The 259498-nt window shown below is 41.1% G+C and overlaps 81 protein-coding genes and 1 non-coding gene across 82 annotated transcripts in view; 40 read left to right on the top strand and 42 right to left on the bottom strand.

The window, feature by feature from the left end:
• Window positions 1-53, bottom strand: part of BCR41DRAFT_377480 (VTC domain-domain-containing protein) — a gene marked incomplete at both ends in the record, with an annotated part of 3502 nt that extends 3449 nt beyond the window's left edge. The window contains one exon of the mRNA XM_022027108.1: window positions 1-53. This exon is cut by the window's left edge and continues 331 nt beyond it. Within this exon, the coding sequence (XP_021882340.1) occupies window positions 1-53 (53 nt within the window).
• Window positions 54-3040: 2987 nt separating this feature from the next.
• BCR41DRAFT_395309 (ligand-effect modulator 3 family) lies at window positions 3041-4890 on the top strand (the record flags this gene model as incomplete). Its single annotated transcript, XM_022028719.1, has 5 exons — window positions 3041-3074; window positions 3192-3325; window positions 3598-4033; window positions 4142-4468; window positions 4568-4890. The coding sequence occupies 5 exons, from the start codon at window positions 3041-3043 to the stop codon at window positions 4888-4890; spliced, it is 1254 nt and encodes a 417-aa protein (XP_021882339.1).
• Window positions 4891-4972: 82 nt separating this feature from the next.
• Window positions 4973-5571, bottom strand: BCR41DRAFT_321384 (MD-2-related lipid-recognition domain-containing protein; the record flags this gene model as incomplete). Its single annotated transcript, XM_022021438.1, has 2 exons — window positions 5280-5571; window positions 4973-5169 (listed from the first exon to the last, which is right to left on the bottom strand). Coding segments are annotated over exons 1-2 (435 nt in total), but the record flags the coding sequence as incomplete, so codon positions are not given.
• A 1491-nt stretch (window positions 5572-7062) lies between these two features.
• Window positions 7063-7800, bottom strand: BCR41DRAFT_351660 (hypothetical protein). Its single transcript, XM_022023834.1, has 2 exons — window positions 7502-7800; window positions 7063-7407 (listed from the first exon to the last, which is right to left on the bottom strand). Exons 1-2 carry the CDS (start codon window positions 7740-7742, stop codon window positions 7115-7117), a joined length of 534 nt encoding a protein of 177 aa, XP_021882337.1. The 5' UTR covers window positions 7743-7800; the 3' UTR covers window positions 7063-7114.
• Window positions 7801-8971: 1171 nt separating this feature from the next.
• Window positions 8972-10842, bottom strand: BCR41DRAFT_321383 (Zn-dependent exopeptidase). Its single transcript, XM_022021437.1, has 6 exons — window positions 10556-10842; window positions 10200-10448; window positions 9801-10096; window positions 9593-9685; window positions 9408-9465; window positions 8972-9281 (listed from the first exon to the last, which is right to left on the bottom strand). Exons 1-6 carry the CDS (start codon window positions 10794-10796, stop codon window positions 9097-9099), a joined length of 1122 nt encoding a protein of 373 aa, XP_021882336.1. The 5' UTR covers window positions 10797-10842; the 3' UTR covers window positions 8972-9096.
• Window positions 10843-14757: 3915 nt separating this feature from the next.
• Window positions 14758-16451, top strand: BCR41DRAFT_369914 (hypothetical protein; the record flags this gene model as incomplete). Its single annotated transcript, XM_022026495.1, has 6 exons — window positions 14758-14998; window positions 15115-15363; window positions 15472-15767; window positions 15889-15981; window positions 16080-16137; window positions 16267-16451. The coding sequence occupies 6 exons, from the start codon at window positions 14758-14760 to the stop codon at window positions 16449-16451; spliced, it is 1122 nt and encodes a 373-aa protein (XP_021882335.1).
• Window positions 16452-17556: 1105 nt separating this feature from the next.
• On the bottom strand, window positions 17557-19038 carry BCR41DRAFT_395304 (snare associated Golgi protein-domain-containing protein; the record flags this gene model as incomplete). Its single annotated transcript, XM_022028718.1, has 6 exons — window positions 17557-17783; window positions 17878-17946; window positions 18062-18128; window positions 18317-18515; window positions 18609-18737; window positions 18833-19038. The coding sequence occupies 6 exons, from the start codon at window positions 19036-19038 to the stop codon at window positions 17557-17559; spliced, it is 897 nt and encodes a 298-aa protein (XP_021882334.1).
• Window positions 19039-19471: 433 nt separating this feature from the next.
• BCR41DRAFT_39961 (hypothetical protein) lies at window positions 19472-21049 on the bottom strand. Its single transcript, XM_022029077.1, has 3 exons — window positions 20600-21049; window positions 20417-20492; window positions 19472-20317 (listed from the first exon to the last, which is right to left on the bottom strand). The coding sequence occupies exons 1-3, from the start codon at window positions 20864-20866 to the stop codon at window positions 19791-19793; spliced, it is 870 nt and encodes a 289-aa protein (XP_021882333.1). The 5' UTR covers window positions 20867-21049; the 3' UTR covers window positions 19472-19790.
• BCR41DRAFT_39936 (hypothetical protein) lies at window positions 20444-22599 on the bottom strand. Its single transcript, XM_022029057.1, has 3 exons — window positions 21296-22599; window positions 20600-20876; window positions 20444-20492 (listed from the first exon to the last, which is right to left on the bottom strand). Exons 1-2 carry the CDS (start codon window positions 22329-22331, stop codon window positions 20872-20874), a joined length of 1041 nt encoding a protein of 346 aa, XP_021882332.1. The 5' UTR covers window positions 22332-22599; the 3' UTR covers window positions 20444-20492; window positions 20600-20871.
• Window positions 22600-26487: 3888 nt separating this feature from the next.
• BCR41DRAFT_351654 (glucosidase II beta subunit-like-domain-containing protein) lies at window positions 26488-29317 on the top strand. Its single transcript, XM_022023833.1, has 9 exons — window positions 26488-26726; window positions 26833-26955; window positions 27049-27396; window positions 27520-28098; window positions 28175-28273; window positions 28371-28530; window positions 28613-28678; window positions 28852-28942; window positions 29030-29317. The coding sequence occupies exons 1-9, from the start codon at window positions 26612-26614 to the stop codon at window positions 29255-29257; spliced, it is 1809 nt and encodes a 602-aa protein (XP_021882331.1). The 5' UTR covers window positions 26488-26611; the 3' UTR covers window positions 29258-29317.
• Window positions 29318-29475: 158 nt separating this feature from the next.
• On the top strand, window positions 29476-30221 carry BCR41DRAFT_351653 (hypothetical protein). The gene has a single exon (XM_022023832.1). The coding sequence runs from the start codon at window positions 29914-29916 to the stop codon at window positions 30157-30159; it is 246 nt and encodes an 81-aa protein (XP_021882330.1). The 5' UTR covers window positions 29476-29913; the 3' UTR covers window positions 30160-30221.
• A 1536-nt stretch (window positions 30222-31757) lies between these two features.
• On the bottom strand, window positions 31758-32565 carry BCR41DRAFT_385791 (Glyoxalase/Bleomycin resistance protein/Dihydroxybiphenyl dioxygenase). Its single transcript, XM_022027715.1, has 3 exons — window positions 32331-32565; window positions 32000-32207; window positions 31758-31927 (listed from the first exon to the last, which is right to left on the bottom strand). Exons 1-3 carry the CDS (start codon window positions 32485-32487, stop codon window positions 31861-31863), a joined length of 432 nt encoding a protein of 143 aa, XP_021882329.1. The 5' UTR covers window positions 32488-32565; the 3' UTR covers window positions 31758-31860.
• A 4648-nt stretch (window positions 32566-37213) lies between these two features.
• BCR41DRAFT_283131 (hypothetical protein) lies at window positions 37214-37369 on the bottom strand (the record flags this gene model as incomplete). The annotated part of the gene is made up of 1 exon (XM_022020249.1): window positions 37214-37369. A coding segment is annotated over one exon (156 nt), but the record flags the coding sequence as incomplete, so codon positions are not given.
• Window positions 37370-37994: 625 nt separating this feature from the next.
• Window positions 37995-39409, bottom strand: BCR41DRAFT_351648 (armadillo-type protein). Its single transcript, XM_022023831.1, has 4 exons — window positions 39131-39409; window positions 38521-38792; window positions 38194-38394; window positions 37995-38102 (listed from the first exon to the last, which is right to left on the bottom strand). The coding sequence occupies exons 1-4, from the start codon at window positions 39298-39300 to the stop codon at window positions 38065-38067; spliced, it is 681 nt and encodes a 226-aa protein (XP_021882327.1). The 5' UTR covers window positions 39301-39409; the 3' UTR covers window positions 37995-38064.
• Window positions 39410-42711: 3302 nt separating this feature from the next.
• BCR41DRAFT_351642 (hypothetical protein) lies at window positions 42712-42894 on the top strand (the record flags this gene model as incomplete). Its single annotated transcript, XM_022023830.1, has 1 exon — window positions 42712-42894. A coding segment is annotated over exon 1 (167 nt), but the record flags the coding sequence as incomplete, so codon positions are not given.
• BCR41DRAFT_39856 (hypothetical protein) lies at window positions 42776-44405 on the top strand. The gene is made up of 3 exons (XM_022028974.1): window positions 42776-43666; window positions 43756-44090; window positions 44183-44405. Exons 1-3 carry the CDS (start codon window positions 42911-42913, stop codon window positions 44202-44204), a joined length of 1113 nt encoding a protein of 370 aa, XP_021882325.1. The 5' UTR covers window positions 42776-42910; the 3' UTR covers window positions 44205-44405.
• BCR41DRAFT_39824 (hypothetical protein) lies at window positions 44177-45946 on the top strand. The gene has a single exon (XM_022028948.1). It carries the CDS (start codon window positions 44221-44223, stop codon window positions 45907-45909), a length of 1689 nt encoding a protein of 562 aa, XP_021882324.1. The 5' UTR covers window positions 44177-44220; the 3' UTR covers window positions 45910-45946.
• Window positions 45947-46006: 60 nt separating this feature from the next.
• Window positions 46007-47900, top strand: BCR41DRAFT_39810 (40S ribosomal protein S4-A). Its single transcript, XM_022028935.1, has 3 exons — window positions 46007-46026; window positions 46460-46537; window positions 47098-47900. The coding sequence occupies exons 1-3, from the start codon at window positions 46024-46026 to the stop codon at window positions 47797-47799; spliced, it is 783 nt and encodes a 260-aa protein (XP_021882323.1). The 5' UTR covers window positions 46007-46023; the 3' UTR covers window positions 47800-47900.
• Window positions 47901-48128: 228 nt separating this feature from the next.
• On the top strand, window positions 48129-49742 carry BCR41DRAFT_351638 (ubiquitin-conjugating enzyme E2 8). The gene is made up of 6 exons (XM_022023829.1): window positions 48129-48300; window positions 48410-48489; window positions 48630-48744; window positions 48897-48949; window positions 49076-49204; window positions 49312-49742. The coding sequence occupies exons 1-6, from the start codon at window positions 48257-48259 to the stop codon at window positions 49437-49439; spliced, it is 549 nt and encodes a 182-aa protein (XP_021882322.1). The 5' UTR covers window positions 48129-48256; the 3' UTR covers window positions 49440-49742.
• Window positions 49743-49942: 200 nt separating this feature from the next.
• BCR41DRAFT_351636 (translation initiation factor eIF 4e-like domain-containing protein) lies at window positions 49943-51522 on the bottom strand. The gene is made up of 4 exons (XM_022023828.1): window positions 50989-51522; window positions 50515-50692; window positions 50217-50353; window positions 49943-50082 (listed from the first exon to the last, which is right to left on the bottom strand). The coding sequence occupies exons 1-4, from the start codon at window positions 51201-51203 to the stop codon at window positions 49992-49994; spliced, it is 621 nt and encodes a 206-aa protein (XP_021882321.1). The 5' UTR covers window positions 51204-51522; the 3' UTR covers window positions 49943-49991.
• A 749-nt stretch (window positions 51523-52271) lies between these two features.
• BCR41DRAFT_395293 (hypothetical protein) lies at window positions 52272-56026 on the top strand (the record flags this gene model as incomplete). The annotated part of the gene is made up of 8 exons (XM_022028717.1): window positions 52272-52435; window positions 52573-52629; window positions 52835-52851; window positions 53023-53126; window positions 53230-53419; window positions 53519-54534; window positions 54652-55813; window positions 55929-56026. The coding sequence occupies 8 exons, from the start codon at window positions 52272-52274 to the stop codon at window positions 56024-56026; spliced, it is 2808 nt and encodes a 935-aa protein (XP_021882320.1).
• A 1046-nt stretch (window positions 56027-57072) lies between these two features.
• BCR41DRAFT_421343 (hypothetical protein) lies at window positions 57073-60284 on the top strand. Its single transcript, XM_022030013.1, has 3 exons — window positions 57073-57650; window positions 57887-58172; window positions 58283-60284. The coding sequence occupies exons 1-3, from the start codon at window positions 57118-57120 to the stop codon at window positions 60200-60202; spliced, it is 2739 nt and encodes a 912-aa protein (XP_021882319.1). The 5' UTR covers window positions 57073-57117; the 3' UTR covers window positions 60203-60284.
• Window positions 60285-61550: 1266 nt separating this feature from the next.
• On the bottom strand, window positions 61551-62508 carry BCR41DRAFT_395291 (hypothetical protein; the record flags this gene model as incomplete). Its single annotated transcript, XM_022028716.1, has 4 exons — window positions 61551-61656; window positions 61737-62116; window positions 62233-62395; window positions 62480-62508. The coding sequence occupies 4 exons, from the start codon at window positions 62506-62508 to the stop codon at window positions 61551-61553; spliced, it is 678 nt and encodes a 225-aa protein (XP_021882318.1).
• A 12030-nt stretch (window positions 62509-74538) lies between these two features.
• BCR41DRAFT_351622 (hypothetical protein) lies at window positions 74539-76693 on the bottom strand. The gene is given in 2 exon segments (XM_022023827.1): window positions 74539-75048; window positions 75068-76693. 2 exon segments carry the CDS (start codon window positions 76277-76279, stop codon window positions 74746-74748), a joined length of 1515 nt encoding a protein of 504 aa, XP_021882317.1. The 5' UTR covers window positions 76280-76693; the 3' UTR covers window positions 74539-74745.
• An 847-nt stretch (window positions 76694-77540) lies between these two features.
• On the top strand, window positions 77541-77612 carry BCR41DRAFT_t57. Its single transcript has one exon. It is a non-coding gene; the product is annotated as a tRNA-Glu (tRNA).
• A 1537-nt stretch (window positions 77613-79149) lies between these two features.
• Window positions 79150-80181, bottom strand: BCR41DRAFT_369903 (hypothetical protein; the record flags this gene model as incomplete). Its single annotated transcript, XM_022026494.1, has 4 exons — window positions 79150-79232; window positions 79601-79700; window positions 79807-79959; window positions 80035-80181. 4 exons carry the CDS (start codon window positions 80179-80181, stop codon window positions 79150-79152), a joined length of 483 nt encoding a protein of 160 aa, XP_021882316.1.
• Window positions 80182-84124: 3943 nt separating this feature from the next.
• On the bottom strand, window positions 84125-88835 carry BCR41DRAFT_351614 (hypothetical protein). Its single transcript, XM_022023826.1, has 10 exons — window positions 88633-88835; window positions 88114-88516; window positions 87591-87812; window positions 86956-87483; window positions 86694-86873; window positions 86381-86584; window positions 85319-86279; window positions 84973-85215; window positions 84560-84887; window positions 84125-84460 (listed from the first exon to the last, which is right to left on the bottom strand). Exons 1-10 carry the CDS (start codon window positions 88654-88656, stop codon window positions 84176-84178), a joined length of 3378 nt encoding a protein of 1125 aa, XP_021882315.1. The 5' UTR covers window positions 88657-88835; the 3' UTR covers window positions 84125-84175.
• Window positions 88836-89390: 555 nt separating this feature from the next.
• On the top strand, window positions 89391-90760 carry BCR41DRAFT_369901 (Rhodanese-like domain-containing protein; the record flags this gene model as incomplete). The annotated part of the gene is made up of 3 exons (XM_022026493.1): window positions 89391-89717; window positions 89877-90016; window positions 90100-90760. 3 exons carry the CDS (start codon window positions 89391-89393, stop codon window positions 90758-90760), a joined length of 1128 nt encoding a protein of 375 aa, XP_021882314.1.
• Window positions 90761-97471: 6711 nt separating this feature from the next.
• On the top strand, window positions 97472-98810 carry BCR41DRAFT_351609 (RGS domain-containing protein). The gene is made up of 2 exons (XM_022023825.1): window positions 97472-97975; window positions 98150-98810. The coding sequence occupies exons 1-2, from the start codon at window positions 97652-97654 to the stop codon at window positions 98609-98611; spliced, it is 786 nt and encodes a 261-aa protein (XP_021882313.1). The 5' UTR covers window positions 97472-97651; the 3' UTR covers window positions 98612-98810.
• A 375-nt stretch (window positions 98811-99185) lies between these two features.
• Window positions 99186-100713, top strand: BCR41DRAFT_351606 (mitochondrial F1-F0 ATP synthase subunit F of fungi-domain-containing protein). Its single transcript, XM_022023824.1, has 5 exons — window positions 99186-99259; window positions 99405-99573; window positions 99901-99963; window positions 100185-100362; window positions 100644-100713. Exons 2-5 carry the CDS (start codon window positions 99529-99531, stop codon window positions 100670-100672), a joined length of 315 nt encoding a protein of 104 aa, XP_021882312.1. The 5' UTR covers window positions 99186-99259; window positions 99405-99528; the 3' UTR covers window positions 100673-100713.
• A 726-nt stretch (window positions 100714-101439) lies between these two features.
• On the bottom strand, window positions 101440-102682 carry BCR41DRAFT_369898 (cyclic nucleotide-binding-like protein; the record flags this gene model as incomplete). Its single annotated transcript, XM_022026492.1, has 2 exons — window positions 101440-101747; window positions 101899-102682. The coding sequence occupies 2 exons, from the start codon at window positions 102680-102682 to the stop codon at window positions 101440-101442; spliced, it is 1092 nt and encodes a 363-aa protein (XP_021882311.1).
• Window positions 102683-107880: 5198 nt separating this feature from the next.
• BCR41DRAFT_304206 (fork head domain-domain-containing protein) lies at window positions 107881-109221 on the top strand (the record flags this gene model as incomplete). Its single annotated transcript, XM_022020751.1, has 4 exons — window positions 107881-108230; window positions 108421-108696; window positions 108781-108994; window positions 109102-109221. Coding segments are annotated over 4 exons (960 nt in total), but the record flags the coding sequence as incomplete, so codon positions are not given.
• Window positions 109222-110728: 1507 nt separating this feature from the next.
• On the bottom strand, window positions 110729-112214 carry BCR41DRAFT_351598 (protein-tyrosine phosphatase-like protein). Its single transcript, XM_022023823.1, has 5 exons — window positions 112125-112214; window positions 111816-112034; window positions 111580-111693; window positions 111372-111490; window positions 110729-111263 (listed from the first exon to the last, which is right to left on the bottom strand). Exons 1-5 carry the CDS (start codon window positions 112199-112201, stop codon window positions 110740-110742), a joined length of 1053 nt encoding a protein of 350 aa, XP_021882309.1. The 5' UTR covers window positions 112202-112214; the 3' UTR covers window positions 110729-110739.
• A 114-nt stretch (window positions 112215-112328) lies between these two features.
• On the top strand, window positions 112329-113335 carry BCR41DRAFT_385777 (hypothetical protein). The gene is made up of 2 exons (XM_022027714.1): window positions 112329-112694; window positions 112784-113335. Exons 1-2 carry the CDS (start codon window positions 112385-112387, stop codon window positions 113263-113265), a joined length of 792 nt encoding a protein of 263 aa, XP_021882308.1. The 5' UTR covers window positions 112329-112384; the 3' UTR covers window positions 113266-113335.
• A 2159-nt stretch (window positions 113336-115494) lies between these two features.
• BCR41DRAFT_404787 (Alpha/Beta hydrolase protein) lies at window positions 115495-116489 on the bottom strand (the record flags this gene model as incomplete). Its single annotated transcript, XM_022029373.1, has 2 exons — window positions 115495-116279; window positions 116396-116489. Coding segments are annotated over 2 exons (861 nt in total), but the record flags the coding sequence as incomplete, so codon positions are not given.
• Window positions 116490-117984: 1495 nt separating this feature from the next.
• Window positions 117985-118674, bottom strand: BCR41DRAFT_395274 (hypothetical protein; the record flags this gene model as incomplete). The annotated part of the gene is made up of 2 exons (XM_022028715.1): window positions 117985-118178; window positions 118278-118674. 2 exons carry the CDS (start codon window positions 118672-118674, stop codon window positions 117985-117987), a joined length of 591 nt encoding a protein of 196 aa, XP_021882306.1.
• A 2323-nt stretch (window positions 118675-120997) lies between these two features.
• On the bottom strand, window positions 120998-123288 carry BCR41DRAFT_421330 (Alpha/Beta hydrolase protein; the record flags this gene model as incomplete). Its single annotated transcript, XM_022030012.1, has 4 exons — window positions 120998-121803; window positions 121973-122629; window positions 122746-122960; window positions 123086-123288. The coding sequence occupies 4 exons, from the start codon at window positions 123286-123288 to the stop codon at window positions 120998-121000; spliced, it is 1881 nt and encodes a 626-aa protein (XP_021882305.1).
• Window positions 123289-129847: 6559 nt separating this feature from the next.
• BCR41DRAFT_395271 (hypothetical protein) lies at window positions 129848-130197 on the bottom strand (the record flags this gene model as incomplete). Its single annotated transcript, XM_022028714.1, has 2 exons — window positions 129848-130014; window positions 130143-130197. The coding sequence occupies 2 exons, from the start codon at window positions 130195-130197 to the stop codon at window positions 129848-129850; spliced, it is 222 nt and encodes a 73-aa protein (XP_021882304.1).
• An 818-nt stretch (window positions 130198-131015) lies between these two features.
• BCR41DRAFT_385774 (Alpha/Beta hydrolase protein) lies at window positions 131016-133300 on the bottom strand (the record flags this gene model as incomplete). The annotated part of the gene is made up of 4 exons (XM_022027713.1): window positions 131016-131860; window positions 131983-132639; window positions 132756-132970; window positions 133098-133300. The coding sequence occupies 4 exons, from the start codon at window positions 133298-133300 to the stop codon at window positions 131016-131018; spliced, it is 1920 nt and encodes a 639-aa protein (XP_021882303.1).
• A 3237-nt stretch (window positions 133301-136537) lies between these two features.
• BCR41DRAFT_351594 (acyl transferase/acyl hydrolase/lysophospholipase) lies at window positions 136538-140637 on the bottom strand. The gene is made up of 9 exons (XM_022023822.1): window positions 139969-140637; window positions 139510-139800; window positions 139188-139380; window positions 138681-139092; window positions 138484-138575; window positions 138358-138388; window positions 138091-138268; window positions 137811-137997; window positions 136538-137711 (listed from the first exon to the last, which is right to left on the bottom strand). The coding sequence occupies exons 1-9, from the start codon at window positions 140620-140622 to the stop codon at window positions 136552-136554; spliced, it is 3198 nt and encodes a 1065-aa protein (XP_021882302.1). The 5' UTR covers window positions 140623-140637; the 3' UTR covers window positions 136538-136551.
• Window positions 140638-142024: 1387 nt separating this feature from the next.
• Window positions 142025-142632, top strand: BCR41DRAFT_304244 (hypothetical protein; the record flags this gene model as incomplete). The annotated part of the gene is made up of 2 exons (XM_022020754.1): window positions 142025-142201; window positions 142327-142632. 2 exons carry the CDS (start codon window positions 142025-142027, stop codon window positions 142630-142632), a joined length of 483 nt encoding a protein of 160 aa, XP_021882301.1.
• Window positions 142633-142938: 306 nt separating this feature from the next.
• BCR41DRAFT_39089 (hypothetical protein) lies at window positions 142939-144937 on the top strand. The gene is made up of 3 exons (XM_022028295.1): window positions 142939-142978; window positions 143071-143269; window positions 143425-144937. The coding sequence occupies exons 2-3, from the start codon at window positions 143233-143235 to the stop codon at window positions 144849-144851; spliced, it is 1464 nt and encodes a 487-aa protein (XP_021882300.1). The 5' UTR covers window positions 142939-142978; window positions 143071-143232; the 3' UTR covers window positions 144852-144937.
• A 166-nt stretch (window positions 144938-145103) lies between these two features.
• On the bottom strand, window positions 145104-147777 carry BCR41DRAFT_321343 (kinase-like domain-containing protein). Its single transcript, XM_022021436.1, has 6 exons — window positions 147167-147777; window positions 146658-146831; window positions 146344-146469; window positions 146027-146203; window positions 145419-145895; window positions 145104-145189 (listed from the first exon to the last, which is right to left on the bottom strand). Exons 1-6 carry the CDS (start codon window positions 147654-147656, stop codon window positions 145155-145157), a joined length of 1479 nt encoding a protein of 492 aa, XP_021882299.1. The 5' UTR covers window positions 147657-147777; the 3' UTR covers window positions 145104-145154.
• Window positions 147778-150740: 2963 nt separating this feature from the next.
• BCR41DRAFT_395266 (hypothetical protein) lies at window positions 150741-151869 on the bottom strand (the record flags this gene model as incomplete). Its single annotated transcript, XM_022028713.1, has 4 exons — window positions 150741-150996; window positions 151175-151379; window positions 151486-151564; window positions 151756-151869. 4 exons carry the CDS (start codon window positions 151867-151869, stop codon window positions 150741-150743), a joined length of 654 nt encoding a protein of 217 aa, XP_021882298.1.
• Window positions 151870-153706: 1837 nt separating this feature from the next.
• On the top strand, window positions 153707-156153 carry BCR41DRAFT_321342 (AMP-dependent synthetase and ligase). The gene is made up of 6 exons (XM_022021435.1): window positions 153707-153805; window positions 153925-154468; window positions 154646-154818; window positions 154934-155379; window positions 155500-155572; window positions 155719-156153. The coding sequence occupies exons 1-6, from the start codon at window positions 153736-153738 to the stop codon at window positions 156099-156101; spliced, it is 1689 nt and encodes a 562-aa protein (XP_021882297.1). The 5' UTR covers window positions 153707-153735; the 3' UTR covers window positions 156102-156153.
• Window positions 156154-156271: 118 nt separating this feature from the next.
• On the top strand, window positions 156272-158024 carry BCR41DRAFT_351587 (regulator of chromosome condensation 1/beta-lactamase-inhibitor protein II). Its single transcript, XM_022023821.1, has 4 exons — window positions 156272-156458; window positions 156543-157190; window positions 157274-157501; window positions 157629-158024. The coding sequence occupies exons 1-4, from the start codon at window positions 156371-156373 to the stop codon at window positions 157910-157912; spliced, it is 1248 nt and encodes a 415-aa protein (XP_021882296.1). The 5' UTR covers window positions 156272-156370; the 3' UTR covers window positions 157913-158024.
• Window positions 158025-159323: 1299 nt separating this feature from the next.
• On the top strand, window positions 159324-162839 carry BCR41DRAFT_351583 (hypothetical protein). The gene is made up of 7 exons (XM_022023820.1): window positions 159324-159611; window positions 160077-160201; window positions 161054-161092; window positions 161208-161330; window positions 161456-161753; window positions 161889-162261; window positions 162384-162839. The coding sequence occupies exons 1-7, from the start codon at window positions 159401-159403 to the stop codon at window positions 162718-162720; spliced, it is 1506 nt and encodes a 501-aa protein (XP_021882295.1). The 5' UTR covers window positions 159324-159400; the 3' UTR covers window positions 162721-162839.
• Window positions 162840-162984: 145 nt separating this feature from the next.
• BCR41DRAFT_421323 (hypothetical protein) lies at window positions 162985-168780 on the bottom strand. The gene is made up of 2 exons (XM_022030011.1): window positions 165181-168780; window positions 162985-165034 (listed from the first exon to the last, which is right to left on the bottom strand). Exons 1-2 carry the CDS (start codon window positions 168770-168772, stop codon window positions 163089-163091), a joined length of 5538 nt encoding a protein of 1845 aa, XP_021882294.1. The 5' UTR covers window positions 168773-168780; the 3' UTR covers window positions 162985-163088.
• Window positions 168781-171698: 2918 nt separating this feature from the next.
• BCR41DRAFT_351580 (Calcipressin-domain-containing protein) lies at window positions 171699-173187 on the top strand. Its single transcript, XM_022023819.1, has 2 exons — window positions 171699-172128; window positions 172282-173187. Exons 1-2 carry the CDS (start codon window positions 171862-171864, stop codon window positions 173083-173085), a joined length of 1071 nt encoding a protein of 356 aa, XP_021882293.1. The 5' UTR covers window positions 171699-171861; the 3' UTR covers window positions 173086-173187.
• Window positions 173188-173272: 85 nt separating this feature from the next.
• On the bottom strand, window positions 173273-174107 carry BCR41DRAFT_351578 (hypothetical protein). The gene is made up of 2 exons (XM_022023818.1): window positions 173747-174107; window positions 173273-173591 (listed from the first exon to the last, which is right to left on the bottom strand). Exons 1-2 carry the CDS (start codon window positions 174005-174007, stop codon window positions 173448-173450), a joined length of 405 nt encoding a protein of 134 aa, XP_021882292.1. The 5' UTR covers window positions 174008-174107; the 3' UTR covers window positions 173273-173447.
• Window positions 174108-174220: 113 nt separating this feature from the next.
• BCR41DRAFT_335257 (acyl-CoA N-acyltransferase) lies at window positions 174221-176418 on the bottom strand. The gene is made up of 8 exons (XM_022021975.1): window positions 176301-176418; window positions 176003-176130; window positions 175754-175862; window positions 175477-175613; window positions 175101-175327; window positions 174877-174983; window positions 174592-174737; window positions 174221-174487 (listed from the first exon to the last, which is right to left on the bottom strand). The coding sequence occupies exons 1-8, from the start codon at window positions 176356-176358 to the stop codon at window positions 174269-174271; spliced, it is 1131 nt and encodes a 376-aa protein (XP_021882291.1). The 5' UTR covers window positions 176359-176418; the 3' UTR covers window positions 174221-174268.
• A 1319-nt stretch (window positions 176419-177737) lies between these two features.
• Window positions 177738-178815, top strand: BCR41DRAFT_385764 (hypothetical protein; the record flags this gene model as incomplete). The annotated part of the gene is made up of 5 exons (XM_022027712.1): window positions 177738-177801; window positions 177951-178040; window positions 178268-178328; window positions 178470-178520; window positions 178710-178815. The coding sequence occupies 5 exons, from the start codon at window positions 177738-177740 to the stop codon at window positions 178813-178815; spliced, it is 372 nt and encodes a 123-aa protein (XP_021882290.1).
• Window positions 178816-179097: 282 nt separating this feature from the next.
• Window positions 179098-179884, top strand: BCR41DRAFT_351575 (hypothetical protein). Its single transcript, XM_022023817.1, has one exon. The coding sequence runs from the start codon at window positions 179547-179549 to the stop codon at window positions 179766-179768; it is 222 nt and encodes a 73-aa protein (XP_021882289.1). The 5' UTR covers window positions 179098-179546; the 3' UTR covers window positions 179769-179884.
• On the top strand, window positions 179488-181818 carry BCR41DRAFT_38915 (NUDIX hydrolase domain-like protein). The gene is made up of 5 exons (XM_022028093.1): window positions 179488-179826; window positions 179920-180323; window positions 180450-181072; window positions 181170-181574; window positions 181681-181818. The coding sequence occupies exons 2-5, from the start codon at window positions 179923-179925 to the stop codon at window positions 181746-181748; spliced, it is 1497 nt and encodes a 498-aa protein (XP_021882288.1). The 5' UTR covers window positions 179488-179826; window positions 179920-179922; the 3' UTR covers window positions 181749-181818.
• A 186-nt stretch (window positions 181819-182004) lies between these two features.
• On the top strand, window positions 182005-183098 carry BCR41DRAFT_303939 (HAD-like domain-containing protein; the record flags this gene model as incomplete). The annotated part of the gene is made up of 3 exons (XM_022020739.1): window positions 182005-182162; window positions 182285-182430; window positions 182518-183098. The coding sequence occupies 3 exons, from the start codon at window positions 182005-182007 to the stop codon at window positions 183096-183098; spliced, it is 885 nt and encodes a 294-aa protein (XP_021882287.1).
• On the bottom strand, window positions 183086-184860 carry BCR41DRAFT_351572 (hypothetical protein). Its single transcript, XM_022023816.1, has 5 exons — window positions 184769-184860; window positions 184435-184646; window positions 183716-184048; window positions 183431-183597; window positions 183086-183293 (listed from the first exon to the last, which is right to left on the bottom strand). Exons 2-5 carry the CDS (start codon window positions 184622-184624, stop codon window positions 183201-183203), a joined length of 783 nt encoding a protein of 260 aa, XP_021882286.1. The 5' UTR covers window positions 184625-184646; window positions 184769-184860; the 3' UTR covers window positions 183086-183200.
• A 244-nt stretch (window positions 184861-185104) lies between these two features.
• BCR41DRAFT_351569 (ras-2) lies at window positions 185105-186910 on the top strand. The gene is made up of 4 exons (XM_022023815.1): window positions 185105-185367; window positions 186017-186156; window positions 186364-186640; window positions 186794-186910. The coding sequence occupies exons 1-4, from the start codon at window positions 185289-185291 to the stop codon at window positions 186877-186879; spliced, it is 582 nt and encodes a 193-aa protein (XP_021882285.1). The 5' UTR covers window positions 185105-185288; the 3' UTR covers window positions 186880-186910.
• Window positions 186911-187324: 414 nt separating this feature from the next.
• Window positions 187325-191120, top strand: BCR41DRAFT_304073 (antiviral helicase; the record flags this gene model as incomplete). The annotated part of the gene is made up of 5 exons (XM_022020746.1): window positions 187325-187504; window positions 187635-188094; window positions 188364-188717; window positions 188878-190730; window positions 190917-191120. 5 exons carry the CDS (start codon window positions 187325-187327, stop codon window positions 191118-191120), a joined length of 3051 nt encoding a protein of 1016 aa, XP_021882284.1.
• A 467-nt stretch (window positions 191121-191587) lies between these two features.
• On the top strand, window positions 191588-193464 carry BCR41DRAFT_351566 (glyceraldehyde 3-phosphate dehydrogenase). The gene is made up of 4 exons (XM_022023814.1): window positions 191588-191622; window positions 191895-191994; window positions 192268-192374; window positions 192546-193464. Exons 1-4 carry the CDS (start codon window positions 191597-191599, stop codon window positions 193318-193320), a joined length of 1008 nt encoding a protein of 335 aa, XP_021882283.1. The 5' UTR covers window positions 191588-191596; the 3' UTR covers window positions 193321-193464.
• A 226-nt stretch (window positions 193465-193690) lies between these two features.
• On the bottom strand, window positions 193691-196010 carry BCR41DRAFT_385758 (hypothetical protein; the record flags this gene model as incomplete). Its single annotated transcript, XM_022027711.1, has 3 exons — window positions 193691-194770; window positions 194892-195218; window positions 195900-196010. The coding sequence occupies 3 exons, from the start codon at window positions 196008-196010 to the stop codon at window positions 193817-193819; spliced, it is 1392 nt and encodes a 463-aa protein (XP_021882282.1). The 3' UTR covers window positions 193691-193816.
• Window positions 196011-198678: 2668 nt separating this feature from the next.
• BCR41DRAFT_369875 (microtubule associated protein-domain-containing protein) lies at window positions 198679-202667 on the bottom strand (the record flags this gene model as incomplete). The annotated part of the gene is made up of 10 exons (XM_022026491.1): window positions 198679-199517; window positions 199658-199814; window positions 199918-200036; window positions 200131-200284; window positions 200462-200824; window positions 201097-201135; window positions 201308-201403; window positions 201889-201972; window positions 202413-202525; window positions 202595-202667. The coding sequence occupies 10 exons, from the start codon at window positions 202665-202667 to the stop codon at window positions 198679-198681; spliced, it is 2037 nt and encodes a 678-aa protein (XP_021882281.1).
• Window positions 202668-203271: 604 nt separating this feature from the next.
• On the top strand, window positions 203272-205337 carry BCR41DRAFT_377464 (serine incorporator/TMS membrane protein; the record flags this gene model as incomplete). Its single annotated transcript, XM_022027107.1, has 6 exons — window positions 203272-203418; window positions 203605-203628; window positions 203725-203832; window positions 204023-204099; window positions 204236-204931; window positions 205028-205337. The coding sequence occupies 6 exons, from the start codon at window positions 203272-203274 to the stop codon at window positions 205335-205337; spliced, it is 1362 nt and encodes a 453-aa protein (XP_021882280.1).
• Window positions 205338-205507: 170 nt separating this feature from the next.
• BCR41DRAFT_351559 (transcription factor/nuclear export subunit protein 2-domain-containing protein) lies at window positions 205508-214464 on the bottom strand. The gene is made up of 19 exons (XM_022023813.1): window positions 214341-214464; window positions 213917-214214; window positions 213635-213762; window positions 213250-213404; window positions 212950-213146; window positions 212751-212849; window positions 212565-212660; window positions 211741-212476; window positions 211192-211608; window positions 210014-211069; window positions 209734-209894; window positions 209369-209638; window positions 208889-209256; window positions 207028-208769; window positions 206760-206920; window positions 206602-206659; window positions 206383-206495; window positions 205998-206272; window positions 205508-205884 (listed from the first exon to the last, which is right to left on the bottom strand). Exons 1-19 carry the CDS (start codon window positions 214439-214441, stop codon window positions 205638-205640), a joined length of 6678 nt encoding a protein of 2225 aa, XP_021882279.1. The 5' UTR covers window positions 214442-214464; the 3' UTR covers window positions 205508-205637.
• Window positions 214465-214502: 38 nt separating this feature from the next.
• BCR41DRAFT_385755 (hypothetical protein) lies at window positions 214503-215751 on the bottom strand. Its single transcript, XM_022027710.1, has 2 exons — window positions 215282-215751; window positions 214503-215119 (listed from the first exon to the last, which is right to left on the bottom strand). Exons 1-2 carry the CDS (start codon window positions 215588-215590, stop codon window positions 214745-214747), a joined length of 684 nt encoding a protein of 227 aa, XP_021882278.1. The 5' UTR covers window positions 215591-215751; the 3' UTR covers window positions 214503-214744.
• Window positions 215752-216121: 370 nt separating this feature from the next.
• BCR41DRAFT_395248 (Alpha/Beta hydrolase protein) lies at window positions 216122-217691 on the top strand (the record flags this gene model as incomplete). The annotated part of the gene is made up of 3 exons (XM_022028712.1): window positions 216122-216881; window positions 216982-217407; window positions 217513-217691. The coding sequence occupies 3 exons, from the start codon at window positions 216122-216124 to the stop codon at window positions 217689-217691; spliced, it is 1365 nt and encodes a 454-aa protein (XP_021882277.1).
• A 105-nt stretch (window positions 217692-217796) lies between these two features.
• BCR41DRAFT_421307 (ADP-ribosylation/Crystallin J1) lies at window positions 217797-219428 on the bottom strand. Its single transcript, XM_022030010.1, has 3 exons — window positions 219246-219428; window positions 218899-219169; window positions 217797-218809 (listed from the first exon to the last, which is right to left on the bottom strand). Exons 1-3 carry the CDS (start codon window positions 219413-219415, stop codon window positions 217805-217807), a joined length of 1446 nt encoding a protein of 481 aa, XP_021882276.1. The 5' UTR covers window positions 219416-219428; the 3' UTR covers window positions 217797-217804.
• A 68-nt stretch (window positions 219429-219496) lies between these two features.
• Window positions 219497-221391, top strand: BCR41DRAFT_421306 (hypothetical protein). Its single transcript, XM_022030009.1, has 3 exons — window positions 219497-219782; window positions 219881-219980; window positions 220071-221391. Exons 1-3 carry the CDS (start codon window positions 219696-219698, stop codon window positions 221324-221326), a joined length of 1443 nt encoding a protein of 480 aa, XP_021882275.1. The 5' UTR covers window positions 219497-219695; the 3' UTR covers window positions 221327-221391.
• A 249-nt stretch (window positions 221392-221640) lies between these two features.
• Window positions 221641-224060, bottom strand: BCR41DRAFT_304265 (WD40-repeat-containing domain protein; the record flags this gene model as incomplete). Its single annotated transcript, XM_022020756.1, has 9 exons — window positions 221641-221931; window positions 222023-222331; window positions 222431-222665; window positions 222794-223031; window positions 223164-223371; window positions 223494-223618; window positions 223711-223855; window positions 223885-223886; window positions 223955-224060. 9 exons carry the CDS (start codon window positions 224058-224060, stop codon window positions 221641-221643), a joined length of 1659 nt encoding a protein of 552 aa, XP_021882274.1.
• Window positions 224061-224539: 479 nt separating this feature from the next.
• Window positions 224540-228395, top strand: BCR41DRAFT_421304 (WD40-repeat-containing domain protein). The gene is made up of 10 exons (XM_022030008.1): window positions 224540-225194; window positions 225293-225409; window positions 225550-225627; window positions 225736-225842; window positions 225942-226064; window positions 226168-226296; window positions 226402-226851; window positions 226956-227202; window positions 227302-227330; window positions 227432-228395. Exons 1-10 carry the CDS (start codon window positions 224573-224575, stop codon window positions 228269-228271), a joined length of 2742 nt encoding a protein of 913 aa, XP_021882273.1. The 5' UTR covers window positions 224540-224572; the 3' UTR covers window positions 228272-228395.
• Window positions 228396-228439: 44 nt separating this feature from the next.
• On the bottom strand, window positions 228440-229467 carry BCR41DRAFT_385750 (ribosomal protein L24e-domain-containing protein). Its single transcript, XM_022027709.1, has 3 exons — window positions 229250-229467; window positions 228957-229070; window positions 228440-228832 (listed from the first exon to the last, which is right to left on the bottom strand). Exons 1-3 carry the CDS (start codon window positions 229328-229330, stop codon window positions 228545-228547), a joined length of 483 nt encoding a protein of 160 aa, XP_021882272.1. The 5' UTR covers window positions 229331-229467; the 3' UTR covers window positions 228440-228544.
• Window positions 229468-231218: 1751 nt separating this feature from the next.
• Window positions 231219-231449, top strand: BCR41DRAFT_292977 (hypothetical protein; the record flags this gene model as incomplete). The annotated part of the gene is made up of 1 exon (XM_022020379.1): window positions 231219-231449. A coding segment is annotated over one exon (231 nt), but the record flags the coding sequence as incomplete, so codon positions are not given.
• Window positions 231450-233173: 1724 nt separating this feature from the next.
• Window positions 233174-234661, top strand: BCR41DRAFT_335226 (glycosyltransferase family 17-domain-containing protein). The gene is made up of 2 exons (XM_022021974.1): window positions 233174-233229; window positions 233336-234661. Exon 2 carries the CDS (start codon window positions 233373-233375, stop codon window positions 234594-234596), a length of 1224 nt encoding a protein of 407 aa, XP_021882270.1. The 5' UTR covers window positions 233174-233229; window positions 233336-233372; the 3' UTR covers window positions 234597-234661.
• A 41-nt stretch (window positions 234662-234702) lies between these two features.
• BCR41DRAFT_421300 (hypothetical protein) lies at window positions 234703-236680 on the top strand. The gene is made up of 2 exons (XM_022030007.1): window positions 234703-235031; window positions 235178-236680. Exons 1-2 carry the CDS (start codon window positions 234797-234799, stop codon window positions 236347-236349), a joined length of 1407 nt encoding a protein of 468 aa, XP_021882269.1. The 5' UTR covers window positions 234703-234796; the 3' UTR covers window positions 236350-236680.
• Window positions 236542-238017, bottom strand: BCR41DRAFT_321305 (homoserine dehydrogenase-domain-containing protein). Its single transcript, XM_022021434.1, has 3 exons — window positions 237322-238017; window positions 236913-237196; window positions 236542-236800 (listed from the first exon to the last, which is right to left on the bottom strand). Exons 1-3 carry the CDS (start codon window positions 237943-237945, stop codon window positions 236629-236631), a joined length of 1080 nt encoding a protein of 359 aa, XP_021882268.1. The 5' UTR covers window positions 237946-238017; the 3' UTR covers window positions 236542-236628.
• Window positions 238018-238257: 240 nt separating this feature from the next.
• BCR41DRAFT_335220 (MBOAT, membrane-bound O-acyltransferase family-domain-containing protein) lies at window positions 238258-241118 on the top strand. Its single transcript, XM_022021973.1, has 6 exons — window positions 238258-238814; window positions 238918-238982; window positions 239075-239629; window positions 239799-239957; window positions 240086-240607; window positions 240727-241118. The coding sequence occupies exons 1-6, from the start codon at window positions 238541-238543 to the stop codon at window positions 240979-240981; spliced, it is 1830 nt and encodes a 609-aa protein (XP_021882267.1). The 5' UTR covers window positions 238258-238540; the 3' UTR covers window positions 240982-241118.
• On the bottom strand, window positions 241090-244429 carry BCR41DRAFT_304210 (P-loop containing nucleoside triphosphate hydrolase protein; the record flags this gene model as incomplete). Its single annotated transcript, XM_022020752.1, has 8 exons — window positions 241090-241460; window positions 241570-241680; window positions 241883-242538; window positions 242640-242976; window positions 243082-243586; window positions 243769-243975; window positions 244054-244158; window positions 244265-244429. 8 exons carry the CDS (start codon window positions 244427-244429, stop codon window positions 241090-241092), a joined length of 2457 nt encoding a protein of 818 aa, XP_021882266.1.
• A 472-nt stretch (window positions 244430-244901) lies between these two features.
• BCR41DRAFT_380681 (hypothetical protein) lies at window positions 244902-246083 on the bottom strand. The gene is made up of 3 exons (XM_022027272.1): window positions 245694-246083; window positions 245351-245490; window positions 244902-245247 (listed from the first exon to the last, which is right to left on the bottom strand). The coding sequence occupies exons 1-3, from the start codon at window positions 245941-245943 to the stop codon at window positions 245026-245028; spliced, it is 612 nt and encodes a 203-aa protein (XP_021882265.1). The 5' UTR covers window positions 245944-246083; the 3' UTR covers window positions 244902-245025.
• Window positions 246084-246464: 381 nt separating this feature from the next.
• BCR41DRAFT_304053 (hypothetical protein) lies at window positions 246465-247508 on the top strand (the record flags this gene model as incomplete). Its single annotated transcript, XM_022020745.1, has 3 exons — window positions 246465-246885; window positions 247000-247134; window positions 247237-247508. The coding sequence occupies 3 exons, from the start codon at window positions 246465-246467 to the stop codon at window positions 247506-247508; spliced, it is 828 nt and encodes a 275-aa protein (XP_021882264.1).
• Window positions 247509-247579: 71 nt separating this feature from the next.
• Window positions 247580-249742, bottom strand: BCR41DRAFT_38448 (hypothetical protein). The gene has a single exon (XM_022027580.1). It carries the CDS (start codon window positions 249445-249447, stop codon window positions 247651-247653), a length of 1797 nt encoding a protein of 598 aa, XP_021882263.1. The 5' UTR covers window positions 249448-249742; the 3' UTR covers window positions 247580-247650.
• BCR41DRAFT_351541 (hypothetical protein) lies at window positions 249445-250210 on the bottom strand. Its single transcript, XM_022023812.1, has one exon. The coding sequence runs from the start codon at window positions 249922-249924 to the stop codon at window positions 249664-249666; it is 261 nt and encodes an 86-aa protein (XP_021882262.1). The 5' UTR covers window positions 249925-250210; the 3' UTR covers window positions 249445-249663.
• Window positions 249946-250744, bottom strand: BCR41DRAFT_38417 (hypothetical protein). Its single transcript, XM_022027535.1, has 2 exons — window positions 250678-250744; window positions 249946-250576 (listed from the first exon to the last, which is right to left on the bottom strand). Exon 2 carries the CDS (start codon window positions 250512-250514, stop codon window positions 250038-250040), a length of 477 nt encoding a protein of 158 aa, XP_021882261.1. The 5' UTR covers window positions 250515-250576; window positions 250678-250744; the 3' UTR covers window positions 249946-250037.
• A 4169-nt stretch (window positions 250745-254913) lies between these two features.
• BCR41DRAFT_321297 (hypothetical protein) lies at window positions 254914-257053 on the top strand. The gene is made up of 4 exons (XM_022021433.1): window positions 254914-255729; window positions 255840-255879; window positions 256036-256105; window positions 256191-257053. The coding sequence occupies exons 1-4, from the start codon at window positions 255011-255013 to the stop codon at window positions 256997-256999; spliced, it is 1638 nt and encodes a 545-aa protein (XP_021882260.1). The 5' UTR covers window positions 254914-255010; the 3' UTR covers window positions 257000-257053.
• The last annotated feature ends 2445 nt before the right edge of the window (window positions 257054-259498 follow it).

Here is a 259498-nt window from a genome sequence, read left to right as displayed (position 1 = left end):
TTGAAGGACCATTCTGGTTGAATGGACTCTCTCAGGTGCTGTCCAAACTTCATAATGTCTACGGCACAAAATGTGTGCTTGTGTACTTGTTTATAGCAGTATGACTAGGCACTAAAAGGGTCGTTGTATATCACAGCCAAAGTATACGGGCGTTTTTTTTTTTTTTTTTTTTTTTTTTTGCAAGATGAAGAACGGAAAGATAAAGATGAAGAAAAGAGAAAAAGAAAAGAAAAGAAAAAAAAAAAGGTAGATGAAATGAGAGATCTCAGTGGTTAGTAGATTGGATAAAAAGTTCATCCACAAAAGGGCGGGTATAAACGTCTCCAGGGCTATGCAATTGTAAGGAACAAGAGGTGCAGTATGTAGGTTTTGCAAGTTTGTAGATTTCGCAGGATACAGGGGAGAGGAGCAGACAAACGGAGATAAAAAAAGGCAAGGAGAACAAAGCAAAAGATCCTGTAAGGGTATGTAGGGCTGTAAATGATCAAGAGAAGGCAGGAGACAATAGATCGAGTGGAGCCAGCACAACTGCAAGTTTGTGTGAAGAGTGTTTGCGTTGAACTGACGTGATAGTAGGGGGCAAGAAAGGCACAAGGCACGAATCTTTTTCCTTTTTAAAACATACGTTGGTAATAAAATTAAGCAGTTTGCTTGGTGGAAAAAAATAAGCGAGCAAAAGGGAATGACTAAATGGATGAGATGGAAGAATCAGGAAATGAGAGGTTCATTAACACAAGGAAGTTGATGAAGAGAAGGGGTATGAAGAAAAAAAAAAATGAAGAGAAAAAGAAAAACAAGAAAAAGGAGGGAGATGTGGAGGATGTTTAGATGGTTTTATATTGAATATCGAATATCGTCAGGGACCATCTACCATTCGACCATTCGACCATTCAAAAATTTTTTAGCTTGTTTTTTAGATTCAGTTACTGGTGAACAATTTGCTTGTGTCTGAATAATTCAATTCAAGATCGTGTGAGTGCATGCCTGTTGTACACAATTAGTTATTACATCGTTACATGTCATGGAATGGCCTGGTTGCGGTGCGTTGTGCATGTGTATGCCTTTTGCCTTTGCTTTCCAATCTGTCTTCCTTTTATTCTTTTCTTTTTTGTCCGATTGGTACGGAAAGGCTGTTAAAATGAAAGGCCATGAGGATAAGAGTTCTTTGCAATTATTACACCCTTTATCTTTCTCGCAAGCTCTATGACGACTATGCTTTTCTAGTTTTTTTGGACATTCAGAAGGCACTTGCACTTTGCATTGAACGCTGGGAAGGCCCCTATTTTTTTTTTTTAAATTCAATCATCATTTACTCGGACAAATGGCGATGCGAAACCAGGGAAAGGTTGAGAAAAGGGGCGCACCTGAAATTAAAAAAGAATATCTTTTTTTTTTTTTTTTTTTTTTTGCTCTGATTTCAAAGGTCAGAAAGAGGGCGTCAGTTCACAATAATAACCTGTCTCCTTCGATCTTGGAAAGACAATGTACTGCGCATGCTTCAATGGCTAAAACCGAAAATACTCAACTCCGTTTAAAAAAGACAAGGTCTCACAAGTGTGTACCGAACAAACAAATCTGTTCTATTTACGGCTTTTGAGTATTTGTGTCCAAACATTCAGGCGGTACGAACGAGTTACGGACAGGACCAGGGGTTTTATTTAATCGAATCCCTCATCTTATTTTATATATTTTACTTTATATCTGGGAAGGAGAGTCTAGAAAAGAAAAAATAACCAAACAAAATTTCAAATGGCTGAACTGAGCTAAGCCGAAAAGTACAGTATATATACATTCTTCTGGTTTTTTTATCTTTTGTCAACAATTTCTCTATCCCACATGCGTTGATTACCCTTTTTTTTTTTTTTTTTTTTTTTTCACCTGAAAAATGTGGACAATTGTTTAAAGATTGCGTTCATCATTCAAGAAAAAAAAAAAAAACCAGGGGGAGAAGAGGGTTTCTCGTGCAGGTTCCCATTGTTTTTGGTCTGATAGATTTTTTTTAAATCCGCTCTGGGGAAAAATATGACAGCGAATGGCACTTGATTAAGAACAGAGCTTTGGGCAGTTGTAGCCCCTCCACATATTGGATCATGATGACCTAAAAGTTTTGAGGTAAACAGTGTGCATCCTAAGTTTGTCTCCTCCCTTGCTTCTTCAGGGCATGACGTGTGGTCAATAAAAGGAGATTAAAGCATTCTCTGCTTGCGACGCGAGGTATTCCTCTATTAGTGTGGTTTAATTTGGCGGCAGCCTATCCTTTTCATTGTATGGTTTCTTCTTGATCTTTCTCGATTCTCCATTGGATCTGCAGTATAATTTTAAATAATTAAAATATCGTGGACAATGAATGTGCTCTCGTTTGTACTAATTACATATTATCGACTCTTGTCTTGCACTCTATCTCAAATAGTACAAAACTTGTTTATCATGGCAGACAAGTCTTGGACAACAAAGGAAAGAAGGAGAGGGGGAGTGGCGGAGGAGGAAAGGGCATTTTAATAGAGGAGTTTATCAGTGCTTGAAAATCGTTTATATCTTAGATAGTGGGCATATCTATGAGACAGAGCCATCAATGTTATATATGTCATTTTCATAGAGCATTGAAAGGGATACATCTGGGATCCAATGTCATAATCTGGAAACAAAGGTGACGGGTCAATTGTCACACCACGAGCTGATTCATTCAATTCGTAAAGATTTATTCGAACCAAAGTAGCTTAACTCTCTGTCCGATTAGTTTCATGAATTAAGAGCTTTCTTCCTTAGAATGAAACTCTGATCTTTGTTTATTCGGACATTTCTCCCATTCCAAGTCTTTCTTTACTCTGGCTGCGTCGCGTGCGTCCATGTTGATTCAGGTGACTCTCATAGCCCAACAGCAGGCTGTGTCTCCAAAGAGCAAATCGCCGTAGCCCCTGACACACCATCCAGCATTGATTTTTATTTTTATTTTTTTTTTTATTTTTATTATCATTTCTCTTTCAAAGTCCACAAAAAAAGTAAAAATAAAATAAAAAGTCGAAGAAAAAAAACCCAATCAATGACTACAGAGAAAAAAAGCAGAAGGCCAGTTGGTAAGCACGTTTATAATTAATTAGTGGCGTTTTAAAATAAAAATTTGGGGTATTGGTGTATTGACGCCGAAGGTAAATTACTGATGCTCAAGCAATTGGAATTGTTGAGATGATTAGACTCGGCATTCAAACAGCAACGACTCAGAGCTTGTCAGCCTAATCTGACACCAAAGACAGTTCTGCCTGTGTTTCTCATCGTTGGCATCCTTTTTGCGCCCATTGGCGGTCTTCTTCTCTGGGCCAGTGACACTGTAAGTGCGCAGGAGTAATAGGAAATAGGACAAGGGGTTTATGACCTCTATGGCCACGATTAAGTGACTAGATGAAAAGCAGCACACTTCTACAGACCATCAAAAGGCCCGAGCTGGATTGTGGCATTGGAGAAAAAAAAAAGCTCCTTGTCTTTTGTTTCCTATTTAGACAAGAAAAAGCGATCATTCTATCGTCAGTGGTAATGCTATCTGACAAAGAAAAAAAAAAAAAAAAAACAAGCAATCATACCTTTGCATCTAACTGTTTTCAGGTTGCCGAGCTCATAGTTGATTACACGGAATGTGACAAGGCTGGACTAGAATTTGTCCCTGTTCCCACGGAATCCTTTACGAGCAATTTCCCGGGTTCTGCAGGTGATGACGCATCAACACCATCACCCGAGTACAGGTCCATCCAAGCAGTGGGCTCTGGTAACAATGTGACCTGGCCAACGATGCGATGCACGGTTAAGTTTCATATACCAGTAAAAATGAAGCGGCCCGTTTTTGTCTTTTATCGCCTCACGAATTTCCATCAGAACCACCGCCAATGGATTAAGAGCATGGACATGAGGCAACTTGCAGGCGAGAGACGATCTGTAGAAGAGCTAAAGGCCGGTGGTTGCGATCGACTCGCTGTTGTTGAAGAGAACAATGTGACCTACCCCATTTATCCTTGTGGACTCATGGCTAACTCAATGTTCAATGGTAAGTGTCATGACTAGTGATAGTTAAGTCATGAGGATCACTGGACCTAATGAAGGAACAGATAAGGGGACCTTTTTAATTTTAAGACCTTCCTCCTTTTTTTAATAGATAGTTTCGGTCTTGCTTTCAAGCCATTCGACGCAACAACAAACGACAATAAGACATATCTGCTAATTGATAAAGGGATTGCTTGGGATGGTGATGCATCGAAATATGCAAAATATTCTTATGAACTATCCGAGATTCGACCACCACCCAACTGGAGAAACTATCCAAATGGGTATTCTGAAGCTTCTCCCCCGATTAATGTGGCGGAGGATGAGCATTTCCAGGTATGGATGCGAACCTCTGGATTGCCCAATTTTCGAAAGATTTACGCCAAGAATGAACAAGACGATCTCCCCGTTGGCACATATACGATTGACATTGACATGAGTAAGTCCTTTTTTTTTTTTTTGTTTGTTTTCCCAAGCAGGGTCAAACCTGACGCATGTAACATTTTTCTTTTTTTTTTTTTTTTTTTTTTTTTTAAAGATTACAATGTGACATCGTTTACTGGCACAAAATCGATCGTCATTTCCACAGTGTCATTCATGGGCGGTCGTAATCCGTTTTTGGGGATCGCCTATGTGGTTGTAGGTGTACTCTGCGTCGTTCTCGGGTTTTTATTTGTAGCTCGTCACCTGTACAAGCCCAGACGATTGGGTGATCATACCTTTGTTGCTTGGGACAACAATCATAGGCTCGCTAAAACTATATCATCCAATAGCTCAAACCATCGTCATGACTTTGAAGAGTCTGAGGGTGAAGCATTTCCCCCATCAGCAACTACAACAGGGGCTAGTGCACGATACTAAGGAAGAACGAAATAAATGTATAGTATATATCACATTAAAGGGCTTTATTTATTCTGATGAATTATGATCTAAATTTGATGGGCGCCTTGATACAAATAATGTCTGTGCCATCTGGATTTTTGGCATGTGCTTTTATGTCGATCGTGAAAGAAGGGATCCATTTGGGCACGGTTATGCACTTATTCACAGTGGAGCTGCCCTGTGCAATCGGACAGGCAACGTTGACATTAGATAGAGCCTTGCACAGATCCATTGTAAAACTGTATGCTTGGATTCCAACTAAGACGACGACAAAAAAAAAATTCTGTTAAAACACTGAGCATTTGTCTGTCTAGCTAGGCATGGCATGTATAATCTAGCATAGAGCTTAAGATATATATAAAACTTACAGATAGATGCAGCGACCTCGATAGTAGATCCTTTGGTGATAGGCTGTGAGAGAGTAGCATCGACAGTGACACATACTTTCTGGCCTGGTACAATGGGATCAGGCTGGAAAGTCAATCCTGAGAGTTTCAAAGTGCTGTTGTCAGCACAGTAAGTGAAATCTGTCGCAGTAGTAATCGGAGCTGCAACGGTAATGGACGCAGCAGCAACAGTAGAAATGAGTGTGATGAAGGATTTCATGATTGTAAATATACTGTCGGGAAATAAAGGTAAGATATGTGTGGGAAAGTAGCGAGGCAAAAAGGATATGGAGTTTTAGGAAATAGGACAAAGAGGGGTGATGGATTCCTGACTTTTATATACTCTTGTATACTCTTTGTTGTCGTGCTTCTTCCATTTTGCCATTTACCCAAAAGTACAAGCAGTTCAGCAGCAGCAACGACAGTCCTCGATTTCATGAGGTTATTTTTATATGCCCAGTGGATCCATACTAACGAGGTTCTGCTTATTGTTGGCTGAGCCTGTTTGCACCATCAAACATCATCGTCATATTTGCTTTTGCACATCAGGGTCCAAATGGTTTATTTACATCACGGGCAGAATGAACAGGAATTCTGTTTGTTTGGGTTTTGTACTCTGTCAATGTCTCAGACAATACAACGTATTCAGGGTCTCCCCCGCTCTCTCCACAGCCAACACTATATTATAGGAGTATGGGAACATGCAGAAACTAGACTAAGCACATGCGCAGTTTGTCTTGGCGTGACCATCCACAGCCTTGAGTTACGCGTAGACTACGTTTAGGTGGACTCTGTTTATTCAGGCAAATCAAAATAGCCTTCATTTTGACGCCATGTCATGCCCATCTTCGATCTCATTTGCATTCCTCATTCCATGGAATATATTTCGAGCCAACTGTTGATTCTCTTGCATAGTTGTGAAAGGACGACAGCAGTCTTTTTTTTTTTTTTTTTTTTTTAGAGTGAACGTGTGAGAGCTGTTTTATGTGGTTGTTATAGATAAAAGAGTTAGTATTGAGGAGTGATGGCCAAGAGACATTGCGAGAACCCAATGAAGGAGGCTTTATCATTACTAAAAATATTTGTATATGTATAATAATGACAATATCTTGCTTTCTAGCAAACTTGCATCGAGATTTTGCTCAATAGTGACTAGAACCTACGAAAGGAACGACATGATGCATTAATTTATTCCGCATTAAAGCGATCATGTTGTTTTGTTATGATAGGAAGAAAATAACAACAATGACCTACTATTAAATAAATGAAGACATTTATTTAAATAGGGATGCAGGACTTCTAGATCAATCCAACATCCAAAAGACAGATGCTGAGGCTAGACAAGGTAGTCTCACCAATTATTATGTACGCGATCAACATCGACATGAAGTCCCTATTAAATTTCCGTACATTGACCATGTCAGCTTCCTCTCTTCAAAAGAGGTTTCACATGGTAAAAGCACCCTTCAAAAGAACATGGAGAGCCATATCTCTAGCTGAACGTTATATCATCATAAAGTATTGACATGCTCATGATCTCCATCGATAGGATATTACTCTTATATTGCTGCTGTTATAGTAAGGGCAGTAAAGATTGATGAAGCCTGAAGACTTAAAGTCTGGAAGATCATTCTACTTTAGTCATATTTACATAACACAAGACACATTCAAGGCCGGTATAACCAGATGTTTGTTTTTTTACATCAAAAAAACGGACCAGGTAAATGGAAAATATCACCTTTTTTTTTATTCCTAGTCAAATCGCGCCTGTGGCTTTTTTTTTATTTTTATTTTTTTTATAATAGTCTTTCTAATTCTTAGAACAAAAATCTCAAGCTGTTTAAGTTTAACTGGGCATTTTTCATGCTATCATCCATATGTCCAGGGTGCTGGATAGGAGCCTCGATGCAGATGATATCGGTGCCATCAGCGTTCTTGGCATGCATTTTGATTGTGCCGAGTGTGATGTTGCTGGGCCTCCAATCCGATGGAATGTCTTTACATTCTTCCGTAGAAAACTCTTGTGCTGGGACCGGGCAAGTAATATTGAAATACGAGAGGCCCTGACAAAGATCCATTGGAGAATTAGCATTGGAAAACTCAATGCCGACTACACCAAAAAACGAGTATTTATTAGTATTATGTAGTAATACACGCGAAGCATGCAAAAAATTAAAAATATAAATTATAAAAAAAGGACTTACGAAACGTTCCATTGACTAACAGAGTAGACCCATTGTTGATAGGGCGTGTGAGATTGCCTTTGACGGTAGCACAGAATTCTTCACCTGGTACGGGAGAATCAGGCTCATAGGTCACTTCCGTGATATTCAGAGAGCTGTTGGTAGAGCTACAAAGAGTGTACTGTGGGGGGGCAGCAGAGGCAGAGGAAGAGAGGACACTGGCGGCTACAGCAATAGCAGGAATGAGCGTAGTGAACTTCATGGCTGTGAATATAATCCGTTGAGTAGCGTAGAAGATGGAGCAGAATAAAAAAGACAAGATTGAATGGAGAGGATGAAGAAAAAAATGAAGGATGAAATCTCTCGTATTTATATCTTTTATTCTTGCCTTGTTTTTCATTTTTCCATATTATGGTCCCTACTCTCTAACTGTTTGTTCAAAAGGACTAGGATTACCTATGAATGAAGGAAGAGGCAGTGCTTTCATTTCATGGCCAATGGTACAGTAGAAAAAGAAACAAAGACATTTTGTTGGCGCTATTGTGGCTATAGTGTTGGCGTGATATGATGTTAATGGTCTGTGCTACTGCACCATTGTTTGCATCATTAAACGTTTTTGTAGATTATTGTGTAGTCGTCATTTGGTCACGGACATGTTGTAAAAATATAACATGTATGCAAAGCAGGATATTTATAAGCATATGCAAATAAACTAAGCTCGCGCATTATTTTGTGATGCACAGGTAATGGTATTAATAACGCGTCTTTTTCCATCACTAAATTTTAGACTATAAAAATACACTTACTTTTTACTGCTAATGTTTCTCCTCATTTGCTTGGCATTCGATTGGAGAAAGGGGGGAAGATGGAAGATCCAACTGTTGGGCTTTTGTTCCTTTACTTTCTTTGGGCGCATCAGCCACGTTTTGACACCTTTTTTTTTTTGTTCCTTGCATAAAAGCGAAGCGATATAGAATGAATAAAGCTACGTACTTCTCAATAGGGATTAGTCGGGATGTTTATTCATCGATAGTTGTCAAAAATATATATATATGTAGAGACCCAGTAATCCTCATTGCTTATTGAGCTGCATGATGAAATATGACGCGGATCATCTCTTTTACTCTATCTTTGGGCTGTTGTGGCGTCTAGCTCTTAAAATGATACCAGTTTTCATGCAAAGCTTTCAAGGGCCCTATCCGTAAAGATGACTTTCCGAGCGTCATGTTTAATAAAAGAAAAAAAAAAAAAAAAGCTTGGATCCTTAAATATATTATAACAGTTAAACACATCATAGGGTGTGGCTGTCGTCCCAGGGCTGGGAATGTCTCTTATTTTAACATGAAGCCCGTAGAAATATGATCAAGCCTTCAAATATTATACACATCTACAAAGGTACGTGAGATATCCAACATCTTTGAGGAAAGGTAGCTGACAGTAGGGCTGAGGTGTTGTTCAAACGCTTTGATAAGGTTCTTTATTAAAGAGGATATACAAGGGAATGGGTAAAACAAGCGTCCAGCGCAATAAATAGAAGGATCTTTTTTCTTTTCTTTTCCTTTCCTGTTTATGCCGCTACCCTAAAGCCATGACAAGAGGAAGGAGATTGAGAGGCTTTATCCGCTAAAGTTACCCAACTCGATAACGAAACCAAGAGCCAGCTTGGCGAATTGCTTCATGTGCTCGTAATTAACCAATGAAAGATCGTCATTGGCAGTGTGGATGTAAGGGTTAGTATCGACAGCCTCGATCGCAAACGAGGAGCGGTAGCCATATCTGTACCAAGAGGCATGGTCAGAGCCTAATAGAGGTTTTTATCGTTACGGAAAGATGAAAGGAAGAAAAATAAAGTGTTATGAAAATGACAGCATTATCTTTTGTTATTAGCAAGGTTGTGCTAATGCTTTTTGCTCATATTGAAACCTACATCCATAACCGCAACTGGAGTCACGGACACCGATGTTGGTATAAGTCTTGGCATACAGCTAACGGACGAGCATGGAGTTGAAAGAGAAGGTCAGTCATTTGCTCCGCAATGGGGCTACTGTGGTAGGACAAAAATATGGCTGATGCACAGGAAACAGGCGAAGCAGATAAAAAAACAAAACATACTCTGATAAGAGCAGTCAATTCAGGATCAACGTAATCGGTAATAATAGCAAAGTGCTCAGGGTATTTGGTACCAACATATGCGGTCATATCATTCTATTATGATGGAAAGACAAAGAAAAAGGGGTGTTATTATTACGAAAATGCCTTCAGGACGTCTCATTGATCCGTCATATATTTCATTAGATATTGATTTTATTTTTTTTCTTACCTGGAACATGGCAAGCATCTCGACGGCTCTGTTGCTATAATCCTTAGCAATGTCCTGGGAGCCCAATAGACCAGCCTCCTCACCTGCATACCAGTGGAACTCGACGGGGCGGGCAGGCTGGAAACCTACGCTGACAAGAGCACGGAAGACCTCAAGGATACCAATGCTGCCGGAACCATCGTCATCAGCACCGGGGGCGCGGCCAGTAGTAGGGTTGCGAGAATTGATTGAATCTTGATGAGCACCAACAACAATGGGGGCGTTCTTCAAAGCAGTATTTGTACCCTCAAATCGGGCTATTGTAATAGCATTTAAGAAATAGAAAAAAAAAGTGTTGATATACACGACCCTACAAAGATCCTTATACAAAGAGAAATAGTTCCTTTTCAATATCCTTACCAACGATAGAGAACTGGATGAAGCTATGCGAGACCTGACGGACGCTGACGTTGGATCTTCCACCAGCAGTGGCAATGATATCACTGACCTGCTTATGGAGCCATCTGGCGGAGTCAAGGCCGCTCTGCGCTTTGTAGTAGCGGTTGTTGAACTTGGTAAATGCGGTCAAAGCAGTTTGCATGTTGCTAGTGGAGATTTGGCCTACATATTGAGTGAACTTTGATTGCTGGGAGACAGTCGTTGGAAGAGCTATAACAGCAGAAAAAAAAGTCAGAGTAGTTGTTATTATCATCATCATCATCATCATCATCATTAATATTCTTGTCATAATGCTTGCATTCAATGATGTAACGTACGCTTCTTGGGTGGAGCAGCGAAGGCTCTAACATTTTCGACTTGCTGGTGGTCAGTAATGTCGATGAAGCCAATATCCTTCTGGATAAGATCGAATCTTTCCTTCTCAGTAGTCCAGATGGGGTCTTTGTCGTCGCTAGTGCGGATGAGACGCAGAGGTTCCGAGCTTTCGATTGGAACTGCAGGGGCTGCGAAGGCAACAGCAACCAGCGAAAGTGCCACAAGGGAATAAAACTTGACCATTTTAGATCTTAAAGAGGAACCTGTAGGTGATAGGGCGAATGGAGAGGAGATGAGGATGAGGCAAAAAAAAAAAAAAAAAAAAAAGTATAAGGAAAACAAGCTCTTATTTATATGATGTCGTCTAAATGACAATATGGCAAATAGCCATCAAACAATTCAATTTTAATTTAATTTTAAAATATGTGGTGCCTGGCTGGTTTATCATGGCGTGGGTAAGGAAAATGGATATCCAGTATATATAGATTTGCACATATTGCTCCCATTCAGGCACGGAAGACGTTTTTTTTTTTTTTTTTTTTTTTTTGTTTATTTACGAGGTATCTTTGGTCTCTATTTGTTGGATTACCCAAGGTGCGCCTTGGGAATTAGACTGGAGTCTATGCAAATTGCACTATTCAGAGTAAACTTTCTTTCAATATCGTGTTTCCGTAGCGCGTGTGAGCAATTGATGTGTCTTAGCCAATAAAAAATCGCCTGAGTGTTGTTGCAAAACATCTGAACGTTGATGCAATTGACATAATAAAGATAAAAGTGAAAATGAAAATGCCGTTTTTCTGGTCGCGCAAAAAATCTAGCAGACTGTAGGGCAACGTGGGAACGGACAGTAACTTTAGGGGAAGCAGCTTAATCTATTGGTCACTGAAGCAGGACTCATTCCAACCCACACAGGGTATCCAAGCATCCTTGTTTCTCTTTCTTTTTTTCTTTCTTTCTCTCTTATTAAGGTGATTTGGATCATAATCATGCTATGTTGTTTTTATATTGCTCGGAGCAAATACATATGTTACCTGGTATGGAGTATATTCTGTTAGTCATTAAAGAAAGAGACACTAAAGGAGAAGTTTATTTTATTTTTTTATTATTACTGTTTTTTTTTTTTTTTTTTTTTTTTTTTTTGAATGCTCGCCCCCAGTGAATGCTGGCTTTTGCATATTGTACACAAAGTGGACAGCACTAAGCCCTGCATACACTCATGTCAAATGCTGTTCTTCAAAATTTATTTGTGCCGATTTGTTGATTTATTTAGTGTTGTCATTTGTACCCATTGTGCCTGCATGGACCATTCATGATCACGCGCGAGTGAACTTTAAATGTCAGCCAATAATCATGCACAAAGTGGCCCAGGAAGACTCACTAGTCTGTACATGTACATACATTCCAGGGGTCATTTTACTTTCTTAACATGTGAGCCATAGGCTGGATCCTCTTCCCCATCGATGTCAATAACAGCAACAATAACGTCGCATAACAAACAACAATATGAATAAAAAAGAAAAAAGAGAAAGGCGCCCATAAGTGGCAATCAAATAACAATATCAACAAAGTTTTCCCAAGAAATAAGATAAAAAAAGTCGGCGCCGATGACCCGATCCGTCATTTTTTTTTTTTTAAAAAAAAACCCCCCCAAAAGTATATCAGATTTTTTTTTCTTTTTTGGGTAAGATACCTATATGAATAGACTGGAACCAAATGTTACTGTATTTTTTTATCATAAAAGAAAATAAAGACGGAAAGGCAGAAAGACCTACATTATTATCATCAAAAAGTATGCATTAGTGCGTTTCTTTCCATTTTTTGCCCTTATGAGTGAGTTTAGTTTAGCAATTGCTGTGTGTAAAACCATTGTTAAGATAGGATTCTACAAGAAAAAAAAAAAGAGCCCTGTTGTCTCCTGCCAACTTTTGCAAATAAAGACAATAAATGACGGAAAAGTTGCATACCATAGTTTTCACCATTAGAACAAGTGATCGCCAACTCGACTAGACCAAAAAAAAACTATGATAAGAGTTTAAACGTTATGCGTATATTTGTTCCTTATTGTATATATTTTAATGACATGTATTATATAGTATATTTATTTTAGCCATCCATGGAGCTGTCTATTTGTTATTTGGGAAAAGAAGGGGGTATATACTCTTTGGTGACCTTTCTAGTTTATTTCAACAACAAGCCAGCGCAGTTCCGTAGCTAGAGAATACTGGTCAATTTAGCCTAGCTTTTTTCCTAGAACTGCAACACGACAGGTCCTCGTATAGTAGAGAGGCTAACCTGACAGCAATGGATTAGTTCGCTTGAGTCAACCAACAATCCAGACAAGAATGGTGGCGGTGGTAATAATGAAGGGGAGGTACTATGAGCAAACATGTCCAGTTGATGGCGAAGCCTTATCATGCATGATGGTTTAAGCCAGGCTGCTTGAGTGGATTTGATTTCAATCCTGCAGCGAAAGAACTCGGTACATTTTCGTAGAGTCGTATAAATTAATATATGACGTCCAAAATATATATTAATAATTAGTCAGTATCTCTCCTAAAAGCGAAGAAGAGAAGTGTGGAAGACTTTGCTATAGATAAGAGACCAATTTTGCCATATAGCCGGGACAAAGTTCCTGCCTGTCTATTGGGGCTACAGGCATCGGAGCGAACGCATGCTCTTCGACTCATGAGACTCATGATTGTCCATGTGTGGCTGCTTGGGCTATCAAAGAGAGCTCGTTCAAGCGAGCTAATTCAAGGAGGCATTGTTGTCAGATTAATCTCCCTGGACCTGTTGTGGTTGCAGCTCTCTAGTGTTGATTTGGAAGTTTAAATGACTTCAATCCTCTAGCCATACAATTGCACTTGTTTGTCGTTAAAACTAGCACTAGTCGGATGGTCACCAAGGCGTATTCAAGCCTATATAAGAATATGTACATCGCACTCATCAGTTCTCACCTTCCCAATAATTCAACAACAATGATGAAAGTGGGTGACAGGAAAGAATCTTATCTTGTTTGAATCGATTTAAAATCCGGCCACGCTTGTCGCAGCTTTCCCCCCATGTTTTAGACAATCGTTTGTGATTTTAGTGAAAAACTGAAACTACGGCCCATTTTCGCCATTCACTGCGAAAGTGTATGCAGAAGACAACGGAGTTCTCTCTTTTTAAATCCAATCTACTAGATTAAAAAAAAAAAAAAAAAAAAAAAAAAAAAAGAGAGAGACGAATAGAGAGGCATATTCATGACAATATAATATCGGTTTTACTCTTTTTTTTTTTTTTTACTTAAAAAAAGAGCTAGATAGCGGCACTTGGCTCTAGTCTATTCATACAGCCTCACACGCGTACAAAAAGACATATCTTTTTATTTCGCATTGATGGTTCAGGCCTCGCTTTTTTTTATTATTTTGCTCACTGAGAAGTTTTTGTTGGTGCTACTGTTACCTGGTTGCCATTTATAAACGCCTTTATCTTTATCCTTTCACGTTTGTACGCGCTTTTTGTTTCGCGGTTTTACTATTGCCGTTTTTGCTGTTACTGTTGTTATCGTTATTGATATTGTCATTAAAAGAGCACGGTAATAGAGTGTTCTAATTGTTGGTACGGGAAGAAATTTTAAGAAAGTAAATTAACTCCTGGAATGTAGACTTGCTACTCCATGGACGATTATTGGCTGGTATTTTAAGTTCACCCAGTGTGCTGGCCCATGCAGACACGGCGCCATGAGCACATTGTATTTGAAATGCGCGTATAGAGTGAATAGCGCCATTGTGCCGTTCGCTTCGCGTACAATACACATACACTACAGGTAGGAATTGAAAATTGTTTTTTCTTTGTTCCTTACTTCAACGACTAACGACGTACTCCGCACCCGGACACCAACGTACAGATGGTTAACAATAGCATCCAAGCAACAAAAAACGGCCCTTTCTTGGTTGGAAATGCGACATTAAATTTTTTTTTTTGTTCTTGGAGTTGCACAAATGCATAGTGCAATGCACATGGTTGAGGGTCCACCTTAAGCGATTCAAAGTAAAGATCAAATATGTCTCCTGTACCTGAAGAGGTAGTATAGATACGAATGCATAGAGATTCAAATGAGTTGGGTCATATCGTATAAATAAGAGCCCATCTTCCCTTTTTGCTCCATCTTCATCTTTCGCTCGTTCTCTCATATATTGACTTCTCTTCTAGATCTATAATGGTCAGGCTATATTCTCTGGTCATACTTTCACTGGTTGCTGTTGCCTTTGCAGTTCCTACAGTCCCAGCCGAAAACTCGGAATCTCTGCGTCTCATCCGCACTAGCGTTGACAAAGACCCCTTCTGGACCACTGAAAAGGAAAGATTGGACCTCATCCAGAAGAATGTTGGCTTTATGGATATTACTGATCATCAGCAAGCTGAGAATGTTAATGCTCTTGCCGTGCTACAAAAGAAGCGTACGTTGTGTCGATGAGTACAAATATTCTGAAAAAAGTAATAACAATGACAATGATTATTATAACGACCGTTCATTCAGACTTGTTCTTTTTTTTTTATTTCTTCGTTGCGATAGCTCTTCCAACAACTGTCTCTCAGCAGTCCACGTTCGCTCGATATGTGGGCAAGTTGAAGATTGAGAACATGGAGTCTGTCCTGGTCCCATTTACTAAGTTCCACAACCGCTATTACGAGGTGCAGACTGGCCTTGCTTCCGCCAAGTGGCTCCAAAGACGAATCAGTAACATTATTTCCAAGACCAGCAAAAAATCTAAAGCCAGTGTCCGTCGATTCAAGCATAGCTTCATCCAGTTTTCCATAATTGGTAAGGAGATAAAAAAAAAGTATCCCTTCAACTGTAAGGTTATAATATAAATTGTGTATACTAATATTTACCCTTTTTTCTCTTTTTTCCTGAATATTACTGCGATAGCTCGAATCGAGGGTACAGATCCTCATTTGAAGGATGCTCCCATTATCCTTGGTGCTCACCTAGATTCTATCAATTCGAACAACCCTATTCATGGACGTGCTCCTGGAGCAGATGATGATGGCTCTGGTACTGTTGTTATCCTTGAGGTCTTCCGCGCTCTCCTCAATGGCGGTTTCAAACCGGTTCGTCCCATCGAGTTCCACTGGTATGCGGGCGAAGAAGGTGGTCTGTTAGGCTCTCAGGATATTGCTGAGCGCTACAACAGAAATGGCATTGAGGCATATGCCATGCTCCAGGTAAGGAGGAAAAAAAAGGTCCAAAGCTAATGAAGTATATGCCAGATCAATGAGATCTTCTGTAGACATTTTCGTAATATCCCTTTTTTGCGATGCATAATTTCCCTTTCAATTATAACAGAACGATATGACCGCATACACTGGTAAAAAATACCCTCCACACTTTGCTCTTGTTACCGATTTCGTTGATCCCGAGTTGACCGCTCTTATCAAGGTATGTTTCATATTTCGCTCTCTGTTTGCTTGTTACAATAACCTCATTGTTGGGTAGATGATTGAATTTCTCCTTCCATCCTTATGTCTCCCTCTTAGTTATATGCCGAAACTTATGCTGACATCGATGTCCGCGAGAATGAGTGCGGCTATGGATGTAAGTTTCAGTATGGATAAAATTCATAGGCACAATGATGGGTACTTGTTAAAGACAAAGATAACATTATTATTGGCATAACGCTTTCTCCTTCCTCATCTTTTCGCGACAACCAATACACCTAACTAGGCTCTGACCATGCTTCTTGGACCAAATATGGCTATCGTGCCTCATTTGCGATCGAAGCTATCGATGATAACCCTTTATTCCATACTGCCGAGGATGACCTTCCATTGATTGATTACAACCATATGATGCAATTCGCTAAGCTGTCTCTTGCTTTCGTTATCGAGTTGAGTAGCTTTAGCGGATAAAGTCTTTCCTCACCTTCCTCCCTCCCTCCATAGTTAAAGTAACGTCGCAAATAGAAAAAGGGAAGAGGGTTACGTTTCTATTTGTTGAGTTGCCGGTGTGTTTCGCCATCCCCTTGTATATCCCCAATAAACAATGACACCAAAGTGTTTAAGCAATTGCTCAATAGTGCTGTCAACTGTCTTTCCTCAAAAATGTCTAGTGCATTATATCAGCGATCCTTTGTAGATGTATATAAACTCTGAAGCCCTAGCCATAATCTTTAATGAAAAGATACATATATCTGTTAAATGTTTTATGGCCAATAATACCCAGAGACTGATGAACCTTCTCATGAATGCAGAGTGAGGTCACATACTTGCAACCAGGATTGCACACATCACAGAGCCATTTGACGCGCATGCACGACCTACGAGTACAATATGTCCTTCGTATCCTGTACGAACAGATCAACAAAAGCCCGTATCCAAGCGTTCTACAAGGAGAAGTTTGTCAATCTTCTGAACACATCGAATCAGTGCTAGCTGGTCGAGGCAACCAACATGCTAAACTTTTGCGGAACATCAAGAAGTAAAGCAGTGCAGAGACACCCAAGGCATTTTGGAGCCTTCAGCCACAAAATCTCTATGAAGAAAATGATCACGCGTTTTACAACTAAAAAAATATTCGATATCACCCCAGGCGCTTTATTTTTCAAATCATATCAACTAGTCTGTTCGTAAAACACACTTGGCGCTGTCAAACCATCCTCTGTACTTCTATAGTCTCTCTTTTCAGGCATAGCTCTCATGATGCATATTGCTGAAGTATAGATATACCATAACTGAAAAGAATCATGGCCTTTAAATTTTTCAGGCCACAAGTACTGAATTCATGTTTTTTATAGTAGTGCCGATTATATTGAGATCATCCTCGATAGGAACGTCTGGTCAGACAGTCGCACCAGCATAACGTGTCCCCCAAGTCTTGTTCTGAATGAATAAACAAAAAAGAGAGGTAAAAGTACTGTATTTCTATAATGAAGCCATATTATATATTTCCTCACTTAACTAACAACAACAATAAATAATTTGAACACATGGTATATATATAAATAAACAGTGTATTTTAAACTCTGGCAAGGGGATCCTCCTGTTCTTCAGAGTCAGCTTTCGGGGTTGCCAAAGGATCATCAGCATGGCGATGCAGGATAATCGGCAAGAGTAAGCAGATGCAGATAACGACAGTCATAATGATGTTTTGAGGCGTGAACAGCGTAAAGTCATCGGGAGAAGCCAATGCTGCCAATGTCGCTCCAGCCTGTACTGTCACTAGAGAGTTGGGCAGAACACCAACTGGATACGAAGGTATAAATATATTTTTTTTAATGAGTAGATAGAAGTAGAAGCAAAGGTCAAGGGGTGAACAATCAATTCCGTGGGAACTTACCGAGGGTTCCGAAAAAGAAGACGAGTACAGGGATTCCCAAGTGGCATGAAGCAACATTCATAAACCAGTCTTTTTTTTTTTTTTATATACGAAAAATAAAAATCGCAGTTCAGTCTTCCTGTTTGTTTAATCCTCAATAGATGAACATGTATATGCATAACATAGCCAATCTTTGGATGCTTACTGGGGATGAACGGCGTAACACGCAGGAAAGCAAAGTAAAAGAAGAGTTGATCTCTTTTGGCATCAATCTAGAATGCATTGAAAAAAAAAAAAAAAAAAAAAAAAAAGTCCGAGGGGGTTTTTTTGTTAGTATCATTGCATTGATCTTTGCAATAAAGCGTTGGAGGATGGGGAGTGTTGCGACGTGATCATGGTACGCTAGCCTCTTCTTTCCCCTCCCACTTTATGAAGCCCTTTCCCTTTCTCCTTCATGTACCTTGACTTGAAGCTTTGTCATCCTAGCCCGGAGATACTTCTCCACGATGGGATAGCCAAGATAGTAAGAGATAGTGTAGCAGCACAACGCACCGAATCCGCAGCTAAACAAGACTGCAGCAAGGCCAACCCAGAACTTGAACAGTGCACCACCAAGTACTGACAACATCACAGTTCCAGGAACCGCAAATGCTTGCAGACTAACAAAATAAAATAAAAAAAGCGCTAAGATACAATCTTCGTCTGTAGTCCAGCGTAAGCAAGAATAATAAAAGGTTGAAGATCCAACTTACGACACGTAGGTAGTGACGAAGCAAATAAGGACTTGATAGTAGTGTTGAGCAAGGTAGGCTTCAAGAACAATACTCAAGTGTTGCACATCCTCTGCATTTCGAGGGAACTTGATCCACTTGCGCTGATCACTATTTCGAGCATGGAGAAAAAATAAAAAGGGATGAGATCAATGCCACGTTGCGTATTGTTATTACTATGAGAGTCATGTTAGCAGGGCTCTTACTCTGGCAAGTCCCTGGGGAGAGTATATTTAAGCATCAAGAAAACACATAAGGCGACAGTCGCTGCTAAACAGAGGAGTGTGATAAAGCTCTGTAGTGGAGTCATTTTCAACAACCGTTGTCGCACACCACCTTTCTTGTCGTCAACATTATTGGTAGTATTATTGCTGAGCAACGGCGTCGTGTCTGTGGGTGCTGAGCTGTGCATGGCTGAAATGAATCTTTTTTTTTTTTTTTTTTTTTTTGCAAGATGATGTAAAAAAGAGAATGAGAATGAGGAAGTGAGAGTGAGAGTGAGTGAGTGAGGGGCTGATCGGCCTGTACCTGAACATGTACCTGGAGGCTGGGTGAGATTTAATTGGCTTTGAGTTCAGGGCCGAGGCTTGCTCTTGTGACCATGGCCGCACAAGTCCTTAGTTCTGTACAACAAAAAAGATGTGGAGAAATAGATATATAATGTGTATCAAAAGTTAGCCACATTGTCTCTTTTGTCTTTTACTTAAAATCAAGCGAAAGGAGTAAACTGTCAAACTATCCTTTCCCCTGCAGGATCGATGGACTCTTCTCATCCTTCTGTCTGGATGGTTTTTTTTTTGTTGGGTGAAGTAAAAATTTTGGGTTGGATCAAGGCAGCAAAGCTTGGAAAGGATAGGACATGCGGTGGCACAGCCACTTGAGGTAAAGTCTGTATCGGACACCTCCAAGGCACAACTCTGGCTCATAGCATACATGGACTCCCTCCAACCTTTAGCTTATGCACTTCATTTTACTATTTCCATAGCATAGACGGATAGAGCCACTATCAACAAAAGTTTATACTATTCTTGTTTTCACCATGTGTCGCCCATGTCTACTGTATTAGATTTATAGAGGGCTATTTAAATATGCGGAAAGCTTGTTTGACAACTATGTCAAATTCGGCCTTGTAGACAGGTGCGCTATGGCTGGAGGGATATGGTTCTATGCTACAACTTTCATATGTGGTGGCTGCTGTGCCTGCAGCAGGATCTGCTTCCTCTCCAACTCTCCTTGTTCCTTTTGCTGCTGCTGTTGTTGCTGCCTTGCTGGCTCTGTCGTCCACATCACTTCCCGTTTTTTCTCTGTCATATTGCTCTGCTGCTTCACTATTTCACTTCTGGGTTTACCAGCGATACTACGAATCGCATGATGCTCGCCGGGCGAATTGATGATTGATAATAGATAATGAGCAAGGTCGCGCCGGGTGAGGACCTTGACTTTGCTTGTACTAGGAAGTTCATCAGAGCTGACCCAATATCTCTCAGAGAGCTCTCCATCCTTTAGAGTGATAGGACGAACAATAGTCCAGTCGAGAAACGTGGTGTCGCGCTGAATAATATCCTCTTGAAGGACCTTATCCTTCAAGATGCCAGTCATGAACATACGAGAAAACAACTTCTTGGTGCTGATCAAGTAGTTCCGGAGCCCAAGGCATCCATAAGATGTCACAACAATCAATCGTTTCACGCCTGAATCAAAATTAAAATAAATGAAAATGAGTATATCGAGTACATGATAGGCACACATGCATTAGATGTTTCAAAGAATAAAGCATCCTAAATACATACCATGTTTCTTCATAGCATTGTTCAATACAACTTGTGAATGAGAGCTGATGGTCGTGTCGTTTGACATGAGCCGTGCCTGTAGAGTGGAAGTGGAAATGTTTCGTTGTTAGAAAATAAATAAATAAATTTTCTTTTTTTTTTTTTTTTTTTTTTTTTTTTTCTCGTTCGTTAGATTAAACATACTCCAATCACATTAATGACAGCATCTTGGCCTTCGACACAACGGTCAACATCTGCTTGACACGTTGGAGAACCTCGGACGATAAGAAGATTCTGATTCTTGCGAAGGCTGCTATCTTCGAGGAGCACCTTGTCGTCCCTGACAAAGGCGGTCACCCTGTAATTGCGGTCTAGACCTTGCTTCACAATCTCAATCCCTGTCCTACCATTAGCTCCCAGCACTAAAGATGTTATATAACAGGAGAAACGTGGGCAATGAATAGGCATCATGTCAATTAATCTGCAATAACATGGAGGTCAGTAGATCCATCTACAACTGTTTTATGATCCACAAAAACAATAACAACAAATAAAAAAACGTCTGTGCTGACTTGCACAATTAAACATGAGAATCGACTATATTAATGTGAGATGCGTGATGCGCACGCACCTTCACTCGCGCACAGTCATCAGCCTCATCAGTCTGGATATCATCACCACAAAAATGTGATAAAAGGGGATTAAAGGAACGGTCGAATTATAATGAGATGTATGAGTAGAGGAATGGGGAATAGAAGTGATGGAATTACGTTGTTGAATGTTTTGTATGGCCATATTGAGTAAACAGACTGTGTACACGCCGATTTTTCATATTTGATTATAACAGGATAGAAAACAGAAGGGTGGAAGAAAAAATAAAAAATAAAAATAAAAACCTACCTAGTAGATATCTGCCATTGCCATTCTTGCAGTCTTCATGCGAGAGCGAGAGACTATTCAGACAAGAGTCCAGTTGATCCATGTCTGTTTCGTCCTTAAAACAACTTTCTGACCCAGGTGAAATGATGGGGGGCGAACTCATGGCGGAGGGTATAACAGGAGAGTGTAATGTGTCCATGAGCGAATCCCACCCATGGGACATGGCTGTGTCATCACTATCATATCCTGAATGGTAGTCATATGTAGGTGACTGAGGTGCGCCTGTCCAATGCCGGAGATCATACATGGACTTTGTAGAATGACTCTTCAAGCTGAGAGAACGCATCTTTTCGTCTGGCAGATCCACTTTGCGGAAAGAGCTGCCCGAGTTTGAAGAGGAGAGACTGTCATGATGATGGTGTTGGCAGTGCTCTCTGCTTTGATGTGAAGGACGATTGCGATGGTAGTATCGACTGGAGTGATAATAGATCTCGTTTGTTGGAGGTAAGAGTGTGTTACTACTATTTCCTGAGGATGTGGATGAGAACGTTGGTGTGGTATATATGGGTAAAGAGAGTTGCTGGCGTTTCTCGGCTCTACGTTCCTCCATCTGCTGTTGATAATTGTATTGATCATGATACATTTGCCTGTACTCGTTTCTTTTGTGCTTGCGTTCCACTTTCGCTTGCTGTCGTTCAATCTTTTCTTGCCTCTCCAACCTTAGCTTCTCCAAGGTTTGTTGCTGTTGCTGGAGTTTGAGTACCATTTGTTCCTTCTTTTGACGCTGTACTGCCTTGGTCTCCCTTTTTGGATCAATGGAGCTTATAGGTGATGCTGGTAAGGGCGGTGATATGGGTCGACTGTAGAGGTCAACCTCATGTGGTGGACCATGGAAGGGCGATGATGTATCGAGAGTGGGAAGAGGGGGGAGAGTATTAATTTCATGACTGTAGTAATTGCGGTTGTGGACAGTGTCGCGGCTCTTTCGTGTATCTGTGGCCATGCTGCGTGCGCGCTGAGTGCGATGTGAGGAAGATGAAGATTGGTCGAATGTCATTTAAGGATGCTGCCGACGAAGCGGATATGATGGCGAGTGAACAAAAAATCAATTAGGGATTAGGAGTCGTAAATGCGTGTACGCTTTGATGTGGGAATGTCAAAACAGATAAACAGGTAGTAGGCTGAAGAGAAGCAGTGAGTTGAATGAAACGAATGGAAATGAATGAGAATGAGTTTGCAATCGTTATAAGCAGCAAGAGACAGAGCGAGGAAGAAGGAAGAATGGAAGAGAAAAGAAAGCAAAAGGATACAAACGATAGGGATTCCCAAAAAGAATTATTAAGCCGTTACAATGCAAACCATTCATTGAATGTTCTCACTGCTCTTTTTTTTTTTTTTTTGACCTTCTTGAAATGGCGTAACAAAAGGTCCTCGAATTAAGGTTGACCGATGGGTATGGTTTTGCATTCATTGTGAACCCGTTGTACATGCCATGGAATACATGCACTTTTGATTTACATGTATTATTGACACGAAATGCATACTCGCACTATCCACCTCAATCTCTTTTTTTATTCCACTCCTACACATGCACACAATGCTCTGTTCTGTTTCTCCATCTCCTACGTCTGTCTTCCCTGCAATGTTTGTCATCCCATACATGACATTAACCTTCTCCACACAATCAGTGCTTCGAGCAATTGAGTAATAAGAGTTGACAAGTCCTTGAAAGTCACTTCGTATCTACCTACTTTTGCTTTCATCCTGTACTGAGTAGCCACTGCTGTGCTTCGTTTAGGTTGATTGCAAAGGTACAAGTGAGCTAAAAAATAAAAAAAGTAAAGACAGAGGCAATGGTGAGGGAGCCTAGGGCCTTAGAAGGTACGACTCCTCATCAGTGTTTTGATTGATGTCCCCACCTAAGGTTCTGCATTGGGAAAAATGCATCCGAATGATAATGAGAGTTTAGGAAGATCTAAATAATACCTTTTGTATATTTGTTCTGGGCCCACTCTCACTCCCACTTCCCCAATATGAAGAAAAAGAGCAAGAGTGAGAGCAAGTTGTTAATATTATATATATGTGTGTGCATAGATGGGAGTATTTTTATTTCAATACAAAATTGAATGCCTCTCCACACTTGTGTTGCATCCCCAGGGTACTCTCGCTCTATTAAAGGTTAAAGGCTTATTTGTCAAGCTATCACCATCATTTTTTCCCTCCTAACAAGCGTAACTAGACAAATTTTAGAGTTAATGTTTTTTTTTCTTTCTGCGAGCAACCGCTTGCGTTGTTTGAGCAATGCTCAAAAGTTATAGTCCCTCGTTTTTATTTTTCATTTCTTTCTTTTTTTTTTTTTTTTCCAGCTAGACAAAGCAAAGAGCACAAAACAATAGTAAAAGTGTATTTATATGGATAGATCACCTTTTTTTTTTTTTTTTATTAATTTTCTCCAAGACAGAGAGGCAGAGAGAAAGGAGGCCATCAGGAATTGAATCCACTCGATTGGTGTTGACTTGACGTTGCACTAAAATCAAACCCAACATCCAGCATCAATCATTCATCCATCTGCAAATATAAACATAATCTGCATTCACTGTGTACTTGTATAAATAAAAATGTATTGCGATCTTTTAGACTAACGCCACAAGGACCACGTCTCTATTCCAGAACCTCTGAAGTAGCTGTGAGACACAAAACATTGTTGCGCATCGATCACTCCATCAAAAATAATAATAATAGTATATTGTATAAATAATGAATAAAAAAACCAATAAATATATATATACAATATTGTTTATGACGAGGGCTCTTCTCCCTTGGTATGTGCTCCCGCCCTTGTTTGAAATGATCTCTTGGGTTTAAAGAGCGATAAAGACAACTGTTTATTGTTTTTGTTGTTTTTTATAGCAAAGGATAAAAAAGAAAAGAAAAGAAAAGAAAAGAAGAGGTCATTCGCCTTTTTTTTTTTTTTTTTTTTTTTTTTTTTGAGAACATCGTTAGACTATCTCATAGACTGGATTGAGTGGCGGACTGATAAAACAAGAAATCGGCTTTTTTTTTTTTTTTTTTTTTTTTTTTTTTCGTTGGGAACATTGTGTTTGTGTGCTTGAGCTCCGCCAGTCATTCTCAAATGACGAGGTCAAGTATCAACCTTAAATTTCCTGAATCCGATTAAGGATGGTCCAAAGAATCGGCAAACAAAAAATAAAACACTTTGATCTTATTCTGGACTGGTAGAAATGGGCGAGGCCCCATGGCCAACGCCTTTCTTTCTTTGCCTTTGTGCATTTATGCATTTAGGAATGTTCCTGTGCGCTGTTGATTGCCTGTACGCCAATAGTCAGGACAAAGGACAGGAAAGGAGGGAAAGAGAAAGGGAGCATGCTCTCATTTTGGAAACGCTGTTGATGCTGAGGTTGAGACAATGAAGTGCGTGTTTTGTTGTTTAGATTAAAAAAAAGTGTTTACATGCCTTGGCTCAGCAGAGGCGGAATATCGATCGCCGTACCTTTATTTATTATTTTTATATATCCATGTGTTTACAAGTCGCGTTTCAACAGGGTAAGAAAACAGAATAAAAATGGCTTTAGCGTGTCGGGGACAAAATAAGAAAGAAAACACAGCTATCCGCTATTCATTATTGTACTGAAGATCAATGATACTTGAAGCATTCTGCACTCTTGGACTCCCAAAAAAAAAAAAAAAAAAAAAAAAAAAACTGCCATCGGCGTCTGTATTTTTTTTTTTTTTTTTTTTTTTTTTGAAAAGATGACGGATCCGTCTATTTCGCCGATCCTATTATACAAACATGTGCTGAGCCTCATCTTCCTTACCAATCAATTTTTCGTTAATAGAAGAAAGATTCTGAGAGGCCTAGCCTATAAACCTATTATGAATATTTTATATTTCAGCATCTTAAAAGCGAGGAATAACGTAAAGCGATACGCAGAGGCACTAGGCACAGCAGATCTCCTGAGCAATTGACCAATCATAGACATCCTTAAATTACAAACATTAATGAATGGGTCTATATTATCAACCACGAAGACACAAGCATAAAGAACCTCTCAAGCTCTCTCATCTTTTATTATTACAATCACTTTCAACTCGTTCTAGCCCATGTGCTAATTAATATCCCGAAGTGATTACAATGATCAAGGAGAGGAGGCAAGGGTCTCGTCATCCAGATGTGCATCGTCATTATCATATAGCCAGGCCCTATTATTGTCAAGCTTGCCTGGACAAACCATAGCCCACTGGCGTATGAACATTGTTTCAACGAAACAAGTCTTGAACCAGCATCCGGGAAAGCTATTAGAGAATGGATAGTATGCTATACATGAAGAACAAAAAATTATCCAAAGCTACCTATCCGGACCTGAAGAATATGGTCCAAGCTCGGAAAGAGTTTCGTGTTGGAGATAGGCTAGTTCTTCAGCTCGTGTTTATCACAACAATAAATAAATAAAATAATGAAAGAGTTGAAACACCAACATTGCTTCACCATAACTCTGGTCTCATATTGGCGACAAGGAGCCATTAACCGGTTGTTTTCTGTCAGTAGGAAGTATAGAGAATAAGCTGATGAACGCTGAACTCTCTAAATGGTCCAAGAGATAATTGCGCTTCCTTGGCTCCACTGCTTCGAATGGTACTTGGTATTTGGCGTGCGCACTGTACGGCTGTATTTTATTCAAGGATACTCTCCATTCTCATATATCGGCTGAAAGTAGAGAGGTTGTTGTTGGTAGAGTTCCGATCGTAACAAGTATAGAGTAAATTGCACGCACATGTATCTGCCAGAGAAGATCCACGATGGATCCGATATCAAAAGCAATACTGACCACGCGCGTACTCAACCCAGGCAGGTCTAAAACACGATCGATATCAACGGTCATTTCGGACAGCCTCTCAAAGGAGTCCTTTCACCGCCTTTGCTATGGCAACTAAAATTGAAGAAAAAAAAAAAAAAAAAAGAAGAGAGTTAAAGGAAGCAGTTGCTGAACAGCTTAGACAGAATAATGAAGAACTGATGGATGTGTGGAAAAGATTGGGTAGAGTTGCGCTCAATACAAGCATAACGCGACCCGGATAGGAAAGGTAGTGTTGGAACAGAAAGACAAATATGGTTAGAGTACAAAACCCGAGGCAGGGCCAATGGTGTGACGTATAAACGGCCACTAATTGTACTGCATCCTCATTCGCACCATTGACATCAACTTCCCCATTATTCTTCTTTTACCTGGTTCAACCTGAAGTCGTGTTTAGGTGGAAGACAAAAAAAATAAGAATTAAAGGAGAAACAGATACCGAGAGGGGAATTCTACCTTGACCATGAAGATCAATGTTGCATGCATTCCAGTCTTGGTCTCAGTAACCTTGGGTCTTGTTGAGGGCCGAAGTAGTCATAACAACAGCAACAAAGAAACGCGTGGAGTAGCACCATCAAGTATGCCTCGAAGACTTTGAAGGCGATTCTTTTTTGTTTAAAGTGTCTTGTAGGCAAATAGAAAAAGACAGTGCTTAATATCTTCATCTTTATTTTGAGCATCCAGGACAAAAGCTCTATACAGCAGACGAAAAGGGCAATTGGAAGTGCTTGGGCGGTTCGAAGACGATCTCATTTAAAGGCGTCAATGACGACTACTGCGACTGTCCCGATGGGTCGGACGAACCAGGTAGTTTTTTTTTTTTTAATGACATCTCACTTTTTAATGAGAGTATCAGCTAACCCTTCTAAAAAAAAAAAAAATAAAAAAAAAAAATAAAAGGAACCGCGGCATGTGGGAACTCGTACTTTTATTGCGCCAATGTCGGACACGCGCCAGCTTATATAAGGACCTCGCGGCTAAACGACGGTGTATGTGACCCTGAATGTTGTGATGGTACAGATGAATTTGCAGAAAGCGGAGGAATTCGCTGTCCCAACATCTGTCAGGAAGTAGGAGCAGAGGCCAGAGCAGAGCGTGAACGCGTACGTAAAGTTGTAAAAGAAGGAAGCAAGATCAGGGAGGAATATATTTCCTATGGAAAGGGTCTCAAGGATCGGCTTCAGATTCAATTGACGGATCTGCAGAAAAAGGAAGAGCAGATAAAAAAAGCTGCATCTGATGCACAAGGCAAGTTGTTCGTTACTGCAATATCGATACACATCACTATAAGAACAATAAAAAAAATTAAAAAAAAAATAAAAGTTATTGACTTGCAGCGCCCCTTTTACCAATTGATGTTGCTAAATGTAGATGCTCTTGATAAGGCAAAGGTAAAACAACAAGAGTTCCTAGAAAGTAGCAAGGCAGATCGCGAGGCAGCCAGGGATCGCCAGTTAGCGCCTTTGATCGAGCAACAAGCCCAGAGATTGAATCGTGCCAAAACCATCAAAACTCTTTTGCGTTCGACCCTTGAGGAGCTTAAGGAAAACCATAACAAGAACTATCATGACCTCGCTGTAAAGAATACTGTCACTGGCTTCGATGAATACCTTGAAGACCTGAAGAAGCGGGAAGAAGAAGACGAAGAAGCTGCTGCTGCAAACTATCAAAACGAAGGAGAAGGAGGCAAAAAAGAGCTAACTGCAATCCAGCAGCTTTATGAAGCAATGGATCAAGCCTATGAAGCCAAAAAGGAGATTGGAAGAATGTTCCAGTTGCTCAAAGCAATGAAAGAAGGATACAACACTGAATACAACGATAAAGCGGTCCTGAAAGCGATTAAGATCATGGATGACTTTTCACCTTCATGGTTGGATGAGCAAAATGAGTTTGTTGGCGAAGAACCTATCGAAATCCCCCCGGAGGATATGGAAGTCCCTGTGGCTCAAGGTAAGTAGGTGTTATTGTTGTTTCAGTTAGTAGCTAATAGTCAATACACTTCCTAATCCCAGCTATCATTTCAAAGTCAAACAGCAAGCAAGTACTCTTGACAAGTTTTACGACTATACTCAATACTTGGCAAAGTCTGTAGGTCTGGGGTCCCTATTCAAGCCAACCAAGTCAGGTACACCACACTACCTTATCACAAATGTGCTTTAAAGAGAAAGAGTGAAAGATCTCATGTTGAGCGATAAAATAACAATAGCTAATAATAACAATAGAGATAGAATCGACACAAGAGACGTACAATAAGGCCTCGGAAGACGAGAGGAAAATCAAAGAGGAGATTGAGGCTATAGAGCGGAAACTACGCATGAATTATGGTCCAGATGAGGCCTTTGCAAAACTCGTCGATCAGTGCTTCGACTATATTGACACAGAGTGAGTTATTTACTATTGCTGTTGTTATAGCTGATTCGCATTTGAAATGTACTAAAAAAACAGTTTCTTTGGGCATTAATAGGTACACTTATACACTATGCTTGTTTGGTAATGCGAAGCAAAAATCCCATTCGGACACATTTCTTGGGTAATTATTATTATTATTATTATTATTATTATTATTATTATTATTATTATTATTATTATTATTATTATTATTATTATTATTATTATTATTATTATTTATAAAAAAGGGCTTTCTTGTTACGAAGATAGAACTGAAGTGTGTGTGTGTTTTTTCCAATCTGATTTGGTGTTTAGCAAATTCTCATCTTGGCTCGGCGAAAAGTACGATACTCAGTTGTACACAGAAGGAACAAGATGCTGGAACGGACCAGAAAGATCCGTCAAGGTATATTTTAGTATACGATATCAATACATAATATTGCAATATCTTTCGGTGTAAAAATGTTAATAATAGCTTTTTTTTCCCTTAAAGGTGATGATGAGCTGTGGATCGGTCAACGAGCTTGTGGCAGTCTCTGAACCCGAGAAATGTGAGTATCTGTTCAAGTTCAGGACGCCAGCTGTGTGCCAATTTGACCCGAAGACTGATTTACTAGAACACAACCGTGATGTTGTTCCTGAAGCTCCCTTCCCTGGCTCGGTCTCTGAGGAGTTAAAGGAGGAAGAAGAAAAACCGAGCAAGAAACACGATGAGCTCTAGAGAGACATTTGTCTATAACGACGATAATAATGATTTGATAAATAAAAAGAGTTGACTTTCCATCTTTTACTCTGCATGTGAGGCACAAATGGAATGTTAAAACAAGGAGAGAAAGAGACAATAGTGGATGTTGAGAGACAGACAGGAGGAGAAAGAATAATTTTTATCCATGATTGCTAAGAAAAATGGCGGTTATCTTCTTTTCTTCTCATTTCACCCATTCTCTACGCTTGATTGCCTCTTTTTACTCAAGATCTGCACTCTTTGGTAAAAGCACATTGAAATAGCAGCTTTTTTTAATAGTGAGACTGTGGACTATCTGTGAGCTACATCCAACATGGTTGCAACCAGTGGACGACCGCTCTCAGGAATCTTTCCGCAGAGCGCAAGAGGAAGTAATGATAATACGTTTCGACTGTTTGGGCGTCGTAGACTGTCGAAATTCCGATTCCGAATGTTGATGATTCTCTACTTCGGCATGGGATGCATCATTCCGCTTTATGTCATGAAGCATGCAGAAGACGAAATACTTTATCAACAAAAATTAAACCAAAAACAGACAAATGAGAGTACTAGCAATGTTGGGATTGAGGAAGACATGGTGAATAACAGCAGCTTTAGGGGCTATAAGCGCAAGGCTTTTTTTATGGAACTGGATGAACTGTCCTCGAGATATCTACAGTCAGAATACCTACAGTCTAGCTCGCAAACGGAAGACTCTGACCTTCTTTCCCAATATATGCGATCAAATCAACAGCAACGACACGCACCAGCAACAGAGAAATCATCATTATCCCCATCATCAACGCCAAGCCCACAGCAACTCCTTTCTCAGAACCAACAACGGCGACAACAGCAACAGGCCTACCAACAGGAACTCTTGGCCAACTTTAACACGATGATTGTCAAACAACAAAAGGCTATCAGGCTCCACAAGATTAAATCAGAATCAGACTATGTTCAGCTGGTTCAAAATAGTGTCCTGGAAGCTACTGAATTCGCGCAAGAGATCCTTGGCGAATTTCAGATGTTACATAACAGTATCCCAGGTACCAAGTTGAACACAGCTGAAAAGGCGAAACGGTTTCGGCAGCTGATGGACGAAGCCTTAAACAAGGGTCGTTGGGTTTATGAGTCTGATCGAGATTACCCAGACCTTGGAGGCGCGACTGGTTGGAGTAAAAAGAAGAAGAACGAGCGGGATCGAGACGTGGCTATTGACAGACCACCATTTCCAGAAGCTGGTAAATATCACTGGGAGCCCATCCTTACAGACACAGCAGCAACAAGTATGGAGACGCCGGCGTCATTACCGACCACGAAAGGATGGCATTCTCAAAGAATCCAACCAGAAGATTTCTGTAGAATCCTGGGGCCTCGGCATATTATTCTTGTTGGAGACTTGATTCACTGGCAACTTCATGATTCCATCATGTATAACATGTTCGATACGCCACAAGCATGCTACGGTGACATGGCTTGTCATCTAGGAGTAGGACATCCACTCTGTCCTCCACCGAACGATGTCCGTCTCAAGTTTGTCCGAAACGATTTACTCTCGCCAACGCGCCCTCGAAAGAGCAGGCTGAACGAAACGAAAAGCCAGGATCCAGTAGAGATGCCATGGTTGAGAGACATGAAACTAAAGGACACAGTCATTCTAGGCGCACCACATCAGGCGGTCCAAGATAAAAGGTTCCGAAGGCGTTTAATTGATGCTGTAGTAAAGATCCGTAAGACACGGCCAGGTGCCTTGATCATTTATCGGAACAACCCTGTAGGGCACCCAGACTGTCCATCCAAAGCCAATGACTTTAACCGCCATCGTTATCAATTAAGGCAGCAACAGCTACAGCAACCGCAGCAGACAGACAAGGATCCTCACCAAATACCTCCTCGGGTGAGCGAAAAGGACAAAGACACTCATCAAGTTCAACAAGAAAAAGAGCGAAAGAAACGGAAACGACGAAAGCAGCGAAAACAGCGAAAACAGCGAAAGCAACGGAAATCCAAGAGGCTGCCACTTTACCTAGCGCATAAAGGGACTACGTTCTCTGCACCAGCAGAACCATTTGACCATGGCATCCCTATTGCAGAGATGCTAGGCTACCCGTTAGACTGGGGCCATTATGACCGTCAGAATCAAATCGCTAAAGCAATTATTGAAGCTAGTGGTGGGGTATATTGGAATGTAGCGACTATGACTAATATGCGTCCTGATGGACATGTCGGCGGGCAAGATTGTCTCAGCTATAAGAGACCTGGCCCGACGGATGAATGGGCTGTATCGCTTTACAACCTTTTCAAAGCTATTGAGCTAGTAGAGCAGGAATATGAATAGTCATTTCATTATTACTATATAGCGAGTAACGGCACCTTTCTAAGCATATACCTTAATCAGCAGCTATTTAGCATCCAATACAATCACTTTTTTTTTTATTTTATTGGAGTGCCAGATCATGTTCGATGTTTTTTTTTTTTTTTTTTTTTTTTTTTACATATACGCTATATAACTATAAGAATGACTTTCCAGGCAATCCAAAATTTACATAATGATTTGGTGGTGGTGTATTGGCCCTGTAATTTCCGAGAGTAAAATCAATTTACTTCAGGTAGGAAGGGGTGTAGGCGAGCTCCAACTTGATGCCATCGGGATCAGTGAAGAAAACACTAGCGATAAGTGGGATCAATAAAGTCAGATTTGATAAAATCAAGTTATTCGAAATTAACATTGCCACTTACGCATAGTAACCCTCCCCGTATTGAGGGTACAAGGCTGGCTTATCAAGGATGACACTGCCACTCATCTCCTTGTTTGCCTCTTGAAACTGCACAACCTTATTGTAAAGCTCATCGATTTGCTCATGAGTCTCGGTGTTGAAAGCAAGGTGATGCAGGCCAGGGTTAGATTTATGATGAGGAGTCTTGTTCCCAGGCGAGATACAGATACCTTTTTTTTTTTGTACCAAAAGGATAGCGTGAGAAAAATGAAAAAAAAAAAAAAAAAAACATCATTTCTTGTCATCAAATGTAGTTGCGCGATTCGTCTTTCTATTTTTCTTCTTCTGCTTACATTCACCAGTTTGAAGAGCCCACATGGTAAAGTAGGGATGTTCAGTAATCAATTTATAACCCAGGAGATCGACCAAAAGGAAAGAATAGAACTTCTTGCCCTGCTCATAGTCCGAGACGGACAGGGAGATGTGACTAAGGGTTCCGAGCTTTGCCATGTTGTGCTTTTTTATAATTGAAAGAGGGTTCTTGGGAAGAGTTAACGAGTGGAAGGCAAAGTGAGAGATGATGGGAAGTGAATTGACGAAAAGAAAAAAAAAAAAAAAAAAAAAAAAAAAAAAAGAGGAGGAGAGATATTTATGCGCAATTGAGAAAGTGAGGCGCATGTTTACCGAAGCAACAGACGTCTGCGCAGATGATTGATTATAACATCAGTTTTATTCGGGTGTCGCGAAAATTTGGTGGCAACATACGACGAATGATTCAGTAAGAAGGCGTTGAACAACAGCTCTTTGGTTGTTTCACAAATAGGTCAAAACAAAAGCGCGCCGCTTAATTTAATCTGAGCAAATAAACACAATCCACATTGCATACCAACTGTTGTTCATGTTCATCTAACATGCTTCGCCATCAAAAAAAAAAAAAAAAAAAAAAAAAAAAAACGATAGCTTCTCTTTCATTTCTTCTTCCTACTCAACTGTTCGATGCATTTATCTGTTTTTCTTCAGTTTTGGTGTCTGGCTTTGGTCGTTGTCATTTTTTAACTTTGGGCTACCTGATGTATATTTCTTAGTTGCGAATTGCTTAATAAACGCTTAAAACATTTGAAGAACCAAAACAAGTTTAACGTGTTAAGGACCACGCTTGCAGTAGAATAATATGGTCCTTCGTATCGAGGGGCAAGTTTGTCCGCTCTAATTGGATCCAGAGTCATGACTTTGGCATCATCGGGGAATTCATTATGCAGTACAGCAGCATTGAAGCGCTTAATCATTTTTAATTGAGTTGCTTTGGCTTTCTTGCGAACAGCAGGGAATACGACTTCTGTCATATATTTGAGTGTTTCTAGAAGCTCTTCAGGGTTCATTAGTACCCCTTTGTCATTAGTATAATTGCTGAAACTATTGGCTTTTCTGGCAAAGAATAGAGCTTGGAGAGGAATTATGCAGATGGACAATCCTGGTGTTCATAGATAGTTGAATAAAAGGGATGTGTCTGTCCCAGAATTTAGTACGATCTTTAGCCATATCATGTTACACGTGGATTTAGCATGATTTTCTGCTACACCATTTCCTCTAGGATGATAAGGTGTTATTAATCGATGATCGATATGCATCTGAGTAGTCATGATGCGAAGAACTTCATTTGTGAATTCTTTTCCGTTATCAGATTGTAATACACATGGAAAACCGGCATCGGTGAATCGTTTGAATAATGCCTTAGCTACACTATAGGCTGATTTGTCAGGAATTGCATCCAATAAGACAAACCTCGTGCAGACATCTACGAGGACAAGAAGATACGAATTTTTATCTTCAGACTCGACGAATGGTCCTGCAAGATTTATTGCCATATGTTCACCTGGCAGCTGGGCATGAATTGCCTTCATAGGATGATATCCTTTTCTAGCGATATTCATTCGTTGACATTCACGACATCTCTTAATGAAGTCTGAGCAGTCCTCAGCAAGCTTTGGCCAAGTTTGTTCCTGATCATGGATTGACTTAACCATGGCATTTTGTACCAATATGACCCATCGCATGCACGCGATGTAGTATGTCATTCCTTTCTTTCTCGGGGACAATTGCCCTTAAAGTTTCTTTGTTTTGCAAGACATGCATGTATGCTATAGCGATATTCTCTTGTTCCTTTATAGCCTTCTGCTTGAGCAGGACAGCAGGTGGGAATAATCCGGATAGTGCATCGGGTAGGATATTCAATATTCCAGATCTGTAATGGACCGTGAAAGAATAGTTGAGGATAGTATCCTGCCAATTGGTCATCATTGCATTCAAATTTAACTGCGAATGGATATAGGTCAATGCATGATGATCTGAGTACAGATGAAAATGCCTGCCCCACAGGTAGTAGTGGAACTTATTCAAAGCAAATACTATTCCTAGTAACTCCTTTTTCGTGGCACTATATTTTCGTTCTCGTTCTTGAGGAGAGCGTGCCATGAAGGATATATAGTTAATTTTGTTAGGCTTTGAGACCCATTCTGGTAATTGATACAAGACTGCTCCAACGCCAACATCGGACGCATCTGTTGCAACATAAAAGGGTTTGCCAAAATCTGGAAATGACAATATCGGTGCATGAGTGAGTAGCCCTTTTACTCATGAGGGGACGAGGCACTCTGCCGATGATCAATTATGGTCTCCACTTCATATGTGTCAGTGTCTTCAAAGTCATCAAGTACGAGTTTCAGTTGAGATGGAGCATAGTGTCTGGCCAGAATTGTACCTGTACCATCCTTGAGTATATATGAACCATGAGAACTCTTGTTCACAGCAGTGTAAGATCCTTCATAGCGTGGGGTAAGTTTATTACCGCGGATCGGATCGAGAGTCATGACTTTTGCTCCGTCAGAGAATTCAGAAGTACCGTGGCATTGAAACGCTCAATCATTTTCTGCTGAGTTCGCTTAGACTTCCGTCGAATCGCGGGGAAGACTATTTCTGTCATGTATTTGAGCCTTTCAAGTAACTCTTCTTGACTCATTGGTTTGCCATCTTCATCAGTATAGTTGCTGAAGCCATTGGCTTTGCGTGCAAAAAATAGAGAAAAAGGAGAGGAGTTGTGGAGACTGACTATTCGAGTATTAGCACTTAGTTGGACAAACGGAGCATGATTATCCCATTGTTTGTTGTCATGTCTTATTTGTTTTCTAATCATCTGACATGCAGTTTTGACATGGTTTTCAGCAACACCATTGCCTCGGGGATGGTATGGAGTGATTAACCTATGTTCAATAAACATTCGTGAAGTAATGATACGTAGTAACTCATTGGCAAACTGTTGCCGTTATCGGACTGAATGATACGAGGAAAACCGATGTCTGTGAATTGCTTAAACAACACCGTAGCAATTGTAAGAGCAGATTTATCAGGTAGTGTATCAAGAAATACAAAGCGAGTACAAACGTCAACGATAATTAACAGATAAGAGTGATTCTTCTCTGATGTTGTGAAAGGGCCAGCTATATCGATAGCAACATGTTCTCCTGGTAATTGGGCATGAATGGCTTTCAGTGGGTGGTAACCCTTTTTTTGCAATATTCATACGTTGGCATGATTGACATCGTTTGATGAAATCAGTACAGTCTTTTGCTATATGCGGCCATGTTTTACCATCAGAATGGATAGATTTGACCATAGCATTGGTACCGATGTGGCCCATCGCATGAGCGCGATACATGACATCTCGCCGTTTCTCTTCGGGCACGATGTTTCGTAGATTGTCAGAATCTTGAGTAGCATGAATGTATGCTAACATAGGTTCACTATGCACATCTAATGCTTGTTGTCTTAAAGTCATGCGTGCTGGAAAAAGGCGTGATAAAGCGTCAGGTAAAACATTGAGCACTCCTGGTCGGTAATGCACCGTAAATGAATATCGTAGTAGTACGTCCTGCCAATTAGTCATCATAGCATTCATATCAGGTTGGGAGTGAATAAACATTAATGCACGATGATCCGTGTACAGATCAAAGTGTCTACCCCACAAATAATGGTGAAATTTGTTAAGGGCAAAAACGATGGCTAACAATTCTTTTTTCGTTGCACTGTATTTTCGTTCGCTTTGATGAAGCGATCTGGCCATGAAGGAAATATAATTTATATTTTTTTGGATAAGACATGCCACGAGGCAGTTGGTATAGTACCGCACCAATTCCGACATCAGAAGCATCAGTTGCCACATAGAATGGTAGATTAAAGTCAGAAAAGGATAAGACAGGTGCATGAGTAAGCAGACGTTTTAAGGCATTGAAAGATTGTAATTGGTCATTATTCAGTGTGAAAATATCTGTTCGACATCTCAGAGCATCCAAAGGCGCAGCAACTTCACTAATGAGTGGTATATATTCGCGGAAAAAGTTGAATGTGCCTAAGTACGATTGAATTTGTTTGGCAGTAGTTGGAGGCTCCCAATCATCGATATTTGCGAATTTAGTCAACACTTTTACCATGCAGGCCTATTATGAAGCCTAGCAATGAGATTTGCGTACTATAGAAATTACATTTACCGCTGTTGATGATCAACTTAGCATCGTTGAGCCGAGCGATCACAGTGCGTACATGTTCGGCATGTTCTTCTCTGTTCTTAGAAAAAATATCAATACCGTCAATGAAGATGTAAACGAAAGGAAGATCACCAAGAATGCGAGACATTCCTCGTTGAAATAGGCTGGACAATGGTTTCAGGCCAAAAGGTGCCTTCTTAAACATATATTGTTTACCCTGGTGCATAAATGCTGTTAAGGGCTGATCTGCCTGATTGATAGGCATGCGATGATATGCTTGCGACAGATCAATGGTTGTGAAAATTGCATGGCCAGCAAGACGAACAATAATATCATTGATAAGAGGTAAGGGAAATCATCGTCTGGGAGATATTTATTCAGTGGTCGGGATCAAGGCAAACCCGCCATAATAAATTTTTTTTTTTTTTTTTTTTTTTTGGTTCCTGTATCGTAAATCAATGCGCTGCACACAAAATGCAACCCTTGTCCTGTCTCAATTTGCTTCTACGCTTGGAACTCGTGCCTCAATAAAAAGGAAAGTTGTTGCATATTTCACAGTACACGTGTTACATAAAAATTAATATCTGTGCTCAAAAACGCGCCCCATGTGTAAATAGTAACAAGCGGGTGGGGGCGCAGTGCGAGCGTAGTGGGGACGTAGTAATTATACACGTTTGCACCATGGCTACTCTATGTATAAGGTGCAATGGAACCCAATCAATCACGGCCTTTACACTCAAGTATGTCTGATAAGACATATATAAACCAAACACAATTCTTGCTGAGAAGAATACTGACAGTAAGTTGATTCCGTTGATGAATTGGTAGATACTTCCTGTCATTCCTAATTTGTCCTATTGACAATAAACCATCCAGCAAACCAAATTTAAATAATAATACAGGGTGAGTGATGTCAATCATGAGAAATCGGGCTCATCATAAAACCAGTGGGTGTTGAGAAAGGGGCGACTTAGTTCAAACATCAGAAATATACTTCCATAGTACTGCAAGAAGGGCCTTTAAAAAAAAAAAACAGGACTCGCTTACTGCATGTTTAATTTTTTAAAAAAGGAGAGGCAGTTACTCTTTAGCTTTGGATACGTTGCAGGAAAAAGTGAACTGATGACCTCCGAGAGCCGTAGAATACGATGACAGACAAAGGCGGAAGCCAGGAATGTGAGTCAATAATTGCTGAGCATCCCTAAGCCAAGGGAATCAAAGGTGTCGCTAGTCATCGATGTGCGTATCTCCCTCAATTGGCTTCGTAGCTCTTTTTCGTGTTTTGGAAAAGTGGATGAAGAGAACAGTTCGGCGGGATAGAAATGGTGAAAAGAGCAGACCATATTTTGGAGTATGAAATCTCTTTTTTTTGTACACGCGTGAAACTTAATATATACTTCAATACCCTGAGAAAATATTCTGCTGATTTTCAACCACAAACTGCCTTTTTTTTTTTTTTTTTTTTTTTTTTTTTTGGAGAATGCTGCGTTTTACGAGCACGAGTCTTTTATTATCCTCATCTGTTACTTTTCGACTCCATTATCCTTCTCTATGCATCGTTCGAATACCCTATAATCTTGGTCAATTCTAAAAAGGAGAAGAAATGAATACATGAAAATTGTAAGTTTTGGTCCACCTTGAATGTATGAAAGGACATATTAAAATTTTTTCCACATACGTTCAAACTTGATGTTTTCAGTCAAGACAGTGGTCTTGGCCTCGTTATCCTTGTTGACGGGGATGGTGACAACACCATTAGCCTCAGTCCATCCTTGAGCCTTGATAAATTCTGACAAATCCTGATCCTTCAAGTGGACATATGTCTGCAAGCTCTGAAGCTCGATTGACTGGAAGGTCATAGCAACAGCATTCGCAATATCTACAGGCAATTTTTTGACAGATAGTGTATATAGTATATAACGGGTAAGCATATTCATATGGTTAATAAACCGAGTCCTTTGATAATGCAACCAAATGGAAACATTTCCTTAACAATACAACATACTGATGCGAATGGAATCCTCGAACCCAAGAACCTCAGCAGTCAACTCCTTATAAATGTCATCACCCTCGTATGTCTTCCAAAAATCCGCGAACCTGGCCTGTTCAAGTAGATCCTGGAGAGCAACAAGGCGGACAACTGGCTCCTCTGTGACCATCTGTTCATTCAGAAGGTACAAGCACAGGTTAAAGTCAGGGGCAGGGAGTGTTGTTAAGGCTTTGACCAAGATATTGTTGACGACTTGATCACTAATCAGGTGTGTGTTGAATTGATACCTACAAAATTGAGAAATTATAAGGTAAATTAGAATATCATCTCATGTATTTGTTATTCGAGTGGTTTGAGTGGCCAAAGTCCCATTCCACGATATATCACATAACCCTTTAGAGCATTAGTGTTGACTCCTGTTGTTGATGGTGATGGGCTACACATTCAATAATCAATGTTCTCCTCTAACGACTATATCTGCAAAATCCTCATGTTCCTGGGCAGAACCCTCATTTTGTAGAGAACGAGACGCATAGTAACAGATTTCCAATGAAATTCTATCCTAGCTTTAAGGATGTAACCTCAAAGCCACTCAATATAGTCCTCTCCAGGCTGATTTCCTTACAACTTGAGAATGGCAAGGTTAGCCATTGTGTCGCACTCCTTATTGGTGCACTGAGCAGCAAGATACTCCTCGAGGATAGAAACATTGTCGGGGTTGTATCTGTCGACTCCATCAATGAGAGATTGGATGACCTCTGGACGGGAAGAAGGAGTGTTGGAGACACGGGTCATGATGAACGATGATGGTTACGTTGAGGACAATCAAAGGATGGAGTAAAAGAAAATCCAATGTTTGTTCTGCTGCTTTCAATTGAATCGATCGCTCACACACTCTCTTCACTCTGCGCACAAACGTGGGTGGCTCCTATCTCAAAAAATCAAAACAAAGCACACATCGTTGCATTTAAGGGGCTGAGACCAGGACATTTCCTCGTGCCTGTCTAATAATACTTGGTTGATACATGGGTAAGATGTGCTGTAACTAAAAAAAAAAAATTGAATAATCAAATAACTATCTGCCATATTCATGGGTGAGTGTGAGAGCAGCTACTTTTTAATACGAGACATATTCAACAGCTCAAGCTGTATTACTGTAGATATCAAGCCAGAGGAAAATAGGAATAGAGTTGCTTTATTTTGTAATGGTTGGGTTACATGAAACTGGACACTCCACTAGATTCTGTGGACTATAATGTTTTCCATGTTTAGTGCTTCTCCTCTTTCTTGCCAGTGACTATATTTATAAAATGAAAAAGAAAGAAGTCAGGATCTGCTAATGTCTCTGTAGAGCAAAGGCCGTGATAATAATCATTGAAGGATCAATAAAGAAAGAGAGTAAATTCAAATATACTTCTTTCACTTACAATGAGGATTGCGGGGGTCGTTCTTGAACTGATCGCCTGTTAAGAACGTTTATGGAAGGATAAGACGTTAAAAAGAGGTTAAATTCAACATAGGTTACAAGATTTAGCGACTGGAAAACCAGCGTACTAAACAATAACATCCACATCAAATAATGTCTACATAGAGTAGAAGCTTTGTATCAGGTAATGTCAAAAGCCAATCCCATCTCTGATGTTGCTTATTGCACACTTTTATAAGTGCTACTGACTATTGCAATAAACACGTACTCTTCAACATAGATTCCTGAGCATTGTTGATGAGATAGAAAGTAATGGCGCCTCCAACGAGGAAAGGGGCCATGGGGCGAAGGAAGGGAGTGGACCAGGCGCGCATTTTGTAATTTAGTCAGGAGAGTGTGGATGAGAAAAGGATCCATTTCGTCTTGATCATTTTGTATTGAGTATGCTCTCACGTGATTTAAGAAAGGCTGATGATGCGCTTCTAAGCAAAATAAAGGTGTTGTTTTCCACGGATTTGAATTGGCAAACGAGAAGCGGTACACTTTCTCACTGGACATAGCATGTCGTGTTCCTGTCGCTGCTCCTTTAGATAGATTTATTGTTAGCATATCTTTGTTGTAGCAAGGGTATGCTGGATTCCCATAATGAGAGAAGGTCTAAATGGAGTTGAGGGCTGTGTTGAATTATTTCGAGGCGGTGTTTCCTCGACGGGACTTGAGAGCAAGCGAGGCAGCGATACTCGATGTAGATATTGTTTGTCATTTAGGTGTTAATAGAACACATCACTTAATATCTACTTTTCATTGTTCGAACATACACAACACTCTCATACATCACCTCTTTTCATAACCCGGTATGAATGATAGGCGCTAGCCATTACTATAATTCAAGACCTAATTTTACAAGATTGGGCCTACGTTTAGGTGTTTAATGGCCTTTGTTTACCCATTATTAACGATTTGTAAATTCCATTGATAGCTATTTATTCGGAGATCTTTTGCATTTTCAAGTAGAAACAAGACAAGAACTGATATGATCTGTTGCCAAATCTTTGTCTAGGCGCGTCTTCTCAAAACATCCTCAATATGGAAACTTATTGGTTTTTTAGCCGCACCACACGCTCTAACAATATATTTTACATCGTCCCGGGAGCTACCAGGCATTTCGATGCAGTTTTGGGCTTCATTATTGTTATTATTGTTGGCGAGGAAATATTTTTTTTAGTCACCCTGAACCGCATGTGTCGTGTACATTAGGGTTCTCATGGCCATCATTTTAGAGGCAAATATTTGTATATTTGTACATGTACACAGGCGACTGTTCGGACTCATATGGTATTGTATAAACACCTGAACACTACCACATGTCGTTGACTACTCTACGTCCCTTAAACAATATTCCTAGCATACATCTGAACTTTTGCAAGGGATGTGCCAATGCTTCGACAAACATGTAACATTTAATGGCTACATCACAGCCCTTGGATTATGGAAGCGCTGAAAGTATGCGGAAAACGGGAACCATTTGTGTTTTTACTAGCAACAAGCGTGGTTTCAAAAAAGTTTGCCTCCAAGGAACAAATCCTATATCCTTCATTGCTCAAAAGAGACAATCCTGTCTTTTCTGCACCCCAAAAGCTCGCCATAATCCTATTGAAGCGTTCAGAGGCATTATTTGCCTCATAGTTTGAGGATTAGCAGACTTTCAGTCAAGTTTTATTGTTTTGAACAACACAGTAAATCCTGTCCATTCGAAGTTAGTCCCTTTGGATGGCAGCTATTCAGGGGATGCTAATCAATTCCGCAGATTTGGAAAACCAACAAGCATCGAACAGTCGCCACACAATTAAAGAGAAAATGGCAAACCAACATGCCATATCAAAATATTGAAGTCCAATATTATTGAAGTCCCTCCCTCGTTTTGTTGCACGAAATGAAATTATCTGGGGCGTCATGTCCCCATGTCTTTTTTTGTTCCCCTGACACTGAAAAGCTTCGGCGTTTCACTCATTGTCACTTGTTATTGTTCTTTTTTTTCTTCTTCTGGTGCCGCCCCCTGAATAAACCCCAATACCGCGCAGCAGGCTTTCCTTTCATTAAACTCCACCTCCTTTTTCCTCCCTTCTTCCTCCAAAAAGAACCTCAAACAGCTCAATTGTGACCCACCTACTGGTTGGTCTTGCAAAAAGGAGCTTGGGACGACTATTCATATTCCTCACTTCAGCGACTTCTTTGCTGGATTAGAATTGCTTTGGACAACAGCAAGAAAGAGCAATTAGACTCTCTTCACCGTCACTGTTATTTTATTACTTCTAAATCTGCTGCATTATTGGTACTACTCGCCATAACAGCAAAATGCATTCCAGAAATCGCGAAAACATGTCCTTGGAGAGCTCTGAGTCATCTACTTTTATTAACAATTCTATTCCAGACACTACTACTAAATGCCCTCGAAAACAATCTACCGAGAGTATTGTCCGAAGTCGACGAGAGGTCACAGCACTCGATGGGCTGATGTTTGAATCAGCCGAAACAAGATCTTCACTAGACGATGCTTCGCCAACTGATGCCATTGAACAGGCAAAGGTACAGAGCCCCATTCACTTTGTCCAATGTCGTTATTGTTGTGGATCTTATTGTCAATGTGCACTTCTCCACATGCTGCTGCAATGCATTTATCACATTGTGGAGAGAGAGAAGGAGACATAAAAACAAGGAAAGTGGAAAGTATCACGATCGAATGCAGCGCCTCTCTCTTTTTTTTTTTCTTTTTCAGTGAGCAAGTAAAGATGCATTCAGCCCAACCAAACATGATACACAATCACCTTATCCTGAGGGGCGAGCTGGCTTATAATGGAGGCCTTCACATCGTGGAGAAGAGCCCGGCTGGACTGAAAAGGGCTGGACAAACAATAGGTTCAATAGACAGATATCGCCTTGAGATACACAGTAGTGATTGAGCAACATTTTTTTTTGGAAATGTGTGTGATATTAACGCTCTCTTCTTCGCTCGCTCTTTCTCTCTCTCTCTCTCTCCATCTTTCCTTCATTTCCCTTCTCCTTCTCGTTGATTCTTTCTTCTTTTTCTGCTTCTCACTTCCTTTTTCCGCTTCTCACTTCCCCTTTCTGCTTCTCACTTCTAATTTTTTCTATTTCTCTGTCCCCCCTCTATTTTCTCTTGTGGCGACCAAGTTGTCTGGAACCGATTTCATAAGCAGCAATATACAAATGGACAGAATGGGACCATTCTCAGCTGGGTTTACCAGCCACACATCCAGCGATAAGAGAGAAGCCGCCTTGGAGATAGCAACAAACATTTACAAAACAGTGACAAATACAGACTCAGAAAACAATGATGCATCACCAAAGACTACATCAACCCCTCTTTCTTCATCCTCTTCTACATCTTCCTCCTCGTCATCCCCATCAATGTCTCCAGGCACACCTCCAGAGTCACCGGCGGGGGACCAACCGATATCCCCCCAGTTATATAGTCCGGACGACGGAATGATGCATGTCAGCCCACCTCAGAACAAACTTTCTCCGCCCTCTCTTGTCCACTCTTCTTCTCTTTCCGCCAAGAGACAGAGTATGTTTCTTCCAGATCATATTACAATCTCACAGGATGGTCCTGTCATTCAGTCACCATCGCTACAGCTATCTGGCTCCAGCGATGATCAGGAAGACATGAAAGAGGTTCAGATCGAGACTACAAATCCCTCGCATCTATTCTGGGTATGTTTGTAACTATGCTTTTCATCGAACTTTACGCTTGAATGCATGTGAGTGCTAATTTTTATATTTTTTATTTATTGATGTATTAGGTTCCTTTCCATCTTCATCCCGAGATCGCTCCAAACGAGTATAATAAATGGCTCTCAAAACATGGGGTGAATTCTCAGAACGCTGACGGGGTCATGTCCCCAAGGAAAAAATCGGTTACACGGAGAAAGTCTGTCTTGTCTGCACAATATAATCCTGAAGATGATCATGAGGATCACCCTCGCAAGCCAGCAAAGATTATAGAAGAAAAAGATAGCTCAGATTTCCTGTCTGGTGTATTTTCAGCGCCATTAGAGCAGATGGGTACTCCACCACTTAAGACTAAAGCTTCTTTGAGACGAAGCGTTAGTCTCTCAGTGTCTTCTCCTACAAGTATGTTTGTATCACCTCGCCACTCATTTCATCCCATCCAGCTATGCTCATCGATTGTCTGACCATCTATTATCTGTCATCTCTGATGTACAATAGGGGAGCATTTTTCGGTAGATGAAGTGGAAGAAGATCTTATGGCGGCCAAACGACCTGGTGGGCTTGAGCGAGGTGGACTGTCTCTTCTTCGACGAAGCGCAAGGACAAAGATTCGCAGGAATTCAACAGCATCTAATGATGCCAGAACTGATGTATCACGTCTAAGATATAATGTGGATCCAGACGGCGAATATACACCGGTATCATTGGTCGATCCTGGTCCACAACCACGACCGTCCGTCGCTCTGCCGTCTACTGTCACCACTACCGCTACCGCTACAGCTATCAGTGCTACTGCCACTGCTACCAACATAAATGTATCATCTGAGGATTCCCAAAAGACACAACGAAACGGGGAGACGCAACCAGTGAAACGGTTTGTTTCTACTCTTAGAGACTCTTCGAAGCCTACGATCACAACTTATGTTGAACCGCACTTGCTGGAACAACAGCGCAGAGATAATGAAGAAACGAATAGAAATGAGGGTAGCATATCATCTTTCAAAGTTGGCGTACCAGGGCAGCTGGAGAACTCCGCATCAACACGAATTTTATCTGAAACAAGCGACCATCAACGCATAGAAACAACCGAGAACTTTACTATTAGCTATCCTATACCACCGCCTGTGAAATTGACTCAAAACTTGTTACAACAGTCTACGTCTCAACAACCGCCATCTGGTAAAGCTCCATTATCACCGCAGCTTCCACAACTTTCAATCAAACAAAAACAAGTAGGGCATACAGGCACTCTTGTCCATGGCAAGAAGCCTTCCACATGGTCGTGGTTATGGGGCAAAGAGAAAGGTGATAAATCAATTGAGAATACCAGTTCTGGAGCCGGTGTCTCGCTCCCATTATCTGCCAAATCCAACAATACGCCATCATCACAAGTGTCCAGCACCGATATCAATACCCAGGCATTCACCTCAAACGAGGTTGCAGTCAAAAAACAGTCTACTCTTTCGATGCTCTTTTCACGAAATGGCAAGTCAACGTCATCTAAAGCTCAGATAACAACGGTAGAGAACACACAGATGATTTCGACTAATGGGCAATCCAGACAATCCATTATATCTGAGAGACCCAAGTACAGTAATTATAACCGACTACCTATTCATATCGAACGCGCCATTTACCGCCTGTCGCACGTAAAGTTAGCCAACCCTCGGAGACCTCTTCATGAGCAAGTATTGATTTCCAACATGATGTTTTGGTATCTTGGTGTGATTCAGCAGCAGCAACTTCTGCAACAGCAACAAGAACAACAACAGCAGCAAATGTTGTTGCAACAGGCTCAAAGGCAAATAGAGAATAATAAAGGATTTGAATCAAAAGAAGATGGCAAAGAAAAATCAAAATCGAAACCCAAAAAGAGGAAGAGCCAGAAAAAGAAAAGTCAACAGCAAAAGCAGCAGCAACACCACCATAGCAATCCGAATACCAATCATATCACGCCGCCTCGTCAACAGGGTTCCAGCTTATCGGCGACTAACCAGAGCGGCTCATATAGTAATTCTAATGAAGAGAACCAGATCGTGGAGCCAGAAATCGATATACCTTTGCGGCAACATCCCCAAAAACCACAGATTGGCTCCCAATCTGACACTCTCTCGACGCTCTCGATAAAATCTGCTCCCCAGATTACTCAAGAAGACGAAGAGGATGACAATGTACCTCTGGCACACTATCAAAATATGCCGCGCCAGGCTGTCTCAGTGTCTTAATTGCTAAATGTTCAAAATAAAATGGTATTATGCCCCTTAAAATTTAGAGAAAGAAATTCCTGCGTAAAAACGTGTGTGGTCCAGCGGATATTTGATTCCCTCTTTCATTTCAAAATGGTAGCTATAATGCGTTACTGCTTATCCAATCAGAGTGCATGGATCAAACCACAATTATGGATGCGACACCCATCGGTTATCAAGTTTTACAACCATCCATCGATTGATCAATACACAGGGCTACATGTCAAAAAAGAATGAAAACCCCATCTGTCTATCCCGCTGAAATTATTATATTAGCAATCTCAAAAAAAAAAAAAAAAAAAAAAAAAAAAAAAACGCTTGGAGCTTTTCGGAACAACATACACGATCTTGATTGGAAGTTTTGAAAAGAAGAATCTAGTTGAATGTATATACATCTCACATAAACATCAACGGAACACATTAGACCAAGTTGGAGGACTGGAGACAGAAATGAACAACCGATTATTGATGTCTTGAGGAGCGTTAAATCTAACTCTGGCATTTCTATTTATGCCTTTTTCTGATCTAGGCTCGTGGACCCAAAAAGCACTTGAAGCGCCTCAATGCTCCCAAGCACTGGATGCTTGACAAGCTTACCGGCACTTATGTATGTGAACACTCAGGACGCGATTTTGATGTCTTTTCCTTTTCATTGTGAAGCATAGTCGACTACACGGATGCACCATTTCTTTCAGCAATTGTAACCATACCTCAACAGCTTTCAAAGTTTATCAGCTTTTTTCTTTTATTTTTTTTCAGCCATCACTATCAACTAAGGACGTTTTTACTGGATTCAGAAAAGCCTCGTACTGTCTTTTTCGCTACTATACAATATCATATGTGACAGAAAATTATATTACAATAATGTATTCTTTCAACTATACAGCACTACAGATATTCCTTCGACTAGCTCTAAAGACTCTCAACAACTACATCTTTTCATGAAATGACTTAAACGACAGGATTGAGGGAGACATCGAAAACTACTGTGCCTTGGATGCAATGCAACGTCGCCACTTGTTCAACTTCACTGTCAGAGCCCATCGCAGAGATACTTCACCTATTAGCTTCTGCAATATTCTGTCGTTGAATTACACTACATTGATACTGATATATTTTTCTTTTTCATGGTCACATTATATTTTCGGAAACCTGGAAAAAATGTAGGCCCCCAGACCCTCCGCTGGTCCCCATAAGCTCCGTGAGTGCTTACCTCTCGTCATCTTGTTGCGCAACCGCCTGAAGTACGCCCTCAATGGCAAAGAGGTTCTGTCAATCCTTATGCAGCGTCTTGTCAAGGTCGATGGCAAGGTCCGCACCGACACTACCTTCCCTGCTGGTTTCATGGATGTCATCACCATCGAGAAGACTGGCGAGAACTTCCGTCTTGTCTATGATACCAAGGGACGTTTCACTGTCCACCGTATCACTGCTGAGGAAGCCAAGTACAAGTTGTGCAAGGTCAAGAAGGTCCAACTCGGTGCCAAAGGTATCCCCTTCGTCGTCACCCATGATGGCCGTACCCTCCGCTACCCTGATCCTTTGATCAAGGTCAACGACACTATCAAGCTCGATCTCGAGACTGGCAAGTTTAACGAGTTTGTCAAGTTCGAGGTCGGTAACGTTGCCATGGTCACTGGTGGTCGTAACACTGGTCGTGTCGGTGTCATCACCCACCGTGAGCGTCATATTGGAGGCTTCGATATTGTCCACATTAAGGATGTTTTGGACCGCCAGTTCGCCACCCGTGTTTCCAACGTCTTTGTCATTGGTCAGGGTAACAAGCCTTGGGTCTCACTCCCCAAGAACAAGGGTGTCAAACTCACCATTGCCGAGGAGCGTGACCGTCGCCGCGCTGCCACCAACTAAAATAAAGAAAAAGAAGGAATGCATAGCTGTCTACCATCCAAATAAAGGCAATTTGAGGATCTGCGACATAATGTACTTTTTATACTTGGATAAAAAGGCACTACGTAATAATTGTTTTCAATATCGTTTGAATATGCGATGGTGATTTTATTGTAAGACTGTAACCCATCGACTGAAGGGCCAGGATGCTTGTGGTGAAGGAAAAGGGGATGGGGAAAGGTTGGTCACCTGGATGTCCAATTGTGTTACATGCACTTTGACGTGCTCCTTTTTATGTGATCCTTAACTTTTTTGTTCTGGCACGGGACTCTTTTCATCTCACGTACAAAAGGCCTTTCTCTTTTTATAACATCCCATCCTCGCTTTTACACCGAACAGCTTCAACCTTTGCAACACTCGTCAGATTTACAATCGACCCAACTCCAACCCAAGTACATCCCAAACATTAAAAGCAACAATGTCCTCACCACGTAGAAGAATCGAGACAGACGTAATGAAGCTGTAAGTCTGCGTTATTCTCATTCACTTTTACTTATTTTTTTCTCCCCATTGTACCATATAACAAGAATGATTCTGACTCTTTTTTCTTTTCCTTTCCTTTCATGTACAGGTTGATGAGCGATTATGAAGTGACACTTGTCAATGACAATATGCAAGAGTTCTATGTTCGGTTTCATGGCCCCACAGATAGTAAGTTCTAGACTTTTTTTTTTTTTTTTTTTTTTTTTTTTTTAGTTCGATAACTAGAAGTGTTAGGGTGTTGGCAGTCTTTTATTTGTAGCTTTTCAGATGTAATAACTAGTGAGGTTTCTCTCTTTTATTTTCTACAGCCCCATTTGCAGGCGGTGTCTGGAAGATTCATGTAGAGCTACCAGATCAGTACCCATACAAATCACCATCAATCGGCTTCATGAACAAGATTTTCCACCCTAACATTGATGAAGTGTAAGTCTATAACAAAGGAAGAAAGAAAAACAAATCTCAGACCCTTGACCCCATATCATAATTCTTGTTCGTATTTTGTAATTGCAAAAAAAAAAGGAGAGAGGGGTGAAGGGTAAACCTAATATCTGCCTTTTTTTTTTCCTTTTTAATAGGAGTGGGTCAGTATGCTTGGATGTCATTAACCAGACATGGAGCCCAATGTTCGGTAAGACAAGAACATATGATGGTTTACGAGGACCCTACGAATGCATGAATCTACATCTAGTGAAGTAAAGTTTTCGAAAAACGTTGTCTTTTAACCATAAAGTAAATTTTCCGCAATTGCCAACAGATATGATCAACATCTTTGAGGTATTTTTGCCTCAGCTGCTCCGCTACCCTAACCCTACTGACCCTCTCAATGGCGAGGCCGCCGCCATGTTGATGCGCGAGCCAGCAGGATATGAAAACAAGGTCAAAGGTACTGACATACATGTTCTTAACTTTTTTTTTTTTTTTTTTTTTTGCAGAAATCAACCATGATATTTTTAACATGATATTTAAACTACGTTTTGATCACAACTCTAGAATATGTTGCAATCCATGCAACAAAGGAGGGAGCAGATGCGGCAACAGATGAAAGTTCATCGGACGATGACATGAGCACGATGGACTCATTTTCAGATGACGATGAGGCACCGGGTTTGGAACTCTAAGGGATCGATATTTTCAGGATCACAAGGCGAAGAGAAAAAAAGAAAACGAGATAATAAAAAATAAAAGGAGTCTGAGTACAGGTCTTGCCTATGGAGCAGCGACATCTTGGACCAATGAAGTGTGCTTGAAACTAAACAAAACGACGACCTTCATTCTAACTCTACCACTCACGGATCCTCTTTCTCCCCTCCCCCTTTTTTATTACGCAGTTTTCAACTAGAGAGCAGCAAAGGCAACATAATATCTCATTATTGGTGAAATAGTGAATAAATCCTTTGATCACAACTTTAGTGCAATAGAAACCAATAATGTTGAACAAGTATATTTTGGTCATCCATAAAATTGTCTTCTTACGATAAGAGATCTTCCACCTTTTTTTTCTTTTTTCTCCTTTTATTATTACCATGCTCTTGAAAGATGTCTTCCAAGTTTGCTATTGTTAATGGCTACAAGGCCTGGGTTCGAGGAAAAAAAAAAAAAAAAAAAAAAAAAAAAAAAATTGAGAAGCTTTTCATGAACACAAGAAAAGGAAGCCTAAGTATAATTTTATTTTACACAGTCCATTTAGCACCACCCTTGGAATCATGATGAGACTGGAAGTCAAATTGACCATCAATTGACGTTTGGCTTTTTAATGTGCGCCTATGAAACAAAAAAGAAAGTGAGAGCAGAGTACCAAAATAGGTGTTTAATGAATTATGTACCATATCTCAGGGTCGTATTAAATAAATTAAAATAAGACCATAAAGTCATAGAAAAAAGAACATTTGACCTACCCAATGCCCATGATTACATCGCGGTTGTCTGAAGATCGAGTCCATAATGCTATCCTAAAGAATCCCTTGCGGACTGATACCACTACTCCACATACTTCGTTTTCGTGCTCAAATGCCTCGCCAATACAGGCCAACATCTAATAGTGGGATATTGAAGATTAGATAGATCATGTTGGAGAAGCAGGCAAAAGCAGACACGTGTTAAAATATCATATATATGTAGACATGGGAAGTGTATTCATAATAATCCTAGATCAAATCAAAATACTGCAAAAAAAAAAAAAAAAAAAAAAAATACCGTATAGAGCCATATATTGTCGATTTCGGTTATGGTCTTATTACGTGGTAACTGAATGCTCCATTTTCCGCCATGCTTGTTGGCAGGATCCTCCCACATAGGTTTAATCCCATGTTTGAAAAGATGGTAATTAGAATTGATCGAGAGATCACATGCTTTCATGATATTGTTGTAAACACTATCACAAAACAGAGAAATAAAAACTCCTCGAAAGGTTAGCTTCAAGATAAGGAATTAGCCATCGCCAAGTAAGAAAAAAACCGAAGCTTTCTTTTTTTGTGCCGAATGGGGAAATATTTAGTGCTGGAAAACTCGATCCTAACTGTTACCAGTGCCCACAAAAGGTTCTTTTTTTTTATTGTGGAGAGATCAATGCGGAGGAATAGACGACAAAAGTTTCTACACCCGCTTTATATTGATCAATCAAAGCACTTTTTTCTTCCGTTTTTATACTTTTATTCCCCTGCTTCTTACCCCCAAAAGTCCTCGACGGTATCAAAGGTGATAAGCTCCTTAAGAGATTGTTCCCAGGTATTTTCATTTGACCTTTTCCCGGGATTATCGAACCAAAGAGTCCAGGAGTGGTGAAGAGGATGCTTTGCGTTGAAATTGACGGGATCGTTAAAGACGGTGACGTATTTATCATCAGAACCAGTGGTAGGTACTGTAAGGTTATTGTTCTGAGCCATGATGGGGAATAATATCACGTTGATATCAAAAAAATACTATGGGATATAAGAGCAAATACGGGATTACTAGTACGTAGAGATGAAGTATCGGATAGAGTAGCAAGTTGGGAGAAATGGTATGGTAGAGTAAGTCAAAGATTGAGGTAGAGCAACTGTTGAAAGAATGGCAATGCTTCGTTCGAGACGGGAGGAAGAAAAAGGATATGTATGTATGTACTAAAGTGAATATGTATTTGAATGAAGAAAAAAACAAAGAAAAGAGTGAAAATGATGGCTGCAAGGATGAAAAAGCCGTAGCAAGGAAGAGAGAAAAAAAAAAAGAAAAAAGAAAAGAAAAGGTGAATAAGGAACAAAAATGAACAAAATGAACTTGAAAAAAGCATGCAAGCATTAAAATAGGAAGCGAATCAAGAAAAAAAAAAAAAAAAAAAGGAAAAAGAAAATATTTGTGACTGTTGGCGTGACGTTGCGTATCTGTCCTTCGAAGCATGGACTTGAAATGAATGAATGTAGTTGATCCCTTCAAATCACATCCAGAATAAATTAAAAGGAAAAAAAGGATAGTGTTTCGTCCGTTTTATTATAATATACACACGCACATAAACGCATCTTCTCCTTTACAGCTCTTTACTGCTCACTCTCCATCTCTTTCTTCATCATCTCCTTCTCCATCTCTCTACATTCTATAGTCAATTGTTACTACTTAATCATTCTTGTACCCCTAACCCCATTTCTCTATCTGCTTCCCCCAAAGGTAATTGAATTTCTTCCCCTTTCCTCTCCCTTTTATTGCCAGATTCTCTAACCTCCTCTATCAATCAGTAATACAACACAATATCTTGTGGAGCCAACATTGTCATTCTGATCATCTGGTTCATACACAAATAAATAACGTTCATGACTTGTGGCTACGCGCAAGATCTGTATACGCCCAACACCATCATGCTCTATGCAGAATTGGAGCAACTGAAGCAAACTCAAACCTTCATACCAATTTACTTCCTGTCGTTGTTTAGACAAATATAAATAAAAAAGAAAAAAAGAAAGCCATTTTTTGCGTAACAAGCAATGAGTACTAAACCATCCGGACCTCAGTCGACTGAGGTGCGTGATGGCACCTCTCTCAATGCGGACACCGTCATCCGCTACTCAAGAGAATTCCTTTTAGAGTGTGCTAAAAGTCCCTTAGTCCAGCGACCTGAAGCCCTTCCGCCAACGAGCGTCTGGTTTGGGTATGACCTCTCTGGTTTTTTTTTTTTTTTTTTTTACTCTAAAAAGAAACAACGAACTCATGACACAATGAACTATCATGATTTGACTTACACTTTTGTTCCTGCACATTTCCTGTCTCGCCATCTTTATGCAATAGTGAGGCTTCCAAGGATGAGCCTGAAGCTAATAACAGTAATGGTCGCAAATCAACAAGGTACAGGATTCAATTCAAAAATAACAGATAGAAGCTGCTTCAAGGGGCTGGCTTGAAGAACATTGAATATCATTGGATCAAGGCCCCTCTTGATTGCTTTTCACTTATGAAACAACCATCCTAACTCTGATATTCTTCTCTCCTTTTGAATTAATGATGGGCCATTCATGGAATGGACACGGCATGATATGACATCTTTCATTAGCAAAACCACTCTACCAGGTATGACGATTAACTTTGAAAAAAAAAAAAAAAAAAAAAAAAAAAACAAAAATTGAAAATTCTACTAGATGATGCCATTCAATGCCCGAACCTTCTATGCAAAACCATACATTGGAAAAATTAACCAAACGTATTGGATTTATGATTTCGATCTACACATATAATTTCTAGATCGTATTATTCTTGGTCCTCCTAAAATGAGTTTTGCCTCTTCATCACTTGGAGGATTGAAAAGGTCTGAGGATGGTCTCTCTGGATTCAAAAAGACTTTGGATGTGAGTCTCGGATATGAACGGTGGTTACATGCACGAGGCCTTTTTTATGGTAGAGATACAGGACGCTGACATGCTCTGTTTCAATTTTATTACCTTTACACAGTCCTCAAGGGAAAATCGCACCCCACGTGGACCATCCAGTGCTCTGGAGCAAGGATTTGGACGTGAAACAATTGAAAAACTTGCCTCGCATAAAGTCCCGAAAGTTACTCCTAAAGACATCACTGGTTTGTTAAGTGGGATGGATAGGAGGCGGCCAGATCCTTTACGATCTAACAACACTTCCTTGGCAGGTACGAAGGCTTGAGTAGAGTTTGGACTGTGTCTAAGGTATTTTTGTTCTTTTTTATTATTAAGGTGACTTACCCATACTTTATATATTCTTAATCCAGGCGCAAGAACAGGCACCGGTTCGTCCTCCTCAAGGGTTAGCGGATTGTCGAGAATCTCAGGGCAGCCCTTGTCTACATCCGGCAATCCATTGGCGAACGTTAGTGGCAGTACCCTCGGTTTAGGTCTCGGGGCCAAAACTCATGTTCAGACTCAGACCCAACGCTCAGATGCGCCAGAGTGGATGAGCTACAATCCAGATTCAGAAAATGCTTCAAAAGAAGGAGAGAGCAACAGCGAGCCCCAGGTATTTGTGGATGACATCCAAGCATGGAAGGCCCGTATGAAGGAGCACGAAAGGCGTGAGAAAGAGAAGGAAGCATCAGTACAGAGTCAGCGCGATAGCAGGCAGGAGATCAAAGGACCCTCCAGAGCTGACACTAGCACATCATGGCGATCGAACCTGGCGTCTGCCCAGATAACTACACCCACTTCTTCCGAAAACATAAAGTCAGCTGAGATCAAGGGTCTTCCTGCTTTGGAAAAGCCACTTGGGAGGGCCTTACTATCAAATGAACCCATTCAGGATATTGACATGTTCTTCAGTCCAGGAGCGCTTGACCTTACTAAGACATTTGATTCCCCTTCCGCATTTGATAAATTCCTCACTCAGCATACTATCGCCATCTCATCAATGGAAGATCCATCACAGCAGAAGTCCACTCGTAAGGTAGATGGATCACGTTTTGCACGTTTCTTTACTGAAGACGAGCCTGAAACGCAGTCTGTAAAAGAATTAGAGCGCTCTAAGCTCATGTCTCCGCCTGCACCTGTGTCGGCGTCACATGAAATTCCGGGCAAGCAACTATCTCTGGATCAACTCTTCCAAGCACATGCGCCCACTTCTGCATCTACCGCATCTCCTCTTCCACCATCATTGAGACGAATGCCCTCAGAGGCAGAGATTCTGGAGTCATTGAAGGCTAATAAGTCATCCATCCCAGTCAAATCGGTTGAAAATAATGAACAATCTGAGGATGCTTTCGCGTTTAGTAAAATCATGGCCGCTCTTGCAAAGGTAAATGTTATATTTTGTTGAAGATTTGAAGCTTAAGCACCAGAGATAAAAGACGTATCTAATACATGCTATCGTTTTTTTTTTAAAAAAAAAATACATATATATATATATAACTAGCCACCGATCAGCAGCAGCGAAGATACCTTTGGTAGTTCAGGTTCCTCTAAGTCAGCAATCCCATCAGCCCACTATCTTCCAAGCAACGATATAGAATCTGCAGGAATAACCCCAACCCTTCATGACCCCTCCATCATTACATTCCAAACAAAGCCGCCAGCCTTGCTTGAAACTCTAAGAAGGCCATCCAGTGAGATTTCAGTATTACCCGTGTCATCTCAGGGTACGTCCTCCTCAGCACCATCAGAAGGCTCACAGATGCAAGGATCTGGTGCTGGCACATTACCCCCTACCACATCATCGGAACCTAGCCGTCCTACGTCTCGTCCTATACAAGTAGCATTTGGGGGAGGCATTCCTACTTCAGTCTACCGCCAACTGAGTGGTAAGACTGAAGGACAAAAGTCAGGCTCTCCCTTGATCCGCCCCCTGAGCTCTGTGAATGGCACGAACACAAATGGTGGTGCTAGCCCAGCACTCTCTTCACCTTCTGTGGGTAGCCCTCGTCAGGTAAACACACAAGCTGCTGCATCTTCGCAACTACAGTCACAATTACCTCAGGCTCAAGCCCAGCCTAATATGCAGCAACAACACTCACAGCCCCAATCTTCACAGCCTCAGCCCCAACCCCAGCCCCAGCCCCAGCAACAACAGCAGACACCACAATCGCAGCAACTCCCTAAAAACTTTGTATCATCCCCATTTAACCAGGGATCAGGACCTGTTCATCACTCACCTGTGCTGGATCCCCGAATGGGCGGAATGTATGGCAACGGCGCTCCATCTCCTATGGTAGGCCCAGGACATGCATTAGAGAATGAATCACCAAACTTCTACAATGGAATGCCAATGCAACGTCCTGGACAAGGCATGCCTCCACAGTTTGCCCAACAGATTCCCCCATTCAATCAGCAGCTACATGTAAGTGGACCTGGCGACTATATGTCTCCTCATCCATCACAATATGTTGGTATGCCACCCTTTGTTGGAGGCCCACCCATGCACCCTGGCATGTTCCCAATGAACCCTGTGGAAATGTTAATACGTGGCCCCACAGGACCTCCACCCCCTCGTCCAATACCCGGTATGGGACCTGGTCCAGGGCCCAGTCACTTTGTCCCCAACAATTTTGGTCACCCTATGGGCAACATTCCTCATCCTGGTAAAGTTTTGTTGCTCGTATGCATGAAGTTTCTTTCTTTCCCATCGTTGCTCTTTCTTCAGATCACTGATTTTTATTTTTGTTTTGTTTCTTCTGTATAAAATTTTCTGTTTAGGCATGGCAGGTGTCCCGATGAATCCCTCATTCTATCCGCCCCAAGTCTCGAAGCCAATGATGAATCGTGAGGAATTTGATCGCAGACATAGACAGTAATAAAAATGAGATGTTAGGATGACATGTCACGATCATAGCTACCTTTTACCCTCTCAAACATGTCCATGTTGGTTTGGAACCACTCTTTACTGGGCTGCGTGTGGTTGGCCTTTTATTATGATTATGATTATGATTATGATTATGATTATGATTATGATTATGATTATGATTATGATTATGATTCGTAGATGACATTGCTATGAGGAAGATTGAAGAAGAGTAAAAAAGAGAAATAATTCTCCTGCTTGATAGTGCTAACAATGATATAAAATGAACCCTGATCAACTGAACCTATTTACTATCTAGAGGAGGAGGAAGGCTACAGATAAATGCAGGCTATAAGAAAATATATGAGAAGGATTGTCCACTTTATCTGGAATAGTGTTTTAATTTTAGTAGGCGTAAGTGTGAAGGACTTTGACTGATGCGATTGAGGTTTGCAAAGAGTTCGTAATAAAGAGCGTAGTGGGCTCGAAAGCACAAAGAAGCAAGAAACAGAGGGCAATTGAGAGCACCAGTGCTGAGCAAAATACTCTCTCTCTCACCTTTACAAACCTTATTACTGTTTGTTTCTGGCATTTACATGTAAACGTGCCTCCAACTTCAACGCCCCATCTCTTTTTATATATCTACTTGTCTACGCCCAATGCCAGCGTCAGTACCAACGCCAGTGCCAGTGGCCGCTGGTTATGGGCTGTTGGCTTTTGGCTGATATATCACCCATACTCAATCCTTAGACAATATTTGCCTCCTCTTCTTTCTCACATTCTCAAACTTTTTTCTTTTCGTCGTTTAAGTGATCTGACCGACAGCTGCTCATTCTCTTCCTCACTTAGCCCCTCGTTCGGCTGCATCCGTTGCTTCTTGTGCTTTGCACTGGCTATCCCAATCTCTTCTCTCTATTAGACATACGGCTCCGCTTCACGTTTTATCGCTTGCATTGTCCCCTTCTCTTAATATTGATAGTTTGTACTCAGATTGCTCGCACAACTGAGCCCTTTGGTTTTTTCCACCTCTCTTCTCTTCTTCCTTTGCTTTTGTAATAAGTTCACCTTTCCTTTTTTTTTGCATTTTTTTTTTGTATTTTTTTCATGACCAGCCTGCCGTCATTTCCTTCACCATGTATAGCACCAGACAACACTGGCCAAAACGCATATCTGTTTGGTTCGCCTTCTATAGGGGTTCTGGAAGCGTATTCTCTCGACTTGGCTGACCCTTTAATACCCAAAGCGAAACCCATCTCATCCACCAGATCAAATAGTAATACTGCAGGCTCAGTGCCAATGTGGGACTCTCGACACAGTCTAGGATGCTACGCTTACCTTGGGGACTCGCCGACGAACAATAGCCCCATTACAATTATACAATTTGGATCAGGAAGCACAATTCAAGCATTGTTCTATCCAAATGGCACATGGATTTCATCCATTGAGTTTGTAGGAGCAGAAGCAGGAACAAGAACAGCAGCACAGGTGGATTATTTCAGTCCAAAGTTCTTCAGTATGGTTGGATCAACCAATGGCTGGAGTCGGTTCTTGGCAAGGACTCTTTCTGAGGGCACCGCTGCTACATTCTCATGGCGCGATATCCGGGTTGGAAATACAGTACAAGCAGGATCTCAAGAGTAAGTATATCTACATTTGGCCACCTTACCCTCATCTCTCAAATAAAAAAGGGGCCTAACCTGATGTCCGTGTGGTGCCTGTAATTTATATACCCTCAAATAATTGCCTGCATCGATCTATCACTCACCTTTTCCTCCAGCTTAATTCGTATGTGGTTTTATTAATGTGTGTGATGTGTATTGGATCTGTTCGTTAATTTATTCATCCTTCTCTGACCTGCAATCAATTTTTTCAGTTTGACACTGGTGGGCTCAGAGTCTTCACATCTGCTGTTGACAGTAGGAGCGATTGTCCAAGACAGAAATAATCTTAGCAATGGTCTGCTCTTCACTTTTGACCAGTCAGGATCTACAGGAACAGTCTATCAAGCGATGGGCAATATCCGCCCGGATCATAATATCACTTCAACAGAGCTTCCCGTGGACCTGAAAAGGATTAATACAGTCGATTTAGGCAGCATACGTCTGACGAGTGAAGCAGTACCTCTCACTTCTGCATTTGCAGCGTTCATTGTTGATAGAGTACGCAAAAGTGCCTCAATAGCAAGATTAGTCTTTGTCTTATGCCAAAATGTATGTCAATGATCTAGGCTTTCAAAGATCGAGTAAACTAATTATTTTTCTACCAATAGGGTCGCAATGGCACTGTATTGATATACTCGATTGATCCCCGCTCATCAACGTACAGACTTGTAGAGTCGTCTGCTAATAGTATGGCTCCCCTCTTCCTTTCCAACCAATCCATCGCAAGCCTGAACAGTAAGATCATAATATATGGAGGAATCGCACGCGATGATAGTGGCAGCGTCACCATCACCAAATCGGTCCATGTGTTTGATGTCATTTCAGGGACTTGGTCCGGCCCCTCTCTCATTGATCCTTCCACGGCAGCTGGTACTGATGGCCACAAAAAACTAGGAAGGTTAAGCGGAGCTATAATTGGAGGAACCGTTGCAGGAGTAGCTATTTTAATAGTTGTCTGTTTTGTCGTTTGGCGGATGTGGGGGCGTAAAGTTCTAACAGACAACAAAGCAGAGGAGACTCTTCGGAAAAACAAACAGGACCTTGATATTACGGACAATAAAAACAGAGATGCTATGGCCAAGATGCTAAACATGGAAAGGAAATCACAATCCACGACGAAAAACAAAAAAACTACGCAACGACCTCGAAATCCTCGCCACAATGAGAGCTCTGCAACCCTAATGGAAATACTCGAAACCACCCCCAATACTCCCAAGAACCCCAGGCGACAGGGCAACAGCATTAACGAAACTCGTAGCCATCAGCGGACAGATGGTCATAGACAGTCTTCGCATCGGCATTCACGACCAGGGCGAGCATCCAGGCAGGCGAGCACGTACTCTGTTCAGTCAAAGTCAAGTGTTGGTCACATCTCTCTATTCCCCGAGGCTTCGAGCATATACTTAGTAGATTCTCCACCAATGATCCCACCACCAACACCTATGATCCCTTCAGCTTACACAACTAGCGCGGTGGATGCTTGCCAGCAACAACATCGGGATCATACATATGCCGGCGCCTCCTCAGTCACATCGCCAGCGGCTACGAACAGTAGGAAGACCTTGGTTTACAAAATGAACGTTCCGGACGATTATGATGATCGCCAGCCTCTACACCACCAAAATTCCTTGTCAGATGAGCAGCGATCCTATCAGAAAACACCTGTAACAACAGCTGCATCTTCAGATTCCCCTGCGAGTGCAGTAACTTCCTGGGAAGCAGGAGTAGAGCAAGAGTCTCGATACCGCCCATTCAACACGCCATCCTCTGAGAACGTACGGCAGCTCGACTCGCGTAGTCACCAGTATCCTCATTCTACATCTTATTCATCCTCTCCAGCCACCACTCCTATGACCGTAAAAGGCGCTACTGCCCCAAACTCTTTGTCTTCAGGAAAAACAAATGGAATATCGCATAAAAAGAACGTGCGAGCTTATTCGCGGCCAAAGACAGATCTGGTGAAAGCCTCTACAAGTGATGGAGATCCGCACTTTAACTCTAGAGCATTCAAGGTTGGAGACAAAGATTCAAACTCCCCCCTTCAACAGTATAGACAACAGATACAACCCTCCTCCTCCCCACCCTCAGTATTGATGCAGATTACATCACCAGCTTCTACGATAGGGGTCTCCGCATCTTCAAGCTCTAGCTCTTCTCATCAAGGAAAATATGCAGGGGCCAATACACAATTTACAGAAAGTTTCCCTATGCCGCCGAAATCCAGGAGCTCGAGGACGTCAACTAGTCCGAAGAGTCTTTCGCAGTCTTCTTTTTCCTCATCGACTTCATCAACTCGTAGACAACAACATCGAAAGCCATACCAAGCTGTGTCTGTATCTCCACAGGCACCAAAACAACAACAGCAACAATATATAGACTGGTACCAACAACAGCAATATATCCAGTATCAACAACAGATGCGTGCAGCAGCAGAGGCAGACGGATTCATTCCCGAAAGCCCAAAAACTCCAAAAACTCCAAAGCTTGATTCCCTTCCAAGGCCCATTCCCCGGGAGTCTAAGAAGTGAACTGGATTCTTGGAAAAAGAAAAAAGAAAAATACGTGGATACCCTAATAAACATGTACATAGACATACACGTTAATATATAGTAATAATAATAAAGACTCACAGCTAAAGTCGATTAACCACTTACATCGAGAATCGGGGGCATTTCATTCATTGATTGTAGATATTAAATACCATGATCTGAGTGTTTTTGTTATTAAAAAACAAGAAGAAAAACACCTACATTGAAGAACCATCGGCTTAGAATGTACTTGGTATCCTATGTATTAAACTGGGTTATTTCATAACCATCATAAGCTTCCTCGCTAGTCCTTCGGGAATTCCTACAGCCCGCCATTGTATTTAACGTAAGAGACAAAAGTATTAAAGGAAAGTGATCAGTCCTGGTTTTTCCATAGCCGCTAACCATTATTGCCCTGATAGACCTTCCAGCGAAGCCCCGTCTGCGGTGAGTGGGTGGGTCAAGTGAAGGTCTAAGATAGCGCCTGCCGCAACGTGCATCCAAAATCGGTCCACAGAGGATCTCTTTTTATTTATATATAATATATAATAAGGACCTACGAGATCCTATAGCATTTAATTCCTACACTTGGATTTTCCGCTTCCTGGCCTCAAATAAAATGGTACTTGTAACCTCTTTTTTTTTTTTTTTTTTTTTTTTTTTTTTTGATAACGATGATCCATGAGGCCATCTAGGATTTATTATAAAGCGGTACCTGTGGCACGAGCCCCTACGGTAGTCGATAGATTCTAACATCAGCTGTTATATGTATATACATATACATCTATATATTTAGTTTCTAAGCGCGCCGGTGCATGTGGACTAAATTGCTTTCTCCTCTGGTCATCAAGCTGTAAACAATAAAGCCTATTCGCCATCAAGTACACTGAAGTACCATCCTGTTACTGTCTGTGCGTCTTCCAATGTCCATACTGAAATAGTTGTGGATTATAATAACTGTTACTTTATAGTTTTATAATTCTTGCAATGACAAGCGACCTTCTACCCCCACCACACAATTCAAATCTAGCGATGCTTGTCCCTCGTAATAATATTTTTAACAGTGATAGTCATCCACGGAGCAAGTCACTAGCCAATTCGTATCCAAGACTCAACATGCAAACATGCCTCATTGCTAGTATTCTTAGTAAAAGTAATAAATTACATGCACGCTTTATTCAGCCTCTATAGAATTCATACGAAGGCCGAATCCAATTTTTGTGCATCTCTTTGTCTTTTTTGAAGCTCTGGGCAGCGAGGGTATACACCCCCTTGCTTCCTTCGACCTGCTCCTGGACTGCATCCTTCATCTTTCTAAGGATTTCCTGTGATGAACAAATTGAGGAACTTAAGACTCTTTAATTGTAACGATGATGGGCAGGTTTTTAACTAACCATTGCCCGTCGGGAAAGAGAGTCTGGCGGTAGTATGAAGGGACAGGCATCTTCTCACCTCTATAGACGAAAGTAGCAATTCTTGAGAGACTGAACGATTAAATGCAGCAGCTACGTTGAACTGATAAAAAAAAACTTACGCTGCCCACAATGCACCGAAGCTGTTAAAAAATATCTCGAAAATAGGACGCAGAAGGATATCAATGAGGGTTTGCTCCGTCATTGTAGCCGTTTCTACATCCTCTATCCAGAGGTTAACGGAGCCAGTCAGATTGGCGAAGAGCTGGAGCACAGACCGGGAAATATGTCTGTCATTTGCAAGGGCTTGGGTGCAAAGCTCCTCAAACTCTTCAAAGGGGAGAATGGCAGCGTCGTCTGCAAATTGTTTTATAAATGCAGAATCTTCCGCGCTCTTCCGGTCCTCCACCTCTACCGCAAACATCTTCTTCACTTCTGAAGGCACGTTTTCCTCGCCAAAAGCCTCCAGCACAAACTCTTCAAGAAGATGTAATTTAAGGCGCTAGGTGGCAATACAAGATGAAGCACGTCTCAGTATTAGGATTCGAAGCCCAGTGTCAAAGAATAAAAGAATTTCACTTACCACAATTTACAGAGAGATGCGCCATCCGACTCTACCACGAATTTGCGCCTGTGATCGATGATGCGCGACGAAATATTATCGCCATTCACCTTCCAAAGGCCTTCGGTGTAGAATTCACCGTCCTTGCTTCCTTCACCCTCCATATGAGGGTGGTACTCCCGCTGGCGCTTCGAAGAGTCGTCAGGACGATCAGCGACTCTCTAATTATAAAAATATGTCAGTACGCCACCCTTTCTGAGCCTGAATAATTACACCCACAGTGACAAACAGTAGAAATAGTACTTTATTCCTGCTGCTGGACTTCCATGCATCGCAGTATTGGTTGTACTAGTCTTTTCCCTCCTTAGTGCTCAGAAAGGTATTCATCTTTCCCTTCTCGGAGCTATAGCTTCCTCCCTTTGACCTCGCAAACTTTTTATAAGCTTGTCCCCAGGTTTGCCTGTCATTATATGAGATTTCATAAATATCTCTGAGTCAATCAAAGAACGTGGTTATGTTCAAATCCTCTGGATTGGGGAGAATGAACTCTTTTAAAACGGCTGTTTTAGAAATAGACATTGTGATTCTGAAGATGGGAGCAAGTTTTTAGGATCGGATATTCTGTAAAAAAAAAAAAAAAAAAAAAAAAAGATGAGACTTTTTATATGTGTAGAGGCAAAGAATTCAAACATTCAGGAACGATAACGGAACACAAAGTGCATGCATGTTTTTCAAGGGACGGGGCAAGCGACCAAACCTTTCGCGTGTTTTTTCCCTAGAGAGACTCCATAGTCCAACTAGGCTCGTCACCAGCCTGTGTGGCTTATGTGCATTGCACTAACGCTCACTGACAGGCTGGGACCAAACTTGAGATTTTAGGGGGGTCAATTTCTATTGGCATATTTCGACTTAGAAAAAAAAAAGGCCATTTCCCCGCCGTTTGTACGACAGATAATTTTTTTGAAGAAAAAAATGTTGACCCCTTCTAAAATCTCAAGTTTGATCCCAGCCTGTCAGTTGAGCGTTAGTGCAATGCACATAAGCCACACAAGCTGGTGATGAGCCTAGGTAGTACTTTCAGTCAGAATATATTAAAGATCCGATAGGGGCGAGATAGTCGCCAATAAAAGTGAGATATTTACTATTTTTTTTTCGCACCAGTTAAAGCGTGTATGTTATTTATTACTTTAAGAATGCTAACAATGAGGAACTTTTGCATGCTGAGTCTCGGACACGAATTGGCTAGTAACTTGCTCCATGGATGATTATCACTGTTACAGATATTCTTGCCTGGGACGAGCATCGCTGATTTAAATTGTGTGTGGAAAGATGAAAGGCTGCTTGTCATTGCAATTGTATGTTCTTAAGAATCCTAAACACTACAAAGTAAACTATTCATTAGAATCCAAGCCATTTCAGCATGGCATTGGAAGACGCACAGACAATAACAGGATGGTACTTCAGTGTCTCCGTAACTGTACTTGATGGCGAACAGACTTTTTTGTTTACAACTTGATGACTAGAGGAGGAAGCGATGTAGCCCACATGCACCGGCGGGCTTTATAACTAAATAAATAAAAAATGAAGGGAAAAAAAAAAAAAAAAAAAAAAAAAAGAGGAAGCAACAAAGCACGCGTAGCGTCCCAGATTGAGACTCGAGCGCTAAATCCCACCGGCCTTGCTGCTAAACCCAAGCTAAGCTGGGTAAAGAAAAAAAAAAAAAAGAAAAAGAAAAAAGAGCAAAGCACGCGTAGCACGTGAGATATTTTATGGTCAGTCCGAAGTCAAGGAGATCAAAAGTTGTTTTTATTATTGTTGTCAAACGAGAGCCTTTTATTAAGGACTCTCTATGACCGTCACGTAATACTCTGACCTTATGAATAAAAATGGTAGTGCACCTGAGCCGCACTCCCAAACCTCGGTACGTAACAGCACGCGTAGCATGCACAACCTTTCTCGCCCCAGATTGAGACGCGGGCGTTGAATCCCACCGGCTTTGCTGCTAAGCCCAAGCTGGGTGAAGAAAAAAAAGAAAAAAAAAAATAGAAACAGCAAGCACACGCTGCACAGAAGACACAACCTCTCAGCAACTAGACTAAAGATCCTTACAAGGAACAGTTGGAGTGTTCTGTTGTAGAGAATAATCGAGGCAGCCTTGCTCCTGAAGTTTCAATAAAAAGAAAACGAAAAGCGTTCCTGCAGGCATGTTGACGACCATCCAGTCTGATATGTACGTTGTCTGCCGATCTGTCAGGGCTTTGGACCGGAAAATGTTACAGGTCGTTTCTATTTCCTGCTCCACTATTTGCTGTGTTGCTGTTGGATTTCCTGTTGCTGTGACCCAAACACCAAGAATCCGTACCGATTCATTCTTTTCCACTGGTCGGATCTCTTCTGTAGGTGTCCCAAATTTCAGCGTGCTCCTCCTATCCTGCTTGCTGTTGATACAGATGACCTGCGTTTTCTTGGCGTTCACTTCCACCCCGTTAAGAATGAAGAATGTCGTTGCAATGTCAAGTATCTCCTGCATATGTGCTTTGGAGTCCGATATCCATGTAGTATCATCTACGAAAGCAAGGCCAGCAACTGATGGTGTCCCTCTTGGTCCCTCTAGACTATATCCAGTGCTATGGTCCATAATTTCACACAGGAGTGCATCATATGCTATTCTCCATAAAAGCGGACATTCCACTCCACCTTGATCCAAACCGCACTCTGGATGATACTCGTCAGTTGGTCCGTACTCAGTAATCACCCTGTTCACTTTGGAAATGGCGATGTTTTCACATAGGCGTATGAACTGTTCAGGGACTTGGAGCCGTCTTAGTCCGCGAGAAAGCATCCCATCGGGCGCGCAGTTGACAGAGTCGAAACACCGTTTCATGTCTTGGAACACACTCCACTGTTCTTTCTTGAACTCTCTTGCGTCTTCCATTGCCGCTTGCAGGATATGGATTGGATCCTTAGTGGTAGTACCTTTAAGAACAGAGAAGTTTGGTCCTCGTAGAATATCGTGCCTGGCCATGATCGCGCTTAACCTATTTGTTATTACTGCAAACATTATTTTCCGTGCGTGCTCCAACAAAGCTATCGGCCTTACCTCTGCCATGTTTCCTGACCATTCTGGAGCTTTTGGTATGCAATAGAGGAGCCCCGTCTTCCAATCCTTGAGGACGTCTTCTTGCACGATAGTGGCACTTATGATTTGGAAGAGGATAAAGAGCCCCTGCGGTGCTTGGTGTTGGATCATTTCGTTCGTAATGCCTGACACACCAGCTGCCTTGTTTTTGGGTGCATCCAGGACCACAGCTGAAAACTCATTTCTGCTTGGTGGATCCATCAGGCCGTCGTACCATTCACTCTTGATCCACCTCTGAGGTCTATATTGCTTCTGCCATCTCGAACCCGGCTCTAGCGGTTTTGACGGCCTAGGTCCGTGCCACTTGTCGAACCATGCCCGTACCTTCTCTTTAACTTGCTGTGGCTCTAGAATATTCACTGTGACACCACCTTCGTCGTCCTGGATCCGGTCTATTGTCACTTTACCGCCACCACGTCCCAGCACTTTGTCTATCATTTTCCCTGTTGCCGACTTCAACTCTCCACAGCGTTTCTCTATCAGGCCATTCATCGTCCTTGTCTTTTCCAGCTTCCTTGTCGCCTGTAAGAATGATATTGATCCTGTCCATCTGTGCTTTACTCCTGTAAATAGTAACAATCAAAGGTGATCTTAGGTGGAATCGAAGGTCAAAGGATACTTTATTTGGCTATAACGTAGTGGACTATTTATACTGATAATTGATAGGGTTGGGGCTTGGTGTCTTGGCACTTGGGCTTGGCGTCTTGGCGCCTGGGGTGCGCGTGATAGTTGAGCCCTCCTCAAAGGTTTGAGTCAGTATTGTATAACACGTTTGCATCCTTCCCGTCAAAAATGAAGGAGATCATAAATCGAAGAAGAAAAGAGAAAAAAAAAATTGATGGAAATAAAGAAAACGAAGAGAAGAGAGGAGAAATAAATAAAATAATAAATAAAAAAAAATTGATGTGGTGATGTCTGATTGGTTAAAATTACTGGTCATGCGGTTCATGCAGATCATGTGGATGAGGATGGGTGAATGAGTGGCGATGGAGTTGGTGAGTTCGTGTTGCATTCTTTCCTCATTCCTCTTTGCTTATTTCAAAAAAAAGGAAAAAAGTCTCCATGATGTCTTCACGCAAGGCTTCTCATCCAATGCCACCGCGTAAAGGTCGTGCTCCTTCTGGTGGCGTATTTTCTGAAGTTGTATTGACACAGCGGTCGGCGGTACCAAGCTCCCAGGGTTCTTCAGATGACCCTGACGCCACACAGCCTTATTCTGTGCCTCAGGAGGAAGAGCTAGATACGAGGTTGGAATTGTCTCCACGTCTTTCACCTGTAATCTTGGGGCGGATGCTACCGAAGGAGGAGTATCCTGAGGTGGGCGATTCGCCAACTGTGAGGGAAGCCAGAGATCATGTGGAGTCGAGTACTTCAGCGACGTCGGGAGTGGAGGGGGCTGGGGTCCGTTTGGCTTCTGTAAGTTCGACGAGTGACAATGCACAGTGGGAAGCTGTTGATGGAGAGGATGGTCCTGAGGAGCCGGAGAGGCGACGGAAGAGGAGTCGTCATGAGGGACCGAGGCTGTCGATGATAAGAGAGTGTTCTTCGCTGATAGCGTTTGAGTTTCGTGCATTGCAGACCCAGGATGTGAGTGTAGAAGAGCGAGCACGGGAACGTCGTCGATTGATGGAGGAAATGGCGGTTGTTACCATGCTGGAGTGGGCAGAGAAGGGAGGTAAAAGGAAGAGAGGAAGAGAGGAAAGGAGATAGTAAAAGAAGAAAGGAAGAAAAAAGAAACAGAGAAAAATAATTTTGGTGTTACTGTTGCATTTTTTGAAATTCCTCCAGTGCTTCTTTTGCATTAACTAGTGAGGATCTCCGTTCCCATGTTGCTTCTTCGTCAGGATATCCCTTCCATTTCACGAGCCACTTGGGGGTTCTGCCAAATAGTTTGTAATCCAGAATCTTTTCCACTTCATATTCTTCTTCGCCATCGACTAAATCTGGTGGGGGTCTGGCAGGTGCTCGTTCGCCGAAATTCTCCGGGGATTCGTGATAATGTCGTAATAAATCTGTATTGAAGACAGGGTGTTGTTTCATGTTCGGAGGTAGCTCGAGCTTGTACGCGTTGTCGTTGATCTTCTCTATGATTTTGAATGGTCCAATGAATTTTGGTTCTAACTTTTTGGAGGGTCGGTTTGCGTGAGCTGCGACAGTGATATGCTCCGTACTCAGTAAGACACTATCGCCTACAGTGAACCTGGCGGGTGATCGTGCTTTATCTGCTTGGCGTTTTTGGATGTCCTGAGCTGTCGCTATTGCGTCTTGTGCTTGCGCCAACGCAGAGGCTTGAGTGGAAATGAAGGTAGAGATAGCCGGTACATCTGTTGTTGGTGGTTTCAAGAGGGATGATGGGACAATGGGATGATGACCGTGGTTTAGGAAAAAGGGGGAAAACCCTGTGGAGGGGTTGACGGAGTTGTTGTATGCAAATTCCATCATTGGTAAGAGCAAGTCCCAGTCATTCTGTTTGTACGAGACATAAGATCGTAGCATTTCCTCCAGGGTCCTGTTGGCTCGCTCCGTCTGTCCGTCTGTCTGAGGATGGAATGCTGTAGACATATGGAGTTTAGTTCCCATGAGCTTCATCAATGTGGTCCAGAAGTGTCCCGTGAATCTTGAGTCTCTGTCCGATACAATAGCTCGTGGCATGCCATGGAGTCGGAAGACATTATTGAAGAAGAGTCGCGCGATATCTGAAGCAGTGTCCGTTGTATGGCTAGGGCAGAAGTGGACTTGTTTGGATAACTTGTCTACGAATACAGTTATGGCATTGAACCCTCGGTTCGTCTTGGGTAAAGGGCCAATGAAGTCCATGGTGACAGTTTCCCATCGTTCAAGAGGTATATCGAGAGGTTTGAATAATCCGGCAGGATGATGAAGCAGTGGTTTATTTCGCTGGCACTGTTCGCATGATGCAATGTAAGTCTTGGTGTCTCGGGCCATTCGTGGCCAAAAGAAAGTCCTTCGCATGGTTTCATATGTTTTCTCGAAGCCGAGGTGGCCAGCAATGGGAGAATCATGTGCATCATGAAGTAGGAGAGCGCGAATGTTAGGATCATTCGGGATACATAAACGTGTCTGTCCAGCGATGTTAATCCACAATAGGTCATCAGCAACAAAATAACGATCAGAGGGACTTGCCTCGCGGCAGCTTTCGTAAAGTGATCCTAACTTAAGGTCATATGGGTAACACTTTATCAGGCGCTGCCGTAAGCCTGGGTCCAAACTTATTTCTATGGAGTTAATCTGCTCACTGGCGGGATCCTGCGCCTTGTGGTCAGGCCTCCTTGAGAGAGCGTCGGGGACGATGTTGTCTTTGCCTGGTTTGTACTTGAAGTTGAAGTCGTATTCTTGTAGGAGTTCCATCCATCTGGCCTGTCTCCGAGTCAGGTTTGGCTGGGTTGGAAAATGCTGCAATGTGGCATGGTCAGTATAGACAATAAAATGAGATCCATCCAAATAGTATCGCCATGTTCTTAAGGCGTGGACGACAGCTAGTAATTCTTGCTCATGGGTTGGGTAGTTTCGTTCTGCAGAGCTCAACTTTCGTGATGTAAAGGCAACAGGGCGCGATTCGCCCTTGTGATCTGTTTGGAACAAGACTGCACCAATGGCGAAACCTGATGCATCAGTTTCGACGGAAGTTGCTAGGGCAGGGTCAAAAATTCTGAGTACGGGTGCCATGGTGACTGCCTGCTTCAGTCTTTCAAAGGCCTCTTGGTGAGGCTTGCTCCAGTAGAATGTTGTAGTTGAGCCTAACAGATCAGTAAGGGGAAGCGCGATATCAGCATAGTGGTCGATGTATTGATGATAGAAGTTTGTTAATCCAAGGAACTGCATGACGTGGCGCTGTGTTGTGGGTGTTGGCCATTCTCTAACTGCCTTAACCAGTGCTCCGTTTGTTTTGAGTCCATCTTTGGATATAACATGGCCTAGGAACTCTGTCTCCTCTTGCATAAATGAACACTTGGAAAGCTTGCAAAAGAGGCCTGCCTTGCGTAGGAGCCTAAGAACGTTTCTGATGTCTTGTAGATGTTGCTCTTTGTTATCAGAATAAATCAGTATATCATCTAGGTAAACTACGGTGCATTTATCCAGCACGGGATCCAACACGTTGCGCATCATGGCTGAAAAGGCGGCAGGTGCGTTGGTGAGTCCGAAAGGGACGACGTTAAACTCATAGTGACCGTAGCGTGTTCGAAATGCCGTTTTATGTCGGTCGTCTGGATGAACGCGCATTTGATGATATCCGGATAGTAAGTCGAGCTTTGTAAAAAATCGTGCTGTCCTGAAACGATCTATTAGCTCGTCGATTCTTGGTAGTGGATGGCGATTCTTACGGGTTATTTTGTTTAATCCTCTGTAGTCTACACACATCCTCAGTCCGCCATCCTTCTTTTTAACGAATAAAACTGGTGCTCCGTAGGGTGATGTACTTGGAGAGATGAAGCCTTTGCGCAGTAGTTCTGTGAGTTGTGTTTTTAGTTCGTCTAATTCAGCAATTGATAAGCGAATGACTGGTCTTACAGGTGGATCGGTATTATTTTCAGTCTCGATTCGCATGCTATCGCCACGATCCTGAGGGAGTCCGTCCGGTAGTGTGTCAGGAAAGAGGTCTGGAAATTCTACTTGGACAATTTGTTGAATCGATTCGGGTAGTGTTGAGTCTAGGTTTGTTGGTGGTGAAGTGGTTCTTACTTGGGCCAAGAATGTTGTCGTTTCGGGTTCTAATGCTAATGCAGCAAAGTTTATGGCAGAAAGGCAATTTTGACGAGCGGAGGAGGAGGTATGCCCTCGACATTCCCATAGTATGTGTTTACCATCGTGTTCAAAGTGTAAATCGTTAGTGCGCCAGTTGATTTGGGGATTGACTGCGGTTAGCCAAGGTTTCCCTAGGATGAGATCATATTTTTTCGAGGGGTAGATGATACTTTGAATCTTTTCACCATAGGAACCACGTTCAAGGGTAACAGATGCGGTTCCTGGGGACATGACTGCTGTGCCATTCGGATGAATGATAGGGATAGGGTTCGCGTTGTCTATGATAATGTTATGTTTTCTGCAAAATTTTGAACTCAATACATTTCCTTCTGCTCCACCATCAATGAGGATTCGCGCAGGGTGTCCGTTGACGGCCCCAATGAAGGTTAGTAGTCGTCTCGCATTGGTGTAGACAGCGGACAGGGATTGGAGGTGTGTGGCATGACGACGACGACGACGGGGTGGTTTACTAGCAAGGTGTTCGTGGGAAGTAGAGGGGGTAGGTGAATTTTCATTTGTGTCTTGGTTTGAAGATGATTTGATTTCAGTGACAGATGACGCGGGATGGGAATCGGGGGAGAGGTGATTTAGGGAATCCGGAGGAATGGAAGTGGTGTGGTGCAAGGTGCTTTTAGAGGGTAGAGATAAGAGAGAGGATAGAGAAAATATGGGAGAGGAGCGAGAAGGCATAATCATGGATTTAGGAGAACTAGAGTTTTTATTACTGTTGTTACTACTTAAATCCATATGACTACGCCCTCTAGAGCCCAGGACTCGAGGGTTGGTGGTGAGAGCGAGGCTGGCCTGGTCTACAGCTCGCTCTCCTCTTTTCCCGAGTCGTCGTAGTCGTCTTGTTGTTCCAGGTTGTTCAAGTTCCTAGTCACGCGGCAGTTCTTGGCCATGTGTCCCTTCTTTCTGCAGCGAAAGCAAGCGCCTGCGCGGCGCAGTTTTGTTCTGTCATTTTCGGTGAGCTTGGAGAGTGGTCTGTTGTTAGTCGAGGGGGGGCGATGGAAGTTCGCTAAGCCTGTGGAGTTTGTACTCTGTAGTAGGAAGTTATTGAACATCATCTGCATTGCGTCTAGGTCCATCGGGGTCGGTGTGGGTTGGCTTGTTTGGCTTGTCATGATGGGGGGTCTAGAGGAATGTAAAATGCTGTGGATCATCGTAGCCTGCTTGATGGCCTGGTTGAGAGTCTGAGGCTGGCGAAGGAGGACTTCCTTGCTTGTGTCTTCTACAAGGCCGTAGGTATAATGGAGGACAAGCCATGATTCCTCCAGTTTGGGTGTGAGGCGTTGGAGGCGGCGGAATTTGGCAGTGTATTCCGCTACTGAGGATTTACCTTGTTTTAATTGAACCAGTGCTTTCTGGGCTGAAGAAGCCGTGTCAGGGGGTGTGAAGTTTTCGATGAATTTACTTCGGAAAGTGTCCCATGGTGTATCAATTGTCATTTCCGAGTCTCGCCACCATGCCTTGGCGTCTCCTTTCAGGTTGACAACGGTATATCGGACCCAACGGGAGTGGTTAAGCTCCATGATCTCGAAGTACTCTTCTTGGTTCTCCAAGAAGTTGAGGACCGCGACAGCGTCGACATTTCCCTCGTATGGTTCTGGTTTGGTAGGTTTTATCACAGCAGCCACCGTGCGGACATGGTCATTAAAGGCGGCAGCGCTAGAAGCACTATCCTGTCGGGATTCGAGGAAGGTTTGCACAGCGTTCTGCACGGATAGGCTGGTACTGGCATCAAGGTTAAGAGCTTTCAAGGAAGTGGTGAGGTTGTCCATGGCAAAAAAAAAAATCAAATGCAGGGGTAAATTTTTAAATTTTATCTAGGAAATCTAAGGAAAATATCAGAGGGATCTAGGGAAAAATATCAGAGGGAAATATAAGCGGTTTCTGGCGGGGTCGGTGGTTCGATGAACCTTTGCTACCATGTAAATAGTAACAATCAAAGGTGATCTTAGGTGGAATCGAAGGTCAAAGGATACTTTATTTGGCTATAACGTAGTGGACTATTTATACTGATAATTGATAGGGTTGGGGCTTGGTGTCTTGGCACTTGGGCTTGGCGTCTTGGCGCCTGGGGTGCGCGTGATAGTTGAGCCCTCCTCAAAGGTTTGAGTCAGTATTGTATAACACGTTTGCAACTCCTCTTACCCAATCTTTCCATACATCGTCGCTATCCTTCGTGTCCGGTATAGTAGTGAGGCCTTCGATCTCCCCTTGTCCTTGCAGCCTCAACTACTCAGCATTCTTATTGAATTTTTTCTGCTGCTCTACCAGTGTTGTCCATCTTGCGTCTCTTTGTACTGTTGATAATCCTCTGCGGATTTGATTTGCCAATTTTTTAATTTTAGCGAGATCACGTATGAGGTGGCGGAGACACAATTCTTGTTCTGGCTTCACTCCAGACCGACCAACCACTCTTCCTGGCAATTTTTCTTTGGCGCTTTCTATGAGCAGCTTTGAATACCATTTCCATGCAAGGTCAATGTCGATTCTTTGAAGGTCTTCTGGCATCAAGAGATCCTTTTCATCGTCGTTCTGGGCTCTCCGTAGGCCCATTGTAGAGATTCGCTGCCGTCTCCAATTCTTATATTCACACCGTTCTCAAAATTCTCCCAATCGTCGTTGCTGGCATCGCGAAGTAAGAATTTGTAGCCCTTGGGTTTTTTGTAAATGATGTGATGAAGTGGTTGTTGAATAAGGCGGTGCAGTGTCATTTCTAGAGTGACCATTTTGTGGTCTGACGCCACAATACCATCCAATGATTTGTGTTTGACCCTGAGAAGCCTATCCGTGAATACACTAGATACAAATATCATATCTATACGGCTCGTATTCTGGCAGGTATAGTCTTCACGAAGAGGGTGTTGAGCGCGGAAAACATCATGAAGTGCCTGCGTCTCCATCCATTGAAGTAGTGCCGATTCTGGTCTTATACTCGTTGCGTTCTCTCGTCGTCGATCGAGCCGGGGGTTCCTAGTAGCATTGAAATCCCCAAGAATGATTATACCCCTCCTTCTTCTCTCGCGTCGTTATATTCTTTTTGTATCCATTTAGTAATTACTTCTGCTTCTTCTTCCCTTCCGCTTGGTAGGTAGCAGTTAATTACTCTGATTTTAAATCCCCCAGGAAAGTTGAAATCTCTCGCTTGGCCTCTGCTCCCACAAGATGAAGTTCTCGCAGCGTACTGGAACCAATGCTGAGCGATCAAAAGCCCAACCCCTGTTCCCTGTGTTGCACCTTCTTTACCACTCACCCACCACATTTTATATTTAGTTTGTTTCAAATTTCTTGCCATTTTACTCCCTCCAACATGCATGTTGGTTTCTTGGAGTGCTATCATATCTAAACCTTTCATATCACCATATTCACATAACGCTTCTATTTTCCCAGCTTCTAGCGCACCCCGTATGTTAAATGATCCAAATTTAATAGCACTGCTATTAGATCTAGTATTGTCCTCTCTATTTTGAGTGCTTGCATTACTCATTATGGACTAGTGGTTTTGGCGGCAATCCATTTGAGGTTGATTTCTCTTCTTTTCTACTTTTTTCATTACTACCTGCTCCGTTTGCTATGAGAGCCATAATCCCTGCTAGGGACTCGTTAGTAGGAGGCATGCCTGGAATAGCAGCTGACTTACCTTTGTTTTTGGGCACGTTCCTGTGGAACTCTCCACTCAGTCCTGCTGCCTTCAGGTGCTCGGCTGCGAAGTTCATTCCAAGTGCACCATATAGACCCATATAGCGTATACGATGATTTAATTTACCACTCACGTGGGGCAGACGATATCTTATACACTATCATGCAAAACTGAAAGTATAATTCATTCCCATGTCCATTTCTTTTTCTCATTCCTAGAAACCGTATATGCATACACCACTCACACTTTGGTTTAATAAAGCTCCCGTCTTCTTCTACGTCATAGTTATGCGCTGTGGCATTAGCTTGTCTCATTTAGAAAGTTAATGACTTTTTTGTCCATGCAGGTCTCTCTTTCAGTTTTGCATGTGCTCATTCGAAGGCCGAAGATCTTTATTCTTTTGTAAGCCATATCCTTACATCAATAGATAGTATTCCAACCATGGGCGTCACTGACAGCTTGGAGTCTCTTATGAATACCTATGATGAGTTTGCGGCAGAAGTCCACTGGGATTCTATACCATTCAACAGACATGCCTGCCATCATTAACCTCCTGGCTTCGTTGACTTTCCTTTGTGGAGTGGGTCTCATATTCTGTGAAGGTGTGGTTAAGAGAGAGTTAAGCAAGTGTTCATAAAGGAAAGAGAGAAAGTCCTTCTTTTATTCGCATTTAATGACGACCAGATGTTGTCATGGGCAACATTTGAGACCACATGCAAAACTGAAAGAGAGACCTGCATGAACAAAAAAGTCATTAACTTTCTAAATGAGACAAGCTAATGCCACAGCGCATAACTATGACGTAGAAGAAGACGGGAGCTTTATTAAACCAAAGTGTGAGTGGTGTATGCATATACGGTTTCTAGGAATGAGAAAAAGAAATGGACATGGGAATGAATTATACTTTCAGTTTTGCATGATAGTGTAGTATATAAGATGTCGTCTGTCCAGAAATAGAGACCCCTCTCTTTGTCCTATTGAACTTTGGTTCCATATACATAGTAAGCTATATCAATTAGGTTAAAACATTGCACCAAGATGTTGGCTCATCATTCCTATTAACATTTGGATTAGTAGACTGTTTTGAGCACGTAGTTGTTGTTGCTCTTCCTGTAGGCGTTCCACTGTATCTACCAGTTGCTGGATTTTCTTATCGACTGCACCAGTGTTGCTTTTCTTTCCTATGACGTTTGTTTGACCAGAACTTTGGGTATTGGTTTTTTCTTCCTGTGCCTTCTGTTGGTTGCTTTGAGTAACACTTCCACTCTTTCCCGTGGCGGCTTTGGCGTATGAGAGTTGTGGTACAACTTTCAGTGCTCCTCCCTTTTTGGTATTCCTTGACAGCTTTGATGTGCTGCTTTGTCTCCTGGAGTGCAATGAATACCTCGCATTCCCTCATGATGTGTCCTGGTTTGTGGCATTGTCGGCATCGTTTGTCGTCCTTATCACCCCAGAAAGTCTCAATGCCCCCGATTTTGACTGGTTTAGTCATAGTTTCCGCCATTGCTTCTGCAGAGGGGAAATACACGAATGCTTCTCGTTGATATTGCCATTTCTTCCCGTCCTTTGAAAAATAGCGTGGCACTTTGACGAAATTCGCTTGCTTTTCTCCAAGGAGAGGCTCCAAGTCCTTGTCTGTCGTTCCAAAAGGGAGACCTGAGATTTTTGCGACGTGTGTCAATGTCCACTCGACTCGTTCATTGCCGATTTTGCGGATGCGCGCGAGTTCTTTTCCAATGAAGACGTGCTCCCGGTTGGCCAATTTGAATTTTGTGACGTCCTCAACATTGTTGTAAACTACTGCTGCGGTGATTTTGACTCCCTTGGAGCATGGGCGGGTTGCAATCTTTCCAATAGTACCGAACTGCAGCATTGCTGACTTGATAAGGAATTCCGGAGTCCTAGGAGCAATACCATAAACCTCCACTGTGCGTTCCAGTTCACGTTCACGGGTGTCGGTATTTATTTTAAAAAACAATGGGACTTCGTGTTCATTTCCGTCTTCATCCCTGTGTGTAGCAGTCATTTCCAGGAGCGCTGTCAGGGATGGTTGATCCTCAACAGCAACGCGGAAAGCAGTATATCCATTGACTTTAACCTTGTGTGGTCCTTCTGTACAATAGATGGCAGCATCCAACAAGACTGTTTCTAGGTCTTTCTTTTTTTCGGCAACCGTTGTTCCATAAAGGTCCTCGAGGAAGACGCCGGCCGCCTTCAGCCTATCCTTGGTGCGTCTCACTTCCTGCCATTCTGTGATTCCCACAGTGGCCATCGCGTCATCGTCTTCGTCCATTGCGTCCTGTTCTTGTGTAGCTGCACGCAAGCCATTTGCATCCAGGCTGCGGCTATACGAAGGACGGCTCTTAGAGCCCGTTCCCTCGTCAACGCGGCTCCCGCTCGCCTCTATGCCGCTTGCGGGACCGACTTCTTGGTTGGTGGGCTGTCTTTGAGATCCGATTCCGCTATTTGGAATGCGAGCTCTTTTCGAATGAAGGACATTTCTGTCCAAATTGGGTGGATCATGTTGCTGATTTTTTCCTAATGCAGGCTCCATGATGAGTGATGTCGTTGGCACTCTTGTGCACTAACAGGGGTGTGGAAGATGTGTGTATAGAGAGGGAATGTGTAAATGTAGCGTATCCGATGGTGTACGGAGAAGAGTCGTGATGCGTTCGACCTTTATCTTGGTACAACACTTCAGTGTGTTCTATGTATTTGCGTCTCGCTGCGGTTTTTAAGGGCATCTCAGTATAACCCCCCGGTTCTTAAGACAGTGATTTTTTCACCAAACTGACGTGGAAAGATCTGTCAATGATCCCAAAGATTGACAGAAATGAACAAAATGATAATAAAAAGTTGGACGAAGTGCCAAAAGATAAATTCATAAATGGACAAAGTGCCAAAGGAGGATAATCTGACAAATAGATCACTAAAGGATCATAAATCAACAATGATAGTCCTGGAGAATGCTGCAAAATAGCATCAAAAGTGAAAAAAAAAAATTTTTTTTTTTCTTTTTTTTTTTCCTGTTAACAAGAACCCACAGAGGTGAGGAATTTTATTTCATAATCTCGCTCTAAAGTAATGATATCGCCCTCAACTATGAAACAAGCGAAACTCTCAAAGTTCGCACGGGATGGCTGTGAAGAGCCAATTCGTATCCATGTTTTTCTCTACCAATGTACACCGTGATCGGTACTCGAAGTCCATCCTTCCGATGTGGCCTGTTGCGCCCGTGAAAAGCCGCGGAGGCTGGCGTGCCGACTCTAGCTAAGGACGACTTTTTAATTTTTTCTATTCGATCAAATCCACTGGCATGTGGACCCAAATCTTGCGGAATTGGTCTGAAATTTCTACTTTGGACTCCGTCAAACTTTGTGATCATCGCTGTCCTAGTCAAGTGGGTGGATGGGGGGATGTGCTGCCAGATGTACCGCTGGTTCGGCTGGGGGGTGGAATATATACCTAAGACATGTGGCCAGCCAGGCGACTTAGGGTAGTGCACCCACGATCTTAGCCTTAGCGGAGAACACTAGGCTGTCTCGGAGAGAAAGTATAAAAACTCAAGCAAATCCCTGACCTGGCACATGTTTGCTTCACTTTATGTGCCTTAACCAGGACTCGAACCCGGCCCCTGGGCTAGACAGGAGGGTGCCCTGACGAGTATACTACTCAGTCATTGGGCGAAAAAGAAGCCAAAGTGATTTAAATACTAGGATTGATAAAGGAAATAATGATAAAAGTACTGAATGATGATGGAAATAATGAAGAAAAGGATACGTAGATAGCAGATTTACGATAAAACTTTAACCTCTTCCTAGTTGGTCCAGTGGTCAGGATTTGTCGCTCTCACCGACAAGGCCCGGGTTCGATCCCCGGACTGGGAATTCTTTTAATTAGCAAACAATTTTTGGATTAATCTATTTGGCAGCCCATACCAAATATGGTAATTTTTGCCTCTATTTGGCAGCCTACTTCAGGGGGCTGCCACTTAACTTCGCACTCTTGGGTGGCAGCTGGGCTGCCAAATACATTACTTTTTTTTTTTTTTTTTTTTATAACAGTGTCATAGCATCAGTGGTAAAACAGGCAGCGTTCTGTGGATACATTGCCTTGCACAGCTAATGCCTCCGGAGGTACTAAGGGCAGCGGCGATGACATCTTCACAAAACAGCCTTCAATGTACACGGTTAGGGAATGATTTATTGAAGACGTCTAGGTAGCAGGTGAGACGCGTTTGCTCCGAGCGAAAACCTCTCATAGGCATTGATCTCCAAATGGCACCTCCAAAACTGTATGAGCGACCTACTTGAAAAAAAAAAGTCATTAGTTTTCTAAATGAGACAAGACAATGTCACTACACATAACTATGACGTAGAAGACGGGAGCTTTATTAATTTGAAGTATGAGCGTTATATACATATACGGTTCCTAGGAATGAAAAAAAAAAAAAAAAATAAATAAATAAATAAATAAATAGTTAGAGGCCAAATAGCCCTGGGTAGGCTGCCAAGTAAATAATGAATGTTATTTGGCAACTGGGCTGCCAAAGAGAGTCTTGAAAGTTGATTATATTTGGCAATGGGCTGCCAAATAATATTTAGCAACTAGGCTGCCAAATAGATTAATCCACAATTTTTTTCCAATGATGATATTATTTGTTTGTACGGGGATTAATCTATTTGGCAGCCCAGTTGCCAAATAACATTCATTATTTACTTGGCAGCCTACCCAGCGTTATTTGGCCTCTAACTATTTTTTTTTTTTTTTTTTTTTTTTTTTCATTCCTAGGAACCGTATATGTATATAACGCTCATACTTCAAATTAATAAAGCTCCCGTCTTCTACGTCATAGTTATGTGTAGTGACATTGTCTTGTCTCATTTAAAAACTAATGACTTTCTTTTTTTTTTTTTTTTTTTTTTTTTTTTTTTTTTTTTTTTTTCAAGTAGGCCGCTCATACAGTTTTGGAGGTGCCATTTGGAGATCAATGCCTATGAGAGGTTTTCGCTCGGAGCAAACGCGTCTCACCTGCTACCTAGACGTCTTCAATAAATCGCTCCCTAACCGTGTACATTGAGGGCTGTTTTGTGAAGATGTCATCGCCGCTGCCCTTAGTACCTCCGGCGGCATTTGCTGTGCAAGGCAATGTATCCACAGAACGCTGCTTGTTTTACCACTGATGTTATGACCCTGTTATCAAAAAAAAAAAAAAAAAAAAAGTAATGTATTTGGCAGCCCAGCTGCCACCCAAGAGTGCGAAGTTAAGTGGCAGCCCCCTGAAGTAGGCTGCCAAATAGAGGCAAAAATTACTATATTTGGTATGGGCTGCCAAATAGATTAATCCTTTGTACGGGGTCTTTATTTCAGTCTTAAATACCATTACCAGGAAGCCTTCCATGACACAAGCTCGATACCCAAGCATCAAATACTGACCAGAATATTTATCTTATCAAAGTCGTACGTAGCCCAGAATAGATGTTGATATTCTTTATGCGATTCTGGGACTAAATAAAGAATTACAAACGATTTATAGGTTGTGGTGTCAACTAGAATAACAAAAGAAAATAGAGGTAAATAACCTTGACGACAAACAGCGCCATAGGATGCCAAAAAGGGAAGATGGGAGCTTTATAGGTGAGCTCACAAACTGAGTTACCGGAAGGCGAATGCTTGTTGGGACAAGGGGAAAAGGATAAAAAGGCAAGATAAACTGCAGGTCAAGAACAAGACAGATAGGAGAAACTTAAGACTTATGGGTAAACTGAAGGCTTTATTGAGAAAGAAGTTCTTTGGGTTTTATACTGTATGACAAATAGATTTATTACTGTATCTACTATTGGAATCTGTTATGAAGGTCGAATCCAATCCTTACGGATCTCGCCTTCCCTCTCCATGATGGAAGTTTCGCATTCAACCCTTAAAGAGCCTCTAACATGTTCCAGGATGTCTCGCTTAATCTGTTCAAAGATTTTCTATTTATTTTTATGATAAACAATAATAAGGTCATAAACTGGAACTCTTCATATACAGTATAATTATGACAAACGGGCAGGCAATTAACTAAGAACATACCCTTACTTCCATCATGATGTTTATATCCGTTTCAATGTTCTTGAAGGTACGGCTATTAATAGGGTATGGGAAATTTCCCAACTCCTTCACAACGTAGAGGGCTTCGTGCTCCAAGCTCAGCACGAAGAATTCCAACATCCCTTCTGAGGACGATACATACTTTTTATTGTTAGTAATTTCTCATATCGTGTATGAAATAACAAAATAAAATAGGAAGTATAAAAAAAATCTTACTTTGAGCCAAGATTCCCAGTGCATTGGGCTCCTCACGCCGTTGATTAGCTGCAGATCGAGCACAAGTTTTTGGAGATGAAATAGTTTTTGTTTATCTCTTTGCAAACAAGCGCCACCAGCAGCACTTTTCTTTCCTTCGAATATCATGACGGGAAGTTGTTTTACTGACCACTGGGCATCTGGACGGAGCCTTTGTTTGAAATATGAAAGCGTGATCAAGTGTTTATGTCTGAAAATAGCAAAATAACGAAGGCTTGTTTAGGGGCTATCAAAAATCATTTAGCAGGACAGTGGAAACAGTGAAAGCACTTACGCCTCATAGTGGACCCCTTTACTTCCGAAAAACCCCTCGAAGATTGGTTTGAGCACAAGATCGAAGAGGCTTTGCTCCGTAATTGGGGACCAGTGCTCCTATTCGAACTGAAATTTTGTCAATTATGATGTTTCAGATTAAAAAAATAAATATCAATTGACAAAATTTCAGTTCGAATAGGAGCACTGTTGGGAACGCTTCCCATAGAAATGCTGTGGACAAGCCAATGAATGTCAATAGCAGTGTCCGCCGAACATCCGGAGAAAGTTTCGCAGAAAGTTCTGCAATATTCGAATCAAAGGACTGCGAAAACTCCTCGGACTCTCTAAATGAGCTGGTTGCCTGCAAGCGAAAATGCTAGAAATCAATTGTTACACCAACAATGCTTTGCCCATTTCTAGATTGTTCCTTGCAGCAGAACTACACAATATAAATAGTATCTTTGTAGTATAGCAAAACCCCCCAACGAATAATCAATCTATCAACTATATACCTAACCCCTCGACCCTTGACCAAGACTTTTGCATTGCCTTTCCTGCAGCAAAGTTGACAACAAGGGAGTGATCCCCCTCTAGCTCATTAATCTCCACCGCAAACATTTTTTTGACTTCCAAGGGCATATCTTTGTTGACCGTGCTATACATCTCCAGCAAAAACTCTTTTGAGAAGATGAAGCTGAGAGCACTGGTAGAACAAAAGAAGAACAATAACTTAGCCTGGATCCCATAGATTTAAAAATTAATGGCAAGGATTTAAAAATTTTCACTAACCATTTGTGAAAGATGTTGTTCACCTTTGTCGGCTCTTTGTTACGTCCTGAGGCTAAGGAGTGTACCCAAATGGAGCACTTCCCTTTTTATTCATAGATCAGAGCAATTAGTGACGGCTATGTTGGAGCCTATATAAGGCTCCGACCTAGCTAAAATAATAAACAACTTTTGATCTCCTTGACTTCCGACTTACCATAAAATATTTCACTCTTCCACCAATTGACGCCTGAAGGGCATCATCTCCTGCGACACATCACTACCTTCTACCAGTGCTCCTAGTCGAACTGAAATTTTGTCAATTGATATTTATTTATTTTTATCTGAAACATCATAATTGACAAAATTTCATTTCGAATAGGAGCACTGCCCTCTACTATCCATTTGTCAACTGTGTAGAGGGAGCCATCCTTCATCCCCATGCCTTCCATCCCAGGGGATTTCTGTATGTAAGAAAATGTTTCGGTGCATCAATACCAGTGCTCCTATTCGAACCATTCGAATAGATATCAGGATTCGAATCAAACCAGGATATGGCTTATTCGAAGCTATTCGAATTCGATCCGTTCGAATCGAATAGGAGCACTGGTCTGTACTTGTTAACGAACTTGAGAAAACGGTAGGGTCCACAAAACACCTATGCACTTCAAATATATATAAAAAAAAAAAAAAAAAAAAGCAAAGCACGTGCAGCACAATAGACACAACCCTGTTATGGAGGGGACTAAAGATTCTTACAATGAAACACTCAAGATGCTCTGTCGTAAAGAATAGTTGAGGTAGCTTGCTGCTGGTAAAGAAGAGATTACGAAAAAAAAAAAAAAAAAAAAAAAAAAAAAAGAGGGGAAAAAAGAAGAAACAGAAAAAAAACTACAAAGAAAATGAAAATAAAAATAAAAATAAAAAAAGAGAATGAAAATGAAAATGAAAGAACCAACAGCTAAGCACGCACAGCACAATAGACACAACCCCGCCAAGGAGGGGACTAAAGATTCTTACAATGAAACACTCAAGATGCTCTGTCGTAGAGAATAATTGAGGCAGCTTGCTGCTGATCCAGAAGAGAATAAGAAAAAAAAAGAGGGGAAAAAGAAGAGACAGAAAAAAAACTACAAAGAAAATGAAAATAAAAATAAAAATAAAAAAAGAGAATGAAAATGAAAGAACCAACAGCTAAGCACGCACAGCACAATAGACACAACCCCGCTATGGAGAGGACTAAAGATTCCTACAAGGAAGCACTTGAAGTGCTCGGTCGTAAAGAATGATTGAGGCGGCCTTGCTGCTGAAGTTTCAATTAAAAAAAAAAAAAAAAAAAAAAAAAAACTGAAAGCGCTCCTGCAGGCGTTCTGAAAAGAGATGGCATGATTTGCATCCAGCTAAAAGCTTGTTTAAACGTAACTGAGATTAGTTATAATGGATGACTAGCATGTGCACATAAAGACAACACATGTATTTATCGATGTTTACCTTTGCTTCACTTGAGCAGAGAGGTGCGAAGGCTCCATGATGATTGTGGATGTGAATGAAATTATATTCTGGTTGTGTCGTTCGAGCGTAGCTTTAATCAAGTGATATAACCAGGTTCGTCATAGGCTCGTCACCAACTTGTGTGGCTTATGTGCATTGCACTAACGCTCACTGACAGGCTGGGACCAAACTTGGTCAACATCGTACAAACGGCGAGGAAATGGTCCTTTTTTTTTTTTCTAAGTCGAAATATGCCGCTAGATGTTGACCCCCCCCCAAAATCTTAAGTTTGATCCCAGCCTGTCAGTGAGCGTTAGTGCAATGCACATAAGCCACACAGGCTGGTGACGAGCCTACACTGACAAGCTAGATCCGAACTTGAGATTTTAGGGTATACTACTCAGCCATTGGGCTTAGGGTCAGGTGATTCTCAGAGGAGAGAGAGCACATGACTTGCAGTTAGAGGACTTTGCAAGTACGGAGAATGGTTACGTGGCTTTTGGACAGATGATATTTACAAGACCGCAGTACTTTAACCTCTCCTAAGTTGGTGCAATGACGAGACTTTATAGCTTTCATTGACGGAACGCGGTTTGATCCCAGGACTGGGAATTTTTCTAGTAGATTAATCTATTTGGCAGCCACCTGACTTCATACACTTAGATGCCAGCTGGGCTGCCAAGTATTGTTTTGCAAATCTAGTTTGAAAAGGTTGATTGGCCACACACTACACCTTATTGCATTCATCATATAATTACAAATATTAGTGTTTGTCAGAAAGAGTAAAACCCGTATGAATAAGTTACACTTCAATGCCTGTTAGCGGCTTCGGATGGAAATGAGTGACTTTACTTACAGCACCAAGGTATCAACATGTCCATAAAGAAACACTCCGTTATAATTATTTTTATTTTTATTTCCACAGGAGGAGCAGTGTGTACGGGACCGTGCAAATAATTCTTTTTATGAGGGTGCTCTATGGCAGCTGGGCTGCCAAAGAGAGTTTTCAAAACTGATCATATTTGGTAATGGCTGCCAAATAGATTAGCAAATATTTTTTTCTAAACAATGTGGCGAGAGTAAACTACTTTTTTTTTTTTTTTTTTTTTTTTCTTTCTTTCTTTCTTTCTTTCTAGGAAGGTTGGATGAATGTTGGGAACTCAGCATTGAAGGCTTTAACAGTTTTAAAAAGACAAATGTTAATTTTTATTTTATTTATTTATTTATCTTTTAAAATCGTTCTTGAGACACTGTAACTCTTTCAAAGTTGGTCTGAAGGAACTTTTTCTATTTAGTACCTTGCGATCGCTGGCCTGGGCAAAATGATGGTTGACCAACAATGTTATTTTTACTTCACCTGAAAGAGGCCGCTTTTACGAACCTGCACTGTTGTGCCTTTGTACTAAATAAATGTCGGGTACTAGACGTAAACCTCAGTTTTGTTGTCCAAATGTCCTCAATAGTAATAATTATAATAATAATAATAACAATAATAGTAACAACATTAAAATCGGATACCCCCAACTACTAGCTGATTCATATAATATTTTCTGCTTGATTCTTTTTAATTGCTACTTTAAATAGAGCTTGTTTAACGCGTGGCCCAAGGAGAAACGTAGGAAAAGCCTTTGAAAAAATCCTGCTCAACATTATTGAGGCGATAATCCGTTGGTGTCTCACCAGGTGCCTCACTTGTAAACTCAGAGTCAAAGTTGGACACATCTGTCGCTGATGAAATTTTTGGTATAAACGGAGGTCGGATACGCTTGTGATAAACATCATCAAAGTTTACATTGCGAAAGTACGCATGCGCCTTGATCTCTTCTGCATCTGTTAGCCCTGATCCCAAGCGGAGACTTGGGACCTTGACAAGTAACTGCATTGTGAATAAAACAATTAAAGAAAGAAATTAGTCATTTACCAACAGGCCTCTGGAATGGAACTTCAGAGTACGTAAATAAAGACAAGTAGGTACCGATTGTAACAACGCTTGTTCATGACGTCCAAACCCTGGGGGATAAGTTGGTTCATCCTCCAGGATCGAGTCATAGATGTCATCTTCTTCCTCGCCTGAGAACGGTGCCCTTCTCAGCATCATCTCATACATCAGCACTCCAAAGGCCCACCAATCCACAGCGCGGTCATACGGTTGTTCTTCCAAGATTTCGGGTGCCATGAATTCTGGCGTACCGCAAATAGTCCTTGTCGTTGCACCATAAGGCATGTTTTCTTTGCATAACCCATAATCTGCAATCTTGATATGTCCATCTACAGTCAACAAAATGTTGTCTAGTTTAAGGTCACTAAATTGACGAAAAAGATAATAAGATAAAATTAATATATAGGATTTCTCATAGAGTCACATATCAAAGAGTCTCGTGTTCTTACCGGTATATAATATCATTTTGGTGGAAATATTGCAAAGCCAATAAAACCTCGCATCCATAAAATTTAGCCCGCTGTTCACCAAACCGCTTATCCTTCTGGATGTGCATCATAAGATCCCCTCCGCGGACATATTCCATCACAAAATAGAGTCGAGTCTCAGTTTGGAAGCAAGAATGCAGTGTTGTCAAGAAAGGGTGACGCTCCTTGTTTGCAACCTGATATATTCTCTTTTCTGATCGAGCGCTAGAAAAAGAGAATTTTAAAAGAATCATCAATAAAATAATATATAATCGAACAAGTAGCATCATCAGCACATTTCGGTCAGCTTTGTACATAAAATATTCACCTTTCAACTTCATCTTGTTTAACGATTGACTCCTTCTTTAGGACCTTGATGGCATAGAGCTCTGCCCCCTTCTTGTCTTCCGCTAACATCACCTTTCCAAAGTTCCCTTTGCCAAGTACAGCCAAAAAATGGAAGTCATCCAGTCCATACTTGCGTGTGGGTTTCGGAGGCTGCTTGTTCACGATCTTCAGTGTGGGCATGTGGGCCGTAGGCATGACTAACGGCCTCTGCTCCTGATGATGAGATGCGACAGGCGGTGTCTTCTGTTGTTTCTTTTCTTGTTCAAGACGATATTGCTCCAAACGCGCTTGCTCATTGCGGAACTTGTCTTCTGGGTGAGTGTATTTCTCCTGAGTAGGGGGCTGAGGTCTCTCTTTTTCAAGCTGTTGCTTCTGCTTAAATTGTTGTCCTTGCAATTGAAGTTGCTGTTGTAAAAGAGCATTTTTCTGTTGCTGTATTTGATGCTGTTCATAATAACGTTGTTGTTCCAACTTCCGCATCTGCTGTTCATAATCGTGCTGCTGTTGCTTCTGCTGCTGCTGCTGCTGTTGTTGATGCTTCTGTAATTGTTGCTGTTGCTGCAACTGCAGCTGTTGTTGTTGATAGTGTTGGTAGTGCTGGTGATGCTGTAACTGGAGTTGTTGCATCTGATGTTGAAGTCTCTGCTGATTAACATCCGTGTCGGAAGAGCTATAGTCTGGACGACTGTCCGGTCTTGTCGGAAGCGGAGGACGCCCCCCCTGCGGGATTGGGGGTGCAGGCCTAAGGGATGATACGTTGTTATCAAGGAAAACAGAGTCATATGAAGGTGGTTTGGATGCCTTGGTAGAAGCTGGGGCAACACGTGCATTTTGGGTGCGTCGCCTGATTTCCTCCATCAATTTGTTTGCTGTTTCGGCTGGCATTCCGCAATGGTTAGGGACAAGGTCGCTGCAGCCCTCATGAGCTACGACAGGACATTCTATTGAGTGCCAACAGGACAAAGGGTTGGTGGGTTGGACGAAGGTACATTAAAGATAACTATCTTTGCCTCTTTTGGTTACACGTTGATAATTACAATACCAGAGCATTTCTTGTGCCGGCGACCGAACGTAAGCATATGCCCACAATGAGAGCACCAAGTTGGCGAAAGATTGGTGAAGGTTTCGAAACGGTGAGGAATACGGTGATTGAGCTTGGCTTCATCAGGATCTTCAGTACTCTTGGAGGAAATGCATTTAATAAAAACTTTCTCAGCACATTTTTGATGGCAAGTAAACTTGCAGTCTAGCGTTTAAAAGAGCATGTAAGTAAAAAACCTTACACTATGTCACCTTTAAAGTGGTGCGCCTGCGTTATTTAAAAAATAAATAAATAAATAAATAAAAAGGATTACCTTCGCACTGTGCACCCTTGCCAGTAAACAGTTCTGCACAGAGAGCACAACACATAATTTGGAAAAACTTTTGGGATACAAACTTGTGTCCTTGAACTTCTGTGATCTCTCCTTTACGTTTTCGAACTGCGCCTTGGCGTCCCAGTTTGGATGGACGCTTCCTGATAGCAACATCCTTCACTATTGCAAACAAAGATTGGTCAATATATGTCCTGAGGAAGCTATACAACTGTATAAAGTCATTACATCCAGTATCTCTTACCAAAGTTGAATTTCAAGCTGATCTGCCCAATGGGCTCAAGATCCCACCACGCCTCAACACCTTCAACGCCATTGATAGGGTTGTCTCCTAGAGGTCCAGTTCCTGGTCGAATAGTCGGTGGCCTGCTCCCCAATTCCTGAGCATTAGCTGCCACCCATGCAGCATCATTATCAGCTTCCACTTTTTTTCGACGGAGTTCTTCTATGAGATCAGATATCTTTAGCCAGAACATCCCGATAGGTACAGGTGTTTGGTCTGGTTTATCAAAAACGGTGATTTCAATCTCGCTTGCTTTTGTAACAGGTACCTCAAAATCCTCGTTCCACCGAATGCCGTGCGGGGTATTACGAGCCATCCTTGTTTTTGCACGAGGAGCTCCATCGATTTTGATACAAGCCATAGATTCTGCCGTTTTTGAGTTGCGTGTGGGTGCGTTGTTTTGATGTTTGAGCCCACTGATACGAACATAAAGTGTTCCAGTCATCGGTCGCCTCAGGGCTGTACCAGGGGTATTTGTGATATCGTCCTCTATGGGATGAATGAATGGAATAGGTTAAATTGATTGAGCTGTAGCTATCTTGTATGAGTAAAAAAAAAAAAAAAAAAAAAAAAAAAAAAGGGTAGTATAGGTATACCTTGGCCAGGGATGTAAAGTCCTTGGTACTTTTGAAGTGCACGCTTTAGCAAAACAACCCTCTCACTGCTCTCAGCATTACCGTCCTTTGCAGACATCCCCAATTGCTCTAACCTCTCAGAAGCAATCTTGACCTTCTTCTCAATGTCCAGCTTGTAGGCCAACTCGCGTAATTTATAAGTAACTTTTTTTGTAGTGATGGGGGTCGGTGCCTTCAACAGATCTATTGGTGTTGCATGGTCACAACACGAGAGCATTAGTTCGATATAGCGTAAAAGAATCCTTCCCATTGTCCATCGCACTGATTTATGGAAGGATTGCCGGTTCTTTGGATGATCGCCGACAAGAGTCAGTGGTTGTTTCACAGCCAAATGCAAGGCATTCAAATGCAGAGTTGTTGATAGGCTTTCATTTCTGATGGGTGCTTTGACCAAGAGACAATATCGTATGACATGCAGGTCCATAGCCTACTCCATTTCTAAAAGATAAAGGTACAGAAATTAATGAAACTTTGTTTTGCTTACCAACTGTCGAAAGTGGTTTATGAGAGATGAAGTCATCAGGATACTGTGAGATTGAAGTTGATGGCTTTCTGTAATGCATTGCACGGTTATCAGCATATGATCGCGCTTGGTGCTCGAGCCCAGCCTTCATCATGGGTGGGGCGTTTTCAAGACTAGGAAGGGTAATTGGGATCTGTGTCCGAGGCACTCTTGGTGAATTCTCCTGCTTCTTGAGTTGGAGTTTATCAAACTCATTTTGAAAATAGTTGATGCGCTGCTGTGACTCTGCCAATGTGGCATCGCATGCTGCTTTAGCAACTTCAGATTGCTGAAAGTCGCGCAATTTCATAGTGGCTGCCTTGATCTCTTTCTCTTTTTGGAGACGCTTCCGCAAATCCTCCAGCTTTTGCTCGTCATCCATTTCCTGCAGGGAAGAGTATCGAGAGAAATATGCATTAAAATGTATCAAAAGGTTGTTCTCTTGCCAGCGGGTGGAATCGAGAATGTTGTAGCCGCTATGAGCATAGCATTTCGAATTACCATGTGCTTTCTGTCTTGCTCCATATTAGAAAGTTTGTATTAAGTGTGTGGTCAGGTGGTTAAGGGCGAGCACGGAGGAATTGCAACTCAGACGTTGGTCAATGGTGTCTGTGGCGATGTAGCGTGAGAGTCTTTCGAATTAAGACGTAGCTAAGAGGGGTGATGGTGAGAAAGATTGGAGAAGGAAGAGAAGACAAAATAACTGATACAGCAAATGAGCTTGAAAATAAAAAAAGCTGTTCCATTGCGATGAAAATTACCTGCACAGACAGATGGCGGAGCATGGTGGATGGGCCTGGATTTATCACATGACTCCTGTTACTCATAACTTTGTGCTCTTTCTTCCCTTCTTCTAACCAAATAGATCTTCAAAAAAAAAAAAAAACTCATTTCAGATTTCCTCCATGTCTTGCACGCATTGTAGGGTACTCTACTCTGTATTACAGCTGCTTCCAAAGGCGACTCGGAACAATGCATTTCATGGAAGATTCCTTTTGTCCCACACTGCCCCTTCAGGTGTGAGGTTCTATCCTAGAGATATTTGCCTAGTCTACCCAAACACAGCCACCAGGGCTTTCTTTTCATCCTTGTCCACCACCTTGAATCGATCAAAGCCTCATACCATATCCTCGCGATCAACACAAACATCGTCATTAGCATCGTTATTGGACCAACCTCACAGCTCTGTGTTGTGTGACGGTACAATTCATATCAATACTCCACCGGTACAAGACGTGGAAAAGACTACGCTACGACTCATGAGGGATTATATCCAGCGAACGCCGCACCCGCCTCCAACTGAATATATCACCTTATCCTTCTATCAGTTTCGTCCGATTGATGAGGCTGATGTGTTTAAGATTCAATACTATTTCCTAACAGATCTGCGTCCCATGGATGTTGTTGGCAGAATCTACGTTTCCAGCGAGGGAATCAATGCACAGATCAGTTGTCCCAAGAATCGGGTCGAGGAATTCAAAACGTATTATGCCACACATTGGCCAATTTTTAACAAAATTCGGTTTAATCCTGCCATGTCTGAGGGCAAGGCATTCAAAAAGTTGCATGTTCGAGCTAAAAAACAGGTACAGGATAGCCTTTTTTTTTTTTTAAAAAAAAAAAAAAAAAAAAAAAAAAAAAAAAAAAACAGGAAAGGGATGCAATCTCAAAGCATGGATGATATGCGATGAAAAAACGTGTGTTTGAATAGCTTGCTGACTTTGGATCCTATCTAAACTCGCCAGCTCGTATCCGATGGCATTGACAATAGCACGTTCGATCTGAATAACGAGCCTACATATCTTACACCAGAAGAGTGGCACAAAGAATTATCATCTCTATCGGAGCCTCCTATTTTGATCGACATGAGGAACCATTATGAAAGGTAGCACATGCTCTTCACTTTTTATGATGCAGTCTCTGAAATATATCGGATCCGAATTGATCCCTCCTTCCTTTTGTCTTTAGCGCCATTGGTCATTTTGAGAATGCTATTCGACCGGATGTTACTACTTTCAAGGAAAACATTGAAGCCATGTTTGAGATCTGCAAGGGTAAAGAAGACCAGGATATTTACATGTACTGCACTGGAGGCATTCGTTGCACACGTTCAGGAGCATTGCTTAAATCGAAAGGGTTTAGCTCTGTCAAGATGCTGCAAGGAGGCGTTACTGCATATGGTCGTTATATTCAAGAACAACGTGGTGATGCAAAGGAAAAGGCTGATCCATCTACTTCAACAAAGGATGCCAAAGTCCACTCTATCTATAAGGGAAAGAACTTTACCTTTGATAAACGTCTAGGCGAACCTATTACAGAGGATGTGATCGCCAAATGCCATACATGTGGTGCTCCTTGTGACCTTTACTTGAATTGCTCCAACATGGCATGCAACCTATTGATGATCTCTTGCCCTTCCTGTCTGCAAAAGCATGAGGGTACATGTGGTTCTCAATCGTGTGTGGACATGGTCAAAGAGCTGAATGAAAAGCAGAAGCAGATCCAAAAGGATCATCCAGGTCTTATAGGCATGAAAGCACGGCCTGGTATCAAGCCCTACCATGAACATCGCCTTCGCGTTAGGCCATTGACGGTTTTAGAGATGAGAAAGAACGAAGTACTTTCGTGACTCAAGCGCTAAAGTGGTGATAGAGACAGCAAGGTTGAGCTCACCATTAAATATATATACTCTGGATATAGAGTTTCTTTCCAGCATAATAGACTATAGATATACATAAACCTTAATACACGTACAAGCATGAGACTTTAGAGTTGGGGTTGCTATGCTCGCTGTAGATCTCTAGAATACCTAGTGGTCCCAAGAGCTTTAAGGACTGGGTAACTGAGAAGACAATGTTGTCGTTAACTTTCAAGGAAGGTTATATACATATTCTTGTACCCACTAAAAAAAAAAAAAAAAAAAAAAAAAAAAAAAAGAACTTTAAAATTATCGAAACAATCAAAACGGCGAGATAGTCTACATGCATTTAATGTCGACTGAACTTTGATCTGTTACTCCTTCTCGTTTCTGTATGTGTGCCTCAACTTTTCAGAGATAATGAAGTCCAATCAGAGTATACATGTGGGTGTGTATATACATTTATGTATATGGATGCATATTATAATTCATTAAAGGGTTTTGTCGTGTAGTTGAAAAGAAAAAAAAAAAAAAGAAAAGAAAAAAAGAGTAGTCCCAGTCCGTTATGTTTTCATTATAGTGCTTTAAAGCGGCGTTCTGTGTAAGAAAGAAAAAAAGTGGGTGATTCATGGAGTTTGTTTTATTTGATTGCGTGATGAGCCGGAACAAAGTAATATATCTGTATGTATATATATTTATATATATATAATACATATCAATATGTAGAAGAAATTCTATGGTCGTAGAATAAAGAAGCTTCGAGTACATGTGTATACGTGTGATGGACATTGCGGGTCCTTTGATCTTCCCTGTAGCTTAACTACTGTACTAGCTCATTATAAATAATAATAATAATAATAAAAAAAGAGGGTCCCTCTTACGTTGTTTGATGTTTTGCTATGCCCCTGGAATATGCAGGAACGTTCATTTCTGGGGAAAAGTCCCACTGTCTTATTCTGCGCCATCGGTTATTTAGTCACAACTGTTCTGTAGATGGGTTTACTTCTGAGATTATCGGTTGTGGAGATTCAGGCTTTAAATTTTTTTTTTTTTTTTTTTTTTTTTTGAACCAATCCTCAGTCGAATTTAGACAATACATAAATGTACTTCGATTGAATCAAATGTTTAATTATTACTGTAGGACAATGAAATATATTCCCGACAAAAGCTTCTTTTGTTCGTCATTGACCATGTTCCCAAGCACGTTTCCGGCACGTTTCTTTTCCTTGAAAACAATGACCGCTGGGACTATGAATATGTACGTATAAGTATATAAGCTGCAATGGTACTGTATATATATTTATAATATATATATATAATATATATAAAATCTGTTCCCGTTAATCTTGTTGTTTCTATCCTTTATTTTTCTGTTTCTCTTCCCTTCCTGCTCCTTTGCTTGGAAAAAGAAAACAAAAAAGAGATTGTTCCGTGGACAGAGAATTGTCTTGTTAAAAAAAAAAAAAAAAAAAAAAAAAAAAAGAAACTCTCTATTATATATATAAAATATATATAAAATATTGTATGACAATATTATTAAAAAAAAAAAGGTGGACAACAGTGGTCATCTGCGAGAGGATATCAGTTCATTAATATAAAAATATAAACACATTTTTAGTCCAATTGCATTAACACACTGCATCCTTTCGTCCTCTTGATGCGGAAAATTTAAACCTTTTGTTGCATTGCTGCATGAGGAAAGTTTGTGTATTTGAACTATGAAGAGAGGAGAAGGATTACAAGTCTATACAGTAGTCAATACACATGTTTACTGATCGACCTCTTGGTTGCACAAAAAAAAAAACAATAAATAAATAAAATAAAATAAAATAAAACAACATAGAATAAAATAAAACAAAACCACCCAAATGAAGCAAAGGGAAGAGGAGGCATCCTTTGGATGTGCTTTCATTATCCACTTCAATCTTGTTCCTTTGGCATAAAAGTAACACCCCACAAATCATCTGCACAGACACAAGGATGGGCTTGTTTACAACACTTCAGTCAGATGATGTAAACAAAAAAGATTACGGGGAATGAAAGAGAGACACCAGGGGGGTGAGTAATCCATCACTTTTCTTAACGACCCTTGCAGGGTAAAAAAAAAAAGGTCCCTTTTTTTTTTTTTTTTTTTTTTTACATGTTAGCAAACAGTAAAACAGCATTACATCACCTTCTCTAGCGTAAATCAAGGCAAAAACAATTACCGGCAAGTCAAGTGTCCTGATATTTGTACCTGACTCTTCTACAAACCATGGTGGATTTATTTTTTATATATCTTTCTCCTTTGACTGACTCTGCTTTGATAAAAAGCAGTGGAATAGAAAAAGGCACAGTTTGCTCACCACTTTGCTCTTTGTACACCTGGCTGATATAACCTGATCGAAAAAAAACTATAACGTACTTACAGAACCATTGACTCAATTTTGCATCATTCTATATACACCTACAAAGAGAGGCCAGCTCAATCTAAAAAAAAAAAAAAAAAAAAAAATTCGATTGGCATGTATGTATGAATATGACAAAAGAACGAGAGAAGATGAGTATATTTTATTTTATTCTATTTTGTTAATGGTTTGTCCTGCTCATCTTGCTCTTACTTTTTTTTTTTTTTTTTTTTTTTTTTTTTGGTTCTCAATTCCCCCGCAGCTCTCGGTTTATAAAACCAAAACCTCACTATCATTTTTATAATTTCTTGCGAATTACGCCAACAGTCGTGACTTCTGCGCCATTCGGCACATTTTCCTGTTCTCCCGCAAAAAAACCTTTTTTTTTTTTTTTTTTTTTTTTTTTCAATTGGCTCAGTATATGAACACAAACATGTCTTTCCCATGTTGGTCATGGGGTCAGCAAACAAGAAAAATTAAAAAACCACGCAAACACAAACGCAGAGAGAAGACAAAGAACAGAGGCAGAGCAGATAAAAATGAAAAACTGGAGGTTACACAAACCCCTCTCCCCCACTCATTGATGGAAGAGAGAAGAGAACTTGGGAGTGTAAAAGATATGACAATAATATTTGACTTGTTCAGAGATCAGAGAAGGATGGTTTTTTTTTTTTTTTTTTTGCTGCTATCATCATTTTATTCATTGTCATGTACGTTTAATATACAAATATGATATTATAAATATATATATACTATATATGCATCAACATTAACATCAACATCAACATCAACATCAACAAGACTAATGTTGCCATAGTTAATTCAATATAGAGCTAGCTAAGCTCAACATGTTCTTCCACGCTAGACCCTTGGACTTGCATAGACTACAAGTATATACGTATATATTTATAATATATATATATATATACATAATATGTATTATAGATTGATTTATTTATACTCTATTAAAGGTGTACATGCAGCATCAGATGAATGTGTGAAAAAGTGAATAGGCATCCAACTGTTCATAGACTAGTCTACATGTAGTAATCTAGACGCAAGACGCGCTTTCGCGCAAAACGTTCAAAGCTGCAGAATAATGTAATGTATATATATATCTATATATTTTTATTTATTTATTACATCTGTCGTCCACGTTCAGGTAGTTTGTCTCCTTATTGAATCCTTTCCTTTCCTTTCCTTTCCTATCCTTGAACTTGAAGATGACATATGTTAGTTTTGTCTATGCATCTTGGGTATGGATTTGGAAATCAAGACCATTCCCGATCTAGCTACTTTCAAGGTACGACGACTTTGACATTGTTGATGTTTCTTCTGGACCTATTGTCTTCAAGGGCTTTGTTTACTCAATCGGGACTCAAGAATTTTCTGATGAAGCTATGCCGTTTTTCATTCTCCATCGTTCATTTGTGGTTCGTCTGCATGGAAAAAAAGTATCCGATCCCTTTAATTTTTTTTTTTTTTTTTTTTTTTTTTTTTTCTCTACATCCATCCTAGAATTTTCCAACAAGAGTGCGAACCTTTCGATTATTTCTTTTCTTTAGTATCATATACTTTTCAGCAAATGATGACTTCTTTGATCATTTCCATTAGTAATGTGAAAACATATTTAGTGCTTGATCTAGTGGATGTTACAGCATATATATATACGATATACACATCTGTCGTCAGTTCGATTGGTGCTATATGGTATATACATTTGACATTGGTCATCGTCTTTTTAATTTATACTAGATCCTGGCCCATCCTTTGTTTCCTTTGATCTTAAAAAAATTGGCGAAGCAAAACGTAAAAATAGGAAAAGTCCGTTACCGTAAAAGTTGAGCGATCCTTTTCAGTGGTCATTAGCTTTTGGCGGGTTAGATAACCTCTTGGCTTTCGCCCAACCTTCTTCAACCTGACTTAACCCAGTTGTCCGAAAGGATAAAATAAAAAAATAAAAAAATAAAAAAAAATAAAAAGTAAAAGACAAAAAAGAACATTCAGTATAAGGAAGGAGCCAGAACAACTTCTGATTGGGGTACCTGAAAAAAAAAAAAAAAAAAAAAAAAAAAAAAGAAAGGAAAAAAGAAAATAGAAAAGAGCGAAAGTAAAAAGTTGGGTATTATGCCTGAAAGGCGTGACAATTCTCGTTTATAGTTTTCGTTTGGGGCCTAGAGTACTAGACCAGTAAATCAAAGCTTTGGAAAGGAAGGCCGTTGAGCATTCAGAAAAGGTCCCTTCGCTTCTCTTCCCTTTCTTTCCTTGCTTCTTTGTCGGTTGTGTATGTAAATGTACATGTGTCAGGACGGAGTTGTCGGCCAGAATGATGGACCGTTCTTTTGAACAGCCCTCGGGTATTTCAGGATTTCAGTTCAGCCTCGGCAGTAAGACAAATTAAGGTAGGCTAATTCAGAAACAGATCCAAAAGAGGGGGATCCAGGGTGCAACACAAGAACACGGACTTGTGGACTTTTGTGGAATGGAATCCTTTAAAGTACATGCGCTCTTTTTTTTTTTTTTTTTTTTTTTTTTTTTCTTTTGACACAAACGGGGTCGATGCCGAGGCTGATATACAGACAAAGCTGAAATTGCAACTTTTTTTTTCTAATCCTTTACCCTTTTGAGACACAAGGCATGTCGTTTTTATGTAAATATTAACAGAAGATGGATGGTATATGCATGTTTATATCATTAACTGCAGTTAAGGTGATGAGGTATTCAGAAGAAGGAAAAAAAAAAAAAAAAAAAAAAAAAATGGAGGGAAACTCCACGTTTTCTTTTCTTTCACCGACTGGACTTGCATTCTGGTTTGCTCAGTGATAGATACTAAATATTATCATTACTTTGTCATCACAGTATGGCTCTTTTCTTTTCTTTTTTATTTTATTATATATATATTTATATTATAAATGAATCCTTCTCCCCCTTGGAGTTCTAAGGCTTATTATTGCTTATATATATATATATATATATATATATGTATAAGAACAAGGGTTTTAGAGAGATGGATATGGACAACAGGAGAACCCTTTCCCTTGGCTCTCAGAGATGACGTTTAGAAACTTGAAGTCTGGAAATAGGACAAGAGAGTCCAGGATAGCTATTTGGACTATGTAAACTAATGTTGAACAGTTGTCTGGAGGCAGAGATGGATGATTTAAATATCTAAATGTATAATATATATATACTTTTATTATGATATCTATCTATCTATCTATGTATATATATATCTATGTATCTATCAACTGTCTATATATTTATGTATGATTAATGCTAGAAAGTAAAAAAAAAAAAAAAAAAAAAAAGTATGTGTAAAAGACTACATCATTGAGGATGAAGAAAGATGATGGATGCTCTTTATGGTTATGACTATAACGATGTAATGGCAATGTGGAAAAGAGAGAAGAGATCATTGATTTTAATACTCCGTTTCCACGTTTTATGTTGTAAGCTAAGCTATAATTTGTATTACCGAGTGAGTATTAAATGATGCTACCTGAGTGTGTAATCGAGCCGATTATTTAGTTGAGATGTATTAATGTAATATGTTGAGGGTGTCTACAGCGATATTGATACGGATCAGGTTGCTGGGATTTATTTATTTGTATTCGAATTCATTCACAGCCAGGAGCGAACAAGTGAAGAAAAGTAAAGGAGAGTAAAGGAAAGTAAAGAAGAGTAGAATAAAGTAAGGTAAGGAAAGGTAAAGTAAAGTAAAGTAAAGCAAAGTAAAGTAAAGTGGTTATTTGCATATATATATATATATATATTATATTATAGATATGAATATGAGTATGAATATGAATATGAATGAATAAACAAGTAGATGTGTATACAATGAATACAGATGTATATAATACAAATATAATAAGACTTGTCTACGCAGACATCTAGGGTTTTCTTTTTAGAATGATGAGCCCTAACACAAAAAGAGTCTCTCACATATTTTAGGTATACACACAAGACACAAGACACAAGACACAAGAAAACTGTTTTATTTTTTTATGGTCTAGTTTTATTTTTTATTTTTTATTTTTTATTTTTTATTCTTTATTTTATTTTTCATCCGCACTCATCTCATCGCACTTTCTCAGACTCAGGAACCAGTCTGCTCATCACTTTCAAAAACGTCTGAAATCTATAAAACTCTACTCTTCCCCCACCTTTCTCTTGCTTTTTTCTTTTTCTTTTTCTTTTCTTCTTCTTCTTCTTCTCTCTCTTGCTCTGCTTTTGCTCTTGCTTATATATTCTTACATTCTTATTTCTTTTCTGGTTTTTATTTCTCTGCATTTCATATCTCCAAACAACATTCAACTCTCTCTCTCTCTCTCTCTCTTTCTCTCTTCCTCTCAACGGCTGTAGTATATTCACTCTTCTCTTCTTTCTTTCCATTTTTACACAACCTCCTCTTCCTCCTCCTCCCCCTCCTCCCCCTCCTCCTCCTTTTCCATAATCAAATCAATCCATTGGATTGAACATACAAAGATTCCAGATGCTCACTACTACCATCTCCATCACACAACCCTCAATCCAGGGACCCATCATGCACTTTCAGTCTTCACGTCCCTCCAGCCCTCCTTCTCCCAGCTCTTTCTTCCGTCCCACACATAAGCCTCGTCGCTCGATCTCTAGTTTCGACTCTCGTCAGTCTATAGAACAGGACGGGGATGATTCTCCCATGAACAGACCCTCACTCCACCAGATCCTTCGCAACCAAGGACGCGGTCAATATACTCTCGACAACTTTGCTGCCTTTCTTCAATCCCAATTCTGCTACGAAAACCTTGCATTCTGGCTTGCCTCCAGACAATATAGGGTAAGAACAACGGAGTAATAATAATAATGATAAAAAAAAAAAAAAAAAAAAAAAAAACGTCATTTCGTCTATCAACTTTATCATTCTTTACAAATCGGACTTTTTTTTTTTTTTTTTTTTTTTTAAAAAAATATTTTTTCCTAACCTGTTCATCCGTTTTTATCTTTTAAATAGCTTTGCGCCCAATCACTTTACTTGTCGGTACATCAGTCTGTACCTCAATTCGATCTCACAGTAGAGTCCGCAAAGTATTTGAATCCATCCCAGGCACGCGCGTTCTCGGATCTGCAGTTGAAAATGCGTGCTATCCTGGATGCTTTTGTCTTGCCAAGCAGTCCTCATGAACTCAACTTGTCAGACGCGACCCGCTGCAGTCTTTTGAGGGCCGTTGCCGAGGGTAATTACCATCCTCAGGTGTTTGAGCAAGCACGCGAATCCATTATGGATCTGATGAAATGCTCAAGTTACCCCCTGTTTATCGAAGGCATCGCTGCCAAGCGTGCTTCAAGCGCAAGCTCTGCTCGATCTCAATCAGACTCTGAAAAACCCTCACATGATCATGACAACCCTTCCTGGCGCCACAAGGCCAAACATTCTTTCAAGCTTGTCTCCAAGATGTTGAAGCGAAGTCCTTAAAACCACAAAAAAACTTTCGCTTCCTTTTTATTTAGCATACCCTATTATTTCATTCCTTCTCACTTGTAACTCTTTCATTCTTTTCTTTTCTTTTCTTGTTTGTTGCTTTTTTCATTTTTCGCGTGTTCTTGTTTTTCATTTTGCTTTTTCCACTGTACTATATAGACGTTTAGTTAATGTTTGAGAAGAAGAAAAAAAAAAAGAAAAAAAAAGAAAAAAAAAAAGTCTTACTACTTGTAAATATATATATAAAATAGTTGATGACCAAACCATTATTCATGTCCCTTTTTTTTTTTTTTTTTTGTATGAGAAATGATTGGACAATTGTTGCTTCAAGTGAAAAAAGAAAAGTAAAAAGGCACTTCATTGTTCATCCGAGAAAAAGATACATGTTTTTTTTATTTTTTTTTTTATTGTCCAATCGTGCATTGTGAGACATGGGAAAAAAAAAAATAGACACACATGTGAGCGAGTGGCCGTTATCGAATGAGCAACACTGGACAAGCTAGGGTTGTCTCGCTCTGTTTTTTATCCGTATCGAACTTCTTTTTCTTTTTCTTTTTTCCTTTTTTCCCTTCCCTTCCTTTCCCTTCTCTTTCCTTTCCTTTCCTTTCCTTTCCTTTCCTTTATCCACATTCTTCCTTTTGAGTTAAGAACTGTGCAATTTTTTTTTTTTAATTATATAAAAGATCAAATCGTATTTCCCCTTAATTAGTGAGGAATATATGACATCAATGTACAATTTTCATCGCATTTACTAAAAATGATTTTTTACACCCTTTGAATGTTACAGGCAATTTTTGATACGCACACACATTACACACACAGAGCAGAGTACGACCTTTTCCGATCTAAAAAAAACAAACAACAATCATTCAACTTCATCCATTTCTCTTCCCCACTCCTCTCCTTTCACCATGAACTTTGGAACTGTTGCCCGTCGCGCTTATTCGACCTCCAGAGTATGTTTTTTTTTTTTTTTATTTTTTTTTTTCCTTCTTTCTCTTTCTCTCTCTCTTTTCTCTCTCTCTCTCTCACATTCATTCTTCCACACATTCTTTCTTGCACGTTCCTGATGTCATCATCCATCTACGAAAATCAACCGGAAGAATCAAATCTTGAACATTTTTGATCAACCTTTCCATTTTTCTTTCTTCATCCCAACGAAATGATCTCCTTGCTCATATTCTTTTTTTTTTTCCCCCTTGCTGTTGTTCACTCTCATCGATCATCATTGTTGATACGTGATATGGGATAATGTTTGATCTAACATGTTATATCAAAAATAGGCTGCCATCCCTCCCACCATTGGCTCCACCAAGGCTATTGGTTCCCCTAAGGATTCTGCTCGCGTAAGTATTCATCAGAACAGTTCAAGTTGCACTTTTTTTTTATTTATTTATTTATTTATTTTTTTTATTAATTAAATATAAAAGATGAAAGAAAAAAAAAAAAAAAATACAGCAAACGTGACAAGGATGCTTTTTACTATTAATGATTGTTTTATCTAACGCGCGTCTCATTATTATTATTATTATTAACTTGTATTTTTTTTTTTTTTTAATTAAATCAGATGGCCAAGGTTGTTAACTTCTACAAAGGTCTTCCTAATGGCCCTGCCCCTGCCTCTCGTTCCTCCGGTTACCAGGCCCGCTACTTCGATGGCAAGAACTCGTCCATGACCCCTGTCTTCCAGACCATTGCCGCCGTCTTTGCCTTGTCTTACACCATTGACTATCAGTTCCATTTGAGTAAGCTTTTTTTATTTTTTATTTTTTATTTTTTCTACAAGTCGATGCTTCATATGATGATAATTATAGTTAGGGACATCAGAATATATGATGTTGATTTAACTGGGAAAGATAGTAATTTTATCTGATAACAAAAGCTCGACAAAATTCATTTGTTGAGATACGAGAAATGAGAAATGAGAAAAAAAAAAAACGGAAAGTAGTGATTTTAACATTCTTTACCTTTTTTTTTTTTTTTTAAAAAAAAAAAAAAAAAAAAAAAAAAAAACCATCTCTAATAGAGCACCACAAGAACGTTGCCCACCATTAAATGTGCTCTGGAAAATAAAAAAAAAGAAAAAAGGATAAAAAAAAAAAAAAAGAAAAAAGAATAAATATAACAAAACAATACAGGATGGCAGCCTTCTAATGTCTTTTCTACTTGTACACCAACTGGATTGACAGTAGTGAACGATAAAATAAAGCAAAAGAGTAAACAGAATGGAATATCAGGAGGAAAAAAAAGAACTCTGATCCAAAGCAAGGACATTTTTTTTCTTTTCTTTTCTTTTCTTTTCTTTTCCTTTCCTTTCCTTCTTCGCTCTCAAACACATGTAATGGGCAGAGTGCTTACCACAGCTTTTAATAAGCATTTGTTTGCTCTTTCTACACCTGGTGAATGCCAATTGTTTTAATGAATGGATGTCAACTAAAAATGTATATATTTTTTTTTTTTTTTTTTTTTTTTTTTTTTTTAATATATTGTATATATGAAAATTGATTGATGTGTATAGTAAAAATAGTATATATATATGAATCTGTAATGCCATGAAATTGATTGATTGCTATTTTTTTTTTTTTTTTCCTGTTATTGTAATGTCTTGTCCTGAATTGGAAGAAGGAAAAGTAAAGTATCCTTCTTGGATGAAAATCAGCTTTTGTGCATCTTGATCGACTCAAAGGAAGAAAATGGAGCGATTTCTCCTCTACTATGATTATTTTCTTTTTTTTCTTTTTTTCTTTCTTTTTCTTTTTCTTTTTCTTTTTCTTTTTCTTTTTCTTTTTCTTTTTTTTTTTTTTTTTTTTTGTATTGCTGTTCTAAATATTGCTCAGTTGCATCTGCGGTTGAAGTTGTTGATGAAGAAGTGGTGCAGGCGCTAATGCTGGAGATGCGGATGCTGGGGAAGCGCAGGCAGAAACGGCAGCAGGCGATACAGGGACGAGCTGCTGTTGGTGCAACTGGATTTGTTGCTCAATTGTTTGATAGTTATCACTGTTGCGCTTGATAATCTCCACGACTGGGCCAAGCAACCTCACAAACGCGCGCTTGCCCAAGGTTGCACACTTGAGCCTGCCCTGAGCCTTAACAGTGGCTGCACGTGGCATCTCATTCAACAAGGCCAATTCTGAATGCACGCAATAGCGGAAAAAAAATAATAATAACAATAAACATTAGTATTGAAATCAAATGACCTGTCCATTATGCAGATGCAGTGTCCAGGAGGGCGAGATAGTAAAAAAAAAAAAAAAAAAAAAAAAATAATATGATCTTCTTACCTCCAAAATATTGACCAGGTCCCAGGCCAGGCATAGGGAACTCTTTGCCATCCTCACTACACTTTGTCACAGTTGCTTCTCCTGACTCAATAATGAAAAAGTTATCTCCTTGGTCACCTTGACGGACCACAGTCTGGCCATCATCAAAGTAGACTGATTCGAGAGCATCTGCAATCTTGTGACGCTCATAAGGCTCCAACGACACCAGCAAGGGAACAGTCTCGAGGAAGGCTTCATACATACGTCGCTTTCTGGAGGTGTTTTCCATCAGGATTCGTCGGAATGTGATTCTGTCTAATGCCCAGAGAACCACTTCTGATGTGGTTGTCACTGTGGCCGCACGGGGTCCGTTATACATCAGTGCCAACTCTCCAAAACTACCTCCTGGGCCATACTCAAACACCTTCTCGGATGGGTTGCCATTCTTGGCAACAAATACATCCAACGTTCCAGTCTCGACCACATAAAAGTAATCACCAACAGCGCCTTGCTCGATGACGTTTTCTTTGTTCCTGAATCTTTTTTCTGCCATTGCATTCACAACGTCCTCGTGTTGATCCTCATCCAAGTTTTTGAACAAGAAGTTACTGGCGATCGAAAGCTCGATCCGCTTGCGCTGCTCGGGTGTCTTGGAGACCACAATCTTGACATAATTTTGATGACTGGGGACCATGCTCTCGGCGCTTACAGAAGTACGTCTGCCACGCATGTAATTGATGGGCATCGACAATAATGGGCCAGGACCCTCATCATCTTCAGAATCGCTATCTGTGTCGCTATCCATCGAACGATCTGGACTGGATGCAGCAGGGGTAGAGGCATGGTGGACCTTGGGGGAGGTCACTGACAAGGACGGCGGGATCAATGCAGGCAAAAACTGAGGAATCTCTCTGTTTGCTTGGGGAGCGTTGCGAGCTAAATTGAATCAGTATCCGGTACATCGCAGAGAATGTTGCAGATGAGTAAAATAAAAAAATAAAAAAAAAGAGCATCAAAAAGGGTATAAAGATTTATTGTTAGTCAGTTGGCCAATTCAGTCAGCGTAAATATAGAATGGAGGGAAAGGGTCAATGATGCATGTCAGTTCTATTACTCTTTCCCTCCCCTCTCTTTTTTTTTCTTTGCTTGCATTCCGATTCCCTTTATCATGTCGAGTTCCTTTCATCTCTCGGAGAGAGAGGGAAAGAGAAAAGAATGACATATAATCCGATCGGAAAGGAGTGATGAATGATAAATAGAACAATAAACAAAACAAACGAGAGCCAACATGTGCATCTTTTGTCCCTTCTTTCCATCCAGCCCACGAGTTCACTCAGCTCAGCTCAGCTCAGTGCAGGTCGCTCGACATATTAGTAGCCAAATCAAATACATAAAAAAGAAAAAGAAAAAAAAAAAACCAATAAATAATCCCGCCATGACACCATTGAGCCATGAGCCATGAATTAAGAGCCATGAGCCAAAAGGCAAACATATTATACAAACTGTTGAAGGACGCTTGGGTTTGAATGTAAAGTAAATTAAAAAATATTTCAAATCAAAAATAAAAGAAATTTAGCGCACACCCGACCACGTTTTTTTTTTTTTTTTTTTGCAGATATTGTCGGAGAAAAGAGAGCAGGCATGGCAATACACAGTGCATATTGCCATGGGACTCTACCCATGATAAAATGATCCAGGGTATACCGGGCACAAAGAAGGAAGAAGAAGAGAAAAAAAAAAAAAAGCGAGGATTATGGTTGGTGGTTGCTCATCCAAGCTCAGCAAAAAAAAAAAAAAAAAAAAAAAAATGACACCAAAGAGCGAAGAAGAGTGACACACAGAGACAGGCACGCCCAACATGTGGCAAACCAAAATTCGATGGACCATGCACCGCGAAACACAAGAACGATATGCAAGCACAAGGAAAAAAATTGTGAACAGCTGCTGGCAAGCATTCATCGTCTTTAAAATTATATTACAAAATATATTGCGAGAATCACCCTGCAAGTCCCGGCAGATAGGGCGGTGAATGGGTGAATTCTTAAGAACCATTGTTGCTCTTTATCACCTCTGACTTTATCTTTCTGGCGCATTACTCGTGCTCTTATCTTCCTATCAGCAATCCGATCCCTTCTTTTCTTTTTCTCTTTTGGGTAATAGAGCCTCGGCTGATATGGTCGATACATCCATAAATTAAACACATTGATATAAATATATTATACCACAACAGCTTTATATCATCACCAGGAAATTTGAATATCCATGCGGAAACCCAACCGTGGTCTCATGTTTAAGTACCAGACAGACGATGCAAACCCCATGCATACCATGCATACTATGCATACCATTTAGACCATGCATACCATTTAGGCCATGCATACCCAAATCACACAAACAAAAACAAAAAAAAAAACGAAAATGGGGAGGAAGAAACAAAACCATGTCCATTAAAGAAATTGGTTGTAGTTATTGATTGATGCCGAATTCATCCAAGATGGACATAAAGTGTCACTGTTTTCACAATAAGCAATCCCAATGTGGGCGGATGCAGACAAAGCACGTTGGCACGCATGGACATAAACACATGTATATGCTCTATAAATATATGTATATATATTTTTTACCTGCGGTAAGGAATCGGATACGCTGTTCCTCGAGCTTTTGATTGAAATAATTTGCACAGAATTGAAGGACATCCTGAGGCTGGGCAGAGATCACTTTTTGATTAAGGTCATTAAGGATTTCGGCATAAGCTGGTGGCATAGATCGATGTATAGGCGACTGGGATGTTGTCGACGAGGTAAACATGATGATTTCTCTTTGCTGGTATCGTTCGATGAATAGGCTCGAATGGAGGCGAAGAGAGAGGTAATTAAATCGATAAGACCGAGATTAAAAGATGGAATGAGAGAAAGAAGGAAAGAAAAAAGAAAAGAGAGAGAAAGAGAGAGGAAGAGAGTAGTTGGAAGGTGGGGGAAGAAATAAAGAAAAATAAAGAAAATAAAGGATGCGATATCAGAAAGCAGTTAGGGTCGCTGCAAACGAATTTATCCAAAGAAGTAGGAGGAGGAAGAAGGACAAAGAGGTTAGACGAGCAACAACAGCGTACGAATGACAAGGGGAAAGAGTTCAAGAGTGATTGATTGAGATGTAGTGAAAAAGAAGGATGGGGAGTTACTCACAAGCAAGGGAAAGAGAGAGAGAAGGAGAAGGAAAAGGAGAGGGTCAGGTGAATGAGGAATGAAAAGGAATTGAAAAAAAGATTAATGATTGATGGAATGGTGACAATGAAGGAAAGGAAAAGAGGAAGAAGAGAAAGGAGGAGAAAAGGAAAGGGAAAAGGAAAAAGGAAGAAGAAAAAGAAAAAGAGAGGAAGAGAAAGGAAAGAGCTTAAAAACAAAAAGGGACATAAAAAAGGGTGTGCAATAAGAAAAAGTCAAGACAGTCAGGTCAGACAAACAAAAAAAAACGTGCCGTTACAACAAACACAAAAAAGCTGCGAGGGAAAAAAAAACTTGGTGGACTCTTTTATTTTCAGGCAAACATACAACGGCCATTCAAAATAAAAATAAATGCGCAATCAACAAATGATTTATGATTTATATACAGTATATTTTTATACACGAAATTGTTTTTGATAGAGTACATGTTTACATTGACTGTGTATATTTACATTATTGAAAAAAAGTTTAACAAGTCAATCACATCCATCTAACCATTCGTAGGTCATTATCTTACCTTTGCCTTGAACTGAATACATTACAGTTATGACAGACAAACAAAACAAAACAAAACAGTAAGAGTCCAATGAGCTAAAGAGAACGTGGCATAAAAGAAAAAAAAAAAAAAAAAAAAAAAAAAAGAAAACATGGAAGAGAGAAATACGTGTGAATGTGAATGTGAGAAGAGAGGAGAAGAAGCTGTAGACGGAGGCTGAAATGAATGATAAAGACAGAAAGATTGACACCATTGTCTGTTTGTCTGTCTGCAATGTTGCGTTGAATAATGTGTACGATGACGATAGAGAGAGAAAAAAAAAAAAAAAAAAAAAAAAAGAACAATTGTTTAGAGAACGAATGAGATGAGGGAATATCCGCAGACGCTGACTGACTGACCGACTTTGATGAGAAGAGACACACAGATGATTGTGATGTCCATGCGCACATCCTACATCAACCTATTGAAACACATGTATACAGGCCATTCTTTTCGCTCTTTGAAAGACTTGCAACTTGTATTTATACAATAAATATGTAGCATATTTATATCGCTTGTACATGTACTGTATGATAATTATCGATGTATACATATGAATATAGACCAATCGACTATGTATATGTCATGTCCAATGTCATAATGTCATGGATTTGATGGATGTAACAGGTGTGAAGATGAGCAATAATGCATGTATTTATCATGGGTAATAGAATAAGCTGCAAGAATATGCACCACAAAGATAAAAGCCTGACCACCAGATAGACGCACGAGGGAAAATGCATGTATATATATATATATATGTACATGTGTGCATGTGTAGGTTGTAGTAGTTGTAGTTAGAAGTTGCAACAGACAAGGGAACAGGGTTTTTTTTTTTTATATACATGTATATCATGTTGCTTATTCTGATTGTCTACCTATTTACAATGGACGACTCCTGATCATTACTTCTCAATCATTGTCCTGTTTACATAATTTTTATGGTTTGCTGTAACTTTCTCAGGATAAGAAAGCCACGAGGAAGGATCAGCTATTCCGCCCAAGCTGCACGAGAGCAACGTTATTCCTACGCCCAACAGACTAACGAAAAAAGAGTTTGCTGGAGTATGTGATCAATTGGAAGGACATAAAAATATATTCATCCTTGATAGTCAACATTTGGAGTGTAAACAAAAGTCAAAACGCAATGCAGATTGGTGGTGTTTGTTTTGCCATGTGTATGTGTAGCTTTAGTCTATTCCTCATGCATTGTGAATAAATAAAATAAAATTGACAATGACGATCACCATTCTTTCGAACCATTCATGATTTGATTATCGTGATTTTTTCAACACCTCTTCTGCCATTCATCCATCCCACTATGTCTGGATAGCTCTTTAAGATGTGTCACCCTAACAACCAAATGAATGTAAGCGAACGTTTTAAATGTCAGAAACTGAAAAAACATGTATTTCGCTACGCTTGTATCATTTGAGCCGTTTTGACAGAATGGGAAGAAAAATTGAAAGAAGGATTGACTGGTCCAGACTGGTATTGTTAATTTGTATTGGCCATTAAGCACTTGCCAAACATCCAAGCTGATTATTGCTTTAACAAAGCAGTAATGAACCATTGGTATCTCATACACAATGGCATGAAGCCATCGATAATTGTCATTACTCGAAGTTATTGAACAACGACACCAAGTGATGATTTTTTTCTTTTTTTCTTTTTTTTGTTATAACGACACCAAGCGATAATGACAAGTTGCCAGGTTTCAACAAATCACATGATTGTGACTGCTTAGTGATCCTTCTTGTTTACGTTTCTACACGCCACATTCGTTAGCAAATGTTCCTCTCCATACACTTCGCCCACAGGACCAAGACCCGACTGTTACAGCACCTGAAAACCAGTTGAAGGTGAGCAAATGAAGATGGTTACTTTAACTTGGATTAAAGAATTTAATGAGTCAAACAAACTTTTTTTTATTTATTTTATTTTATTTATTTTTCGTGTGAATGTTGCTCTGGGTTTATCAAGTCACAATAATGTGGTCTTGCAATGGAGTCACCATCTCCGCAGGGGATTTCGTTGGTTGATAATGAGCTTCTTATTTTTTTCTTTTTTGAAATAATAATTGAAATCTTTTTTTTTTTTTTTTTTTTTTTTTTGCGGAGACGGAAGAGATATGTTTTTTCTCGTTGTACTTATGACGTCGTGATACTAAAAATGATTGATAGAGCACCGCGTTCCTTTTAAAACAGAGCATTCTAGAAAGTAGTTCAAAAAATTCTTTCCGCCATTATGGATGAGACCGCCCTTGCTGCAGAGTTACTTGCGGAGAAATTCAGCGGAGGGACCCATTCAGCTTCTCAAGCACAACAGCACACACATCTACAGGAGTCATTGCATCACCATCAGCTGCAGACACCATCCCCTTCACTGAGTCAAGCAGACGTGCAGAGTCAGCTTGCTAATAGTGCCGCATACGCTTACACTGGTAACGCACTTGTAACCAATAATACAAACGGTGTTGTTACTTTTCCACAAGCAACAAATAGTAATGTGACAACAGCCTCAGGCGGAGATGCTTCTTCTGAACCGGTACAAGCTTACGCAAAGTTAGAGGGCGATTCATTTTGTTACTATATCAGGTATGGACACGGCTATCGCATCAATGCATGGCTGTACTACATGCCTATATCATCTTGGGGCCAAATGGATTGTTTCGTCCTCTCTCTCTTCTTTTTTTTTTTTTTTTTTTTTTTTGTTGCTGATGCATCGGTGCTTGGTACAAGAAGCTAAATCTGACGTGATTGATGGCTTGCTACTATTTTTGGCCAGAACTCTCCAAGTGACCTTTGGGCGCAAGGCCAGTTCCTCAGACCATGTCGATGTTCATCTTGGTCCGACCAAAGCAATTTCTCGTCAACACGCTCGCCTTTTCTATAATTTCACAACACAGCGGTTCGAAATGATGGTCTTTGGCAAGAACGGCGCCTTTGTGAACGATCAGTTTGTTGAAAAAGGCGTTACAGTACCGCTTGAAAACCGAACAAAAATTCAGATTGGAGAGGTGTCTTTTTCTTTTCTACTGCCTAAAATTGACACAGATGATTCGTCTCATGACGCTAATCCAAAGAACAATGCGACTACAAACGGAACGCATGGAAATCACCAGCGAGGAAGTAGCTATTCTACGAGCACATCCGTCAAAAGAGAAGATTCAGCTCAGCCTGGTGAGATATTCGATTCGTCAGAGTATTCCTCACGAGACACCAAGCCACCTTTTTCGTATGCATCTTTGATCGCGCAGGCCATCAACTCTACACCATCTCGGAAATTGACTCTAAATGGAATATATCAGCATATCACTCAGCACTACCCGTATTATCAAATGACTCAGAACGGCTGGCAGGTATGGGGCTTATTCTTGTACTTGCTTGTTGTTCACTTTGAAAAAAAAGTACTATCAATATATTGTATCCTTAATATCTTAACCTTTTTTTTTTTTTTTTTTTTTAGAATTCTATTCGCCACAACTTATCATTAAATAAGGCATTTGTGAAAGTACCACGCTCCGACAACGAGCCGGGAAAGGGCGCGTTTTGGACTATTGACCAAAGTTGCGAAGCCCAGTTCTCTAATGGGGTTTATAAACGCAGTCGTAGTAGGGTTATGCCCATGAAGCCTGCTGGAGCTCGCTCCGAGTCGCCAATTGATCAGAGCGATAGACCCAAAAAACGGATTAATACAGGAATAGACAGAGCCGATTCGCCAGCACAATCGATCCAGTCTTCTCTGCAGTCCACGATAAAACCAACTCTACCATCTATTCCAGCAACAACGTCCACAGCTCAGTCAACAACCGCCCCAACATCATCGCCAGACTTGTCTCAGATCAGCGAGGCGAGTCTTAGATTGGCAGCGCTCTTACAACAGAACCCAGGAAAGCTTGCAATGAATTTGGCAGCACTGACTCAGTCACTTTCGGTCGCTAACAAGGAAGGTGCGCAGAACGCATTGGTGACAGCGCTGTTGGCTGCGGCCAAGGCGAACAGCGCGCAAGCAGGATCAAAGTCTCTGCCGGCTCACTCGCAACAACCCCAACAGGCTTCTGGAGCTTCCACAGTAGCTACAGCCCAAACACCAACCTCTGTTTCCCCAGCTGCGGTTTCGGACATCACACAATCGCTAGCGACCTTACAAGCTATTGCGCAAGCCATCGCTGCTGCTAGGAGCACCGCTGGATCCACTGTTACCAACCCCGCAACAGCATCAGCATCAGCAAGCATAGTATCTCCTTCTACTATGTCTATGACATCCGAATCCTCACCCGCCACTTCAACATTACCTACACCAGTTTCTTCAGCGTCCTTACCAAATGTGTCTCCGATAGCGCAGTTGGTAGCAGCTGCTCAAGCTCAAGCAGCGGCGGCGGCACAGGCTCGAGCATTGGCAGAAACTCAAAGTCAGGAATTATCATTGGCTACAGGAACAACAGCAACGACAACGACAATGGCTGCAGCGACAACAGCAACAACAATAGCAACAGCAACCTCGACGCCGACACCGGCAATTGCGGCAACATCAGGCGTTTCCATAATACCAATTGCTTCAGGAGCAGGGGCTAAACAATCGGATGATGCACGAACTCTTGGTTTGGTACAGCCTCAGTCTGCGGAAGAAGCTAAGTCTACAGAAAAAGATCAGATTATAGAGGAAGGTCTCAATACTCAACAGCCACAACAAGAAACAGAAGCAAAGGAGCCAATGGAGCTACACAAAGAAGCGCAAATAGGGCCACCATTATCTTCAGAAGCAGTAACAACTTCGATTGTGGGAACAATGGCATCCAATAATTCTTCAACCTCATCGACTGCTACTGCTCCTGTTATAAATGACTCCATTGCGTCTACAGACTCAATAGCTACAGTACCTCTTGATACTTCAACTCTTATTGATTCAATCTCTGATACGGCGGTGGAATCGAATGAAATTCCTCCGAATGAGACAGCTCCTGTACCCGAGCCAACGACAAAAGTTTAGTAGATTATAATTTTTAGACATATATGCAGTTCAAAAATCTTACAATAACTAATATATATTTTTTTTTTTTAAAAAAAAAAAAAAAAAAAAGTATTTAAATGTTTAATTTTATTATCAAGCATCTACTTTTCCCTTATGAAGCATAAATGCTGGAGTAATCCATGCTCCACAGGAGCATTGATCACCCGACCAGTTGAAGGTACCTAATTTGGAGTCGCATTTAGGGCATGAGATCTTGCCTTCTAAGCTCTGAACATCTTGGAGCCACTCAACAGGCTCAATGAAATAAGAGTGGCATACAGTTGGAGACATGGGTGAGGCACTCGTATTATTGTTATTGGATTGAATTGCCTGAGAGACATGAAGGGTCGCATCGCGTTTCCGATACTGAAAAGCATTTTGTCCATGCCCTGGAGCATGAGTAATAATATTATCATGCGTTACCAACGCACGTCGACATTTTTTGCATTTGAGAGGTCTTTTCTGAGAGAATGATTGTAGCTGGGCTTTTGATACTTCTTGAACTGCTGCCGTTGCCGCCGCCGCCGCCGTTTTGGATACTATTGATGGCGCCGATGTCTGTTGTGTTAAAGGATCTGCAGCCAAAGTCATATCCTCTGCTTTAATATGTCCAAAGACTACAAGATGTAATAAATACAGATATGAATATAAGGGATACAATTAATAATATATCAATAATATCCATAGCGAACAGTATCCGTCACCAAAAAAAAAAAAAAGCTTACCTTCTCGTTGTCTTGCCATATTCGACATCAAGAAACGACGGTATTCTGTCCTGTTGATGTTCACATCATACTCAATGGCATCATATAGGATCAGCTGTTTTATGAATCCGTCGTTGGGCCTTTTACAAGAAATAGATTCATTAACGATCAATTGTCGCAGCTGAAAATTGGCGGTTTTTTTTTTTTTTTTTTTTTTTTTTTGACTTACTCGGCAATGGGGCGCAGTTTCTCAATCAAATTTAGTGCTTCAGTCACAGGGATCTTTTTTGTCTTCATCAAGTATGCACATACAATAGTAACACTCCTGGACGCTCCTGCCATACTATTCAGAATGGGTATAAAGTCAGGTTTCTTTCTTTGTTCAGTACTCTGGCCTAGAACGCTTATGCATAGGTGGATTTTAAACTAAATGTCTTTTTTTTTTTTTTTTTTTTTTTTTTTTACCAGTGTACCAAGACCTTGCCGCCTTTGTCAATAGCATTATGAATAAAAGTATAAGTTGCTGGAAAGTGTTCAATCAAGTTGGTTTCATCCATATCAGGAACCGCAATGATCTTGTAGATGAAGTCTCCAGGGAAGCGAGGGGAGTTAGGAAAGGTCACTTGGACAATATGTGTGATGCCCTTCTCCTTCATGTATTCGCGCGACTCTGTAGGCTGCGATCTATCGTTTCCCGAAGATAGATCTCCAGATATTAATGACAGCGGAAGGGATTGGACTAAATAGGACGTTTATTTTATTTTTATTTTTTACCCGCTAAGAAAGAGACCAGGAATGATCTCTTGCATATCACGAATAATGCTGGCATCAAAGAGTGGTTTATCAAACATGTTAGGGAATGAGAGAAGCAGTGAGAAGAATGTTTTTTTTTTTTTTTTTTTTTTTTTTAAAGCTTCCAAAACAAGACAGGTGACTGCATACTTGGCTTAGAATGAATGCTTTTTTTTTTTTGCATCAATCGCTGACATCCTACATTTACCTCACTCATCCTCTTTCTCTCGAGCACCAATGGGATGTCAGATAAAAAAGTAACTCCACACCAGTTGCGGAAAGGGTTGACATATGTATCACAAGGTCCGGACTTTATGCGTATGCTCACGGGTCAATCGTCCAGTGCAGCCGATACGGATCCTCGAAATCCTTATAGAAAACCAATTGGGATTGAAGCCAAGTTCCAAACAGAAGAACAGGACGATGATGATGAGCCAGCACACGATCTCTTAAATGAGCGCGAAGAAGAGCGCCCTACAGTCGTTGTCCTCAAAGATAGCAAGCACTTGGATGAACGGCAGGTTCGAAATGTGCTGAAAAACCTCCCTCCAGGTAGGAGTAATTCTTTCGTTTAGATTTCTATAATTCTTTACAGTATATTAACATCTCGTTTTACTTCACTTTTATCTTGTAATCGGTAGGATTGTCAGAAGCGAAGATCAAGAAACGATTAGAAAAGGAGATGGAAAAACTCGAAAAAAATCTGTCTGGAGGTTCTCATGAGGGACAAGAGAAGGAAGAGGAAGAAGAAGAGGAAGAAGAAGAGGAAGAAGAAGAGCAAGAACCAGTGGATGCCAATGGAAAGATCTTGTTTCGAAAGCCTAAATCATCCAAATTTAAATCTAACAAGGGATCTACCAACACCACCTCTTCAAAAAGTAACAATAAGACTTTTGATAAGACGTTGTTGACTGATCTTGAAGCAAAAGCAAAAGCAAATGCAATGAAACAAAAAACTGCTGGGTCTCTTTCAACTACGTCTACAGCATCCAACTCAAAATCCACAGATAAAAGAAAAGAAAAGGATGAAAGTGATAGCATAAGTAACGCGGGGATGAAAAAGAAAAAGCAAAAGACTGCTAAGACAACGTCATTACTTAGCTTTAATGAAGATGAAGAGTGAATACGACGTGGTTATCCCTTGACCTAGTCTCCAAATCACTCCAATATAGAAATAAATTTTTACTTTGGGTCACCACAGTTAGTGTTGATAACTTGGGCGCTGGAGGGGTGTCGGGCGGGCTATATCCAAGTTCGACCAATGACGACGAGATTATGGGCACCGACGCTATCACGGCCCATCCACCTTTAGCACCCATCACGTAAACAAATACAGGGCTGACTCGCCGCTTTAGCTAGCCCGGCTTTTGATGGGGAAAGCGCTTGAAGGCTGCGTGCTTCGAGAGCAGCTCCCTGGCGCCCTTAAACTGCCCATCACCATATACAAACATAGTTAACCTCGAGGGGCCCTTGTTCGCTTCTCCCTAAGAATCGGACGCGTTCAATGCACCATGGACAGCTCAAACTTTCTCAGTCCTTGGTGCCTTAGAATGTTCCCGGGACACTTCCTCAAATGCTTGGGCCTATAAAATCCGATCAGCGCGCCATGTAGATACCACTATCTCCCAAGTCCTTTCTTGTATACTTCGACTGACACAAAGGTATTGTCAGGTAAGGAACTCTCTAGTTCCCGGATACTTGGCAACTCAACGCATCCTCTAGCGATGTTTTCGTACTGGTACAAGGTGATCCAAATAGTTAAGTTCCTCTCAATGGACTGCGGACGATGCCAGCAAAGGACCAAATTAGTCATATTTACACCGATCGCAGCTCCATACTCCTTGGTTTAGTACTATCGGATAGTATTAAAGATGACACCTTGTTTTTTATCTGGAAAGGTCCGACACTCGCTGTTATTTTGGCCAAACCGCCAATTTGTCGTTTATGGTAGTGATACCAAGTATGTCGAGGACCACATCCTATAGTTAGCTCTTTATTTTTTACTTGTTTTATTTTTCCTTCTGCCCTTCAGATATTCCTTCAAGCCCTTCTTTCTAATCAAAGCATTCCGAACCCTTTGGTATCAAGCGCTTTTTCTGATCAAGGGACCATGCACACACCCACCACATCTATACAAATCATGCGACACAAGGCATATAGGCAGTTTCTATGAAATATAAAACTTGATGACGTAAATGAAGAAATAAGCACTTCGGATAACCAATTTGCTTCTCCGTTCGAGTTTAAAAAAAAAACCAGACCTGACAGATACGCGACATTAACTGGTTAATGTACCTCTATATCGCTCTGCGCGGCTCTAGGAGACACCACTGATATCATTATAAAGATAGAGGTGGAACATAGGCCCCCTAGCTTGCTTCCCTCACTTCTTGTTTGCGACACAGCTTTCAGCTTTTTATTAGCGCCTTTACGGGTCATTTTCTATTTACAAGGAGTTCATTTTCTATTTACAAAGATCTCTGTATCTCGATTGTGTATAGTTCATCAGAGGCGCGCTACTGTCCTCATTAAACTCCTATGTTCCGGTTCTGCCTTAGAAGATGACAGTGATAACGATGGTGGTGTTGATGGTACTGATGATGGTCGAGACTGGGTTAGTGGACGTGGTACAGTGCCATCAGTCCCAATGATTGTGCAAATATCAAATACCGGAGGAGAGCCAAAACCCATTCCCTTGCCACATCTAGCCATCTCTGCAGCAAAGGCATGTGCTCTTCGGCAAAAGTCGATCTCAGCGTCGGACATCATGGTCATAGGTGAGATTGAGGTCCTGACAACTTCTAGTGACTTTGAGAACAAGATGGCTTCACTCTTCTTTTGGTCTTCAAGACCACCGCAGGTTATCGTTGTATCGGAAGTAGTAGGGCCAGTCAATTGAGGCATTTTCGGCAAGTATGACTCCTCAGGAGAACTGGCAGTTGCAAACTCGATCCACACAGCTTGAACTTTCTTTGCAAAGGTCCTTTCGTCTTCATTAAGGATCCTCTGTGTATGCGAGTTGTTGCCAAATGTGAAGAAAAGGTCTGTTCCATGAAAAATGCCAAGGCCTGGCATCACCTTACCCAGCTTTTCAACTCCTCTTTCGAAACGATACTGGGTCAAATGACATGACGGATGAGTAGCGATGGCTTCACAGACCTGATAGACTGGATATTCAAAATTGTAGGATGACAAAGTATTGACGACGGTCGCCATGACCTCTTTGTTTGTCGCAGGGACCCCAAATAGCTGATCAAAAAGATGATAATCGGCTGGAGGACAGATGCGCTCCTTAAAAAATGAAAAATCCGCTATTGTAGTTGCACCGCATGTTTTCAAGAATATGGAAGCTGTTTTTTTTTTTTTTTTTTTATAAAAAGAATAAAAATAGAGGATGAGTGAAAGGCACATCAGGAGCTAATGTGCATGATGGGAGATTTGCAGACAGTATAAGAGTCATGGTTAAAAGCAATAACTTACCTTCATTGGTACAGGTTCCTGTTAAGACCCACTCCAGGTTTGGATTATATTTCCTAAAGTCACATACATCTAGTTGTGCGTTCTCCTTACAGATAATACCATCGATTGAGGGCCTGAAGAAGACTAACGGAGTATCATTCAGCAGCTCTGCAATGACATCTGCAGGCACTGCACGTAGCCATGCTACCTTCTCCAATGGCTCTAGATCATCTGGCATCTGAAGCGACCTGCACAGATGATCAAACACACATTGGCCTTCATACTCAGGACGTACAGCTGGCAGCATTGATACTCCACCAGATTGCATGATCGCACGCTGGTACAGGCCATGACATTGAGGGAGCATATTGAAATAGGATGCAGCTGTAGAGCCTGCGGATTGACCCATCAGAGTCACTCTCTTTGGATTACCAGAGAAAGCACTAATATGTTCTTGAACCCACTCCAGACCCATGATCAGATCCAAGAGCCCCCAATTGCCAACAGAGTTGTGGTACCAAGTACGAAGCTGTGGTGGAATAGAAGAAGCATATTGCTGAGCATCAAGGACCATCTCTTTAGAGGTGAGGAAACCAAAGTAGTTAATACGATAGTTGAGACTGACTATCACAACAGGCTTTTGTAGCTCAATTGCGTTTATGACGATTGGAGTGCAATCTATATAGATATAGCATATTAAGAGTATTAAGCATTAGCTTCAGTAAGTAAAGGTGGGAATGTCCTTCATACATCAGCATTCTCTCCTCAGTCGACAGTTTGGTTCATTAAATTACCAAAAATTGGACATGATACTCCTCCGTTCTTAAAGCCACCTCCAAAGGCCCAAACAATCACTGGCAGATCTGCATCTTCAGCGGTGGCAATGGCAGGCATATAGACATTACAGCCAAGGCAGTCATATTCATCCATATGTGTATTGTAGTCCATTTTCGAAGGATTTCCACTGAAGATAGCAGCCTTGGTCTTGGTTTCTTGTGGTGATAGTGGGCTATTTTTTTTTTTTATTTTTTTTTCGAAATTAGGTATTTGTATTAGCCACCGATACGCTCATTTCATCGCGCGGTAGGTGACCCCTATACCATTGATCCCTTCATCCAAAGCACGGCTCCTTACCCTGGTGTAGTAGCATCACGGACACCTTGCCATGACTGTGCTTTGACAGCAGGACGCCATCTCTCAGGTACAGTAGCTACAGGCACATTCAAGAACTTGGCTACTTGACCTGTTTTGTCGAGCGTTCCTCTGACTGTGCCAAGGGTTGGGATAGTGATCTCGGGGTAGAGACAGGAGGCTCGTAGTCCGCTATAGTAAGCCATGACCGAAGCAAGGATAAAATAGTGAAGAAAGGTGAAGGTATAGAAGGAATGAAGAAATAGTTCAAGATCAGGACGAAGCAATATACTAGATATTTAAAGGGGTGGATCGAAAAAAAACCTGTTTATATTTTGAACAATTTCTAATGCATTCCTATCTCCTAGACAAATTAAGAAACTAAGGGCCAGTTGAAACTACAAATAATGTTTACAATACGTGGGGTTTCTAGGGCTGCAGCAGGGGCCGCAAGCCCTGGGTAAAATCAAGAACGGCAAAAAGTAGCCTCTCAATCGTATCCAGTCGCGCACCTCTTGTGGTTATTGTCTTTGAATTTCTTTTGCTTGACGCAACAAAGAAGGATAATTTGTGAATCGTCATGTTTTGAAGGACCAGTTTATGCGATGTTTGACCTGTCTTCGCTTAAATATGGTTATTCTTGAATTGGATATTTTACAGAAGAATTGGTTTTTCAAATTTATTATAGGTATGACCGACTATAGGTGCCAAGATACAGGGATTTGAGGATCTCATGAGGTGTAAAGTAACTAGGAAGGCAAAAGAGCAAGCAACTACGATCAACTCTGTCAAAGTGCTAACTGTGACAACTCCTTCCGCCCATTTTTAAGCTTTACTATATAATCTTCCACTTTTACAGAGACGACACTTCCTCTCGATTATTTATGGAAGGTTGACCCAGCCTTCCTTAATTCAGTTTGACTCAACTCAATTACACTTTTACTTTATACAGTGCCGTTCATCTAGTCACGAAAATTTTTTCAGAAAAATTTGGCCTGAGGGAGAAGAGGAGCAACACCCCAGTTATCAATCTCAGGTAAAAAGTAGCTCTAAATTCTTCTTCACTTGCCATTTCTCTTTGGTAAAATAGAGGGTTTTTGTCGATATGACTTCTTCTTCTTGAGCTACCATCAAAAAAAAATGAACCATTTTCATATGTGAGGGGCAAAACGCTACATAAATCTCGAAATATGATTGGCTAAACTTTATTTGTTATGACATCAATAAAGGGTGTGATACATATAAAAACTATTCAGTGGACTGTAATTTTAAATCCCCAATTTGCTGGGATACGTCGATGAGACCTATATTTTTTCACTTGTTGCTCAGCAACTTGGCCAGACATATTTTTTCGATATGCGTCCATATATCGAAAGCACTTCCTTGCGTATTTTCGAATGGTGATGATGTCCACTGAGCTTAAAGCCTTTGGGAAAAGAGATATTGCTTCAATAATACCAAATAAATCTATGCTTTTGATTGTATTCGCCAATAAAAAAATAAAAAAAAGTTCAGAATGATAAATTTGAAACGATTTATACATACTTTGTTGCTGATTATGGTTATTGGTAGAACTCTCTGCAGGCTCCTTTGATATCCCAATAAAGCCAATTGAAGTGAGAGATGGTGTGCCCATGGCAGCCGTTTTAAGTCTTTGATTCTTGCGGAAAATTGCAGATCGAGAAGTTCCTGCATATGCTTTTGTGGTCTTCACTGCTTTGGCTGCTTCTTGCATCTGGGGCTGCAGTTTCTGCCAGAAATCGTTGTTGGAGCACACCCTCATAATCCAATCTTCCTCTTCTGTCTCATCCCCCAACTCTCCCTCAGTCCCTGGATCGTTCTTTATATCATCCCAGTCCTGAATATGCTGAGGTTTGACTAAATCCTCCCCGAGTTCAACGCTGCTAAGCTCTACAACAACTGAGTCATCTACGATTTCCATCTGCAAATTCTGTGCTGCTTCGATAGCTCTGCGCTTTGCTTTTTTTTTTTGCGAGCATCGCGCAAGTGTCTCTTTGTTTTATTTAAAGCACCCATTGTATCTTCGATATGCTGCAGTTGTATAAGTGATGATTGATGTACACCAACTTGGTGGCCATTAGCACTTCATAAACAATGTGGCTGCGACGACCCCAAAACGCAACAAATTAAGGTTTTTCCCTAATTTTATTCGTGACTAGATGAACGGCACTATAGTTGACATGGTTATACTAAAGAAGGATAGGGTCGGATGGTTTGGGTGGGACTCAAATACAACCACTTTCTAAGTGCAACGCAAAAGAAATGTGTGGTGGAGATTACTCACTGACAAACTTCCCTTCGGTGTTTGCCTCCATCGGTACATGCCTGATAAGTTCCCTGTAACTTGTCTAAATTGCCTAATATGTAGGAAGTTCCCTGAGATGGAATGACACCTGCTCTTCAGCTCTCCTAAAAAGCTAGAAGTGTGGCAAGTTACAATGAAAAAATTTGTCAGAGAAAACGGTTGGTGAGCCTTCCTACTAGAATCGCTGTTCTATTCCAACCTGACGAAGATCAATCCACTCAGCGATTTACCTACCTTCTTACTCCTTAGTATCATCCTAACAACAAACTGGAAATGTCACCATGCCTGTGTCCACGGTATTGACATTGCTTTGGATCAGGTCATCAAGCAGCTAGAAAAAAAAGAAAGCTGAAGCTGAACTCTCTTTGCCCGGCTAACCTGCCCTCGATCTCTAACATCAATATATTTTAAATGTATTCTAATTTTTGCCTTGCCTGTGAGGTTATTTTTCTCGGTTAACTGGTTCTTTTCTAGCTTTGCTTTATTCTGGTGGAGTGATGGAGATATAGAAATATTATACACACTAAAACAAAAAAAAAAAAAAAAAAAAAAAAAAAAAAAAGTGCAACACAAAAGGTACGCCCAGAGCCTTGCACTGAGAGAGGGTCGACTGTTCCTGGCCCTCACGTTATTCCTATATCTTGATAATTCTTTGGGGTGACTGAGACAGCCATCGTTGCCTCTATGTAGTAGGAAGCCTTCTCGTCCCATCCTCTCTTCTGAAATGGAAGAGTGTTCAAGAATGAGAAATCCATTAGAGTTGAGACCTTTATAGTTCCTGCTGAACTGGAGATTCGGAGCTGAGCCGCTCATACTCTTCTATAATGTGGCATGTACACCGCTCTCGAGAAGACCATCCTTTGTCCTTAATGAAAACTTGCCAGCCAAGCTCCTAGGCGATCTCGAGCCTTTCTAACACTATTGCAAAAGAATATACCGGAACCGAGCCGTCGATGAACTTATATTGAAATTGATATTCCAAATCGGATAGTTAAGAGGCAATCCCTATTCCAGGGACAGATCCCGCTTCAGATGTCATCGGCCTTTATTGAAACCAGGCCATCGAGTGGCAATCCCCCTCCCCTCCCCTCAACGCGAAATATAATCATCTATGACATAGACACCATCTCTGTTCGCGTTGAAGACGGAAAAATTGCTTGAGGACTTCTGAACACGTGCGAAGTATGGTAATGATGGAAATAACAGGAATAATAATGACTACATAGGAGCTGGGGGGGTTTATTTGGTTGGATGAAGAATTCCGAGAGATGGCAAATCAAAGGTTTCTTTCTTCAAATATACTAGATAAAACAATCGTTATTCCCTGGAAAGTTACGGCACTCGGTGTTATTTTGGCCAAACTGCCAATTTGTCATTTATGGTAGTGATACCAAGTATGTCGAGGACCACATCCTATAGTTAGCTCTTTATTTTTTACTTGTTTTATTTTTCCTTCTGCCCTTCAGATATTCCTTCAAGCCCTTCTTTCTAATCAAAGCATTCCGAACCCTTTGGTATCAAGCGCTTTTTCTGATCAAGGGACCATGCACACACCCACCACATCTATACAAATCATGCGACACAAGGCATATAGGCAGTTTCTATGAAATATAAAACTTGATGACGTAAATGAAGAAATAAGCACTTCGGATAACCAATTTGCTTCTCCGTTCGAGTTTAAAAAAAAAACCAGACCTGACAGATACGCGACATTAACTGGTTAATGTACCTCTATATCGCTCTGCGCGGCTCTAGGAGACACCACTGATATCATTATAAAGATAGAGGTGGAACATAGGCCCCCTAGCTTGCTTCCCTCACTTCTTGTTTGCGACACAGCTTTCAGCTTTTTATTAGCGCCTTTACGGGTCATTTTCTATTTACAAGGAGTTCATTTTCTATTTACAAAGATCTCTGTATCTCGATTGTGTATAGTTCATCAGAGGCGCGCTACTGTCCTCATTAAACTCCTATGTTCCGGTTCTGCCTTAGAAGATGACAGTGATAACGATGGTGGTGTTGATGGTACTGATGATGGTCGAGACTGGGTTAGTGGACGTGGTACAGTGCCATCAGTCCCAATGATTGTGCAAATATCAAATACCGGAGGAGAGCCAAAACCCATTCCCTTGCCACATCTAGCCATCTCTGCAGCAAAGGCATGTGCTCTTCGGCAAAAGTCGATCTCAGCGTCGGACATCATGGTCATAGGTGAGATTGAGGTCCTGACAACTTCTAGTGACTTTGAGAACAAGATGGCTTCACTCTTCTTTTGGTCTTCAAGACCACCGCAGGTTATCGTTGTATCGGAAGTAGTAGGGCCAGTCAATTGAGGCATTTTCGGCAAGTATGACTCCTCAGGAGAACTGGCAGTTGCAAACTCGATCCACACAGCTTGAACTTTCTTTGCAAAGGTCCTTTCGTCTTCATTAAGGATCCTCTGTGTATGCGAGTTGTTGCCAAATGTGAAGAAAAGGTCTGTTCCATGAAAAATGCCAAGGCCTGGCATCACCTTACCCAGCTTTTCAACTCCTCTTTCGAAACGATACTGGGTCAAATGACATGACGGATGAGTAGCGATGGCTTCACAGACCTGATAGACTGGATATTCAAAATTGTAGGATGACAAAGTATTGACGACGGTCGCCATGACCTCTTTGTTTGTCGCAGGGACCCCAAATAGCTGATCAAAAAGATGATAATCGGCTGGAGGACAGATGCGCTCCTTAAAAAATGAAAAATCCGCTATTGTAGTTGCACCGCATGTTTTCAAGAATATGGAAGCTGTTTTTTTTTTTTTTTTTTTATAAAAAGAATAAAAATAGAGGATGAGTGAAAGGCACATCAGGAGCTAATGTGCATGATGGGAGATTTGCAGACAGTATAAGAGTCATGGTTAAAAGCAATAACTTACCTTCATTGGTACAGGTTCCTGTTAAGACCCACTCCAGGTTTGGATTATATTTCCTAAAGTCACATACATCTAGTTGTGCGTTCTCCTTACAGATAATACCATCGATTGAGGGCCTGAAGAAGACTAACGGAGTATCATTCAGCAGCTCTGCAATGACATCTGCAGGCACTGCACGTAGCCATGCTACCTTCTCCAATGGCTCTAGATCATCTGGCATCTGAAGCGACCTGCACAGATGATCAAACACACATTGGCCTTCATACTCAGGACGTACAGCTGGCAGCATTGATACTCCACCAGATTGCATGATCGCACGCTGGTACAGGCCATGACATTGAGGGAGCATATTGAAATAGGATGCAGCTGTAGAGCCTGCGGATTGACCCATCAGAGTCACTCTCTTTGGATTACCAGAGAAAGCACTAATATGTTCTTGAACCCACTCCAGACCCATGATCAGATCCAAGAGCCCCCAATTGCCAACAGAGTTGTGGTACCAAGTACGAAGCTGTGGTGGAATAGAAGAAGCATATTGCTGAGCATCAAGGACCATCTCTTTAGAGGTGAGGAAACCAAAGTAGTTAATACGATAGTTGAGACTGACTATCACAACAGGCTTTTGTAGCTCAATTGCGTTTATGACGATTGGAGTGCAATCTATATAGATATAGCATATTAAGAGTATTAAGCATTAGCTTCAGTAAGTAAAGGTGGGAATGTCCTTCATACATCAGCATTCTCTCCTCAGTCGACAGTTTGGTTCATTAAATTACCAAAAATTGGACATGATACTCCTCCGTTCTTAAAGCCACCTCCAAAGGCCCAAACAATCACTGGCAGATCTGCATCTTCAGCGGTGGCAATGGCAGGCATATAGACATTACAGCCAAGGCAGTCATATTCATCCATATGTGTATTGTAGTCCATTTTCGAAGGATTTCCACTGAAGATAGCAGCCTTGGTCTTGGTTTCTTGTGGTGATAGTGGGCTATTTTTTTTTTTTATTTTTTTTTCGAAATTAGGTATTTGTATTAGCCACCGATACGCTCATTTCATCGCGCGGTAGGTGACCCCTATACCATTGATCCCTTCATCCAAAGCACGGCTCCTTACCCTGGTGTAGTAGCATCACGGACACCTTGCCATGACTGTGCTTTGACAGCAGGACGCCATCTCTCAGGTACAGTAGCTACAGGCACATTCAAGAACTTGGCTACTTGACCTGTTTTGTCGAGCGTTCCTCTGACTGTGCCAAGGGTTGGGATAGTGATCTCGGGGTAGAGACAGGAGGCTCGTAGTCCGCTATAGTAAGCCATGACCGAAGCAAGGATAAAATAGTGAAGAAAGGTGAAGGTATAGAAGGAATGAAGAAATAGTTCAAGATCAGGACGAAGCAATATACTAGATATTTAAAGGGGTGGATCGAAAAAAAACCTGTTTATATTTTGAACAATTTCTAATGCATTCCTATCTCCTAGACAAATTAAGAAACTAAGGGCCAGTTGAAACTACAAATAATGTTTACAATACGTGGGGTTTCTAGGGTTACAGCAGAAACTGTAGCGCTGTTTTTGAACTTTATTTTGTGAAAAAAAAAAAAAAAAAAAAACATTTAGCCCGTTTCATTTGGTCATGATACCTTATATTTTTTGAATACTTTCGAGTGTATTGGCAGCCAATTGGCTCGCTTGTTGCGAGTATTGTTGCAAGTCCGTCACGTAGTGAAATGCCACCAGAACAATTCAATCATCGTTTTTAGATTAAAAATATAAGGTATCATGACCAAATGAAATTGGCGATATATAGAAGGATCATTTGCAGAACATCATATTAGATGCCGGGACATTAGGATCGAGGAGCTCATGAGAAAAATGGAAGTCATTAGGAAAATCAAAGAACAAGCAACTCTATTTACAGCACACTCCTGTGGGGTATTTGACAACCTCAGTCCACCAACGAAATCTCGCCTAGAGTCCTCCTTGAAGTCGTATTTTGTATACGTAAATAGAGCATCAAGCTTAAACTAGCCTGGTACCCTGACATAACCATCATGCCATCCAAACCGGCTATTGAACCTGCTCCTTCGCCAGCGTGAGAGTCGCTCGCATATATATAACAATTTATCAAGATAAGCTTAAAGAAAAATCAATGACAATTAGGTGCATGAAATTGTTTACCTTGAGTTCTCGCCAGAAAGTTTTTTTTTTCTGATAACAAGGACCCTCAGAGTCATGGAATTTATTTGAGTTCTCGTCAGAAAGTCTTTGGCCAAAATATATATTTTTAGGATCTGCCTTTGAATCAGATACAATGGCTGGATTGATTCGGTGGCTTATTGTCTGAAATGGAGGTTATTTTATCTCTTATATTAAAATCTCTTATCTCTTATATTAAAATATTACAAAAAATTATGTGACAGCCAAAAAAGGTGACTTTAAAAAGGCGAAGTGACTGGTGGGATACGATGAAACAAAAATAAACAAAAGAGAAACAAAATAAACGATGAAACAAAAAAAAAAAGCATGTATCATGAAGCTTCTTTGATAATTGGCTTCCTCAATCTCTCCACCTCCGAACCTAAATTTTTTAATTTGATTTTTTGCCACACGCTCCGCACGCTCCACAAACTCCACACGTTCTACACGTTCCACAACTTCACCAAATCCATCGGGTGTACAACATATTATCCAAGCACGACGAGCTCGGCGGGCTGTGCAACGTATCAAAGAACGACCCGTAGGCGCTGAAGAGGAACTAATACAAAGCCAACAGGCAGTAAAGGGTTGTATGATGGGTTCTACAGCTCCATCGACGAATACACCCTGCTTGCTTTACTCGAACAAGAGGAGAAAGAAGAGAAAAAGAGTGAGAGTGAAGAGGAGGAAAGAAAACTTGAAGAAAGAAAGGCAAGAAAAACTGGGATTGCAGCTGAGATTGGCTGCAGGGAATGCTTGAACATCGGCTGCTCTTCTCAATATAAGTGTATTTGTCCTTCTCTGGAGCAGCCAGCCCCCGCAGGAGAATCCATAATGACTGGTCAAATGAAAATCATTCTCATTTTGACCAGTTTTTATTTCTGGCGGTGAAATAGAATAAAAATGTCAAAACTAAATGTGGTAGAGGATATAGTAGGCAGGCAGCGCCTTTTCTGTCTTTTTCACCCAATACAATTACAATATTGTCAATTTGAATTTTTCTCTCAGCACCTAGATTTCATAAACACATGGTCCGCACCTGTAGTCTGTGCAACAGTGAAAAGCATGATAGGCGGCTCTGCCCTCAAAAAACAGAGCGTGTTGAGCTTCGCACAAACCTTCCGTCCGCTTCACGCCTGGAGCAGGTTTTGGTCCCACGAGAGGGTAAAGAAGTTATTATTTTTATTTTTATTTTATTTTGTTTTTTATTTTATTTATTTAGCCCTCTATTATTTTATTCTCATCATATATATATAAGGGCAAATATTGTTAGCCAGCCCCAAAGGCCGCATATGTGTAGCACTTGCAAGTGCCCAGGACATAATCGAAGTACATGTCCGAGTGCTGAAAGGTGGGCTCTACGTACTTTAAATATTTCATATAATCATACTCTTCCTCGCCATCGATATGACTTTATAACGGATTATTACTGTCCATTGATCCATTGATTTAGCAGCCATATCCAAATGAAGCCAATCATGGAGCAGTGCGCGAGCGAAGCTTTGACCATGACCTTGATATCGAAAATGAGAGACCCACGCAAAGGCGAAGGTGAGCTACATTTTGTTCTCTCTTTATTTCCTTTTTTTTTTTTTATTTTTTATTTTTTATTTTTTATTTTTTTAATTTTTTTAATTTTTTTAATTTTTTTAATTTTTTCGTACTATATCATATTATATGCATTTTATGTAACATCAGTCTTCAGTTACTCATTAAGCAGATATTTCCGGATATCGAAAATGCTAGACTCCTTCCTGAGATGCTCATTGAGCGCGCTATCTTGAGTTCCCTTAATGAGGATGTCGATAAACTGAATCAACTAGCCACCAGTATGCTCTGTAGCACCCAGCAGTCAGTCAGTTATATTGGTTAAGATAGCCTTCAAGACCCCGAAGCAGCAGCTACGGCTCACTATCCTGTGGAATACCTGAACAACCTCTCCCCGCCAGGCTTGCCTCCGTTTAAACTGGAGTTAAAGGTTGGTCAGCCCGTCATCCTTCTTCGCAATTTGAACCCAAAGCGCGGACTATGTAATGGTGCTCGCATGATTGTACGTGCATTAGGCACAAGAATGATCCAGGCCGAGATTATGAAAGGACAATTTCAAGGAGAGTGTGTCTTTATTCCTCGCATACCGCTTACGACACTTGATGATCATTCTTCTCCGATCATGTTCTGCAGACGACAATTTCCAGTCAAGCCTGCCTTCGCCATGACCGTCAACAAGTCCCAGGGACAGACACTCAAACATGTTGGTGTTTATCTTCCTCAAGATGTTTTCAGTCATGGTCATCTCTACGTTGCTTTGTCACGGTGTACAGACCCAAATAATCTTAAGGTACTTATCGCGAACGGCAAGGTAAGAGATAGGCTAGGAACATACACACGGAACATTGTCTTCAAAGATGCTTTATAGCCACATTGTCTTTTGATTGTCATTTACTGCGTTACCTCCTCGCCGTCGTTAATCTATCAAATGTTGTGATTACCAGATATTCTCCCTCTTGATTGTAGTTTCGACTGTATTTTATTTTGTATATTTTGTATTCTACTTTATTGCGTTTTATCTACTATATTTTAGCTTTGTATTTTAGTTTTGTAATAAAAAAAACGTGCAGTTTACACATAATTTTTACAGTAGTAAAAGGCCAAAGGCCTACGTGAGTTTATTGTCTTCATTCCTATGTCAAAATATAAACCTTTTGCTGCTGTAGACAATGTTTCTTTTTGTTGTCTTACGAGGCTAAGCATTGAATTTTCTAACGAGGCAAGAGCCGGCCGTGGCGAAGCCACGGTCTCCGGCTCGTTCAATTTAAAATATTTGTTGACGACTTTCTGGGGGCTCTACGGGATTTTTTTTTTTTTTTTTTTTTGGCTAAGTCATGCATGTCGTAGGGGAATGGCCTGCCCGTTCCCTCAATTATCTTATTCCTCAATGCCGTCCAAAGTTCCCTCTTTTCTCTCTTCCTCGCCTTCGTCTCTCTTTTCTTTTCATTTTTCTCACTTTAAATAAATTTAAGTTTTTTGATAACGAGGGTCCACGAGATTATGTAATAAAAGTTAAATTAAAATTAAAATAAATTAAAAATAAAAATAAAGTAAAAATAAAAATATAAACAACCACAGCAATAGGAAAAAAGTCTGCTCCCCAGCTACACAAGGAGTCTTCGAATTCATGAAAAAAACATGGACTGTCACTCAGGATGGTCACGAACGTCTGTTTCCTGTCACAAAAGCAAGATACTCAGGAGATTGTTCAATGCTATTACAGAGTTAATGGACCTACTGAAGCTGTCGATTTTGTCCTCGAACATATCAAATGCAAGCTGGGACGAGCCTCTCAGGATAAAAGCCTTGCATTTCCCAGCGAATGGCATTGCACAGGGAAAGATCGAAAAGTTCGAGCTCAAGTACATTAGTGAAGTTTTCAAGGAGAAAGCACCTATCCTTCACCAGTTCTTATCAGACATTGCGTATACAAACAGTAGTTGTTTGAAGGGCCCAGCGCTAACTGTGCCTGTGATTGTCAACGTATTTGTACTCCTGTGTAACTGTAGCTACAGCTATCTTCAATTGATGTTAGGGTTGTATCCGCCCGTCAAGAGGTTTTGTAGAAGATCACCACATTCTTGGCGTGCGCAGGCTTGTCAGTCTCTTATCAATCCCTCATCAGTAGTCAATATCCAAAGACGCGCTCAACCGTGTCCAGGGCAAAGTGAAGGATAGATCCTTTCTAATTGTCTATGACAGTGTAAATACGGCCCACCGCAAGCACAATCAAAAGCTCGACAACCAGGGCCTGTTTGGAAGCGGAGCTGCAGCGACAATCATTATCACAAGCATAGCTCAGAAGAAGAGCAGCATACCAACCCCACTCGTTGCCTCTGTTCTTGCTATTTAATGCCTACTCTTGCGAACGAAAAGCATCTTCGAGAGATAATGCGATCCCAACCCTAAAGAGGACCTTTGAGAGTTACAAAGAGATATCGATACCTGTTCTATCGAAGTTGCCTCTTCCGCTTAAAAAAATGAGGATTTTCCCAGGATCGTTAGCACATTATACAGTAAAGTTAAGGCGGAAGCGAGTGATTCTGATCCATGCAGTAAACGAGTTCCTCCTTCATACGTTTGATGCACTGGTAATTCATGCATGGAGGCTTGTTCCGGATTGGGAGGGCCTAGATGAAGGCACTATGTTTTCCCCGCAAGTGTGCTGCAAGAGGCCAACGAGCAGCATGCGGACAGTATCCTGGATAAGCTCTTAGATAAAGCCAATCGACCCTAGCTCAACGGATCTGTGACTAATAATGCTGCTCTATTTATAAGATATATGCTTATCTTCATAGAATCTTCATATCTCATCAAGACTGGGGGCGTTGGACGCATTAGGGAGGCTCTAGTGAATGCAGGGTTTGTGAATATCGCGCCCGGTATGCTTTTCAAAGGAAGCATTTTCTTCAGTTCTATTTCCTCTCATAAGATATTAATATTGAAAGCTTTGTTTTTATATAGTTATTTTAGATGCACTATATGATCAAACCTGTTACGGTAGGAAGAGAGAGAGCGAAGATAATGCTTCCCGACATAACCGGACCATGATCTCTTCGAAATACAGCTTGATTTTATTTCACTTATAGAAAAGAGAGTTGTGGGTATGCATGTTCACCGATCCTTGTCGCCACCAAGGCCGCTAATGTGTTGGTAGCCTCGATAGAAGTTGCTGTAACGGCGGGTGTAGCAGCAATACCCATACCAACTTATTCTTCAGTAATTTTTTTAGGAGCTCTGCCCACAATGCTTCACTCTCCTCCGATATATTGGGGAGATGTTGCTCTTGCCAACATCGTAGCTCCACTTTTCCACTACCATAAGACTTCTTTCCACTCCTTCCATAATTATACTTCTGCATCTATGCACAACTCCATGATGCAGCTCTGGCCTTTGCGGCAACGCCTCGGAATCTAGTGGTGGCTCCTATGGCTCTGAGTGGCGCAACAGTAGCTCTTTGTCAAGGGCTGGCAAGATGATTGCAAGGAAAGGTAAGTAGTTGAGAAACAAGAATAGGAATGAGCTTAAGGACTAGAATAGATTCAGGAATAGTTTTATTGCAGACTAGGGTTTTCTATGTTACAAGTCTACGATATTTATACTTGTTTGGCTGGAGCGGAGACGCGTTCTAAGAACTCTAAATAAAGCTTACTCAAAATACTTCCTAATGACTTTTATCATATGCGGGACTCTAAGTGTTGAGTAAACTTAATACAAGGGATCCGAGGAAGATATTTGGTGCAATCTTATTTCAAGGTCCCTTGGCACCATAAGCCATGGTCATTGGTCTGTAGCTCCTCTAGAGTTCTTGGAGCTATGCACGGAACTAGAAACTAGAAGACGCGACTTGGCTTGACAGACAAAAGAAACTGCCAACAAGCAGTAGAAAGGATCGCTTCTGGCGCCACAATGCCAAGGCTCTTCCTTACAAGCTTCTTGATCATGTCACTCGCCTTGACAATATTTTCGTCAAAAACAGGTATTTACTTCTGAAGTCGTTAATGAATGGACTATCTCTCCATGCAGTGATTGCTTATACCATACGCTCTTTCTTGGCCGCCGTGTCAAGTTCTATGTTGATTAATTGCTCCGTTGAATCCTGCGTTGACCATCTCTGTGTCTGGTGTAGTCTCTAGTGGTAGGTTGACTGGTCGCTCTTGCATTTCGGGATCATAATTGTCACACAGCTCTCAACAACTTTGTGGACATCGTCAAAAAAATCATTTAAGAATACTCGACGCCAACTCTGAGTATTGACATAGGCATTGATATCATCTTCGACTCTCCCTGAAGTTCTGGCTGTGATAAGCAATATACACTCGCTGGGTTGCGTGCCGCCCGACCAAGGCGCTGGGCGAGCGATGGTATGTTATCAGGATAACCATACTACGCCACTCGCAGAACAGCACTGATATTATGTCCCATACCTGCTGCCCTGGTCGATATCAAAACATTAACGACACCGCCCTCGAATTGCTCCATTAGCCGGTTTCTTTATAACCCAGCTTACCAGGATGATAGCCAGTGGATTAATGCCAGATCTTATATGTCCGAGGCACTGAGCAGCAGAGTCAGCTTCATCTCTCGCCTGAAAGTACACAATGATTTTCTTTCCATCGTTCAAAAAGCCGAGATCCTTAATGAATGTCAACATTTTTGATGTTCTTCCTGTCGTTGCCCAACTGTGAACCTTTATTTTTTGAAAAGATTTGGAACTTGGCCAAAGTACCAATTTGTCATTTAAGGTAGTGATACCAAGTATGTCGAGGACCACATCCTATAGTTAGTTCTTTATTTTTTACTTGTTTTATTTTTCCTTCTGCTCTTCAGATATTCCTCCAAGCCCTTCTTTCTAATCAAAACATTCCGAACCCTTTGGTATCAAGCGCTTTTTCTGATCAAGGGACCATGCACACACCCACCACATCTATACAAATCATGCGACACAAGGCATATAGGCAGTTTCTATGAAATATAAAACTTGATGACGTAAATGAAGAAATAAGCACTTCGGATAACCAATTTGCTTCTCCGTTCGAGTTTAAAAAAACCAGACCTGACAGATACGCGACATTAACTGGTTAATGTACCTCTATATCGCTCTGCGCGGCTCTAGGAGACACCACTGATATCATTATAAAGATAGAGGTGGAACATAGGCCCCCTAGCTTGCTTCCCTCACTTCCTGTTTGCGACACAGCTTTCAGCTTTTTATTAGCGCCTTTACGGGTCATTTTCTATTTACAAGGAGTTCATTTTCTATTTAAAAGGGTCTCTGTATCTCGATTGTGTATAGTTCATCAGAGGCGCGCTACTGTCCTCATTAAACTCCTATTTCCTGGTTCTGCCTTAGAAGAAGAGAGTGGCAATGATGGTGATGTTGATGATACTGATGATGGTCGAGACTGGGTTAGTGGACGTGGTACAGTGCCATCAGTCCCAATGATTGTGCGAATATCAAATACCGGAGGAGAGCCAAAACCCATTCCCTTGCCACATCTAGCCATCTCTGCAGCAAAGGCATGTGCTCTTCGGCAAAAGTCGATCTCAGCGTCGGACATCATGGTCATAGGTGAGATTGAGGTCCTGACAACTTCTAGTGACTTTGAGAACAAGATGGCTTCACTCTTCTTTTGGTCTTCAAGACCACCGCAGGTTATCGTTGTATCGGAAGTAGTAGGGCCAGTCAATTGAGGCATTTTCGGCAAGTATGACTCCTCAGGAGAACTGGCAGTTGCAAACTCGATCCACACAGCTTGAACTTTCTTTGCAAAGGTCCTTTCGTCTTCATTAAGGATCCTCTGTGTATGCGAGTTGTTGCCAAATGTGAAGAAAAGGTCTGTTCCATGAAAAATGCCAAGGCCTGGCATCACCTTACCCAGCTTTTCAACTCCTCTTTCGAAACGATACTGGGTCAAATGACATGACGGATGAGTAGCGATGGCTTCACAGACCTGATAGACTGGATATTCAAAATTGTAGGATGACAAAGTATTGACGACGGTCGCCATGACCTCTTTGTTTGTCGCAGGGACCCCAAATAGCTGATCAAAAAGATAGTAATCGGATGGAGCGCACATGCGCTCCTTAAAAAATGAAAAATCCGCTATTGTAGTTGCACCGCATGTTTTCAACAATATGGAGCCTTTTTTTTTTTTTTTTTATAGAATAAAAATAGAGGATGAGTAAAAGGTGCAGCAGGGGTTAATGCGCATGGTGCGGTATTTGCAGACAGTATAAGAGTCATGGTTAAAAGCAATAACTTACCTTCATTGGTACAGGTTCCTGTTAAGACCCACTCCAGGTTTGGATTATATTTCCTAAAGTCACATACATCTAGTTGTGCGTTCTCCTTACAGATAATACCATCGATTGAGGGCCTGAAGAAGACTAACGGAGTATCATTCAGCAGCTCTGCAATGACATCTGCAGGCACTGCACGTAGCCATGCTACCTTCTCCAATGGCTCTAGATCATCTGGCATCTGAAGCGACCTGCACAGATGATCAAACACACATTGGCCTTCATACTCAGGACGTACAGCTGGCAGCATTGATACTCCACCAGATTGCATGATCGCACGCTGGTACAGGCCATGACATTGAGGGAGCATATTGAAATAGGATGCAGCTGTAGAGCCTGCGGATTGACCCATCAGAGTCACTCTCTTTGGATTACCAGAGAAAGCACTAATATGTTCTTGAACCCACTCCAGACCCATGATCAGATCCAAGAGCCCCCAATTGCCAACAGAGTTGTGGTACCAAGTACGAAGCTGTGGTGGAATAGAAGAAGCATATTGCTGAGCATCAAGGACCATCTCTTTAGAGGTGAGGAAACCAAAGTAGTTAATACGATAGTTGAGACTGACTATCACAACAGGCTTTTGTAGCTCAATTGCGTTTATGACGATTGGAGTGCAATCTATATAGATATAGCATATTAAGAGTATTAAGCATTAGCTTCAGTAAGTAAAGGTGGGAATGTCCTTCATACATCAGCATTCTCTCCTCAGTCGACAGTTTGGTTCATTAAATTACCAAAAATTGGACATGATACTCCTCCGTGCTTGAAACCGCCTCCGGCCACCCATACTATCACTGGCAGATCTGCATCTTCAGCGGTGGCAACGGCAGGCATATAGATATTACATCCAAGGCAGTCATATTCATCCATATGTGTATTGTAGTCCATTTTCGAAGGATTTCCACTGAAGATAGCGGCCTTGGTCTTAGTTTGCTGTGGTGGTAGTGGGCTATTTTTTATTTTTATTTTTATTTTTTGAAATTTGGTATTTATGTTAGTCACCGATACGCTCATTTCATCGCGCGGTAGGTGACCCTTATACCATTGATCCCTTCATCCAAAGCACGGCTCCTTACCCTGGTGTAGTAGCATCACGGACACCTTGCCATGACTGTGCTTTGACAGCAGGGCGCCATCTCTCAGGTACAGTAGCTACAGGCACATTCAAGAACTTGGCTACTTGACCTGTTTTGTCGAGCGTTCCTCTGACTGTGCCAAGGGTTGGGATAGTGATCTCGGGATAGAGACAGGGGAGTTGTTCTTTGTTATAGTAGGTCATGGCTGGGATAAGGATAAAAAAGAAAAGAAAGAAATGAAAAGACTGTGAAGATGAATGTGGGCCTGGATGAAGAAAGATACTGTGTATTTTAACACAATTATGGTGAGATGGAGTGCAAAATATATCTTACGAGGTATTGTATATGAGCATCTAGTCTGGGGGCAAAATTTACAATACATAAAGTTTTAAGGAGGAGAAGGCAAGAAGTCCTGAGCTCTAGGCTATAAAAAACGTGAAAAAACGGTTCTTACGTGCCTTCGGAAGGTACTTTTGATGGTTTAATATGAATTATCCATCAAGCCAGTATCATACATGTGTAGCCTTCTTTTATTATGTGAGTCCAGAAACTACCAGCGAAACAAAGCAGTAAAATGAAGATCTGCTTTACTACTAAATGTATCTACATGTTCTTGACCTATTTCATCTTGTTCAGCATCGAATAGAGGGGATCACATTGACAATGTTATTGGATCGTGATGTGGTAAAAAATAGTAAGGTTGCCCAATAATTTCCGTATGATTTCTTTCACTTCGTTTGTTTCTTCGACAAAATGTCGAAGTAGCAATCGAATAGACCAAAAAAGGCGTCAGAGCCTTTAAATCAGAACCCCACTGGCGCTTTCTCTTTGATGGTTGTGTCACACAACATTCGCCTATTCGATTAATAGCCAACCATTTTCGTCCCTTCGAATGGACAATTTTTGCTCTATTCGATGCTGAAAAAGGCTCCGCCGGGAACAGATTGATGGAGTTTACATGTACCGCACAATAGACACTGAACTTTTTATGATGCCCAAGTTCATTTGGTGAAGCCTCTACCCTAGAGAAACCTATATCTATTTCTTTGGCGACTAGCAGAGGATCTCCTCATGAGACTCAAACAAAGTGGGTCTATATACCGGCCCACAAGTCCACAGAAGTTTGCTAAGTCGCCAAGACACCTGTACGTAGAAGCCATCTTACCTCACTACTTCTTTAATCTCAAAGATCCGCCGATTTGCCATTTATTCTGGTTTAGATTTTAACTAAGACAAAATACCGGCGAGCCTGTTCCCAGTAAAGACGCGTGGCTGAGATGCTTGCGAAATGCCTGAAGGCAAAGTAACACCAGCATCACCTCAAGCCGAGGTATCTTTAATATGATCATATAACATCATTAGAGGCCAATTTGAACTTCTTTCTCCATTTCAAAGAAATATGGAGTACATTTGTACAGAATTTGTGGAACCTACCTTTTCAGTATATAGCTAGTAAAGGGATTGATGCAAACGTGTTATACAATGCTGGGCTCAAACCTTTGAGGAAAGCTCAACTATCACGCGCACCCTGGTGACAAGACACCAGAGCCGCAACTCAGTGTTAATTATCAGTATAAATAGTCCACTACGTTATAGCTAAATAAAGTATCCTTTGACCTTCGATTCCACTTCAGATCACCTTTGATTGTTACTATTTACAATTGAGATCAGCTTCTTTTGGTTGTTCAATCGTTGGTATCTAATCTAATGTGAAAAGGGAAAGAGATCGGTTTCTTGTCAGATGTCATTGAGCTCTACGGCAAATTACTTGCACTCATTACACCTACTATGAGAAGGGTGCAGCCAAGCCTTGCCTTCCGAATGCTCATACATATGCTACCAAGCAGAAAATGTTAACCAAATACCGTTCTAAAAGAGCTATTTCTGTAGGCATTTCTAAGACGGCGCAGCTAAAGTTCCCGCCGCTTATTGAAGAATGGATCTTTTTTTTTTTTTTTTTTTTTTTTTTTTTTTTAATAAATAAGATCCGTTCAATGTTGGGACCAAGCAAAGTTTTTTTTTATTTAATGCTTAGTTGTAGCTCCACTCATATCAGTTCTTTTCTTAGAATATGAAGAAATGAAATGAAAAAGGTCTTTTATATGTCCTCGTACATGACTATATTATGCACTATTATGTTTCATTTCTTACTGGACTTTATTGCTTGCCTGCTCTTTTTTTTCTTCTTCTTGATTACAAGAGGTCAACAGCGGTTTTCTTTACTGCGTCCTTTCTTAACCGACCTAACAAATAACTTCCTTCATACAATTGTACTACGTTTGTTCAAGGTGACCTACACTCGAAAAGTGATTGCCTCGGGTCATGTATAAAAAGAGGACACAAAGCTTAATAGTAGATATACTACCTTTATTTCAAAAGCATAGTAGGATAAAAGAAAAAGTAACAGTAACAGACAGTAGTAGCAGCGTCAGCAGTAGTAACAGTGGCAACAACAATTGCAGCAGTAGTTCCCAGCAAGCAAATCATCAACGTTCGTATTCTCATATTCAAAGCCTTAAATGAAGTCGCATCTAGTAAAGGCCCCTTCCGCCCCATCAAAGTAATAAAGGAGATCCCAACTGTTAAGGATAACGGATTCCGTGTCTAAGCGACCAATATTCTCTTTGGGCCTTTGGAAGTTAAATGGTAATGTAAATAAAACGAAATAAGAAAAAAAAAACGAAACCAGAAATGCACGGCTTTGGCTGGCAACGTTGCTCCACATTTCCCTATACGTCTCTGGAGAGCATTGTACAATTATCAATCGTTCCCCGCATTAAGGAGAGAGTGCTCTATCGCCATGAACATAGGCAGCACTATCCCTCTGCCTATTTCGCGCCCTAACCGTGGCAAGCATAGAGCGCATATACATACTTAATGTCAAGAATCTACAACGACTTTTATATTCAGTATGGTACTAGCTCCCCCACCCCATACTATCACTGGCAGATCTGCATCTTCAGCGGTGGCAACGGCAGGCATATAGATATTACATCCAAGGCAGTCATATTCATCCATATGTGTATTGTAGTCCATTTTCGAAGGATTTCCACTGAAGATAGCGGCCTTGGTCTTAGTTTGCTGTGGTGGTAGTGGGCTATTTTTTATTTTTATTTTTATTTTTTGAAATTTGGTATTTATGTTAGTCACCGATACGCTCATTTCATCGCGCGGTAGGTGACCCTTATACCATTGATCCCTTCATCCAAAGCACGGCTCCTTACCCTGGTGTAGTAGCATCACGGACACCTTGCCATGACTGTGCTTTGACAGCAGGCGATTCACCTGTTTTTCAGAGACAGTAACAGTAGCCACCAGACAAGAAACGCTCAAATGCGTTTAAGATTGGAAACACGAATCATTTAATCCCTAAACTAAAATAAAAGGGATTTTTATTATAATTTTATGTATATTTGAGTATTTTGATTATCGATTTTATTCCCATACACAGAGCTTACGCAAGAGTTGTCATTTGAAAGCTTCTATTACGCTTGCTTCTATTACTGCTACTGTTGCTACTGATGGTAGTAGTCGTAGTGGTTGCTGATCCATTCTTGGTTAACTTTGATTTTATATGGTTAAATTTTACGGATCCCGATACTGTTCTGCTTTCGCCATTACCATTAACAAAAATGCCAATCGGCACAGGTGTGCTTGGTGCGTTGGTGCTACCAATGTCATTGTTCCCCACATCCGCACTACAGGGTGCTTGCACGGACGTTATCGCTTCATTATCAGTCACACCATATTTAGTGTCTATAGTAGCTCCTGTTAATGGGGCATCCTTTGTGAAATAAGATCCGTTGATTGATGAAGGAGACAAAGCATAATCGCAAGAATGTGCAGAGCCGGCCGACGATGATGATGATCTGCGGCTGTTGATCTTCATGCCAATATTGATTAGCAAGCCGTCATTTCCTTGATGAATATTATTCGTGCTGCCGTTGGCATCCTTGTAACCATGACGTTTCGAGGATGATGGGCGCTCTAGCATAGTTAGTGCATCCTCATTGATATCACTTGGCAAGGAAAGACTAGGATCAGGCATCAGTGAATTAATGTTGGCTAGGGCCTCGTCTTTCTGTTCATTAGCCATGCCCCGTTCCTGATGAGCACTTTGTGCCGCGCAAGTCCCCTGTGGTACTTGTAGATGATGATACAGGGTTCCATTCCCTTTAATCATTGCATCTTTGGTGAAGTTTGAGCCCTGGCGGTCCACTGGTGAGGTGCATCTGCTTATTTCAAGGCTGACAGAATTTGTAGGTGAGGCCGGCGAAGAACTGGATCGACCAAAGGCACCAAAACATACGGCCGCAGATCCTCGCTCTGCTACGGCACTATTGCTTAATGTATGAGTAGTAACGCTCGACGCAGGCCGCTTAAGCGGAATAGGCATGCGATGCTGGTGTAGGCGCTGCTGTTGTTGATGCTGCTGTTCTGGCTGAGACTGGAGATTAGTATGACTGAGATTATTTTTAGCCATCTTGGAGAATGCTACAGCTGCTGGCGACTGAGGAAATGCACGGTAGGCTTCAAGCCGGCGTAAACGAAGGCGATATAAAATATCATCAAGGCAATGCTCAATACTGCAATGGTTCTTGATGATGGAGATTTCTAGTGAATTATAGTGTGGCGAGAGGAACATGTCAGCTTTTTTTAAATATATAAATGTGTACTATAAAATAAACATTTGTAACATTAAACTGCGCTTACTTGGCCAAGTGGCTCGCTCTCCCTTCAATGTCGCATCTACCATGAACTGCATCGTAGGGTTGGATACAATGTTGAGATAATCATCAGTTCCAAGGTCTGGAACGATGGTGATATCACCATAATATCGCTGTGACATGATAGCCTGCACCTTATGAATCAATTCTGGCATTACTCCAAGGATAGACATCTACAGATATAAATGATTCAAAATAAGAATAGAAACAGAAGGCCACCCTCCCCTTTCTAAATACAACATGAAGAACGAATTGATTTCACTTACCTGGTTCAGACGGTGCTGCAACTCTGACCTGGCCTGATAAAGCATCCAGCCAAAGGCTCTCCTCGTTGGAGACCGAGCGAGTGAGTTTTGCAGAAAAGGAACGATGTATGGGTTGACTTGGCAGACGATGAAATGGTTCACATTGAATAGCTCGGATAGCTTATTCATAGGGAGGTCACTAGAGTAGGAAAAAAATATAAAAAGGTTTAATATTCTCAAGCCGTGCTTAAGCTTCAATCAGCGGTTCAGAGGCACAGTGATGCTTACTTGTCAACTGACCCATCGATCCAGTGATAACCTGCCATATGCGGAACACAATTTAGCTGTTAACGTTACGCAATAGCATTATTACTTGCAAATGCATTAAGATTGCCTTCGGCCATTTTTACTTACGAGATGGATTCCACTGGACCTCTTCTCCGTGCTTATCCTTAGCCATGAGTGGCGCCGAGTTGTAGATGAAAGGTGCAGCACATGATGTAGCACTAAAGAGGGATTTAAAGGGATATTGAAGGACTGACACTATTAGCACGGCTTTTTAAGTTTGAAAGCTTTTGAGTGAAAGTCTAGCCATAGGATGTAAGACATACACTGCAGACCAAATGAGGACGTTCGGTGCGGTCAAGTAATTCAACAGCCGTGGCATTTCAAATGTAGCCGATGTACTGACTGTCACATTGAGGATTCGTCTTGTTCGATTGTATGCCTCTTGAAAAGTTACATTTCCAATGTTGTCCTTCAAGGCGGCCCTGAGTACTTGTGCATCAAACAGAGCTCCATTCTTAAGGAAATGAATGATGCGAGCAAGGACATCACCCTGCTCTTCCACGGTGTGAAACACTGTAAAGTTGAATTTATCAAATTGTAGCATGGATGGAATCTCTTCATCTGTACGCGTGCACAGAATAGCAGCGATAATAGATCCACAAGAGGAGCCAGAGATAATACGAGGAAGTAGTTGTGTTTCATATAACGTCTTGAGCACTCCAATATGTATAAGGCCTAACAAAAAGTTATATTGGGCTTAGGTTAGACTTGCAGTTCATTAAGTGATGGAAACAAGTCTTTAGTTACATTCTATTTCATATATTGTTTACCCATAGTGGCTCCGCCACTAAGCAAGAGTGCAGTGCGACCAAATGCTTGTCGCGTATGAGTAAAAAACTCTAGTTTGGCTGCAATCGAAAAGTCGTCGCTCTCAGTATCACAAATGATATTAAGCTGACGGATGACCTCTGAGTTATAATCCTCAATAAGTCGTTTGGTCCCAATGATACTTTCTGCATAAAGCTATCAATAAATATAGTATCTGACTCAGCTTTCAAATCATTTGAGTTCTTTCTCGATAAAGGCATGTCGGCAAAATAACAGATAATTTAGTCTTTTTTTTTTTTTTTTTTTTTTTTTTTTTAATATTACCTCTGGCCGCCCGACATTTCCAAGATTTCGCGAGAGGGAAGTGCGGAGCAGAAAGGTCATCTGTCCAAGGTCGCCTGACTCGCGTGCAGAGACGAGTTGTGAAAGTCGTTCTTGCAGCAACTCATAGTCATAATGAGGGGATCTGGGATCATTCTTCCATTTGTCTTTGCCCTGGAGTTGGTCAAGGATTGCAGCAGCTTCGGCCCATTGCTCATAGTTGGTGGCAGCCTTAAGTAAGTGAGCATAATAAGCTTTGGGATCTCGCGATCGAAGTAGGGACTCATAGATTTTCTGGTAAGGATAAGTTCGTAACACGTATGCACGTGCAGAAGAAACAAAATACGAGATCAATAAAAAAATATCATAGTCATGTGTTAATCATGTCACCAAGACACCAAGAAAAAAAACTGAGGAACCAACTACAGATGTTGTTCCAAATTATCTACCATCATTCACTACCTTTGACCAATGCTTGCCAACTGCATATGCAACAGAGCTGACAGCCGAGGTGACTGTCGGGAGTAGGCCTTTGTCTTGCTGCTCTTGCTCCTGATTTATCAATTTCTCTTCTTCCTCTTTCGTCAATTGCTCATGATCCGTCCCTTTCACAAACTCCTCCTCATGCCACTCACCATTCGATTCATACGAATAGGATCGTCGAGAGAGGTGAGGTCGCAATATCTTTGATGAGGGAGATGTTGCACTACCATCCCTGATACCAAGCTCGTTCTTGCGGATGCTTTCGAGTCGACTTTGCAGTTGGATAGGAAGGTCATCTTTGAGAGTCATGGATGAGCGAGAATAGGGGTAAAAGCGGGATACATCAACAGGGTGAGATGGTTCTAGCATGACGTTCTCATCATCGCTTTCATTCCCGACTTGAACTTGACGGACAAAGATCTGGCCTTCCTCATCTTCATCGTCTTCATCCTCATATTCTTCCTCATATTCTTCTTCATCTTCCTCATCATCATCGTTGATATTGAATTCATAAAGACTTGGAGGTCCTGTGCTACAATGATCCGAGTATGGAAAAGGAAGATTTGTCTCAGAAATACAGAGGTCAAAGTCTTCATCCATGACTGGTGTCATCATTGGGGAGGATCTGCTCATGATGTAATAAGGTCTTGTGGTAAGGTGATCAAGAGAGAAGTTACAGATAAAAAGAAGCAACAGAGTTCAAAGTGTGAAGGTCCCTTTCTTTTCTTTTCTTTTTTTTTTCTTTTTTTTTTTGGTAAATGTCTTGTGCAACAGTGATTCAATCGGAGAGATGACAAAGAGACATGCGAATGTGTGCAACAGTCTTAATGAAAGAATAGATGAGCACTGGAGTGGAGATGAGAGTAAAATGGGGGCAATGAGGGGAATGTGTTCAGAAGAGGTTAAAAAAAAGAGGCAGACTTCAATCTGGATATTTTCCCCCGACGAGGATAATATGAGAGCAACGCGTGCCAGTTACGGAATAATCGCATGTGAAAAGGGATCTTTAAGGACACGCGGCGTAGATACAACAAAAGAGGGTTGCATGGCACAGCAGAGCAACGTATTATTCTCTCTCGCGCGCACTGTCTTATTTTTGGATGTTTTTCTGATACATTGTTCCTCAATGGCAGGCCCATCTTTGCTTTGCCTGTTGGTAACTAAATGATTTAGTATGACACTGTGCAGTTTTAATGGAAATCATTACAGCATTTTATTTTTGGTTGTATCAAACAGCAGATGGATCATGTGTGCAATGATTTCTATGCAAGTGTAAGAAGGTGAATAAAAACAACATGATGGGGTGATGACAACCATAGAACATCCCATTGAGCAACTTGGAAAATAAAAAAATAAAAAGTTGCAACTGGGCAAAGTAAGGTTGAGCAATTGTTGTGGGATGTGTCGTTCTTTTTTTTTTTTTTTTTTTTTTTTTGAATCCGGTTTTGGTCAAGTTACAGTCTATTTAAGGACGTCTTTTCATTTTGTGCCACGACTGGAATGAACATTTGTTTTTTAGTAATCGAACTCTTTTTCCCTTGGCCCTGGCTTGCAAATGAACTGTGACTGTAAAAAAAAAAAAAAAAAAAAAAAAAAAAAGTGCCAAAGGTCAGGACAGGATAGGCCAAGTCAAAGTCTTGGCAATCATTTGCTTTCTCCGCTTTCTCACTTCCTCGCTTTCTTTCTTTCTATTTTGCCTGCCATTTTTCCTCCCATCCTTCATTCCTTCCCCCTTTTCTTCGCCATACTTCGCCCCACACTTCTACTACAGCTCAACGCAACGCCACCGTATCCCTTGCATACTTTGTACTGCTATCAGATACTCTTTAACCAACTATAGATACTCTGGTTTTTCTTGACATCAAATACAACAACTTTGCTCAACAACAGCACGGCAACAACACATCACGTCACACCATATTACACAACCATAGAACCATAGAGCTTCATGGAAAAAGAGAATACTCCTCCTTCAGATTCATTCATCTTCTCAGATGAATATCTTTGTCGGTGGGAGCTATGCGGCAAGAACTTTATGGATGCTGAGCAGCTATATGAGCATCTCCGTGATGATCATGTTGGCAGGAAAGCTCACCGTAACCTGTGCCTGACTTGTCGTTGGGAAAAATGCTCTATCCCAACATTTACCAAAAGAGACCATATCACCTCTCATCTCAGAGTTCATGTTCCATCGAAGCCTTATCATTGCAGTGTAAGCTTAATGCTGTAACTAAAATCATTTTCATCAGCTTGTTAAAACTGAAAAAGTTAAGAGGAAGAGTATCATTTATGATTGAATGATTGACTGACTGATTTTTTTCATTGATTCGGATTTAGATCTGCAAAAAGGGTTTTAAGCGGCCACAGGATCTAAAGAAGCATGAGAGGACTCATTTAGATGGCAACGCTGTTATCTCTTGCGAGGCAACCGATACCAAGACAACAGCTACAGCTTCAACCTCAGGGCATCTCAAAGTCAACAAAAACAACTCTGCTCTTCTAACACCTCCCACAATCTCGGATCGGTCTCCTTCAATCTCCTCCACGTCCACTCTAACTTCCTCGGCCACACTTTCACCATATTCTCTACCTCTCTCCCCTGCAGATACACTCGAGTCATGGAACCCTGGTCTTTGTAAGTAATTGCCGTCAGATAGCTGATTAGAATACCAACAACGGATTTGATGTTGACTTTTTTTTTTTTTTCCTTTTCTTTTTTATAAATATATTACCGCAGCATCGCCATCCTATTCAACCAACTCTGATCTATTCAGCTCACCTAATGCGCAGGATTTGGAGTTTGACATGCTCAATGTAGATACTACTAGCGCCTATTATGGAGCACTCCCCATTAACAATGGTTGTGATGATCTTTCACTTATGAGCGCCAAGCGCCCGCGTGATGGTCTGGATGAGATATTATCAGAAACCTTGGATGCCTTTGCAAATGAGGCTAAGAAGAAATGCACGAATGCATATTACAACGAAGGTGATTTTCATTTGCTGAATTCCTGTCATTTGTAAAGTTAAATTAATGCTTCTCATTTTTTATTGACTGCGCTTTACGTTTACATATGATAGATGTGATGGGCTATTTGAATGCCATGAGCGTCATCCTAGAAGATAACCCATTAACTCCAGAACGTTTATTATCCTCATTGCCTGATATTACGGATTTGAGTCAGTATAATCAGTTGAATCAATATTGTTCTTCTCTTCTGGAAGACGTTAGTGGAGAGAGTCATGTATCAAAGTCATTCGATATGGCATTGTTCCCAGAGTATGACCAAAAGCAGGCGACACTCGAACAACAATACATTAATAATTTTGGAAATGGTGCTGTTGATGATGTTGATGTCAATAGATACCTATCGCTTGACAGCACCGCTGCATTCAACGCACCCTCAGCTAACTCATTGTATGGACCAATGACAGGAAATGACGTTTTTACGTCAGGAGCAACGAATGACTCTTCATGGGACTCCTCGCCAGGCCTACAACCTCCAGGAGTCATCCAGGCTATACCGGTAAATCGCGGTATTCAGCAACATAACCGTTTCAACAACCCACAATATGTGACACTTCAGGCGCTACAACAAGGAGCAGACTCGCCATCAGCTCTTGTGAGGATCAAGAAAGAGGAAGACGTAATCGAGCCCAAGATTGAAGTCAAGGAAGAGGGCGCAAGGTTATATGCAGACATGGCTACGCAGACAGGAGCTAATACAGCAAGTCAACCTGAAACCTTTAGCGGAGCCATGATGATGATGGTTATGCCTTCAACTCTAGATCAAACTAAACGGATGAGTAAAGCCCGAGTGCCACTAGATGCGGAAGCGCTCTTGGAATCAGCACCGAACGCTCCAGATATGCCACTACTGGGGATTGACATCAAGGAGGCCGTCTCAGCTAAAGGGGCTGCTTCTAAAGAGGTTGAAGAAACAAGCCAGAGCGGTGAACAGCAGTCTATTCAAGAAGCCGTAGGGTCTGAGGATCGAGGACCTGGCTTATCAAAGTTCGGAAGCTATGTCCAAAAGGCACGTGCACGACAAGCTGCGGCCGCAGCCGCAGCCGCATCAGCATCAGCAACTAATTCAACACTGGATTCAGCAGCGACAATCGAGTCACTTGACCCTATGGAGGCCATGACCCGTCAGTTCGAGCAAACTCGTCTAAGTGGCTCTGATGATAATCATAGCTCTCATAATGCACCAGCTACTGATCTCGATAACGAGGATGAAGAGAGACGGCTCCGCGCTGCCAAGGCTCGAACTTTATGCGCCCAGGATCCAGTTCGTAGACAGCACGCCAAAGTTCTTTGGAATCTCATCAAGAGCTTCAATTTCCTGATGGCACATCCAGAAAAGGTTGCTCAATATAGAGCAGCGCTCTCCAAGGGCAGTTCGAGCGGGGTGTATCGCAAGACAAACGCACAGAGCCTTGAATCTGGTAGAAGTTCGACACCTCACCGTGGAGATGCATCATCAACAGCTGGATCGACAAGTATCGCGCCTCATCGTCCATCACCCCTGCACCAAGAGTATAAGCTTGATTTTGATTATAATCGGCTGAGATCGGCTTTGTTAGATGAGGCATCGTCCTACCACCCATCTCCTCCCCCAGTAGCATCACAGGCAAAACACACCAAGGACACAGGCTCAGAGACCGAGACTTACGAGCAATCGATAGATTCTCCTGTTTTGTATCCTACATCTGATTTGCATCACTCCTCAGTTCCATTCGAGCTTTCGGAGGAGGAGAGGCGATTCATTGAAGAAGACAATGCCAGGACGGCAGCAGCGAAAGCAGCAGCATCGAATGAAGCCGAAACAGAATCTGATTCAGAATACTGCATTGTATAATGGAGAGTTATGTAGCCAGAGGTTCTACATATATTTTCTATTCATGTATTTTTAGTAAATTAAATTATACCAAAAGATAAATCCCATTCAATTGAAAATGAAAATAGCTTTTTTTTTTACGCTTTAATAATTCATGAATGAACGGAAGTTACGAAGGAAGTGGGTATGCTTTTGCACATGGATCAGGGACATAAAATTACAGGCGTGTTGTAGTACTTGCAATGGCTTCTATCATCAGTGACCATTATTTTTCTTTGTTTTTTTTTTTTTTTCTCTTATTATTAATGGAAGGGTTTCTTATTATTACATGTATTCATCTCCATCATGATGAAGAGTGACTAGAAAAAAAAAAAAAAAAAAAAAAGGGAAAAGCATAGCCAGAAAATGTAATCGTTAGTCGATGCCGTGTATTTTTTTTTTTTTTTTTTTTTTTTTTTTTTTTGCTTCCTCTTCTTGGTTTCATTTGAGGTTCAGACAAAAAAAGAAAAATGTATGAATGTGTATAGATGTAAGATAAAAAAAGATGGATGCAAAAAGACTTTTTTTTTTTTTTTTTTTTTTTTTTACCTGAACTAAAGTTCGCAAAGAGATTTTTCGTTCCTGGTTCCTGCAGAACCAACTCCTCGCCCTCGATGTCCAAGCTGATGCTTTCATTCATCTGTCGAAAGTTGATAGCATCGGCTCCATTGCTCTGTTGGGGTATAATCGGAGGGGTCAAATGTCTCAGAAGGGCCCAGTTGGTGGTCTTGAAGAACGGATGCTGCTTCACATCACTGGCTCCTGCATTCGATCCTAGCCTCAGCTGCTCATCTTTAATCAACAATTTCCGGATCAAGGATTTGCAGAGGGGAGAGATTTGTTGGACACCCGGATGTTCTGGAAATTGAACTTCTGTATTAAGGATGGATTTGAAGGTTGCAGATCGATCTTTGCCCTTGAAGGGAGTGACACCATAGAGCATTTCATAAATCAAGATCCCAAGTGTCCACCAGTCCACGGCTGAAGTGTGTCCTGTTCCATTGATGACTTCTGGTGCGATATATTCTGTGGAGAAAAAGAAAAAAAAAAAAAAAAAAAAAAAAAAAAAAACGAGATTAAGATGAGTACATGTATAGGATAGGATTTTATATATAAAAGTGTATATATGTGTATATACATGTGGTTTGCGATCCTACCTTCTGTGCCTACAAAGCTGTTCGTCCGTAAATTGGCAATACAGGATTTAGTATCGATGGCGGGAGGTGTAGAGGGTGATGAGGATTTGACGACTGTTGGTTCTCCTGCTGGCATTGATTGTTTTGATAGATCAAAGTCTGTCAACATGATATGTCCTGTATGGTGTAACAAGATGTCTGCGAAAATTTAAAAAAAGAAATTAAAGTCCATTCTCTGTAGTCTTTGCAACATGTAACGTGTAACAACAAACACATTAATAACTCTTTTCTTCTTTTTTTTTTTTTGTTTGTTTGTAACATGTCTCTCCTGGGCTTACTTTCTGGTTTCAAGTCTCGGTAAATGAAGCCCATCAAATGCAAGTACTCGAGTGCTGCAATCACTTCTGCGGCATAAAATTTTGCATCCTCTTCTACCAAATGTTTTCCAGGTCTCATTTGTAATGCTAATTGTGAAGAGTATTTAAAAAAAAAAAAAAAAAAAAAAAAAAAGGACATTGAGTAATCAAATATGTAATTCTTGTAAGCAAAGCATGAAACCTTTTCTTTTTTACAATCTCCAATGCAATTAGATCCAAACAAAAAGAGCAGATTCAATTATTATTAGTATGTATCTTTTTTTTTTTTTTTTTACCTCGGAAGAATTCACCACCCATGCAATACTCCATGCAAAAATAAAGATATTCTTCTGATTGGAAAGAGTGGTATAGTGTGACGATGAATGGATGATTGGACGTGGCCAAGATCTCCTGTTCTGCAAATGCTCGTTTGATCTTATTGCGCTTGATCATCTCTTTCTTGGATAGCACTTTTGTCATTGTAGTTAAAGTTGTTGACGGTATAATGATTGTTTTCAAGTTGCATAAATTGTGAATAATTAAATAAATAATCAATAAAAAAAAAAAGCTTTCTGTTAGTAATGTACCCTTTGATTTCCCGTGCTGAAATCATTCTCCACGTTGTGCAGTCTCTTTTATTCCCTTGATGCATTGCATTGTCGGTAAAGGAAAAAAAAAAAAAAAAAAAAAAAAGTGCATATTTGATTTCGCCTCCTTCCTTCTCTTTCTCTCAATAGCCTTCACCTCGGAACTTTTTTTGTACATGTTGTGTAGTATAGAATATTTTATGTTACTTGTTGCTTACCTTTCATAGCATAAAGCCGATCTGTATCCTTTTGCTGTACCAAATACACTTTTCCGACATCGCCCTTACCCAACAATCGGATCTTTACAAAACTATTTGGTGAAACCTCAACTGATTTTTTCTTGATAGAGTTGGAAGAATACGTTCTTCGAACAGTTCCTAGACGCCTTAGATCCAGAGTGGAGCCATTGGGGCTCTTTTCATGAGGAAGGCCGAGATGAAGTTTGGAGGATGGTGAAGATGCTGTGGTCGCTGCTGTGAGGGATGATGCCATTGTCATGGTGGAACCCAAGGTAGTATTGGATCTGGCGGCAGGGGAGGATGGATTATAGGCGCCCAAGTAACCATTTGCACTGCCAGCGCTCCCCTTTGAGGCACTATTGGTCTTGCGGAGAGAATCTTCTAATACTGTGGCCTTGGCATTTGGAGTCGAGGCGACTCGTCTAAGGAACTGAGGAGTGGTCAGGATATCAGGTAGTAATGTTAGCATGAGTTTAGTAAAAAGATATACGTGAGAAAGAAAGAAAAGAGGAAGAGAAAGTGGAAGTGGAAGTGGAAGAGAGAGATATAGATGGAGATGGAGATTAATACGATTTGTTTGATGGAAATCAAAAAAAAAAGGGTTTAATAATTGTATCAGTTTGAGAATGTGTGAAAGTGAAGAGTGTGACAAAAAAAAACACAGTGACAGGTGCGATTGATCTTTTCTTTAATGCATTACAAACGACATGGTGATAGTCCCGGAAAGAAGCGTTCTCAATGAAAGGAGAAAGGGGAGAGAGGAAGGGAAGGGGAAAGGAAGGGGAAAGGAAGGGGAAAGGAAGGGGAGGGGTTAGAAGAGGGTGGGAAGGGGTGTGCAAGGTGTAGGGTAACGGGTGAGTTATGTCAGTCAACAAAGAAAAGGAGAATTGATTGAAGACAGGTGCTTCAGCCTGTTAGGTCAGCGACGAGAATATAAATAGAAAGAATGTGTTTGTGAGAGAAGGTTGATGGAATGTGAGTGAATGGAGAGATGATGAATAAAAGGATGTAAGCAATGAAGTTGCGAAAAAATAAAAAATAAAATAAAAAAGACTAGTCCAGTCGAGGTGGACAAGTAGGAAGAGAGAAAGTGAATTCTGTTGCACAGTTTTTGAAAGTGGGGCACAGGCACAGACACAGACACAGGTACAACAAAAGTATAAATACAGACAAAGTAATCACTCAAACGGAAAAAGGGGGAAAGGAAGGGGAAAGATTCATCAAAGCAAAGCAATGTAAAGGAATGGGATATGTACATGTACAAGTGTTGATGCAATGTCTTGTGTAATGTCATCTCTAGAGATGCTATCCATATTGATAACAGTAAGAAGAGTTGGAACTGTTTCAAGTACTCCTCTCTTGATTCTTCCTCTATCCATCCTCACCTTCACATTCCCATCACTCGTCTCGTCAAAAGACAATACATCCTATCGGATCGTGTTATAGATAATGTATTATAGATATTGTATTATAGATATCGTATATGCCATGCACAGTATACTAAAAATGACATGACATGACAACCTCATCCGATGTTTATAATTATATATAGTGGCCTACACGCGGCTAGCACGCTGCGGAAGGCATATAGTTCTATATTTTGAAGTAGCTCTCTTTAAAACGGAAAGGAAATGCATGCAGACATTGAGCAAAAAAAAAAAAAAAAAAAAGGAAAGAAAAATGCAAACCCAGCGAGTGTAACATGCTGTAAGAGAGCACCAAGTCACCAAGTATACCATTATTAATTAAAAATCAAACCCAGGAACCAGAACCAATAGTCCCATGCTATCCATGCTAAAGCTGTTGACAAGGCCATTGTTTTTTTTCCACGTTTTCCCGCCCTTTAGTTGTATAATTTTAATCATAAAATGATCGTACTACTGTGAAGCAAACTTTTGTTGTAAAAATAACACAAACAGACAGACAACAATGACAATAACAATAATAACAATAGTAATAATAATAATAATAATAATAATAATAATAATAATAATAAAAGAGCTCAGTGTAGAGACTATTCCATTTAATATCACAGACAAATGTAAACATTCGTCCGAGTCTCAATTCATTGAACTTGAAATATCAAATGTGTCTAGGAGAAGGATACCTGTCGTCTTCTTTTTAGACTAATTATAATACATGATATCATCTCTTTTCTTCAAATGAACAATGGGGGAAGAATGAAGGGAAGTGAAGAGAAGGAGATCATAAAAATAAAATAAAATAATAAAAAGATAACTTACCGATTTTTTATTGTCGGAAGGAAGGGCATGTGGATCATAAAAGTCTGCTCGAGAGATTCTCCTGCCTCCAAACCCGAAAAACGACTTTAGTTTAGAAGGCAATGGGGATGAGACATAGGACGGTGCAGGTGATGCAATGATGGTGGATGAGGATGAGCTCGGTGCGTAGGTGGAATGGTAATCACCAGAGGAGGGCATCGTTGCTTGTCTGTGTTTCCTTCAAATCGTTGTCGTTGTTATCGTTCGTTGTTATCGTTCGTTGTGTGTTGTGGTTTTTTTTTTTTTTTTTTTTTTTTTTTTCCCACTCAATTTCCTTTGCACGTCCTTTATGACTTTCTTTTTTTTTTTTTTTTTTTTTTTTTTTTTCCCTTCTTGCTTGGATGCTAAAGACCTTCTTTAGTTTTTTGAATAACTTTAGAAAAAAAGAAAAGGAGAGAAAGAGTGAGGGTAGACAGAAGGAACAAGGAGAGACGATTGATCCGCAGTGGGGCAATGAGTGAGGTGAAAGGATAGAAAGATAAGGAAAGAAAAAGGTGTAAAAAAAGAGAAAAGATAAAAAATAAAAAATAAAAAATAAAATAAAATAAGAATGGGCTGTAAGGTTGAAGGAAGAGACTAGATAATCGTGTCCTTGAGTATGGTCATAAAAAAAATAAAAAAAAAAAAAAAAAAAAGAGAACAGGTGGTTAGTGAAGGAGAGAGGGATGAAAGAGATGAGGACGAGGCAAAGAGAGAAATAGGAGAGAAAGTGAGCAAAGAAAAAGGATTGATCTAATGCGCCCTATATTAGAACAGAAACCAATGTAGTCACTGTAAGAGTGCTAAATGAAATGGGTAAATGGTTAGACCAGATTTCTGTTCTGTCAGCGTCAGGAACGATTAAAGAAAAAAAAAGATTGACGGAAGAGTACACAGATACAGAGGCAGGGGTAAAAAAAAAAAAAAAAAAAAAAAAAAAAACACCTCAAAAGTCAGAATCACTGCTTTTTTTCTTTTATTGATTTTATTTTTATGGATGAACCAACATGTACTCAAAGAGAACCGATTGAGGCCTTTAAAGTCAATGAATCCTCTCTTCGCCTTCAGCCATTCTTTGTCATTTTCTCGGTATTTAAGGACTGAACAATGTAAAGATTAAATTTCTGATGGGCTTTTAAAGTCACCCATAAATGGTAACCACACTGCGGGGAAAGTTCTCGTTTTACTTAAAGCATTGAAACAGCCAGACTGTTACTGAAACTCAATTAAAATCTGTTACACTGAACACTGAAGATGGTACATTATACACCTTCCTTTGTAGTTTATTAGACTTAATCTGTACAGGAGTAATCTAACGAGCCAATAAATAAATGTTGGAACTTTGAAGTCCCAGTGGTTCCGTCGTCCCCTTCGTTACTGATATTCCTCAAATCGAGCTTGAACTGTTCTACTGTTGGGAGGGTTCGCAACAAAGGATGGGACCATGACTTTGTAGGTGCAGACGACAGATGTAGCAACTTCCAGAGATCGCCATACCTCTCACCTTTAAATATAGCTGCATGCATGTCCGCCCGCTGGCTCTGTTGCCTTTAGATGGTGGAGTTTGTGCTGGGGAAATCTCAGGCATGTCCACCAGATTCCAGGTATGCTTGCATGATGGGTGCCGCCCTTTTGATCATGAAGGCACATTCTAAAGCAGTCTTGTCCTCCTTCAACGGCAAATACTCTAGAAGCATCTCCAGCATGATCTTTGCCTTCTTATTACCAGGCATTAAAGGAACCTCTGCCATCATTACTTCTACCATTTAGGTACAACCAATGGCCTTCATGATGCCCAGTATCATTGACTTTCAATGCCTGGCTATCCCAGTCGTGGGCAGAGCCGGTGTGAAGACCCCAATAACGGCCATAACGTCCGCTATCTGTACCCGCATGATTTGGTATCGCGGAGTGCAACAATGCAGGCTCGCCTATGATTGGCGAAAAGACATGCTATGTATGCACCCCAATCGAACTGAGCGTGAGCGGATACCCTCGCTTTCTCAGTCTGGCAGCTGCTCTGGCTCAGGAGTGTACTCGGCCTCATCAGCTGAGGCTGCTGGCGCTGATGCTGGTTCGAAGGTGATGCCAATAAGAATGCTCTGGGTCGGGTTTCCTAATAAAATGAGATAGAAAACAAGCTAGCAGGCATGAGTATAGTTCAAAAATAAAATAAAAAATAAATTACACAGATAATAGAGAAAAAATCGGTGGCGCGATATAAACAAGTGTTTCTTATGACTGGTAAGGCCATCCTCATCCATCATTATCTACTATGAAAAATACAACTAGAGCACCAACTTACACCGGCCGACCGAAGAGCTGGCTATTGAGGAACTGGCCCTTCAAAGAGTAGGGTACGCATGTGACATAGGAAGGCGATTTCTTAACGGCCCAGGAAAGTTGGTAATGTAAAATCATGGTGAATGTTAGTGACCAGTAGTTTTAATATATGTCGTTCCGGTTATTCAGAAACAATAATGAAATCTAAAGGAGTGTGGTGCATCACAAAGATCAATATATACGTACCCAATGTAACAAAGAGGCCAAGGCTCTGCTGGGTGATAAAGTAGAAGGTAAGGAGTGATAGAGTAGATGGAAGGAGGAAGCAGAGGTTGAAGAAGAGAAGCTGCACAAGGGTTTTTACAGCATTTGGTTGTGCTCGACCTTGCGCTGAAGTCTTTATATGCGTTAGTTGCTGATAGATTGGCCGCAGTGTGCACATGATTGCTGGCGATCAGCATACCAACCAAAGCAGTGATTGTTCATAGTACGTGTAAATTGTGACGCAATTTAGCACACATCTCTATTCCTTCTTTTTTTTTTTTTTTTTTTTTTTTTTGAGAGTCAAGGAATACTTGATCAGTTTTCGACAATGAGAGCTAAAGAGGATGATTATGAGTATATTATAAGCTCATGTAGTAAGTGTAAGTTAAGTTGATTGTACCAATCATTTCTCATCAATGTAAAGAATGTCTGAGGATCAAACGTTCATATTGTATTGTGTCATACAGGATGTTTTCATTCTTGATCCCAATAGTTCGTGGCTCGTCGGGCTCCTCATGGAAAATTGCATTTTTTCGTATTCTTGAAGACACCTTTTCCCGCACAAAAAATTTCGATTCAGGTGGACGTACAGTAATTTCTAGCTAAATAATAAGTCACCTGAACACAAATGTAAGGAAATGATCAATTTGTTTTGCATGGCGCTGTTTTTCCAAAGCGGAAGACGAATATTTTTATCTCTGCGGCCGACAACAGGCATTGACTACGGGTACTGCTAATTATGCAACGCGCATTAAACGAATTTGTAAAGATTATGATGAGCGAATAACACCGCTAGTTTTCTACTCCACACTGCATGTGTCATTTCATTTCATGGATAATAATGAAGATGTTTCTAGACACGTCGGTTGTGAGTGTCTAATTATGCTCTATACTATTGAAACGTGCGATCTAGATGTGTTTCAGTGCAGTGAGGCTCATTATAAAATATTTGGCTCGATCTGGCATGAGTTGACAGACCATTACCAGAAGCGACTGGGCCCATCCAGTACTTTAATTTGGATGACTATAATGATGTATATACTCACAGGAGAAAGGGGTCGGGTAGTGGAATTATAAGGAAACTCTCTTATCAATCGGTGGTAACAGAATAATGGAAAAGCCGCCAACACGAAGGTCTTTTAGCTCTGGATTATAGGACGTCCTTAACATTTGCTGCGATTGATTTGCGGACCAGGGTGCGAGCTGACAATTGAATCCGTTTAAGCTTCTGAAACAAAAAATGGAATGCTTACGTTGGTGCGCTTTGGTCTCACTTGCAATTGTCAAAAAACAAAATCAAACTTTTACAATCTACCAGATTTGATTTTAGGATACCAAAGTATACCACAGCAACGAGCGCACAGTCTCTTGTGGACCTGTGGAGTAGAAGCAATGTGGGGCTAGAATATAACTTCGGCATGTACAAGGTATACAACAGGTTGGGACTTACTTGAAATGGTTTGGTCGATGACACAAACACCGAGAGTTGGCTAAACGAGTCTTACTTGTGGATCATGAGAGTGAGCAGTAAAACCCTACATTTCTACCGCACCGGCGCCTAGTCCTTTGTGCAATAAAAAGTGGAAACAAGAGTCCTTGATTCTTTTTTTTTCTTCTTCTCTCCATTCCTCATTCATTTTCTACATTTCACTTTTCTTTTTCCCCCTCCCCTCTCCTCTCTCCCCTTTTTTTTTTTTTTTTTTTTTTTTTTTTTTTTTTTTAATTTTGCCATTTGCCACGATGTCATGCAATCCAGTTAACGTTGCAAAGGATCGCTTGCAGCAAATCTATCAAACAATAGGTGCCCCTGGTATGTCTGTCTCAATCACCCTGTTTTGAATTCTTATTACTACAATCAGTATTTTCCTACCGATGTCAATATGCACTCTTGACATTGTACTCAATTATTTGTCTGTTGGTTTGTCATAGGCCGTATTAGACCATCGATTAACAAGGCCAACAGAACAGAACTTAACCCAGTGTATTTTTTGGCTCGGAGTGCTACCGTCTATCCATCAAAGACTGCTGTTGTCCATGGAGAGAGACGCTACACCTACAAGGAACTCAATCGTCGAACAGTCGCATTGGCCTATGCGCTGAAGGAACAATTGAATGTCAGACGTGGAGACAGGGTCGCAATTATTGCGCCTAATATCCCTGCCATGCTCGAGGCTCACTTTGCTATCCCTGCTGCCAATGCCATCATCTGTGCAATCAATACCCGTCTAGTACCATCAGAGGTCGCCTATATCCTCGAGCACTCTGGATCTACAATCGTTTTCTGTGATGCCGAGTTCAAGGATCTGATTAAAGATTCTCCTCTTCCCAAGATCATCATCGAGGACACAGGTTTGGCCTCAGACCCCTATGAACAACTTTTGCAAACAGGTTATTCAAAAGCTGACACACTCGGATGGAGCGGGCTAGATCAGACAGATAATGAAGAGGAGGAAGTCTCGCTCTGCTACACGAGGTATTATACATTCATTTTCACTTTGATTCTTTTGCATGGGAATATTGTGGATGAGCTATTGCATTATTTCACTGCAGGGCAATTGGGGAAAGTTTTTCCTCCCTTTCAACTGATTTGTTAAAACCTTATTTGCCTCCGTGCGAATTCTTTTTTTTTTTTTTTTTTTTTTTCTGATAGTGGAACAACAGGAAAGCCAAAGGGCGTGGTCTTCACATACCGTGGTCTATACCTTGCAGCTCTCGGGAATCTGATCGAGGCTCAACTGAATTTTGATTCTGTACATTTGTTTATTGTACCGTTGTTCCACGCCAATGCTTGGATGTATCCGTATTCCCTCACTGCTGTTGCAGGTAATTGACATTCATGCACATTGTTTACATTTTTTTTTTTTTTCTTCAAGTTCTAACATTTATTCTGGGCCTCGCCTTTTTTTTTTTTTTTTTTTTTTTTTCATGCTATCAATAGGGACGCACGTAATGCTCCGTAAGATCGATTACGATCAGATTTGGAAGGTGATGGTAGACGAAAAAGTTACACACTTGAATAGTGCGCCCACAATTTTGATTCAATTGGTACATAATCCTAATGCCCGCAAGCTACCAAAGACTGTCACATGCATTGTTGGAGGATCTGCTCCAACAGCAACGTTGATTGCCAAGATGAGGGAATTCGGCATGGAGGCTGCTCACGTTTATGGACTCACAGAGACTTATGGACCAGTTGTCAGGTCATACTATCAACCAGGGTTTGAAAAGCTTTCAGCGGAAGAGCTTGCTAAGCAATTGGCACGACAGGGTCATGTTTACGTAGTTTCAGACGATTTGCGCGTCGTAGATAGTGAGATGAACGATGTTGCTTTGGATGGAAAACAGGCTGGAGAGATCGTTTTCCGAGGCAACTTGGTGATGAAGGTAAAGTTAGTTTGGTGATGATACCAAAAAAAAAAACAAGAAACAGGCAATTTTTTGCGCCGAAGGCTAATTATTATTATTATTATTATTATTTTTTTTTTTTAAAAAAAAAAACTGTAGGGTTATTACAATGACCCAGAGGCTACTGCCAAGGCGTTTAAAGGAGGCTGGTTCCACAGTGGAGACATTGCAGGTGCGGGTTGAAGAATAGCTTTTTTTTATTTTTTTTTTATTACAAATAATTGTAAGCAGTCTCAAATATGAAATCATGTTCCTAGTTTTTTTATTATTACTAATTTTATTTGTAATCACTGCCGTTTTCTTGTTGGGATCACAAAGTTCGCCACCCCGATGGATATATTGCAATACAGGATCGTTCAAAGGATATTATTATCAGTGGAGGTGAGAACATCTCAACACTAGAGGTCGAGTCCTGTATCTCTCAACATCCTGCGGTTCTCGAGGTAGCAGTTGTGGCAACACCGAGTGAGCGTTGGGGAGAGACGCCCAAGGGTTTTGTGGTCCTTAAACCGGATTTGGCTGCGGACAAGATAGTGGATGGTCAAGCATTGGTCAAGTTCTGTAAAGAGCGCATGGCTGGATTCAAGTGTCCATCTTCGATTGTGATTGTCAAGGAGTTGCCCAAGACCAGCACAGGCAAATTGCAAAAGTATGTGTTGCGTGAGCAAGAATGGAAGGGACAACAGAAGCGGATCAACTAGACTAAAAAGAGTAATGCCATGTAAACAAAATAAAGCGAAGAGTGATCTCCACATTGCATCTTGACTATCAACACGTCAACTCGAGCTGGCTTTCAAACCCGGGGAAAAGAAAAAAAAAGGAATTCATTTACTTCATTGAAAAAAAAAAAAAAAAAAAAAAAAAAAAAAAGATTCCATCAGACATCTAATCTGATTCTCATTAGCACGAAAGTATTGAAAGCACTTAAGCACTAAAGTACTGAAAGAAGGACAAGGGTACCATTAGAGATATGCTTTTGTGCTTTGGATTCAGGACAAAGCTTGTTCCTGAAACGGCAGCACGTATGCTGTTTGCAGGCTGGGCCTCCTTCGTGATCGGTAAGTCTATGGTTTATTCCTGGGTTAGGAAGCAAGAAAAGGCTTTTGATCTTTGTAATTTTTTTTTCTTTTCTTCAATTGTAGAGGACATCAACGGTGAAATCAAGGTCTGTGGCGATTATAGTCCTGAAGAAGCAAGTTTAGTAGAGACTTTTTGCTCCAAGTACTCAAAGAGTTCTGAACCAGGATCCCAGGGGCTTAAAGCCAATAGTTTAAAGTTTTTGGGCCAAGAGGCATTACAGGGGTTTCTGACCTCTACAGGAGAGGTTTTCGTCAAGAGCAATAAGGATAGTGGAGATGAGAAGCTGAGGGGAGGACCTTGCTTGTTGTTGTTGAGCAACATCAAGGATGTGGCTACCTGTGGACAATCAGCAAATCATTGGACCGTGGCGATCGACCGATCGACAGGTGGACTCTTTGAGTGGATCGCTACGGATCTTAGGCCTCGAGTAGTGACGTTGGCATCATCTTTAAATCCGTTGTTACCGTCATCATCGGCATCGAATCCAACGTTGGTGTCCAAGACGAAGTTCAAGAGGGTTTGGGCAGGAGAAGCTCATATGCTTGTTTTAGCAGAGGATGGGACGCTTTATAGTTGGGGACGCGGCAGACACGGACAGCTCGGACATGGCGATCTTGGATTTGAATCGGTCCCAAGGCCTATTGAGGCACTCCAAGGTCTTCGTATTATAGACGCTGCCTGTGGAGCATCGTTCAGTGTAGCGCTTTCAGGTGGGTGTGGGAAAACTAAAAGAGTTTAGGGGTTGTTCCTTAAAATGCACAGGTTCTCATTTTCTTTATTATTTCTTATTTAGAATCTGGAGACATCTATACATTTGGTCTGAATGACCATGGGCAACTTGGTATCGGCAAGGGTGCAGATTTCGATAGAGGAAGCTCGCAGGAATGGGAATCACAGACTCCAAAGCACAATACTGCTTATCCTCAACTAGTTGATTTTTATGATTCAGACTCTGGGAAGGAGCTAGATGTCCATGTTGTCAAAGTCGCGTGCGGCCGTGCACATACTGTTGTACTGGATGGTATGCTCCCCAAAAAAAAAAAGAAAAAAAAAAAAAAAAAAAAAAAAAAAAGAAAAGGGAAAGGGTGTGTCCTTCTTTAGTCATCTTTAAAATGAAATCCTTTCCTTCTTCTTCCTGATAATACTAGATCAAGGAGGAGTATGGAGCTGCGGCTGGGGTAAATATGGTCAGCTTTGTCCTTTGCCACCATCAAGCTCAACATTAGCAACATCTCTGGACATGGACAATATGTGTTTAGAGACGAGGGAACAGCAGATGCTATACAGGATGGGATGTACTATTCAACAGGCGGACCAATATCATTTTGTCAGAGTGAAGGACAAGAAGAGCAAGGGAGCTTTTGGATCGACAGAGTCTTGGGAGGATGTCGTTTGTGGCCCGTGGAATAGCTGTATTTGGGCAAAGGACTGACATAATGAGCACATTGCGCATTGCTTGCATTAGGATGGTCGCACACAACACGTCATTTTCAATTTATTAATTTTATTTCTTTTTTTATTTTATTTTTTTCCAAGAAATATACCGTTTGATTTGAAGTTGATGTAACTGATGGAGATGGAGAGATGACGATTGGTCCTTGTCTTTGAGTTCTTAAATATATATATATATAAGGATGTTGTCGTTTCTTTTTTTTTTTATTATTTTTATTTTATATTCTACAAGGAAAAGGATGGACAAGATGGGATGGGGCAAGGGCAGCCACATCAACTCCAACAGCAATGCGCGTCATTTTCTTTTTTTAACTTTAAATGATCAAATGCAGACCGATTTCTTTTACTTTTTTTATTCCAAATGTTGGATCCAGGATTTCAGATGTCAGTAAAAGTAAATGTATACCAGAGCATATTTGCAGGGTGCTTTTTATTTGTTTTTTTGGCATTGCAGAGTAGCAGAAGAAGGGGAAACATATAAAAGGATACACAGTTAGACCATGTAAAAGTATAAAATATAAGATATAGAATTACACAGTTAGACCATGTAAAAGTATAAAATATAAGATATAGAATATAAGATATAAAATATAAAATGTAAATTGTAAATTGTAAAGTGTAAAGTATAAAATGTAAATATAAAAATATAAATTTTAAAAAAAAAAAAAAAAAAAAAAAAAAAAAAGACACATGAAAAGAGAAAGAGAGAGAGATAAGACAGTGATGTTCATGTATAAACGTGTAAATAGCAAGTGCTGTTCAAAGAGGAAATCGCATGCATGCCAACCATGAATCGTTTATAAACTGTCTGTGCCAAAGAGGACCCAAGGCGATTTTTTTTTTTTAAAGTTAGTAAACAACTTTAGGAAGGTATGGATGCCAAGTACATGCATGCAAGTCACGGGGAAGTGGTTGCCAGGCATGGTTTTCTTTCTTTTCCCTCATCTCATCCTTGTTCAAAGAGAGAAAGAGACAGCTTGGGCAGTAAAGAAGACCATCAAGAGACAGGATCCCATGTCATGATACACATGGCATAGAGACTTTGGAGGCATTGCAAAAGAGATTAGGCGTATGTTTAGAAGATTAAATAAAAAGAGACCTACGCAACTCTTAATTTCCCAATTGCCCTTCTTTCCTCCCATTCCTCCCATTCCTTTCTCCTCTTCTCCTTCTCTCTTTCTTTCTCTCTCTTTTCTCTCTTTTGCCTTGTCCTGTCTTTGCTTTGTAATCCTTCTCTTTATCTCTTCATTCTCCTTTCTTCTTTTCTTTTTTCTTTCGCTGTGCTTTTGTATTTTTACTTCTCCTTTTTTCCCTTTTGGCAGTTCCATTCATAATATTTGCAACCCACCGTCCACTTTGCTCTCATCCTTCTCTCTCTTCTCTCTCTTCTCTTTCTCTCTTTCTCTCTCTCTCTCTCTCTCTCTCTCTCTCTCTCTCTCTCTCTCTCTCTCTCTCTCTCTCTCTTAAAATGGAAGATTCTGATATTGCTACAGTCCAACAGGCCATCGTTCTTACTATCCGTCCATCCTCTGGCCCTACCTTTACAACTGCAATCTCTACTGAGAACACTGTCCTGCAGCTGAAGGAGAAGCTCGCCACTCCAGACCTGCCTGCTTCCTCCATCCGACTTGTCTACTCGGGTCGGGTTCTTAAGGATGAAGATCCATTGTCATCTTATTGTAAGTAGACATCATTTCAATTCCACCCTTGAACATCCACCACACGACATTGCCACATTTTTTTTTTCTTTTTTTTTTTTTTTTTTTTAAAAAAAAAAAAAGAAAACTTTTTGTATCAATGGTTGCCCCGCAGGATAGGTCGACAGAGTAAGGCAATCCAACACATGCGACACATACACCCCACAAAAAAAAAAAAAAAAAATTAAATGACAAACAGTGATAATGATATTCATCATTTTCTGTCTTCTCAAAGCCTCGTTACGCAAGCGCCTTTTTTTTTTATTTATTTTATTTTTCTTCTTTCCTCAATGTGCATGCACATGTTAGAATGAGGTGCGTATGCATTGTGCATCGCAACCCTTTTCTTGGATCCTAGGGTTAAAAAAAAAAAAAGCTCTCCATTAACTAGGGTCTATTCTATTTTTTTTTTTTTTTTTTTTTTTTTTTTTATTGTTTCTATGATAGCCATAAAGGAGGGTCATACTATCCATATGGTCAGAAGTGCGACCAATAGGGCTAATGAACAAGCAGTGCAGACTGTCCGACCTCTCAACAACAGCAACGCACCAACAGATGGGTTCGATGAGCAGGTAAAGAATAATTGGGATTTGACAGAATCTCTTCATTAGTGTGTGAACTGGAGTCAGTCAATCAGTCAGTCAATCAGTCAATCAATCAGTCAGTCAGTCAGTCAGTCAGTCAGTCAGTCAATAAGGCGACAAACAGATAAAAAGTCAGCATGCCAAAATGAGGAATTGAAAGGATATGTATACATGCAAAAGCATATGATATGATAACAGCTGCATCTATCGAGCACAGACAAGAGAGTAGCAAGGAAACAGGACATATTGATGATAACAAACAAAGAGGCATTAACATCGACAGTAGGAAGCTTGGAGCATGGATGCGTTTTCACATATTCTCGACTATCGCCTAATGGATACTACTTCAGTCAGTCACTCAGTCAACGTACTATACAGACTTTCAAGGAGAGGATGAACTATTGGACCAATCTATCCTTCCTGCGATGACAAAGGACCGTGGGCACAACTTCTTTCGATTCTGATTGCTTGTAGTAGATATTCACCCTTTCATTCTCATACATCTGTTCAGTTATGCCATGCAAACCAAAAAAACCATGACAAAGAATTTTTCTTACACATATTCTAATCACCCACATCCACAAGCCTTTGTCTGAGTATCTTTAAATAATTGCGCGTTATCACAGACATAATTCTACCATCAGAACCTGTCATACATCAACACATTTCAACCGCAATAGCCACCAAAATAATAGATAATCTCTAAAAATTCACAAAAAGTGAAAACAATCCACACTGATCAAAGGAATAGAATTGTATTGACCTCTTTTCTTTTCTTTTCTTTTTTTTTTTTTTTTTTTTTTTTTTTTTTTCAAAAAAAAAAAATAATATCATCGATAGTCATTCATGTCAACTCTATTGGAAAATCCGGCTATTAGGGTGAGTGAACGCATTATGACAATCACACATGTATAGTTATATATCCTTCCTATGTGGAAAAAAAAAAAAAAAAGTCTATTCTGATTTTGTTTTTATTTTTTTTATCATTTGACAGGATATGATGGCAAACCCTGAAGTAGTTCGGAGGATGATGATGGCGAACCCTCACACAAGGGAAGTGATGGAAAACAATCCCGAGGTCGCACAAATGCTCAATGACCCTTCATTTCTCCGTCAGGTAAGGACATCTTTTTTTTATTTTTTTTTATTTCTTCATCAAGCTACAGATAACGACTGATAATGCACTGGTGACAATTTAATGCGAACGTCTGCATGTGCTTACAAAAAATGATCCTTGAATAGTCTATGGACATGGCTAGGAATCCAAAGTTGATGAAACAGGCACTGCGGAACAATGACAGAGCACTTTCTAATCTGGAGATGGTTCCCGGTGGATTTAATCATCTTCGTCGAATGTATCACAGTGTTCAAGAACCTATGGAGGCTTCACGAAGCATGCCAGAGCCTTCAACTGACGATCTTAATGCACAATTCGCTGCTCGGCTCAATGCTGATACCCGCCCTCAAGCTGGACAGCTCAATACCACTGCTCTTCCTAACCCTTGGGCACCCCCAAGGAACCAAAGCCAACCGACGAGAGGTACGTAACTTTCAACAACTTTTTTTTTCTTTTTTCTTTTTTCTTTTTTTTTTTTTTTTTTAAAAAAAAAAAAAAAAAAAAAAAAAAAAAAAAACTAACTGTAATTGACATAATTGGTGGATTGATTCAATATAGGTTCAATGTTTCCAGGATTCGGCATGGGTGGAAGTCCTTCCCATGGAATGACAGGATTTGGTGCACTATCTCCTTTTGGAGGTCTTGATAGCCCTACCGCAGGAACCCCAGGGAGCCAACCTGGAAACACAGGTGCTCATGGCTTCGAGAGCCCCTTTGGATTCATGATGAACCAAAGGACAAATGGATCATCTCAAAACCAGTTTGGCTTCCCAATCTTCAACAACGATGGTAATTTATCACCCATGGGTGGCAACAACCCAGAAATGTTTCAACAAATGCTGCAGTTCCAGCAAATGATGAGGCAGATGCAACAGCAACAATCCACATCATCGCCCCCATCCTACAGTGGTTTTCCTCCATTTGGAAACATGTAAGTCTTGAAGCTTGTTTGACATTTTGACATTGTTTATTATGCTTTTTTGTCTTTGACATTTTCAAAATATTGCTTTCTGACTTTTTTTATTATTATTATTTATTTATTTTGGACGATAGGTGGCGCAACAGTAACAGCAACATTAATAATAACTCCAACACTTCATCAAACATTAATTCAACGACACCTGCCGCCAACAGTGCTACCTCTACTGCGACCACTGCAACTACCATCACTCCTTCTGCAACAAATACCACTGCGACCACTAACACAATCCCTAATCCTTCGACCACGTCGACACCCGGTTCAACGCTTCCCCCGCCAGAAGAGCGATTCCAATCACAGCTGGCATCGCTGCGTGACATGGGATTCTCAGACAATCAAAGAAATATGCGGGCTCTACTGGCCTCAGGAGGAGATGTTAATTCGGCGATAGAGTTTCTTTTGCGGATGTAAAGAAAAAAACAATATTATATATATAAAAAAGAAAAGAAAAGAAAAAAGATATCATTCACCTAACCGAGCTAGTGTAGAAATGCCTATTCATCCAATTTACAAGAGGAACTAGAGAACGCTTTTTACACTATCCTACTCTGTCGCTCTCGATAAAAAAAAAAAAAAAAAAAAAAAAATGAAATGCCAGGACAAAAATACTTTTTTTTTTTTGTGATTGTTTCATACACCTGCATGATTCTGCATGCTGCAGATCTTATTGAAAAACCCTTATATTTCAAGTAAATGATAGTAGCTTAAATAGTTCTAGTTATTTGCATAAACTGAAGTGAGCGTGCTCAAAGAAGATCATGGCCTCGAATTCTTTGCATCTATACTGTTATATTTGGGAAGTAGGGAATCTGATCCATCATCAGATTGAATATAATATGCAAAAACTGTTCGATCCGTTCCTCATCTCCTGTGTTGAGCATGGCCGCAAACCGTGGAGTGATCGCAACGGACCCTAAACGAAGGACCATGCGCTTGAGCGAGTCCCAGACTAGGCCATGGAATGGATGAGACGGGGAGGAAAGACTGCATTGGAGTGGAAGGTCTGAGCAGGCCTCATAGACCATCAAAAGACATTCTTGAAGAGATTCATCCTCCTCATCCTTGTCCTCGTCTTCGATATCATTGCTGTCCGTTATTATATCTTCAACATCCTGAGGTTCCTCATTTCTGTCTCGAGTCTTCTCTAGCTTTTGTCGCTTATCCGTCCGTTGCGATCCACCACTCTGTGGACTCGATTCACGATCATGCTTGTTGGTTGTATCTATTTTCGACGAAATGTCCACCCGATCTACGGTCATCTCACTGTCTGCTACAGTTTTAATCTGTTTCCTTGTCATCTCTTCTTCTTCGTCCTGTTCTACAGGAGAGTTGTTATGACCATCCATATCATAATATTGCAACTCTTTACGGCTTAATGTCTTCAAGATCCAAGCCTCTGCTAACCGCCTTACAAAGACCACCATATACCGTTCTGCACATACCATCAGTTGCACCACTAACTGGAACGGTAAATCCTCAGGAAGCAAGTGCTGCGCCGTCATTTGAGACTCTTGTATAACCTCCAACAACATCTGGAACACATCCGGGTCCGTATCATGTAAGGTAATATGCTGTTGAGTGGCCTCCATAAAATCTCCAACTAGCAATGTGTGAAAGAACATGGAGGCTCGCGAGAGGAGATAACGATCTGGAAAGGATATAACATGACCTTGGATCAGAAACTTGATCTGAACTGGAGTATCAAGGCTGTTGGGCTTATTGCCGTTGCTGTTGGTACCATTGTTATTATCAGAGCCATTCAGAATAGCCACATGCGCCTTCCATTCGGTTGTCGTCACTGTTTTATAAGATTGTACAAAGTTCTGATGCTGTTGTCGCCATTTATCCCAGTGCTTCCAGCAGACAGACTGGATCGCTAACCCTGCACTGAGTCGTCTCAAGAGTGCTTCTTCTTTTTGAGCACTGATCAAATCCTTCTCCTTACTATGGCTATTGCTGTTATCGTTACCGGTAGCTGTTGTTCTGGTGTCTTGAAGCAGACCATTATCCCTTCCGATAGTACCTTCATTTCTTGTTCTACCTTCTTCTTCCTCTCCTTCTTTATGTTCATCCTCATAGTCCATCTCTAATGTCAACATCCTGCCTATGATCCCTAAAATGGATTCTGTTTTCAGATACGTTGTCTTGTCGTCTGTAGTAGTCGTCATTGGCTTTGGTCTTTGGAATAGTATAGAGGGATGATGACCTGGACGAGACAAGGGTCGATCTCGATCAGAAAGATAAAAAAGGATGAGTGCACAGTACTCACGCATCCAATAGAATGATTCCGCAGTTTCATCCGGTTCTTGAAGTGAACGGTTCCCGCCAATGTACTGATAGATCCGCTCGAATTGAACTAAGGACGGCTCCATGATTGTCTGGAGGACTTCCAGAAGCTGTTGGTGAAACAAATAGTGATGAGGTGTAGGGAGCATGCGGGGTTGAATTTGCTCCGTAGGAGCCATAGCACCAGTAGGAATAGTAACCATAGTAGTATTGATGGCAGAAGTAAAAGTGGTATTAAGAATCAAGCCACGATCGTGGATGTGATGCTCTTCTTTGCTGGGTGCAAAGTTGCTATGGTCATCATCACGGTGGCCGTTGCTGCTATTATTGCTGCTATCCCTGCTTTCACCAAAAGTACTCGACGTCGTGTCCTCCACTCCTTGTTTTGTTTTTTCTTCGGTATCCGTAACCACGGCCTCAGTATCAGCAGTCATGCCATCTGGAATGGCATTTAAGGAAAAAAAAAAAAAAAAAAAAAAAAAAAAGAGTCAATTGGTCAGTTGTGAAGAGGTGCTTCACGTTCAAAGTCTTTTTTTTTTTTTTTTTTTTTTATTTTTTTTTATGAGGTATTATTAAATAACTAACCTTCAAATTTCATTTTCCTCGCATAAAACCTCAAAGGCCGATCCATCTCCATGATGGCTGCAAAGGCTTCAGTAATAGTATTATTCGAGACAAGCTCCTTGGCTAGATCACGGTTTGAAAAGATAGATGAAAGTGCTCTAAAGAGCGCCTTCTCCATCAGAGTCTGTGGGTTTTCATCAGCAGTATCAACACTTATCGTCGTATTCCCAGGAGGATGATGAATATCAACTTTGAGTCGATGGCGAGCCTGGTTGGGATCTCCCAAATGTCCAATAAGCGACCGCTCAACCATTAATCGGGCCAACATCCAGATAGCCCCTGGTTTTGAGACAAGTCGTCGTTGGCATTCCAAAAACTGCGAAAGTGGAACTAAGATCAACGCCGCTTCCGCCAATATAGGATCTCGCTGCTCAAATAACGGATGTCGTACCCTTCTCTTAATCTTATTCTTCCTAATCCTTATAACCTCTGGGTCATCGCCTGGAACTGAGAGAGCTAAGCTAAGCATAAAATCACTTGTCCATTCTGTACCTGGCGGTGCTAATATGGAGAGTAAGACTGGAACGATGGATGGTGAAGGCAATGTTCCTACTGCTGTTCCTGCGACTGCGTCGGTTTTTGTGGTTTGGTATTCAGCTGCCACATCTGACGGCATCAACTTCCTCCAAAGCTCCAAATAATCGCCATCCTCACTATCGCCAGGTTCATTCCCAACTCGATCATTATGTGGCTGTTGTTGTAGATGTGGAGAAATTTGTAGATCGATCAATTGTCGAAGACCCACATGGTCATACCAAAAGTGTCGCAAAGCCATAAAACATTTCATAGCAATGACCCTAGGTAGCTTTTCTCTGGGGCTGTACTGGGCCCATGCAAGGCGTCGCATGCTTGCGCCTAGCAAGCTTACTAGGAACGCCAATGATGACCAGGCCTCCCGCATCTTGATTCGCACACTTGACTCGGATCCAAAGGAAACAATGGTCTCTAGCAATAACATCGCTCGTTCCTTCCTCCATCCGCTGTCAGTACTTTTGCTATTTTCATTGTTGTCGGAATCGCGTCCGCGCAATTGACCGCCATTTCCCTTATTACTGTCCTTTGGGAGGCATACTAAAATGGGTACCATCTTTAATTGATGAAGCCGAGGTCCCAACAAATCCGCTAATGTATTGCGAGCCTTTGGATGAATCTTCCAGAATAACATAAACACTTTCAATGCTTTCATACCCATTTCATCCGCTTCTTCTGCTATAGCTGAGGTTGTTTCTGAAGTCTCTGCTCTGCTCATTTCAAATTCAAGTGGCTGCATGATGATCTCTACAAGTGCCTCATATCCAAGTGTCCAATGTGACATGGGTACATCTGCCATGATTCCTTGTCTAAAAAGAGTGGGTCTCTCATGTCCCTTCGTCAATACCATTGATAACAAAGTCAATGAGAGCTCTCTAATTTTTTTCAGACTTGCCTGGGCTGAGGAAGGGTACTGGACCCCAAAGAGGTCCTTGAGGTCCAAGAGTAACAACAGCCAGACATGGATCAAATTTTGAATGTGAAGGAAGACTAAATCCGTGCCTTCAGAAGACCCGTTAATGGATCCAAGCAAAATCATAAGCATAGCCTCCAGTACTACGGGCCGCAGCTGGATCATCCTGACAGAATAAGACACTGTTCCTTCTGTTGAATCTCCTCGGATAGTTGCGGTAATTGTATTAGCAATAGCATCCTGATCAAAAGGAGGGTTAGGTAGCGAATGGGGATGAGATGGTGATCGGTCATGAAGTGGTAAAGGGGTTGAATCAAGGATCCCTTCCAGAAACTCGATCGTTCTTCGCATGATCGTAATCCCGATAGGTCGTTTTCCAGAGAATAATAGTGAATGATATTTTTTTAACGTGACCATGTTCCGTATGAGTTTTGTGAGATATTCAAGAATGATGCTATCTCTTTGGGAATTTTCGTGCTTGTCTTTGTCGCTGCCTTTGCCCATGTCCTTGCTTTGTGTTTTACGAGAAGGATTAGGATTATCTTCCTTCATCGTCAAGGATGTCGTTAAAGAAGCAGAGGCAGGTATTGCTGACAGAGCGTTGGTTTCACAGTCGTGTGGGACGACGTAATACCCGAACCATGCCATCAATGTGTCTGCACGTTCCGTCATCACATAAGTCATCACTGTGGTGTCATTCCGAAAAACCCAGCATAACCAGTAGATGGAAGCGCTGACAGTGAGCACGAGTCGCTCTATGGACCGATTATTAAACAGCACAATGTGTTGGATGGTTTCCCAGATATCAATCAACAATTCTGGGAGCGCTGCATCCTTTAATTTCTCCACTTTAGTAACACTAGCAGTCATAGCAGCGGTAGTAGTAATAGTGGTAGTACTATCACTCATTGTTGGAGCTGTGGTGCGATTGACCGTATGGTCTGTAGGTTTCTTGGCAAGTAGGTCCCCTTCAGCTTCCTGAAAGAACCATTGGAGGAGGCTGAGGGCTTTAGCTTGGGTGTTGATTGCCATCTCCAGCTCCTGGGTTGTTGTTTTTGTTTTTGTTTTTGCTGAGGCTAATGATGATGTGGTTTGTTTACCACCATCATTGTCCTTGTTCTTGTCTTTGTCCTGATCTTTATTATCGTCGTTGGGGTCCTTTTCAGGACTCAACTCTAGTAGATCAGTCGATAAAGAAGAAGCCAAGTTGTGCTCGAGCCTTTCCAAGACGCGTTTCAGAGGATCCAGCATTTCCCAAGTTGCATCTAATTGCACTAAGGATCGATACGAGGTCAAGATGCGAAGTCCATATTCCTGCAGTTTGACCAGAGGTGACCCCAGTAATGCTGAAAGCCCCATGATACCACTAACAGCCAGCTGTTGTGGGGCCGTTGACTTTATTGAGATGTCGTCGTTCCCTGGGGCTGCAGGAGATTCGTATGTCATTAACCGCATCGCGAACGTGTATGGCGGACATAATGCATTTGAGGTTGGTAAGGGAGTAACGACCGCGGTAGGATTACTAGCGTTGTTGTTGGGGTGAGTACAGAATGAGAGAATCTTTGCGCAAAGCAACTGTACGTCCGTTGTATCAATGTTGGGGCCACCGAGAGGCATCGTACCGATTAAAATAGGTTTCAAAAAACTGGCAAAAATCTGAGTCTTCTGCTTCTCGTCGAGAGGTAATAATGTCTTGAGTGTATCATTGCTACTGTTACCACTACTACTGACATTATTATTATTATTGTTATTTGTGACATTTTCGTCCGCAGTGTCGAGCAAGATCTGAATGCCCAATAAAGTGTGTTTGATCTGGCTGCGTATGGAGCGTTGCTGCGGTGTCTCAGAGGGTGTAACTGAGATTGTAGAAGCAGTAGAAGCATAGTAACTGTTGCCCTTATTGTTGTGATGATTCCTATCATGGTCGATCTCTAACCGTTGCTGCTGCTGTCGACCATGATATTTTTGTAGCTCTACCAGAAGCCAATTGGAGAGTTCACCTAGAAGGTGAAGTCTCCTTGTGACGCCAAGGGAAGCAAGGAGAGCATAGGTGGATGGGAGAGATCTCTCATGGCTTCGCAAGAGATGAATGAGGTCGGCTGTTCGCATGAGAAAAGATGGACTCTCATATGAAGGGTTGTCCTTCCTGGAATAAAAGCAACGCCGTCAGTAAAAAAGATGCGCATGCACGTGATTATCACAAACCGTTCAACAAGCTGTGTGAAATTTCTCAGACATGGATCTTGTGAGAAGAATTTGGATGCCCAGGCACCGAACAGCCACTATGAAAATATGACTCTTGGGTATGAACTTAGCTGCCGCCTCGCAAATTCGTTTTCTAAGAAGAGTGCTTGCCAGTTGATGACCTCCTGGGTAAACTAGCTCTCGAGAAAACTATGATGACATCCTTTGGAGATATTGGGAGATAGTGACAGACCTGAACCACAATTAGGATATTCTCCACCTAATATTAAAAGATACAATATCAAAGATACTTAATAACCTCCAGTTCGGTTCTCTCCTCCTAAGTAGATCTAGTGAGTAAGGAGACTTTGTCACTGTTGTTGCTGCGAAGGAGAGTACTGTGATGATTGGGATTACAGCCGGCGAAAAAGCTGAAGTCAAGACATCGACCTAAGACAGAGGACTTGAAGCCCTTCAATGCCTTGCAGGTCATGAGGTTCAATTTACTCCTAAAGCTCTTGGATTTAGAAAGACCGACGTCAATTGGAGGTAAGCATTTTCTTTAAATGATTGTTATTTGTATATGCTTAGGAGATCATCCTGAAGTGCAAAAACATACTCTAAAGACGATTCTGCAAGATGCTTTTGATGTTGCTAATACTCCAAAGACTGCTAACCAACACGATATACTGCACTGCGGCGTCAGCCATTCAAATTTAATTCTCTATAGGAACAAAGGGTATCTTATCGACTGGGGCATTGCAATACGTCCGGGGACTGAAGAGGCAAATGATCTGTCAGAAACACTGCTATATAATTCCATATTTTCCATATTGGCTCTACATCTACATTCGTATCAAGGAACGTTTATCAATGAATAGCTTTGGGCAGTGGTTTATTCAGCAGATGCTGAATGTTAGATGTACTATCCCAAAAGTACAAAGCCATGCCACTGCAAACAACCCGACTCCAAAGATTCAAAAAGAGAAGTTGGCAATAGTCTAGTCAAGGAGGGGCGCCAGCAGGTTGCTAATTCAAAATATTTAACACCTGAAGTATATGAGAAGCTGCGTGGAGCCCCACGTGCGATAGCTTAATACCTTCTGAAGAATGCTTATGATATAACTAGTCATGAAGTTGTTACCGCCTAGTGGGTTATGAAGTATAACAGTGAAGAGGAGATAGATACATACAAAAACTTGTATGCTCTGTCTACGAGTGATGGGGTGGACCTTCAAGACAGTCTAAGGATCATCCAACCAAAGGGGTTGATGTCGCTTACTTTCTGTATGAACAATGCTGGTATATATACTCAATCCCACATAAAACTGAGAGACTCGATTTACAAGCTAGCATATGCAGCTAGGGTCTTTGAAGAATAGAGTATCAACACCCCAATACATCAACTGGGGGACTCATTTTTGAAAGTTAATCAGCGCCTTTTTTAAAAAGAACTGCTATCACGATAACTTTACTTCCAAATTCTTTCAGATGTTGCTTGGAACTTCGGATGCTACTTGGATATCCACCTTATTGTCTTAAAATTAAACGGTAACGGATAGGTATATGGATATTTGAAATTCCCTATGGAGAAAATAAATTGTCCACTCCTGGCATATTTCATCGATGTTCACAAATCAGTTGGAAGGATAACGCCGATGTTGATCGACAAACCACTTGTCTGACAGATAAAAATCGATACAATGGAGTTTATTGCATTGGCGTGCCTTACATATGTATGCTCACTGCATGCGTTTTGTACAGCGCTCAACATGTATTCTTTCTATACACGTTGTTCCATAGCCAGATGTGTATGAAAAGTTTTAGACAGACAAGTAGACACTAGACAGGTAATAGGGTAAGCGTGAAAAAGATAAAGGTCCGTACATCAAGGGGTATATACATAGTTTTTTGTATTAATGAATATCTAGACTTTTATTGAGGAACATGTGACTTATCGATGAACATTAATCTTGTATTTGTATTGATTAACATTCCGAGCAATTTTTGTTAAGCATTTAACATCTATTCCATTCATGTTACTCATATACAGGCATGTAGCAATGTTGATATAAAAAATTTCATCGATTTTTATCTTTTTCCTTTCGATTGATTTTGGAACGCGGGTGAAATACGCCAGGATCACATAAAATAACGAGAACGAAAGAGGATCTAGGGATCATCACTAAATAAAAGGGTAAAAATCCTAAACTGCGGTAAAAACTCATATGAAATGACTGCTGATCGCAAGAGCAGTATCAGCATCTTTTTAGTAGCTCGCAGATCAAATGTAGTCTCTGTGGTAACCTGTCATGAGTCATGGGAGCTTATACAGAAGTCTGAAGTGCAGCTGACAGACATTTGCTCTGTCGTTGATCCACAAAAAGCTCCTATGGGATCTTCAGAATGTTCGTCAACTACGCTTTTATTCTCCGCTCCTTTGTGCCCCAAGTCTACCTTGGATCATGACTGCCAACTTGAGTGAGAGGTAAAATAAGGTGACTCTATGATAATGAACAAGCTTTATCCGCCTCGTTACCTTGACGGTAGAAGTATAGACAAATAAATAGGACCTCCTCCTCTGCCTGCACCTGTGAGGTACCAGATGAGCGATAGTGAGCATTTCCAGAATCAGAGGGCTTCTGGACAGTGGTTGAAAGTTCACACCCGTCTGGATGAACAGCTGGGAGCTGTTCCAACTATTATAAAAGACGTGACCTCGGGAGAGGAGAGTGTGTATGAAGGGCGCGATATTATCCGGATCATACACGTAATAGGAGCTCCCATTGTGCTAGTCTGAGAAGCTAAAATTGCTCCACTAAGGGATCTCATGTCTGTCCCTTCGTTTGTCGTTAAATTATTTTCTTTTTCATTTCATTCACATTCCTTCCTTCCTTCTCTTCCTTTTTTCCCTAGCATTCTTTCTTCCTATTCATTTTATTGTACCTCCGATATATTATCATTATTATTCATCCTACCTCTTCTCTTCTCTTCATTTTGAATCAGTTTCCATCATGTCAGAGTCCGTCACACCCACACCTACACTGCCAACCAATACCTTGATGGTCACCAACCTCGAGGCACCTCATTTTGAGAAGGAGACCATGCTCAAACTCAAAGCCAAAGTTGAGGAATTTGGAGAGGTTTACTACTTTGCGCCGATCAAATCTTTCTATCGAGTCTTTGTTGTCTACCACTCTACCTTTGATGCTCAACGAGCTAAAGCTCTCCTCCACAATACTACCTTTGAAGGCACGACCATTCGGGTCTACTTTGGCCAGGTAAAAATACCATTTTTATTTCAGATGGCTTATTCAGTACAATCTCATCTTTTCTATCTTTCTTATCCTTCTATCCTTCCATCGTTCCGTGCTCGCTCAACTCACAAAACTCGCATATTTGTTTGAATATATGATCATTTTTGAATTTTATAGCATACAGAGATCTCTGCTGACCCTGCAAGCCGATATCTACATCCACCAGAGCTCGAAAAGAACTGGCTCATCTCACCTCCAGGATCACCCCCTATTGGATGGACCCAAATTCGGGAGGACCCACCTAATGCTGTTCATCTAGCGGATGATTTGGTGAAGGCATTGCTCGACATGGGTCAGCCAGTCTATCAGCTTCCAAGACCTGATGGGACTTTTGCAGATCGATCCCATCTCTTCCTCGCACACGATGAAATTGAAGACCTCTCATTGGGTGAGGCACAAAAGCCTCAAGAGTATGAAGAGCACGAGCAGCATGTTAACGCCACCAGTTCTGGAGTAGAATCAAAAGGAGCAACAGAAGGAGCAACAGAAGGAGCAGGAGCAGGAGCAGGATCAACGAAAACAGAAGCAGAAGCAGCAGTGCAGCAGCAACAAGGTGCAAAGAAGAGCCTTGATGAGAGCGAAAAGGAAATACAGGAAAGATTGCAGCATCAAATTCGAGGTCTCAAGATCGATACCCATAAACCTCCTGCGACTGCTACATCCTCTACCCCAGCCTCTACTAACGCCCTTGGAGATGTCGGCTCTCCAGCTTCGTCACTCTTCCCACCAGCAACACCTACAGTCTTGGCATTCTCGCCTGCAAAAGAGTCTGCGGGTGATCAGCCATTTATCACTGTGCAGGACTGGGGGGCTGATCCAAACTATGTACCCACACCCTTGAAGAGACGAGGCACTATCCCAAAGACAGCTTTCCCAACTGGACCTATTCGTAATTCCACTCCAACATCCCCATCTCATTAATCCCATTTAGAGATAAAAGAAAAAGGAAGAGACCAATCATCGCAATCGACGCTTACTTGCATTTTAGTTTAGCTGCTTTTTTTTTTACTGTCCAATATAGACAAATGTATTTTATGATGCATTGTAAGCTCGTAACACTTCATGGGCAATGACAGATTCTTTTTTTTTTTTTTTTTTCATATTTAATCTGGTGACGCGAAATTTAGAGGAGTCTAAAATGGTTTGAGGCATCCGTCAACAGATGCAAACGTTCTTGAATAAGCTTTTTTTTTGTATATCTTCCCTTGATTCCTTACAGCGTTGTTTATGTGTTGAACCTTTCCACTTTTTGTACAGTAACACACCTCGAATAGGATCGATTTTCAAACCATCTCAAGGGTTTCATATCGAACCTGGGTACGTGAATACCGTGCTTTTCGAAAATAATCCACCAGGATAGCCAAGCAAAGTCCGACGACAGCACCTGTAGCATTGGCTTCAATATCATGGCTATCATACGTCCTTGTCTATGGATTAAAAAAAAACCCTCCAGAAAGTATCATTGGATTGTTTTCAACAGCCAATTAAACATTTGCGCAAATAAAAAAAGAAGAAAAGAAAGAGACCAATCAATTGCGTATATATATTTTTCTTTTCTTTTCTTTTCTTTTCCTTTCCTTACAGGCGAGAGAATCGGCTGGAATATCTCGGATCCAAAGGCCAAAATGCTGACGGGTAAAGCAGTCAAGAGGATGTTATATAGAGACTGAGGATGGTCCCAGATAAAGAAAACCAGAAAAGTCAAGATGAGGAATCCTGTGAAATGGAGAGTCTTGTCTTGAGGAAGAATCTCATGGTAAGGAATCAGGTCTGTTGGTAAAAAGCCCAGTCCTGCTAATAGGAGACACTGCAACAAGACTAGAAAGACAAAGAACCAGCGCATTATAAAGGAAAATAATTAGGTAGACCCGTGGATCGTGGACCGTGGACCGCGTTTGCATAAAACTCTGAAAAGCTAGAAAAGAAATCAAACTTCATGTAACTTCATGTAAAACCCACATGGTGAACGTGTCACCTTTATTACAATGACAATGACAAGGGCACGCGATTTACTTTTTACTTTTTTTACTTTTTTATTTTATAATTATTAATTTTTATCCATTACATGATACAGAAAGACATTTTTAATCGGGGATAAGGGTAATTAGAGAAGTGCCAGGATCCGATGATAGTCTTCCTCAACTGCTAAAAATGTCTCGTGTAGTTTCTCAATTCTTTCCCCTTTGTCAAGTGTTGCTAGAGCCTCAGCATTGTGCTTATATAAACGACCTTTTACTTGTAGGCGGAAGGCCTTGTATTGTCCCTTGTTCCGTTTATCCAAATTCCTCAACAATGCCATCTCATAACAACGCGCTACTTGTTTCTATTAACCAACATTCATCAGATGGTAAAAAAAAGAGAGAGATTCTTAATATGGACCCATTTATTGTAGGAAGTGTCCAGCAGAAAATGAATGGATTTGCAAACCTTTGTCAACTTGTAGGTCTTGGCAACTTCTGCTATCCTATCTGCCTTAATAGGCGCCTGTATATCCTTGAAAACACCTTTTGCAGTCAAATGCTTCATATCGTTCCTGTCTCTCAAATCACTAAAATCATCATTTGGATCTTCAACTATTTTGCCACAATATTAAGTGTCGAAAAAAAAAAAAAAAAAAAAAAAAAGCCTTTAATACATCCTTCATCTGAGAATGTAAACATTCAATGATACACGGATGTATTATTTCTAACCACTGAACGGAAGAAGTCTCACCTGTAATTTCTCTGATCTCTTTTCGACTGCAAAAATCATTATAAAGTGATTGGTAGAGTCTACTTCCATGTCCTTGTTGTTGATATGGTGGTAAAATCAAGAATTGGCTAAAAAAAAAAATTCAGTTTGATAAAGTTTCATGAAATCCTCAGTTTCCGGTTTTTTTTTTTTTTTTTTTTTTTTTTTTTTACATCTGATTTTCAATCTGATGTCTATTATCGTACCTGATCCGCATACGGATTTGATCCGGATAATAAAGATATGGATACATATTACAATAGCCAACAAAGTTATATGATTCCTGTCCGTTCTCTGAAACTTTCTCAAATACTAAACGAATCTCCCATTTCTCATCTGTATCCTCGATAATGGATGCGCCTTCGATGAAGAAAATTGCAAAACATTGTAGCCTTTTGTGGTATTCCAAGAACCTTGGCGTTTCAAAATTGGCCTGGAGAGGGGAAAAAATAAAATCATAATAAGTAGCTGATCTTTTGTCCTCAACAATTTATAGCTTGCTTTTGTCCCACTTCATTGTTTTCCGAAGATAGTTCCTTTTTCTTTTTTTGTTCTTTTTTTTTTTTTTTTTTTGTCCTGTACCTGATAAAACTCGAATACACTGTTTTCTGATCCTTCACGGTCGATAGTATACTCTGCAACCTTAGTACCCATTGGTCTAAACTCTTTATGATCCCGTTGGGCAATTTGTGAGAACAAATCATGATTGTCGATAATGTCTATTGCCAAAGGAAAAGTTAGTTAGTTGGATCTATTTATCATTTTTTAGCCATAAAACATCTTCACTAAACAAATAGTAATAGTAATAATAACAGTAATAACAACAAGAGCATGGGTCTTTAGCTGCCTTGATATTCACCTTTTGGTAAAAAGCCCTTCATGGAGGTATAGATTTTGTCCGCATTTGGTTTCTTTTCCTTATATCCCATACTGAAACATGATGCCAGAGATCCAGATGCAAATTCAACCTGTAATCAATTGATCCAGTGAAGAAAAAAAAAAAAAAAAAAAAAAAAAAAAGCATAGTAATCATAAAGATTAGATGTGAATGATAGCGTCCTGTAAGACATGGTACAACATGAAAGTTTGATCCTCAGGCGCCCTTTACATTGATGAAAAGATCCTTGTATCCAAAAATTTGTTCCTGCTCCCCGAACATCGGATATGTGTAAGCAGGATTGAATTCAATAATGTCTTCGTCTTCCTCCTCATCATTGATGACAGGTATACTTTTCACTAGAAGAGAAACCCAAAATTGATAGTGGTAAAAAAAAAAAAAAGAAAAAAAAAATCTCATGAGGGTTCATTCCTGAGACAAGTGAACAACATTCTATTCTTGTGAAAAAAGGTATAGCCTTCGTATATATCCCCGTATTAAAGTACTCTCTCTTTTTTTATTCTTTTACCAAGACGAATGTTGACTGCCTCTGATGAGTTTGTAACCCATTGTTTAAGAGAGTTCATGATGTCGAGTCAAATTTATGTCCTTGTGGTGCTTATGAGGAAGGGTTTACTTTACAAAAGAAAATGGAGGCGCGTTTTAATTTTTTTTTTTTTTTTTTTTTTTGAATGTAATGTGGCTTGGTTTATTGATACCACACGCGTACAACGCGCGCCTCAGGAGAAAAATGCCAAAGCCTTTGCACTTGTGTACTTGGGACACTTGAACTGCCGGAAAGCGAACTACAGCAACTACAGCAGCTCAAGGTAGTGGGCTCCAATAAGGGTTTTGGATTACTTTCTAGGTTTCTTTTTCAACACGCTTTTTATGTACTTCATCGTCACCTTCCTTCCACAATCTCGTTCAGTAGAGCACATAGCCCGTGGGAACACTTTGCTCGTAATAAATAGAGGTACGACAAAATCACCCGATTATTGTTTAAGGACAATGGCGGAACAGGCAAGTGCCAATCTGCTTTGGATAGTGTGATAGAAGAATGTGGCTCCTTGACTTACTCTAGTGAAAAAAAAGAACGAAAGAAAGAAAAAAGAAAAAAATAGCGTATGTCTCTTATTGTAACAAATAAGCTTTTGTTGATATTGGATCGTCATGTTAAATAGTAGTGAAGGAAGCCCCCTTGTTGCTTTGTAGCCTTGTGCTTTGAGAGTTGGTTGTCAGTTAAACATGTAGATGCATGAATGAAAATGTATTTTATTTCAGTTACACCAGGCGCGTCGTACGCGTTAAAAATAAAAATAAAAAAGCGCGACGGAATTTGTCCCGCCACTTTTCTTAAAATTAGCTTCAAAAGCTGTTGATTATGCAAAAATGTGTTTTTCTAGATTGGCCATCTGCTCCTTGAAGTCAATCTTGACAGAAGCCTCAATCTGCATGTATCGTAAATGCGTTGATGGGGACTAACCGAAGGATTGAAAGAATAACAGGGGCAAGGGAAGAGGACATGAAAGGAACAAACTATTATCCGTATAGTCCGTACTCTCCTTCATGAACGAGTGTCTTCACCCTTTCTAGCATAAAAAAACAGGTGGGCTCTGCATAACACTACAAAAAAAAAAAACCCTAGCCCAATTCAATTGATTCCATAATCTTAGAGATGGCCTTGGCTGTATGGTCCATTCCGTTGAGCACATGGTCCACGGGAAGGCTCTGCTCGCGACATGGTGCGACACGCGCTATTTCAGTCAGGCAGTCTAAAGGTCCATCAATACACTGTTTATATTGTTTACATCCTCAGCTTAGTTCTTTTTTTTTTTTTTTTTTTTTTTTCCTTTTTCTTTTCTTTTCTTTTTCTTTTTCTTTTCGTTTCTCCTTTCTTTATCCTTCAATCCACACTTTACATACGCAGTTCCTTCAACAAGCAAACAGGCACCAACTACTCACCATGTCTGATGTCAAGCACAACTCCATGTCTGAACCTCGTCCTGCTGATGAAGAAGCAGTGAAAGGTAAGTGAATGGGCATTACTCTTTTTTCTGTTCATTCATCTATTTTGAGATTTCATTTTTATTTTTTTTTATTTTTGGTTTTTTATTCTCACTCTTTAACTTATTCTGTTGAACGTTTTTTTATTTTTTTACGTTATTTTTTATATCAGTTTTCAGAAGCATCAAGGACGATGTCTTGAAGGAGATTCACCGTCTTAACCGTGAGGACGCTCGCCATGGCCTTCACGAGATGGACAAGCGTAAGCATAGAGAGACCAATTGATGAGAAAAATATACTTTTTAAAAAAAAGGATTAAAGGATGGAAAGAGGATCAATTGCAATATTTCAACTCTGGAACTCTCCACCAAGGACTGAGGTTTTATTGTGTGTGGGAAACCATCAGGTCCATTTTTTTTTTTTTTTCCTTGCAGACAATGAACTAAAGTCTAAAACGTTTTTTTTTTTTTTTTTTTTTTTTTTTAATAGTCAAGCACATCACTGAGTACACTCCTACTCTTTATGCCACAGAGGATGTTGCTTTTGGCCGGTAAGTGATATGATAATAATGACCCATGACTGTAAAAAAAAAAAAAAAAAAAAAAAGTTGCATGATAATAACCCTCTCATCCCTTCCTATCCCTCGACTTTTTTTTTTTTTTTTTTTTATTATTATTTAAACTGTGAATAGCACCTACTTTGCCAAGATCCATCTCGGTGATGGCAAGTACGTCCATGCTCGGTAAGTTTACATTTTGATTCTGTGTTTATTTTATCCTAGCAATAAGATGGATATGATGACTACGACACGAATGTAGACAACAACTCCATGGCTGAAAAAAGAAAAAAAGAAAGAAGACTTTCTGGTCTGCTTTACTCACAAATATATTCTTTTTTTATATATATATTTATATCAACTCGGTAACAAAAGTGCCCACAAGAATCATAATGGAGAGATCAAGTTCTATTCTCTCTTGACCACCCCAGAGTGCGCTGTTTGGGATGAGGACACTCCTCTTGAGTACTTCATCGACTAAAAAAAGAACCATTCTTTCTCTTTTTGTGAGAAATGAGCATTTGTCGATATGTATATAATCGCCATCTCTTGAATAATATTCTTGAAAGAAAATATAAAGTAAAATAAAATACGTCAACAGAAAGTTGCATCCTTGAATGGCAGTGTCAACTTTTTTTTTTTTTTTTTTTTTTTTTTTTGCTTTGCAAAGTAAATGGACTTCAATTGTTCAATTGTCAATTACAAAAAAAAAATGATAAAATGCCGAAAAAAAAAAAAACATTTTACTCTTGAACACCTCCAATGTCATTTGTGCTGTCAGCACAGCTGATCCGCGCTCAGTTCTCGTCATTTCAGCAGATTCGTCTTCCTCTTTCTCATCACTCTCTTACTTCTTCTTATTGTCATTCGTTGCATTCGTTGCATTCGTTGCATTCGTTGCATTCATCTCACTCTCAAGTGCGTGTACCTGTTGCCTCTCCTGTCTTCCGTACTTTCACCCTTTCGGCTGTACACAATCCACCGCTCTCTGCCACTTGTCCGCATTTGTTTCTTATTAATAAGCAGTCGCTACATCATCCACTTCATCATCATTATCGCCTTTCTTTTGCTCCTTCTTCTTCTTCTTCTTCTTCTTCTTTACTTTCTTCTATCTCTTCCCCTCAAATCCATCACTCTACTTCAAGCGATTGCTCGGCCCCTTTATTATTCATCAGATACTATTCTTCAAAAGGACCTGTCAATCGATTCATCATGTCTAATCAATCTTCCCACGATGTCTTTGAAGCTGCAGCCTCGGGTGATTTGGAGATGATCAAGGGTCTAGGGCGGATCCATCTCGAAGCCAAGAATGACCGTGGTTGGACTCCAGTAGCTATCGTTTCCGTCCTTCATCTTTCCTCCTTCTTCCTTTCTCCCTCTTTCCTCTTTCCTCTTTCATCCTTCCTCCTTCATTCTTCTTTCTCCTTCTATTGACAAAGCTTTTGCCTTTGCCTTTGCCTTTGCCTTTGCGTTTTTCTTTCTAATCAATTGGGTCCTCCATCATTTACAATTACTTGTTTCTGCTACTTTTGAATAAACTTTGGATCAACTGATTTTTTTTTTTTTTTTTTTTTTTTTACAACAGCTCATGTTCGCAGCGCGCTACGGACATGTAAGTGTAGTCGAGTACTTGTTGGCTACAGCCAAGGTGGATGCAGAAACCGAGAACAAGGATGGCAAGACAGCAGCCGAATTGGCCGAGTTCTGGGGATCGACTGATTGTGCCGCAGTGTTTGATCGATTGGCACCCAATAAGAAGAAAGTTCAACACAGTACTGGATCTCCTTTTGCTTCATCCAATACTAACAATAACAACAACAACAATAACAACAACAGTGCCATGGCGGCAGGAGCAGGTCTTGTGTCGTCGACAGGCAACAGCAACAACACAAACACTAATACTGAGAATGGTAGTATGGCAGATTGGTGGAAGAGAAGAACAGTTTTAGAAAATAAGCCGTTGCATTTTACAGGATCTACTCATAACAGGTATATAGATGTCTCAATTGAAATGTTCCTCATGTTGGCATTGAGTTTGACAGAGGCAGTTGAAAAAAAAAAAAAAAAAAAAAAAAAAAAGTCATCTGACAGTTCACGGTATGTTCATCGAATTAGGCTGAGTTTTCTTAGAACAGACAAAGAATATCTTGAAGAATCTGTGAAGGCGCCCTCGACACGATTTTTGATCCTGGCAGATCATGGAGTCATGTTCAAGTCCAGTACAAAACATCTTGCATTTGCACAATACGAGGATGTCCAGCATTTGATTGGATCTGATCCTTTAAATAACCTGCCTGAGGGACTTGTGCTTGTCTTCCTGGGAGCTGATGAGACGAACGCAACATCGGACAACGAAGTTTTGGTTAGGGGTCGTCGTGGCATTGGCTATTGGGCATTGGATATGTCTGCGAAGGGTCCACGAGTTACAGCAGAGTTGAAGGACGCTGTTGAGAAATTCATCAATACATACACTGAAAAACATGGTCACTACATGGCAGAAATGCGACCTGCTGCGTTTGGATTATCGTTTGCAGAGAGTGGGTTGGTAGCTCAGGCCAGAGCTGTGATCGATTGGAATAAGCGGAATCAATTCTGTACAGGCTGTGGGCGGAGGAATCTGTCACTCGATGGTGGTCATAAGCGGACATGTCCGCCAATGATCCAAGAGAACGGCCAAGAAGTACCTTCAGATTGTTTGGCACATAAGGGCATTCAAAACTTTACTTATCCTCGTACAGGTATAAAAAAAAAAATCTATTCAATCCATTTGACGACCAACTACTAGAATCATTATCCTAATTTTTTTTTTTTTTTTTTTTTTTTTTTTTACTTTAGATCCCGTGGTGATTGTATGTGTCATCTCACCGGATGGTGAACGTGTCATGCTTGGTCGCCAAGCTGTGTGGCCCAAGGGTATGTACTCTTGTCTCGCGGGATTTGTGGAGCCAGGGGAGTCTCTTGAAGAGGCTGCGAGACGTGAAGTGAAGGAAGAGTCGGGTATTCGCCTAGGTCATGTCATGTACCACTCATCTCAGCCTTGGCCCTTCCCCAACTCACTTATGATCGGCTGTCATGCTGAGGCCCTGAACGAAGATACAAATGTGACTTTGGAGGATAAGGAGCTGGAGGATGCTAGGTGGTTCACGAGAGCTCAGATCCTTGAAGCCCTCAAGGGCTCGAGGACTGCGGTCTGGGGCAAGCCATCAGAAAATGATAGTCTTCGGCTGCCTCCTGCTACTGGTAGGTTCTTGTTCCGACCAAGTGTTTGAAATGGTTTGTAGTTAAAAAAAAAAGAGAAACTAACCCGGAAGATACTTTTTTTGATCTCAAATGAATACGTTATTAGCCATCGCACACCACATCCTGAAGGCATGGGCTACAGAAGAAGGAGAGATCCCACACTCGAGGATGTAATTTAATTGAACAAAAAATAAAGTTTGAAAAAAGTGATCGGTCTTTGCGAATATCAAAGCTTTCATACCCGGTCCGGTTTTATTTGTCTACTGTTCTCTGTTCGTCCCTCCTTTCTACACACATTCATTCATTCACATTCATTCACATTCATTCATTCGTTCACCTTCATATTCATATTCATTTCGTTCTTTGTTTCTGCCTCTGTCTTTCCTATTTCCTTTCTTCTTGCTTGCGCCTTGCACCCCACAAGACCATCATGCCCAATTCTTTTGACAAACAAACTATCGCTGAAGCAAGACCTTATAAGGCCGTCTTCTTTGACATTGGCGGAGTCGTTGTAGGGTCTCCCTTCAGTGGAATTGCCGAATATGAAAAGGAGCATAACTTGCCTCACAACTATTTGAATATCGCCATGTGAGTAAACAGTTTTATATACGATATATGTATATTTATTCGCATGGGACGTACTTCGGATGTGCTATTATGACGTGTTAATCGTCATTAATAATCGACAACCCTTCATGTACATACATTAGTGCACAGGCTGGGCCCAATGGTGCCTTCCAGAAATTGGAGCGCGGTGAGATTGATCTGTGGTCATTTTATGATGCCTTCTCGGAACAACTTTCCAATCCAGAAAACATTGCTGCATATTCGAAATATGCTCGATTGAGAGGCAAAGGTATTCTATCCCTATCCTTTACTTATTTATTTATTTTGTTGGGATCCTTATATTTTTAATTTTTTTTTTTTTTTTTTTTTTACTTAGAGTTTGATGAAAAGTCGTTCAAAGCTCCTGTTATCAATGGGCGGGAATTGTTTCATCAAATGATGCGCAAGACAGCTGCGGCCGTCCCATCCATGGTCCAAGCCATTGTAGCGCTTCGACAGGTCGGATACAAACTAGCAGCGTTGACGAATAATTTCGACTTTCCATTGGACGAGCGTGGACAACGTGAGCAAGAATTGATCCTAAAAGTCACTGGTCAACCAATTATGGCAACATCAACATCAACGTCAACAGGGACAGAGGCTACAAGAGGATCGATGGTGATGGCACAGGGTCATCTCAAGACACTTTTTGATTACTATATCGAATCCACTGTTTTAGGCCTTCGGAAACCAGATCCAGCGATTTTTAAAAAGGCATGCGAGCTTGTGGGCGTTCAACCTTCAGAAGTAGTTTTTCTCGATGACATTGGTGCTAACCTAAAGTCGGCTGAAAAGTTGGGAATGAAGACTATCCGAGTTGAACTGGGGAAACCAGAAAAGGCTATTGAGACATTGGAGAGCATTCTCGGCATCAAATTACTAGTTGGATCATCTCCAACGTCTGTAGCCAAGCTCTGAATGCTATATTGTATTATTATTATTATTATTATTGTAACCATTGACTTTTATAGTGCTAGACTGCAGAATGAATATACTAGCACAGAGCTATAGATCGCAATATCAGCCATAAGTAGCATTCAGATACTCTAAAAGGGTTCCTCTGTTCTTCTCGCGCTTCTTGTCTTGACTGGATTTAGCAACCTTAAGTTTCAGCTAAATAACGAAACGAATAACAATGATGATGAAATAGAGAAGATTAATCTCGTATAAATGCATATTAAAATACATTTATTTCAGCAGGCCATCTAGTTATATAACAGTGACTGTGTCGATATGCTTGTTTTTGTTACCTTTTGTCCTGTAATAACACTCCGACGGTTATCGTCCGAATCATCGGATGATGAAGAGGGGGATCGACGGCGATGGCGTTTACTCCTAGATTTCTTGGAACGCGATCGAGATCTAGAGCGCGATCGCTTGTGCTTGCGGTGTCTGCGGCCCCTTGAGCGAGAACGATCTAGGTCGTATGAGTAAAGCTGAACCATTAAGCCTCGTGGAAACAATGGCAATAGTAATAGTAATAATAATAATAATAGTAACATATTAGCGTTCAAATTTACTGTCAACTTCTTTACCTTCACTGTCGCTACTACTGGAACTACTGTCGACAGATCGACTCCTACTGCGACGATGGCGATGTGATCTGTCATTCTCCCTGGAACGAGAACGACGATGGCTACTACGATCTCTCGAATCATCCCTACGGTGTTGACGATGGTGGCGACTAGATTCGGATCGGTGACGAGAGCGTGAGCGTGAGCGAGAACCAGACTTTGACCTTGACCTTGACCTTGATCTTGATCTGGAGAGATGATGTTTAGTTCTGTTGCTACTGTCGCTTGTACGGGTAGACTTTCGATCGTCCCTGACATCTCTCCTGTCATTTGAACGCGACCGGTGTCTGCGGGCTGCCAGAGTTTATTTCACATTGGAGGAAAAAAAAGAAGGATAATTTATGGAGATCAAGTTCCAAAGCCGCACAGAATGTTGGTGTCAATTGAGAAATATGATAAAAACATCCTCAGTTCGATTAGATGGACAATCAGCCGTGATAGAAAAGTTGTGTGCGTTGTTTTTTGTCAATTTAGTCAAGTAGTAAGTCCAAGGAGTGCGAGAATGATATCGCCAAGTCAGGTCCATTCCGTTGATGGACAAAGGAATACAGGAAAAAGAAGAAAAAGAAAAAGAAAATATAAAGAGAGGAAGAGGTTAGTTCTGGTGCGTGACCTGACTTTTATAGACTTGGCAATACAATAACGAAGATGAGTAGGATTGACACTGCCAGTGAACTTACAAGGAGACCTGGAGCGAGAATCCTTCCTCTGTCTGGAGGTACTCTTGTGGTGGTCATGATCCCTGTCCCTGTTCCTGTCCCTGTTCCTGTCCCTGTTCCTGTCTCTATCCTTGTCCCCTCCATGGGTACTGTTGCGGCGTACAGATGAAGGAGATTGGCTTCTACCACTGCGTTCCCTGGATTCGCCCATTGAGCTCTCTTTCTATCTCACGCTTTTTTTTTTTTTTTTTTTTTTTTTTTTTAGTTTATATATAGTAAGATTCAAGGTTGCGTGAGAAAAGTGGATACAGAGTACTAGACGGGAATGACGTTTCTTCCTGGCTATTAGAATTGCCTTCAACAAGTCAGGCTCTAAAGCTTGGAGGTTAAAGATAGTGAAGGGGAGAGATGGAAAAGACTAATCTAGGCAGTCAAGCAATCTCTCTCTCTCTTGTTTCTTGTTTTTGTTTATTGATAGCAACAAGAATAAAGACGGCAATGACAATGACGACAGGTTGGTGATTAGCAATGGATGGGATGGAAAGATGGAAGAGGGGAGACCAAAGGAGGAAAAAAAATAAAAAATAAAAAATAAATAAAGACACATGCATAGTCTCCATGTACAGAATACAAGACAGAAATCAAGGGCGTCAGTCAGACCCCTTTTCTCTTGTATCTGCGCACACGTACAGTTTACTTTCCATTTATTACCTTCTCTTATTCCATTCCCATTCTCATTCTCATTCTCATTCTCATTCTCATTCTCATTCTCATTCTCATTCTCATTCTCATTCTCATTCTCATTCTCATTCTCTCTTTCTCATTCTCATTCTCTCTTTCTCTTTCTCTTGTTTAATTATCTTTATTACTTTGCCATGAGCACTCCCGCCACTCAGACCCCTATTAAATCTCCAAAGTTGAGACGTATCGCCTTACTAGGTTCACGAGCAGTTGGTACGTTTTTTTTTTTTCTTATCTTTCTAATAGGCTCGCTCCGGTCACGGGAAATATCAATTGCATCGGCAACATTGGAGCTGGAAAGGACGATAGAAAGCAACAATGGAAAATAGGGCGCTCTTCTCTTGAATATCCAACCTAAAAAAAAAAAAAAGATTGTCATATTATTAGCAGTGAATAGGTTATTCACTCTCGACATGAAGCATGGAAAATATCGTATAAGCTCTTGAGGACAACCCGTCTCTCCCTCTTTCTCTCATACACTCGGTCACCGGATATCAGAGGCAATTAGCACACCACGAATCAAATGGAACATTGTAGCATTTTGTAGTTATGGTCTGGTAAGACCACTCTGTTCTGCTACACCTCACGAAAATGTTCTAGTTGAAGGAGATTGAGACATCGAGTCCTTTTGTATGGTTTAAGCAGCAACGGGTACTGAGGATGAAGACACCGTACGCTATTCGTATGTCATAACAGGATCATCCACATTTGCAACAACACAACAACGCCGATCTATGTGATCTTCTTGTTTTCTTATTGACTGTTGATCCTTCCATGCATGACTACTGAGACTTAACTTATGTTTATTTGTTTATTGAAATGGATTCTTTGTGTTCATTACTATCTTTCAAAAATGGCGTAGGCAAATCATCCATGACAATCCAGTTCGTAGAGAACGTGTTTGTGGATTCTTACTACCCTACAATTGAAAATACATTCACCAAAACTATTAGTCATCAAGGTCAAGAATATACTGCAGAGATTATTGATACTGCAGGACAGGCAAGTTAAGAATCGTCAAGAAAAAAATTTTTTTTTTTTTTTTTTTTTTTTTTTTTTCTATTTCTATCTTTCCATATGTATACCAACAAGCATGACCTTGTTTTACTTATCGTAACGATTCGCCTTTTTTTTTTTTTTTTTTTTTTTTTTTGCTTTCCTGCGACTCTGCCCTGGATTAAATGATATTCTGCTGAAAAATTCAAATAGGATGAGTTCTCTATTTTCAATGGCAAACACGCACTCGATATTCATGGATACATTCTTGTGTACTCTGTCACGAACAAACTCAGTTTTGACATGATCAAGATCATTCGTGATAAAATTTTGAACTACACTGGTACTGATTGGGTTCCCATTGTCATTGTTGGTAACAAGAGCGATTTGCATGGTCAACGACAGATCTCGACCGAGGAAGGTGAAGAACTTGCTGCGCTCTGGAACTGTCAGTCTTGCGAGTCATCAGCCAAACACAACGAAAATATTGGTAAGTCAAAGGACCCTGAATTTAGTATTTATCATTTTGATGGGTTTCCTATCTGGAATTCAAAGGTTATCCTGATTTAGCGCCGATTATTTAATGTGTCCAGCAGATTTGGAAGAACAATCCTACTTATTAACATCGTCCCTATATTCATAGGTCGAGTCTTTGAGCTCATGATTGGTGAAATTGAAAAGTCGACCAATGTACCTGAGGAACCTAAGAAAGAATGTATCATCCTCTAAAGCATCTTGAATTTACATGATAAAGGCAAACTTTTTTTTTTTTTTTTTTTTTTTCTGCAATCCATAGTTCCATAGTTCCATAGTTCACACAGCCACAACATGTGACGGCTTTATCAAATACTCGTAAACATTAAAAAAAAAAAAAAAAAAAAAAAAAGACTTGTCAGTTCATTCAGCAGCTGTTTCGAGTTTCTCCGTTTAATTGTCTTTCTCCTGGACTCCCTTCAACTTGACACCCTATCCCGCAATGTTCTCAGGGGCATCGGATGCATTTGACGTCTTTGACGACTCACAAACTGAGGACTTCTCCAACTATACCATCACAGATACAGTACGGCCGTCATTACGAAAGAGAAAGGACCATGCCGATGAGAGTAATAACAAGCAAAAGAAACATGCCCTTTCGACGGGCTCAGTCTTGACAAAAGAGGACGCGGACAGAGATATGGCTGACTTGACCGATCCTGATGGTGAAAATGTTCCCACAGAAAAGAAGACTCGTACAGTCCATCAGCCATTGCCTACAGTCACGGATAGCTTTGAGCAGGACTTGGAGCGCGAAGTTGCCTCTGCTGCTGGACTGATGCCTTCAGCAGAAGGTGCAAACGTCGTTTTATCCCATCAGGTAAAGACTTTTTTATTTTTATTTTTTATTTTTTTATTTTTTTTTGATACTATTCAATCCTTCGTTTGCTATATATCAGAGATAAAATGGAATTCATTGATTTCTCTCTCTAAAAAAAAAAAAAAAAAAGGTTCGCCATCAAGTAGCTTTACCACCAAACTGGAATTACGTTCCCATCTCACAACACATACCAGAGAACCCTCCTGTTAGATCATATCCTTTCACTCTCGACCCATTTCAGAAGCTCGCTACCTATTCGATTGAACGGGGCGAGTCTGTATTAGTCTCTGCTCACACCTCGGCTGGTAAAACAGTCGTGGCTGAATTTGCAATTGCCACCAGTTTAAGAGGCAAGCAGCGCGTCATCTACACAAGTCCAATTAAAGCGCTTAGTAACCAAAAATACCGAGAGTTATTAGAAGAGTTTGGTGACGTTGGGTTGATGACTGGAGATGTAACCATCAACCCCAGTGCTTCATGCTTGGTCATGACAACAGAGATTTTGCGATCGATGCTTTACCGTGGCTCTGAAGTCATGCGTGAAGTAGCATGGGTTATTTTCGATGAAATTCATTACATGAGAGACAAGGGTATGTTTTTTTTTTTTTTTTTTTTTTTTTCTTTTTCTTTTTCTTTTTTTTTTTCTTTTTCTTTTTCTTTTTTTTTTTCTTTTTCTTTTTCTTTTTTTTTTTTCTTTTTCTTTTTCTTTTTTTGTTTTCATTCTTGCGATTGTGATTAATGTGATCAAAAATGGATCAATACCACAGATCTGTTGTTGCTAACGCTTTTACTTTTTATTTTATTTTGTTTATTTATTTTTGTGGCCTGGATTTAATATGATATCTACGATCTTTTATAGAGCGTGGTGTTGTATGGGAAGAAACCATCATTCTGTTGCCGCCAAAGTGTCACTATGTCTTTTTATCCGCTACTATCCCTAATGCCATGGAATTTGCAGAGTGGATCTGCAATAACAAGGAGCAACCTTGTCACGTCGTCTACACTGATTTCCGTCCTACACCGCTTCAGCATTATCTGTTTCCTCAAGGAGGCGAGGGTATCCATTTGGTCGTGGATGAAAAGGGTAACTTTAGGGAAGACAATTTTCAGAAGGCGTTGGGTGCCCTGACTGATTCTCAAGGATTACAGGCGGATGATATTAGGGGTCGAGGCGGGAAGAAGGATGCTAGAAAAGTAGGCAAGAAAGGCGCTAGTAAAGGTAAATTTATCCCTATTTTTGTTTTCGTTTTCGTTTTCGTTTTCGTTTTTATTTATTTATTTATTCATTCTCATACATGAAAACATGCAACATTCGCTCTTCCTCTTTTACTTTTTTCCGTGCTAATGGCTGCTGTTGTTACCGTATAATGTAGACGGTCCTTCAGATATTTACAAAATCATCAAAATGATTTTGGTCAAGAATTACCATCCTGTCATTGTCTTCAGTTTCAGTAAGAGGGAGTGTGAGGCATTAGCAATGCAGATGAGTAAGCTGGACTTTAATGATGACAAGGAAAGTGAAATGGTCAACCAGGTGTTCACAAACGCCATCAGCTCATTGTCAGAGGATGATCGCTCTTTGCCCCAGATTGAGCATATTCTCCCTTTGCTTCGTCGTGGTATTGGTATCCATCATGCTGGTCTTTTGCCAATCTTGAAAGAGGTGATCGAGATTCTGTTTCAGGAAGGTCTTGTCAAGGTATTGTTTGCCACAGAGACGTTCTCCATTGGTTTGAATATGCCAGCCAAGACTGTTGTATTCACGAGTGTGCGAAAATGGGATGGCAAGGAGCAACGTTGGGTCTCTGGGGGAGAATACATCCAGATGTCTGGTCGTGCTGGTCGTCGTGGTCTGGATGAACGTGGTATCGTCATTATGATGCTGGACGAGAAGATGGAGCCCGCTGTGGCCAAGGGAATGGTCAAAGGAACAACAGACCCGCTGAACTCTGCCTTCCACCTATCATACAATATGATTCTCAATTTGACACGTGTCGAAGGAATTAGTCCGGAATATATGTTGGAGCGATGCTTTTATCAATTTCAGAACAATGCCAACATCCCACAGCTTGAGAGAGAGTTGACGACACTAGAGAGTACTAGAGATGGTATGGTTTTCGAGAATGAGGCTTTGCTTGCTACCTACAATGATATTCGCCAGCAACTTGCATCGCTCAAGAAAGATGTATTGGATGTTGTCAACCACCCCACACATGCGCTTCCTTACATGCAGCCCGGACGCGTTGTCAAAGTCCGCTACGAAGACCAGGATTTCGGCTGGGGAATTGTTTCAGGATACACAAAGAAAATGCCCTCGGTTGCTCGCGGGGCTTCTGCATCAGCGAATCTTGAGCCTACTTTTATTTTGGACGTTTTGCTGTACTGTGCACCCAAGACGACCATCATTCCTGGATTGGACGGTCTCGCAACAGGAGTTAAGGCTTGTCCACCCGGTGAGAAGGGTGAATTAATGGTTGTGCCTATTCTGTTATCGTGTCTGGAGGCCATTGCAACGCCTCGTATCTTTTTGCTCAAGGATCTGAGATCCAGTGATGCTCGGCATACAATCCATAAAAGCTTGCTTGAACTGCAGAGGCGTTTTCCTGATGGAATCCCCCTATTGGATCCTATTGAGAATATGAACATCAAGGATGAGGCATTCAAGAAGGTGATTCGTAAGATCGAGGTCTTGGAGGCAGCTATGGCTGCGCATCCATTAGTACAGACTATGGCAAAGGATGTTCTTTTGGATACATACAAGCGTTACCTAGAGAAAGTGGAGACAAACAACAAGATCAAATCCATTAAGAAACAAATTACGGAGGCTAATTCGATTGCACAGTTGGATGAGCTCAAGTGCCGAAAGCGTGTGCTGCGCCGTTTGGGATACACCTCGAGTTCGGATGTGATTGAGATGAAGGGTCGTGTGGCATGCGAGATTACATCAGGTGATGAGTTGCTATTGACGGAGATGATTTTCAATGGTGCATTTAATGATCTGACGGTGGAACAGACTGCTGCGTTGTTGAGCTGTTTTGTCTTCCAGGAGAAGGCAGAGGGCAATGCTTCGATGAGAGAAGAGTTGGCAGCACCGTTGAGGTTGATGCAGGAAGCAGCACGTAAGATTGCCAAGGTATCGCAAAGTTGTAAGCTGTCATTGGACGAAGAAGAATATGTCCAATCTTTCCGCGCAGAGTTGATGGATGTTGTCTATGCATGGGCTAACGTAAGTAGCACGCTATCTCTTATCTCTCAGTTTGAAGTTGAAACAACAATGGATCCGAGTTCCTGGGACCTTTTTTTTTTTTTTTTTTTTTTTTTTAATGATATTTTGAGTCACGATAAGGCCATTATCATTTGCTGATACTAAATCTTTTTTTATTTTTATTTTTATTTTTATTTTGTCGATCAGGGAGCTAAATTCTCACAGATCTGCAAGATGACAGATGTATTTGAGGGTTCAATCATCCGTGCGTTTAGACGTCTGGAAGAGTTGCTTCGACAAATGTCCTCTGCAGCAAAGAGTATTGGAAATACTGAGCTGGAGAGTAAATTTGCAGCAGGCATTGTTTGCATCAAGCGCGATATTATCTTTGCCAATTCCTTGTATCTTTAAAACACCTTTCTCTGTAACGCATTGCTCTTTTTCTTTCACTAAAATAAATAAATAAATAAAAATCCTCCTCTCTCTAATCGGATGGTATATATCGATATCCATTGAGATAGGGATTTGTTGAGCATCATTAAGGACGGAAGAACCAAATCAGGTAACACACAAATAAATACTGCGGCAGAAGAAAGAAGAAATGAATGGAACAGCCCATGTAAACATTACATGGCTCTGTCCAAATGGATTCTCTTTCTACGTACGCGAAGGCAGGCACTGTATTGTGAACTAACTGGGGTGCTCCAATGTCCTAATGTTTAGAGCCGTGAGACAACTTGATTCAGTCTTGCAGTGCACCCCAAATTAAATAAAACCCAGGGCTGATTATCCCACGCAGCTTTCCTCTTTTTCTTTCTTTTTCTCCTCATCTTTCCTCTTCAACTCCTTCGTATTCCCACGCATAAAACATTATAAGTATTTAAATCATGGTTGTCAAGATTGGTATCAACGGGTAAGAAACACTCCTGTAAAAGAAAAGAATCATTCTGACTTCGCCCAATCAAGGAGAGTTTTTTTTTTTTTGTGTAGAAGGGTTCCTTATTCAAGTTTAAACACTGTAGTCCTGCTATAGACTTCATTACTTTCACTCACTCCGTTCGATTTTCCAAAAAAAAAAAAAAAAAAAAAAAAAAAAAAAAAAAAGAGGGAAAGAAACAAAGGGCCTTTTATGATTGTCTATATTGACTAATAGTTTCCCATGTAATTTCAAACTTGACTGTTTAGATTCGGACGTATTGGTCGTCTTGTCCTCCGTGCTGCTCTTCAGAACAAGCAGGTCGAGGTTGTCGCTGTCAATGATCCCTTCATCGATGCCGACTACATGGTAAGTTGACCATTCTAAAGAATAGTAAGAATAAAAAAAAATTAGAAAAAAAAAAAAAATAGATGAAAAGTATTGCACACGAGCAATTGTCCTCTTAATGTCTGCCTACATTCAAGGAAGGAGTATGGAGGGATAAGATGATAAGAATGAGGATGGGGAAGGATGAGACGTAGTCTCCGTGTATTCACAAACACGTCATTATGTCCAACCTTTTTTGTTATTGACATCATTTACTCATTTATTCATCATACCATAACCGTATGTCTCGGATAGGTCTATATGTTTAAGTATGACTCGACCCATGGTCGCTACAAGGGCCATGTCGAAGCAAAGGACGGCCACTTGATCGTTGACGGCCACAAGATTGCTGTTCACGGATTGTAAGTCTTCGTTCGATTACAATTGATCGTATCGTAAAAAAAAAAAGAAGGATCTTTTGATTAGACCGATGTTTGATAGTCTAAAATTGGTAAATGAATGATGGATTGGTTGACTGACGTATTTTTTCCTCTTTGTATGAAACAAAAAAAAAAAAAAAAAAAAAAAATCAGTAAGAATCCAGAGGAAATTCCATGGGGTTCTGACGGTGCTGATTACGTTGTCGAGTCCACCGGCGTGTTCACCACGACCGAAAAGGCTTCTGCCCATTTGAAGGGTGGTGCTAAGAAGGTCATCATTTCTGCTCCCTCGGCTGATGCTCCAATGTTTGTCTGTGGAGTCAACTTGGATGCTTATAAGCCAGAGTACAAGGTTGTCTCGAATGCTTCCTGCACAACCAACTGCTTGGCTCCTTTGGCCAAGGTCATTCATGACAACTTTGGTATCACTGAGGCCTTGATGACCACTGTCCACGCCACGACTGCTACCCAGAAGACTGTGGATGGCCCTTCTAACAAGGACTGGCGTGGTGGTCGTGGTGCTGGTGCCAACATCATCCCTTCCTCTACTGGAGCTGCTAAGGCCGTTGGCAAGGTCATTCCTGACCTCAATGGCAAGTTGACCGGTATGGCTTTCCGTGTCCCTACTTCCGATGTCTCGGTTGTTGACTTGACTGCTCGCTTGTCCAAGCCTGCGTCTTATAATGACATCAAGGCTGCCATCAAGAAGGCTGCTGAGGGTGACATGAAGGGCATCTTGGCCTACACTGAGGACCATGTTGTCTCGACCGACTTTGTTGGCGACACACATTCTAGTGTCTTTGATGCTGGAGCTGGCATTGCCTTGAACGACACCTTTGTCAAGCTTGTGGCCTGGTACGATAACGAGTATGGATACAGCAACCGTTGCATCGACCTTATCTTGTACATGGCCTCCAAGGACAACTAAAGCATTAAAATGTACATCCTCATACACGCACACACGTACACACATCTTTTTTTTTTTCTGATGTTTCCAATTCCATCTTGTATATTCGAAATAGGCAATGATGCTTGTTTGTGTAAATATGAAATAAAATAAAATACGACAAATATAAAAAAAGTATATGTTCTTTAAGTCAGGTGATTTCTCCACACGAAATATTTTACACTACGATTTTTTCAATAAAGGCGGCGATCTCCATGAAGAGCGAGCACTACATTGCCATAATTTGTCTGTATCTACTAAGATTGTCCTCTAATTTGATAAAATGATACTTTTTTTTTTCTTTAATCTGATTATACAACAGTTGGAGAGAAGTTAAATAGAATAAAAATATCTATACAGTTGTTGACTATTATTAAGAAGATGTTTAACCAAAAAAGAAAGAAAAATGGAGATGAAATGCTAAAAATGCAAAAAAAAAAGAACCAATTTTGATATACAACCATTACAGTTCCCTTTTCTAAATCAAAGAGACGGCAATGTCACCACTTCTGTTCTTCACCATGATCAAACCAGCGCCATGACCAATTGTGCCAATCAATTCTTTTACCACTGACTCCTTCTCCTTGTCTCTCTTCTTCTTACGATCCTCCTCTGAGTTAGTTGTAACAGTCGATTTTGTTTCAATGGTGGATTCATAGATCGAGTTGGTGTACGAGTTGACTCCAGAGGGTATTATGGTCGATCCAGGAACAGAACTGCTGTTGACATTAGAATATTGGTCAAAAGGGTGCTTTTGATGATTAAGATCGTTACTGTATAGGATATGACGAGGATCATCACGATCCCAACCTACACTTCCTTGAGATGATGTCCTGGATGATTTTGCGACGCTTTGGTGTAAAGAAGAGATGGATGAGGATGATGAGGATGAGGATAATGAAGATAGTCCAGTACCAGCACCCGAAGGTGGAAAATTCAATTGACTGGACAGCCTTAATCCGGATGTTTTGCAACCACTAGGGGAAGGTAAACTAAGCGTGGCACCCTCAAGTTTTTTGAATTCTGGCTCATCAATTATGATCCTGCCATAAAGTGTCCTAGTTTCGACTCTGCCTTGATAATTGCCTGAGAGCCTGATCCGAGCAGGGCCTCCAAAGTTGATAAAGTTGCCTAAAAGTCTCTGGTGTGGGCTTGCAAGCAGGACCTTCACGTCCAAGGGTTGACATTGAGTCTTGGCTTCGACTGCGAATTGACCAAAGAGATCTGTACCATCAACAGAGAGGATGACGGGGTGGTGCAAAGTGGAGCAAACGACTTTTGGGTGTGGTTGAGATTCATCAGTGTTGAGAAGATGGACCTCAGATATAATCTTGCCAGATTTAGCATTGGCGAGTAATCGCGCGACTGAGTATTTGCCACATATACTGCCAGCGATCGTGCTCTTGATAATAGCCGATTCTCCGTAGAAGCTCTATTGTTGAATAAAAAAAAAAAAAAAAAAAAAAAAAAGCATTCTTAATGCCATTCTTTACGTGTATCTTTTTTCATTAAAATAAAAAAATATGACAATTACAAAAAGGAAGAGGGCTTACTTCGAGAGTGATATCACCACGGCAATTCTGGATGGCCAGAGTCCGGATGAAAGTATGAGAGATGTTTCCGATAGACAGTTCGATATTAGATCCATGGATTGTAAAGGACTCTAGACTTTCGAGATGTCGAGGGATAGTGATGAAGACCTGGAAGGTCACAGCGCTTTTTAATTTGTCCTCTAAAGGTGTATGGATTGTGTATGTGTAGTGATCTCCAATTTGGATGGGCTCCAATGCAGCACCATTGGTGAGGATTGACTCCTTGGCCTGAACACTGGTCTTGATATGAATCATGTCCTCATTCCCACTCAGGATCGTGATTTCACCCTAAAAAAAAAAAAAAAAAAAAAAAAAAAAATGGATAGAACAAATATATTCATTCATAAAATTGTTAATTATAAAAAAAAATAAAAAAAAAATCTTGTGCTTTTGTGCTCACAAATGGGAGAAGCAGTCCGTTGATTTTGATGGAAAAAGGGCTCAACCAAAGAAGAAAAAAAGAAAGAAAATAAAATCGGCTTTTTTTTCCTTCTTCTGCCTAGACTGGATCTTCCTTTGTCCGCTTACATGTGTGTAGATGCCTTATACTGATGTGACACTTTGACTCCGATCCTTCATTCTCAAGTTCAAATCAAACATAAAAAGAAATAATGAAGAAATAAAAAGAAAGAAAAAAATTGCCTTGATGGTGTAACCAAAAGCAAAAAGGGAAAAATGCAAGGTGTAAAACGTTAAAATAAAATAAATAAAGTAAATAAATGCATCGCCATTCTTAGTGGTCCAGATTATTCCCAGGAATAGGTGTCATTAAAAAAAGAACCCCACATGAAATAAAACAAAATGAAAACAATAATAACAATAACAATAACAATAGCAACAACAGACATATCGAGGGCAAGAATAGAGGAGGGCCAATATAAAAGTGTGGATTCCTTTTTCTTTTTAATCCTTCTGATCCCAGACAAAGGCCAAGAGTAAGGAGGATAGATGAAGGGGAGAAGAACATACCTTGGCAAGTCCAACAATGATGAGAGAAATATTGGAGCAGAGCTCTGCACTAATCTGTACATCTTCGTTGTCATAGCGAGCGGGCAGGAGTGGTTTGTTGAAGAACCCCATAATGTATGATTTTGTGCGTGGGTGTGTAGTTCACTGCGATGCTTTAATACGGTTGATGCAGCGGAAGTGGGATTGATTGATGATGTACTGTTTCTGCAAGGGGATAAAGACGTGAGTGGGGCAGAATAGGGGGTTGTTTTTGCTGGTCTGCAAAAAAAAAGGAATGAATGTGCTAATTGTCAAATTTTGGGAGATCGGATGGTCAAGAGCATGTGTTTGCGTGCTTGTGTATAGGGATTAGCAGAGTAATAAAGGATATTAAGAGTATCGGACGACTGGATGGATGAGGACGAGGGTGAGGGTGAGGGTGAGAAGAGTAGAGAGAGAGAGATGTTTGATGGTCGTTAATGGATGTAAAGGAGGATAGGCCAGACAAAGTAAAGAAAAAAGGAGAAACAGATCAAAAGAAAGAGAGGAATGTTGGCCAACAGAAAAGGAGGATCTGAATATGTACAAAGTATTAAAAGAAGTGGAGGTTGAATTTGAAATTTAAATTAAAATGAGTCGTCTGCTGTGGGGACGACTTAGATTCATCAACTCTGTATTAATTTGGGTGTAGTAAAACAACTCCACTTCCCGTAACTCTCCATTCTTCATTCATATCGGACTACGCGAAACAATACTATATATATATGTTTTATATTGCTAGACCGCTAGACCGCTAGACAAAAACAAAAACATGCCATTGTGTCATCATGTATGTTTACAAATTCATGATCAAGGTCAACTTTAAGCAATAGCTTCGACCAGGCTAGAACTCATTTCTTTTATTCCTTTTTTGTCTGAGGTCAGGCCACTCTTTGCGATTGAATTCAAAAAAAAAAAAAAAAAAAAAAAAAACGAGCCCAAGAGTAGTAGAATAAATGATGACGGCCAAAACGGCGTAAAAAAAAAGATTGTGGCTATATGACCACGAGGCGAATGAGAGAAAATAGCCTAGAAAGGACAAAAAAAAAAAAATATATAGAAAAAGTATATGTCTGTCTGGATAGAATAGAGTGGGGTAGAAAAAGAGCGCCATCTTGGAAGAAAGAGCTACTTGTCCTGATCAGGAAACGATATCAACTAGCCCAGCAACAAGAGCAAACGTTAAAACCGGCTGATCTATCATCATGGCTTCTATTTGTTCTCAACCGTCTTTAAAGATGCACTTCATGGTGTTATACAACCACTTTCAAAGCACAACTTGGTTTGGCTCTCATGAATTTTATTTTGCTGTAGGACAGCTTATCATTCAAGTAACCAAACGTTGTTCCTGTTGCTCTGCATGTCTGTGTATCTGTGTTAATGAGCGAAAGAAAAAAAGAAAGCTCCCGTCGGACATCAATTATCAACTCTACAACCGTACTGGGGGCGTGGATAAATCAATTCTTCAAAAGCAACACGCAACATCCAAATGCGTCCATTCATTAGCATCATGGCGTACATTTAATACAAATTATTATTATATCAAATTAATGAAAAATAGTACATTCCGATCAGCTGCCGCTGAACCTCTCATGTTCATCTCATGAGGTGCATATTTGTGCTATTTGTGCGTCGCTTGTGTGTATGTGGCGATGCAAAGTTGCGTTTCGTATGGGGATTAAAAGGCTTCCAGGATATTTATTCAACCGACAGGAGCCTTGCTTCCTTTGTTCATTACAACGAATGTTACGACAGTCGAGGAGGAGGACTGATCAATCGATGTCATGTCATATCTCTTTTCCGGCCCATGCATCGGATAAGATTACATTGAAAAAACCTAACAGCTCTATAAGGTGCATGACTAGATCTGAAAGACATTGCACCACAAGTTTCTGTTTGCATGAGGACTGGTAATGAATCGATCTTGCCTCACACAGATTGTCGTATGCGGGGGTAAAGTTGTGATGATATTGAAGGGAACTGATAGAAACTGATGATGGCGAAGGGAGCCAGGACTAATCTATAAGGTTTCTACTTCCTTGGACTGACCTTCTCCATATAATAGCCGCTGATTTAAGGTATTAAACATTCCCACGAATGAGTACCCCAATCAAGTACATGAATATAAAGGTATATTATATATACCTTTTTTTTGTTTATACAAACCTGAAGGTGTTATACTCACATCCATGTATCTCCTCTGCACTTAAAAGTACCCTCCTTCAATTAACGACTTTTATACGCAGATGTGTACAGTACCAGGCCCAGAGACTCAGCAGCAAAGAATTCCTTGATCCGTTGACGAGCCCTCTTATGCTTTATGCCATTGATTCTCCAGTCATCAGCCCTGGCATGACTCTCATTCCACAGGTAATGTTATAAAAATTTGGTGGCGAAACTTAAAATTGCCTTTCTTCCCCTACTTGCAATAGACGTTCTCTCTGAAATTTAAAAATGATATAGCCATTAGCGTTAATAGGCCCAGTACAAGGCCTTCCTATCCTGGTTCAAAACACTCAATTATTCGAGTTGCTTTTTGTATAGAGCTCAATCATCCTTGGATTTCAACCGTTTACAATATCACTTGAAGCTACACTTGTTGCTTCTCGTCAATCTGTTTTTGTGGAATGGGAAATTATAAGCTTTTTATTTTTTTTATTTATTTTCACTATGATGCAAGATTTTAAGGATATATTTTGGTTGGAATAAATTACAAGTGTTTTTTTTTTTTTTTTTTTTTTTTTTCTTTCTTCTTGAGGACTTATGCAGCTACACGTTTTGCAGTGTTGTTGGCCTGAGGACGCTTCGCCACGGCATTGAGCTTGTTCTTTGGTAGCGCTAATTGCTCAAGTCTCTGCAATCTTGCAACCTGCTGTTGTTTAGTGAGGGAAGTAGGGGCCGGGGGTGAGGTAGACAATAGGGATACAACTGCCGAAACAGAGCTAGCGGGGCTGGTGGTGGTGGAAGATATAGGGGATCCAAAATATGAGCCCGAACTATTGTTGGCAGTGGTCTCGGTCGTGGGTGAGTTGGATGCGGACGAAGAGACGGAGGCTGGAGTCATTGAGAGCGAAAACGCCGATGACTTTGCTTCCACAGAATCATTCGAGCCCAAAGATTCAGTCGATACATCAGAGATACCTCGTTGATGCGAAAGAAGATATGATTTAAGGGACGAGAAATCGTCGCTCAATCCTAATTTTAACTTTTGCTCCTTGTTCTTATTCTTGACTGGATCCAACAGTTGCGATTCATGAATCGACAATGTAGAGAGACTGTCTGGCATCGATGAAGGTTGTGGTGGGGATATTTTGGATTTATTGGTCTTTAATGACGGCCCAGAGGGTGAAGAGACTAAGTGTGTAGAAGTAAGCGAACTCTTTGAAGTTTTCTGAGGACGTGATACTTGAGTTGGAGTAGTTGGTACAGGGATAGGTGAAAAAGATCTGCCCATGATTTGGATAGCTTGACCCTTGGTTGGAGCAACAATCTTCGGAGTGAACTTTGCGAACACGGTCTTATTGACATGTCGTTTTGAAACTTCGGACTGAAGAGTTTCGATATACGGGACGCCATCATACATGAACTGCTCTCCATTTTCTAATCGGTCATAAAAATCAAAAAAAAAAAAAAAAAAAAAAAAAAAGAGATAGTCAGAACGACAAAACAAAGACATGGCTTGAGGTACCGCAGGATAAATGCAAACCTTTTGTTTCTTGAGTCTTTAAAAGTTCGCTTACCGGTTTCAAACTGCTTGATAGCTGCTATCAACGACTCCTCAAGTTTCAATAGCGTTGGATAGGCACGTCGTCTAAATTTTTCTTCATCGACTAATCGGAATGACGGTTGGAATAAGCGCTTGGGATCACTGGCGGTCTGCTCAAATGATATCATTCGCTATGGTTACAAGAGAGAAGACAAGAGCAATCAGCATGTTACTTGACCAACAATTTACATGTTACAAAATCAATTTTGTAATACCCTAGAATGCCTGTCTTACCTTTATGTGGTTGCTTCGTATCATCATTAGTTTGTAGACTGCCTTAGATTTTGAGAACCTCGTCCGACATTTTTCAATCTCTGACTGGATCGTTTTCACTTTCTCAATGAATGTAGTGCCTATATTATATACTTAATATTAATAATACATAACAAAAAAAAAAAAAAAAAAAAAAAAAAGAAAAGAGAAAACGAGACTGTTTGTATCACTAACCGTCTTGATCAACCTGAGCCTTAAATGCCTGTCGCTCCTGGTCACTGATAAGGCATGCATCCCAAACAATTGTCAATACTTCCCAACATTCTCCAGATAAATACAGTTTACGTGCATTCAATTCCAATTGCAGTCCTTTGAGTTCTCTTCCGAGCTACAAACGCGCAAAAACAAAATAAAATGAAATAAAATAAAACAAAGAGCCATTTTTAGTTAAGGCATCAAGCATGGGCTTGCTCATATGCAGCAGAAAGTAGTAACAATAATGGCCTCACTCAAAGAGTGGGGCTTTCTTTTTTTTTTTTTTTTGGTTTTTTTTTCTTCTCATTACCTCTGCGGCATACTTGACAGTGGCTTCATTCCTAAATACCACTCTTTTTTCTTCTGGTATTCTGAGATCTTGATAAATCAAACTAAGGATGTGTTCCATTGCTCTGATCCTTGCTTGTCGGGTATAGTAGCTTTGATCCAGATTCGCCAACTTTGTGGAGAGACTCGCCAGACATTCCTGTGATAGACACAACGGAGCCTCAATGCGGACAAATGAAAATTCCATAGTTTCATCATGGAGCTCAGCCAGCTCAAAGAGTTTACTGAGAGCATGGTCGTAATTATCGATAGGAAAGTAGGCACATTGATCCCATCGTACACGTAGCATGCCCACCATGGACTGAAACCGTTGCATTCGTTCCATCTATCAATACAAAAGCACGAATAAAAGTTAAATTAATCAACATTGAATGCTCTTGGGCTTTTTTTTTTTTTTTGTAAATAATCACAGTTATTGACTTGGAAGAGACTTGAGGGCCTTACCCATTCTTTTTCCAGTGTACGATAAGTCCTCTCAAGCTAATGATAGCACGTAGCAAGCAACAATATGATGAGACGTTAGAGAGTCCTTTTCTTTTATTTTTTTATTTTATTTTTATTTCTTCTTTTTCGTTATTCCTGCAAAAGGCTTATTACCTGCAACACACGTGCCCTTGACATGGAAGGCATATCTGTCTATCAAAAAATAGAATGCATAGAACCAAATTTGCATTAGATAAATGCATGAGAGGAAGATGAGAGGGGGAAGAAAGGCTCAGGCACAGCACATGGATACGAAAATAGTCTTCGATCATGTAATATTTAAAACTTTGCATTAGAGAGCAATTGTCATTAGAAATTTTAATACCTTGAGATACCGTTCGGGTGGCTCGCAAATATTCTCTGCGATCGTGATGATCCTAGAAACCCAACGCTCAATCCTTACTTTGCGTCTTAGGATATCCTATTGATAAAAGCGAAATTGGCCCACATAAGCATTGATACATTCAATATCGAGATCATAAGCTCACTCTAGTCTCTGATCTCTGGCATGATGCTCATGGCTACAATTGCTTTCTTTGACTAACTGTCGTTTTTACTATTTAAAGAGGGAAAAAAAAAAAGTGCGTAGTTACCTGGTAGAGATCGTCACATGCTCGATGCAAAGTTCGCCGTGTTGTGAGAGTGATAGGTGTGGTTATTGGAAAGACCAACAGATGCGTAACATTTGCAGGATCTAATCCAAGCTGACAGCAATGATCAACCAGCCTTGTCTTTTTTTTGTATGTAAATGTTTGATTCAAAACCGCAGCAGATATCGCGTTAGGGGGTGGGGAAATTCAAGGGCGAAGCAATGCAAAATGATGACAATTTTTTTTTTCTGTTTTTACTTTAGGGACGGTGGCAACACACAGTCAAGACTAATAAAGAAGAATTGGAATCACCTACCATTAAATCCTCAATCTCCGCAGCAAGTAAAATATGATCCTTCCTGGCCTCCTTGACATAGCGATCCAGATCAGCCAACACTTGCTAGATGAAATAATGCCGATTGGCCAGACAATAAAATCCCATGGACAGTCCAGGATAGCAAAAAAAGAGCACCATAAAAAGTTGAGCATACGGTTAACACGCAAAAAAAAAAAAAAAAAAAAAAAAAAGAAAAGTATATGGCAGGAGAGAGCAATTAGCGATTAGAGTAAGTTGTCGGCTGTCAGTCAATAACGGCGTATGTGAACAGGACAAAGTGGAATCGATCGAAAGACAAAGAGTTATAAGAACATTCACTCTCTCTTTTCTTTTATCTCTTTTACTGCCCAATTATTTTCAACAGATGTTCCAGTCATTACCCAGATTGCAGCGTCCTGACCTAAGTCCTGATCTTTTGGAGGTTCAGGGCTATGACATAAGGTCCCAGCAGAAGTATGCATAGCAGCCAATGTTCCAGCTGATGAACTGCTGGTTGTGCTTACAATTGTTGAACTTGTGGTGGATACTGTTGTAAGAGGCAAAAGTGTTTTTGCAGCGGGTACTGTAGTGGTAGTTACAGCATTGACTGCAGTAGGTTTTGCAGCCTCTACAAATGCTGTACAACTGTAAATGCTATTATTATTGTTGCTGTTGTTTTCGTTGTCAATGCTTTTATTATTATTACCCTGTGCCCAATGACAATGCGAATCAATGCCCATTAATGTAAGAGTGTTGTCGCATGAATCGTCAGAAGTCATTGGGAGGAGTGTCAATGAATGAGCACTCAGGTCAGGTAACAATAAATTCGCAGTAGTGGTTGTAGCAGGAACAGTGAGTAGCCAGTTTAGAATAAAGTCTCTGTAGTGTGGCAAAACCAATAGAGTGAAATAAACGATAAAAGGATCAATTCACTTTGCAAAAAAGAAGAAAAGAAGAGTAAGAGGAGAATTAAGAAGAAGGTAGAAGGTAGAAGGAAGGAAGAAGGAAGAAGGAAGAAGGAGAGTGAGAAGTAAAAGAAGTGAGTGAGGAGGTGTGAGAGAAGAAAGGTGTAAGAGAAGGTGTGAGAGGAGAATGTTTAAAACCTTTGAAGTTTAGAATTTGAATGAGGAGACCAAAGACGTTGAGATTTGTAAAAAGACAGAAGCAAAAGGCAAAATAGCTAAATCATGTGACTTACACCATGCTCCAATGTCGAAAAAACACTTCTTCGCTTTGCCTCCTTCTCCCTCACTTTTCCCTCTTCTTTCTCCTTGAACATCATTCCTATCATCGCTATTTTTGTTAGCCTTGACCCTTCCTCTGGCTCCCTCTAGTCGAAGCAAAGAAGCGCATACAGAAATTTAAATTTCAGTACAATTAAGCATGGGTGGAGCCATCAGCTGTCTCGCACTACCCGCCTTGAGTAGTCTTGGCTCCATCCTCGTCTCTTGTTTCTCCGCTGCAGCATGCTCGCTTACTTGTCAATCGTGCAATTACAATAACTCTATCGCCACTCGTGTCGGATATGCAGTAATGCAGCCCATACGTCAATCCTCTTTTTTCGTTTGTTGATCTCATATCCAACAGCCTTTGCTGCTTTTCTGACATGAGAAGAAACCACATCGTCAATTTTTTTTTTTTTTTTTTTGCTATTAACCATCGATCCCCTTATCTTCTCTACGCCCCTATTATTTATACTACATCAATATGATCAAGATAATTATGCTATTCAACTCCTTGGTACGGTATTGATTACATTCTGGAAGAAAAAAAATCCCATCAATTATATCCTATTCATCTTCTTAACGCCAATATATCTCGTATTGAGTCTTATAGCTAGCTTGGGCTTTGCTACATGATTGGGTTTCTAAACAGCTCGAAAACATCACTTATGGATATCTCAAGTTAAACTGCGCGGACAATTCTTGTTACGGAGTGTTTGGGGTAGAGTGAGCTCTAGTAGATTTGCAGCACAGATTGTTACAACAACAATGAGATCCCTTTTCCTCGCGACTCCTCTTTCCTCTCTCTTTACTTTATCCTTTATTGTGTTTTGACTAACAGACAAATTGTCTGAAATATATCTCTCATTCTGGCCTTTTATATGTCCGCTTCCTTTTATGGTGCAAATCAGGTTCAGCGCACTGGATTTGGCCTTGCACTCTTTCATTTCATCCTTGGAGCTCTGTTAATCGGTGTGCACGATTCACGGTCAAAAAGAGCAGCGATTCAGAATGAATAAAAAAAGAAAAAAAAGAAAAATGGAAAAAAAGAAAAGGAAATTATGCTTTTTTGTTTTGGTAAGTGCCACCAACTTTTTTTTTTTTTTTTTTTTTTTTTATAATAGATGGTGGGGACCAAAATTACTTACCTGGATGGCTCTGGTGGTAGCATCTTTTTTTATTCCAGTACGGTTTTTCGTTTTTTACGGCAACTATGTTGCATTGATAGGAGCTGGTGTTTTCATTCTCTTTGGACTCATTCTCTTGGTCGACCTTGCACATACCTGGAGTGAGACTTGTGTGGATAAATGGGAACAGAGTGATAGCAACATATGGCGGTTTATCCTCGTAGGATCCACGTTGGTCATGTTTCTCGGCTTCTTGGTTCTCACGGAGATCACATATAATTATTTTGCAGGCAAAGGTTGCGGAATGAATACTTTTTGGATAACATTCAATCTGATCCTTGGTATCATTGTCACGATCTTGAGTATTTTGCCTGCTATCCAGGATGCGAACCCACGATCAGGGTTAACACAGTCGTCTATGGTCGTAATATACTGCGCTTACTTAGTATTGAGCGGCGTGGCGAATGAACCGGATGAGGATACCAATTGTAATCCTTGGAATAAAGCGAGAGGGACAAGGACCACGTCAGTTGTCCTCGATGCTGTCTTTACTTTCCTTGCCGTAGCCTATTCAACCTCAAGGGCAGCAACACAGAGCGGAAAGGCCACGATTGATAATGGCGACTATGCACCTCTCAAAGCGGATTCAACGGCACAGCAATCCGATGCTATTCTGGCGGCTGTTGAAAGAGGGTACATCTTGATTCTCAGTGACTTTGAGTCCAACAAACTATGGTATTAAACTCTTTGAACATTTTTTTTTTTTCCTCCCCTAACGTTGTGATATAGAGCGCTTCCAGTGTCTGCGTTGGATGATATTGATGAAGAAGATGATACGGAATACGACGCCAAGGACGATGAGAAGAATGGATGTCAATATAACTATAGTTTTTTCCACATTGTGTTTGCATTAGCAGCCATGTACATCTCAATGGTGCTGACGAACTGGAACACATTCGAAGAGGTAGATAGGAATGGAAATAACCTTATCTTGATTGACCAGAGCCGGCCTGCAGTCTGGGTTAAGGTGGTCTCGTCTTGGATCTGCTATAGTCTCTATGCATTTTCACTTCTTGCACCCGTTCTTTTTCCTAATTGATTTCTTGATTACTAGTGGTATAAAAACAGAATCTGTATTACAACAGCAAAAAGCTCAACGAATTTGATAAGCTGCTTTGAGAAAGAAAGGATATCATGAAAGCTCCGAAGACTGATCTTTGTTCCACTATTCCAAAATCTGAAGATGTAAAAGCAGATTGTGGAAAATGATCGGTTGAATGTCACAGACACTTTGTGAAACATTTAATAAAGGCTCTCGGGTCTAAATACAGAGATATAGACTGATGGAAAAACTGAAGTCTGGTACCCATGCCTATTGATATTTTTTTCCCTTATAAAACTATATCCTACGGCGTCTTCCGCCACCGCCGCCACCTCCGCTATTGCGGTCACCACCTCCTCCACCATTGCGATCGCTGCTACCACCTCCACCACCTGAAGAACCACCTTGTCGGCTACGACCACTCGAGTTCCCGCCACCACCATTATTGCTGTTGTTGTTATTATTGCCATTACCACCACTACTTCCACGACCATGTCCAATGTTAGTAGCACCGTCTCTTGATCGAGATGATTCACTTCTGTGACTACCAAATAAAAAAGGCGCATGAAACATGTCGTTAAACTATCTGATAGACTTCCATAAACATTTATCAGAATCCTCAAACGCTTGTATATATTGTAATATGCAGACACTTACTCTCGCTCAGAACCTCTTGAAGATGAAGACGATGCTGCATTCTCATTGTTGCTAGATCGTGCACGAAGAGAACTCGTAGTGAGACCCATCTCTAATATAGACTTGGATGCTGATTCATTATCCTTACGTGGGCTTGCTGTGGGTGAATCTGCAGAACTGCTTGGGAAAGGTGAACTAAGTGGGCTATCACCATCCGTCGGTCTGTTCAACTTGATGCGCTTAGATCCTGATGTAGGCGAAGGCATGACGATGGAGGTCCTTGTACTTCCAGAAGACTGACATAATAAGAGCGAGTTTGAACAATTGAGGAAAAAAATTCTTTAAGCTAAAAAAAACTTTTCAAGACAGGTATAAATGCAGATTAAAATAATAAAAGCAAACCTACGTTGGAATTTACAGGGGCTGATGGTGAAGAAGATGACGACGGTGGTGGCATAGCAATTGCATCGACAACTGGAGAAGAATCTTTTGAGCGTTCATTGAGAAGTGGCTCCCGGTCTATATTGATAAGGAGAAAACATAAGAGTAAAGGTTTTAAGCATCATGACTAAGGCTTGAATCAGAAACCGTCAGGGGCTAGAGCCAGGCAAAGATTAACACATACTATCATCTGGCTCGATCTGTCGCTTGCGACGCGAACCTGAGCTTCCTGTATTCGAATCCTTTATATATATACATATATAGAAATAAAAGAAATATTAATTTGAAACCCACTTTGCATGCCATTGCTATCATCCTCCCGGAAAAAAATGCATTTCTTACCTGCCGCGACGAGTCCGTAACTGAGCCTTCGCGCCGACGCTTTGAATCTTTTTCTCTCTCTAGACTACTATTTCTACTCTCTCTGCCGCGCTTGTGGTCTCTTGAATCGGAATGACGATCGGACCGGCTCTGAGGGTCCCTAGAAGATCTGCGACTTTCAGCTATGTTGGGAAAGTAGAGAAAGACGACGTATATACCCATATTAATTCATAATTACCAATAAATTAAGGCTCAAACATGTTGTTCGCCTTGTTGAAAAGCGTCCTACATTCTTGAATGGTATCTTGGCGACGGGAGGACCCTCTTCCATCGCGTACTGATGCTGATTGTTCATGTCGTGATGAGGTTGACGAAGAGCCTGTCCGGCTATGTTCTGGTTCATCTCTATTAATACGAGCAGGCGCCTGATGATCTCGAGAGCCACTACTTTGTGACCCAGAGTCTCTTGTGTCTCGGTCACGAGCGTCGCTCCTTGATTTGTCGTCTCCTCGTCTCGAGGGTGAAGCTTTGTTACGGCTGCTCTGAAAATCATCATTTCTCTCATCTCCCCGTCTAGGCGACGGACCACTGGCTCGATTGTTCTGAAAAGTATCCTCTCGATCTCGGTGTCCTTCTCTGCGGTCTAATGAGCGCCGATCCAGATCACGGGAGCCTTCTTCTAGCCGCCGCCGATCCCGAGCAGATGTAGACATGGGAAATTCAGAGGAGATCTGATCAGTATTCTCTCTTGCCTTTTCTCGCTGGGAACGTTTATCTCTATCGTCAGATCGATCACTGTCGCGGGTGTCTCTAGCTTCACGTCCTGTTCGAGTATCTCTCGGATCAACTGGCTCTCTCGAATCACGTACTTCTCGGCTAGAGCCTGTTCCCGATCGAGGATCACGGCTGTCTCGTGCATCTCGAGCAACCAAATCCCTTGGATCTCGGTCGCGGGGATCTCTAGGAGCAGAATCTCTTAATTCTTTGCGACTTTGTGCAATGTCCCGCGGATCGCGGCGATCGCGAGCTTCTCGCCGATCGCGAGAGTCACGTACATCTGACGATCCGGTATCCCGCGTATCCCGATAAGGATTGTTTTCCCGAGTAGAATCCCTTCCTATGTCTCTGGATATCTCTCTAGGACCATCTTTAGGCACTTCTCTAAATCCATCTCTGCCTGACTCTCTACCTGTTTCTGATCTCATAATATTGAGAGGGTGTGGGATATCTCTTGGCATATCCCTGGTGTCTCTAATATCCCTAGTGTCTCTAGTGTCTCTAGTGTCTCTAGTATCCCTGGTATCCCTAGTATCCCCTCTAGTATCTCTAGTATCTCTAGTATCTCTAGTATCTCTAGTATCCCGAGTATCCCGAGCATCTCTACCCGCGTCCCTGCCTGTATCTCTAGGAGTTTCTTTGCTCGAACCTTCTCTTGCCAAATCTCTGACAGTGTCGTTCGTTGCATCCCGTTGACCTTCTCTAAGACCATCTTTAAGATTCTCTCTGGAAGCGTCTTTGGGAGTATCTCTGTTGGAAGTATCCCGCCTGTTGGAGTCTTTGCTCAGATCTCGGCTCTCCTGGGCGTCCCGACCGCTCGGCCCACCTTTCAATGATATTACAAGCAGCTCAGGTGGATTGTCCGCACGTGGCTGATGAGAGGATGGTGGATCCCTTTCCCTCGATGGATGATCACGTCCATCCCTGTTAGAGACAGAAGAGGAGTTTTCATGCCGGTTTTCATAGGACGGAGTTCCTGGCTTTGGCGGCAAAGGCACAACACTTCTTCGTCCACCGATGGGTGACACAGTGCCACCTACTCGAGAGTCCTTAACAGTTGATACACGGTCACGTGTACTTTGTGAAGCTTTTCCAACATTTGATGCCATGGATCTATTGTTGCTGCCGCTGTTACTGTTATTGTTGGTGTTGGTGTTAGTGTTGATGTTAGTGCTAGTGCTCGCGTTAGCGTTGGTGTTGGTGCCGGCATTGGTGACATTGGCATTGGCATTGGTAGTAGTGGTATTGGTGGTGCTATTTTTTTTTAAAAAAAAAAAAAAAAAAAAAAAAAAAAAAGTAGAGCGATGAGATTCAAAATATAAAGTCTTATACAGCCTGAATAACATGGAAAGCCTGACACACCGATCTCATACCTTCCTTCCTCAATTGCGCTAGCCTTGACAGATGGTTGCTTATTTGACTCAGACTTTGATTGATCAATAGTGGACGATTTGCTGGTACTGGACTGGATATCGCTTTTCTCCTTCGGTTGAACGAGATGGAACTGGCTGACAGGCAACCAGGCCCCAGAATTTTGTCCTTTTTTCAAGACTCCCAGGTAAGATGCTGCCATGAGTTTCAAATCGTCTCTCTTCTCACTCTCAGCAATAGGTTTGAAAATTGACATGAATCGTGTACCGATCGCCACCAACTCTGGGTAGCGCGGAGCAAGTTCTCGAAGCATTAAAATCGTGTTTTTCATACGCATGTATTCTCCGGTTCCAACAGCGGATTGGAAAGTCTATAGCCATTAGGATTTAACAACAATTAAACTATGAGCACAAAGTATACAGTTATCGACTATAGACACTTCATATGTCTCCCATACAGCTAATAGCAATTAGCTGACTTACCTGGAATAACCTGACATGCCATCTAAAGAGGCCATGTCGAAACATTTCAAAGTTAAGCAGGTCCTCTTCACGAATCACGCCGCTGGTACTATGTGGTCCCCATTTTTCTTGGAATCCAGGCAGATTATTACCACGACCCTCTGAGGCATATAATTCTCGGCTTTTATGCCAACGAGCTAGATTACTTAACACCTTGAACAAAAATAAGCCATACGATTTGGCTTCAGACTCGGAGGAGAGAAAAAGGATACGATCGACCTCCAAAAATAACTATTTAATACACATAAAATAAGGTTGACAACATTAGTATATCCAAATATTTGGCTCCTGGAGGGGGAAAAAAAAGAAACTGAAGTCAAACATACTTTATCAAATAGCGTTAATGTCGAAAAATTGATGGTTCCAATTGAATGCATCAGTTGAATGAACGTCGAGCAAAAGATAGCATCCATACTGGACATAACAGCCCTTGGATAGATACAGTGCTGGATGACCTGACCAATGATCTCTTCACGGTCGGCTTCCACTAGTAAGAGAAAAAGAGAAAGAGAAAAGAGAGAGAAAGACAGGCAGCTCAGCATTAACTTATGGAACATAGAAAATGGTGCCTGATTAAATTAATGCAATGGTAGAGGTTTTCCTTACATCCTTTAAACCAGTGGTCTTTCTCGCGCTTCAAACGCTCCATGATCACCTTATGGTGAGCTAAATGGCGGTCCATCTCAAGCTGCAATTTTGATGCTGTATTTGCCAAACGGTCTCGATCTCTGCCCCTCTTGGCTTGCACACTAGAGCTATATGTTGCTCTATCATTATCCATGACGCTGATAGATTGTTTTAACCTGTTAATTTCAGAGCGATATTCCTGGACAGGAACATAGATATCATACATAGTCAACTGCCAGAAGGTAATGTAGAACTGTGGTTTCATAGAGCGCCAAGCTTTAGGTGGGAGAATGGATTTGATCTCTAAAGCTGCAGACCGCAAGCATGGTAACCAAGGCTCCTCATCGGCAACAGTGGTTGATTCGTTTGACTTGTCGCCGTCTATCTCCATGACAGTGGCGTCACTTGAGTTGGGGTTAGGGTTGGAAGTGGACTGCATCACAGTTTGTGCTGTTTGCTCTTGACGTATTAGTTCCTGTAGCTTTGGCCGTACAATATACATAGCAATCGCAGGGTCAATCTTATAGGTTTCACAAAGATCCGTGAGACTGGGAACAAACGTTGGATATGCTCTCTGGAGATTGGACGAGAGAAAGTCTAAAAATTGCAGGAAAGTAAGATGCGCCTGATCGAAAAGGTTGCTCAAGACTTTCAAGTGGGGGATTTCAACTGGTCCGAAGATACATTCCTGTCTCTGTTGAGCAAGTAAAACAACAAATTGAGCAGCAATGTTGTCGCGCACCATGGCCTCCTGTAGTCGATTACAGCTTCTTGCATTTTTTTTCATGACAGTTCCAGTAACGCCTCCAGCAAGTACTTCATTTCTTAACAATTCACCGCCCGCCATCGCAAGATGCTGCTCTTTAGTCAAGTTACTCAAATCTTCTACTCCACCCATCTTTGACAAAAGTTCTCGCAATACCACTAGATCATGAGCATTACGTTGTCGCAACTGATTAACAATGTACTGTAAAATGCCCGTCAGTTCACCCGAGGGATATTTTCGATATAAGTTTCCACAGAACGAGGCCAATGCTAGGATGAAGAAAAATGATCGACAAAGTGAAAAATAAATCAATGTTTATACAATAAGAAACGATTGAGTACAGCAATCAAATATTTAAAAAATCTAGGATCAGGATTGCCAAAAAACTCACTGTTCATCCACTTTGCGATAGAGGTCCCATCCTCCTGGACCTTGCTACGTGTTTTCTTCGATAACGATTCGAGCAATGAATAACCGAGAACATCATGTCCAAAATCAGTCAAATATTTGCAAGCATCTACGAGTGGCTGCACCATGTTGTCATAACCACCTTCCAGTTGCTTGATTGCTGCAGCAAATACAATCAGTGGATTCGAATGGGCATATTTCGCAAACATGCGTCCATACTGTTTCACATCCTCCCTATTAATCCTCCGCATCATATTCTTGGCATCCTTCTCCGTTGAGGCAGTTGTCACAAGAAGTTCCGGATATTGTTTGGCTGCCTCTGACTTCCATTCTCCATACAGAGCAAATCGTGTCTGATAATTTAGTCCCTTTATCACTTGCCATACTTCATGCACAATACCTAGAGAATAAAAAGTTAAAATATTTGTATAGGATTGAATATAACCTCCTTATTATACACCATTATGGCCATTGTCAAAAGGCGAGCTCGTATCGGTTAGTGTTAGCAATATTTTGTAGATGTAGTACGTACCAGGATTGGAGTATGCAAGAGACACTGTCGGCAAAAATAAGGATCTCGTCATGTCGATCCATATGCTTTCAATAGTTTCTTTCTCTGATTTGAGTGTGACTTGCTGAGTATCGTCCTGTCCACCAAGCATAGCAATTTCGCGACGAAGTCGATTAAGAGTTCCAGCTCCAATACGGCACAGTTTGGCCACTAGTTTTAAGTCTCGATGAATGCGAACACCAACAACAGTCAGTATTGGATACACATAGTCAATGATGTCCTGCACCGACTGGCACAATATAAGGCTGTCTCTCCATCCTTGATAAAAGTATTCGTAACGTTCAGTTCCTGTAGAAAGTGGAAGCCATGGATTCAATGTGCGTACAGTTTTAACCTCCTGTCCCTCTGGAGTAATAGGATAGCGGTAAGTGAAATCTTTGCGCTTCATTAATTGCGGATGGCACGTGGTTGGTGAGAAGGTTGAATATACAGGATCGATCATCTCGTGGATAAGGCGACAGATCAAATCAGCTGTTTCAGGATGAGAAGCTGTAAGGTTAGGAACCCTTGCAAGAATAAACATTGCGTGATCCAGATCTCCTATAGATAAAAGCGCATTCAAGACTCCAATTTTTTGATTAGGAAGTGGTAACTCAGGAATGGCCTCTGGTAGTGACTCCTCTACCACTTTATCATTCTTATTTTCAGATGCTGTAGTTGATCCAGTCACCGTGTCATCCTCTAATGCGCCAGCCATCTAGATCACAGAAAAATCATCGTAGTTAATTATTTATATGGTTCTCCAATGTCGCATTACAATTAGCATGATCCGCCTCGAGACTTACCGCAAGTGGGTTGCTTTTATATTCCTGGGCTTTGGATTTCATACTTTCTATGAATTTCTTGTAGTCTTGGACCATCTCATCATCAGTTGGAGAGAGCTACAGGCAATGCAATAAAGATGTTAGCATGGCTTTAAAAAAAAAAAAAAAAAAAAAAAACTATTCAAAATCAAGAGATTCTTAATTTACGTGGTGATAAAGATCATCTAAACTCATGATGGAGTGCTTGGTCAATAAGGCCGAGATTGTATACAGTTCGATTGGGGATTTATGGCGGTTTTCAGGACGCTAGATTATCAAATGATATTAAGGGAAGATGATGTTAATATTGGTATGGAGTTACCCATGCATTGAAATAATAGTTTTGCTCATTGATGCACTGACTTACCTGCAAATCCTGAAACATGAATCCAAGAATTTGAGCACAAGCTTTGTTTTTGAATGCTGGCAGGTCACCTGTCGTTTGGAGACACCATGGTGATATCAGCAGAAACTCAATAAAAAAATGATGGTGCGTGATGATATTTGCAGAAAAGACGTCCAGAACGATGGAAAGGACGCGGTTTGGGTCAAGATCGAAGTAACCTAGGATAATATGATAAAATTAAAATTAAAATCTCATTGGCCTTAGTCAAAGCATTCAAACAAGGATGTTCTTTTTATTTAATATTATTATTATTTTACTTACCAATAAGATGGATCACATTGCTAAGAACTGACTTAGCCCTAGAAGTGATTTGACCGACATTATCGCTGTCAGCTGTACCACTCGCAAGTTCCGTTATTAGTTTCGAATAGCCTTCGGACTCTTCTCTTAAGAGATTGAACTTGTGCTGCTTGTATCTAGAATTATGGAGGGAGATCCCCAATAGATGATGAGAAAGAAAATCGAGTTTGTGATATGAGATACTTTTGTCCTGTATTGTAAAGACGTTCAAGTAGAAAAGGATGTCAAATGATTCTCGACTCGAAAAACCATGACAACGCTTTTCCAAGGGGATTTCATAATCATTGCTTATGCGAAGGTTATGACAGTATTATACTATGGTGCCAGCACCGTAGCACTGACTTACAGTTGAGTTGTATTGATACGGATGATACGCTTTTTGTAGAGTTCAATATTTGAGATGACGCCGGTTTTTTCCAAGAAAGATAGCTCCCAGCGCTCCTTCATGAGACGTTCTGGAATGAATTTTTGGGCCTACATAAAACAAGTAGCAGTCATAAGGTATGAGATGAGTCTGTATAGACATTGCAGAGTTATACTTAAATGCCAATATTCTATTGCATGATGCACAACGTATACATTATCTGAGTCTGTAAGGACGCTTAGATCATGGGGTTTTGCCACTTACAATTAACATTTTGGCGACCTGAACGAGCCTTTCTGACTTTTTCTCTTGGATCTTTGGGTTATGTGCATAAATATCAAGCTCAACCTCCATGAACCAGAAGAGATCAACGATGATGCTAACTACATTCCCTGATGTTGATTCTGAAGGTTTGGTGGCAAGCTGACGAAGAAAAGCTGCAACCTTATCAGCCGGGAGGGTATTACTAACAGCCTCAAGTAATACAAGCTGAATGACTGTCGTGATCGGATGTGGCAAGATGTCGTTGGGAGCACTAAGTAGCCCGGCAGAGTAAGACATTCTATGGTCGATCCAACAAATAGTTTGAGATCGTACGTTAGTTTGCTTAATATTAAAAATTATGAATATTATTGAATATGACGAAACTAATGCTGCGTATGATGGCGACATGAATCCATTAACGTACAGATCCTCATAAGATCCCGTTTCTTTCCATCGAGCTATATGCCCCTCTTCGACGACTGGATACAAAGCATCGAGAGACACTGGGGAAAGCCCAAGTTCCATCTGAGTATACAATAAATGATTAGAATCGAGTTTGGAAAGAAAAAAAGTGGCAACAGAGAGACGTTTTTTTTATTCAATATTGTGACTGTTAAAGACAGCCACAGCGATTTTCTGCTGATACCCAAATGTTAAGTAATCGTATATGAGCTAAAACTAAAAGTGCTCCCATGCCAAGTTTGGTGAAGGCGCTGTCGTTGGCTTGGCCGAACCAATGTTCTGGTTTAGTTTACATATCTCAGAGACCAAGTATCAGCCGGAGCAAATAAGTACACTATGATTAGGATATAAAATATCGAGAATATTTTAATTTGTTTTTTGCTTGCTTTGCTTGTTTCGTTGCCGGTTCGCCAACGCGATAAGATGGAATAAACAGGGGTAGCCAAAGAGGGAAATCAAGATGAACCACTGAATAATGTCAAGTAAACTGAAGAAGCCATTGCCCACGATTACAGTGAAATAGAGTGAGACTAGTGATTCAAAACAGTGCAATCCCGTGATCAACAACACTAAGCGATGAATCCAAGCAGCACCAACAGTCTTTAAAATCCATTGTAAGAAAGAATTTGTTGTATTGGGGTAAAATTCAAGATAGAATGCTGTCAATCCTCCTATAAGGAGCAGCGTTGACAGCAGATTGCCTTCCGGAAGTGTTGCTGATGGGCTATCAGGCATCAATCCCTAAATAAAGATTAATAAATGGGTGGATGACCGATTTAGTTTGGAAACAAATCAAGCTCATTGTCAATATAAATACATCGAGTAGTTATCTCTCTCACTTTTCGGCACTTTTATATATTAAACACTGCTGTAGGAATCTTGCCATTATTTCATATAAAGTACCTGATTGCTTGAATCTCTTCCACGTAACGCAATTTCTGCTTCTTTCGCAAGAGTTGTGAGTGTATGTTTGACCTGACCAACAGCGAACATGGATTGGCCAAAGGTGACTCTGACTTCTCTTTCCTCACCACTATCTTCACAAATTATATCGAATCCGTCCTGATCAATACTTGTCATAGTTGCTTTTGTGGCAGTAGGATATTCTCCAAAGTAACGAGCATATGCAAGAACTGTCGTTGGATGTCCATTCATATATTCACATAGCGAATCAGAGTGCTCTGCTATAGGATCCTGAGCGCGACGAGGCATGACTAAATCGTTGAATGACGACAATGAACTAGACTAGAATGCAACAAAGAATGCAAATCTGATGAATCAGATGTAAGCATTTTTCTTTACAAAATCATATTTTAGTTCAATTCAGTCTATGATATTAATAGTAGTTATTTAATAATTATTATAATAATACAATAACACAGATAAAAAAAAAAAAAAAAACGATCGATTGCGTGTGTTTGGCATCTGCATTTTTAAAAAGGAAAAAAAAGGCCTTTCTACATTCCTATTCTACTGAATCCAAATAAATACATCTCCTTCGGCTTTTTGTCTTCTTTATCTTTTTCTTCTTCGACTTCGATTTCTACCGCCTTTGTCTCCTTCCACCTTTTCTACTTCTTCGTCTTCGTCTTTTTTTCAGCTTGTTACTCTACTGGTCTTGATCCATCGATATCTATTCCTTTAGGCAAATTCTTTTCTATATATTCTTATTGTTATTTAATTATCATCACCATCGCCGCCATTTCACGCCTTCTCGTCCGTCCCCGATTCCGCTTCCTAATCATGCCCGCGGAATCTCTTCCTCCTGCTCCTGAACTCTTTTCCCGCTGGGGTGCCTTCCAGACATGGTGGGGTCGATCAAATAAGGAACAAGCTCAGATCGCGGAAGCTCGTTTACTCTCTCGACTTCAATTCTTCTCATTTAAAGGTGTCGCCTCCTCTGATGCGGAAAAATCATCTACAGTGGCCCGTGTGGGTCTTGTTCAACTCTCTGGCAAGAACCGCCTCATAAACACACTCATCATCCATCAAAACTCCAATCCTGCTGCTGTTGATACTTCAAATGAAGGAATCGAACGTAAGGACATGGAAACAGACGATCAAGGACGCACTCCTATTGCTCAGACAAATCTTGATATGAAGACAGCCACAGATAAAGATGATACATCCATGATCTCGCCACCCGCACCAGGTGAGCGAGCTATTGTGGTCTGCCATGGCTATGGCGCTGGATTAGGCTTCTTTTTTCGCAACTACCTCAGCTTGAGTCAAATACCCAACTCTAAGGTTTATGCTATTGATTGGTTGGGGATGGGGGGTAGCTCTCGACCCGACTTCAAATTCAAGCACACATCCAAGTCATCGATGAAGGAAGTCGTCAGGAACTCCGAAGACTTTTTCATTGAGGGATTGGAAGAATGGCGACAAATTCAACGAATTGAAAAGATGGTTCTTGTTGGACATTCATTAGGAGGTTATCTCTCGACGGCTTATGCCCTAAAGTATCCCCAGAGAGTTGAAAAGCTAGTTCTTGTCAGTCCAGGTAAGGAGCTGATGATGACCAGATCACGTGAACCCAGGAAACTACACCAATGGTGATTCTAAAATGCCATCACCTATTTTGTCTATTTTGTTTTTGACAGTTGGTATTCCAGAAAATCCGGCAGCACAAAGTGCCCCTCTTCCGAATCCACCCTCGCAGGATGGTACTTCAGAAGAGACAAGTGCCCAGGTTCAGAATGGCCCTAAGGCCGCCTCCTCCGCAACCCCATCAACCACTTGGATACGGAGACTCGCGATGGGAGCGTGGGAGCGCAACATTACCCCACAGTCCATTATGCGCTTTACAGGACCATTTGGCCCTTCACTCGTTGCTGCTTACACGTCTCGCCGGTTTGCGTACCTTGAAGAGGATGAGCAAAGAGACTTGAATAATTACATCTATCATATTTCTTCCAAGAGTGGTAGTGGCGAATATGCACTTGCAACCATCCTAGCGCCAGGTGCATATGCCCGCTGGCCCCTTATGAACCGAATGAAGGACATTAAAATGCCTACAGTCTTTTTATGTATGTTGGTCTTTTTTTTTGCTCATCTCATAATCCTCGATTTTTGAACGACTAATATAAGTGCAACTTATTAACATCGTCTCGATTTTGTAAATGGCTCGATAGACGGAGAAAGCGACTGGATGGACTACAAAGCTGCCGAGAAAGCCAGGAAAACAATGAATGTACCGACTGCTTTAATGAGAATCCCTAATGCAGGCCATCATCTCTATCTCGACAATCCACCGGCTTTTGATAGGGCTATTCTTCAAGTCATTACAAAACCATGGGATCGCACAGCTTAGAATAATGCTCTTAATTTGTTTTGTAGCCTAATCATTTAATAATATTTGTTTTACAGCTTAATCACTTTAACAATAATATTTTTTTTTTAAAAAAAGAAAGCATTTACTTCAATTTATTGGCGTTCATAGCTATCCAGAACGCGCTCTGCATATCTGTCAATTGTCTCTTCAAGCCAGTTAAGATGCCGGAGCTCAGTCCACCAACCCTCTGGAATACCTTTTTCAAGCCCAAAACGTGTCCCCAATAATGAACCTAAAACAGCACCGTTAGTATCAGCATCACCAGCCTCTAAAGTGACCTGCTCCATGATTCCACGGAAGAGACCAGAGGGACCGGTATACTCTTTTGTTCTCGGGGACGGATCCTCACTTCGAGTAGCGCCGTAGTAGGCTATCCCAATGCACTTTAAAGCATATCCCATCGCACTAGAACAACCCAGATTCAATTGTCCCATGTCTCTTGGAAAACAATGTCTTTCCAATTCTTGAGCCCAGACATCTTGTATATTCTCTCCATCATTTTCAGGGACGACATTTGTCTCTTTGATCATAAATATATAATCTCTCAGCACAGACCTAGCCAATGCGCCCATGGCTTCATCTTCACCCACATGATCAATACCCGACCAACCAATATCTGAGCGAAGAATAACTTGTGGACGATCCTTGTTTGTTTGTGATCGGCTTGTAGCGCACGCTCTTTCATTCACATTTCTCTGTCGATTTTGGGCTAACGCATTGTAGTCTTTTGGTTGAAATTGATTTGCTGCCGTCTCATCTTCATAAATGGGATTGATAGAATTACTACCTCCAAGGTCTGTTCCACGTTGCAGATAGGCAAGAAGCCCTTGCCGATATGTTGGGTCCGAGAGTTTAGGATTCCAGGGCGTTAATTTGTCATGTTTAGAGTCGTTACTACTATTTCGAAGAAGGCGTGATATTAGCACGGATGAAAGAAGAGCACTCAGCACAGAGCGCGGGTCTGCATGAGTGACCTTTGCAGCTGCTAGAGCGTTCTCCACGACGCGTGGCTCGTCCCAAAAGGATTCAATGCCTAAAACAGCTGTTCGCATCACGGCGCCATTGGGTGCCAAGTTGCGTCCTGCAGAGTCCCAAACCTTTTTTTTTATCAAAATATCAAACATTAAGTCGTTTGCACATATTGGACAGTGACACGTTTATAAAACCAGAGTAGAATAACAACTACCTCGTAAGCAGCACGATGAGGATTGGAGGTGAACGTTGGGTGTCGCAAGACTTGTCCTACAGTGTAACCAAGTCCACGGCCAGGATCTGTCCCAATCTCAGGAATACCGTATTCGACCCACTCACGCAACGCCTTGGAGAAGTGGATGGGGTGTAATCTACCATCGGCGGTATGTTCCAGAGATTGAAGGATAACAAGCATTTGGTCTGTGTCGTCCGTAAAGTCATTGCTATCAGAGGCGGACCGATGACCATCTATCCAAACAGGATATCTACCATAGTAATCGGAGTAATATGGACAACATGAGTTTTGTGAAAAGAAAAAAAAAAATTGGTTTGTCACCTTACCCTGGTTCTCGACCAAAAGCAATGGGACCATTCCCATAAACACAGGCAGCCTGGTCAGTGGTCATGAATTCAGTTGCCAGGCCATAAGCATCGCCCACTGCGGATCCCAATAGACAACCGCGGATGCGGTCTTTGAGCTGAGATCGAGTCTGGGTTGAAAGTGCAGGCATGGCAGGAAAACCGCAGAAGTGATGAAAATGAAAGTTCTCATTCTTCAATGATTGCATATTTACACCACGTGCAATGTGTGAAGACTCTTCTCTTTGCATTCCATTAGAATAAACCTCGTGTGAACACAATGAACAGAATATGTTTCTTTCCTTCATATTCCTTCACTCACTTATTACCTGTTAAAAATCCTAGCTTAGATAACATTACATCCTTCACTTTCTTTCCCTTTCGCATCTGTTTCCTTGATAAAGACATTTACAAAGTAGCTTCCACTTCTCGATGGCCTCAAAACAACGCAAAAGGAAACATTCTCGCAAGGAGCAATCCATTCGAGACAAGGCTCGCATTCTCATGTCTGATACAACGGTAAAGAGAACAATGCGTTTTCTGTTTTACTCTTTCTTAGAGATCATGTTACTCATTTCTTTACATATGTCAATCAATCCGTTCCCTGCTTGCCCTAGTATGCAGAACCTCTGCGCGAGTACACTAGTTTTCTAGACCACCTCAAAGGCAATGGATATGCTCGAGACGAATTCACACGAATTCCGTTAAACCTCATAGGTTAGCTAGTCATCTGAAACTTTGAATCCATTTATGTTGAGTGCTGTGGTAAACGATTTATTTTCCTAACTTACTTTTTTCGGGAAATAGACCTCGCAGCTGCAATTTTTACTTCCATGATTTCTGGCAGGGAACTTTCTTTATTTGGTGGTCAAATGTACCAAACTTCAGACACTGATAATCAACAATACCAGGAAGACAAAGGGCTGTATACAACTACTATGGATGATGAAAGTGATGCTTTTTACTTTATTCAGCGTATTCTAAAGCGGACACAATTGTCATGCACTACTTTGGTTCTGGCACTCATTTATATTGATCGTTTCAAAGCACGACTGGCACGAGTAATGAAGCGCAGGACGAAACTTGATCAAGGCCCTGATTATGACCACAGCTCCAATTCAAATACCTTTCCTGCTATGATAGAAATCTCCCGAGAAGACAGAGAGGTCGTAATGAGCAGTGTCACATCTTCCTGCTCATCCTCTACAGCAACTTCTCCATCCTCCTCAACATCTATTTTAACGCCGCAGAGCATTGGCAGCAGCAATTCTACTGACGCAAGTGTAGGAACGAACAGTGGCAACGACAGTGGCAACAGTAATAGTACGAAGCAAAAACAAGAGTCTTGGTCAAGTGTTTCGCTGTTTTTGGTCTCTGTCATTTGCGCTGATAAATATCTCTTTGATGCAACATTCTCCAACGCTGAATGGGCCGACTTCTCCCGTGGCCGATATACTACATCGGAATTAAACACTCTGGAACGACGCTTTCTTGGACATCTACAATATAAACTATATGTCAGCGAGCCAGAATTTGATGGTTTTCTCTCGTATCTCGAAGTTATTTTGGCACTAAAGCAAGTCTGGGGCCGTGGATTGATTACATTTTCTTACAGCGATGTCAGAATTCTAACACAACGGCTTATGCCGGCGTATGCGGATCGCCTTCATTTCAAGGCTCTCCAGGGTGATATGATAGCGATTGTGTGGCAAGTTATGGCGACTTTCTCGCGTGTATATCTGACTATTGTTGGAGCAATCCTTGTAGCCTGTGCTGGATACACTGCTATTATGGAGCTCTCACGGCTAGCAAAGCTCAGTGCGTTGAGCCATCCATTGGATTGGCCATATAATCCTCTGCTGACATTACCCTCTCTGGATATAGCGACCTTCCATCAGCCACGGAGCTATGCTGACGAGAGCTCATTTGGCTCTACATTATCCTTATCTAGTGAAACGGAAAGATGTAGCCATAACGATAGGCGGTCAAATGACGATGACATCCACCGCTCAGTGATGGATTGGTTTCTATCGCAACCAGCTGCTGCCCAATACATTACCTGATCTGCAACAAATTGATTTCACGTGGCAATTGTTAGGTTAATCATAAAACAACATAAACAAGATAGAATGTATAACTTGAAAATATTGAAAAAAAAAAAAAAAAAAAAAAAAGTGCGCTTGTACTCCGAACACACTCATTATGGGAGCAAAAGCTAACATACATGCGACATATTTCTTAGAGCATCAGAATCAACTTTTATTACAACGCACGTTTTTCTATATTCCCAACACAACGAACGAAAAGAGAAACAAAGAAATATCACAAAGTTAGTACAAGAAGTGGGACGCCTAAATTAAAAATGCAAAAAACAAAACTAAAAGTATATTTTGAAAACAGAAAAAACTATACCATCATAATACCAGGTCCGGACTGTTCGGTCATCACTAGAGCTCACAAACATGCTCTGCTTCGGTGACCATACGGCGTTATAAACCATTGCCTCATGTCCCTGTAACTTCTGGAGAATGTCGCCAGACTCTTGATCCCAAATGTACACGAGGCCATCCTCGGACCCTCCTACTAACAATGAGTTGTGAGCAAATCCTGCACGGATAAAATTCTTTGACGTATTTTGGTGGCCCTTCAACTTCCGGAGTGGACGTGTCTAATTATAAAGTTATTAGTAAGGATAAAGGAATAAGAACAACAAGGCTAAAACAGATGCAAAATGTCTAGTTTTATGATCTTGTCTTTACCATACGGACATCCCAAAGACGATTAGAGTTATCTTTAGAGCTACTAAGGAGAAGGGTACCATTCGAGTTCATGGCCACTGACGTGACCTCTCCAAGGTGTGATGTGATCGTCTTAATACAAACGCCTGATACCAAGTCCCAGAATTTGATCGTATTATCTTTAGATCCACTAACGATCAGGTTACCAATAGGATTGAGAATGACTTTGGACACAGCAAGTTGGTGCCCACTAAAGGTCTTTATAACCTGTCCAGTCGCCAAGTCATGCAGTCGAACAATCTTGTCGTATCCACCAGATACAACATAGTTCTAAAAGACAGATAAAAGGTGGGTGAGCGACTCTAGCTTTGGCTAGTCTTCAGAATAGGTAACTTGCCAGATAAACATACATATTCATCACTAGCATACATTAGAAGGACCATATTTGACAGTGTATACGTCACCAGAATGGCCAGTCAGAGTAGCACGACAAGATGCTTTAGACCCCTTGATATCCCAGATCTTGACTGTTGAATCACCACTAGCGCTGGCGATGGTTGTACCGGCATCATTAGATGAGACGTCCCATATCCTGGACGAGTGTCCCCCTAGGATATGAAGACAGTTTCCTGTTTCTGTGTCCCAGACGCGTAGAGTATTATCGCTATACCGTATAATCAATTATACATCCCATGAGGCATCAGTAGGATTAATAGAATCAAGCACATTGTACATATACAGGTATCTGATTAATAAAGAGAAAAACGCCTCTATAAATAAAGGATCCCATACCTAGACCCTGAAACGATAGAGCGGCCTTCGATGCCCACAAACTCTGCACATTTTACATTTCCACGGTGGCCCTGCATGATTGTTCTGGTTGCATTTGGGATGACAAAAGGCGAAAAATCTTGAAGGAGTGTTTCAACAATGGGTGAAATCCGTGGGTGATACCGGGAAACTTCGATCTGGTATGCAACGGCTTGACGAAGTAAGTTGAGCAAACGGTTGGGCGGGACATACACTGAGCCTTTTTTTTTTTAAAAAAAAAAAAAAAAAAAAAAAAAAAAAAAGACCACAATAGTTTAGTTATCTAATCACTATTTTGCCATTACTTTATAGTAGAAGTGTATTTTTTTTTTTTAAAAAAAAAAGTGCATACCATCCTTTACAGAGTTTTCGACATCAAGCATGCTCTGGAATTGCTCGACAAGCCTGTCTCTGCCTTGTGCGATACCTTCCCAATTCTTGAAGGATGGTGCATCATGGATAGATTTTGTAGTGAGGAGATAGCAGAGGTCCTTAAATTCGATCGGTGTTTTCTGGTGCTGCTCCAGAGGTTTGAGGCGCTTTTGAAGAAATGTGAACGCCTATATATTTGATAGTGATGCTGTTAGTCGAACATCTAACGATGCTAAGAAAAAAAAAATTATAGAAATATATCCTTAATGCTATTTTTGTTAATGTTAAGACATTAATGAGAGTGTTCTACCTTTTGCATCTCACGATGCTCAATGTATTCAAGGTATTGCTGCTTGTATACCGCAAACAAGAAGCTCTTTTGGTTTTTGAACAGTGGTTTTGAACAGATCTTGTCAACTTCAGCCCATTCTCCATCTAGATAATTTCAAGAAGTAAAAGCAAGGAGTTCGGTAAAAGTTCACGACCACGTATGTAATTCAAACCTTGTAGTCAAAAGTAATCGTTACCAATAATGGCTTTCTTCAAGCGACGCGTCTCGTGTGTGTTTTCCTCCCGCTCATGCCACTTCACATTTGACTCGTCTTGAATCGTCATTTGCGAAGCATAATAGCCTTCATCTGAGAGATACTGCATTATCATGCGGATAATATCCTAAATTTGAGACCCAATGAGCGTTTAACTACTTGATAACTAAAATATAAAGAGCGTTTATTTCTCTCATAAGAAAAAAAAAAAAAAAAAAAAAAAAACTTGCCTCGCGAATATGCGGATCGTCGGCATTAAAGATATCTTCGGTTGGTCGTATCCTGTTAGGGTTCATCCCGACGTGAGTATGTGTAGCTGCCATGGCAGACATGCTGATACCATAAATATATATATAAGCACAGTATTATAACTCAAAGATTCAACTAACATTGCATGACTCCATACATTCATATACGTATCCCTATGCTCATTGCTTAATGAGAAACTTCTTTTAAATGATGCAAGGTATCTTACGTTCTTTTGGTAGCACTTAACTCTCGCTCCCGCCCCAAATTCAGCTGTGCTGTATCTTCGACAAGTTCCCTGTCTGGTAAAGTCATGATGAATGGAAGCTTATAAGAAATGGGAGCAAAAGATGTATCGATGTTTCTAGCCTTTCGAGCTCCTGTTTTTACTCTTCTCCCGGTTCTCTCCTTGTATCTCTCCTTGTTCCCTCGATTGTATCCGGTTTCTCTACAATGGAGCCAACGAAGAGATCGCTTCATTCTGCTCTTCATGTGCTAAGAAGCAGTCACACCTTTTTTTGTAAATTGTGGGCGATTGTCCATGGGCTAATCCTTCCACTTGCAAGTCTAGAGAAGAGTCCTAAATTTGCTTTGCATCATGATGAACAGGGACATGCTCAAGCTGCGGAAGGATCCCACTATCCCATATTACGTGGGTACTGTTACTTCCACTACTACCGCGTTTCCCGTCACGCAACGTTTAGGCAGTCCAAGTAGCACAGAGAGTAGACCCGTCAATGCTCGTCATCGGCCTTCGCCCAAAGGATCGGGAACACAGGGATCAGGACAGAGCCATGGACAAAGTCAAGGACAGTCTCATGGGCAAGGACAAGGGCCAGGTGTCGGATCGACATCAGGATCAGGATCCACCATCTTGACTGTTGCATCCGGCACGTCGGCTGCATTAGCAAGTCCAGTGACGTTAACCCCTACCACAACTTCCACACAAACAACCAATGTTTCTACAGGCATGACTTCTTCTTCAACCCTGACAGGAGGCTCAAGTATAAGCTCAGCAACGGGGAACCCAGGCGTAGGGATAGGAACAATGTCAGGGACCTTACAGGGATCAGGGACTGGAATTACTCAGCAGCCTTTTACTGGAGCGGGCGGTGCACAGGCAAGCAACGTTCGCACCTTTAAGTTCGATACGAATGGCGCGCTCTCGGCTTTGTCAGCATCACCGGATTATTCTATGGTGGCGGTAGTGGGCCGTGATGGTAAGGCAAACTCGTACTTCAACTATCAAGTCATAACAATGAAGCGTGGTGCCTTTTCCTAACTATTCTCTTTCTATTTGTAAACCATTCATATGCAGTAATTAAAATTTTAAGCGTCACAGATAGTGGAGCGGAGGAAATGATCAACCTCAAGGCTGCGGTCGGCCGGAATGCTCCTACAGGGAGCATGGATGTTAAATGGGGCCCAACGACGGGTAAACAGAGAATAAATTAGCTTCCATGTGAAGCGATTTTATTTTTATTTTATTTTATTTTTCCCTCATCCCAGAAGGGATGAGTCTGGATTGTGGATGATGAAGTCTCACGGTTGGTATGCATAATATGGCGCTATTAGGACGAGATGCCAAAATTGCTACAACTGGCACGAATGGGCCGATTTTCATCTGGGATATCGGCACGCACAACAAGATCGGTAAATAACCTCGATAATAGTTCTTATAGGCCTGCGACTAATAACCAATGGTTAACAACCAGGACACTCAAATCCTTCGCTCCTAAACTTGATGAAATTATCGATTAGATCGCATAATCAAAGAGCACCCACGATCCGTTCATCGTATATGCTTTTCACCACAGGAGCCTAACCTTCTATTGAGCGCATCGTCAGATTCCACCATCCGTCTCTGGGTAAGCAGCATTTCAGTGGATTCATGGAGAAGATATGGAAGAGTATTGTTGCAAGATGGATTGTTATTGACCTTTCCACATTTCTATATACAACATCAGGACCTCCGGATTCGCGATCGGCCGGGAATAATCATGGATGCAAAAGACGTTGTGAGAGAAGTTCAATTTAACCCTGTATCTATGAATGACATTGTAGCTGGATATGAAAGCGGAAATATACAGGTGAAAAAAAAAAAAAAAAAAAAAAAAAAGTATTCCTGGTGCTGCGAAAGCTATGGCTATTGAGTGTATGACTGACGTTCTGTGCTTCTGCGTTCACAACTAGCGATGGGACTTGCGCAATGTGAGCACAAGCGAAAAAAAATTTATGGCACATATGGGTTTTGTCACATCATTGGATTACCATCCAAGTGGCCGGTTCTTAGCTAGCGGCGGGCGTGACAGAACAATCAAAGTATGTATTTTTGAGCATATTATTCTACTGAAGCCTGTCTACAGGAAAAACCTCGATGGATTATCGAAACTCATTTTTTTCATCGTGCCGATATTTACGTATCAGGTCTGGGATATGGAAGACGAGAAACGAAGAGAAATCCACACCATTCCTACGGCCCAATACACTTCCAAAGTTCAGTGGCGTCCACATAAGCCCTATCAGCTTGCGGCGAGTTTTAAGGATGAGTCTGCAGTACAAATTTTTGATATGCGCAGGCCGTTTGTGCCGCTCCATGTCCTCACACAGCATGATAAAGATGCAACATCAATCCTTTGGAAGGATACAGATGTACTTTGGAGTGTTTCCAAAGATAAAGCATTTGCTTCAACGTATATCAGAGGACAAACCTCGTTTGCTGATTTATTATCAAGCGGCAAGGCCACTATGAACTGTTATGGACAATTAGCGTTCACTATTGCTAGCAAAAATAGCTACGACTCATTCGAGAAAGACCTTGTCCCTAGATCCGGACGGCCTAACCCGAGATCGGTTGCACTTGATGGAAGCGCGGAAGTAAGATTCTTTTTTTTTTTTTTTTTTTTTTTTTTTTTGTTTAAAGTTGGTAGGGAATACACTTCAGAAAGATTCACACATCAATTACTTCTCCATTGGCACAGGCTACAATATATCGTACGCGACAGGCAGGAGGTGTATTCGATTGCGAACTGTTCAACCATGAGGCGTTTATCTACTGCGCGCAAAACTATTCGTTGGATTCAGACAATGTTCGAGCTGCATGTGAGCATAACTCAAATATAGCTTGGCAGGCAAATAAATTCCGCGACTCACAGACATGGACAGCTATCAAGCTGTTTTATAGCGATATGGCGGAATCTGCAATAATTGTTTCACAAGGCGAGATCCGTATACTTTTAAATAACCATAACTAATGAACCTGAAGAACGTCGGACTACTTTTACTCATCACAAAATAACTTTTTATTCTTTTTGTTACTTCTCGTAGTGGATGCCGCTTCGACTGAAATGGCTGCAGTATGTGTGACATGTGCTGAAGTCTCTAACATCTTGCTTGATTAATCTATATCGGAAGCTGAATCGGCTTTACTCATATTTTTTATGGTCACTCCTTCCAGGCTGCTAATAAACAGAGGAATGGGCGTGCACATGAAGACGAAAATGAAGGTTCCGAACTATCTGGGACACGGACAGCAAAGCCAACTGTACCAAGTTTATTCGCTATCAAGGTATCAGATGCGCCTATAAAGCGGGATTGGTCGCATGTAGAAACTATCCGTAACCTTTTAGAGTACTATGCGGAGCAAGGCGAAGTGCAAATGTGTGTAACTATTTTACTTGTACTAGCCAATGAGAAAGATTTATCGGAATTTAGTCGGTCACAACAATGGTTTGGATCGTACATCGATCTGCTTTCCAGGTTCAAGCTCTGGAGCATCGCCACGGCTGTTTCGCAAGCTTGCAAGGATCCCGAAATTCACACTATGAATCAGGACTCAACTACAATCCACACATCATGTTCAAGTTGTATGAAGCCTTTAATATCTCGAGCACCAACATCATCTGGGTTCTGGGCCTGCGATAAGTGCCGCAAGGTTCTGAGCTCGTGCTCAGTGTGTCATATGACAGTACGAGGAGTCTTTACGTGGTGCACACAGTGTTCACATGGATTTCATTTACAGCATGCACAGGAGTGGTTCTCGCAATCAGCAGAATGTCCAACAGGATGCGGCCACCAATGCTTTCCAGAGATGCTTAAGATTCAGCTAGAGCAGGAACAACAACTGGATAATGATAGAGCTTACGATTCATCGTTTTCATACCATTATCCGCGTCCCCTTCATCTGCAGCAGGAGCTGGCCTCTTATTCCTCTCATAGTCACCATCGCGGAGGTGAGATAAGCGAAGGCAAAGAGTCGTCCCCGATGCAATATTCAACATACTCAAGCATGATATGATCTTCCATCAACAATAATAATACTATTAATATTAATAAGAAGCACCACTTGAAATTCGAATATGTTTGTGATTAAGGAGGAATCTTGCTTTGATTGTGGTTGGGCGTATGTCGATTTCCATTAGCGATAAAGATACTCTTGTATGATTGAATATTAGTTCTCTCATCTCAGGGTTCAAAATATCCAATATTGTATTATTTATTTATGATATAGTGATGATGCTAAAACATGAATACAGCGAAATGTGTTAAAGAGATACAATCGACATCAATTTTATGACATATCGACATCCATGAGCTTGCTCTTCTGAGCGACCTTTTGGACCTGAGCCAAGTTCTTGATGGCAGGTGTGTCGACAAGATGGATGTGCTTCTGGACCAATGCCTGGTTTTCGGCCTTCTGGCGCAGCTTGTTGCCTGACATCCTGCTCTTGTAGAACACACGCTCGCGCTTGGCCTTGATTTCTTGTGAGCGTTTGAGGGCTTTGATGGTGGTTGCCATGAGATCTCGGTCGTATCTAACAGGAATATTGCGACGCTTCTCGAACTGGAATGTAGAGTCCTATTGGTTGACACAAGCCAAAAAAAAAAAAAAAAAAAAAAAAAAAAAAAAACGTTTAGAGGGCTTATTCAACTATATTAGCTTTGGATATGATTGAAAAAGGAAAACAATAGTCACTACTTACGATAGTCATCTCCTTGCCCGCAGCCTTGCGGAAGGCTTTAGTCCAGCGGACCTTACGAGGGTTACGCTTCATCTTGAAGTTCTTGTGGCATTTTGACCTGCAGAAGCGAAATGTCTAGAGGTAGCAGTTTATAGTAGTTTATTATATAAGAATCGAATAAACAAACTGTTAGCGAAAATCTTTGACCTTTTTACACTTTTACTGTTCCAAGTCCAGATGTAAATAGGCGTTTGTATGAAGCCAGCTGTTGCTTTCATATAACTAATATCTTTATTCAATTTTCAGGGGCGCACCTTCGAGTCATTGCGCACAAACATTGTACCATGTCCAGGGTAACAAGTGGATGAGCAGAAATAGCACTTTTCTAAACGCATGGTTGGTAATTATATTTATATGCAGTGTAAAATAGACCAATGAAGCTGTTATTTCAAAGAGAATAAGAAGAAAGAAGAAAGAGAAGTAGGGAATGGTATATCTGACTGGAATGCTTGACAAAAGATGAACCACATGAAATAGCATTTCTATTTTTTTTTTTTAGTGTTTATCTTTAATTATAAGTACGAGTCACATCACCTGACATTATCTTGGGCACGCCGCGTGCATCACACAACGGTCTCTCATCAATTGCATTTTTTTTTTTTTTTTTTTCATTTATTATTTATTGGGAATAGTTCATTCAATTTTACTTTGTCAACGCATTAGCCACCAGATACGCGTCCTTAATAGTCAGTTATGGAATCTACAGAATGTAATGAAAAGTCCCATCAGGAACCCGATGGCTCATCAATACAAACCAACAATTTAGTCGGGAACTCTGCGCCTGCTCAAGCAATAGTTTCGCCTCAAGACACCACTTCTGGCATTAGCCAATCCGACTTGGATGATATTCAGGATAATATTCGCTTACTGACAGAAGCACTCACCAAATCCATTGAACCTATCCATGCTGAGCTGAAACCCATCACGAATAAGGATTCCGATGTTGATAAAAAAATATTGAATGCTGCCACGGCCACGCCTGAAAATAATATCTTGGAAGACACAGTTGCTGCTGTTGCCGCCACAGTTGCAGCAGCCAGTACTGGATTAAAGGAACCCATCGAACCTGACCCCTTGCCGTCATCAACCCAGCTAACAGCCCTTCCGTCAAAACTATCACCATCACAGTATCTACATCGGGAGAACCCCGAAAAGACTTTACATGACGATCAGTCTCCAAAAGAAAATACCGACGCCAGCAAAGCTTCAGCTGTAGGATTTGATGCTAATATCACCCTTAGCCAAACCCTTTCCTCATCAGCGCCAGCAAATGAGAAGCCCTCGGGGAAACGGTCAGCACAGGAAGCATTCGAACAAAACCAAGCAGCAATGGCCTTGCAGCTCATTGCACGCTCACTCAGCAACCCATCTGCAGTCTCAATCAATATGCCTTCCACGACCTCGGCATCAAGTCTAGAGGGTGCATTGACAAAGTCAGAAACACTACCCACGACAACAGCAACGACACAGGGGCAATCTATGGAGGATACCTTGAGAAACCATGAATCTGCAAAAAGCGTGTCAGATACCCTCATGTCCATTACCCGTGCCATTAGTTTCCCGACGCAGTCAGAGTCGCCTAGCAGTATTAAATCAGACACAGAAGCATTTACGCGCGCTGTCCTCACCGCGACGCAGAATGAAATCAATAAGAGCAAGAATAATAATGATAATAGTAATAACAACGGGACCAATCCCACACCTTCTGCTGAGAATAATGGTCATAATAATAGTGGGCTAGACCACACAGCGCTTGAAAACCTCAGTCTTCATCAAAATCACTATATAGCAGGGACCAGCGCTGCGACTAGTCATGATCAAACTACTTTGACATCTTCTACATCTACCAGTGGCCTATCACAAGGACTTTCGTTTTTTTCGTATGATGAGGCCACCGGGAAAACACAATTTAAATGGGCACCTGACCCTAAGGATGAGAGCAATGATGAACTTCAGGATGCCAATGCAAAAGTTATCCAGCAAGCAATAGCCACCATTATCGCCAACACTGGAATTCCTGGATTGTCTGATCTGAGCGCAACTAGCAATGCACTTTTGAATCCTCCACTTGGAACTTTCCCAGTGCAGGGCTCTGATTTCGGATCAAGCTCTGACCCTGCCAAACCAGATCCGACACCACCACCCCGGAAAAGGAAAAAGCCAAGCACCACAAAGACCTCGACACAGAACACAGCTGCATCGATCCCTGAAGGAGCGCCATCGTTTCCATGCAAGTTTGCAGGATGTGATAAGGTCTTTGCACGATTGTACAATCTCAAGTCGCATTCGAGGACGCATACAGACGAGCGACCGTTTATTTGTAGTGAATGCAGCTTTGCTTTTGCACGTAATCATGATCTGAAACGGCATGTCAAGATTCATGGAGGCGATAAATCGTTTATCTGTAACGGTTGTGGCAAGTCGTTTTCGCGCCTGGACGCACTCCGTCGTCATCGTACTAATTCTAAGAATCGGCCAGGATGTGAAATGACGCCATCTGAATCATCTGAACCAAAGACATCATGAAAAGATAAAAGGAAAGGAAAAGGAAAAGGAAAAGGAAAAAAGAAAAATCAAATCATAAAAAAAAACATATTGTTACCCTTTCTGGGATTCTGTATTGAATATTGTCCTTTATCTAACATGTTCCAAGAATGGCTCCAAGGATGTGTACCACAATATCTGTTGTAGATGTAAAATGCTTTAAGAATGCTCCTGTCACAAACAACTTTGTCTTGGCGGGATCATTGTACATACACCTGACTACATGTACAATCTGCGATTATTATTGCCTACCAAAATAAACTCATTGTCAATATCAAGTCTTTAACGTGACGATCTCCTGAAATTACTTTACAACCCCACTCTTCTTTCCCATCCTCCTCAGTTGTCCTTCTCTCTCTCTCTGTCTCTCTCTCTCTCTCTCTCTGTGTGTGTGTGTGTGTGTGTGTGTGTGTGTGTGTGTGTGTGTGTGTGACATTTTCAACTAAATCTATGACTCGCCTTCCTTTGGCCGTCGTCAATTATCCTCCGACTCTAACCTGCGACATAAGAGACTAAGGATGTCCGGTCAAGGACAATTAGCCCAAAGGGATCTTTTAAATGCTTTCGAACTTGTTCTTGCATTTGCCTACGGCCTATATGTTCTGTCTTCTCGACAGGGGGCCGCAACCATTGACAGCGGTAGTTACTTTGGACTATTGGACCAACTGAAGGAAAGATAAAGCCTGGATGACAATACTGGAACGAACCAATCTGTCAGACCTATTTCCGATGGAATAGCGCGTTTTTTTTTGTGTCACCAAGGGCAAAGATGGTTTAATCTACGCGCGCATGTTGGCGGTCAGGTTAAACTCGTGTTCTTGCTCTGGAATCCGGGGTACTAATCCTATTCAAGTCATAAAGATCCTTTTTTTGGGAATAATATACAACTAATGGAGCTAAATCACATCAAGAAAGTGTAACAGGCACCTTTCAACTATTTCTCTTTTGCTATTCCTTGCTTTTGATCTGCCTTGAGTTTGCTAGGATGAATTGACCATTGTCAAGATTTTGTATTCACCAAAAGGCGTAGAACAAACCCCTGACTTCAGATGGGAAACTATGTTGTCCATATCCAGACATACAGATGATAGGATCAAGATAAAAAAAGAAAAGGATGTTATATATACATGTACAAACAAACAAACGCAAGGAAGGTGGGTCGCTTCAAAGGAAACGTGGCACGTTTTTTTTATTGCAAACGCTTGAAAGACATGTAGAGAAATAAAAATGGCATCCGCTGATGTTGCCCTTTTCTTATCGTCTGCAATCTTTCTTTTCCAGGGACAGGTTACAAACAGACAAGACTCTCCAGTTGTTTAATTCTTTAGTTGAAAAGCTTTTCAGTTGCAAGATTGCCTGTGATAATTTATATAATCTAGTCGTGTATTGTGATGTTCTTGATTGGATTGATTGGATGGGATTGTGTTTGTTTGTATGCAGGCAAAGGCAATGGCGATGCTTTGTTGGCCCAATTATTTTTAAACTCCCTTTTCTTTGATAAAACCTCACTCCTTTCTCTCTCCCTTACTATCACCTTTAGCGCATTGAGGTCTCTTTTCTTCCTTCTTCCTTGTCTGTATTATTTTATCCTTATTATTTTGTTTCATACATTAAAACCTTTTTTTTTGTCATGTCTTCGAGTTTTGTCTATTTGTCCTGAACTTTTTTTTTTTTCTTCTTTAGTTGTCTCGTAAGTCTGAAAAAGCCCATCACTTCATCTCATCTCATCTCATCTTTTTTTTTTTTTTTTTTTTTCTTCCTTGTTAACCATATAATCTATAATGTCATGTCAATAGAACTTCATCTTGAATCACAAGTAAAACAATAATTAGGATGACTATCAACTCAGTCCTACCTTTCACTTCGGAAGCAGTATCTAACCATGGAGGTCTATACAGCAAAATTCCTTGGTCCCGCCGTTCTTTATCGTACCCCATAAAACTGGGCCTAGGCCTAGTGGTCTTCATCATGATGATGCTGATCGTCCAAGAAAGATATCAAACCAGTCTCAGCTCGTCTTCAAAGTCCCACAAAGATGTCTCTATCCCTACACCTCATACGACTCAACCAATATCAACAACCAGATTCCCTCGTGTCTTCGATATCATTCTCCTCAACAGCGAACTCGAACTGCTTGATATCCGTCTGAATGAACTGTATGATGTAGTAGATTACTTTGTGATCATCGAGTCGCCTATAACCTTCTCCGGTATTACAAAGCCTCTTCACTATTATGAAAACCAAGAGCGCTTCAAAGTCTTCCGTAAAAAGATTATCCATGTAGTCATTCCAACATCTGACTTTGCTGACAAGCCAAGGGGCTGGGAGATTGAAAGAGCAACTAGAAATATCGGTTTTTGGAGAGCACTAGACATCCATCGCCCTGTCGAAGGCGATTTCTTGGTCCTCTCGGATCTCGACGAGATTCCACGCTCGTCTGTTATCACGGCTATGAAGCTTCAGGATCCGCAATCTAACTTGGGAACAATCTTTGGCGACGGAACTCCAGGGTCAGGAGGCGATATCTTCCGTTTTGGTTGCCAATTTTACTACTACTCATATGAATTCCGTCACATTCATGGCCAATGGAACGGACCCGTTATTGTGCGCTATCGCGAGTCTGATTCTCCACGTCTCGATAGACAAGCGAGCGAGAAGCAAAGGCTAGCAATGCACGATTTATCAAGAGATGATTGGAGGAACGCAGGTGAGAGGCTGAGGGGGTTCCGTAACTTGGATGAAGCCACCTACATAAGCGATGCATGCCATCATTGCAGCTGGTGCTTTCCCAATATTACCCAGGTTATCACCAAAGTCGAATCTTACTCGCATTCGGAGCATAACCAGCCAAAGTACAAGGAACGTCAGTGGATTCTAGAACGGTATAGCCAAGGGTTAGATCTGTTTGAGCGCGATTGGGACCGATTCGAGTATGTTGCGAACAACAAAGATCTGCCAAAATTTATCCTTGATAATCCCAAGAGATTTGAATACATGACTTCAAGAAAAGGAAAGGCCAATGCCGGCTTTGTGGATGTTGACCCATTGAACCCTTAATAGACCTATTTTATCAGCATTAGAAGCAAAAATAAAATATCACGTGCATGAGATCACTAAAAGAGAAGTAAGCTCATGTCTGTAATTCTCTTGTTAATTTCCATGATTTGCCTTTAAATTTAAAAGCTAAGACCCAGATTCTACTTCCTCTTTATCCTAACCTTTTGTCTTGTTTTATCCAGTAGCGGAAAAAGTATAAAATGCATCCAAGTCAAAGTGGACGGACAGTTGATAAAGAGAATGACATCGTCTCTGAGACTAGTACCACTGCCCGTGGAGCTGGTCCACACGCGCCACTGTTCAAACAGAACTCTTCCCTCATAGGCACTAATCGCACTCAATCAACAAAGCTACAGAACCCTTTAAAGGGAGAATTACCGAAAACACCCTCATTGCAGAGAAAAGGATCCAATTTGACAGTAAACTCACCCATGGGTATGTTTTATATGGACATTCAGCTCTCACTGGCCATGATTGTAATCTTTTTTTCTTATTTTTTTGCACAAGGGAGTCAGCGTTAACAAACTAAATTTCTGCGCCGAATATCGTTTTATTCATTATTTGCTCCTACATCATATTAGCCGCAAGCGTGTTGAGAACAAAAACCAATTTCCAACAACCTTCTCCAACTGTTGACTTAAGCAACACAACCAACAGTAAGGGCAAGAGTAGCCTCACACGAACCTTTAGTGCTCTCGAAGCCAACCAAAACAATAGTAGTAGCAACAACTTTTTGAGTACCTCTCCTACTCAGTCGGAATCCAGACGACGCTCTCTGACCAGACGAGGCTCTGCAAAGACCAGACTTATTATTCACAAAGATGAACCTGGCACTTCACAAGTTGAAGAACCAAACATCATACCCATGAGCACCAAAATAAGCACCAGTGAGACTATTACCGCCACCGACAAAAATAATACTAATGGCAGCGATAAAAATAAGGTCAAGGATGCTGAGAAAGAGATTAGGCCTGCAACGGCTCTTGTTAGGTCCGCACCGGTTGAGTCTGCGACAACATTACTATCTGTCGAGAGAGCTGCAGAGTGTCAAGAAAAGATTGTGGTTGGTGCTGCTGAGAATACGACTAAGCGGAGGGCATTGGAGAATGAGGATGACTTGTGGGACATTGAGTACTGTCCACCGCCAGTGGAGGAACAGTCATATGATCCAGGATTTGATCTTGATCCCTTCGCCCTCACGACCGCCCCACCTGATCTGGCATACAATCTACGGTCTCTTAAAGAATTAGATGATGATCTTGATGAGACTACGCTCCCAGTTATGGATGCAAATACCAGACGTCCATCATCGCCCCAGAAAATGATGACTGGGGCAGCCACAGTTGCTAAAGACGCCGATGCACCAATGCCGAAATCAACGATCACAAGCGATGGATATTATGACATAGTTTGGGAAGATGACAGAGAAGAGATGTGTCATGTACAGAATAAAGGCCACGGAAAAAATGGTCTTTGTTTTGGAATCAAGGATTTGGAAGATGAGAGCAAGACTCGGCCACCATTCGACGGGTTTGTATTTGATTTAGATGAAGCATCAGAAGAATCGCTGAGCGAGGATGAAGACGATATCTTGGGGGTGGAAAGTAATCAGGAAAAGGTCATCTCAAAGACGAAAACAGCTGATCCGGTGGTCAAGGATGTGGGCGAGTTTAATGAGACGTTGGGATTAGGTGACTTGGAGAATCAAGACAAAGTACAGGTGCCGTTTTCAGATTTTACATTTGATGTTTAAACCCCTTTAAGTGGAGAGAACAAAAGAGACTCTTGGCAACAATTCTACTTCTGCTTATTGTACATATTAATCTACCCTGTGGAAAATCAACCGATCTTGCCAGCACTCTTCCCTCACGTAACTCTAATTATTTCTAAACAACGATTGTACATTTTGCATGCGTATTGTTCTTTTCAGAGATCGCAATGCCTTGGTGTCCAGGAATGAGCATGTTTATTTTGATTTAATGTATGGTGTGAGTATAAACAGGATGAGATGATCTTAATTCTATTCTATAGTTTACTGAGTACGTTCAGCAATCTTGAGAATATCAGAGTAAATTCCAAAGGCGGTAACGGCAGCACCAGCGCCGGATCCTTGGATGATCAAGGGGCTCGGGAAGCGTTCTGTAGTGAAGGCGATGATGTTGTCGCTACCCTTCAATGATGCAAAGGGATGGCTGGCTGGGTATCTATTTCGAATGCGTCCCATTTTCAATAGTTTATTGTACATTTTGTAAATCATCAATAGAAGAGATAACCATTAAAAAATATAAAAAATAAAAAAAAAGTAAATTCTTTTACCTGGCAAGGGTGACGCTGCTCTTGCCATGAACAGGGTCAACAAGGCCAACATAACGCAGGACTTGGCCATTCTGGACGGCTTCTTGATTCAAATTTTCAAAGTGTTGATCAAATTCAGGCAACTTGGCCATGAAGTCCTGTGGGGAGGCATTGCGGAGCTCTTCAGGAACGATGTTCTCGACCTGGACGGTCTCCTGAGTAAGATCCAAGCCAGCTACACGACCCAAGATAATAACCTTGCGAGCTACATCCATTCCATTCAAGTCATCTCGAGGATCCGGTTCCTAATTTTATTTTTATTTAAAAAAATATAAAAAAAAATAAAAAGTCAGTGTGAGTATAAGTGTTATTTCGACAAGACAACATTTGATCAATGAACTCCTAAAAAAATAAAATAAAATAAACGTACAGTGTATCCAAGCTCTTTGGCAACAGAGACAACCTCGGAGAACTTGACAGGCTTTGCAGAGGCGCCGAGGGTCGAAAAGTTGTTAAAGATGTAAGAGAGGGTTCCAGAAAAGATACCTTCAATTTTAACGATCTTATCACCAGTGTTGATCAGATCATTCAGGGTGTTGATGACAGGCAAACCAGCACCCACTGTGGACTCATGATAAACTAAAGGAGAGCCCTTTTGACCATTGCTCAATTGTTTAATTTTCTTGTAGAGATTTAAATCGCCCGAGAAAGCTTTTTTGTTGGGGGTTACCACATGGAATCCAGCCTCCAACCAGGTTGGGTAATAAGCAGCGACAGATTCATTTGATGTGCAGTCCAAGACTACGGTGGAGTAAGTAGCCTTGGAAGTGGCCAAGGAAGCTGTGAAGCTCTCGAGGCTGAAGGGCTTGGTGGCTGGTCCTGCAGAGGAGAGATCATCATTCCAAGAGGCGGTCAAGGGGGTGGATGAAGTGAGGAAGTTACGGGAGTTTGCCACTGAGATAATGGCAATCTTTTTGGACTGGGTGGTCAGTACTTGGCGAATAAATTCTGAGCCAACAAGGCCTACACCGACAATGGCAACATTGACAACCATGATGTAACTGTTTTTGGAATGTAATAAAGAATGTGGTTTGAATTAAAGAAAAAAATGAGAGAGAGAGAGAGAGAGAGAGAGAGAGAGAGAGAGAGAGAGAGAGAGAGAGAGAGAGAGAGAGAGGAGATAAGACGGGGAAGTTCCGAGTCGATGTGTCATCTGTGACGGGCAATGGTGCAACTTTCTCACCAACAATGCTTCTGTTTAAAAAATAAAAGGCAGATGCGCTTTTTACTATTTCTTTCTTTCCTTTTCTTTTTGTTTTCAACAAGTGTAGTCAGAGATGACCAATGTTATGTGAATATGAATAGCATTGTATTTGAGCGTTGCAGGATTTGCATTAGGATTCAATTGCACCTATACACCTATACACCATGCTCTCCTATTACTGAACATTGCATATTGCAGATGGTGTCAATTGTTGCCACCAAAATTCTTTGATTCGTTTAAGGTTTTTGCATTTGCATTCACAGGGGAAAGGAGAAATAGAACGTCTTTTTTTTCCTTTTTCATCTCGACCTTAATTACCCATTCACACTCTTCATCATCAAGCAAACAAAGCAAAAGGGGACAAGCGAAAAGGATATAGAGTAAAATGCAAGCAGGGCAAGAGCACCATCGTCTGCTCGACATCAGCTCTCATTCAGCAGAGACCCATCTAGGCCAAGATGACGCGGCTGCATTTGTTGGACATTCCATTCAATCTCATCATCATTATGAACCCATCTCAACGAACAAGCACTCCAAACGTGGACAGGATAGGAGTACAAACCCAGCATTGTGGAATACCAAAGAGTTCTATTTTTACTACCTCGTCTTTGCTTTCTGCCTGCCATATATGTTTAAATCAGCCCATGATGCTAGCTCTGGTAAATTAACGAAAAGAAAAAAGAAAGAAAGAAAGAAAGAGTAAGGGCAATTGCAGCAGACAAAGAAGATGCATACTGAACCATTCTTGGCTCAATTTTATAGAAGATAACCCTAACTATGAAAAATACAGCGATCTACTCTCGGAGGGCTTCTTTGGTTACAAAGTGGTATGGGGTATTAAAAAAGAGTTGTAGGACAAAACGATTTACTTCGTGATACAAGCATTTTCTTACCTTGATTCATTATTTGAAATGTTCAGGATAATAGTGATGGCCAGTATGCAGGCTTTAGGAACAACCTCCCAACACTCGTCGGAGTCGTCTGTGTTTACATCCCTCTCAGTCATCTCTTCAAGGCCCTTATCCCTTCATCATCCTTTCTCCCTTTATCATCATCAATGTCGACATCAGTATCCAAAGGCTTTTCATTACTACAACAGCCCCTTCAACCTCTTTTCCGGACCTATTTCTTCCTCATGTTCTCCTTGGTATATCTTTATTACATGTTTGGAAACAGTATCCTCAAGATTGGTGCTATTGTTATAGTCAACTATCTGATCGCCAAAATGGGTCAAGGGGCCAGGTGGATGCCTGTAGCCACGTGGACGTTTAATCTTATCATCCTATTCTTAAATGAAGCCTATGATGGATACAACTTTAGGGATTTTCATGAATCGTTGGCCTGGTTGGATGAGAACAGAGGTGTCAACAGACGATGGGATGTCCATTTTAATTTTACAATGCTCAGACTCGTCTCTTTCAACATGGACTACTATTGGTCTTTCCATCATCCTACATTTAAGGGAATTATCACGGTAAAAACAACAACAACAGCAAAAAAAAAAAAAAAAAAAAAAGACTTGAAGAACATCTCATCGGACACGGATTGTCTTTCCAGAACCAATTGAAACGATGACTCACGGCTCCACTCCACTCTTCTTTTTTTTTTCTAATGGCCCTCCTTGACATGTTGGCATAGAAAAGGTGGATCATGATAACAGAGTGCCTCAGAGTGATAAGGAACGAGTCTCAACACCTTCTGCTCGTGGAGACTATTGCTTTACTTACTACTTGGCCTATGCATTGTATGCGCCCTTGTTTATTGCGGGCCCCATCATCACCTTCAACGACTTTGTCTCTCAGGTACATACACCTTCTTTTGCTTTACACATATATATTTTGCCCAGTTGTACATACTATTGCCATTTGCCTACTTTTTTTTTTTTTTTTTTTTTTTTTGACCTTTTATCTACTCTTGTTCATCATGCTAGTTACGACATCCCAAAGAGATCCCTCTGAAGACATTAGGAATGTGGTTCGGCCGTCTGGTGTTCGCGCTTCTGACGATGGAATTCATTAATCACTACATGTATATGGTTGCCATTAGTAGACGACAAGCCTGGGACAACGATCCTATTCTACAAATATGTATGATCGGTCTCTTCAACCTCATCCTGATCTGGCTCAAGCTTTTGATCATTTGGAGGTTCTTCCGACTCTGGGCCATGCTAGATGGGATCGAACCTCCGGAGAATATGATCCGTTGTGTCACCAATAATTATTCAGCCTTAGGATTCTGGAGAAGTTGGCATAAGAGCTTTAATCTTTGGATCATTCGCTATCTCTACGTCCCCCTTGGTGGAACGCAATATGCCATGTACAACATTTGGGTTGTTTTCACATTTGTAGCCATTTGGCATGATATTCAGCTGAGACTCTTAGCCTGGGGTTGGCTCATCTCGCTCTTTATCCTGCCTGAGATTATTGCAAGTAAAGTCTTTTCGAAGAAGAAGGTAAAAAAAGAAAAAAGGGAAATTCAATCTTGTATACATATCTATTTTACTTTTTCAACATAAAAAAGCGCTGACGGATCTTTTTTTTTTTCTGGTAATTGATACATACAACTAAAAAGTGGGGAACATGGCCCTACTATAGACATCTTTGTGCATTTGGCGCAGTCGGTAACATTCTGTTGATGATGATTGCTAACCTAGTTGGGTTCTGTATTGGCCTCGACGGCACCAAGCATATGCTCTTAGATCTCTTCTCCTCCTTCGATGGCTGGTTGACCATGTTAGGCTGCTGCAGTGCTCTCTTTGTCTGTGCGCAGATACAGTTCGAGGTCCGAGAAGCTGAAAAGCGCCGTGGGATCTTTTTAAATTGTTGATTTTTTTCTTTATCAGACATATGATTTACTTTTTATTGCTTGTAAGAAAGATAAAAAAAATCTAATATTTATACTCTTGATTAAACATACTCCAAATTCTTGGCTCTTTTATTTTCTATGTTTGCCCTTTCCTTTGCCCTTGCCTCTTCCAGGTGAAGAATTTTCCACAAGTTCTTTTTTCTCTAAATCATCCGCCTGTTGTTGCTTTATCACCTCAGCCTTCTCTTTCTTCTTAGCTTCTTCCTCTGCTGCTGCTTCCATATCTCTGGCAAAGTCATCACTGTTGAACATCTTTTGGACTTGTCTGTAGTGCTCAAGCTCCTGTGCTGACACGGATGGAATCAATTCTGCAAGGGCTTTGTCAAAATCCTCTTCCGTTACTTGTACTAGAATCTCTTCGGGTGTTGCAAGATGATCAAGGTAGTACTGTGAAGTGATTGGGCGTGGAAGTGTCGATGTTTCGTCGCCGTTGATTGCAACTTGGACATATAAACAAAACAAAAAAAAAAAAAAAAAAAAAGGTTAACTAGTTGTTGCACCAACTATAAACTCATTTACCCGTGGCCTAGTATGAAGCTGTGGACATACCGACACGGCTCTCAATTGAATTTGCAGTACGGGACATGGCCTTAAGCATGGCGTCCGAGCACAGTGCATAAAAGTCTGCTCCTGTGTAGTTGAACGGGCATTTTTCAGCCACTTTGGTCAAATCCAATGAAGGATGAAGACGGAATCTTAAAAGAGTAGAATACAAAAAGTCGTACCAACTTAATATCAGATATAACAATATTAAAAAAGAAAAGAAATTAAACCCGTGTCTTCTGGCCTTGTCATAAGTGCACTTACTTGCGTGTCAATGCCTGGATGATACGAAGTTGTTCTTCATGCTTGGTGCTGACACTTAGATAGAGTAGTTTGTCAAATCGTCCAGGTCGTAGCAGAGCGGGGTCAAGTAGATCAGGCCGATTCGTAGCTCCAATCACAAAGACATCTCCAGACCCTTCGCCACCATTCATACCATCCAGTTCGGCAAGCAATTGACTAACAATACGATCCATAACACCACCAGAGTCTCCCTTCTCTCCACGCTTAGGTGCAACAGAGTCCAACTCATCAAAAAAGATGACGCAGGGTTTTGCATCACGAGCACGCTGGAAGACTCTGCGAACATTGGCTTCAGACTCGCCAATATACATGTTAAGCAGCTCTGGACCCTTCACAGAGAAGAAGTTGAGTGAGCACGATGTTGCTACAGCTTTAGCAAGCAAGGTCTTGCCAGTTCCTGGTGGACCATACAGCAAAATACCAGAGCGCTTTTTGAGCCCGCTGGCGAACAGCTCTGGATGCTCTAACGGTAATTGAATTGTGTCAAGAATGTCATTCTTGACTGAGGCAAGACCTCCAACATCATCCCAAGTAACATTTGGGATCTTTGGCGCACCAATCGAATCGGAATAGGATGCGCGAGCCTTATTCAATGCAACGTCAAAGTCTGTTGCGGTTACTGTCACACCAGCATTGACTAGACTCTGCTCAGAGATATAGCACTTATTCCAGCTCTCACTATGTATTTAATGCGAACATTCAATTTAGACCAAATTGGATTATCAACAATATGAAAAAAAAAAAAAAAAAAAAAAAAAATTGGCCAGCCTTACATTGACTTTTCCACGCGCTCAATGGCGACGAGACCAGCGCGTCCAGTCAAATCAACCAAATCTTTAGCTACAAGGGCAGCTGTCTGGGTCGCAAGCGAGTTTAGAGAAACATCTGGTCCCAAAGGTGTGGATAGAGTGAGGTTCTTGAGGATAGCAAGACGCTGTGCTTCATTAGGGGCGTCGAATCCGATCTCGTGCAAGAAGCATCCCAAGACTGATGTAGGGACCTTATCAATATCACTTGTTGTTGCAACAACTGTTACTGGATGTCCCATTGTCTTGAAGGAATCCCCCAACTGCGTGAAACAATCTTTGAGGACGGTTGATAAGATGGGCTCTACATCAACAGAATGATATATACAAGTCAGTAAGCCACGACCGATAGGCTCCAAAGATTTGTCATTGAGAAATCACATGCGTAAAGGTCACGGCCCAGAATTACCTTGACCGGTCTCTAAAGCCACACTCTTCCTGGCCAATGCATCAATATGTTGAAGAAGAAGAATGCATGGTCCGCACGCCACAGCCTTGTCAAATTTAGCACGCACAGCCACTTCGGTCTTGGCGTCTGTATCGTTGACGATATCGAAACAATTGACTTCCATTAGATGGATTCCTGCAAGATCAGCCACCCAACCTACAACCGTCTTTTTTCCAATGCCTCGAGCACCGTGTAACAAAACCGTGCAATTTAGGCCCAGTTTGGAAGAAAATGGATGCAATCCTGAAGATACAAGTTGATAAAGCTGAGAAAATGCCTGAGGTGCTGAAGGATCATTCAGTGCCGGGATGGCAGGACTTTGGGCATTACGTCTCAATTTTGAAGGGACCCTTGTATGTTCAAGTCCAGACTGGATCATCTTTGTGACAGAAGGGTCAACAAGTTGAGTGTGTTTGTTGGGTTTTCCAGAATCTTCCAAATGTGTCAATTTGAAGTAAACCATTGTCTTCATATCGGATGGGTCCAGAGGTAAACTTTCAATCATTGTGGACAGAATACGACCAGAAAATAGTTAGTGGTCTATAACATTTCTTCATTCTTTTTTTTGTCTTTCTCTGTCCCCCCCCCATCTTTTTTTTTTTTTTTTTTTTTTGCCAAGGGTTAAAAAGCCTACCGAGCATCAATGACGGTTGCGTCTGTTGGGCTGAGCTGTTTGGGGATGAGTTTAGCAGCCTCTTCGTCAACCTCAATGCCGATGATATCACCTTCGCATACAACGCGCTCGTACTCTTCAAACCACTCCTTCAAAGCCTCAAGACAGGCTGTTTGTAATGCTTTATCAACTGTTGCTGGTGAAGCAACCCTAGCGACTGTGACTGCTTTGGCGACTACTGGCTCGTCTGGTTTGAGGTGTGCTGCATCAATAGTGAGGGTGGATGGTGTCCCAAGATTGAAATGAAGTCCTGCAGGCACATAGACCCTTGGCTGTCCTTTGGTGGAGTTTAATGTAGATAATGATAACCCATAAATCCTGCAGAGCCTTTTGCATGCAACAGGTTCTTTGGAGGATATAGTAACCTATAAGTAAATCATAAATATTAAACACCTCGTCTTTTTTTTTTTTTTTTTTGCCTTTATGCAAATTATTACAATCTCTAGAGAACATAAAGAATGAAGTGCATACCCAGTCACCACTGAAAACCCTTAGTTTACCCAACTGTGCCACATCGACAAAGATCCGTGCTTCAGGGTCGTCTTCAGGGGCAGGCTGAGGCGACAATTTATGTGAAGAGTAGTGGCCATTTTGAATCCATGGTGAAAAGTCAATCGATGTTCTCTTGACTGGCATTTTCTTCTTCTCCTCTACAGGCCCTAATTGTCCGGATAGAGATCTGATGCGTTTGGCATGCCCATTGACCTTCCTGTGGATCTTTCTGCCATCGATCTCATCGCCAGAGTCCTCCATCACATCCGAAAAGGTATTGTTGTCCTCTTCCTCTTCTTCATCCTCGTCATCATCATCCTCCAAATCCTCTACAGAAAAGTGAAGGTCCTTAAATGTGCTCTTAGGACCTATGTGATGGGTATCTTTATTGAGGAAGCGAGAGGCGATAAAATTTCCATCAAAACCAAAGGGATCTGCCTCGTCTTCAAAAATGTTTAACTGACTACTAGGGATCACTGATCTGAAAATGTCGACTGTAGTAGGCTGATCCAGAAGCTGTCCTGCCATATCTGTAAAAATGATGCTAGTTTCTTCTTCCATAATTCCTTGTAGAACAGAGTTACACATAAGGACTTTGACAGGTAATAACACCCCCGAAGGCCCTTGGATGTTGTAAATCTGCTCGTAACGGATGATGACAGGCTCGCTCCCCTCTGGTAAAAAGTGGTTTGAGATCAGTGTTGGATCTATCATCAATGAGAATTGTGTTAGCTTTAACTCTACAGGCTTTGTTGTAGAAATAGTAAAAACCTTTTGGAACAATGAAATAAACCTGTGGAAATAATCTCGTATGCCTCAGGCGTAGTTGCAGCTAAAATGATTTCATCTAAAACTATCAGGTCTGTCTTCTGAATGGTGATCTGAGTCTGGTTCTCTAGTCCGATCAACGGCATGTATGTCCTAACAAACTCAGCAGTGACAAAGCATTCACTTTCTGTACTCTATAGTACCATTATTATCATTGCGGTTGTTAATATAAAGTGGATAGACAGTGTTCTTGTAATGACAAGCGATGATATGCCAATGGCGATATCTATGACCAACCTCAGGCATATATCCGTCAATGGAGGAGATAAGGGGTACGGCTCGGCTGATGATAGCTGTCATCAAGGGCTTTGGGGTGTCTTCAGTGAGGTGCATCTGAAAGGAGTCGTGGGAGACTACGATCGCAACCGGAACCGAACCTGATTTGTTACATTTGTTACAATGTTAGAGAATGGAATGAAAATTAGAGAGATAAAATCGAATTTCGGCCGAGTCACAGGCACGCTAGTTTTTTGACGAAGTGGGGACTCCACTCTGTTGAGCGGGGAAAACCTGCAGTAACTTTAAACAAATCAATTGGCCACCCACTAATCCCGACAGCTGAATCAATTGATATCTTTACCATTTATATCCGCAGCATGTCCCCTTCCATCTCCACAGAGCTGGTTCCAGACAGCTCGAGTGACCTGGATAGTGTTGTTTAGTCTAGCGAGCGTGGCAGCAGAGCTCTGGTCCCGTGGTAATGATTCCTCAGGACGGATCATGAGCTTTGAGTGGATACGAGCAAATGTCTGCTTAATAGTGGCAGTAGTTGTATCAGCATTCCCATTACTGATGGATTGGTTTCGTTGTGAGTCTACGATAGGCGACATTATGTTTGGTGAAATGATAATTGTAGAAAGTTGCTGAATACTATTAAAAAAATAAAAGTAGAGAACACAACCTCTGGAGAGGATGAATGAGTGAATGAATAAAAGGATGAAATACAGAATGAAGCAAGAAAAAAGAGAAGAAAGGAAAAAGGAAGCTTTATTGACAGTTGGGGGACATGTTCACATGGGAAGACGAGGATCATGGAGCAAGCCACTCTATTAAAGCTACTCGTCTACAAGTTCTTTCTCACCTTTTGATATTCTGAAGCTTCTATACACCATTCACCGTTTGTATTTCATTCTTTCTAATTGGTTTCCTCATGCTGCTCACTCGACCGACGTGTTTCCTCAGAACAACCACTTTCAATTTCAACTCTACTCATTTGTTGCGCCCGCTGTCCACAATCGATTCCACAACCTCTGCTACTGATATCATCCATGATTGGAAAGTTACTGTCCTTAAAAAATCTGTCCTGGTCGAACGCGACACAATCCGGTCCCAGACCGTACATCAACTAGCTATGACCCTTGACAAAACTACTCCTTCTTCACAATCACCGTTGTTTAAAAAGGGTACAGTCCTGCCTGTCAATTGGCACCATATCTTCTTCCCACCCATGATTGGTGAAAATGATCTGGGCCAAGATGGATATGAAATAACCCACGCGCCTCCTGCACCCTTCTTGGCACGTATGTGGGCAGGTGGTGGTGTGGAACAGAATCCTTCTAATCTGCTTCGTATTGGACAAGAAATATTGATGAAAACGAAGTGCACTGGTGTCGATATCAAACAAAGCCGATCAGGCGACACCATGGTCTTTGTCAATCTTGAAAAGCAGATCGAGAACGAGAGCGGCTGGGCCTTGACAGACACTAGGACTTTGGTTTACATGGAAAAGGATCAAAAGAAGAGCACCCATACAACCCCCAAAGTTGTCAAACGTAAATCTCGCTTTTTGTTATTTTTTTATGGAATCTCGTCTTTGTCATCTTTTCCCGGATCGACAAGATAAGCTGATGTTTTTTTTTTTTTTTTTTTCTTTTTTTTGGATAAAGCCCGGAAAGAGGCTGATTTTTCCGCGATGATCCATCCCAGCACCATCCTTTTATTCCGTTATTCTGCCTTGACGTTTAACAGCCATCGCATCCACTTTGATCATGAATATGCCAACAAAGTTGAAGATCACCCAGGTAAACTTTTGGATGTTATTATACTTTGTTAAATTTATTTGTTCGAAAACTTTTCGCTTTAAACTGAACACAAACAATTACCTTGATAAAAAAAATGGTAAGGCTGTTTGGTGCATGGTCCTTTGACAGCGACCTTCATGATCGAGAATCTGCGTCGACATCTCAAGCCAGGATTGATCATCAAAAATTTTCATTATCGTGCACTGAGTCCACTCTATGTCGATCAGCCCATCAAAATCTGTGCGAAGAGCATGTCCGTCGTTCCTACTATGGATGCTGATGTCGCTGAGAGCTATGAGGTCTGGGTTGAGAATCCACAGGGTGGTTTGGCCATGTCTGGCACCATTGAAGTTGTACTCGAACAGAAATCTTAGCTCATCTGCTTTTATTGATTCTACATTTAACTAACTAATAAAAAAAATCTATAAAACATCGAATCTATGCAGTTTTTCAATGGGGTATATTATGAAAAGTATTGTATCTTCCACCCTTATAATCATACACGCAAGTTTCTCTTTATGGAGCCCAAGTCTCGCGATGATAATCAACCTTCCATGCCGCCTTCTTACAGCTTTCCCCAATCATATTCACAAATGCATCTGGACCACCTCCAAAGACGAGTACATCGCCGCCTTGGCCTACTAAATTATCGTTCATGTCCTCTAGTCCTATCCCCATTCCCTTCAGCTCTTGAATATGATGGTTCACTTGGATCCTACCACGCAAGAACGGAATGCTTTCTTTAGGTACCTCGGTAGTACGATGACTATTATTATTGCCATCGGAGGTACGACGGTCATAAAGCAGAGAGCGATCAACTGCTGCCTCCAAGTCTAATGCACTTAAACCATTCAAGAGATTCTTGTATGCGTCTCTAGCTGATAAATTAGATCGTTTTGTGCTTTTGCTTTTCGCAATCGATCGTTTGTCTGAACGCCCAAACAAGTTGGTGCTCCTTGCTACCCACAGTCCCAAGTAACCGAAGACGCATGCGGATATGATGTGAAGGAATCCAGGAAGCATAGAATACGACCACAAACAACGATTGGTCATATGTTGATCATGCTCTATGGTTGTTCGACACCAATGTGTTTCGCCCCTATATGTTCCCTCCCAGGGAATAGCTCTGGCCCATACATAAATAAACATAGGAACTATCAAAATAAGTGTTGTTGCTACTAGATCCTTTTTGGCATGAACTGTAGCAATGATGGACGAGGATGCTGCTGGGAAGGTTGGTAACGCTCTGTGGCGATAGATCGCATCATGATCTGCTGCTGCAGCTGCAAATGTCACAATCGTCTGTGCCTCTGGGGCACATGGGGACGTATTGCTAGTGAGGGTGATAGAGCTAGCGCTGGAGCCCGCAGACACAGCTGTATCCGCTTCCATGCAACAGCCTTTGCCACGGTCATTACGTCCACTACAATTTGTTGATATTGCACCGTACCGCGATTTGCCCTTGAATCCATATGATAACAACGATGTCGACTCGCTCACTTTAACCTTGACGCTCTCAACTATATCTCCGTTCTCTTCATTTTCGATGCGCCCACAGACAAATTCGCTCGAACACTGTCCACTTGGACACTCGACCGGTGGAGTGCCCTTATCTGGTCTGGAAATATAAATCTGAGTGTGCAACCAAGAATTGAATCGATGGTCATGTATGATACGATGCATAAAATCACCATATGCGTACAATTCGCTCTCATATCGGAATGTGCAAATCAGATAGACTCGAATTGTTTCAGGATTGTCCAGCACCTTAGCTGCAGCTTCGATCTGTGCCGCCATTGCTTTCAATAATGGCATGAATGTAGTAATAGCAGCGCCCGCAGAAAAAATGACCATGTATTTAGTACTGAGGTAATCATGGTTTCGGTCACCAAAGACACCATCCACTTTAGCCTTTAGTAGTAATGGTCTATCCTGGTCCTTCTCCCTTTCGCAGCACATGTTTGCGAGCGCACCTGTCCAACTGGTCCTAGTCTCTTGGAAAGTCCTGATGTAGAGTGTCATTGAGTACGGATCCTCTGCCCAGTAGGATGCAATCGTGAATGGATGAGGCACTATGCTCAACTCGGGGATCTCCACATTCACATAGTCGCCTGGATAGTATGGCTTCAAAGGCTCCATCCTATCTCGAGAGCTCAACACCATAGTCAAGATATCGGCCTCTTTGTTGAACGAACATTCTACCTCGGGGGCCATGGAGATAGATTGGATGAACTTTGGTACAAAACGGTCTGCAAGGTAGAGACATACTGAGGGGAGTACATAATACCAAATCATGTAGTAAGGAAAATGCATCAGTGTGCCCACAAAGGTGATAACTGTGAATACGCGATGAGCCGTGATAAAGAGCAGGTAGCAGTTCCTTCGGACGCACTCTAGCGCGGTGACCGCCAGACCTAGTAATGATGCCTACAAAACAAAAAACCTCCTTCCTTTTCAGTGTGAAGCTCATGCTCATTACATGCACTACAAAACAGAACACCGATGACATGAAGTTGCAGACAATAAGCGTTAGCCTTCGTTACTCACCAAAGCTGCAAGGGCAAAAAGATTCTGCGGTCCACGCGTATTGCCATCAAAGTTGAAGTTTTCCCAGAAATGGTTGATGTGTATGTAGTAGAGGATATAGCACATAGTGTGAAGGACACTCCAAAAGACAAAGAGAAGACCCATTCCTCGATGCATCGGTAATAGATCTGCATAAGTAAACCCAAGGGCCTGAAGCATTGATCGCCTGAGAATTAAGAGTAGCAGCATGCCACAGCACCCCATCGCAGCGTATCCACTGCCAAATGCAACATATGCTAATCAGAGATTGAGTCATCCCCATTTGGCAGAAAGCAAAAGATGAAATAGACATTCCTCCAAATCAGCTGAGCAGTTTTTTAAAATAATAATCGCTCAAAGGATGTGAAAATACCATCAATCTTACCAGTGATTGCACCATAGAGCCCCAAAAACTTGACACCTCCCGGTAAATACACTGCTATGGGTTGAATGAACCACATCAAGTTCAAGACAAAGGCCAGAGCGACGAGCGCCCAGTAGCGGCCTGTGTATCCAAGCCATGGGTCATGTTTATCCCATTTCGAGATCCCTTTACGTTTTTTGGGTGCAGCTGTCGAGACCTTGGCAATGCTCTTTTGAAAGAGAACATCTGCCTTATAATAATGCCCCCAAATGGTGATGATGTGGCTGACAAATGCGGGCGTGACAAACAAGAGTATAAAATACAGATCTCGTTTGTTGTAGTAATAGAGTTCACGAATACCTGTACTTGTCATCCATGTTAGCCGAAAGTCAACAAGGAGGAAGAGTGTGAAGACAAGCACAGAGGCCAATGCGATTGTTTGGAACCTCATAATCTACAATACACTGACGTAGTTGTTCGGGTGTGAGGCATGAGATAATGAGAAAGGACAGGCTGATGGAAGTGGCAGAGCAGTCAGTGATGAAAAAGTTGATGGGCTGAACCAATATGAAAAGAAGGGACGGACACAACAGCAAAGCGGGTAGGAAGATTACCAATAATCCCGTGTCTTTTGGCTGTAGGCGTTATAATGATCAAAAAATTAAAGGATAGCAATGACAGAAGGAGGAGAGAGTAAAGAAAAAAAAAAAAAGAGAAGAAAAGAGAAGAAAAGAAAAGACCGCCGCGCTTTTAAAAGTGGGAAAACAGTTGATTTTTTTTTTATTTAGCTTAGCGATTTGTTTGTGGGAAATGAATGCAATGAGTAATAGCTGTTATCTGAATAGGTGTATGAGCATTACTTTATTCTTTATCAGATGGTTTGTTTGTTTGTTTTATTGCCTGAGACCAACTTTGCTGGGCGTAAAATAAAAGGTGAGGATCTGATAAAGTGGATCACGGGTGCCTTTTTCTATCCAGGCAGGTTCAACTTTACAAACCAATTTCCTTCCCTGAATAATCCGATGCATCTTCTTCCTTGTCTTAATGGCTCTTCTATCTAAATTGAGCACATTAAGGTTTCTTTTATAACGGACTATTGAAATCATGTGTTTTCATCAGGCATTCCGTTAGCCTGAATGGTGGATACTTCTGTCGTACACGCCGTACACGGTTCCTCTTTTTAAGGAATGGAGGTAGGTATATGATGGACATATCATGGTATAGTGCTCTACTTCTTTTCTCCCACAGCAAAAACGACTGAGATAAAAGAATAAAAGCGGGCCGCTCCCCTGCAATGTGCATGACTTAGAAAAGAATTCATTATAGCCATTGTGTTAATAAACATAAAGTCGTTCTTTACATTTTAATGGCGAAAACGAAAAATGAACACTTTTCCAATTAAGCTGATGTAAACCCTCGATATATACAAATTTTTTTACGAATACTTCCTGTGATAAAAAGGATAAGAACAGAGCCACGTCCAAGTGTTGACAATTTCGTTTTCTATCAATTGCTATACTGGCTACATTGTCCAGGGCCATCTGGAGCACACCCTGTAGCGTCGCGGAGCGTCATCAATGGTCCTTCCGATATTTGTAACAGCGTTAACATCCAAGGTGGTTGCCGGATGTTCTGCTCCTAATACAGCTCGAGTTCCTGGAGCAGAGGTCACCGTTGGGTCATTTGAGTCTAAGATGAATTATTTTTCATCTATCTGACAACATGCTATACAGTGAGGAATCCGTTCTTTGCCTTAATCGTGGATTCCTCAATAGGATACAAGTGTTGATGTTAGTAGGAAATAGACATTCATGACCAAGGCAAACATCTTAGCCCTCTAAGATGCCACTAAAATAGCGCCACTAATATTCAGCTTGAGAGCTATCGAAGAATGACTATCGGCTAGACAACGTCTTCTGAGAGTGTAGACACATCAGTGTGGAAATGCTTGCAGCTTAAGGAAAGCAATGTTCAGGACACAGTATTGCGTGGCAATAAGCTTACAGCGAAGTTTTAAGTTTAATCGCAGCTACAAAAAGCAATACAAAGGGCAACGATGTGGCCAAGAGTGTTGAGTGCTGGGTGGGGGAGATTTAAAAACTGGACTACTTTATCCCCTGATGCCCAAAGTTCCAGTTGCAGGTAGGGTCACTTATGGTCTGCGAGTTCTCCATCTTTGTGCATCATCATGATACTACTACTCTACTACTTATGGCAGATTGTGTCAGATAACGGATTGATAACCTGCTTAGACTCCACGCACAACATATGTAAATCCTTGAGACATGATGCAGGAAATGGGTACACCTTTTCATCTTCCTGAGAAAAGAGCAGATAAAGAAAGGCATACTCATTGTTCATAAAGTGAGCCAATATAGATTATATTGTTATTTCAGGGCCAGGGTCTTCCAATTAAAGCAGCTGAATTTTTGAATCCAAAACTCCAAGTTCACGGTGGATTGCAGCTCATTGCAAACCGATGCAATGAAGTCTATGTTCCCCGGCGTAAATGGCTACTACTACTATTTACATGTAGGAAACAGCAACTTGCAGGGCAAGTCCGATGATCAAGATGGACTGATAATACCACATGCAAGCATTTAGCAACGCTATTTGCTACATTTCTCTGTTGTTTGAAGAAATTATGTCAGAGGATGCGGATATGATGGCACATGTAAGGAACTGAGTCGTTCCTGATGACCAATACGACTAGAGTCTTCGCAAAAAGTCATAAACTGGATATATTTTTCATGCTTTTAAATTGAATAGAATACTTCCATTTTTAGATGCAAAGAAAACACGTACAAACTCAAAATTTAATTTTAACAGAAGCGTTTTCTGCTATCCTCTACCACATTAAACATGCTTCCAGTATTTAGCGTAAGATCCACCATCTAAGGACCAAGGATAACAGCCTCAGCTTGTTCTTGGTTTACTACTCTAAGGAGTTCTGCATCCCACTTACTGATGTCGACTTTGAAAGTGTCATTAAGGTCCACAATAGGCTCTTCCTCATCAAAGACCTCTTGATAAACCTCCTCGGCTATTTCTTCCTGTACCCAACTCCTCTCTTTATAGTACCTCATACCAATTCTCACCAAGTTCTTCCATACAGAGTAAAAGACTTTACACGGACTCTGGCAAAACAAGCTTAGTGGCCTTCCCTTCAGCAAGATGGATGTCATTGTCACCGTTGCCTTCGAAGCGATTATGTTTTTCATTACGGCCCAGATCTTCTCAATAGGTTGTAGCTCGCAACGGTAGGGTGGAGTCTTGAGGATTTCATGTCCACCGTTCTCCTGGGCTATTTTAATGATAGAGAAGTACGACTCGTCAGGAAGAGCATTAACCAATCCCATAAGCTCGTCTATATTCAGTGCTTTCACATTTCCCCCTGTTGGAATAACAATGTCCTTGTCCGTAAGCCACTCTTTATGGTTTTTACAGTGTCGCTCCTGGTTGGTCTTTTGTTTTTCTTGTGAAAGTGATATGAAGCACCATCAAGATAGAGTTTACAAGGCACGAGTTCCATCTTATTGAGATTTTCACAAAGTCGCTTAAAAATACTAACGAACAAACTAGCGTTGACGTTTCCATGATAACCGTGATCTGTTGCCACGACCGCTGCATTCCTGATCTCCTCAGGCACATCATCTCATAGTTCAACCCCTTACTCTTGACCTTTTTTTGATTAAGGATTTGGTCCTTTTGATAGGCATACATACATGCTATCCTTAACGACTTTGCCTTCAACCCTTCTAGCGACTTCATCATAGTATACAACGAATGTTGCGAATATAACCATGATTAGTTTGCTTCCTGCATCGTTTATGGCACCACCGCCACTTTGCGCTCAACCTCTTACTGCAGCGTAGTCAATATGGCTGTAAGACTCGTCCAAGCTTGTTTGTACATATTTAATTACTGTCACACAAGTATTTCTCCCTTTATCTATCAGAATCGATAGCTCCTTCGCTCTGTTATCTGTCTTCTTAAACCAATCATAGACTGCTGGCAGTGCATTCATTATAGCATTATACGTATGAGCTAACATCGCGTATTCGTCTTGAGTAACGGGCGCTTTACTGCGTGTAAATGCCTTTTTTTTCTCTCCAATCTGTTCGTTTGACAAAAATGGATTAAAATTGAGGGTTTTGGGACGCTCACCGAATTGCTTTAATGAGGGAGAACCCCTTGACTCGTTTCTAGGAGGAGTAATCCATTGATATTCGATAGGAGACCTAATGGGGTGAGATCGGCTTCAGTGGGCGGTTGTGGCGATCTTCGAGGTGGAGTGGAGGTGTACCTGAAATCGTTTGTCAATATTTCCTTTGCTATACCAATCACCTAGGCCATTGTATGAGGGTAGGCTACTGATATCAAAAGGCGATGAGATTGAAAAATGAGATCGAGAATGATGGTGTCCATTCCTAGCAAATTGATATTTTTAATTAAAAACGACGATTGAATTGATTTAGTGGCCATGGCATCCAATTAATTCATTCTATTCAAAAAGTATATAGATTTCTGTCTCATACATAAATTTTTATTTTCAGATTCAGTTTATGACTTTTTGGCGAGGTTGCCAGAATATGTAGTTTGCAAGCAAGCATAGAATCAGCCTGGGTATAACATTCTACAGTGCCTGTTATATATTTGACATTATTTTCTTTGTTCACTCTTGAGCTGATTTGGTGCAAGCCTTGTTGTGCCGTTGTATAGATACAACAAGCGCATATTTCAAACCCATTGAAACTTGAATGTTTGTATCACTGTTCTACCTAAACTAAGAAGAACCTCCGCTTCCTCAGACATTGATTGCCTCATTTTATCTTCCTTTTTCTTTGTCTCTCGACCTTCACTTGAACACTGGACAACATTCCTATTTATTTCCTTACCTTTCTCTCTTTCATTAGTGATATTCAAATCAAATCTAATATACCAGCCATGGCTATCTACCAATCTCCTATTCCAGACCAAGTCATCCCTCAGACCAATGCTTATTCCTTTGCTGTCTCCAACCCAAACAGCATGAAGGATTCGCATCCAATCCTTACAGATGCTCTGACAAAGAGAGTCATCACTTTCGGCGAGTGGAAGCGTGATACCCGCCGTTGGGCCACTGGTCTCCAGTCTCTTGGCTTCAAGCGTGGCGATGTCGTGGCACTCTTTTCATTCAACCAAGTCGACTACTCCATCACTATGTTTGGCCCAATCCTTCTTGGAGGTATCGCCACCACTGTCAATTCAGCCTACACTGCAGATGAGCTGGCTTTCCAGCTCAAGGACTCAGATGCGTCGGTCATTGTCACACACCCTGAACTACTTCCTGTGGCTATTGAGGGAGCCAAGAAGGTTGGCCTTCCCCTCAGTAAGGTCTTTTTGTACGGCAACAAAGAAGTCGATGGCTTCAAACCTTATAGTGCTACCTTCCCTCCAGAAAACATAGCTGAGGACCTGTTGGCCCCTGTGGAGGATCTGAACGGCCAGGCTGCTATTGAAAGCATTGCAGTGATTTGCTACTCCAGTGGCACCACTGGTAAGAGCAAAGGCGTAGAATTGACGCACTTTAACCTGATTTCCAATATCATGCAAATCGCATCGGTAGAGAGAGGTATCGACATGCTGAAAGTCACCGCCTTGGCAGTAGTACCGATGTATCACGTGTAAGCGAGGAGTCAACCTCTATCTTGTTAAATAGAAAAGAGTCATGCGTGTTACTGTTTACGAGCCATTACTGACAAAAATGAGGGGTGTCGATTGGAATCTACGTTAGTTATGGTATTCAATTCCACATCATACATGGTGTCTATAATGTAAGTATAGTTTATTGTGAGTTTAGTTACAAGGATAATGAGATATCAGGGACCAATTCAATAAGTGGAGGATATAACAATTCAAACACCCATCCTAAAGCCATGCTTTTTCTTTACATCTACATCATATCTTTGTTGGTATTCCTTGTTATACAGGGCGTCAAGACCGTTGTCCTTCAAAAGTTTAATCCAGTTGACTTCCTGAAAGCTATTCAGGAATACAAGAGTAAGTTTTCTTATTTTTCCTCAATTTATTTGGATAACGGGCTGGCTTTTGATATTCTACAAACCTATTAAATTTGATATTTCAGTCGTGTCTCTCAACTTGGTACCACCTCAGATTCTTATGCTGGTGAAAGCACCTATTGTCGATCAGTATGATCTCTCAAGCCTCCGTTTTATCACGTCTGGTGCTGCTCCTTGCTCGCGTGAATTGAGCATGACTCTCTTAAAGAAGTTCCCCAAAATCCAGCTTCGCCAAGGGTATGGGATGTCAGAGTTGTCCTCTGTCTCGCACCTAGGACTATATAACAGGGCTATTCATGGCACCGTTGGACATGTGTTACCTAATCAAGAGATTCGATTGATAGATCCTGAGACGGGAAAAGATGTCGGGGTAGGAGAGCGCGGAGAAATTTGGGTACGTGGACCAAACGTCATGAAGGGCTATCGCAACAATGTCAAAGCGACCAAGGACACAATCGACTCTGAGGGATGGCTACACACTGGAGATATTGCTACTGTGGATATGGATGGGAACTTTTTCATTGTAGACCGTCTGAAGGAGCTTATCAAGTATAAAGGGTTCCAGGTGGCGCCTGCAGAGCTGGAAGCTTTATTGTTGGATCATCCGCTGATTATAGATGCAGCAGTTAGTGGTATCGAGAACAAGGAGCAAGCAACAGAAGTGCCTCTTGCATTTGTAGTGAAAGCACCTGGTGAAGGCCAAGCCTTAACAGAAAAGGATATCCAAGACTATGTGGCCTCGAACGTCGCAGCACATAAGAAGCTGCGTGGCGGTGTCCGCTTTATTGAGGTAATCCCCAAGTCTGCAGCAGGCAAGATCCTCCGGAGGGAACTTCGGGTGCTTTTGCAGGAGCCTATCATGGCTAAGCTTTGAATGGAATATAGAAAGGGGTGGCAAGGATGGTGAAGTTATAACTAAAGAGCCTTGTTCAACAGTCCATGTTTGTATGAAACTTTATTTGTATACTGAACATTTGCAATGCGCTAAGCACGTGATTTTGCCCCCCAGTTCTAACCCTAAGACCTTAAAGGCAGCTCTAAAGTCTCTGCACATCGGCCTAATAATACTGTGCATCTTTGAAAGGTGATGGTCGATTTCGCCAAGAGTCGATGGGATTCTGGGACATAGAACCTAGTCGGAAGACGGTTCTCCGAATTTGAAAGCCAACAAAATCGTGATGAGAAAACTGGGAGACTTTCTCGCGAGCCATATCAGGGTGCCTTTCTAGGAACTAACGTCGCTGAAATTAATTTGGACGAATCCCTATGGATGATGTTTGACTGTATTATTGCCCCACAGGATCAACTTCAGAAAGTATAAAAAAGGGACTTTGCTTAAAGTCATGGGCACGATCTTGCGCTGGTTAGTTCAGGTTCAGGAAATTTTTGGCCATAGATTTATTTGTCGTTAATCTTATTGTTGATGTCATCAGCAGTTGGCTCCTTGATATCTTTGGTTGAAACTGCCAAAGAGGTAGTGTTTCTGAGATTATATCTCCACCATGATTGTAGTTCTTGCCTTGTTCTGGAATTCTAGCGCACCTACTCAATAGTGTCGCTTCATTTCTGACGCTGTTTGTGGTACTGTAATTAACAAGGCGATAACCCTGGGAATTGTGACCTGCTGTTCAAAATCTCTCTTTTTTTTTATAGACCCGGATAATTCACCCGTTTGATGAACTTTAGCAGGTTAACACTGACGATTCCCTTAGTGGGAATGTCCCTAATACAAGAGTCCCATCAGACTTCGTATGAACTGCCTCTATCGTCATCAATGGTCCTTCCGATATTTGTAACAGCGTTAACATCCAAGGTGGTTGCCGGATGTTCTGCTCCTAATACAGCTCGAGTTCCTGGAGCAGAGGTCACCGTTGGGTCATTTGAGTCTAAGATGAATTATTTTTCATCTATCTGACAACATGCTATACAGTGAGGAATCCGTTCTTTGCCTTAATCGTGGATTCCTCAATAGGATACAAGTGTTGATGTTAGTAGGAAATAGACATTCATGACCAAGGCAAACATCTTAGCCCTCTAAGATGCCACTAAAATAGCGCCACTAATATTCAGCTTGAGAGCTATCGAAGAATGATTAACGGCTAGACACATGCAGCAATCAAGGTTAGTAGCCAGAATCAGTTCAAGAAAAGCACCAATTCAGTATCCTGCTCCTTAATTGAATCAGAGATATAGGAGAAAAGGAACCAAATACTGGTTCTTACCAGTTCTAGGAAAAAATTATAGATATTCATCAGTGCGTGTGGCTTCTTGTGAAAATTCAACTATTCTACTTTTTTTTTTGCAAGTTGGTGAACCATAGAATGCATGCAACTGGGCTACATCAAAAAAAGGGGGGAACATGTGCAGAATGTGCTGGTTGTTCTGTTTCATTTCATATTATTGAAAGTGGCGAAATGAACCTTAGTGGCATATCCGATGTTGACGAATCAAATTGCTTTAAAAGTAGTGACGCTTTTGGACAATATCGCATGGCTATTTTGTTCAGACGAGTGCTGGTGAAAGAACAAGGGGATTGAATAAGCTCATTTAATAAGATGAATAAAGCACGCGTTGTATCAAAGCTGTCAACTCGAGCCTAAGAGGGATGCAGTGGTATTATTCCAGCTCCTTCCCAGGTCGCGTGCATTCTGACTTTTTCTACATGTATAGGAACAGAGCGGGCATAAAGAGATCATTCGGAGCCTACATCTTACTCCTTGAACAGCAAAGATAGCTCTGGTATGATCAATGAAGGTGTCGTGTCGTTTGTGAAAATACGCGTCTAGTTGAAAACAATTATCGTAGCCAAGACACACACTAAAAAATAATAAAAAAAGAAAGAAAGAGGAGCTTTTTTTATAAAGAGTCGTATGGCGTGGTCATGTTAATACTGTGTATTAATATCAACCAGATCCAGAGTTCAGAAATAGCATGCGGGTTACCATTCAAAAGAGAGCGAAAGATCGCAAGTGAGCGAGATCAGAGCCATTTGTATAAAAAAAAAAAAATAAAAGTTAGAGCATGAGCCTTAAAAACATGCCATTGAAATGGATTTCTATTTTTTTTCTTTTATTTTTTACACTGGAAACATTTAAATATAGAATTAACAGACTTGACCTGCAGGATCCCAGAAAATGAACAACGGTTTTACGTTTTTTATTTGAGATACTCGCCAAATAAAAAAAGTAAAGAGCAAAGCAAACAACGAGGCAGGTGGGAAAGCAAAACAAATCAAGAAACCATAGACCAGCCATTGTTTCTGCCTCTGTACTATTAATATAAATCTATTCAATTCATTATTCAATGATTTAATCAAAGTTGTGTCGTCTGTCGTACACTCCTCAGTATATATAATCCCCCATCTTTCCATCTT

The sequence above is a fragment of the Lobosporangium transversale genome (genome assembly GCF_002105155.1).
Source record: "Lobosporangium transversale strain NRRL 3116 chromosome Unknown BCR41scaffold_14, whole genome shotgun sequence".
NCBI classification, from domain to species: Eukaryota; Fungi; Mortierellomycota; class Mortierellomycetes; order Mortierellales; family Mortierellaceae; genus Lobosporangium; species Lobosporangium transversale.
Note: the sequence above shows the minus strand (reverse complement) of the source record. Positions and strands in the feature narration are given on the sequence as shown.

Bases quoted from the DNA above. Each gene is read 5' to 3' on its own strand.
- BCR41DRAFT_351660 (XM_022023834.1), bottom strand. From the start codon at position 7,742: ATGAAGTTCACTACGCTCATTCCTGCTATTGCTGTAGCCGCCAGTGTC. The intron at 7,408-7,501 runs GTAAGTCCTTTT...TTTTTGGTGTAG, and splicing joins GTTAGTCAATGGAACGTTTC to TCGGCATTGAGTTTTCCAAT.
- BCR41DRAFT_321383 (XM_022021437.1), bottom strand. From the start codon at position 10,796: ATGGTCAAGTTTTATTCCCTTGTGGCACTTTCGCTGGTTGCTGTTGCC. The intron at 9,686-9,800 runs GTAAGAAAAAAA...CCATCATAATAG, and splicing joins AGATGCTTGCCATGTTCCAG to AATGATATGACCGCATATGT. The intron at 9,466-9,592 runs GTATGTTTTGTT...CTCGTCCGTTAG, and splicing joins AATTGACTGCTCTTATCAGA to CTGTATGCCAAGACTTATAC.
- BCR41DRAFT_39961 (XM_022029077.1), bottom strand. From the start codon at position 20,866: ATGATGCCTATTCATTGCCCACGTTTCTCCTGTTATATAACATCTTTA. The intron at 20,493-20,599 runs GTATGTTTAATC...TCCACTCTACAG, and splicing joins CTGTCATTAATGTGATTGGA to GCACGGCTCATGTCAAACGA. The intron at 20,318-20,416 runs GTATGTATTTAG...ATTTTGATTCAG, and splicing joins CAATGCTATGAAGAAACATG to GCGTGAAACGATTGATTGTT.
- BCR41DRAFT_39936 (XM_022029057.1), bottom strand. From the start codon at position 22,331: ATGACATTCGACCAATCTTCATCTTCCTCACATCGCACTCAGCGCGCA.
- BCR41DRAFT_351654 (XM_022023833.1), top strand. From the start codon at position 26,612: ATGAAGATCAATGTTGCATGCATTCCAGTCTTGGTCTCAGTAACCTTG. The intron at 28,099-28,174 runs GTAAGTAGGTGT...ATCATTTCAAAG, and splicing joins GGAAGTCCCTGTGGCTCAAG to TCAAACAGCAAGCAAGTACT. The intron at 28,531-28,612 runs GTGAGTTATTTA...GGGCATTAATAG, and splicing joins TTCGACTATATTGACACAGA to GTACACTTATACACTATGCT.
- BCR41DRAFT_351653 (XM_022023832.1), top strand. From the start codon at position 29,914: ATGAACTGTCCTCGAGATATCTACAGTCAGAATACCTACAGTCTAGCT.
- BCR41DRAFT_385791 (XM_022027715.1), bottom strand. From the start codon at position 32,487: ATGGCAAAGCTCGGAACCCTTAGTCACATCTCCCTGTCCGTCTCGGAC. The intron at 32,208-32,330 runs GTAAGCAGAAGA...AAAAAAAAAAAG, and splicing joins GGCTCTTCAAACTGGTGAAT to GTATCTGTATCTCGCCTGGG. The intron at 31,928-31,999 runs GTAAGTGGCAAT...ACTTATCGCTAG, and splicing joins TACGGGGAGGGTTACTATGC to TGTTTTCTTCACTGATCCCG.
- BCR41DRAFT_351648 (XM_022023831.1), bottom strand. From the start codon at position 39,300: ATGACCCGTGTCTCCAACACTCCTTCTTCCCGTCCAGAGGTCATCCAA. The intron at 38,793-39,130 runs GTAAGGAAATCA...TCAATTTTGTAG, and splicing joins AACCTTGCCATTCTCAAGTT to GTATCAATTCAACACACACC. The intron at 38,103-38,193 runs GTATGTGGAAAA...TCTCCTTTTTAG, and splicing joins TGAAAACATCAAGTTTGAAC to AATTGACCAAGATTATAGGG.
- BCR41DRAFT_39856 (XM_022028974.1), top strand. From the start codon at position 42,911: ATGTGTGTGATATTAACGCTCTCTTCTTCGCTCGCTCTTTCTCTCTCT. The intron at 43,667-43,755 runs GTATGTTTGTAA...TTGATGTATTAG, and splicing joins ATCCCTCGCATCTATTCTGG to GTTCCTTTCCATCTTCATCC. The intron at 44,091-44,182 runs GTTTGTATCACC...GATGTACAATAG, and splicing joins GTGTCTTCTCCTACAAGTAT to GGGAGCATTTTTCGGTAGAT.
- BCR41DRAFT_39824 (XM_022028948.1), top strand. From the start codon at position 44,221: ATGGCGGCCAAACGACCTGGTGGGCTTGAGCGAGGTGGACTGTCTCTT.
- BCR41DRAFT_39810 (XM_022028935.1), top strand. The intron at 46,538-47,097 runs GTATGTGAACAC...GAAAAAATGTAG, and splicing joins ACAAGCTTACCGGCACTTAT to GCCCCCAGACCCTCCGCTGG.
- BCR41DRAFT_351638 (XM_022023829.1), top strand. From the start codon at position 48,257: ATGTCCTCACCACGTAGAAGAATCGAGACAGACGTAATGAAGCT. The intron at 48,301-48,409 runs GTAAGTCTGCGT...TTTCATGTACAG, and splicing joins GAGACAGACGTAATGAAGCT to GTTGATGAGCGATTATGAAG. The intron at 48,950-49,075 runs GTAAGACAAGAA...AATTGCCAACAG, and splicing joins GACATGGAGCCCAATGTTCG to ATATGATCAACATCTTTGAG.
- BCR41DRAFT_351636 (XM_022023828.1), bottom strand. From the start codon at position 51,203: ATGGCTCAGAACAATAACCTTACAGTACCTACCACTGGTTCTGATGAT. The intron at 50,693-50,988 runs GTAAGAAGCAGG...GTTTTGTGATAG, and splicing joins ACCGTCGAGGACTTTTGGGG to TGTTTACAACAATATCATGA. The intron at 50,083-50,216 runs GTAGGTCAAATG...TTTGTTTCATAG, and splicing joins GATGTAATCATGGGCATTGG to GCGCACATTAAAAAGCCAAA.
- BCR41DRAFT_421343 (XM_022030013.1), top strand. From the start codon at position 57,118: ATGACCAGCCTGCCGTCATTTCCTTCACCATGTATAGCACCAGACAAC. The intron at 57,651-57,886 runs GTAAGTATATCT...CAATTTTTTCAG, and splicing joins GTACAAGCAGGATCTCAAGA to TTTGACACTGGTGGGCTCAG. The intron at 58,173-58,282 runs GTACGCAAAAGT...TTCTACCAATAG, and splicing joins CAGCGTTCATTGTTGATAGA to GGTCGCAATGGCACTGTATT.
- BCR41DRAFT_351622 (XM_022023827.1), bottom strand. From the start codon at position 76,279: ATGGAGCCTGCATTAGGAAAAAATCAGCAACATGATCCACCCAATTTG.
- BCR41DRAFT_351614 (XM_022023826.1), bottom strand. From the start codon at position 88,656: ATGGAGCAAGACAGAAAGCACATG. The intron at 87,484-87,590 runs GTATACCTATAC...TTCATCCCATAG, and splicing joins ACTTTACATCCCTGGCCAAG to AGGACGATATCACAAATACC. The intron at 84,888-84,972 runs GTAAGAACACGA...TCGTCAATTTAG, and splicing joins CAAAATGATATTATATACCG to TGACCTTAAACTAGACAACA.
- BCR41DRAFT_351609 (XM_022023825.1), top strand. From the start codon at position 97,652: ATGCTCACTACTACCATCTCCATCACACAACCCTCAATCCAGGGACCC. The intron at 97,976-98,149 runs GTAAGAACAACG...TCTTTTAAATAG, and splicing joins TTGCCTCCAGACAATATAGG to CTTTGCGCCCAATCACTTTA.
- BCR41DRAFT_351606 (XM_022023824.1), top strand. From the start codon at position 99,529: ATGAACTTTGGAACTGTTGCCCGTCGCGCTTATTCGACCTCCAGA. The intron at 99,574-99,900 runs GTATGTTTTTTT...TATCAAAAATAG, and splicing joins GCGCTTATTCGACCTCCAGA to GCTGCCATCCCTCCCACCAT. The intron at 99,964-100,184 runs GTAAGTATTCAT...TAATTAAATCAG, and splicing joins CCCCTAAGGATTCTGCTCGC to ATGGCCAAGGTTGTTAACTT.
- BCR41DRAFT_351598 (XM_022023823.1), bottom strand. From the start codon at position 112,201: ATGTTTGATAAACCACTCTTTGATGCCAGCATTATTCGTGATATGCAA. The intron at 111,694-111,815 runs GTAAAAAAAAAA...CATTCTGAATAG, and splicing joins GGCAAGGTCTTGGTACACTG to TATGGCAGGAGCGTCCAGGA. The intron at 111,264-111,371 runs GTAAGCTTTTTT...TACATCTTGTAG, and splicing joins TATGGCAAGACAACGAGAAG to TCTTTGGACATATTAAAGCA.
- BCR41DRAFT_385777 (XM_022027714.1), top strand. From the start codon at position 112,385: ATGTCAGATAAAAAAGTAACTCCACACCAGTTGCGGAAAGGGTTGACA. The intron at 112,695-112,783 runs GTAGGAGTAATT...TGTAATCGGTAG, and splicing joins GCTGAAAAACCTCCCTCCAG to GATTGTCAGAAGCGAAGATC.
- BCR41DRAFT_351594 (XM_022023822.1), bottom strand. From the start codon at position 140,622: ATGAGCAGATCCTCCCCAATGATGACACCAGTCATGGATGAAGACTTT. The intron at 139,801-139,968 runs GTAGTGAATGAT...TATCCTTACCAG, and splicing joins TTGGCAAGCATTGGTCAAAG to AAAATCTATGAGTCCCTACT. The intron at 139,381-139,509 runs GTAATATTAAAA...ATTTATTGATAG, and splicing joins GAAATGTCGGGCGGCCAGAG to CTTTATGCAGAAAGTATCAT.
- BCR41DRAFT_39089 (XM_022028295.1), top strand. From the start codon at position 143,233: ATGTATCAAAGTCATTCGATATGGCATTGTTCCCAGA. The intron at 143,270-143,424 runs GTATGACCAAAA...GACCAATGACAG, and splicing joins GATATGGCATTGTTCCCAGA to GAAATGACGTTTTTACGTCA.
- BCR41DRAFT_321343 (XM_022021436.1), bottom strand. From the start codon at position 147,656: ATGCTAACATTACTACCTGATATCCTGACCACTCCTCAGTTCCTTAGA. The intron at 146,204-146,343 runs GTAAGCCCAGGA...AAATTTTCGCAG, and splicing joins CCGAGACTTGAAACCAGAAA to ACATCTTGTTACACCATACA. The intron at 145,896-146,026 runs GTAGGATCGCAA...TTTTCTCCACAG, and splicing joins CAGCTTTGTAGGCACAGAAG to AATATATCGCACCAGAAGTC.
- BCR41DRAFT_321342 (XM_022021435.1), top strand. From the start codon at position 153,736: ATGTCATGCAATCCAGTTAACGTTGCAAAGGATCGCTTGCAGCAAATC. The intron at 154,469-154,645 runs GTATTATACATT...TTTTTCTGATAG, and splicing joins GTCTCGCTCTGCTACACGAG to TGGAACAACAGGAAAGCCAA. The intron at 154,819-154,933 runs GTAATTGACATT...TGCTATCAATAG, and splicing joins TTCCCTCACTGCTGTTGCAG to GGACGCACGTAATGCTCCGT.
- BCR41DRAFT_351587 (XM_022023821.1), top strand. From the start codon at position 156,371: ATGCTTTTGTGCTTTGGATTCAGGACAAAGCTTGTTCCTGAAACGGCA. The intron at 156,459-156,542 runs GTAAGTCTATGG...CTTCAATTGTAG, and splicing joins CTGGGCCTCCTTCGTGATCG to AGGACATCAACGGTGAAATC. The intron at 157,502-157,628 runs GTATGCTCCCCA...TGATAATACTAG, and splicing joins ACATACTGTTGTACTGGATG to ATCAAGGAGGAGTATGGAGC.
- BCR41DRAFT_351583 (XM_022023820.1), top strand. From the start codon at position 159,401: ATGGAAGATTCTGATATTGCTACAGTCCAACAGGCCATCGTTCTTACT. The intron at 161,754-161,888 runs GTACGTAACTTT...GATTCAATATAG, and splicing joins CCAAAGCCAACCGACGAGAG to GTTCAATGTTTCCAGGATTC. The intron at 162,262-162,383 runs GTAAGTCTTGAA...TTTGGACGATAG, and splicing joins TTTCCTCCATTTGGAAACAT to GTGGCGCAACAGTAACAGCA.
- BCR41DRAFT_421323 (XM_022030011.1), bottom strand. From the start codon at position 168,772: ATGCGAACAGCCGACCTCATTCATCTCTTGCGAAGCCATGAGAGATCT. The intron at 165,035-165,180 runs GTTAGTTATTTA...ATGCCATTCCAG, and splicing joins GAGGAAAATGAAATTTGAAG to ATGGCATGACTGCTGATACT.
- BCR41DRAFT_351580 (XM_022023819.1), top strand. From the start codon at position 171,862: ATGTCAGAGTCCGTCACACCCACACCTACACTGCCAACCAATACCTTG. The intron at 172,129-172,281 runs GTAAAAATACCA...TGAATTTTATAG, and splicing joins TTCGGGTCTACTTTGGCCAG to CATACAGAGATCTCTGCTGA.
- BCR41DRAFT_351578 (XM_022023818.1), bottom strand. From the start codon at position 174,007: ATGCGCTGGTTCTTTGTCTTTCTAGTCTTGTTGCAGTGTCTCCTATTA. The intron at 173,592-173,746 runs GTAAGGAAAGGA...TTTAATCCATAG, and splicing joins TCCAGCCGATTCTCTCGCCT to ACAAGGACGTATGATAGCCA.
- BCR41DRAFT_335257 (XM_022021975.1), bottom strand. From the start codon at position 176,358: ATGAACTCTCTTAAACAATGGGTTACAAACTCATCAGAGGCAGTCAAC. The intron at 176,131-176,300 runs GTAAAAGAATAA...TTTCTCTTCTAG, and splicing joins GGCAGTCAACATTCGTCTTG to TGAAAAGTATACCTGTCATC. The intron at 175,614-175,753 runs GTGAATATCAAG...CTTTGGCAATAG, and splicing joins GAAGGGCTTTTTACCAAAAG to ACATTATCGACAATCATGAT.
- BCR41DRAFT_351575 (XM_022023817.1), top strand. From the start codon at position 179,547: ATGTCTAATCAATCTTCCCACGATGTCTTTGAAGCTGCAGCCTCGGGT.
- BCR41DRAFT_38915 (XM_022028093.1), top strand. From the start codon at position 179,923: ATGTTCGCAGCGCGCTACGGACATGTAAGTGTAGTCGAGTACTTGTTG. The intron at 180,324-180,449 runs GTATATAGATGT...TCATCGAATTAG, and splicing joins ACAGGATCTACTCATAACAG to GCTGAGTTTTCTTAGAACAG. The intron at 181,575-181,680 runs GTAGGTTCTTGT...ATACGTTATTAG, and splicing joins TCGGCTGCCTCCTGCTACTG to CCATCGCACACCACATCCTG.
- BCR41DRAFT_351572 (XM_022023816.1), bottom strand. From the start codon at position 184,624: ATGGGCGAATCCAGGGAACGCAGTGGTAGAAGCCAATCTCCTTCATCT. The intron at 183,598-183,715 runs GTAAAGAAGTTG...CATACGACCTAG, and splicing joins CAGTAGTAGCGACAGTGAAG to ATCGTTCTCGCTCAAGGGGC. The intron at 183,294-183,430 runs GTAACAAAAACA...TTCGTTATTTAG, and splicing joins GTGTTATTACAGGACAAAAG to CTGAAACTTAAGGTTGCTAA.
- BCR41DRAFT_351569 (XM_022023815.1), top strand. From the start codon at position 185,289: ATGAGCACTCCCGCCACTCAGACCCCTATTAAATCTCCAAAGTTGAGA. The intron at 185,368-186,016 runs GTACGTTTTTTT...AAAATGGCGTAG, and splicing joins ACTAGGTTCACGAGCAGTTG to GCAAATCATCCATGACAATC. The intron at 186,641-186,793 runs GTAAGTCAAAGG...CTATATTCATAG, and splicing joins CAAACACAACGAAAATATTG to GTCGAGTCTTTGAGCTCATG.
- BCR41DRAFT_351566 (XM_022023814.1), top strand. From the start codon at position 191,597: ATGGTTGTCAAGATTGGTATCAACGG. The intron at 191,623-191,894 runs GTAAGAAACACT...TTGACTGTTTAG, and splicing joins GTCAAGATTGGTATCAACGG to ATTCGGACGTATTGGTCGTC. The intron at 192,375-192,545 runs GTAAGTCTTCGT...AAAAAAAATCAG, and splicing joins AAGATTGCTGTTCACGGATT to TAAGAATCCAGAGGAAATTC.
- BCR41DRAFT_351559 (XM_022023813.1), bottom strand. From the start codon at position 214,441: ATGGAACTTGGGCTTTCCCCAGTGTCTCTCGATGCTTTGTATCCAGTC. The intron at 213,405-213,634 runs GTAAGTCAGTGC...CCATAATTCTAG, and splicing joins CGTATCAATACAACTCAACT to ATACAAGCAGCACAAGTTCA. The intron at 209,639-209,733 runs GTATGTTTGACT...TGTATTAAATAG, and splicing joins CATTAACGCTATTTGATAAA to TTATTTTTGGAGGTCGATCG.
- BCR41DRAFT_385755 (XM_022027710.1), bottom strand. From the start codon at position 215,590: ATGCCTCGTCGCGCTCAGGATCCTATAGCAGAGCACTCTGATTCGCTA. The intron at 215,120-215,281 runs GTACTTTATATG...ATCTTTATTTAG, and splicing joins GAAGAGATTCAAGCAATCAG to GGATTGATGCCTGATAGCCC.
- BCR41DRAFT_421307 (XM_022030010.1), bottom strand. From the start codon at position 219,415: ATGCCTGCACTTTCAACCCAGACTCGATCTCAGCTCAAAGACCGCATC. The intron at 219,170-219,245 runs GTAAGGTGACAA...TTACTATGGTAG, and splicing joins GCTTTTGGTCGAGAACCAGG to ATATCCTGTTTGGATAGATG. The intron at 218,810-218,898 runs GTAGTTGTTATT...ATAAAAAAAAAG, and splicing joins CTCATCGTGCTGCTTACGAG to GTTTGGGACTCTGCAGGACG.
- BCR41DRAFT_421306 (XM_022030009.1), top strand. From the start codon at position 219,696: ATGGCCTCAAAACAACGCAAAAGGAAACATTCTCGCAAGGAGCAATCC. The intron at 219,783-219,880 runs GTAAAGAGAACA...TGCTTGCCCTAG, and splicing joins TTCTCATGTCTGATACAACG to TATGCAGAACCTCTGCGCGA. The intron at 219,981-220,070 runs GTTAGCTAGTCA...TTCGGGAAATAG, and splicing joins AATTCCGTTAAACCTCATAG to ACCTCGCAGCTGCAATTTTT.
- BCR41DRAFT_421304 (XM_022030008.1), top strand. From the start codon at position 224,573: ATGATGAACAGGGACATGCTCAAGCTGCGGAAGGATCCCACTATCCCA. The intron at 225,628-225,735 runs GTAAATAACCTC...ATTATCGATTAG, and splicing joins CGGCACGCACAACAAGATCG to ATCGCATAATCAAAGAGCAC. The intron at 227,203-227,301 runs GTATACTTTTAA...TACTTCTCGTAG, and splicing joins TGTTTCACAAGGCGAGATCC to TGGATGCCGCTTCGACTGAA.
- BCR41DRAFT_385750 (XM_022027709.1), bottom strand. From the start codon at position 229,330: ATGCGTTTAGAAAAGTGCTATTTCTGCTCATCCACTTGTTACCCTGGA. The intron at 229,071-229,249 runs GTGCGCCCCTGA...TGCTACCTCTAG, and splicing joins TTGTGCGCAATGACTCGAAG to ACATTTCGCTTCTGCAGGTC. The intron at 228,833-228,956 runs GTAAGTAGTGAC...GTCAACCAATAG, and splicing joins CGGGCAAGGAGATGACTATC to GACTCTACATTCCAGTTCGA.
- BCR41DRAFT_335226 (XM_022021974.1), top strand. From the start codon at position 233,373: ATGACTATCAACTCAGTCCTACCTTTCACTTCGGAAGCAGTATCTAAC.
- BCR41DRAFT_421300 (XM_022030007.1), top strand. From the start codon at position 234,797: ATGCATCCAAGTCAAAGTGGACGGACAGTTGATAAAGAGAATGACATC. The intron at 235,032-235,177 runs GTATGTTTTATA...ACATCATATTAG, and splicing joins GACAGTAAACTCACCCATGG to CCGCAAGCGTGTTGAGAACA.
- BCR41DRAFT_321305 (XM_022021434.1), bottom strand. From the start codon at position 237,945: ATGGTTGTCAATGTTGCCATTGTCGGTGTAGGCCTTGTTGGCTCAGAA. The intron at 237,197-237,321 runs GTACGTTTATTT...AAATAAAATTAG, and splicing joins CCAAAGAGCTTGGATACACT to GAACCGGATCCTCGAGATGA. The intron at 236,801-236,912 runs GTAAAAGAATTT...CATTCGAAATAG, and splicing joins AGCAGCGTCACCCTTGCCAG to ATACCCAGCCAGCCATCCCT.
- BCR41DRAFT_335220 (XM_022021973.1), top strand. From the start codon at position 238,541: ATGCAAGCAGGGCAAGAGCACCATCGTCTGCTCGACATCAGCTCTCAT. The intron at 238,983-239,074 runs GTATGGGGTATT...TGAAATGTTCAG, and splicing joins GCTTCTTTGGTTACAAAGTG to GATAATAGTGATGGCCAGTA. The intron at 240,608-240,726 runs GTAAAAAAAGAA...ACAACTAAAAAG, and splicing joins AAGTCTTTTCGAAGAAGAAG to TGGGGAACATGGCCCTACTA.
- BCR41DRAFT_380681 (XM_022027272.1), bottom strand. From the start codon at position 245,943: ATGTCGCCTATCGTAGACTCACAACGAAACCAATCCATCAGTAATGGG. The intron at 245,491-245,693 runs GTAAAGATATCA...GTAACAAATCAG, and splicing joins ACATGCTGCGGATATAAATG to GTTCGGTTCCGGTTGCGATC. The intron at 245,248-245,350 runs GTTGGTCATAGA...ATGGTACTATAG, and splicing joins TTGACGGATATATGCCTGAG to AGTACAGAAAGTGAATGCTT.
- BCR41DRAFT_38448 (XM_022027580.1), bottom strand. From the start codon at position 249,447: ATGCATTTTCCTTACTACATGATTTGGTATTATGTACTCCCCTCAGTA.
- BCR41DRAFT_351541 (XM_022023812.1), bottom strand. From the start codon at position 249,924: ATGGGGTGCTGTGGCATGCTGCTACTCTTAATTCTCAGGCGATCAATG.
- BCR41DRAFT_38417 (XM_022027535.1), bottom strand. From the start codon at position 250,514: ATGAGGTTCCAAACAATCGCATTGGCCTCTGTGCTTGTCTTCACACTC.
- BCR41DRAFT_321297 (XM_022021433.1), top strand. From the start codon at position 255,011: ATGGCTATCTACCAATCTCCTATTCCAGACCAAGTCATCCCTCAGACC. The intron at 255,730-255,839 runs GTAAGCGAGGAG...AATCTACGTTAG, and splicing joins GTAGTACCGATGTATCACGT to TTATGGTATTCAATTCCACA. The intron at 256,106-256,190 runs GTAAGTTTTCTT...TTGATATTTCAG, and splicing joins AGCTATTCAGGAATACAAGA to TCGTGTCTCTCAACTTGGTA.